Source organism: Centropristis striata, chromosome 8, assembly GCF_030273125.1.
Source record: "Centropristis striata isolate RG_2023a ecotype Rhode Island chromosome 8, C.striata_1.0, whole genome shotgun sequence".
Lineage (NCBI taxonomy): Eukaryota > Metazoa > Chordata > Actinopteri > Perciformes > Serranidae > Centropristis > Centropristis striata.
Genome location: NC_081524.1, coordinates 8692338 through 8980695, shown reverse-complemented (window position 1 = coordinate 8980695; position 288358 = coordinate 8692338). Strand labels below are relative to the sequence as shown.

At 39.6% G+C, this 288358-nt stretch overlaps 12 protein-coding genes across 27 annotated transcripts in view; 9 read left to right on the top strand and 3 right to left on the bottom strand.

Annotated features, from left to right (window-relative positions):
• tlr21 (toll-like receptor 21) overlaps positions 1 to 1073 on the bottom strand; it is a 5258-nt gene extending 4185 nt beyond the window's left edge. Inside the window, exon 1 of the mRNA XM_059339253.1 lies at positions 1048 to 1073. The gene's annotated coding sequence lies outside the window, so the exon portion shown is untranslated. The remainder of the gene's footprint in view (positions 1 to 1047) is intronic.
• A 692-nt stretch (positions 1074 to 1765) lies between these two features.
• On the bottom strand, positions 1766 to 2951 carry cnfn (cornifelin). Its single transcript, XM_059340236.1, has 3 exons — positions 2742 to 2951; positions 2514 to 2650; positions 1766 to 1855 (listed from the first exon to the last, which is right to left on the bottom strand). The coding sequence occupies exons 1-3, from the start codon at positions 2863 to 2865 to the stop codon at positions 1766 to 1768; spliced, it is 351 nt and encodes a 116-aa protein (XP_059196219.1). The 5' UTR covers positions 2866 to 2951.
• A 6101-nt stretch (positions 2952 to 9052) lies between these two features.
• Positions 9053 to 12331, top strand: cxcr3.2 (chemokine (C-X-C motif) receptor 3, tandem duplicate 2). The gene is made up of 3 exons (XM_059339595.1): positions 9053 to 9308; positions 10016 to 10082; positions 10485 to 12331. The coding sequence occupies exons 2-3, from the start codon at positions 10047 to 10049 to the stop codon at positions 11586 to 11588; spliced, it is 1140 nt and encodes a 379-aa protein (XP_059195578.1). The 5' UTR covers positions 9053 to 9308; positions 10016 to 10046; the 3' UTR covers positions 11589 to 12331.
• A 1582-nt stretch (positions 12332 to 13913) lies between these two features.
• On the top strand, positions 13914 to 17444 carry LOC131977008 (C-X-C chemokine receptor type 3-like). 2 transcript variants are annotated; one of them, XM_059340255.1, is made up of 4 exons: positions 13914 to 13995; positions 14115 to 14470; positions 15181 to 15534; positions 16081 to 17444. In XM_059340255.1, exons 3-4 carry the CDS (start codon positions 15190 to 15192, stop codon positions 16834 to 16836), a joined length of 1101 nt encoding a protein of 366 aa, XP_059196238.1. In that variant the 5' UTR covers positions 13914 to 13995; positions 14115 to 14470; positions 15181 to 15189; the 3' UTR covers positions 16837 to 17444. The 2 variants fall into 2 exon arrangements, with proteins under 2 accessions (XP_059196238.1, XP_059196237.1); XM_059340254.1 differs by having other exon boundaries at positions 13919 to 14470.
• Positions 17445 to 22439: 4995 nt separating this feature from the next.
• On the bottom strand, positions 22440 to 27025 carry LOC131976403 (C-X-C chemokine receptor type 3-like). The gene is made up of 3 exons (XM_059339428.1): positions 26433 to 27025; positions 24227 to 24622; positions 22440 to 24137 (listed from the first exon to the last, which is right to left on the bottom strand). The coding sequence occupies exons 2-3, from the start codon at positions 24611 to 24613 to the stop codon at positions 23400 to 23402; spliced, it is 1125 nt and encodes a 374-aa protein (XP_059195411.1). The 5' UTR covers positions 24614 to 24622; positions 26433 to 27025; the 3' UTR covers positions 22440 to 23399.
• Positions 27026 to 38446: 11421 nt separating this feature from the next.
• On the top strand, positions 38447 to 48170 carry trim35-28 (tripartite motif containing 35-28). The gene is made up of 6 exons (XM_059340176.1): positions 38447 to 39242; positions 43562 to 43657; positions 45114 to 45344; positions 45946 to 45968; positions 46170 to 46288; positions 46530 to 48170. Exons 1-6 carry the CDS (start codon positions 38820 to 38822, stop codon positions 47063 to 47065), a joined length of 1428 nt encoding a protein of 475 aa, XP_059196159.1. The 5' UTR covers positions 38447 to 38819; the 3' UTR covers positions 47066 to 48170.
• A 2773-nt stretch (positions 48171 to 50943) lies between these two features.
• megf8 (multiple EGF-like-domains 8) lies at positions 50944 to 78578 on the top strand. The gene is made up of 44 exons (XM_059339242.1): positions 50944 to 51361; positions 52769 to 52958; positions 53055 to 53218; positions 53309 to 53518; positions 53688 to 53868; positions 54027 to 54115; positions 55032 to 55245; positions 55357 to 55540; positions 56556 to 56701; positions 56790 to 56900; positions 56989 to 57140; positions 57268 to 57369; positions 58063 to 58210; positions 58569 to 58732; positions 59074 to 59277; positions 59954 to 60151; positions 60335 to 60607; positions 60725 to 60843; positions 60950 to 61081; positions 61347 to 61460; positions 61630 to 61713; positions 62187 to 62426; positions 63074 to 63258; positions 63767 to 63980; positions 64695 to 64935; positions 66007 to 66139; positions 66943 to 67193; positions 67453 to 67563; positions 67664 to 67782; positions 68502 to 68739; positions 68833 to 69004; positions 69496 to 69659; positions 69792 to 69927; positions 70022 to 70253; positions 70341 to 70467; positions 70564 to 70774; positions 71198 to 71412; positions 71504 to 71699; positions 71803 to 71971; positions 72641 to 72833; positions 72925 to 73095; positions 73223 to 73353; positions 75109 to 75241; positions 75397 to 78578. Exons 1-44 carry the CDS (start codon positions 51338 to 51340, stop codon positions 76894 to 76896), a joined length of 8685 nt encoding a protein of 2894 aa, XP_059195225.1. The 5' UTR covers positions 50944 to 51337; the 3' UTR covers positions 76897 to 78578.
• Positions 78579 to 79313: 735 nt separating this feature from the next.
• Positions 79314 to 83289, top strand: LOC131975631 (oocyte zinc finger protein XlCOF6). 2 transcript variants are annotated; one of them, XM_059338319.1, is made up of 3 exons: positions 79314 to 79437; positions 79715 to 80232; positions 81533 to 83289. In XM_059338319.1, the coding sequence occupies exons 2-3, from the start codon at positions 79764 to 79766 to the stop codon at positions 82903 to 82905; spliced, it is 1842 nt and encodes a 613-aa protein (XP_059194302.1). In that variant the 5' UTR covers positions 79314 to 79437; positions 79715 to 79763; the 3' UTR covers positions 82906 to 83289. The 2 variants fall into 2 exon arrangements, with proteins under 2 accessions (XP_059194302.1, XP_059194303.1); XM_059338320.1 differs by lacking the exon at positions 79314 to 79437 and adding an exon at positions 79478 to 79594.
• A 669-nt stretch (positions 83290 to 83958) lies between these two features.
• erfl1 (Ets2 repressor factor like 1) lies at positions 83959 to 183394 on the top strand. Of its 11 annotated transcripts, none has more exons than XM_059339614.1 (10): positions 83959 to 84248; positions 85530 to 85648; positions 86999 to 87067; positions 87547 to 87637; positions 106603 to 106664; positions 173774 to 173847; positions 174540 to 174774; positions 177116 to 177302; positions 178979 to 179108; positions 180747 to 183394. In XM_059339614.1, exons 5-10 carry the CDS (start codon positions 106624 to 106626, stop codon positions 181562 to 181564), a joined length of 1485 nt encoding a protein of 494 aa, XP_059195597.1. In that variant the 5' UTR covers positions 83959 to 84248; positions 85530 to 85648; positions 86999 to 87067; positions 87547 to 87637; positions 106603 to 106623; the 3' UTR covers positions 181565 to 183394. The 11 variants fall into 11 exon arrangements, 7 of the variants coding, with proteins under 7 accessions (XP_059195597.1, XP_059195601.1, XP_059195595.1 ...); XM_059339618.1 differs by having other exon boundaries at positions 106574 to 106664; positions 177116 to 177293; XM_059339612.1 differs by having other exon boundaries at positions 106574 to 106664.
• A 4053-nt stretch (positions 183395 to 187447) lies between these two features.
• Positions 187448 to 249651, top strand: arhgef1b (Rho guanine nucleotide exchange factor (GEF) 1b). 3 transcript variants are annotated; one of them, XM_059338634.1, is made up of 30 exons: positions 187448 to 187564; positions 212545 to 212628; positions 212838 to 212945; positions 215409 to 215507; positions 219111 to 219153; positions 219244 to 219349; positions 220899 to 221039; positions 224625 to 224654; positions 225816 to 225927; positions 226117 to 226189; positions 227761 to 227790; positions 228206 to 228406; positions 229232 to 229373; positions 234795 to 234985; positions 235103 to 235249; positions 235602 to 235684; positions 236002 to 236127; positions 236646 to 236760; positions 238738 to 238838; positions 239010 to 239084; positions 239189 to 239264; positions 241092 to 241259; positions 242311 to 242398; positions 242498 to 242608; positions 242708 to 242757; positions 242869 to 243012; positions 243127 to 243252; positions 244517 to 244701; positions 245184 to 245288; positions 246518 to 249651. In XM_059338634.1, exons 2-29 carry the CDS (start codon positions 212578 to 212580, stop codon positions 245256 to 245258), a joined length of 2997 nt encoding a protein of 998 aa, XP_059194617.1. In that variant the 5' UTR covers positions 187448 to 187564; positions 212545 to 212577; the 3' UTR covers positions 245259 to 245288; positions 246518 to 249651. The 3 variants fall into 3 exon arrangements, with proteins under 3 accessions (XP_059194617.1, XP_059194616.1, XP_059194618.1); XM_059338633.1 differs by lacking the exon at positions 187448 to 187564 and having other exon boundaries at positions 212264 to 212628; XM_059338635.1 differs by lacking the exons at positions 187448 to 187564; positions 212545 to 212628; positions 212838 to 212945; ... (2 more) ...; positions 219244 to 219349; positions 220899 to 221039 and adding an exon at positions 224129 to 224530.
• A 1832-nt stretch (positions 249652 to 251483) lies between these two features.
• cd79a (CD79a molecule, immunoglobulin-associated alpha) lies at positions 251484 to 255873 on the top strand. Its single transcript, XM_059339683.1, has 5 exons — positions 251484 to 251967; positions 252422 to 252754; positions 254217 to 254332; positions 254632 to 254694; positions 254874 to 255873. The coding sequence occupies exons 1-5, from the start codon at positions 251928 to 251930 to the stop codon at positions 254997 to 254999; spliced, it is 678 nt and encodes a 225-aa protein (XP_059195666.1). The 5' UTR covers positions 251484 to 251927; the 3' UTR covers positions 255000 to 255873.
• A 290-nt stretch (positions 255874 to 256163) lies between these two features.
• Positions 256164 to 287907, top strand: lipeb (lipase, hormone-sensitive b). 2 transcript variants are annotated; one of them, XM_059338809.1, is made up of 13 exons: positions 256164 to 256254; positions 264786 to 265027; positions 266041 to 266325; positions 267805 to 267895; positions 269576 to 269721; positions 270146 to 270331; positions 271272 to 271424; positions 275759 to 275903; positions 277320 to 277547; positions 278673 to 278858; positions 281369 to 281550; positions 282370 to 282636; positions 283845 to 287907. In XM_059338809.1, the coding sequence occupies exons 1-13, from the start codon at positions 256164 to 256166 to the stop codon at positions 284247 to 284249; spliced, it is 2607 nt and encodes an 868-aa protein (XP_059194792.1). In that variant the 3' UTR covers positions 284250 to 287907. The 2 variants fall into 2 exon arrangements, with proteins under 2 accessions (XP_059194792.1, XP_059194793.1); XM_059338810.1 differs by lacking the exon at positions 256164 to 256254 and adding an exon at positions 260950 to 261048.
• The last annotated feature ends 451 nt before the right edge of the window (positions 287908 to 288358 follow it).

The window sequence follows — 288358 nt, the reverse complement described above, 5'->3', positions numbered from 1 at the left end:
TCTGATCAAACCGTCAAGCTAGTCAGTGTTGATCAAAAATTAGTAAAGATTCTTTGCCTAGTTTTCACCTCAGATGTTTTCAGAAACACATTTTTTTATTGCTAAGCCTGTAACCAGGTTGCCTTTTTTATTGCATGACCCAGCTCTACCTCAAGTTTCAATGCTGTGATTGGTTGTGGGTTTGTTCAATTGTGTTTCCCTTCTGATCTGACTGTGTCATACCAGAAACAAAGCTCTGAGTTTACCACATTGTACTTTCATGATCCCCACCTGAAGTATTGTTGCATTTCCCAAGAAATGTGAAACTTTCATAAGGAAAACTGTGTTCCTCTTTCCTCTCGTGATGTTTTAATATCCCTTTTTCAGTCTGCTCCTATGCTCTTCCTCCTCCTCCTCCTCCTCCTCATCTGCCTCCTATCAGTTGATTCACTTTGCTATATTCCACACCTGATACTATTTAAAAACATGCCATGCCAAACTGAGCACACCCTCGTCTCTTTTACAAGTTTCTCTGGCATGCTCTTTGGGTTGAACACGTTTAACAACATTTCTCAAGCCTCCACAACTGACTCAGCCTTCAACTAGCATGCGTCTGTGTCACTAGCTAGACGTCTTTTGAATTTCTTATCCTGTTTTTGAGTCTTTGGAATTGTATTCTCTAACTTTATAAAAGCAGGAATCACTGAGCACTGTGCTCGACAGTGAGTTATTGCAACAGGAACGGACCTTAGATGACTAAATCTTTACAACATTCTCTGACAATCCTCGTGTGAGTAACAGCAGCATTGGCAAATAATCCTTGGAGATTTTCTGTCATAAACATCCTCCCATTATTTGACCTACATTTCAGATTCAGACTATTTTATCTTTAGAGAGGATATTTTTAGTCTAAAAGCTGGCTGTTGTCCCAGAAACATCTTCCATAGAATATATAACAATAAAGTCACCTTCTTATAATCTTTCACACTACACCTGCCAGTCGCTGCCAATTATGTTAATTTATTTAAAGTTCAAATTGATACATTATTCAGCCGTGACAAGACTCACCAGTTCAAGCAAATGCTGTTCGCCTCATCTCGTCTCGCCTCGCCTCGTCTGAGAACTTCTTGTACTGTGAATATCTTAGATTCTCTCTAAATCAGGAAGAGGAACAAGGATGCAGCCAATTCCTCTTATGTCTATTCAGTCACGACATAATTCAAAGAGGTTTTTATTGAAATTCATATACATTAACTAATTGAACATCCATAAATTACTCCCTTTATAGAATATTAGTTGAACACATGATATACATTATTGAACAACATTGTATGCACAAAAATCAGTATAATTTCATTCCAAAATAAATAATGTGTGTAAATTCACCACTAGGAGCTTGCTTATTATCTGTAAGGGAAAGGTCAATGTTCTTCATATCCTTTTTTTTTTTTTTAATCATTACTAGCTCGTTGCATATAGACAATTTCATCACAGTGACAGTGAAAGTTTCACCCTGATGAAATTGTAAAACTTATTTTGTTCCATCTGAATTGTTTAGCCTGGTCTTAAAGTGGTAATTTAGTCTATTAATCAGGCAGCTATTATTACATTGTAAACCTTTTACATACTTTGGCAATATCATACATCATTTATGTTAATGCCAATAGATTTATTTAGATTTAAATTGTAATTTAAAATACAGAGATGGTGTCCAAACCAAGGAATGCAAATTTCCATATATTCTCTTTCTTTGTAGGTTGAAATGTAGATTCAGTGTCCAGTCTTTTTATCCTCTCCTCTTCTGCTCCCGTGCCATTTGACAAAGTCCACATAGAGGCAGGCAGGCCATGATGACCCAGTCATCACACACTGAGCCCTAGGAAGAAGCACAGGGACAGCAAACTGGTGACAAACATCAATTATCATGCAAAAAAGAGATTAGTTAGTAGAGGTGGGAATCACCAGAGGCCCCTGGTGACGATGCAATTTTATCCCAATACTTGAGTAACGATTCGATAATTTTGCATTTTTTTGGTGAGTATTGCAATACAATATATTGCGATATAACTGTTTATCTGCATTTTGTGTCCACAAAATTTAATTCAATCAAGAATTGTTTTGTCAAATAAGAGAAAATTCGCAGTCTGTTAATCTAACGTCAGTCTTTTTATTCCTCCACAATGAGAGTCAAACCCACAGACTGACCAACAAAGTGTTCAGTCAAACTGAACTGATATCAAACATGTATGGACGACAACAACTGCAGCATTTTATCAAACTTTCCTCAGCTTTAAGCTTTACTGAAAAAACTGCCAAAATAGTGTCAGCCTGCCGGCGGTTGGAATGGTAAAAATTGATACTGGGCGGCCATGAATCGATAGAATATTGCCACGCAAAATATTGTGATACTGTGCTGAATCGATTTTTTTCCCCCACCTCTATTAATTAGGGTAACGAATATGTTTTACACTAACCCACGGTCAGAAACTGGGTCTCTGCATTTCACAGGTCCTACAAAATAGCATCCTACTTACTTCAATGTGGTATCTGCTGCGTATGCTTGTCCTTAGAGCAATCATGGCCCCTGGAAGGAAGGGCAGGCAGCAGCTGTCCCCGTTGTCCTGAGCCACTTTACAGCCCAGGATACATGGGACAAAGGTTGCACAAAGACCTGGAGGTGAAAAACATTTTGTCACATTGGATTTCATTTTAAAGTTTTAGTTCATTTCTGCTCCCTTCCACAAACACGCATAAAAACTTACAGATCCCACAGTCTTCACAGCAGTCGCACACATTTGAACTCCAGTCTGTTAATCCAGGTGACATAGAGTACTGCGTAACAGTGACCTGAGGCTGAGAGCTGACCACATTTGACTGAAACGTCATCGCTGCAAGTAGAAGAAAAGCAATATAAAGGTGTTAAAACAGATCATATTGTACTATTGCACATTAATATTAAAACTAAGAGATCCCAGTTCACTTCATATTTTCTCTAAAGCCGTATTTGCAGCAAAGTTACCCCAAAACAAATATCTGGCTCCATGTTAAGTCCTGTACCATCGAAGCTTGTGCAGGTTTTCATTGCAACCAAAGATTATTTAAGCTGATTTCATTAATGGTGCCAAAAAGGGAAGCATTAAATCACCAGATTCAGCTACTCAAATGAATTGGAATTACACCTGAAGACTCTTCATTTAGTCTGATCTCACCTTCTGATCTTTGTGTACGGCTCCTAAAGGTGGTCTGACGGTCTGGACGGCCACGGGCTAAATCCACAAACAGGTGGGCTGTGGAATGGCCACAACTCTTATACCCAGTCTGACATCACTCTAACCGAGCCCAGTTTCTGTGGCGATATGGCATGGCAAACAATGACCATTTGAGCAGGTGCAAACACCTTGTAAAGACAAAACAAGTGTTTAGTTTTGGGGCGTATCACCTTTTAACTGGGTTCATCTAACATGACGTGGTCTTTATCAGCATAGAGTACTTGAAGAACAAACTAGGTGTATAGTGCATATTTGTATTTCAGCAACTTAGAAAGCAGGTTTTACATTTAGGGCAGGCGTGGTGTGTGTACACACTGTGGGCCCAACTCTATGAATAGGAAAATAATAATAAATAATGACCCTCAAGTTGATCTGAGTTTGTTTGTGCTCTTGTGTTTCAATGCATCTTTTTATTTTCATACATATGTGAGTTTGTGTAGTATGTCTAGATATACACATGGGTCTGTACAAAACACAAAAGGCTCCGGTATTATTTAAAATACAAGACCAATTTTTTATATGTTCATCTAAGTATCCACTTCCCTTTAGCCGTAGGCACAGTGAGACTTTATAGAGTTTGTATACAGCACATAAGACAAAAACAACATTAAGGAAGTATAAAAGTGTTTAAACAATAACAGAATAATAGAACATAACTTACACTCAAAACAGAAAACAAAAAATACAAATGACAATAATACAATTATAATTAGTTGTTTTATTCTGTCAAAACAATATAGTTTGTTTATAAGGCCATCTTTTCTACCGCCTATGCTAATGGTATATCCCATTTCTCATTTGGTATAGTACATTTCTATGACAGAATAGTGTCCGGTGTGACTTTTACCTTTGTGTTTGCATGCATACAAAAGAAGCCACACTAATAGTCAAGCCAGGAAATAGATTACAGAATCTCAACTACTTGAGCACTGTGTGGTGGTGGCCGTTTTTGTTACAAGCACTGACTCATTTACAAATACACATTAGTCTGGAATCTGTCAGTTCATTTTGATTTCCAAGGGGCGTTGGCAACAAGCGCAGACCAGAATGCTTCTGAATAGACCTACAACCAATCAGAGTAGCAGTGTTGTTTTTTTTCCATTTTCAAGCAGGAATAACATGGTACAGCTGAACAGTACACTAAATGCGGTAGTGGACTGCAAACTGAATTGCCCTATTTGGGATAAATTAAGTTGTTTGAATTGAACTGAATTGAATTGAATTGAATTGAATTGACTGTGTACTATGTATTCTACTTAAGTAATGTTGTGGTCCTCTGCTCTATCGTTCTTTTCTTTACTCAGATAATCATGGTTGAGTGGTTCAAAAGATGTGTTTTGTATTATGTTTTAAATCCTAAAATAAATATTAAAAACAAAACGTTACACTACAATGTGTTTTCTGAAAATAGTTGAGGTGAGAAATGGGCAACGCAGTAACAGGAGCTTGATTCATATTTGATCAGCGCAGTGATACGTGAGGTGTGACTTTTCAGGTCAAGACTGGTCATATCAAACCCGCCCATACAGACATTCACACTGTTATTAGTTGGTTGAGAATATGCTCCCCTCTGTCTCCCCCTTTCACTCTGTCCTTCTCACTGTCAGTGAAGCCAAAAACAAAAACTTAATATCATTACAGACTGAAGAACCATATCCATCTATACATTTTGACTGAATATTGACTGCTAATGAAGCTATCACGAGGCTGGTCACGAGGACACTCAAACTGTAAATGTTACAGCACCTTGTCTTTAAAACATTTATAAACATATTCAGCTGCTAGACACTAGAGACACTAGGCTCTCTTTTATTATATAAAATGTTGGGTTTTTTTTTTTTTTTTTAAGAAAATTTGTTTTTAAACTAGTAATCCTGCTGTAAAAGCTGGTTAAATACAATTAATTTTCATATGCTCAACATCTGTGACTGGTGTTGAAGGTACTTTTTACACAGCACTACCCTCCCAAATAAATCTGTTTTATGAGTGTTTCTTCATAAGAGGTCTGACATGTACCTCTGTGGGGTCAAATACCCCAAACATAAGTTAAGTCACCATGTAGGATAGTGTGCATTTCTTTGTCTGTCACTAACTTTTATATATTTGTACATGGAAAGCCCATAATGAACTATTCCCTTATTTGGCATACTAATCGTGTGTTTTGTCATGTTTCAATTTGCAAGCCCAGTTTGTGGCAAAGGGAAAAGTTTTCACTTCATTAATTTTTCTGCATACCTTTTTTAATGCACATGCAGCGGTTTAGTCTGTGAGACTCCAAACAATGAGGAAGTAAAGCCAAAACAAAAGGGTTAATACTATAAGGAATATTTTTTACTTATTTAAAATGGGTTATTATGGGTCTGATGATGCCTCAAGAGGCTGTGGTATTAAAAATACATGAATAATCTTTAGTTGATTGTATGATGGCCATGCATTACTCTTTTTTTCTTTTCTTTTTTTGAACCACTGAATTCCCAGAAACATTCAGCTCAAGTAGCACTTCCACGTTGGGTATTTGCTGTAGGTGCGGCCTAAATCATGATCCCACTGCGGTTGGTATTTACAGATCTGAGCCGCCGATATGATTATCACCAGAAGTTGGATTACAAAAACACCTGCCAAGACAAGATGAGACAGCACACAAATGCATTGTTATCCTCTGCCATGACTCATTTCCTACAGGCATCATTTCACACTAGTGCATTTAAAAAAAATATTTTTTACATTTGTCTCACAGTCGTCAAGTTTGAATCTAGGCTTGGTTAAAAACAAACAAAAAAGCAAGCTATTCAGAATCATTTCCACTGCCTGAGAAGCTGAATATGAAGGCTGAGAAGTAAGAAACGGCAGTACAAAGAGGCCAAACTAGGTTTAAGATCAGTTGGAAACAGTGTTTCCATTACATAGTTTGTCCACCAGAGAGCACTGACTAGTTGATTTTTACACTGTGAAAAGTCCTAGTATGTTTAGTAATCTTGGTACTTACTGTAATACTAAAATAATCTAAAGTGATCGGTATCAATTAGAAATTATATTTGATTAATAATGAGTTTTTGTGTTTTTTTCTGTTTTGTGATCTCAAATATCAATATCAGTGTGAGTCCAGTATTTGTCTGTTTGGATTTCACTTAAGTGACGTGTACATATTTTCTTTAAAAGTGGAACACTATCGAGGGCTGTAGCGTTCATTTTTGCCTTCAAGTCACTTAAACAAGCCACAGGGATACTGAAGTGTCCTATGTTTTTTTTTTTTTTTAAAAAGCACTCAAGTGTAGTAGTAAAGCACCAGACGCCTGTTCATCTTAAATAGACACTTTGGAGAGGTCAGAAGAATAAGTGTGCCCTCCCTTTTACTCCCCCGAGTAAATTCCAGATTACATACAGACATGCAGTCTATATAACTAACTTTAACAAGATGCTTCTGTGGTGTATTTGCACTGTTCGTCACTTCCACAAAAGGAAGCAAAACATAAGTGATGTTGAGCAATCATAACATTTACCAGAAGACCCTCCATCGACACTGAAGTAACCACGAAAGTGTTCGCTTCCTCACACATTTGAGCTGTTTTTGAAAATAAATCATACTGAAAGGGGATTTTGCTCATTCCGTCTATCCTGTCTGTCTGTCTGTCTCTGTCTCTAGTTTGTGGAAGTAAAGTAAAAAAGGGGCTTTGTGACACATCGCTGAGCTTTGTCTCTCAACCAGCATTTGACTGCCCCAGAGCTGAGTCTGCATGTGTTAATCAAATCAAATCAAATCATCTAATCAAACTTTATTTATATAGCACTTTTCATACATATAAATGCAACACAAAGTGCTTTACAAAGAATAAGAATAAAAACAGTAAACAATAAAAATGACAAAACCCACCCCTCCCATCCCCACATACACATCTGTATGTACACATACACATACATGCACACACAAGCACATAGACACGCACGCACACAAACACACACGCACAGACTCACACACAGCACATATTGATTGACAGTGTAGAGGCATGGTAAGGCACCGAGGATCCAGATGAGGAAAAAGCAACCTGTGGGAGCATCCACACTGAGAGGTGGCAGAGCCCACAGCTATAGAGGACGCCGTCACAGAGACCACCAGGACCCGGGTAGACCGGGGCGGACTCCACACATGGTGCAGAGCCGCCCAGTCCCCCGGGCCCAGGGAATCTCCAAGACCACATCCCCACGGGCAGACCGAACACACAGCCCAGTGCAGAGACCCCCATGAGGAAACACTGGAGCTAAAGACTAAAAGACAACAGGACAGGATAAAAACTAAAAGACTAAAAGGCAACAGGGCAGGATAAAGACTAAAAGGCAACAGGGCAGGATAAAAACTAAAAGACAACAGGACAGGATAAAAACTAAAACACTTAAAGACAACAGGGCAGGATAAAAACTAAAAGACAACAGGACAGGATAAAAACTAAAACACTTAAAGACAACAGGACAGGATAAAAACTAAAACACTTAAAGACAACAGGCCAGGATAAAAACTAAAACACTAAAAGACAACAGGACAGGATAAAAACTAAAAGACAACAGGTTTTGATAAAAACTAAAGTACAACTGGGAAGAAAATACAAACGATGTGATGAACAACAAAATAAGTAAATAGATAACTAAATAGGTGGTCAACACCTAACTGACTAATGGTCAACAACCAGAGGTTTCACAAAAGAAATATGATTTTTCATACTAACTTCTTCATAAAGCTTCTTCTCCTTTTTCAAACTCTTGAAGTCAGTTATAATGTGAACACAATATAGAGTGTAGGCGGAGGTCTTCGACTCTACGGCGCGGAAGTGTTTGCTCATGTCAGATATTTGCAGAAAGGTGTGAAATCATCACCACAAGATTATATTTACTTTAGATTTGTTTTACAGAGCCACTCAGAGATTTTAATGCATTTCATGTCACTGCACAGTTTGCTCTTGCACATGCCATTTTGGTATCAGTTTCTCCATAGCCTCTCTGATGAGCATGTTTTTTTGTCTTCAGTGGTGGAATGTAATTAAGTAAATTTACTACTTCAGCACAGCTTTGAGGTACTTGTAATTTACTTGAGTATTTCCACATACAGTGCTTAACAAATGTATAAGACCACCGGTTTATGCCACGTCCGTCCTAAATTAACAGCACTAGTAATTACCAAAATATTTTTTTGTGTTTCTTATTGCTAAAATATAAGTATTATTGTGTTGTGAATTTTTTAAAATCTACTCTTTACAAAAAAAAGTAAAAATAAATAAACAAATAGTAAAGCACATTGTTATTTCTTGATTGACTTCCCAGTGAGCCGGCTCAACTCTGGGTATAAAAAGGTGAATTCAGTTTATTTGCCAAATAAATAACAATGACATTTTAAGTTTTAAACAAGCTTTTGAAAGATTTCTAAAATATTATGTTTTGTCATTTTTATGAGAGGTGGTCTAATACATTTGTTAAGCACTGTATGTAACTTTAAACTTCTACTTTTTAAACTGTACTTTTTCCTCCACTACATTTAACTGCCAGCTTTAGTTACTTTTCAGGTCGAGATTTAACATGAAAAAATATGATAAATTTAAAATGATTACATGTTTATAAATTAAACCACATAAAAGTATATTAAAATTAGCCCTACATGGACAACAGTGAAACACTGCTTACATAAATGCATCAAAAATAATGATCCAATAAAATAGAATATGTGTAACAATCTGAGTGGGTTCATTCTGCATACAGAGTTCTCTTGATGCTTTAAGTACATTTTGATGCTGATACTTTTTTATTTTTACTGAAGTAAATTTATAATACAGACTTTTTCTTGCAATGGAGTAATTCTTCAGTATGGTATTACTACTTTTACTTAAGTAAGGGATTTGAAAACATTTTCCACCACTGACCTGTCGTCTCTGCAGAGTAAATTTTAACCACATAGATGAACAAATGACCTCATTTCCTGTTGTGTTCTTCTTAAGGTTATCAAATCATATATAGTTTACAGGATGTCCTCCATCAGCCCCTTTGTTGCATCCTGTCTTCTTCAGAAGATCTCAGAGGGTATGTAATAACTAATCTGTTTCTTTTAACACCTACTACATAGAACTGTACTTTTTTACTTGGCCAAAGATGAGCTTTAAGTGTTCTTTAGGACATTTGTTTCTTCAATGATTTCATATTTTGACAATCAAAGAGTCTTCACCAAGTTATTAAAATGCTTAATATCTCAAATTAAGCAGAACAAAGAACAAGATAGTGGAGACTGAAAATCCTGCTAAATATGCACTTTCACTTCTCCCCCATTTGTGGGGGATTGTTTTGTAAAATCAGTTTCTACTTCTTGAGGGTTTATACCCTTTGGACATTGTTCCCTTTTGATATTATATGTAAGAATCGTACACATTAAAATAACTTGGATCTTGAGTAGATGAAGTAGAAGATAAAAAATAGAAGATTTTTCCATTTTGAGTGCACCAGTCATGCTCTGTCTGTCTGTCTGTCTGTCTGTCTGTCTGTGTGTCTGTGTGTCTGAGCTTTATGGCTGCCTGCCACCTTGTCTTGAAGATATATGTCACAATTTCCCTGACACAGTCATCTATTCCTACTATAGCTATGTTTGCATGCGTCTAAAATGTGCGAGGAATCGGTTCCTGAAATTGCAACTTCTTCTTTCTGATCCTCCCTCATCTGGACGAGTGTGGAAGAAAAAAAGGATGTTTACCCATTGTGTTTATGAGTGTGATCTTGTAACTGTTTGAGTGTTTCAGGTGTTCTGCTGCCTCCGTGTTTGCAACAAATATGGATCAAATCCCAACAACCCCAGAAAACTACTGGGTGAGTATTTTATATGTATCTTTCATGTGCATCATACCTAATCAGGACACAAAGTGCAACCTTAGACTTCTGTCTCAGTCTGCACTTTATTTTCTATAACATGAGTGAGTATGACTCCATAGACCCAATAGATATGTAGTATGAAATTAGTCAAATATTGCACAGTATCTAGCACGTACCTCGACTATCTTTAGAGTTCCTTTTTGATAGGATAAAATACTAATTTTGTTTGATGTTTTTTAAATGTCATCACCTTTATGTTAACATAACTGAAGGTCATGTAGATTAAATCAATGGTATCTGCATTTTAAAGTTTGTGCGACTCTGAGAATTACACTTTTCTTGAATGATTCATCTGTTTAAAGAATATGACAGACCGCCTTTTCTTTTTCCTGTCAACAGGGCGACTACGATGACTATGACAACATCACCTGGTCCCCTGAAACAAGCAGGATTGATGCGACCCCATGCTTTCAGGACAACACCTACAGTTTTGCAGAGCGGTATTACCCTGTAGTCTTCAGTCTGGTGTTCATTCTGGCTTTAGTGGGCAACGTGCTGGTGCTGTGTGTGATCCGACGCTACCGAAACTCTCAGAGTGGTGGAGCCTGCGCCTTCTCCCTGACGGACACCTTCCTCCTTCACCTGGCCATCTCAGACCTCCTGCTGGCCTTCACCCTGCCCCTGTTTGCAGTGCAGTGGGCTCACGAGTGGGTGTTCGGCTTGGCTGTTTGTAAGATCTCTGGTGCCCTCTTCTCGCTGAACCGCTACAGCGGCATCCTTTTCCTGGCCTGCATCAGCTTTGACCGGTACCTGGCCATCGTTCACGCGGTCAGCTCTGGCTGGAAGCGAAACACCTGCCATGCCCAGATTGTGTGTGCCCTCATCTGGGTGGTCTGCCTTGGCCTGAGTGGAGTGGACATTTACTTCCAACAAGTAGCACAGATGACCACTGTGGGCAATCACAAGGCGCACCTGTGCCAGCCGTGGTTTACTGACAACTCCACCGAGTGGCAGGTGGGGCTGCAGTTGGTCAGTCTCGTTCTGGGTTTTGGCTTCCCCTTGTTGATCATGCTCTATTGCTACATCCGCATCTTCAGGTCTCTCTGCAACGCCACTCGCCGACAAAAGCGCAAGTCTCTCCGCCTCATCATCTCCTTAGTGTCTGTGTTTGTCATCTGCTGGGCGCCATTCAACGGCTTCCAGCTGGCAGATAGTCTGCACAGGTTAGGCGTGGTGACGGGAAGTTGCCAGTTTGGCCGTGTGGTGGACATTGGGACTATGATTACTGAAGGCTTGGGGCTGTCGCACTGTGCCCTGAATCCTCTGCTGTATGGCTTTGTAGGGGTCAAATTCAGGAAGGAGCTGGCCAGAATGTGTAAGGGGCTACTGGGACAAAGAGGCTTGCTGGGGATGGAGGGGTGGAGGCAGAGGAGGCTCAGGAAATCCACAGGCTCGTTCAGCTCTGCAGAAAGCGAAAACACCTCTTACTCTGTCATGGTGTGATACTGATTTGAGAGCCAGGAAGGGGGAGATGTGGGGAGAAGATACGTGTGTGGTTGTGCGTGTGCGTGAGAGAGGCAGGGGGGTTGAGAAAAGAGTAGAAAGTGAAATCAGAGAAAAAAAGGACTAAAAACATATATTTTCAGCTTAATTAAGACTTAATAAAGTTCTCAGGGGGAAAAGGGGCATACTTCTTCCACTGGTGCTTTGATATGTGGTTGTTGGTTTGGTGCAGCTTACAACACATTTTCTAATTGTTTTTCTGTTTCTTAAGAATTCTGTGGTAAAATGATTAAGTGAGGGTGGAGCATAGAGTACGACAAACAGACACACCGGTGATGTCATATCGTTATTTTATTTTTTGTGAGAACTTGCTGAATTTTGTGCCCATAGTTCAAATCTTGTGAAACATCAAAATTTCTCCATACTTCTAGAAAAGCTTGTTCAGCAGTTCTTATCGTGGCCGCTTACGTGGTCATCTTTGCAATCAGTAGATATTTCTTATCAGATTCCACACTCACAGTTTACTGAAAAAAATGTGCAGATTATGAAATGCAGTGAAAATGGTGGCCGTGGTTTCGTTGAAATTCTCATTTCTCGTTTATTTTTTCATGATCCATATCAAGCTGTTCTCTCGACTGTGCTTTGGACCTCTGAAAAAGAGGAAATGTATACAGTACAACTAATTTCGAATTTTGTATATTTCCTCAACACCCATCCTCTTTGTGATGTACAAACTTTTTTATAATAAATATTTTTTAATAAAAATATAGTGTTATGTTTATATCTCAACATCTCAGATTCTCTCTCTGCAGGTTTATACTTTTTTATCCACCACCTCAACATGAAGTCACTCTATGCATTGACAGGTGTCAACTAATGTTCAAATCTAAAGTACTTGTCTTGTTATATTGATTATATGAAACTTAACACCTGCCCAAAACATCTCATAGGCAAATTTTATACGTTTTACACCACAACATTTATCTGACAGCTATAGTTACTACAATTTTTCCTTTCATACACAAGTCAAAAAGATTTGGAGCCACTAGTATTTAAAGTTTGTTATTTGTAAAGTCATAAAATAAAATTTTAATCTTATAAGTAACTTATTATATATTATATAACTGTAGCTGTGACATAAATGGAGTGCAATAAAAAGGGCATTATTTATTTCTAATCTGTAACGATGTAATTGAAAGTTTGTTATAGTTTGCAATTACAATTATTTTATGATTAGGCTTCTATAAATTATATATTATTGAAGATAACTATTTTTGAGTTCTAACATATTCAACTCCCAGGCTAGGCCTATTATTGTTCTTTTTGTATGCTTTTTAAAAAGTTTAGCCCATGTATCTGTGTGTGTGTGTGTGTGTGTGTGTGTGTGTGTGTGTGTGTGTGTGTGTGAGAGAGAGAGAGAGAGAGAGAGAGAGAGAGAGAGAGAGAAACATTTTCAGTGTTACATCAGCAAAGCATCAATAAAATAACAATAAACAGTAACCCAGCAATAGCCACAAGATATATAAAAAGTATTAACACATTTAAGAATTCACCTAAAAAAGAAGTGTATGAAATTCTTGTACCAGAAGACTGATATGGTTTTGTCAGGGGTCCTTGACTAAAAAATGATCGATCTCTAGTTAAGCATACCCCCAGCCCACCCCAAAAAAATTATATTTATATATTTAGTTTCAGTCCTTCGCCCTCTGATTTATATATTTTTTTAAAACATGCATACTGGGGCCTGTTTTTTAAAAAATATATCTCAGTAATTGAGTAAGACACCGTTTATGGTAAAACCGTGATCCCCTTAAAAGGCATTTATGTTAAAAAAAAATAAAAATAAAAAACGTCTAATGCGGATTTTATACCACCTTAATGCTGCGGTTAATAGAGCAGCAGGTTGGAGCAGGCCGCAGTTTGTATCTATTGTTCTGTCGCAAACACAACAGCGCTATCTAGTGGAATGCGGCTGTTTGTGCGGCGCTTTGTTCGGCTGCTTTGTGTTCAACTCTCCGTGAATTCACAGCAAAGACTGCATGGGTTATAGTTGCGTCAAGTTAGGCATAGAAAACGGAAACGCGGAAGTTTGGCAAACCTCCCTTCAAAATAAGGTACCCGTTTACCACAAAAATGTAAAAATCCATAAGCATTGCGCCTTTTGTGTCATATCTTGGGCGTTTTCCAACAAACAGAAGCGTTTCATCTCATTTTCAACCCTTTTCTCTTGGTGTTTTATGTGAAGACGCTGCGAGGAATTTCATTACAGGTTTTATTTTGAAAAACAGTTAATCAGGCGTCTCTGTTTTTCGTGAGCTGGCAGATTTGGCGGAGTTGGCAATGTGCGAGAAGACGTGACATTTGATGACCCCCAAAACAATCCAGTGGGGAAGTAATTAAAGTGCACGTGAGTAAACTGTGTGCGTGTAATATTCACCGTGTGATCACAGTCTGAACGCGGACTGCGTCCGTGTTGTCCAACTTCCATTTGGTGAAGCGCAGCTTTTCTCATCGTCTGTCTTTTAGTTTCCCCTGCTGGGCTGCCCGGCGGTGTTGTTTTTCTGTGGATTCACCCTCAGCCTGACTAATCTCAACATCCTCCTTTATTTAATCATTTTAATGATAGCCAAAGTTTGCGTTAAAACGAAGAAGAAGAAAAAAGACTTGTGCGTATTTCTGCTGGACTTGACTGCGCTCGACAGCTGCAGGATCTCGTCCCGTCCTCCCTCCAAAACTGCTGCGGTACTTATTTGTCCAGATCTGTTGACCCTGGTGTGAAGACATACGTGCAGGTTGCTAAGTTTTAAATTACAAGTATCATCAGCCCTCTGTGCACACAGTCCTCCATTGTCCTCCAAAACTGCAACAAGAAGCCATTTATGGTAAGTACGATCATATATATGCAAAGCTCTGTCTTCTAATTTATGATTTAGGGTATATTTTATATATCTATTTTATATATGTTGTATAACTTAAAAACTTGACACATAGTTTAATTTCTGCTGTAGTCAAAATTGCAGTAGGCTTAGGGCTATTTATTTAAAAGGTTGTCACTCTGTTTCATTTTCATTTCATTTCAAACCGGATCCCTTCTGTAGCCATAATTCATATTTATCTACGCACTCATGTTTGTGCATGCCTTATCATAGCACACACCAGCATTTCTGGTTTCGTGGTTTGTTTGCATATCTACCTTCATCAAAAGTAAAAAGTGACTATCTCATGGCTACTGTGCAAAAAATAGCTTTATAGATATAGTGTGTGTGTGTGTGTGTGTGTGTGTGTGTGTGTGTGTCATTTTTGTGTGTGTGTGTGTGCATGACCAAGGGGAACTGTCTTTTCCGTTCAAACCCACTCCACTATTGCCTCATCCAGTTACATCGCACCATGTGAGTTCTGTGTGAGCTTGAGCATGTTTATTAAGCCTGGGCTGGACTTCCCGAGGGGAGATTTTCAAGACAAGAAACTCAGAGAGAGAGTGGGGGAGAGAGAGGAGTGAACGCCTATAAACTGGTATTTAGACATCTGGACCCTGAGACACAGCAGCATTTTGGATTTCTCTCTTTAACGTTGAACATATCTGCCTCCACAGTAGATAAACATGGAAGTGCATCTGGATGGTTTTCTTAACCAGAACGACAGCTATGACTACGATCAGAACTACGAGTATAAAGACGAGTTTGAGCCACGATCCAGTGCATCGGTGTTGATCCCGGTTCTGTACTCCTTGGAGTTGGTGGTAGGCCTGCTGGGGAACGGACTGCTCCTGGCTGTTCTGGCTCAGAAGAGGCAGAGCTGGAGAGTATCAGACACCTTCATCCTCCACCTGAGTGTCGCAGACATCCTGCTGCTGGTGACGTTGCCCTTCTGGGCTGCACAGTCCGCCCAACAAGGTGGATGGTGCTTTGGGAGTTTTCTCTGCAAAATCAGTGGAGCAGTTTTTAATGTAAGTACCAAGTAGAGTGTTCAGTCATTGAAAAAAATATTAGACCATCCTTGTTCCCTTTATTGCATTTGCATTTAAGAGCTGATATCTAGCCATTTTCCACAGTTTTCTTGATTGTGATTGATAATGATTTTGGTTATTATCAAAAAAAAACAAGGAAAATGTCTAGATATCAGCTCTTGAATTAAAGTCCTATGTGCTATTTCTGTTGTTATCATTATATTTGTCCAATCAAATGTACCTTTAGTTGTACCAGGCATTAAAATGAACAAGAAATTGAAGAAAACAAGGGTGGTCTAATCATTTTTCCATGAATGTAGATCAGACAGAGATTGGAAAGTGAAAGTAAGATCTTTTCAGGAATCTTTGAGGAAGATTTGTTTGGCTGTAAGCCATTATTTCCTGTTTATTCATGCCTCTTGGTAGCCCAAGGGTCATTGTCCACATTTCTCCACACATTTTTAGCATTTCTTGGAAGAGGAAAGAGGAGGGAATCAGAGTAGAGGAGAAGTGAGCGTGACTCAATTTTCCTTTTCTTTCTTCTAGATCAACTTCTTCTGTGGGATCTTTCTGCTGCTTTGCATCAGCATGGATCACTACCTGTCCATCGTCCACGGCACGCAGCTGTTCTCCCAGCAGAGGCCCTGGTTAGCTCATATCAGCTGCCTGTCCGCCTGGCTCGTCTCCATCTTCATCACCATCCCTGACTGCATTTTCCTGGCGCCAAGCAACGATTCAGAACAGAAGAAGACACTCTGTGCTCATAACTTCTCTCAGTCCGTAACTGACTGGAAGCTGGTTTCACGCTTGCTCCACCACACGCTGGGCTTCCTGCTACCTGCAGCCGCCATTATCACCTGCATCTCCCTTATCCTGCTGCGGCTGCAGCGCAGCACTAAAGGCTTTAAGAAGCAGAGGGCCCTCATGGTCATCCTGCCACTGGTACTGGTCTTCTTCTTCTGCTGGATGCCATACAACATCGCTCTCATGGTGGATACCTCCAGCAGCCACAGCTCCAAGGAACCTGATGCCGGTTCCCTGGAAAAAGCTCTGATGTTCACGTCTGCTCTGGGCTGCTTGCACGCCTGCTTCAGGCCTCTGCTCTACTTTGCCCTGTGTGGAAACTTCAGGGAACGGATGCTGGCCATGTTGAGACGGGCTACGACTGAATCGGAGGGCTCGCTGTGGGAGTTGGGAGTGAGCGGGAAGGCCATGCCTGACCAGAAGCACGAGGTCGAGGAGGGGGAGCTGAAACAGATGACCAGCGTAGATCATCAGGTGCAGTCATCAGCTCAGTGCTGATTGATGGACAAAAATATCATCCTGTGACTCAGAAGTGACATAACGAGAGCTCCACCCAAGAGGGGAATTCAGTGTGAGTTTTTGTCCTGGGTTCAAGTGATGAAGAACTTGGGTGAGATGTGATAACTCACCCGGAACACCTCTCACTGTCCCTCCCTCTCACTATCAAAAAGCGGAAATGCTATAAAAAAAACACCCAAAAATGACAGAGGACTTCACGATTAGACAAGAGTGAAAAAATAGATATTTATTTATGGAGAATGACTCATTCTCATTGCACTTTAATGTGAGGGTGTTTGAGCCACATCATGGTGACATATACTGTTGACCTTTTATTTTGTAATCACTGTTGCACAACTTTGCATGTCATCCTAAATCATGAGTTTTTTTATTCAATTGTAGATAACTTTATTTTTTATTCTGTATTATTGTTATTATTGCCACTATTATTATTAATAATAATATTTTAAAGAGCAAACTGTTTTTCCATTATTTTTATATTTTAGTGAATTTACTACTTGTAGCTGATACACAATCATCATATATAAGCTCTAAACAATAACCCTTGTCAGTGTCATTATGATCCTCCATTAAACAGTCAGACAGAGTTTGTGACTTTATTGCTGATAAAAATGGTTTCGCTTTTCATTTTACATGTTATTTTCAGGCAGTAAAGACTGAGTGGATTCCAAGATTGCACTTTGTGTGTGTGACCACGGTGTCATGAGGGAATTTCCCTTTGGATAATCCCACGGTCTTATTCTTTTTTGACTTCATTGTTGCAACATGGGTGTGTGGACTGTAGGACAGGATGACAAAAACAGGTGATGATGTCATGAGTCAGGTGACAGAGAGTGAGACGGAGGAGGAAGAGAGAGAGAGAAAAAAGCTCTCTGTTGGTGCGCCAGCCTGTTTGAGCTCTCTGTTGGGTCTTTTCTAAAGACTTGTCTGTTTGGAGGAGAGAGAGAGAGAGAGAGAACAGTGGTGTGCTTTATGTGTGAGGGCAGAAGGCTGGGGGGAAAAAGAGTAGGTAGCAAACAGGAAAGAAGAGGTGTTGCCGCAGATAAAATCTTAAGAGATCACACTGTTTGTTGTGCTGATGGATTTGTGGTTTTACTTCCACGCTGCTGTGCAGGTTACGTCCTGTCAAATACAGACCTGAGATAAAGTCTGCTTTCACAACTGGGTGTTCTTTTAGAAACGTGTAATTTCACTTAATAAAATGAACTTGCTGCCTACTTCACTTCCTCTTTCTTCTTTGGCTAAAATAGTGTTGACCTTATGTGAAACTGATGAAGAATGTGGTCTAATGTGAAAATGCTGATTGACTGTGACAGCAGCAGCAACACGTCAAGTTTATAGAACCTCCGGATATAATTAGTCTTAAGTATTGCATCAGATTGAACTGTTATTTCCTGCTTCAGCTATACTGCCCTACAAACCCTAATTGCAGTAACTTCACAAAGGGTAAAACAGAAAAACTGCTTTAAAGTTTTTTAACTGGCCAGCCAAATTAGGTCTAGGTAGGTAATTGATATGACACTTATTTCTACATGTATTGATGATGCCATTTTTATGCTAAGAAATTATGATTTATTTTACCTTTGACCCCAAAAATGTAGTTAGTACACTCTGGTTTTGCTGTAAAAGGTTCTAATAGTAATGCATAAACAGAGTGTAGTAACTACAATGTTGCTGTCTTCTTTCAGCTTTTATATTTTGTTTTCAGAGAATAAACATTTTCAAATTGGTTTTGTTAGAAGTGTATTTAAAAGTATTTAACAACTCTATTCAAAGATTTGTGTACATTTTAGACTTAATATTATAAAGTAATGTTATATTTTAGTCTTAATATAATTTTATCTTACTTTTTAACTCCATCACTATCTAGATAATAATTTCCCTATCAAATGAACTTCATGAACTCAATTTCTATTATGCTTGTCTTCACTATTCAACACAATGAAATAAATACAAGACTACATTGTCTCAGTCAAAGCAAACTGCAGTTGCTGCAATTTTTATGATTATTTATCTGAAAAAAAGCAAAATTGAAATCTTTGAAGTCTTTGTCACAAGTTAAAACAGACATCAAGGAGTTCATTTTTAGTTATAAATCAATTTCGATCAAAAATGTAGTTACTGCAGTTAGGTTTTGTAGGGCAGCATAGAGCTTATCTGCTAAGTAAGATAGAGACAGGAAGCCAGTCAGGACTGTTCTTGAATGAGTAACAAACCTGTTATCAGTACAAACACAAACTTTGTTGTAATGCCGACAGAAAAGGGAGCCGATTCCTCATAAATCAAGCCACACTACTTCAATAAAGCAGAAAAGTTAAATACCATTGAGTATCGTGACGAGATGATTAAAAACGAGCAATGCATGTTGACCACACACCGCACTGAGCTTGATGTGTTTAAATGAGTGTGCAGCTGAGCTCTGAACTCTGAATCACTGTGGGGGAGTTTAACTCGTCTCTCACTTCGCTCTCAGTGACCAAACCAGTAGAGTTGCTTCTGGAGTCAACACTTTATATAATAGATGCCAGTTTAAGGAATGATCTCTTCTAACACCACCATCCTGCTGCACTGTAAAAAAAGTAATCTGTTTAATTTATGGTAAAATACCGGCAGCTTTGGTTGCCAGAACTAAAAAATACAGTGAGGGGGTTTTCTCCTCTAAATTTAAATGTAAATATCAGCAAAAACTGTAATTTAGACTGAATATTCCTGTTATTTTTAGGGTAATTGTGTCATTCAGTCACACATCATGGTATTTGTCCATTAATTTTACCTGAAAATGTTATATTTTTACAGCAAAAATGTGTTTCCTACAGTTTATGAAAGTAAAAGTAAAAGTGTTGTGCTATTCTTTGAATTACAGTAATTAAAAGTGTCTACTAAGGTGATATAAAAATTTTAATTTTACGGCCTATTTGTGATGTAATTTGACAGTGTTTTACTGTAATTTCTACACACATTTTTTACAGTGTGTAGTGAGATGTGCGTGTCTCATAAATCATGAATAAGACTTGTTGTAAGGGAGTATAGGAGTGGTGCCACATTGTGGTTTTCTTTCTCATATGCTGATTGGTCTATATGGAGAAGGCTGACACATGTCAGGCCTTTTCTTGGTGCTCTTTTGCTTAACTATTCGATCTAAACCACATGTTTGAGGATGTGTGTCTGCTTTTTGTCACATTGTTTCAATTTCCTGTCAAAAAGATATTTCAACTGAAACCGCTACCTCTGGGTTTGCGCATTCGTTGTTGTTCTTGCCTTGATGTTCTCTCACCTGATCTTATCTATATACCTATATCGTCACATTTTCTTGAGAAGTGAATCAATTGAAATGTCTCAGATGCTCAATATATACAGATAGAAGAGAGAATAGAAAGCTATGTTGCACAATCTAACTTCTCCTAAAATTTAAATTGAAAAAAGTTTCATGCTGTAAACTTCTCTATCTGCTATCTCGTGTGAAAAGTCACAAGCTTCACACAGTATATATTTGACTGATTTTACAACCTCTCTACTAGCTGTAAAGGGAAAAAAAGTTCCCTCAATCATTACTTATTTTTATCTATACATTGTTTTGTAGAAGGATCCTTCTAATTGTGGAGCTGGTTTGAATGTGATAGGCAGAGTGAATGCATATGTAAAGAGGAATGTCCCAATCACTTTACACAGTACGAGAGGTTGATTGATTTGGGTTGTTCAATGGTTGGAGCTGATAATTAGAGAACAAGGCAGCTGATGTATGATGCATGCCACTGTTCTCTCTCTCTCCACCAAACAAAATATAATAATGTTTCTAACACCGCCTGTGTCTGCATTGTGTTTGCTGAAGTAGATCTGGACAGTCTGCAGTGCACTTATTTTATTTTATTTTTTAAAAATGTATCTACTACACAATTTGTCCATAGGTAATCAGAAACAGTAAACCTTTAAGAAAAAAAAGTTTTAGTGCACTTCACACCTCCTTTATCGGCAGATAGTAACACCTCCTTGTTTATGAGAGAGAATGTACAATTTTAAACTTTAAACAAAAAAATGAATAAATAAATAATTAAACGGCGCCTCAAAATCTGGGTGTGCATCAAGGACTTTGCACTTGGTTGGTTTTACTCTTATCTTTTAGAAAGAACCCTCTCGGTCACCACAGGTAATTATTACGCTTTGTAAGCTCAAATTTCCTGTGGTATACCGCAAGCTTCTATTTTAGGGCCAATTTTATTCTCTATTTATATGCTCCCTCTTGGCCGGATCATTGAACGGCACAATGTTTTTTTCCATTCTCCATCCATGCAGATGACACACTGATATACCTCCACCTGAGAGCTGCTGTCCCATGAAGCCTAGCTGCTGATTTAGACTGTCTTAGTGATGTGAACTGCTGGATGGCACAAAATCTCCTGAAACTAAATAACTCAAAATTTTAAATCATATTGCTTAATCCTCCCATCCACACCAGCTCCATCCTAACCTCACTTGGTCCATATGCCAACTCCCGCCGCCTGTAATCTAGGAGTAATTTTTGACATATCAATAAAGTAGTTCAGTCCTGTTTCCTTCAATTCAAAACCATATCCAGAATCAAAAACATTATCTCCTGCTCCGATATGGAAAAATTAATACCTACACTCATATTCTCCAGATTAGATTACTGCAACTCATTTTCTTTCCAGCATAAACCACAAATCACTGTCTCGCCTCCAACTGGTTCAAAATGCAGCAGCTCGGCTTTTTACTGGTTTTAACAGACGACAGCACATTACTGTTTGTTTTAGAATTGATTTTAAGGTTTTACTGATATTTTTTTAAGCATGTCAGGGGCTGGCTCCATGTTACATTTCAGAGATAGTGACACCTTATGACACCTTCTGGCTGTTTCAAAGTCGAGGCTCATAACTAAAGGTGATAGGGCGTTTGCCATCAGGGCCCCTCGACTTTGGAACGCCCTGCCTGTGGACCAAAGGCTCGCTGAATCAGTGAATTTTTCAAGTCACTTCTCAAAATACATTTTTTTCAGACTTGCGTTCATGTGATGTTGGTCTTTTTAACTTGTGTGGTATTTTTTCGTCTTCATTGTTGGTTTCTTATTTTTGCATTTGTTTTATTCATGCTTGTTCTGTCAAAGCACTTTGTGAACGCTGTTTTTAAAGGTGCTATATAAATAAATGTATTATTATTATTATTGTGGCCTTCCCTGGTGTGGGCTCATTGAAATACTAGAATTAATTTAAAAAAACTGGCCCCAGTGGCACAAATATTGGGTTCACATAAAAAAAAAAAAATTTAAATCCTCTTCTGTTCACTTAGATGGCTAAGGAACAGCTTTTTGGACTAGGTGTTAAATATTTAAATGTATTTATTAATTTTCTGTTAATGTACATGGTGGTCTAAAAGTAAAAGTCTTCAATGTGGCTCTGTGTTTATTTATTTCATTTTTATATAATATTTATCTAGTCTCTTATTGCCTTAAAACAGTAACATTTTCAGACATTTAGTCTAAAAAAATATCAGAATTGGCCTTTAGAGGACCATGTTGGCTCTATTGCTGTACTGTAATGTTGAAAGCACACTAGTTTATTTTTAAAAATAACATTTTATTCTGGATTGAAACATTCCACTTACATTAAAAAAACAATAATATACATTCATTGAAACTGTGGTATAAAAGATGATGGTTTGTATATAAAAGAGCAGACAGATGCAGTAATAATACTCACTACAGTTTTACATGTTACATTACAATGTTGCCTTGAAGTGAAGACAGGGACATTTTTCTATTTCTACTTCAAGAAAAATAGATCTGCTGCCTCCAAGTACAGGTGTATGACCTCAAGTCCCAGACAGACAAAATTATACTTGTCCATTTATCATGTTCAGGTCCATAAGCACTGTGAACTACATGAAATTAAAGCTTGTTATAGCTTATATAAACAGGACATTTACAGAAACAGTTTGTTCAGCTGTCCATGTCTCTGCCTTCATATCAGTCTCCTTCAGTTGTTAAGCTTCTTGATGTTTATGCATCTTTTTTTTTTTAAACTTTCTTTTTATTGATTTTTCAGTGAAAAAACAAAACACAAACATATAATTATACCCACAGAGCAGGTACATCAGACAGGGTCATCGACAGTAAACCTCATAATGGCAAGTTTTGTTCTAAACAAAGGGCTGGCAGAAATCAGGCTGATGAATCGGGTCTAGGGGCTTTAAGGCACCCACAGTTCTCTAGTCTCTCTTGGTCCACAGTGACACAAAATACCTTCATCTGTGCTATCCACAAGGTCACCGGAACAAAAAACAAAAACCCCATAACAAGCAGAAATGGAATATATATATATGTACATATTTAAACTAGGGGAGAAACGTTCCTGACCCAGGGGAAAAATACAATCATATAAAATAAAAAATACAGATTTTCCCACACAGAATATGCAATCACCTCTCGTATATGTAGTCCCTCCATTTCTTCCAGTATTGGTCCCCTTTTTCAGTATTGTATGCATCTTGATATGTTTGTGTGTGTGTGTCTCTCTCTCTCTCTCTCTTTCTCAGATAGCAATGGAGTTGGAGGTGTCTCCAGACTCGGACCAAATGGAGGTTCTCCTGCTGGTACCGACAGAGTGCAGTATGGCAGTGGTCTTCAGCTTGCAGCCCAGAGACCTCAGGATGTCCAGGAGCTGGCGCCGGAACTTCACACCCACAAAGGCGTACAGGATGGGATTGAGGCTGCAGTGGAGGTAGCCAATGGAGGAGGTGATGATCTTGGCTTTCTCCAGAGACGTCCTGACCCCGCAGGTGTCGCTGCTGTTGTTGGTGTGAAACGTGTCCACCATCAGCGTGATGTTGTACGGCGTCCAGCAGATGAAGAAAACCACCACCACGGCTATGATGACCCTGAACGCTTTCTGCTTCTGGAGGCCCTGGGAGCCGAAGCGCAGCCGGCGCAGGATGCAGGAGTAGCAGAAGATCAAGACGGCAGAAGGCAGCAGGAAGCCCACGCTGTGGTAGAGCAGGCGGGATGCCAGACGCCAGACGCCGACCGTCTCGGGGTTAAACTTGAAGTAGTTGCGAATACACTCTGATTTCTGTCGTCTCTCATCCTTCACAGCTTCCAAGTAGATCCACTCAGGGATGGAGAGGAGCAGGGAGAAGAGCCACACTGCCAAGCAGCTGACCTGCACGACCCAGGGCTTCTTGCGGGAGTACATCTGGGTGGCGTGGACGATGGACATGTAGCGGTCCAGACTGATGCAGGCCAGCAGAAAGATCCCACAGTAGAAGTTGATCTGAGGGTACAAAGAAATCAGAGGCAATGAAAAATCTTTACTTCATATTTCCAGTGTTAGTGCATCTCCTCCTGCTGCACACCTCTTACCGTAAAAACAGCTCCTGTGATCTTGCAGAGAGGAGTGCCAAAGGTCCATCCTTGAGTTTGAGCAGCCTGTGCAGCCCAGAGGGGCAGCGTCACCAGCAGCAGGACGTCTGCCACACCCAGGTGGAGGATGAAGGTGTCTGTCACACTCCAGGCCTTCCTGCTCTGAATCAGGACTCCCAGCAACACTGCGTTCCCCAGGACGCCCACAACAAACGCCACAGTGTAGAGAACCGGGATGAACACCGCCTCAAATTGCACGCCCTCTTTCAGGTCGCACAAATCCCCTTCATCACAACAATAGTAATCGTCAGAGGAATTGCCATATTCTTCAAGGTCAGAAAGATCAAAGCTGTCTCCAGCAAACGTCAACACTCCAAAGTCGGCCATCAGTGAACTCTGCACAAAAAAAGAAGAAGAAGAGGTAATCTAGACATTCATTTGGTTTGAGCATTGGACATGTGTAGCCACATGGTGGTGCTGTGTAGCTTTAAATAAAATCTGTCTGTGGGTATCTATCTATCTATCTATCTATCTATCTATCTATCTATCTATCTATCTATCTATCTATCTATCTATCTATCTATCTATCTATCTATCTATCTATCTATCTATCTATCTATCTATCTATCTATCTATCTATCTATCTATCTATCTATCTATCTATCTATCTGCCTACCTACCTACCTACCTACCTATCTCTTGTCTGTCTGTCTGTCTGTCTGTCTCTCTGCCTGCCTGTCTGCCTGCCTGTCTGTCTGTCTGTCTGTCAAGACCGAATCAGACAACGTAGAATAAGTCACACTTTTAAACTGTTTAGATGTTTGCAGTTGTTTGTTTTATTTAGGGCATGTAAAAACCAGTTTACTCAAGAATTGTTCTTCAATACAATTTTTAAGTATGTGTATTTTACTTGAGTTTTTCCATTTAATGCAACTTTATACGTCTACTTCACTACATTTTGAGGCAAATATTACACCTAATACTCCACTACATTAAGCTGACGGTTTTAGTTGCTTCAGGTGAAGATTTAACATAAAAAAACATGATAAATTTAAAGTGAACATATTTTTTATTAAACCTCATAACAGTACATTAAGTAGTTAAAATGAGCCCTAACTTTGAAATTATTCCTCATATTGAGTACTTTTTGATACTTTAAGTACATTTTGAAGCTGATACTTTTGTACTTTTACTTAAGTAAGTATTTAATGCAACACTTTTACTTGTAGAGGAGTAATTTCACAGTGTTATATTAATACTTTTACTTAAGTAAGGGATCTGAATACTTCTTCCACCACTGGTGAAAACGTTCACAGCAGACATCTGTAACTATGCGAGTGACTTTTTGGGGACTTTGTGACAAAGGAGTGCATTACTTATTCTGTCCCCTCGGGACAAATATGTGGGAATAATATTTTAGTTGAAAGAAGAGACCTTTTTGCTTTTCTTTTTGTATGTCCTCTACTAAGTGAAAAAAAGTGAAATACCATCTAGTTTGCTAGGTGAATATCAAGCTAGATCTGCCGTGCCATATCTTGCTTGTTGTGGAAATCGAACAAACCACAGTTAAATACAGCGATGCATCTTCTTGGCTGTGGTGTCACAGTACATAGTTTTGCAGGATTTTAAGGTTTGATGCCTGATGAACTGCTTCGCATCAGTCAACATGATCTTAGTTCCCTGCTTAGCTGTAGAAAGTCATGCTGCTGTTGGGGTATGTACAGAATTGCTGTGTGCTAGTAGATGAGGAAGAGAAAGTGGTGTTCCTGTTTAAGAGGAAGCAAGTTTCAGAAAAGATAAGTGCACTAAAATATTAATTAGCATGTGTAACATAAATGATCAAGTGGTGATAACGTTTCAAATGATTCAAAATCCTAATTTGATTGTTGCTCCATCACAAAATGCTGCAGCTTTTTACTGAATGGCACCGTGGCAATAATGGCATACTGTCAAAATTTAAAACCACATCACAACTCACTGTGGTCTCTCACCGTGAACTAAAGCTGTCTGATCAGACAGAAAAACGGGTCAACAGAGATGAAAAGAGTCAGTTGTTTACTTTATCTGTAATTAGTTTATGAGTACAAAATCAGTTGAAATGCATTGATTTACAACATTGAATTCCTCAAATAATGAAAATATAATTTAATTTAATAAATTCATTACAGTAAAGAAAATATATATAAATTGTCTAAAAATAACTCACCAAATTGTATTCCTTTGGTTTTGTATTCTCCTGAGTGAGCAGGTTCACACAGCTGCACAGCAGAAAAGGTCTCTAGTGATCCAGTGGTGTCGTTAACAGCATCTATAGGTCTACCACAGAGGAAGCCAACAGACAAGAAGAGTAAACCCGCCTCTCACTGTGAATGAAGTGTGAAAACATCCAGCATTTTCTAATAAGGAGGAACACAACCATATAGGGGGTTTAATTCTTATTATTTTTTAGTTGGTATTTTCTCTTAAAAAGACATTTGGATAAACAAAACAATTTGATAATGAATTTTATGTCGACAAAGACTTTGTGAAAAGTAACAACAGTGAACAAACGGTGACTCATAGGTCTGGAAACAAGCCAATACTCTGCAGGAGCCTTTTAAAGAGCTCATTGTGTGTTCTCCAGCAGAGACCAGGGTCTAAACTAAGTTCTGGGGCCATTTTCCTGCTCAAATTGTCCCCGGTCAGAGGGGTTGTACTGCCTGAGAGAACAGGAACTTTTGGGGTTTGCAGGGATGACCGTCACTGATTGGTCAAACACACACAGAACTGCAGCTTTAACTTGCGCACTGCTTTTCAGAAAACAAGGAATAACTCTCATATTGACCTTTTTTGGACAGAGAAGAAAATTTTTTCCTTGTTTTATAACATAAAAGTAAAGTTAGGCTTTGCTGTTGTCCTTTTATATAGAGAAAGAGAAAAAAAAGAGATGGCGTTAGCGTGCTAACCACTCAGTCACGCAATCTCTCTTTTTTTCTCTTTGTCCGAAAATAGAGACGATATGTTGATGCTGTGATGAGAAAACCAGTGAAGAAAAGACGTTAAAAATGCTATTCTCTGATTGTTTCTCAATGGTTACATTCTACAAACACAAATAAATATAGTCTAGTGTACAATGAGCCAGAGAACGGGTGTATTCATGACACGTGAAAAGCTTAAAATGCTTATAACGCAAAATGTCCTTGGTAAAAACATAATTTATGTCAGCCTTCCCATGAGATTTAGTTTCATTTTTCTCCTCTGCATTTTAAACATTACACGTGGCCGTAAATATCGTCGCAGTGAGACTTAACCAAGGTTGTTTTTTTCCCCCACGTGTTGTTTAAATGACAGGGGCGGGCACATCGAGCTGCAGGCTGCAGAGTGTTTACTCCTGTGACCAGCAGCAGGCTGTGTCCACTGTCAGGCTGCTTCTTCATACGACTGCAGATTATTTTGCCTTATCTACGCAGGTCTTTTCGACTGCTATGGAAACTCAGACAAGGGAGCTGAAGGGCCTTTTAGTTCCTCATGAAGTGGTCCTGGGACTAAAATACCAGCAATCTCTTGGTGGAAATACAGCTTCTGCTGCCCTCTTGTCTGTAACATGTTAATGAAGGGACTTTACGCCAATATAAGGATATGAATATACGAAAAAAACGTATACGATGTTAAGGCGTGAGTAGGCTGAAACACTTTCCACAGAAACTGTTGAAATAACATTTCTTTGAATCTCCACCTACTGCATCTGTTTCATTTCAGAATTTGCTGGTGTTGGATAGAAATACATCATGCTGAGTGCTGAGTTTGTGACTTGAGTTGTGTGCATATATGTATGTTATGATGAAAACGGCCTATTGAGTAACACTGGCACTGTCAGGAGAACATTGCATTCATTTCAGTAAGCAGGAAGTTCTACTTTCAGGTGTAGTTACCTACTAATCTCAGATCATCTTTGTTCTACATAAATGAAACAGAACTTCCTTTATAAACCACAATGGACCCTCATGCCATTTGCCCAGACTCAATGCATGAATGATCTCCCCTTTTTCGTTTCAACTTCTCTAATGTGCCTTTAAAACAAGTTAATCATTCGTGTGTGCTTCTGCCATGCTGACATTATCATGTGCACTGTTTAATGGGGTCCTTAATGTCACATTTTATAGAGAAAATGACGCCATAAATCACATCTGAATTGCACATTTGGTTTGGATATGATACTTTATATACCCCCAGATTTGTTAACGTCAAAAAAAAGAGGTGACAACTCACAGACAACTTGTGAAACTACCACTTCAGTAGTAACACTAACAGAGGAACTAGCACATGTTCAAAGACGACTTTACAGCTTAGGAGCATGTGTAGCCACTAAATTAAAAGCAAATTTAATTGCAGTTTAGTAATAAAAGGATGATCATAAGTGATGCACCTAAAAGCAACACCAATAAAATCTGCAGTACACACAATATTAAACATTAAAATGCCATTATGTTTCTAGAAAAAAAAAAACTTGAAAGCAGCTTTAATAACTCACCTAGTTTTGAATGTCACCAATAAGAAGATCGTGAGAGGAGTATCCTGTGGTCATGCTGTTCATCTTTATTATCATACCTACAAACTTACAGGAACGACTGTGGTTAGATCTCGTGGTATTAGCGCACAGATTCTTGGAACAGTATGTTCTGTCACTCAAATGCAGTTGCAACGCACAGCCTTGATACAAAGGTTGTAATAGACGGTCAAATGACAATGAATGGAAAATAAGAATGGAAAAAATGAATTAACTTTGTTAAAAGGGCATTTCGCGCTGAGTTTTACCTCCATTGAGCTGATCTGTTTATCTCGTGCACCACATGTACATAGTGATATCTAACACAATCTTCACAATGTTGTCACAGTTCACCAGAAAACATACTGAGGAAGAAGATGCGATTATAAAAAAGTAAAGAGGAAGTAAATTAACCCAACATAAGTATTTGAGACCACGGGCATATGTACTAAATGCTCTGAATGTAAAAATAACTATTGAAAATGACATTTTAAAAAACCCCAGATACTATTTATATGTCATATATCAGTGTTAAATCTCCACATAAATCATGATCACTTAACCTTTCATAGACACAGTTATCATTTTCGACACCACAAGATTTTTATCGCACCTTTTTTTGTCTATGTATGCAAACTAGCTCTCTATCATGAAAGCATGACACCTGCAGCAGTGCTGGGTTTGTTCAGTGTCTTGTCTGTTTCCCCCCTCGCCCATCTCCAGTGCAAAAGGTTCTGAGCTTTTTCCTGTTTGTTTCACACCTTTTCTTTCCTCTTCTGTTTTGCAGCTTTCACAATTATTGCGGTGGGGGAGGCTGATGGAAGTGCAAGCATCTGGCCATAAAAAGGCAAACCGGTTATTTTTTTTCTTCAGCCCACAACTAGAGAGAAACTAGACAGACTAGACACAAACTTTACTGGAAAATAGCTGAATTTGCATTAACATATAATGGAAACTTGATGCACGCCTGAAATCTTACTGTATGGTCGAGCTGTGAAATAGAATGATGGCACATTACAGTTTTCAGATGTTTGGAGAGGGATGATTTATTATTTAAGAGCGTGAAGGAGATATGGAAATGGTGAGCCCTAATGTGGTTTAGACAGTGTTTTATTTTGATATCCATAAAAATGCTTTCTATGTATGGTTGCTTAAAAACTAAACAAAACCCCACTGCCATAGTGTCTAGTGTTAGACAGGAAATTGTTATAATTTTTTACCACTACCTGTCAAACTGCATGTCACATTCTCCTTAGACAGTTAAAATTCCATCATTACACCACTTTTTGCACCAATCATTTTTCGGCCTATTAAAGCTTTAGTTAAGATTGTGAAGTGAGATAAAGCAGCATTATGCACATTTTCCACAAGGTGTGGTAGATCAGGAGTGTGCTCCTAAAATTAGGTTTATTTTGTAAGTCCAAAGTGTGAAAACCATGGAGATATTTTCACTTGAGGAAGTGAAAGAAATACAAATATCTAAAGACAAAAAAAAACACAACACATTTCCACATGCTAGTTTTGATTCCTATATTTTTTGCTCTACAGTGTGGGCTGTCACGTTGCTATGTTTGAATAGCAACCACATAATTTTACACAGCAGATGTAATCAGAGTAATAATTCAGCACCCGTGTTTCAAAAAAGTTTGGACATTGTCTGAAGTGTAAATAAAATGCAATTATTAACTAATACTTGACATATATGCAGTTGAAAACTTACAAAGACAACCCATTTTCACACATATTCAAACTTTTTTCAAATTTCTTTTCGTGGAAATATACTCTACTACTTATTTTATTTTGTTTTCACACATCGTCCTACCTTTCTTAGAATCGGGGGTTGTAAAATTAACATTATCTTCAACTTCCTGTGATGATGGTGGTGAGATGTAGGGGTAAACCAGTATTAAAAATAAAGAAGAAAAAAAAGAAATTGATAACATATCGGCCTCTTAAATCATTTTAATTGTGTATTTTTGCACAAATATGGTTATAAACTCCATCCCCAATATCCAAAAGTTATATTTTGAGTGTAAAAGAAACAAAAGTCACAATAAGCAAAATTTAAAGATACATTTCACTAATATCTTTATATATATTTTCTATATGGAGTCATGGAAATAAAAAATATTAGACCACCCTTTTTCTTCAATTTCTTGTTCATTTTAATGCCTGGTGCAACTAAAGGTACATTTATTTGGGCAAATATAATGATAACAACAAAAATAACTCCTAAGAGTTTGATATAAGAGCCAATATCTAGCCATTTTCCATGGTTTTCTTGATAATAACCAAAATCATTATCAAGAAAACCATGGAAAATGGCTAGTTATCAGCTACTTTTGTTGTTATCATTAGATTTTGGTTATTATCAGGAAAACCATGGAAAAAAACTAAACTCTTTTGAGCTATTTTTGTTGTTATCATTATATTTGTCCAAACAAATGTACCTTTAGTTGTACCAGGCATTAAAATGAACAAGAAATTGAAGAAAACCAGGGTGGTCTAATCATTTTTTCCATGACAGTATATATAATTTCTATAGATATTGTTCTGATATTATTATAATGAATTCTTCTGGCTACCATAATCATGTAGTAAAAATCTGATATAGTGGCAGTCTAGGTGAGATGCATAAACCACGGTGATATGCGATAAAGAAGTTATTTTTGTATCAGACGTATCAGAACACATTGGTAATATTTTCCTCTCGCTGCTGTTTCCGCACCTGCAGAAATGGTGATGTTAACCCCCCCTCGTTTTGAACCTTTGCTTCCTGTTGCAGTTTCTGGTTTTGACTCAAAGTAGTGTCACCACATTGTAGGTTAGTATGTCGCTAACATCAGAAACCAAATACTCTGGAGGCTCTTCATCCATGGCATCAGTGATGGTTACATCACCTGACGAGGCACTGAAATGTATGGGTCCGTTTCGTTTCTTACCAGAAGGAACGAGGACAGAGTTCACATCTCAAATCTCGGATGGATTTTGGTTTCAGGCCATGTGTGGTTACTGGGGTTTTTCTACCATTAGGTTAAATCGTTCTCATGTTATCATTGCAGAACATGTTTTTAACCTTTCTGTTGTTATAAATGCACATCTTTATATGGTTTTTGTGGTGCATACAGCTGTTATTGTGCAGGTGGAATAATCTGCACACTCATGTGAAACTGAGTCACAGAGCAGGTTGAACATGTCTTTTTTTTTTTTTTTTAAAGCATATTTAATTCAATTAATGTTTAACCTTTTTATGTTTAATCCTCTTGAGTCAGTGAAATCATGGGCGCATTACTTCTTCATGACGTCACAACATAAAACGTGGTGGAGATAAGGTCAAGTATATTTAGTATATAAATAAAGAACTCTTGGTTTCTCTAAGGTTCAAAATGTTGATCCAGTAAGTCAAAGTGAAAAAAATAATTATCAGATTACATAAATGACCAAAAAAAGACATAAAATGACCAAAAATACATAAAATGACTAAAAAAAGACACAAAAGGACTAAAAAAGACACAAAATGACCAAAAAAAAAGACACAAAATGACCAAAAATACATAAAATGACTAAAAAAAGACACAAAAGGACTAAAAAAGACACATAATGACCAAAAAAAGACACAAAATGACAAAAAAGACACAAAATGATCAAAAAATACATAAAATGACAAAAAAGACACAAAATGACTAAAAAAAGACACAAAATGACCAAAAAAAGACACAAAATGACAAAAAAAATACATCAAATGACAAAATGACAAAAAAAGACACAAAATAATAATAATAATAATAATAATAATAATAATAATAATAATAATAATAATACATTTAATTTATAGGCGCCTTTCATGTCACCCAAGGTCACCTTACAAAGTCTAAAATCATAAACATCTTAAAAAACAAGACAACATGAATTAGTGTCCAGTTACAGAGTGTATGCCAGACCAAAAAAGGACACAAAATGACAAAAAAAAGACACAAAATGACTAAAAAAAGACCAAAATTGACTAAAAATTATTAATGTCATCCAGTAAGTCAAAGTGAAAAAAATAATTATCAGCGATGTTAAATATGTTAAATATGCATGTTACACTTTTTTTTCCCCAAGTGGCAGAATGAAAAGTATTTAAAAAAAATGGACAAAATAGCCCAAGACTCCAAAGGGTTAATGAGCATAGCTTCCCCACCGCCTGCTGATAATGTGTTGATTGCATTGTCTTCATTGTGTATTTCGTTGTTTTATCTTGTAGTAGGCCACAAAGAAAATAAGCCTTCAGCTCCAGTTAGTATTTTAACATATGCAATGACTGCAGTACAGGGTTATAGGCTTAATTATCAAATAATTCAATCAATCAGTCTAAAAAATCTCATATCTGTAAAACACAAAGACAAAGTTAAGAAGAATTTAAATGACCTCCATCTGCACAAACCGTCATATTGAAACCATTGAAAAATGTTTTAGTGTGTGAGAAGAGGGAACTGGTCTTGGCACAATTGTGGTTTTTGCTCTGAATTTTTAACCTCTGCACAATCATCTTGTGTCTCTCATAGTCTTTCAGAGGCCTCCTCCTCTTTCTTAAGAACTGTACTGAAGCATTTGTACTTTACTTGAGTATTTCCATTTTATGTAACTTAATACTTCTACTCCACTACATTTTAGAGGCAAATATTGTACTTTTTACTCCACTACATTTAGCTGACAGCTTTAGTTACTTTTCAGGTCGAGATTTAACATGAAAACAGGTCATCAATGTGCATTCTTATAATTAAGACACATAACAGTATATTAAGTAGTTAAAATGAGCCCTAACCTGTCAACAACACATCCTGCTTACATAAATGTATCAATAATAATAATCAAATAATATATTTAGAATATATAAAACAATCTGAGTGGGGCCATTCTGCATAATGCACATTTTTACTTTTGATACTTAAAGTGCATTTTGATGCTGAAACGTTTGTAGTTTTACTTATGTAACTTTATACTTCACTAAATTTTGAGGCAAATATTGCACTTTTTACTCCACTACATTAAGCTGACAATTACTTTTCAGGTCGAGATTTAACATAAAAACATGATCAATTTAAAGTGATTAGACTTTTTTTTTAAATTCAAACTCATAACAGTATATTAAGTAGTCAAAATAAGCCCTATCTTTACTAAATTAAACATTGTTTAGATAAATGCATCACTACAAATAAACTGAAAATATATTTAAAATATATATAACAATCTGAGTGGGTTCATTCTGCATAACAAGAACATTTTGGTGCTGATACTTTTACTGAAGTAAAATTTGAATACAGGGTTTTTTCTTGTAGTGGAGTAATTTCACAGTGTGGTATTAGTACTTTTATTTAAGTAATAGATGTAAATACTTCTTCCGCTCAATTTTAGATTTACAAAGAATACATTTCTTAATTTGAGATGCATCACCAGTGTCAATGTCAGTTTGTTGTCACCTGTGAAGCCTTAACCCTCAAGTTTTTCTAACACCCACATTAAAACACAAAAGATTACAAAACAACTCTGTGCTGTGAACCTTCTAGAAAAGGCGAAACTCTCACGAAAACAGATTATTCGTGCGACTTCACTGGTACAAATGTCAAACCTACAGTTCCCCTGTGGATTTCCTGTGTTAAATTTGTTGCTGTGACTTTCACAAACCTTACGGTCACATTTAATATTGAAGCAGTGCAGCAAAAATACTGACTGATTCTACCTACAACATATTGAAATGTAGCTTCTTTCATACATTACGTGTTGGGAGGGTGTCAAATCTACCAATTTGTGACAGAAATGCATATATTTTATGGTATTATTTTTGGTGCATTAAATGGAATATCAATTAGTTTATAGAGTCCGTTATAATAGAGAACCACATCTAACTCTTAAGTAGCTGGCATGCTGACTCATGATGTTTAAATGAATAAAATAAAATTAATCACAAACCTTACGGTCACATTTAATATTTAAGCAGTGCATCAAAAATACTGACTCATTCTTACTTTATAGAAAGAAACCTACAACCTATGATTGAAATGTAGCTTCTTTCATACATTATGTGTTGGCAGGGTGTCAAATCTACCAATTTGTGACAGAAATGCATATATTTTATGGTATTATTTTTGGTGCATTACATGGAATATCCATTAATTTATATATTCCTTTGTAATAGAGACCCACATCTAACTCTTAAGTAGCTGGCATGCCGACTCATGATGTTTAAATGAATAAAATAAAATTCATCACTCATAAAATACATAGGAAATGAAGGTGAGATGAGAAGATTGAGAGTGGAACAATATTTTAAGGCATTTTAGATATTTTAAAAGTTTTAGTAAATAACCTTAACATGAAATGTGTGTAACCGCAGCGTACGTGGATTTAACTATGACTACACTGAGATAAACTGTTTTGGTTTCTGTTGTAAATAGTTAGTCATAGAGCAAATATCTTTAAAAGGACATGAGCTTGTTGCAGATGGTGAGTTTGCATCTGTTTTTTGCAACTTCACTTTAGCAGGATGACCAAACATTAGCCCGTTACATTATGTGGTGGGACAGAATGTCACTTTGTCTCCATCTGCTGGATATTAAGATCATAGGTCACGTTTATTTGTAGAGCACCTTATACACAACCGAGGTTGACCAAAGTGCTTTACATAAATGAATAACAACAACAAAAAACCCAAAAGATACATAAATGAATAACAAAAAATAAAATTAAAAAAATTACAATTTACAATTACATCAAGTAATATATGATATGAGATGTACAATACAGCACACAGAAACAACTTTCTTCTCACACAGGTTCGAAAGCCTGGGAGAAAAGTGAATTTTATGAGAAGATTTAAAAATGTCCAAAGTCAATTCAATTCAATTCAATTGGCTTTATTGGCATGACATAACACTGTACATATTGCCAAAGCAAGCGTCAGGAAAAAAAAGATAACAGTAAGAAAAGCAATATTTATAATAAATTATTATAATTCTATTATCCATTTTAAAGGAATTAAGAAAAGAAAAACTAATAACAATAAAAGAAAGCAATATTTACAATAATTGAATTACAATCAATTGATCATTCATACAATCTAATCGTCCCAGCAAAGAAGAAGAAAGAAAAAATAAAAACAAAACAAACAACAGCTGTGTGTCACCCGCTGTCCCTCAGTGTGTGAAAGTCTCTGACGAGCGGATATGCAGTGGTAAACTGTTACACAACTTAGGGGCAGCCACTACTAAAGATCGACCACCTTTAGTTTTTAGCTGCATTTAGGCACATCCAGGTATGACTCATTTAGACCTCAGAGCTCTGGTCGGTCTGTGAACATTTAGTTCAGCTAAATACGCTGGGGCCAAACGGTTTAAAATTTTAAAAACAAAGATCAGGATCTTAAAATCAATTCTGAAACGGACAGGAAGTCAGTGCAGAGAGGCCAGAACTGGGGATGTGTGTTCCTGTTCCGTTGTGCCTGTTAGAAGATGAGGAGCAGCATTTTGCACACGTTGTAGGTGTTGCAATGAGCTCTGGTCTAAACCTTTGTACAATGAGTTGCAAAAATCTAGTTTTGAGGAAATTAACTAGGTCACTAGGAGAGAGGTATGGTTTTACCCTGGCCAGAAGTTGCAGCTGGAAAAATGCACTTTTTACCACATAGCCAATTTGCCTGTCAAATTTGAACTCACTGTCAAAAAAAACACACCAAGGCTCTTAATGACAGAGCAGTTTTTTTAACCCAGGGAGGGGGCAGAGCATCAGCACAATCACTGCAATGTTCATGACGCTCAATATAGTTGTATCATGAACTCCAAGAATAAAGGACCAATCAATTAAATATTCTTTCTTTTTTAATAGATATACGGCTACAAAAGCTTGAATATGAAAACCTGACAAACAGGAGTGATACAGTGATATCAGGAAACTAAGACAATCTGTCCTTAAAGAAAACTAAAGAAATACTGTATTACATGAACAACTAGACATATACAGTCATGAACAAATATAATGATAACAACTAAAATAGCTCATAAGACTTTAATTGAAGAGCTGATATCTAGATATTTTCCATGGTTTTCTTGATAATAACCAAAATCATTTTCCAGAAAACCATGTAAAATGTCTAGATATCAGCTCTTAAATTAAACTCTTATTAGCTATTTAGTTGTTATCATTATAATTGTCCAAACAAATGTACTTTTAGTTGTACCAGGCATTAAAATAAACATCATATAATTTTTTCCATGACTGTAAATGGCTAATACTAGTCAGTCTGCTAAAAGGGGAAGACAGAGAGTTTTCTTAACTCAGGCATGATAGAGCATCATGATACAGTGTCTGTTAGGTTATCAGAGACCAGCAGGAATACAAGTTTTGGTGTGGTCTTTCCCATGCAGACACAAGCTAATCTGTTAGGCTCATGGTCCTGTGAGTTTTAATTTAAAAGATAGAGAAAACATCAAGTTTATGGGTTCATTATGTTTAATTAAGCAGCTCACTTTGTTCATATGAAGTGCTCAAAGCTTCTACTTGAATAAAAGTAGTACTATCACTGTGTAAAAATACTCTGTTACAAGTAAAAATGTGGTATTCAAAATCAGCATCCAAATATACTTAAAGTGTGAAAAGTAATGCTTAAAGTGTCACCTATGATGCAGAATGACCCATTTAAGAATAATATATATTATCATAATTCCCCTCTCTCTCTTTTCCCTTCAGAAAAACTTTTATAAAATGTATAAATTAAACAGAATGTGATCATTTGTTTATTCTTTGTGATGATCATCATACTATTCCAAAGCATTTTAAGGCATTTGGACAAACTACACTATGAGCGTTTTTGACATTTTTCAACATACTATAGTATTAGTATGCCGTTTTTTCTGGGACATACTATATTATGGTGTTTGTTTGTTTTTTGGGGCGTGCTATAATGTGGTGGTTTTTAGACAATATTTGTTTGGGGAATTTGGGCAATATCCATGATTAACATACTATTGTAAAGCATTTCTTGTCATTTTTGGACATACTATTATATACAGTCATGGAAAAAAATTATTAGACCATTGCTTTCTTCAATTTATTGTTAATTTTAATGCCTGGTATAACTAAAGGTACATTTGTTTGGACAAATATAATGATAACAACAAAATGGCTCATGAGAGTTTAATTTAAGAGCTGATATCTAGACATTTTCCATGGTTTTCTGGATAATAACCAAAATCATCATCATTTGGAACCAAAAAGAAACAAAGAAAAACCTACATAAATGTGATCTTGTGATTGTGTGCAATCCTGTCATCCAACTCTGGTTTTTTAGTCGGTTTGTGTCTTTTTGGCCATTTTGTGTCTTTTTTTGGTTAATGTGTGTCTTTTTGTGTCTTTTTTGGTCATTTTGTGTCTTTTGTTGTGTCTTTTTTTGTAATTTTGTGTCTTTTTTTTTGTAATTTTGTGTCTTTTCTTGGTCATTTTGTGTCTTTTTAGTCCTTTAGTCCAACATAAATGTGATTTTGAATCTTTTTTTTTTACTTTCAAAACACTATCATGCTCAATAAAGAATTTGAAATGTTGCAAATGTGAACAAAGGTTGCAAATATAACATATAAGAGGGTTACATCCAGTTCTATCATTTCATACTAAATATATTTGATGTTGTCTCCTTTGATTTTATGTCTCGGTGTGATGAAGAAGTCATGCTTTGGCGCTTTTGGTGACTCCAGAGGATTAACTATAATAACCCTGGTACAGGGAACATATCATAACAACTTCTGTTACAACCTCCAGATCCACTAGGGGGCGTTGTTGTAAAAACCCCTTATCCGGTTTGCAGACTGTCAAAACACGGAAAAGGAGGAACGAGGTGGAACAGATAGGAACTTGCCACACCAGTTCGAGTTTTCTACTTTTCAAACCTGTTCCTGATTCTGTTTTTCTTGTTTTTTGTGAACCGGTGAAGCCTTGGCCTACCACACAGAGCCTGGTTAGAGCGAGTTCTCTGTGTTCGTCCGTCATTTGTTGGGTTTTCTTAATAACGAAAGCAGAACGAAGCGGGCCCGTGAAGCCATGGCTGACAGTATGGACGAGGACATGTCGGAGGAGGCTCAGCCCTTACAGCAGGACCTGACCTGCCCCGTGTGTCAGGGCATCTTCCGGGACCCCGTGCTGCTGCCCTGCACCCACAGCTTCTGCAAGGAGTGTCTGCAGAAGAGTTTCGAGTTCAACAAGAAGTGTCCGGTGTGCAGGAAAGTGTTTGACGAGTCGCAGTACATCCCCGTCCGGGCTCTCAACAGCGCCTGTGAGACCTTCCTGAAGGAGTCCAGCTCCAGGTCTGGCCGGAAACGACCCAGCGAGGGCGCCTGTCCGCTTCACCTGAAGCCGCTGGAGCTCTACTGCGAGAAGGACGAGGAGCCGGTCTGCGTGGACTGTGTCACCCTGCACAACACACACAGGCTGTGGCCGCTCAAGGAGGGCGCGCCCATGTGTAAGGTAAACCACGAGGGTCCCCAAAATGTTTATTCCCTTTATAATAAAGTACGCCTTTCATTTTTTTTTAACATATCGTCACCCTGTTAAAATAATCGCCTAAAGTCATTTTTTCAAGTTTTGCAGGAAACACAAAAAACTTCACCAAAAGTGTAACATATGACATTTATTGATCATTTCACTCTAAATAGTGGGGCGGATTAGCTCAATATTTTACAACAATCGTTCACTTTGTGATAAAAGCATGAAATTTGGTAGATGTGTTGGTGAATATGTTTCAAACAAATCTGGATATTGGGCCACCTCAAAAGCGCCCCCTAGTGGCCGTGGCAGGCATTTGTTATACGAATAAATCAATGATGAATAAAAACTGCCCTTTTAATAATACCAACTGGTGATGAATTGTATATTGTTGGAAAGCCTGATTAGTCACCTTTACAACGAGGTACAGCTTGTAAGGATCGTGCATTCATGGAATGAGCAACGGGGCTAAACGTGTGGGTAGCACCCCCCAAAAATGTGCATCCCCTGTGTAGTGGGGTGGATTAGCTGAACAATCGTTCATTTTGTGATAAAAGCATCAAATTTGGTACACTCATTGCTGAATACATGTTTAATGAATCTGGATATTGGGCCATCGCAAAAAAAATTCTGATGGCTGTGGCGGCCATTTTTAAAAATGGTCATTTAAAAGCGGCCATTTTTAAAAATGGCCGCCAGTGGTTACTGGCGAGGAATGCTTTGCCTACCCTACAGCTGCTGTTTCATGTTTTCAGCACCACAAATATAATTTAGAGACATGTTAAAGTGACAAAAGCTTTATTACAGTCTAATAGAAAAGAACATTAACTTTGTATAACATTTTATTAGGTCTTGATATTCCCATTCACAGGCTACGGCCTCCTCTTTGGCTTGTATTCTTCTGTTGCTCCTTAAAAAGAAAAAATAATTTTCAATATTGTATGATCTGCAACAATAAAAACAAAACACATTTAGACAGAGAAAAAAATCATACATTTTAAAAATTCTACTAGGGTTACTTGTAGCAGGTTACTCTTTCTGGCAAAATCCTTGTACTGAGGTGTGTGACTTAGTCAGGCGGCTTAGCCAAATAAAGGGACACGCCGGACAAAAGCACCACATTTTTTCCACATACTCTCTATCATTATAGGTTTCAATTTTTAGTAGGAGCCACTTCATCAAGATTGCGGTGATGGCAGCCATATAAAGTCTATGAGAAATGCTATATCTTCCAAGCCACTTAGAAGGTCAATCTTGGTGTCAAAATATACATTTTCTGGGTCCAGGAATCATGTAAAGCTATTGAGAATATCACTAGATGATTATTTTATCAAATAGATATGTTCATTTTCACTCAGACTGGGCAACTCGCTTCAAGTGCTGCAGCAGGGAATCCTGAGTTGAAACTGTTTGGAATCAATGTTCACGGGAGTGTGGATTAGCTGCCATGTACACTGCTCAAAAAAATCAAGGGTACACTTTCATCTCATGTCAGATCTTGATCAACAAATTATTTACAGTGAGTCATCCAGTGATATTCTCAATAGCTTTAAATGATTCTTTGACCCAGAAAATGTATATTTTGACACCAAGATTGACCTTCTAAGTGGCTTGGAAGATATATTGGTTCTCATAGACTTATGGCTTATATGGCTGCCGTCTCCTATCTGCAATCTTGATGAAGTGGCTCCTACCAAAAGTTGAAACCTTTGGTGATAGAGAGCATGTGGAAAAATGTTGGTGCTTTTGTCCGGCGTGTCCCCTTTCTTCTCAAATCTGGTCCTAAGCCGCCTGACTAACTGTGATGGAGTTATAAAATACATTTAAAAAAAGAAAAAAAGAACCACATGGGCAAAGGAGACATTACATATAGTGTGCCTGTGTGTGTGTGTGTGTGTGTGTGTGTGTGTGTGTGTGTGTGTGTGTGCAGAGAGAGATGTCCACATTCCACAGGACATAATTTAACAGATTCTTAGTAAGCTTTCACACCCAACAGCCACTGATACATGTTCCAAGCTAACTAGCTAGCTTAAGTACCTATTTTTGCTATCTTGCTAATTTACTTTTCCGCCAAGGCCCATGATGATTGTTTTTCTCTTTAGCCTTTATGATGTTCATAGCATATTTTATTCATAATTATAACAGGTGAAATGAAATATTTAGACATACCTTGATGGACAGTCCACTGCACTGCTTGTCCCAGGAAGCAAATGCTAGCTAGCTCATTTGCTAGCTAGCTCGATGGCTAGCCCGATTGTGGGGGGGCAGGAAAAATAACTGAAAGAGTGTCTAACTGGATTTTTGTTAATTTAATATGTGTATTTACATTTTTTAATTTACGTTTGTATATTTAGTTTACATTTTTTAAATATTTTAAGAAATAATTTAAATATTTTTTGTAATTTTAACGAAGAAAATGACTGCTATGGCCACTAGGGGGGCGAATTTGCGATGGCCTAATATACAGATTTGTTTGAAACATATCCACCAACACATCCACCAAATTGTGTGCTTCTATCACAAAATAAACAATTCTTGTGATTTATTGAGCTAATCCGCCCCACAGGGGATGCACATTTTTGGGGGGTGCTACCCACGCGTTTAGCCCCGTTGCTCATTCCATGAATGCACGATCCTTACAAGCTGTACCTCGTTGTAAAGGTGACTAATCAGGCTTTCCAACAATATACAATTCATCACCAGTTGGTATTATTAAAAGGGCAGTTTTTATTCATCATTGATTTATTTGTATAACAAATGCCTGCCACGGCCACTAGGGGGCGCTTTTGAGGTGGCCCAATATCCAGATTTGTTCGAAACATATTCACCAACACATCTACCAAATTTCATGCTTTTATCACAAAGTGAACGATTGTTCAGCTAATCCGCCCCACTAAAAAGGATGTAACAAAGGATGGCTATTGGCATAGTAATAACACTGTGTGTAAATTATGTAACTTAAGAGAAATAAATGACTTAGGCAATTTTTTGAACATGCCTTTGTGACTTAAGCAAGATATGGTAAGACTTTATTTTGAAGGTGTCTACATAAGAGTCACATAAGCCTGTCAGAAACATGACATGGCAAATATCATAAGCATTAATGTTACTTCAAAGTGTCATTAACGTTCATGACACATCCCATGTCATGTTTATGACACGCTCATGTCACTCTTATGTAGACACCTTCAAAATATAGTGTTACCACAAATGCATGTTAAAAAAATTGCCTAAGTCACATTTTATTTTGACTTAGGCATATAATAAATCTGCTTAAGTCACACACTTGACATAGGCCATTATCTTAAAGGGGTAGAAACACATGATCTGATCAACTATCAACAAGTACAGTAATAATACAGTTACAGATAGGTTTATTATAGGATTGTTACTACTATAAAGTCTATTTTCTCAATCACTTCAATAAGCCTTTTTATCAGCAGATATTTGTGACTTGTAAATGGTAAATAGATTGAACTTTTATAGAAACCAACTGTTGAGTGCATATAGATGAACATACTTTTTAGAGGCCAAAATTTCCATATTAAACAAATCGGTCTTTTGTAATATTCAAAAAAATTTGAGACACTGAATTTTAGGTCTTCATTACCTGTAAGCCACAATCATTATAATAATTAGAAGAAATTAAATAAATTAAGACATGAAATGTCCATTCACATTCACAATCTGGGGTTCAGTATCTCAGCCCAAGGATAGAAGTTTGTAACAAAAGAAGTCTGTTTTTTTGTTTTTCCCCCTGTCATCCATGCCTATCATGTGTAAAGGTGTTCATGAAAGAGCTGGGTCTTTTGTCTCTTCTCACTTTTTAAAGATTAATGACTCAATTTCGTTATGCGTCCAAGCTGTGTAAATGAGCCAAAGTGCAAAAAACCAAGTCAAACAGAGCCGTTGTTAATGTTTCTAATCACACTTGTGCTTTCTCTAGTTTCCTGTGTCCCTGTAATTTGAGAAAACCAGGGATCGCCTGAGTCAGCAGCATTTTGATGAAACGTACATTATCTAACATCAAACTTAAATAAGACTGCACATGGAAGTTATATTACAACCACTTTCTGTAAACCTGTATTTCCCTCCTAGTACATATTTGTTCAGACTGTTCCATATATGGCCCCAGGAATAAACATAATCCAAATCCACCTCTTCTGGTTACTTAATAATTTGAAAATGAAAGACCGTGAGGATACAGAACACCAGTCACAGGCCCGAAACAAGTTCTGATGATGATGCTGTTTTCTTTTGGTTGCTTCATGTTTTTCCTCCTCTGCTTTTTCACCCCACAGAAAGAGCTGGGCTTCAAAGTCCAGATTTTTGAAAAAAAAATTGAGTCCTACAAGAAAACGACCCGTAAAATGAGCAACGCAAAGGAATACATCAAGGTAAAGTTGCTGTCACATCTCACGGTGTTCGTATTACATTAATCTGTGTTTAATCATTAAACTAGTTTATTATTATTGTTATTATTATACAACCTGCAAACTCATCCAGTACCTTTAGACATCTCTGGTCCTTGGAAGAGATAACGTGAACAGGTTTACACCCCTCTTGTTCTGTTTAATGTTTTAACTTAACATTAATTGACTCCGCTCGTCCATAATCTGCTGCCGAGTTTTAAAAAAAATCTCTCTCCACTACTCTTATACAGGATCTCAAAGCAGCCCTTTTGATTTTCTTGATTTGATCGATAAATACAGTTGTAAAAAACAATAATAATAGATATTTGTATATTGTTTGTGGTTCATGTTGCTTCAGAATCTGCATCCAGCTGCCTGCTCTCCATCAGGAGATATATACACATAAAAAATTTAAATATAAAATGAAAACGTGATTTAGAGACGTTAAATATATATATACTTTTTTTTAAATAGTCAGCAATCGACTGAAACTAAACAGTAATGCTGTTTATTTAGTAATTTTTTTAAATTCCTATTTATTCTGTAGTTTCTCAATGATCATATGCGTTGTCATGGCACCAGAGAGACAGCAGCCTGTTACATGCAGCCGTGTATAGACTAGCATGTTTTACTTTTTTTTTTGTGTGTTTTCTAGTAGCCTTTTTTATTACTTTCTATTACACTAATAGCTGAAACCATAGCATGTTTTTTGAGTTTTAACCTCTACCCCCACTTTTAGTAAGAAGTATGCGGAAAACAATTGAATTCTATAATTTACTATAAAGTATCTATCTATCTATCTATCTATCTATCTATCTATCTATCTATCTATCTATCTATCAGACAGAATCAGACAATATAGAATAGGTCATACTTATAAGCGTTTTTGATGTTTGCAGTAGTTTTTTTTATTTTAAAAAGTTTACTCAAGTACTGTACTTGAGTGCAATTTTGAGGCTACTTACATAATTGTATGACAGTGTGAAACATTGTTTGTATAATGTATAACGATGTTTAATATTAGTTCATAAAGTTTTATGTTTGAGAAAGTAGCTCTTTGGTTACATTTGCAGAGTGGGGAAAAATCGGTGCACAATCCACATAAAAAAGGTCTATTTTCATTCCAACTCAAAAAAATTACTATGTCGGCCGCCAAATAGGTTATCAATGAATTTCCCCCTCTAAAATCAGTATCGCTATTACTCTCAAAAACCCTATATCGGTCACGCTCTAACTGAAAGCTGATAAATTACCATAACAAACAGTTATCAGCTGTTTGAAAGAAATTCTTCCCTTCCACATTTAGATGTGAGATGAAGTGTTCTGCAGTACATGCATGGTACTCAAGCAGATAGACCGCCCATACTGTGACATAGAACAAGACATATAACACACCACAGGCTGCACAGATCTTCATTTAAACTGTATTTTCTTAACGCAGTATCAAGCAGAGCTGGCAGAGAAGCAGATCAAGGCGGAGTTCGAGAGGCTCCGCATTGCACTGGTCACGGAGGAAGCTCTGCGCCTAAAAGCCCTGGCTTGTGACGAGGAGGAGAAGATGGCTAAAATGGAGGAGCTGATCCAGTCCGCAAACAAAGACATTGAGGAAATGAAAAAGCTCAGTGACGAGCTGAAGAAAGAGATGGGAAATGAAGACCTGCCTCTCCTGCAGGTAAGAGACCGAGCTCGTTTAGTTATTAGACTTATTAACCTGTATCTTGTTTTGTGTGGAGTGCCACTTAAGTCAGTATTAAGTAAATACATTGATAAATATGAAACAAGTTCCATGCAATAAAAACATGTACAATTATCAAATAAAGTAGTAATCCTTTGAAAAACGTCCATAGTTGATTATTAATTATACTATATTTCCTCATTTATTTATTTCAGGATTTATTTAAACCCTTTCTTAATTCTTCTGTAGTTATAACCATATATATATATGTCCTATGTGACCTCTTGTGTGCTTTTCATTTTACTTTGGTTTTTATTTGTTCGTCAGTGTTAAGTGCGTCCACTTTATTTTAATTTTTTTCAATGTATTAGTATTATTTATTCAATTATTTATTGTCATTTGTTATTCGTCTAATGTGCCAAATGTCTAACCAAATGAAAAAATGTCCATGGATGTTGTAAGTTGTCTTTGAAGTTGAAAATTGATTAAAAAAATAGAAGCCATTTCAAAGCCATAATCACACATGGCATTACTGTTTTGTTTCTGAGGCTTAAAAAAACCCTAAACTAATCTCAATTACTCTGTTTTCATGTTTCAGAATTTCCAGAAGTTAAAAAGACAGTAAGTAACAGCAAAACTCACTCTAGTTGCCACAAATATTGCATGCCATAAAATCTTTAAATCTGTATATGTACATATCCACTGCAAAGTAAACTTTTGTGTCATTCAGCTCTTTATCAATGCTTTGTCCAGGTTTCTGCTGTATGTTGTGGATATAAAAATGTCTCGTGTTAACTTCACATATTGCCATCTTTTCTTCAGAGCCCAGTGGGTTCGTATGGAGCCCCGTCTCCCTCACGATGGTCTTTTGAACATGGGCAAACATGTCGGGGCTTTGAGCTTCAAAATCTGGAAGAACATGCAGACCCATGTCAAATATAGTGAGTAAACCACACTTTAAGAGTTGGGAAGGCCCTGTGGTTTTAAGGGGGGTTAAGTTTGATTATATTTAAAGTTTAAGAAAACCTACTGATCACAAAAGATGTGTCCAAAGTCAACGAGTAATCTTGTAAAAAAATAAGGATCTTAATATTGACCAAAAAAACTGTGTGTAATTCTGACTTTTGCCATAACTGCTCAGCTCTTCTATAACACAGTTGCATCTTGTCTCTTCCTCTGCAGATCAGGTGGTGTTGGACCCGAACACGGCCTCCCCGTGGCTGTCTCTGAGCCCCGACCTGTCCAGTGTGAAGGAGAGCACGGAGCGGCTGACCGCCCCCGACAACCCGGAGCGCTTTGATCCCTGCGTCTTCGTTCTCGGTGCTCAAGGGTTCACCTCCGGGAAACACAAGTGGGATGTCGTCGTTGGCGACAACCCAAAGTGGATTGTGGGAGTGTGCAAAGAGACCGTGCCTCGTAAAAAGAAGTTCACCGTCTCTACAAACCGTGGCGTGTGGTCCATCGGACTGAGCAAAGGGGTGTACACCGTCTCTACACCGGAGCGTACGGAGCTGCAGGTGCAGCAGCGCCCCGAAAGGATCCGCATTAAGCTCAACATGGATAAGGGAGAGGTGTCATTTTGGGATGGGGGCAGAGCGAAGCACCTTGTCACTTTAACACACAATTTTGATGAGATTATATTCCCTATTTTTGGCCCTGGGCTCCATACCTCGCCCATGACTATGGCATCGGCAAAAATAGCTGTACACACCTCATGATGTGCCAATACCCTGCAGTAAGATCATAAAAGGCTTTTTAAAAAGCAAGATAAACACTTCAGGCAATTGGGGATTCATCGCTAATGAATAAAGAAAATAAAAAGTTAAAACCTGTCAATGGTGAAGAGGTGAAATGACAAAATTGGGGAAGATGATCAGAAATTAGTTTAACATGTTAAATGTGACGTGAATTATACTGAAATATGATGTATACTAAAAGTAGAAGACAGAATTAGTAACTTAAAGCGTCACAAACATTCAGTTTTAAGAAAAGATTGAAATGATGAGGCTAATGTAGAGGTTTGGCATATAGGACATAAATAAATGTCTTAAAGAAATTAAGTTTATTATCAAGCTTCTGCTGCATGCTGCATAAATTAGTCTGAACACTGACTGCTTACAGGAAATTGTAAAAACCAAATGTGATGACTTTCTCTCAGTCAGCTGAGAATAATGAAGACCAAATTTTTTAGATGTGCCTTTGCTGAAGAAACTGGATTGACCAGTTTTTTGTCACTTTATTATGGAGAGACGGACAAGAATAAAAAAATGATGGCAGCATGGCTGGTGCTGGTGGCCAATACTGATGAATTTGAAGAGGTGAATTAAAGCGTCTCTCATGATTTATCATTGTGCTTGAGGATATGTGTGACATCCAGCTCTAGATACCTGAGAAGTCAATAAAAAAAGGTGAATGTGAACATAATTAAAGTTGCTTGCTTTTGCGGAAGTTATGTTTTTTATTTTTTTTTTATTTTATTAATTTCAGTTCTTTCAGGTATCAGTTGAATGGACTGTCTCTTGTGCCTTTGGAAATGTGCTTTGCTAATCATTTTTTCTTTTATATGATTTTGTTTATTGTGCTAAATCTTCGTGGTCTAAAATGTTCTTTGCTCTCTAAATCTGTAATTTTGTTTTCTTTTAAAATAATTGTATTTTATCATTTACTACACAAAGTGTGGCCTGGAAGAGTCCTCAACAAGACAATTATTATTATATTATTAGGCAATCCTTAGAAATAGAATATAGACTGCTATACTATTGCTCTATATCTATATACATTTGCATATAAACACTTCTCCAATAAAATATTTTAAAAATCAAATATGTCTTGTTTTATTAAGTGATCCACATAAACTATTCTTAGATATTAATAATTAGTATTATTATTTGTTAATCCTCTGAATGTCAAGCTATTTCAGGGCTTTATTTTGTGCTCTTTTTACACTTTCCTCATTGTGGCCTTGTATTTCACTGCACTATAAGTCCTGCACCTCTATGGAATCGACTAAAGCAAGATTAGAAGTGGAAACATTTAAAAAAATGTCTTTTGTGCAGTATAACACAGTTGTAAAAGAAAAAAATGCAAGTTGACTTACTCTGATATATATATTTTTTAATTGGGATAAGATTTAATTTATATACACAACACCTTTCCAAGTGCCAACAAGTGTCATGAATAGTGTAAAAATAGGTGCTATATGTATTTCATTATTTACAGTTTTACAGCCTCTCCTGTCCTCTCCTCTCTGCTCTGTGTAACCGCATGCTGTTATAATCCGATTTTCAGTGAATATTTGGCTGTATGTCAAGCAGCAAAAAATTTGAAATCATGGTTTCCCAGCTTATTATTTTTAACACTATATAGTTATTCCAAATTATTTATTATTATTTTGGCAATGTTCTAAAAGTTTAAAGCTTCTTATTAGACAGAAAGTCTAACGTCCAAAGGGCTGTCGAAAGTTCAAATTGCGACAATAAAGCCTGTTTCTTACTATGATAAACAGTACAAGCCTCCTTACTTCACATATTTATTTATTTTAAATTTTCATAACAAAATATAAAAAATATTGAATGTTTGTTTTAAACATTTTACAGTCTTTGTACAAGTTTTACCAAATAATGAAGGAGATAAAATAGATAAACACCAAGGATGGGCAATCGCCTTCTCTTTTTTTTCATTTTTTTTTTCTTCTTTTAAGTTATGGCTGTTTTAAGAGAAAAATAATTTTCAAAAAATAAAAATAGACAAAAAAAAAATATTGAAAGGATGCTTTGGAGACATGCATTCTCACACCCGCCTGTATAAACGGTGTATTTTTTTGCGATTTAATAAAAGAAAAGAAAACAGGCCTATTTTTCCAAAATATGGTGGAGTTTAGAGAAACTGCTTAACCCTCTGTGCCCACTGTGGACATTTTCAGCCATATTTTTCACTTTTGTTTTGGCAATAATTTTGGCTGTGATACTGCAAATGACATGATTTTTGGAAGAAGGATATCTTTCTTGATATATTTTGAAATTCAAATTTAAATTTGTCTAATGGGTCTATAATACAAATTTACTACGCTTTCAGACCCTTCGGGCTGAAAATCTGTAAAGTGAAGTTTTTATCGCGTTTTTTTGTAAGTGGACATTTTCAGCCGGAAGGGTCTGAAAGGGTAGTAAATTTTAGTGGGCCCAGAGGGTTAAGTTGAAGACAGATGGATCATGCAAGATTGTGTTGGTTTTTTTTTTGTATTTCTTAACCCTCTGGAGTCTCCAAAAGCTCCAAAGCATGACTTCTTCATCACATCCAGACTAGAAAACAAGGCAGCGTGGAGTCCTACTGTAAATTTACCTCTAAAGTTCTGGCTGTAAACTCCATGAGGCCAGTTTCAGTTTGATGATGATATACCAAGTAAAACTGGAGACAACTCAAATATATTTTGTATAAAATTAAAAATAATAATAATAAAGAACTGGATGTAGTCCTTTTATATGTTATATTTGCAACCTTTGTTCACATTTGCAACATTTAATTTCTTTATTGAGCATGATAGTGTAACCATAACAAAAACTAGGTTACAATAGTGTTTTGAAAGTAAAAAAAAAAAAAGATTCAAAATCACATTTTATGTTGGACTAAAGGACTGAAAAAGACACAAAATGACTTAAAAAAGACACAAAATGACAAAAAAATACACAAAATGACCTAAATGTTTACGCTAAACAAGACACAAATAAAATACAGTCACACTAGAAGAAAAAACAGAGTTGGATGACAGGATCAGACACAATCACAAGATCACATTTATGTTGGTTTTTCTTTGTTTCTTTTTGGTCCAAAAAATCAATTATTTTTAGGTCATATAGATGAGGGTGTGCTGAAAAAAAATATACCAACATGGTATTTAAACATTTTTAAGTGGTGTATACAGGCAGGATGAAAAGGATAAAAAAAAATGGACAAAATAGCCCAAGACTCCATAGAGTTAACCCTTTTCTGTTTGATTTATATCCAGATGTTTAAACGGTGTTCCTGATCCATGTTAACCCGGAGTCAAAAACCATTCCCAAAAATCGAAAACTTCTCACTCTCTCTAATTCCTTCTCATACAATCTTAACTTTTTATTTTCACTGATTTTCTTTCTTGAAAAGAACATTACTTTACTTTTTTCCACTGAAAACTTAAATCCCCACTCTAACCCCCATTTTTGTACTTTGTCTATCCCTTCCTGTATCTTCTTAACTATATGATCAACATTCCTTCCCCTCTTCCATAGTGCCCCATCATCCGCAAACAAAGATCTTCCCATTCCCTCTGGTATGTTATCATATATATCATTTATCATTATTGTAAATAGTGTTGGACTTATCACACTCCCTTGCGGCGTACCATTCTCTCCAATATAACTTTCTGATACTTCTGATCCAATTTTGACCTGAATGACCCTTTCGCTCAAAAAAATCCATAACCCAATTAAATCCTTTTCTGTGTGATTTATATCCAGATGTTTAAACGGTGTTCCTGGTCTCCGCTGGATGGCGGTGGTGGGACGGGTCTTTGTGTTGCCAACCACCGGTTACTGCTCAGCCATCAACACCAAAACAACGGGCATCTGTCCGCAGGATGGACTGCGGGGCTCGGGTCGGTACCGTTAGATGCTTTCGTCGTTAGCTGGCAGCATTTCCTACTAATGCAACGGCCGTGTTTTTGACACATCATTTCGTAACTACACAATAATGAATTACTCTTAAGTATTACTTTTTTCCTGCTTGATTCTGCAGCTACTAACGATTGCGCATCTGGATTTAGCCGAGCCGCTGCCGCTAATAGCGAACAAGCTAGTTTTGCAAACCGCTGTGCTGCAGCCGGGCTGTCTTCTGCACTGATACCGAAGCTGTAGCCCCTAGCTAATCCAGCTAGCTGTCAATCCGGAGCACTCACAAGCCAGGATTTAGCTGGTGTGGTAGCTAGCGTTAAAGGGTAACCGAAGATGTAAATTACAATGCGGCCAAAGAGACGGGAACTGGTGAGTATGATGATGAAAATGGCTCAACTAGCCATCTTACGGCCTCTGGCTGTTAACGGTACTCGACTTAGCTTAGCAACATTAGCTTTGTTGTGATAGTCAGAAAGATACTCTTGTTGCTGATACTAGCTGGTTTATCATTTTTGCTTGTCTGGATGTGAGACAAGCAGTTATTTAAGGTTAATGATAAGCATGATCTATATGTAACGCTAACGTTATAATCGTCTAAACCTTCGTGCAGTTAGGTTACTGTTATGTTTGGTGCACTGGTATGGAGCTAACGCTACTGTACACAGGGCTAACAGTTGTTAGCTTCATCAGAAGCAGTGTTTCGTCACTGTTAAAATAATCGCCTAAGTCATTTTTTCAAGTTTTGCAGGAAACACACAAAACTTCACCAAAAGTGTAACATATGACATTTATTGATATTTTTCACTCAAAAAGGATGTAACTAAGGATGGCTATCGGCATAGTAATAACACTGTGTGTAAATTATGTAACTGAAGAGAAATAAATGACTTAGGCAATTTTTTGAACATGCCTTTGTGATTTTATTTTGAAGGTGTCTACATAAGAGTCACACAAGCCTGTCAGAAATATGACATGACAAGTATCATGAGCATTAATGTTACTTCAGAATGTCATTAATGTATGTTCATGACACATCCCATGTCATGTCACTCTTATGTAGACATCTTCAAAATAAAGTGTTACCAAAATTAGTGTCAACAATAAAACACTCATAAGCTAAACTGATAACTAAACAATCTCCCTCTAGCTCTTCTTTGCTGGGTTCTTATCTGATGCCTATGAATGTGGCAAATTGTCAAAGAAGTGATGATCTTAAAGGGGTAAAATCACATGATCTGATCAACTGAGGATGTAGGGGATTTAACCTTAGGTGGCCGGCATCATGAGATGATTTAGGCAAAAAAAACAAACAATTTTGACAAAAAATGACTTAGCCGATTATTTTAACAGTCTGACGGGATGTTAGCTTCATCAGAAGCAGTATTTTTTTTCAGAGGCTGTGTCTGAGTCCCTTAAAGCATACCAAGCATTGTGATATTGGCACTTTCCTAGCCTGTTCAATTCAGCAGTGTGTATGGAATTGCAGTTTTGTCTTCTTTTTTTGCATCAAAAAAGCATTTTGTAGACAGGCAGGAGACTGCAAGGGCTGCATGAAGTTGTTTGTGAGACCACTTTGATTTCCATAGAAATAATGCTCTATCCAGCTGGCATGGTTCCTTGTCCTGTCTTGTGTTGTAGATCAAGTGATCAAGCCAACTGAATTAAGGAGGTTCACATTTGCTGCAGGATGTTGCTGCATATTTGTGGTGCATACTGTGCTCAGGGCTTGCACCAAATGATGATTTTTTTTGGCACCTTTTGCCTCCCATTAATTAGGCGGTGCCAGTGATGGCCTCCCCCCTTCCTGTCTCCTTCATCCTGGTGGTTCTGCTGTTGGCTGAGTCGCCTGTGTGCCAGGCAGGGGACTGCAAGGGCCACAGGCAGGTGTTGAGGGGACCACCAGGCTATGTCACAGATGGACCAGGAAACTACTCTGTCAATGGGAACTGCGAGTGGCTCATCAAAGGTATAATGAGCCAAGATAAAAAAAACAGTAGATTTAAACAAGTAACTTCAGTCAGTTAATCACACTGATATTCCCCTTCGTCTTTATGTCCTCCAGCTCCCAGCAACAGCCACCGCATCGTCTTAAATTTCACCTTCATGGACACAGAGTGTACCTACGATTACCTGTTTGTGTATGATGGAGACTCCTACCAGAGTCCTCTCCTAGCTAGTCTGAGTGGCAACACTCTGCCTCAACCCATTGAAGCCAAGTCTGGAAAGGTAACCAATTAAGAAATGAAGAAAGACACTGTGAAGAACTACAGCAATGGCAAATATTTACTTTGTGTCTGTATAATTTCCTTGCTCCAGATGCTGCTTCATCTCTTCAGTGATGCTAATTACAACCTCCTGGGCTTCAATGCAACTTACACCTTCTCTGTGTGTCCTGGAGCCTGTGGCGGTCATGGCCGCTGTGATTCCTCTACGTCAAAGTGCCACTGCCATCAGGCCTGGGGGGGAGCAGCTTGTACAACCCCGCTGTGCTCCCAGGCTTGTTCTGTGAATGGCCAGTGTGACAAGGTAAGAGTAGGGACGGGGAAAGTTTAAAGAGCACACAAGGCTATCAGTCTTTCACTGAAGGGTCACTCATCCTTTACAAGCGTTAACTATATTCATCACTTGTGCACTTTATTAAAACAGTGATTATTGGTCCTAAACTATTCTTTTTTTTCTCTGTGTTTTGTCTCAGAAAGGAGAGCGATGTCTTTGTAACCCAGGCTTTCTGGGTCACAGCTGCCAGCTTAGCTTCCATGATGACAGTGGGGCAGGGCAGTGGTGGCGTGTGAGTGATGGAAACCCTTACACGCCACCCAGGACGGGTTCTGCTGGAGTGTACCTGTCCTCCACTGGAGCCATGTACTTGTTTGGCGGTGAGTGGCATACTCTTTATTTCTGCTGATGTTGTTTAATTATTGAGTAAAAAAACCCTCCTTCCACTCCTAATTTGACTTGACTCATCTCTAATATCTGATGGTATTTGTGATGATTAATGACATCAGTGTATTTTTGATTACTTCTTTTCCTACAGGTTTTGACTTGAACAGAGCTCTTGGTGACTTGATCAAATATAACTTCTCATCCAACCAATGGGAAAGCCGATCTTATGGTCACTCTCCTGTAAGTGGTTTATGGATAAACACACGAACAGTTTTTGCTTCCTCCTGTCCTTGCACCTTATATACTATTTTTTCATTGCAAAAAAGTGACCTGATTACAAGTCAGCCTACTATTATGTATGTCATGTAAACAAGCAGCCTGGTTTGCTTAACCGGGATACGGTATTTAGTGAAACCCTGCCAACACGGCTAGATTTCTGCTGGTGAAACATTTTTTCCTGGCAAAGGGATGTAAGGAAACATAGTAAACAAGTGAGCCTTCCAAAATATGTCTTAAAGGCCTTCTATGCAGCTTACATGTTGTAAATACAACATTCAAACTTGGCCCCTCCTCAACCAAAAGTGAAATCAAACCCCAGATTCAATCTTGTTTTGGAACAAGATATAATTTGTAGCTTTGTGCCCAAAGATTGACACCAAGAAACATCCCAAGCACTCTCTGGAGTCTCTGGGGTCTCTGAAGATGCAGACACCACCAAACACTTCTAGTGGGTCATAAGAGAGAGGGATTACTTTTGTATGAGTCTGTACATTTAAAAAAAATCTTGCATAGTACACCTTTAAAGTCAAGCTGAAATGCACAAAACAAAGTTGGCTTCAACAGCTGAACAGTAGATCATTTGTAAAATTCACATAGAAATGCACATAATGCCTTTGCGTTGACTCTCTTGTCAGTCCAGATATCCTGGAAAAAACTCCCCAGTGGACATCGTCCTATAAAAATATTCACTTGAAATATTTCAAGTACTTAAAAAATATGGTTGGTCAGCAATCTGATCAATTTTAAACTGTATAAATGAAGTTATCAATCTATTTAACTGCTCTGCTTTTTTCTGATTTCTCCTGATTGTCTGTTTTTTGTTTTGTGTACATGTAAACATAGTCATCTTGATTATAACTTCTCCCAATGTTTTCAGGTGGCTCGTCATTCCCACACAGCAGTAGAGTGGATGGGTAATATGGTCATCTTTGGAGGAGAGCTGGCCAACGGCTCCCTGGCCGGCGATGTCTGGATGTACCGGCCGCTCCACGATGACTGGCAACAGCACGGCTTTTCAAATTCACGTGGGTCTCCTAAGCTGGCCAACCACGCAGCAGCTGTAGTCGACAATTATCTCTATGTATTTGGAGGTAGGTTTCACACTATATTATCACTCTGTGTTTGGATTAGCACAGGTTTATCCCTTGAGATATAAATCATACTTTAGCTGCATTTTTCTTTTTACTCTCCTTATTTCCCAGGTCGCACTGAGGAGGATATGTTTTCTTCTTCTCTGTATCGGTTCGGCCTGCACGGCTCTGGACGGTGGGAGACTGTTCAGCCCACTGGTGGGAAGCCCCCGGCCACTGCTGGCCATTCAATGGTGTTCCACAGCCCATCCAGGACACTGCTGGTCTACGGGGGCCACAGGCCTACCACTGCCAGGTATACACCCTTTTGTGTATTAGCATACTGGATACAGTAACACATAAGGTTTTTATACACACATTTCTGTTTGTGGTTGTTTGTGAGGAGGTGGAACAGATTGCTCCATAGTTTTGGAGTGTATCTCTGTTTGTTGTGGGAATGCACATCTGATATTTCTGTCTATTCCTGCACACATGAAGAAGGAAAACTTGATGCATTTAGATCTCCAGAAAAGGATAAAAATGAGGATAGCAGAGATAGAAAGTATTTGAAAAAACTTTGGTTACCCAATGAACATTTTGAGAATAATCCACAAAACTAATGTCATTATTGTTTTTTTCTTGAATATATGTGTATGTAAATATGTATGTGTGTATATGTATATATGTGTGTATGTGCATGTACAGTCATGTAATCTAAACACTGTAAATAATATATGCATATAAACACATAACATACAAACATACATATACAGTCATGGAAAAAAATATTAGACCATTGTTTTCTCCTTGCTTTCTTGTTCATTTTAATGCCTGGTACAACTAAAGGTACATTTGTTTGGACAAATATAATGATAACAACAAAAATAGCTCATAAGAGTTTAATTTTAAAGATGATATCTAGCCATTTTCCATAGTTTTCTTGATCGTAACCAAAATCATTATCAAGAAAACCATGGAAAATGTCTAGATACCAGCTCTTAAATTAAACTCTAATGAGTTATTTTTGTCCAAACAAACATAAATTTAGTTGTACCAGGCATTAAAATGAACAAGAAATTGAAGAAAACAATGCTCTAATATTCTTTTCCATGATTATATATATGTATGTATGTATGTATGTATGTATGGTTATGTGTTATATGCATATACTATTTACAGTGTTTTGACTTGTATATATATTTATTTGATTGCATACGGGAAAACAAACAATAAACTTCAAGGAATAGAAAGAAAAGAGATGAATAAAAAAAACACCATATACATCATCTTTATGGATAATAAAAGTACGCTTGTTGTATGTTTTTTCTCAGGTTCAGTGTGCGGGTGAACAACACGGACGTTTTCCACGTGGACAGGCGGTTTTGGACATCTTTCCGTTCCCGTTTCCCAGCAACTGGCCCCAGAGAGAGAGCTTTCCACTCAGCCACTGTCATTGGAAACTACATGGTTGTTTATGGTAGGCACTAAGGAAATGAGCTGATGTAATTCACTTCAAGTGCCATACTGTCTATATTTATCTATTTTCTTTCTTTCTTCTCTTGCAGGTGGGAATGTACATATTCATTACCAAGAGGAGAAGTGCTATGATGAGGAGATCTTCTTTTACCACCTGGGCTGTCACCAGTGGGTGTCTGCTGGGGAGAGATGGTCCCTCAGTGAGTTCCTGTCGCCTCTCACACACAGTTCAGTCTTACTTTAACATCTGCACATACAGCGCCTACAAAACTTTAACTTTTTTCTCAGGAGGGGATGCTGTGAGGGGGCGATACTCGCATGTTGCTGCTGTGATGGAGGGACGAGTGCTGCTGGTAGCTGGAGGTTACAGTGGTGTTGCACGGGGAGACCTGGTGGCTTATAAAGTTCCACTGTTTGTCAGTAGCGATCAAGGTGACAGGGTAAGTCAAAGTGTAACAAAAACAGAAACAGAAGTCATATCATCAAGAAGAATGTTGCGTAATATTGTGTTGAGCAAGAGCAGCTAAACTAAATAGTTGTGAAACTCTGTGTGTCTTGTCTTATCAGGATGCTGTTTGTGCTGAGGCGCTGGACGAGAGTATGTGCCTTAAGAATCCCGAGTGCAGCTGGTGCGAAGGCCGCTGTCGAGAGTACCAGCCCACTAATCCGGTAACACTTCCCTCAGCACAGATGTAGATGTACAGGTGCATCTCAATAAATGAGATTATCATAGAGAAGATAATTTAATGTAAGTAATTCAATTCAAAAAGTGGAAATAACACAAACATGTCATGTCTTAATGTATTAAATTTCTTCTAATTATAATGATTATGGCTTACATTTAATGAAGACCTAAAATTCAGTGTCTACATTTTTTTTATATTACAAAAGACCAATTTTAAAAAGTATGTTTAATGTGGAAATGTTGGCCTCTGAAAAGTATGTCCACATGCACTAAATACTTGGTTGGGGCTGTTTGACTTGAACTACTGGAAATGGACTTTTCCATGATATTCTTATTTATTGAGATGCACCTGTAGATCATGCAGATGTAGCCACAAAATATATTACTGTTATATCATTTCCAACTTTGTGCAGGGGTGCAAACTTGCAAAAATTGCTGTTTTGAATCCAGAATAGATCATTTGTGCAATTCATGTAGATCCATTACAATTTTGCAAATTATTACAAGTTGGATTGCTTAATGCATAAAGCACATTCATTTTACCAAGCATTCTTTGTCACTATTTTCACCCCTGATTAGTTTGCACCCCTCATAGTAACACCCCAAACCATTTCCTCACTCTGTATGATCTGTCAGCATTACTGGTGCAGTGTATAACCCCTGTTTTGTCCTCACAGTGTGGCAGTACTGGTTGCCTGGGCCTGGCACGCTTCCTGTCTGATTGCCAGTCCTGTCTGGTGTTCAGTGGCACTCCGGCTTCTCTGGCTCGTGCCCCTGGTGAATTTGGCTGGTGTGTTCAGAATGAGTCCTGCCTACCAGTGTCAGGTGAGACGCAGGGAGGGAGGAAGGAGGGCAATAGAGAAGGGCTAAGCCTTAGAGTGAAAAAAACATGGGAGGGACTTATGTTGGGCGTGTTTCAGAGATGGAGTATAGTGACGTGACGACACTCGGCTGGCATTGGACAGGCGACTCAGACCATGATTTGACTTGCCTGTCCAATCACATACTTCCTTTGGTGCAGTGAGGTCACGTTGCTTTACTCCTTTTGAACACACGTCACACAAAAGTCACAGATCAGACTCGTTTCAGTACAGTAGAACACTTTAGGAAACTGCTGAATTATGAGATTTTAAGAGGTCAGATGTGTTCTTTGTGTGCTGACCTCTCCCTCTCGGTCTCACAGAGCGAAGTGCGTGCCGTGTGGACCAGATCTCAGGGGCGTACGGCTGGTGGGGGGAGCGTACCCTTTTCCTAACCTCCCTCCACTCCTGTCGCACCGAGAACTATGTCCCGGGACTGCACCTGCTCACCTTCCAGCACCCCCGCAACGACTCCCAGCCTGACAAGGTACGGAGTCCAAATCTCAAGTGCTTACTGTACTAGTTGTGGTTGTAACTACTTCCCTCTCTGCTTACACTGATCCCTCCTTCCTTCCTCCAAACATTGTTTTGATACTTTGACTCATTTGAAGTTCTTCAATTTTTATTCTTTGTTTCAAGTTCCTTAATTCAATGCTCACTTCTCCTTTTTTGTGTTCCTCTTTGCTGTCTGTTTTGCAATGCACTCTTAGACAATATTCCCTTTTCAAGTAGTTTGTCAAACAATTTGTAGAGAATAGTGCTTCTGTTGATGTGTTTCCACTTCCATCCATCCTCCACTATCCTCCATCCTCCTCACCCCTCCGCCAGGTGTCCATCCTCCGCAGCACCACCATCATCCTTAGCCCCACCACAGAAATGGACGTAGCCCTACAGTTCAGGGGCTTCATCCACCCGTTGTGGGGTGCCCCTCCGCCTGCACCTCCTCCCACCGAGACGGTCTCCATGTGGGCTCGCATCCAGAGGCTCCACTTTGAGGCTCGAATGGCTACAGGGCCCAACTCCAGCCAACTGGTGAGGGAAAGTGCATGTCAACACTTCTTGTCTGTGTTTTATTCAATAAATTAGATTAAAATAAAGTGTTCACCTGAAATTGCAAAGTAATAACACAGTTAGTTGTTCTGTCTTGTAATATTGTTTAATATATCCCCACTGGAGTAATCAGTGCAGGGTTGAATAAACTCTGTTGTGTGTTTGCTTGCTGTAAGTTACATCTACCTTACTTAACAACAAGATTGCGTATATAATGTGATTCAGGACTTAGAGGGAGTCATCCTTAATCACAAGGCTGGCAGTTGATCCCTAGCTCCTCCTGTCCACACATCAGAAGCCTCCTTTAGCAAAACACTGAATGCAAAGTTACTTCCGCGTTTTGTCCATTAAGGTCAAAAGGTGCTGTATAAATGCAGTCCATTTGCCATATATGTGTTTTGACAGTTTTGTTGCTGCAATGTTTGATTTGACTTTTTATTTTAATTCACTGCTTTATATCGAAATGGTTCATCAAGCACTTTTATGGAATGTTATTTAATTAAAAGACAGTTGTTCAACATGTAAACCCTATATTTTCTATTAACAGCTGTGAGATTTATTAACTTAGGAGCTCTTATTTATTGCCAGTCTTACTTAACTCTTGTCTACTATTTTTTTTCTCTCTCATTCTTTATGCATCTTTAAACTGTCGGAGCAGGAGGTGGTGGGTCGTTGGGCAGCCCAGCAGGAGAAGGAGTTGAAGCTGCTGGCTCGCACAGATGGGAGTAGACTGTTTTCTAACCTGACCAGGGGCAACCATTACTTTGTTCAGGCTGAGGGCTACCTCAACAACTCGGGCTCAGGGCAGACCAGTGAGATGGCACTGATATGGAACAGAACGTTGCCTGGAGGAAGTGTGAGTACTTAACATGCATAAGCAATGAAAGTAAAAAAAAAATGAATAGGAAAACTGTAGTTGCTGTTTTTTTTCTTTGCACATTTAAATTTCTGGCATTTTTTCTTGCACAATGAGTTTCATTTACTTGCAAAACGTTGGCTGAACTCTTACCTCTTTCCCCATAACTCGCTCTCCCTTTAGGAGATCTCCTTCCTGTTCCTGGAGCCTTACCGCTCAGGTACTTGCTCAGGCTACATGTCCTGTCTGGCCTGTCTGTCCGACCAGTCCTGTGGCTGGTGCCCCTCTTTGGGCCGCTGCCTGCTGCGGGACAACCCAGACCTCGAGCCCTGCCCAGAGGGAGAGAAAGGGGAAAGCAAGGGAGAAGGCAAGGGAGAAAGTCAGCGCCATCTGCTGTTGGCCCCCCAGCACTGCACCTTGTGTGAGGAGTACAGAGACTGCTCTGCTTGTACTCAGGTAATTCACAGATAACTCCTTGATTTAACAAAGAGCCTCACTATGGAGCTGATATTACACAACTTAATTCGGAGCAATTGTGTTGCTGACTCGTGCAAATCTAAATTTGGCCTGCAGGATCCTTTTTGCGAGTGGCAAATAAACTCAAGCAAGAAAGGTGACTACCAGTGCAGTCGAAGGGGAAGACTAGATGGATCCATACGTGACTCAAGGGGGTGTCCTAAAGTCTGCAACCAGTGAGTAGAAAAGCTACATCTTTGTTTTACAAATCATACATATTTCAACAAGAACCTATAATTCACCCTTATTGTCCTCTCTGGACATTTTTTTTGTCTTGCAAAGGAGAAAGACGTGTGGTGAGTGCCTCTCTAACTCCAGCCAGTGTGCATGGTGTGAGTCCGCCCAGGCCTGCTTCTACTTTGCTGCCTACCTCACAAAGTACCCCTATGGAGAGTGCAGGGACTGGTACGACAGGTAAAATGAGGACTTTTTTTCAACATTTTTTTTCATGCTTACACATAACTATGCTTTACTGCTAGTTTTTGTGATTTCAATTTGGATTCATAAAGTAGTACACTCACATTTCTTAAAAAATAAAAATAAATAATACAAACAACTGACATTATTTTAAATTGTCATGTTTCCAAGTGCAATAAGATATATGTTGTCAGTCTGTGAGTTGAAATAAACCTTAAATCAATAATGTAATATTCTCTTTTCTTATTCTCGTACTCGGCAGCGTTCATTCGGTTCCCCAGTGTAAACAATGTTCAGCTATAAACACGTGCACAGACTGCCTGAAAACGTTCCAGTGTGGCTGGTGTGGTGACTACAATAATCCCACAATTGGAAAGTAAGTATGGCAAATTTGTGATATTAGCAAATATCATATATCATATATTGTTGTCCAAAAAATTTAAATACATTTATATATTTCTTTTTTATGAGCAATTTGCTGATATTCTTCAGTTAAGTTTTACATTTTTTTGTGTTTATTTCATGTTTTCCACTCATCTTTTCAGATGTTTGAGGGGAGACTGGGCAGGAATGGATGACCCCTTGGTGTATAACTGCAGTGTGGCTGTGGCTGAAGCACGGGCTGCAAAGTAAGATATCTCTGGTTACACTTTCCTGTTATTTTATTGCACTTTGAGGCACTTAACTCATGACTTTTCCCCGTAAGATAAGATCTGTTTTGTGGGTAATTTTTTCCTTTGAGTAGTGTGGATGGAGTGTTTCTAGCTGGTTGTAAATGTATTTTTGGTGGTCCACTTAATGGAAGGGGACAATTTCAAACTTTTAACTTGTTTTTCACTAAAAAAATTGCAAGCCTAATCTATAAATAAAACCCACTTGTCCCATTCCGTTTTTTAAAACATTTCAGTGTTAGCAGTTTTATATAAAATTTTAAGATAGTTGAAGTTCTTTTTATTTCTTAATAATGGCTAGATTTTGCTCTCTGAAATCTTCACGTCCATCAAACTAAAAGAGAACTACATCAAGCCATTTAATGCACAGTTGATAGGCGTATAGATATTATACCTGTCTAACTTTACGTCTCCTTGTCTTGCTCTTTCAGCCCTGAGCCCCAGACCTCGGCCCCACCACGACCCCTGGAAATGGAGTTGGAGCTGGAGCACCTGGAAGATGAGGAGCAGGATGCGATCTGGTCCTACCCCACCTGTCCTGACGTAGAGGAATGCAGGCTGGGTCTCCACAACTGTCACCTCTTCGCCACCTGCATCAACACTCCCACCTCCTATGAGTGCCACTGTGAGAGAGGATACACAGGGGATGGCACGCTGCACTGCAACCAGACGTAAGATGTGTTCCACTGTTGATAGGCCTGTCACGATAATAACTATATCGACTTATCGTTCGATATATAAAAATGGACACGATAGATTTTTTCTGGGCTCAATATATTGTCCTTTACATGTGTGTCTTTTTGTGCTTTTTGTGTTGTGTTCAAAGTAATGCTGCAGATGTTTGACAGGCAGTACAAATTGCAGAAAAACAAACTATATTTCCCAAGCAGCCATTCCAGCTGTTTATATGTTATTTTAATAATAAAATAATATAATACATGATGATTATCTCATTGCAGTGTTTTGTTAACAGAGCCTGAAAGTCTATTTTAATTGTTTTGGTTGTAGTTTATATAGGATATTACAATATTTCTTTTCCACATTTCAATTCCAATTTTTGATATTCTCGAGATTTAAAAAGGCATTGCTGTGGAAAAGGTATTATGCTGTAATATCGTTATAAAACTAAACATCGATACAACGATACTATTGTTTATCGTGATAGTTTCTGTGAAAATATATTGTCCTAAAAAATGTGATATTGTGACAGGCCTAACTATTGATTCATCTTTCAACCCTCCTACCCTAAAAATCTTCTCTGCATTTCCCATTTAGTCATCACTAAATGGCCACACCACTATTTTTGCCCTTCTCACAGGTGCTACAATGAATGCCGTGAGGGCCAGTGTAGTGGCAGCCCGCGCTTTGAGTGTGAATGTTCCCTTGGCTGGACGTCTGACCCGGCCACTCTGGTTCTCAGTGGTGTTGAATGTGACGTGGACTGTGGCTGCAACTTCCATTCCACCTGTATCACTGCACCAGGGATCTGTGACGAATGCCAGGGTGAGACCTCCATATGTTATCAGTCATCCTTTGTACAGGTGCATCTCAATAAATTAGAATATTATTGAATAGTCAATTTCCAGTAGTTCAAGTCAAACTGCCCCAACCAAGTATTGAGTGCATATAGATGGACATACTTTTCAGAAGCCAACATTTCCATATTAAACATACTTTTTTAAATTGACCTTTTGTAATATTCAAATTTTTTTGAGACACTGAATTTTAGGTCTTCATTAAATGTAAGCCATAATCATTATAATTAGAAGAAATTAAATAAATTAAGACATGAAATGTTTCATTCTGTGTGTAATGGATCTTTATAATGTGTTATTTCCACTTTTTGAATTGAATTACTGACATAAATAAACTTTTCTATGATATTCTAATTTACTGAGATGCACCTGAAACTCATCCAGGTCAATTTATGAGAAACTCATACTCATAATTTGTTTAATCAAAATGCATTCATTTAAATTTCTCCTGCTGAAATCCCTCCTCTGTCGTTCAGATTGGACTACAGGACCTCACTGTGAGCACTGCCGTCCAGGTAGCTTTGGTTCGGCCCTGGCTGGCGGCGGCGGTTGTGTGCAGTGTGAGTGTAACGGCCACGGTGACCCTCTCAGAGGATACTGTCACAACCAGACAGGCCAGTGCTACTGCACCCATAACACTCAGGGACCACACTGCGAGTCATGCCTGCCCGGCTACTACGGAGACCCCAGGTAAGGAGATCTTCATCATATACCTTGAATGTAATGCAAACTCTTTCAGTCTGAACTGATTGAAAACAATTTGTAATAAAGGAGAGTATACTTTTATATAGTATACATTTTTAATAATAAGATATTGATAGAAGTGGAATGAACAGGGGAAGAATTTTCTTTAATCATGACCCTTCCGTCTTGACATCAGGCCTGTCACGATAATTATTATATCGACTTCCTGTTCCATATATAAAAAAGGACAAAATAGTTTTTTTTTCTGGACTCAATATGAATTTACATTCGTGACTTTTTGTGCTTTTTTGTGTTGTTTAAAGTAATGCTGCAAATGTTTGACGGACAGTACGAATTGCTGGGAAAAACATATATTTCTCAAGCGGCAATTCCAGCTGTTTATATGTTGTTTTAATCATAAATTATTATAATACATAAGGTTTATCTCTGCCTGAAAGTGTTTTATTCGTTTTGGTTGTAGTTTATTTATTTATTTATCTAGGATATTTTAATATTTCTTTTACACATTACAATTCCTAGTTTTAATATTCTCAAGATTTAAAACAAGAGGATGTACTTATCATGCTGTAAAATCGTCATGAAATTAAAGCGACATCGTTATGATACTAACGTTTATCATGATAGTTTCTGGGAAAATATGTCGTCCTAAAAATTGTGTTATAGTGACAGGCCTACTTGACATCTTTCACTTTCCAACAGGAACAATGGCACATGCTACCGGCAGTGCCAGGGCCGTTCTGTGCTGCTCTCCTCCACCACCTCCTCTGCCATGCCTCTCTCCTCTTCTCTGGGATGGCGAAGTGGCACAGAGGGGAAAGGAGGACTTTCTCACTGCCTGTGGGTCCTGTCTGTGACCGAGAACCTGGCACCTTGTCTGCCCCGACAGCTGTGTCCCCCTGTGGCCCTCACTCTACACCCAGACTCCCATACATATTGTAAAGTGAGTACAAACATGACCTGAGTATACATGCAAGCAAATGAACATGTTAGCTGCGCAGTAGCATCAAACACTGTCAGTATGCCTCTCTGTTAATTAAACGATTATATCAAATCAATCAGTCTGATAAGTTGTTAGCTGCTGTATAATAACCAAGTACAACAACAATGAGTTTACACGACATATCAATCCATGTCTGAGAAAAAAGAGCAATTAGACTGATCAACTGATACAAAGGAGCTATCTATCTACTACTAAACATCATGCATTTGGGTTCAGAGTCACTATGTGCAGGCAGCCAGTAGGGTCTATTTATTTGTTTTTATTAACATGTTCATAATTCAAATTCAAAATTACTTTATTTATCCCTGAGGGGAAATTCAGTTAGTCTGTTAGCTCTGACTGCAGCATAAAACAACACACTTGCCACCACAGACTGATAAAACATGTCAAATATACAGATATACATACAGATGTCAAAAGATCTGAGATTCCTTCATAAAAAAATGGCAGCTCTGCCCCTTTTTTTTGTAGAGAGTGTCTGTGTTTAGGGACCAGTCCAACTTATTTTCCAAGTATACACCTAGATAGTTATAACTTGGCACCACCTCAATGTCCACCCCACAGGTATTCACTGGCTGAAGGGGGAGCTTGAACCTGTGGAAATCTATGATCATTTCCTTAGTCTTTGAGGTGTTCAGGAGGAGATAGTTCTTGTGACTCCAATCACTATATTCAGATTCCTGTCCATTCCTGATACACACCACAATAGCAGTGTCGTTGGAGTACTTCTGGATGTAGCAGGACTCAGAGTTGTATTTGAAGTCCGCTGTGTACAGTGTGAACAGGAATGGAGCCAGAACAGTCCCTTGTGGAGCCCCTGTGCTGCTCATTAAGGTCCCAGAAACACAGTTCCAAAAAAAGCATTGTTCTCACAGTTAAAATTAAAATGTGTCAAAGCGTTCCTATATCCATACTTGTTATGATTATATCGCAGCCAAGGGGCATTGTTAATAGCTATTAGGCTACTGCTGAAATAACTGTCCCCCCTACATTCGCTGATGTGTTTTGCAGAGCTCCTATGTCTACGTGTTTGATGGCCTCCCTCGATTCCTGGCCAATGGAGTCGTACATTCAGATCACAACCTGATTGGGGCATTTTGTGGCACTACAAGAACTCAGCCAATCACTGTGGAGGCCACCTCAGGTATCTAACCAAGTATTCATTAAGTAACAGGCTTTTTGCCCTGAGAAATCTGCTATTGAAATGGTATTTGTGGGCTGTCACACATCCTTCTAAACAGATTAACTCAATGTTGTACAAACTAATTATTTGAAGTTGAGTGGATATTTTAATTAGGGATGCACGATATTATCGGCACGGTATCGGCTGACATTGGCTTAAAAATGAACTATTGGACATCGGCCATCACGTCGATATCCTCCGATATAATAAACCGATTAAATAATGTGGTGCTGCTTACTTGATTAAATGCACAACCTCGACGCCTATGTCTGTCATATGTTCGGAATTTTTTATTGTTTGCACATCACTTCTCTGTTGCACCTTAAACACATGTTTACTTATTATGTCAATTGTGAAATTGGCCAAATTTGCCCTGATTGTGGGTTTTGTCATTGATAATTTTAGGGAGAGCATCATCCAAGTTTTAAGTAGGATGTATCTTTTTTTTTTGAAAGCAATTGTCAAAAATAAGTATGCAGTTTTAAGAATCAAGTATTTTACTTATTTTGCACAAGGAATGAATATTACATAACAAATGTGATAAGAGTATGCTCCACAATACTGTATGCTAATTCCACTACCGAAGAGAGATGAAGATCTCTGCAATGTTGTGTGGGAAAAAATATCCGCATCGGCTAAATGAGTTGCAAAAAAATCGGCATATCGGATATCTGCAAAAAATCCAATATCATGCATCCCTAATTTAAATACACACAGAGTCTAAAATCACTTTCACTACATTGTATTATCTATTTTACTACCAGGTGTGATCTCCGTCTACTTTGAGGCCAATGTCACGTCAAACAAACCTCAAGGCTTCAATGCGTCTTTCTGGGTGCGACGGTGTCACCAGACCTCTGATGAGGGTGACGAGGGGTCACCTGTGTGTCCAGGTGGAGCCCAGTGCCAAGGAGGGCTCTGTCAGTGCCCTCAGGGGTACGGGGGACCCCAGTGCGACCGGCCCATGTGCCCTCAAGATTGTGGAATAGCAGAAGGAAGAGGAGCTTGTAATACAGTAAGAATTGTGATCATTTATGTTCGGAAATTGTTGCTTTTATTCTCCAAGTTGATCTATGGGCACAGGTATCACTTATTTAAGGAAATAGACATTTAGGGATTCATAAAGAATGACATTTTTTTTCTAAAATGTACTGTTTAGTGTTAGAGAGACAGTAATTTTATACTCTATGATGTAAATTAATGTATCTTGGTGAAAATAGTTGTGTTACAAATCTTTCGACATTGCTAACCAAGATATTTTCTCTTGTATTTAGTCTCTTGGAGTGTGTGTGTGTTCAGACAGCTGGGCCGGCTCCGACTGCTCTGTTCCTCGGGACTCCAACAGCCTGGTCTGGGAGACACTGCTGGACACACAACTGACAGTGGTAGGTGCAGAATTTAGACAATAAAAATGTTTAAATCTGTGTCTAATTTTCTTACACCCCAGAACACACAAAACACTCATTGTGCACTGTTGCTCCACAGAACCAGGCCCACAGGTTCCTCCACAGGATGGGACACTCTCTGGTGTCTGGACCACAGGGAAACCTCTGGATGTATGGCGGGCTCTCTCTGTCAGAGGGCATTCTGGGAAATGTCTACAGGTAGGGCCAAGTAACAGGAGTCTATTCTGAATAATACTAATGTCACAAAACTTTCAAAATAACATTTGCAATGCAGTCAAGAAACAATTTGGTGTCCTGCCTGCCACACACAAAAGGAGGCACACACCTGTATTAGCATGGCGGTCTTGCAGCGATCTAACAGCACCATAAATTACATTTTTATAATTATACAATCATGGAAAAAATTATTAGAACACCCTTGTTTTCTTCAGTTTCTTGTTCATTTTAATGCCTGGTACAACTAAAGGTACATTTGTTTGGACAAATATAATGATAACAACAAAAATAGCTCATAAGAGTTTAATTGATTTTCTTGAGAATGATTTTGGTTATTATCAAGAAAACCATGGACATGGCTAGATATCAGCTCTTAAATTAAACTCTTATCAGCTATTTTTGTTGTTATATTTGTCCAAACAAATGTACCTTTAGTTGTACCAGGCATTAAAATGAACAAGAAATTGAAGAAAACAATGGTCTAATATTTTTTCCATGACTGTATATCACTGTATTTAAATCTAGGATTAACATCTCTTTTTTTATTTTATTTATTTATTTATTTTAGGGTGATTAGGACATCTATAAAGGCTTTCAATGTACCAAAAAAAAAATCAAACATTCTGTACTGACCTAGTAAATAGCACATTAACTGTCTATATGTGCATGCAAACACGTTTTGTTTTCCCTGGTTTGTTTAGGTATTCTGTGTCAGAGCGCCGTTGGACCCAAATGTTGACGAGCTCTGTGGAAGAAGGCTCGACTCCGAGCCCTCGCTATCACCACGCCGCTGCACTGCTGACCAGTCATGAGTCTGGCTCTGGAAGCCACGGGGCCAGTCACGACTTCATGTTGGTGGTGGGAGGTGTCACTCAAAACGGTGTGGCCATGGATACCTGGAGTCTCAATCTCAGCAGTTTGGTCTGGAGAGAACACAAGGTTAGGAGGACTTGTCTTGGAAATACAAAATATTTAGTGTTTTGTTTTGTTTTTTTACCTCTAGCGAATTACATTTTCTTCCACCTTTGACAGAGCATAGTGCTTCCTCCGGTGGCAGGCCACACTTTGACTGTACGCAGAGATTCTTCTGTGCTGTTGATTGGAGGTTATTCTCCAGACAACGGCTTCAACCACCACCTGCTGGAGTTCAGCCCTCACACTGGAAACTGGACCATCGCTCCCCACACCGGCACACCGCCTACAGGTTTTGCTTTTATGGATTGTAACATAGTTTTTCCTCAGTCATTTACTTGACTGATGCACTTATGCTGCATTCATGTGCTTGGGAAGTCCTTCTTCCGAATTCAGTGTATTCATGAACTTGACTCATAACGCGGAAACTACAGATATTACAAATTAGTTTCTTAACCAATATTATCTATTGCCTACATGTATAATATGACTCAGACTCTGCAAAATTTTGGCCAACTTTCTGGATAATTGTTTGGATTTAGGGCTGCTAGTGAATTTTCACAGTTAGAAACTAATTGTCACATTATTCTGACTGACACCACATGAATACAGTTCAGTTATATAACTACAAGCATTGTATAGTTAATTTATTAGTCCACTGCCCAGAGAAAATTAGTATTACGTTTTGAAAATATGCATATATAAATACACAAAAACGTAAGATGCACACTTACTTTTTAAATTTTCAATTAAACCTGCTTGCTCTATGTGTTATCCAATTAGGTTTATATGGCCACTCAGCAGTGTACCATGAGCCGACTGATGCCATCTATGTCTTTGGAGGCTACCGCTTCCACGTGGAGACCGTGGAGCCCTCAGGCGAGCTCTACAGTCTGTACTACCCCAACCTCACCTGGTCTCTGCTGGTCCCCTCACAGGGCAATAAGGTAAGATGTTGAACTCATCTGGTCTCTGTCCTCCTATTACAGGACGATACATTTGACAGGCCAAGCATTTATCTTCTCATTAGTCCACAGCAAACCTAACTTATCGACTGTTGTTGTATTATTTCTTTGCAGCCCCTGTCCCGTTTCTTCCACGCTGCAGCCATGATCAAAGACACCATGGTCATCGTCGGGGGAAGGACAGAAGAAGAAGACTACAGTAACTCAGTGTCTCTGTACCAGATCAACTGTAACACCTGGATACAACCAGGTGACTGTCTTAGCATCTTTCTGCAGATTCAGTCATGGTCGAATCATAATCTGCCGTACTATAACCAGACTACTTTTTGTCTTCTTCCCTTCAGTCTCAGCTGTAGGAGATCCGGTAAATCGTTCAGTGTCTCTCGCCATGACGAGCTGGGGCGGCCGCCTGTTCCTGTCAGGAGGCTTCAATGGTGTAATGCTGGGTAGACTACTAACCCTGAGTGTGCCCTCTGACCCCTGTGCGCTGCTGCCCACACCAGAGACCTGCAACACTACCACAGGCAGCTGTGTCTGGTGCAGGGGGACCTGTGCTTCTTCTGACACTGCTGAGAGGTAACACAGGTTCTTGAGCTTGAAGTTATGTGCAGCTAGTAAATACAATAGGTCCAACTGACATTTCTCTCCCTCCTCCTCCATCAGAATGGGCTGCTTCGCTGGCCAGTCTCCTTGTTCTCCGACCCCTCGTCTGCCAGACCAGTGTCGCAGACTGAAGACCTGCAGCGAATGCCTCGCCCGACACCCTAAAACATTCTCCACTCCATCACAGGTAACATACAACACCCCTACTCTAACTCATTAAATTGCTTAACGTGAGGCAGCTACTTTTGATCAACTAAAATCTCCTCCTCATTGAATTTCCCAGCCTGCACTACAGTGTAAGTGGTGCACAAACTGTCCAGAGGGGGCCTGTATCAGCAGCTCTGTTAGCTGTACTTCTGAACATGACTGTCGGATCAACCAGAGAGAGATCTTCCTGTCCAGCAACTGCACTGAGACCAGCTGTGAGGCTTCTGACTGCCCAAAGTGTACTGCCTCAGGAAAATGCATGTGGACTCGCCAATTCAAACGCACAGGTACTGGCAATAGATTTGAAGATTCTCAAGAAAAATAGTTATTTCCTGTTTATTTAAAAACAATTGAGTCTTTTAAAAGACTTTCAAAACTCTAGAAACTGTGACACCTCGTTTGTTGTCCTAAAATAAAAATCTGAGGTAATAAATCAAGTGAGAAGTTTTCTCATTTTGTATTTAAATGGATGGACAAAATTCTTTTACAGCTGACGTCAGTGCCCCCTGCTGGAATTTTCGGTAGAATGCAGCTTAAGGCACTTCCTGGTTTACCTCCATGCTCAGACCTGGAGGTTGCCGCCTGATGCATACATATTATTTTGGAGATAATTAATTTGGTTTCAGTTGAAATTTGGCAATCCACATGTGTGGATTTTTTATTCTCAGGATGTTTACCACAAAAATATGACTGTGTTGTGATTTCTCCAGGTGAGACAAGGCGTATCCTGAGTGTGAACCCCACCTACGACTGGACGTGTTTTAGCTACGCCCTGCTCAACGTCTCACCCATGCAGGTGGAGTCTTCTCCCCCTATGCCGTGCCCTCCACCCTGCCACACTCTCAGTAACTGCAGCCTCTGTCTGGGCTCCAGAGGCTCTGATGGGGGCTGGCAGCACTGTGTGTGGAGCATGGCTCTGCAGCAGGTAAGCAGCATGAGCTTTACAGACTATTTTGCTCACAATATTTGATAAAATCATGTTCAGAAACGTTTAATTTCTCTCCCCTTTCCTTTAGTGCATGAGCCCGTCTTTCGTGCCCCTGCGGTGTGAGGCGGGTCAGTGTGGCCGTCTGCTCTCTGGGGGGGACTCTTGCTCTCCCCAGTGCTCCCAGCTCACCCAGTGCTCCCAGTGCATTGCCAGGCCTCAGTGTGGTTGGTGTGCTACTCGTGGGGGCAATGGGGCTGGACGCTGCTTACAAGGAGGACTCGATGGTGAGATATATCTTGAGATGATGGGTTCAACATGAAGAGCATTGTGGAGAGAAACACATCTAAATATCTGGTGCACTCACCATCCTCCATTCTTGTCTCCCAGGTGTGAGTGAGGGTGTTTGCCCCCTGAGGAACAGCAGCTGGTCCTTCCTCCACTGCCCAGAGGAGGATGAGTGTGCCAACGGCCACCACCACTGCAACAGCACCCAGGACTGCCACGACCAGCCCCAGGGATACCACTGCACCTGCAAGCAGGGTTACATACTGAGCAGGTAGGATCCAGGTTTCATATTTATATCTCAGCATTTAAAAGTATAGTTTAAAAAAATATTGTATTGTTTTTTCTGTTACTGTACATAGGCCTGTCACGATAATTACTATTTCGACTTATTGTTCGATATATAAAAATGGACACGATAGTGTTTATCTGGACTTAATATATTTTGACATTTACATAAGAGGCTTTTTATGCTTTTTTATGTTGTGTTTAAAGTAATGCTGCAAACGTTTGACAGGCAGTACGAATTGCAGATTTTTTTTTTTCCCAAGCAGCCATCCCAGCTGTTTATATGTTTTTTTAATAATAAAACAATATAATACATAATGAATATCTCATTGCAATGTTTCGTTAACTGAGCTTGAAAGTCTATTTTATTTGTTTTGGTTGTAGTTTATTTATTTAAGTTTTATTTATCTAGGATATTTTAATATTCCTTTTCCACATTTCAATTCCAATGTTTAATTTTCTTGAGATTTGAAAATGAATTGCTGTGGAAAAGGTATTATGCTCTAATATCGTTATAAAACTAAAACGACAATGATACTATCGTTTATCGTGATAGTTTCTGGGAAAATATATCATCCTAAAAAATGTGTTATGGTGACAGGCCTAACTGTACAGGTTTACTGAAAACCTCTCTTTTTGCTTTTCTCCTGTATAGTGTTTCTGGTCAGTGTGAGCCAGTGTGTGCACAAGGCTGTGTGAACGGGACGTGTGTGTCCCCAGGAGTTTGCCAGTGTCACTTTGGATTTGTGGGCGATAACTGCTCCTCTCAGTGCAGCTGCAATAAACACAGCAACTGCGCTGGTGTCAGCAAACCAGATGTTTGCCTTGAGTGTCACAATAACACTATAGTAAGTGCTTGTATATGAAACACACAGTTACTGTAAACACCGTTTTTCCATGCCCACTGGTGACGTTTTATTTATTTTTTCTCATTTCCAGGGTAAGCACTGTGAGAAGTGTAAGCCTCTCTTCGTGGGCTCTGCCAAGGGGGGAGGCACTTGTCGTCCATGCCGGGAGTTTTGCAGAGGAAACAGCGCTGTGTGTTTATCTGTAGATGAACATAAGAAGGCCCTTGACAACCCACGGCATTTCCCTCTGGACCCCAACAACGTAAGTGTCTGCCTCCTCGAAGTCTTTTCCTGATTATAATAACAAATACACCAGTCGTGCTTACTCTTGTATCTTGGGCACTGTCTTTAATTTTCGGGGGGTTTTCCAAATCTCTTTGTCTCTTCAGATTCAGAATTGGGTGTCTGAGGGTCCCACAGAAGAGAATGCAGTGTGTGTGAATTGCCAGAACAACAGCGTGGGGGAGAAGTGTGAGAGCTGCCTCAGTGGCTACTTCCTGCTGCAGGGGAAGTGTGATAAGTGAGTAGCGTTTGCTGTTCACAGTGGATTCAAATGCTGAAACCAACATTAGGAAGCATTTATAATTTACATGTTTGGATTTTAACCTTTATGCCGTCCTTGGGTATTTTTTATTCTTATATGTCTTTTATACTCTATTGATGCATTTTGCACCCTTGTGGCAAAAATGTACATGTACAATACTGCTGTAAAATCATCATAAATCAATTTTAATTCTTTTACTGTGATCAAATTTTTATTTACTTTCACAATTCAAGAAAGCTATACAAAACATCAAAAATGCACTATGATATAACGTATAAAAAGGCAGATTTTCACAATCAAATATACAGGACACCTAGAACATAAGAATGTGTCCTAGGCTGTAATAAATGCACACATTATGTTACGACAACAGTTAAGATAGATTAGGGGGCAAATACACACAGACACAAGTACAAGTGAGAAAATTAAAAATAATAATAATAAAATACAATTAAAAAAACACCAATAATACCGGTCTACATAGAACTTAAATAATGAATGAAAAAATATAAATGCACCTGGTCAATAATGGGCTTAATGCAACACTCAGCTGTAAGCATGCCTTTCAAGGATCCAGCAATACTGCGCTAATAATTCCGTGTGCTCCCAGTAGCCCCATTAACTCGAGCCGTTGAGAGCTCCATATATACAGTATCCAAAAAGGATAGGGTCCGAGATCTAATAGTTTAACAGATTATGAGGTGGCTGCCAGTGGGCTGCAACTGTTTTCTTGGCTTCTGTCTCTTTGGCAAAAATTTTGCTTTTTTTAAGTTTCAGATAGATTCAGAGATGACAAATCATTTAAAATGAGAAAAGATATAGAAACAGGTACTGTGACATCCATCAAAATAGATAGTTGGGATGCGACATTCCTCCAGAACTGTCTCACAGGAGGACAATCCCTAAACATGCGACAGTATGTACCTTGAGCCTTCATGCAACAAAGCATACAAAGAGCGTCTTTTACATTTTCATGTGATGAAGTTTGTATGTCATGGAAAAAATAATTAGACCACCCTTGTTTTCTCCTTCCTTTCTTGTTCATTTAATGCCTGGTACAACTAAAGGTACATTTGTTTGGACAAATATAATGATAAAAACAAAAATAGCTAAAAAAAGTTTAATTTAAGAGCTTATATCTAGACATTTTCTATGATTTTCTTGATAATGGTTTTTGTTATTATCAAGAAAACCATGGAAAATGGCTAGATAGCAAACATAAAAATATTGGTTTAACTCTGGACAGTCACGCACCCAAACCCCCTCTACAGGAAGTCTACCATGACCCCATACTAACATAAACTGGTACAGCCTGGACACCAAACCCTTAGATTTAGTTTGTTTAGTAAATACTTCATAAAGTGGATGAATGTTTAACGGGTGCTGTCAAGGAACACCATACGCCTTCATAGCATATCTCAACTGTAAATATAAGGAAAAGAAGGAACCCAGCAGATTGATTGCAACTTTGATGCCACTGAGACGTGGTTCAAGGTAGGCCTGCTGCTTTTCCAACTTCAGATTCAGCAATGGCAGCAACATCCTGCCTGGAGCTTTTGTTTTTCGTGGACATTGTCACTGACAATGTTTGGCAAACGTAAATATGATGAAACAATATGGACACCGATATTTCGGAAAATCAATCAATTCTGCAAGGCTGGGCTGGGTACTGAAGACTCGAGCTGCTATCTTGTCCAGCTGATCACCATCAATTTTCATTCTTCATTGCAGATGTCAGTGTAATGGCCATGCAGACACGTGTAATGAACATGATGGAACAGGTTGTCCATGCCAAAACAACACAGAGACCTCATCCTGTCTCAGCAGCCCTCAGAGTGACCGCAAAGACTGCTACAGGCAACAGGTATGCACACGCTCTTTAAATATACAAAAGAAGGCTTCTTTGATTTTTCTGTCTCTGCCCTGATGAACAAAATATTTAGAATAGAAATAAGGTTTGCGACTGTGTCCAATTATTTGCTGTTTGCTCAATTGCATTTGTTTTGCTCTTCCAATCAGTGTGCCAAGTGCAAAGACTCCTTTAACGGCACGCCGGTGAATGGGCGCCAGTGCTACCGTCAGTTCAACGTGGACACTGAGTGCTGCTTCGACCCCACGTCCCAGACTAACTGCTTCCACGATCCCACCATTCGCAACCTGCCCAAGGGGCGCACTGTGTTTTTCTCTGCGCAGCCAAAGTTCACCAATGTTGACATACGGGTCACCATTGATGTCACCTTTGGGGAGGTGGAGGTGTATGTGTCTAACTCCCATGACATCTTCATCGTGGATGTTGACCGACACACAGGGATTCACACCATCAAAATCGAGGACGAATCAGTGACTAGGGGGACAACGGCTGGTGGAGATAAGGATTCGCCTCCGTCCCCTATAAAGGTGTTTGCCAACGCCTCGTCCAGCCTCGGGGGTCCTGTCCTCCCCCAGAATCCCCTGCAGCTGCAGGCAAAATCCGCAGGGGGAGAGAGAGAAATCACGGAGGAGCGGGCAGAAGGACTCATCACTTACATCACTGTGTGGAAACCGCAGACGGTGCTGATTGTCCGTGGCGTTCGAGATCGTGTGGTTATCACCTTCCCCCATGAGGTGCACTCCCTGAAATCCAGTCGCTTCTACATCGCTCTGAGAGGCGTGGGAACCTTCGAGAGACAGGGAGAGTCCCAGGGCCTGTTGTTTCTGCGACAGGACCAAGCGCACATCGACCTTTTCGTCTTTTTCTCTGTTTTCTTCTCCTGCTTTTTCCTCTTCCTGTCGGTCTGCGTCCTCCTGTGGAAGGTCAAGCAGTTCCTGGACTTCCGTCGGGAGCAGCGTCGCCACATCCAGGAGATGACCAAGATGGCGTCGAGGCCCTTTGCCAAACTCACCATATACCTTGAGCCGGAGGAGCCTCAGCTCATCTACCTGCCTTCTACAGGCGGAGGCGTCGGGGGCAGCACTGTTTCACTTGCTCATGCTCGCACAAACAAGATAGGAGGAGTGGTGGTGGGCCAGAGGGGTCGGGCAGGAGCCGTCTCCTACAAACATGACCCAGGCTCCGGACCCACGGCCCACCACCACCACCACCTCACCCTGGGTGGAGGGGGCAACGGTAGCCAGCACCTGCCGCTGCACTACTTGAACACCCACCACTATGCCAGCACCACATCCGGCACCCCGGCCTCACACCATCACCACCCATCCACATACAGCGGCTACCAGCACTTTTGCCGCTCCGACCCCTTCCTCTCTCAGCTCATGGGCTTTTCTTATTCCACCTTTAAGGTAGGGCCAATCACCTTAGAGCCCACAGATGATGGCATGGCTGGGGTGGCCACTGTCCTCTTCCAGCTGCCTGGGGGGGTCTTGGCTCCCAATCGTGCCTGTCTCGGCTCCGCACTGGTTACGTTGCGCCAGAACCTGCAAGAATACTGTGGCCATGGCAACGGAGGGGGGCACCCAGGGGCGGGAGCAGGGCGCAAGGGGCTTCTAGGGCATCAACACCTGACCACTATGGCTATGTAGGAAAGCAACAATATAATTAAAGACCCGAGAGATAAAAGAGATGGGATAAATCTGTAAAGTGTTTGATATATGATAAATTAATTTTTTTGAAAGCTGCAAGTCAAAAACAAAGTCCAAAAGAAAGCGTTATGACAGAGTAGGTTAACGTGAGCATTTTGAACAGAGTTGTACATACACTGTATAATGAATTATTAAGTGTCTTTTATTGTATTATGTCTTGCTGTACTGTAATTCAGTGCTTCACATGACCAAGCCAGCTGTCTCTAGAATGCACTACAACTGCTATACGTATCAACAAAACAATGTTGCATCCTGTCTGTGATCACTAAAGAGGTATGGGCACACTCGACACTCAGTCTCATACATGGACTGAAGCTGGACTGTTGTCGAAATTCTTCTCACTGACCAACAGAGGTGTTGAAAATACAGCCGCTCTCTTTGGAACCAACATGTGCTTTATACCCCAAAAAGTGACAATCAAAATTGCCATTGAGAACAAAAGACTTAAATCTGTTCAGCATAATGTGCAAGATTTTGATTGTCAGCTCAGCGCAGGTAAAAAACAGTCAAAGTTGCTTGTGAGATGGTTTTTATATCATAGTCGATATGAGTGATTTATAATTGTAACTCAGTATATGGCAGGCTTCTAAGCTACATGTTTATGTTAAACAGACTCCTGAGTATGTTTCTGCATATTCATCCACCTGCTCTCTGTTACACTTTTATTTGTTTTTCTGCTCATCTGCCTTCACTTCTTGCCTTGTCTGTGAGTCGACTGGCTTACACTTGATAACAAAAACATATTTTACAATTTGTTTCGTGAATTGTTTTTGTAAAGAAAAAAATGAAGTATGATGTTTTCAATATTGGTCTTCAGTTCACATTATAATAATTTAATTACACAACGAAACTCGTCCATAAAAAATGAAGAAATTACGTGTCCTTTTTGAAACATTTCGTTACATTTTGTTGCCATTTAATGTATGTTGGTGTTTGGCTAGTTTTGCTGGACTGCTTTTTTCAGGCAACTTGTCTGCTTAGATGATTGTATTAGCCAATCATAGCTGCAATTTGATTTAAAAAAAAAAATTGGATGTGGGAAAAAAGTATGGAAATTGTTACTTTATTGAAATTACAGTGATAATGGAAAGAGTTCTCCTGGTGAGAGATTTTGAGAAGACTTGACCGCATTTTTATTTGCAATGAGACTGAATAACTTGTTCACTGGTTGATGTTAACGTTAGTATTTTTTTGTTTTCTCTTTGTTTTCTTTTTTGCACTGCATGGAGGCAATGAACCCCATTATTCACGTGAAACACTAAGAGGGGATGTCGTCCAGCCTCAGGTGGCACACAGTGTCATGGATGAACTCAGATTGATGCTACTGGCTTCTTGTCCAATGAACAAAATCATGATAAAACATGAAATGAATACTCACAGCATAGTTAAGCAAACTAGAGCTCAAGTAAATACTGTCACTATTTATAACAGCCCTCCACAAATAAGCATTAATACTGTTTTTCTTTTGTCCTGTATCTTTGTGTATGTTCTTTTTTTAAACATATTTTTGTACATAACTTTTGTTGTTTGTTTTTTGTTTTCAAAGAAGGGAACAGTGTTGTACAGAAAGTTGCGTCAAGATTCTCTGTCCTGAGTCGGCTGAAATAAAGTCTGGAACATGATTGTGAGTCTGTTTTTTACAGAAGAGAAAATTGTGCAATTGGTCCTATTAATAATATTAGATGATTGAAAAGGACAGTAAGCACATGACACCCACAGAATAAATGTACTGAACGCACTGAACTTTTCCATGGTTTTCTTGATTACCAAAATCATTATCAATAAAACTATGAAAAATGGCTAGATATCAGCTCTTAAATTAAACTTATGAGTTATTTTTGCTGTTGTCATTATATTTGTCCAAACAAATTAACCTTTATTTTTTACCAGGTTTTAAAATTAACAAGAAATTAAGAGAAAACAAGGGTGGTCTAATAATTTTTTCCATGACTGTATAATGTGATCCCGAATAAAGAAAAATAAAGGGTGGAAAAGGAAAAACCTGACTATAATAGAATAAATATAAATAATGTAATATTTGCAAGTAGCTTATGTTTTAGATTCTCTTTGTAACTAATAATCATATAGTTAATTGCAAAGTCGTAGTTGTTTATGTGGAATTTGCCCTCACAACGTAAATAAATTATACATTTTTGAGGCATTTAGTTTGTGGCAGGATCTACCTCAAAAAAATCTAAATCAAATAAGCAAGAAAGTGAAGTTCTAAATTTAGCTACACTCAATAAAATAAAAGTAAAATTTTAGTAAATTGTATTTGTTATTTTGTTACTGTCACTTTAATGAATGGGATGTAACCCGACAGCTAATAATCAGCGCTGATTGGCTAAAGCCGCCGGAAGTGTGGCGCCCTTCCTATGTTATTATCACTACACATCAGTGCTACACACTAATGTGACCAGTAGGTAAACGTTAGATTAAATATTAACAAGCAGCTTTTGCCGGGTCGAGTCATTGTCAACGGTGAGTCTTTTCTTTATTGCAAACAGAAGCTGAATGACACTGACAGCTTCGTAGCTGCAAGAAAACGGCAGTAAACTATCCACCGTGTTAGCACCGTTGCTAGGCTAACGTTACCGTTAGTGTAGCCTAGCTACGATGCTAACGACACATTACAGAGGTGATTATACGGAAAAGAGATTTCCTCTTTTTTTTTACATTGCTTTTATCGCCATGTGTGTTTTTTTCTTTGCCTTCCAAGAGAAATTACACCTAAACAATTTGTTCCTCTGATCCACAGCACACTCAAGAGACGGATTCCTCATCAGCCTTATCTATTAATCCCTAATATGAAGATGAAATCTGCCAAAAATAAGTCTTTGCTCAACAAAGCAAAGAGAGGAGAGAAACAGTATGATGTGGTCAGAGTTAAAGCTGAATATGAAGTGGAGCAGGAGGCTGAGGAAGGCTCTGGTGAGGTGTACATTAATGGAGGTGGTCTGAACATCCAAATCAAGGAGGAACCACTTTCACAGGACATCAGTGAGGAGCACAATGAGGACTCAACAAGCTGTTTGGACACTAAACCTGACACTGTGGCATCCAGGTCAGAGGTTCACCATCAACAGGGACACATTAAAGAAGAGTGTGAGTCTGACCAGCAATCAGAATATGATTTCACTGAAGCTGCTGTCAAGGACGAGTCTGAGTCGTGGATTAAAGAGGAAAGATGCTATGATGATGACGATGATGATGATGAGGAGGAGGCAACAGGCAACATTAAGGAAGATTATAGTGAGGGAGAGGGGGTCTGCACAGGTATGAAACAGTAGTGTATGATAAACATGCAATCCCTGGGTATAATTTGCCTATTGTTGTTGGCAATAGCAAGATGTCAGCTATGGACAATTTACAGCTTTTAAAAGCATTATAGCTGTAATAAAACTCCACAGATAGACAGATATTTACATTCACATTTGTGGAACTCTATATTTAGTTACTGTGTTGTTACTGGAAGTGTTACATTTAACTGCAGTTCATTCAACAGTTTATCATTTTTTAAAACATGTTTTTAATCTGTGAAATAAAGTAACCAAAAAGAGTAACAGAAGTAAAAGATCCATACTATAGATGTAATGGACAGACAAGCAGGCAATTGTGTTAAACCATTTTTATGATGTATGAAATTATATGATTAAAGTCTGCGAGCCGAAATTAGGGTATGTGTTGGCCTGTTACAACCACCACATATTTTGGACGATATATTGTCTTGGTAATAACTGCAAAAAAACACAAATACACAATTTTTAAAAAAATGGAACGGACAGAAGTAGACAGCAAAACATTGGTATAGGGCTTTCTGTTCATTTAACTCAAGCGGTGTGAAGAAAATGCAGAGGCACTGTGCCCAGGTTTTACACCGGCCAGGAATCAACAAAAAAAATTGAACAAACAAGCATGTAAACAAAATATTGTGTGACATATGTGCATGACCTCGATAACTTTTGCTAAGCTTGATAAGTCTTGTAATTGTAATTTTGTGACAGGCCTTGTGTGTGTGTGTGTGTGTGTTTTTGTGTGTGTGTGTGTGTGTGTGTGTGTGTGTGTGTGTGTCCGTCCATGGATGAGAGGCAGTGATGTATCAAAGTTAGATCCTAGGCAGGTTGGTGTGTGCAGTAATGAGTAGGCTATGTGATGTGTGGTGGAAAGACATAGTGTCAATGTTATAGTGACACTAAATATGTGATGCAACAGTAATGTCATAAGAAGATTATAATAATATGTTTTATTTAGAGAAAGGCGAGTTTGAAACATATTTGCTATTTTGCACCTGGATTTGCTTTTATCTTCTCAGTGTCAGACAATAAGATGGATAATAATAATAACTCTACTTTATATAGCGCCTTCCAAGAAACCCAAGGAAGCTTGTTAACTGTATGAAATATAAATAAAATATGTTAACAGCATTTAAAAAAGTGAAATAAACTGGTTTAAGTTATGATCAACAAAGTAAGACTACTGCAGATACTAGAAACTCAGATTGTTTAAAAAAAAAAGGAAGTGTAAATCCTATTTTTAATGTGCTCTGCTTTGTGTGTGCTCTTCCTCTTTCACTTAGAGTCATCGTCTGACTTCTATCCATGTCCTCACTGTGATGTCTCCTTTACTGACTTGGACTTCTTGGAGAAGCATGTCAAGTGGGTCCATCAGAAAGAGTATCTTGCCAAGCTAAAAAATTGCCTCTCAAGCCTCATCCCTAAACACACCTGCACTGTCTGCAGCAGCACCTTTAACTCTAAAGTATACCTTCGGATGCATGTGCGTGAATCCCACCCCTCTGCCCCTCCCCGAAGGCTTCACCCCTGTCCAACCTGTGCACGCAGCTTCCAGTACCTGAAGAATCTGAAGAATCACTGTCAGCGCTGGCACAACATGTCTGTGGTTACCAGAGGAGGGCATCTCAGCTGTGCCGACTGTGGGAAGAGTTTCAAAGCTACCTGGGGTCAAGGGCCTCATTTGTGTCATGCACCGCAAAACACAGAATCTGAGGACAAGCCGATCTCTCTGGACACTGGTGTGCAGTGCCAAGAATGTGGCAAGAAGATGAGCACACCTCAAAGCCTGGAGGATCACATGCGCACACACACAGGCGACCGGCCATTTGTCTGCAAGGATTGTGGCAGGAGGTTCGTGGAGCGCAGCGGTTGGCGGCAACACATGAAAATACACACAGGGGAAAAGCCGTACAAATGTCCGGTGTGCGGGAAGGCCTTTATAAGATCGCACCACCTTAAGTGCCACTTAACCACACACTCCGGTAAGAAGGAGTATTCTTGCTCTGAATGTGGTAAGGAGTTTGGCTTTAAGTCAAGTCTGGATCTCCACGTGAGGACGCACTCCAGTGAGAAACCCTTTCACTGCAACGTGTGCGGGAAGAACTTTAACACCCAGAGAGGCCTGAGGGTTCACAGCAAACTCCACACCATGGAGAAAGCTCACCAGTGCGGGGACTGCGGGCTGAAGGTGGGAGACCTTGGGGCTTTGAAAATACACCTGCGGACACACACCGGAGAAAGGCCTTACCACTGCACAGTCTGCGGCAATAGGTTCATTCGCCTCTCGCATCTTCGAAACCACCAACGCACCCACACTGGTGAGAGACCCTACAAATGCAATGAATGTGACAAGCGTTTTACTCAGTCCGGCGACCTGGTGAAGCATAAGAGGATACACTCTGGGGAAAAGCCCTTTGAATGCCCAGACTGCCACAATCGGTACACCTCCTCTGGTGATCTGGGCAAGCACAGGAGAAGTCACACTAACCTGCGTCCCTACACATGTCAAGAGTGTGAAAAAAGCTTTCGCTTGTCAGGCCATTTGAAAACTCACATGTTAACTCACACAGGGGAGAAGCCATATTCCTGCCCCAACTGCCTCCGCAGGTTTGCTCGCTCCCACCATCTTTCTGGGCACGTGGCTAAATGTCGCTGAGCTTTCATGAGAGGACTGTAAATAAGCTAGGCTGATGTGCAGTGGTAACTATGAGAGCTGTATCCAGTCTTCTTCTACTGTAAGTTTTTTTTTTGATGAATGTGTGAAAGACAAAACTCATATCAGTATATGATTAATATTTATATTAACTTTCTGTAAACCTCTTGACTCAGATGACTGTTTTAACTTATAATGAAATTGCATGGAACTTTATAAGCACTATCCAAGGTTTTTTCCGTGCAGGTTTGGTCCAATCTGTTTTTTCAAGACACTATTGAAATGGAGGCCTGATGACTTATCAGTGGGACATGGATTGTTTTTTCTCCACAGACCAATGACATATTAGTTGTAAAAATCTAATAAATTATTTGATAAACGCATGAACACTGTGTATGATGCTACTGTGTGTTTAGTTGCAGAGAGATTAGGGGCCAAATTTAACAAAGGGTTAAATGTCCACAATAAGATGGTCATATTTCACCAGAAACAGAAATGACAAATTGGCTTGTACTAATGATAAATAAAATAGATTCCTATTTAACAACATTACAGACTCTATCGACTTGTTTAACAGATAGACCTGTGGGAAATCTTAGAAGAAGGATTGAGAAATTTAGCTTGGTCACAAAAAGAGTAAAACTTTGGCATGAGGACTCGGGTAAAAAAGAGGTTTTTGAGGATATTATTTTTGTGTTGCCCTCTTTCACGTTGTACTCGTACAGCATATGCTAATTGGCAGCACAATGTTTCTCAACTTCAGGGTCAGGAGTTGATCATTATTTGTTTGATACCTTTTAATAGATCATAAATTCTTGTATTACTCTTTACTGTAGGGCGCTACCTCCGTTTTTCTTGACAACATACTACTACGACATATTCTGATGTAGTATATCATTTCTGGGGTTGTGGAAATTTTCCAATTGGTCTATTGCCATATACATAAAAATGTGCAAATGTACTATATATATATATATATATATATATATATATATATAATTACAAGACAACAGTAATTAAAAAAATCTGATATTAATAAATAAAATCCTGTTTGCAAAAGTTTTCATGTTGCTCTATTTGGGAACGCTTCAACCTACCAAACAACCAACCGTTGATGCAAGACACGGCGTATCCCGACGGGGCGGATAATCCTTTTGTCACAGACTTTATGTTAGCATTGTGTTGTGACGTATAAGATCCGCCCGCGAGGGGCAGGCGGATATAAAACATGCGCATTCTTAGTTTTAGCGGGCACGCATGTAAAACGTTACAGAACGCGCGTTCATTTCGTTGGCAGAGTTTGTGTCACAACAGTGTCAGTTACCAGCACAGTCGTTCTTCAGTTGGTGAGTTTAATTTAATTCTAAACAGTTTGAGTTTTGTTTTTGGGGACTTTTAACTATTATATTTATAACATCTTAGACACAATGGCTGGGCTGTCAAATTCCAAGTTAACAGATGAACTTCATACTAGGACTGATGCAGTGCGAACACAAGCTAGTTTACGTTAGCTAATGACAAAACTAACGTTAGCTTAAGTAGCGCTGTCATTTGTTTGTCAGTTGCTGTCAATTTGTTGACAAATTCAACTGACTGTTGCTGTGTGGGCCAAAGTTTAAAGCTTAAACTCTACACGTGGTTCATGAGTCCAGTTTTCTCTATGTTTTTCTCATATCATTTGGCAAATAGTTAACGTACGTTACAGTACATCATTTTCAGGTTTCAATAAATTCTGCAAATTACTGTGTCAAGACAAAAGAGAAGCGAGCATTTCATGTACAGTGTTTTCACTCTGAAACATACATTTACTTTAAATTACTACAAACTGCCATTTTATTTTACAAACAAATAACCCCTTCTAAGGTAGCATACATATATTAGATAGAACCTATAAGTCGCAACCAGTCCACCTGAAACTTCTCTTACTAATTAACAGGGAACATATCTATACATACCGGCGTATGTTTTATTGACAAACAATTCTTAGGTTACTATTGTATGTCCTAGTATGTGGTCATGCACCACACATGTTGACTGTGAATTGGCTTCTGCAGTTTGTCATATAATCAATAGCCTTCTCTCTGTATTTAAAATGAATTGAGGGGATGTGACACATTTTGATTGCATAGCAGTACATTTAAGTCACACGTATGGGAGAGTGGCATTCATAACTGCATGACTGATGCAACATATTTTTTTCTAGAAACATTTAAATGATCTCAGATTTAGAAACTCTTCATGCCTATAGTATTCCATAAACAAAGGCATCTTGTGGTATGTGCATATAAGATACACCCAGGAAATGATGGACCTAAAATCCCAGCAGTCCTGTTTTGGAGACTATTTTTTTTTAAATTCTATTTTTTGATTTAAATTAGTTGCTGATAAGTACTGAGAACAGCCTCAGTGTGTTTGGTCAAAAGTTCAAGTCAAACATATTCAATAAGGTAAATACTTACTTATGACATCACAATGACAGATAATATGTAGTTGCCAAATTGATGTTTTGGTATTCAGCTAGAAAATGCATACAATCAAAACACAAGTTCCCTCTATGTCTTATCTTAATTGCAGAGTAGGAAGTGCTTTGAAAGGCTTTTATTGGCTTCTGCTCTCTCTATCTATAGGTCTATAGATTTTTCTCCACTGAAGAGGAAGGCTGCAGGTAAAATGACTCACTCTGCTAAAACGGGACTTCATCATCCTCGAAAGACTGCACACACTGAGGACAGAACTCCTGAGTTAGGTAGGTTGAAGATCCAGTCATGAAAGGCTACCATGTCACCCTAAAAAGACTGAAGCCAGACCAGGGGATGGGGAACAACTATCTTTGGCCAAACTGTAAAAAAAAAAAAAAAAGAATTACAAGATAAACTACCAAATAGACAAGAGGAAACCTTAAAACTAAAGCATCACTGTGGAGCAATGTCCCTAAAAAACAAAATGAATTATCTCTAATTAACAACATGATCGGGTCTACAAAAAGAGGACTAAGACACCCTAAAAAACTGCACTGCATTAAAGTAGAGAAAATATGAAGAGGAGAGCAAGGACTGGAATGTTGTTAACTGTAAACAAGTCGAAGAGGAGCCAGCAGACCCTGAGACACATGAAATCTGCCATGTAACAAAGTTTGGGAATTGGGAATTTAAAGGCCTGGAGGCGTTTGTTAAGGGAGGGACTGAGCCACACTTAACTGGACACTATGAGGACACACCACGAACCAAGGCAGTGGAAAGCAACACAAGTAAGCCACTTCACATCTAATCTTTGACTAATCCTCCTCAGTGCAGCTAGAGGCTTCATCTAGTTTTTTTAAAGCTTATTTTCTTACTCATTATAGTATGAAGTTATTCCTCTGACCTGTACAGATTTGTTTTGAGGATGTGATTGTTGTTAACAATTTTAATTGATGATTGGGCCTTTTAAAAATGTCTTCTTTGTTCCTTAAAAGCCTAAACATTTGACTAAATGTAAAACATGTTTTAATAACTTCACTGTCTTGTGCCCTCATCAAATCAGATCTGAATTAATAAAAGGCCGAATTCTGACGGGTACATCAGCATTTTCTGCTTATTATGTTTTGCTTTATTTGTTAGTGAATTAAACACTAGATCTCTGCATGTCTAAAACTACAAAGTTTTGTCATGGCTGTAGGGCACATTAGCCTGCAGCTAACCTTAAATAAAACCACAGGTATTTCATACAGACTGCTGGTCACCATCATTACCAAGTCAATACATTTCACAGAAGTCCTCTGTTTCAACACCACTAGACCATACATAATTACAAAACCTGATGTAACATGTTTGCTGGACAGTGATCAATGCAAAGTTGTTTATAGTCAGCCAAACTGTGTGGATAGTTATTTTATTTATTTTTTCTGGTAATATGTAGCCTAATAAGAAGACAACATTTTACAAGAGATAGGATTTACAGCATGGTCGTGGACCTCAGTCGATTAACAAGAATTAACAAAAAAACAATAATTCTTCCTAGGTTGTTGTTGCAGTTAAAATAAATGAGGAGAAAACTCCTGCTTAATGTTTTTGTGTCATATTAAAAATCAGAACTGACTTACTGAAAAATTCTTCAGGGCTTGAACTCCTTATCATGATCACTTCACCATCCCATGGTTTTCACGTTTCATCTGAATAATGGACAGGTAAGCAACTTTGCCCGGTTTTCTCACATTGAAAACGAACAATGTCTTATTAAGAAGCTGCTATTCAACAGAACAAATTCACAAGTTTAGCTGTTTTTGTAGATTACACACAAAGATGATTTTATTGGCACATACAAGTCACTGACATTAGTTGCGGCAGGCATATCAGTATGCATAATAATTTAAATAGGTTATATAGGATACTAAGAATATATTAGTATTTTTTCTGTCCAGTTAGATTTGTCAACTAGGTAAACTGCTATAGTGAAAACAAAAGAAACATGGATAAAAGGTGTTAGTTTTGTCAAGACTTATGTCTTGTGTCACACATAAGTCTGTAAGACACATAAGTCTGTAAGACTTATGTGTGTATGGATAGGGTAAGTGTTCTATATTGATTATTTATTATCTGTCTTTTAAATCCTTTCAAGGCCACTAAAATGCCATGTTATTCATTGCTGCACTCTTTTTGTTTTCAGCTTTGTCACTGCAGGACACTCCTGAGCTTCACCCTTGTCCAAACTGCAGAATCTCTATCAATGACTCAGGCTTCCTGCAGCAGCATTTCAGGTATCATCACCAGATTACTACTATGGTATATTCAAGTCTACTACCACCGGCACACCCACAGTGATAGGAGACCTTAAAAATGTGACCAGTCTAGACGAGCCCAAACTAGGGAAAAAAGAAAAAACACTTAGGGAAGACGCAGTGAGTGCACAGATCTCATACTTATCGTTATCAACGTATTTGTCCAATATGCACCGATATAAAAATATTTATTTTCCAGAACATATGCAAAACATTTAGCTTGGGGTGATTTAGGAATAGTGATTTTTAAAAAATGTATTTATTCTTTTTTAATGCATAGCAATTGACTGGTACTGAGCATACAGTAATGCTGTTGCATTTTTATATATAGTTTAGAATAGTATAGTGTGTGTGTGTGTGTGTGTATGTATGTATATATATATATATATATATATATATATATATATATACATATATATATATATGATACACACACACACATATATATATATATATATATATATATATATATATATATATATATATATATATGATACATCATATATATATATATATATTACAGTACTATATTATACAGTACTGTGCAAAGTCTTAGGCAACTGTGAAAAAATGCCTAGAAGAATTGATGGGTGATGACCACCAAATATTGATTTGATCTAGATTTTTCTTCTGTTCACTCTCTTTGTATTTTGTTAATTAATAAAAATAACCTTAACATTTTTTTGAAAGCATTCTTATTTTACAGAATTTTCACACCTGCCTAAAACTTTTGCACAGTACTGTATATATTATGTATGTATTATTTTCTTAAATAAAGGTATTTGTTTAAGAAAACAGTCTTTTATGTATATTTGAGTTGTATCAGTGTACAATCTACATATGTAAAGGTCTATTAAGTCCAGCTCATAACTCATAACTTGGTAACTATGTAAAAATGTTCTTCTCTTACAGTCACTATCACTATTGGCCTCAAAAACCACATATTGGTTGGGCTCTATTTTTCTGAAAATTCACTCTGTTTTCTTTTTAAGGAAACTATCCTTACTAAGAATTGTGTTTTGTTAGGATACAGCATGTGGAAAAACTGTACCGTTAAATTTGTTGGAAAAATGTTGTTCTAAAACTTAACAATAAATGAGACCCTGATGTACTTATTGTACCTGACTGAGTGTGTCTGCAAAAATGAACAACAGACTATGACAAGAATCTCAAAAGAGTGTTTTGTCAGGAAGAAGTTTGGCATGGCACAAAAAATCATCTAAAAACCCCCAATACAAACTTGGAATTTTCTCACGAGAGAAGAAACCCCAGGGGGCTTCTCAAAGGAAATAAAAAAAATCCCAAACTATACATGACAAAACTCTGAGGAGGAAAACACAATTTTTATAATAAAATGCATGCAACACAATAATGGAAAGAAGATAATTGCTTTTTTAGTGTTTGAGATTACATTTGAAATGCTCTGTATTTTTTTTTCTCTCACCGCGGCATTTTATTTCCTGTTTGTATTGGAATATACAGTATATGTGCCTCTAGTAGAGCAGCCATCAGAGGAAAACCTTGCTCACACATTCATTTACACCCAGGATATGCATCACTAGGACAAGGGCCACAACCAAACCTGTCTCGGTCAATTCCGTGGGAATTGGTCTATTATTTTTATGTCCGCAATTACGAGGACAGAGCAGTAACTACGACTCCAGCACAGATAACAAAGATATATTTAGGAGTAAATAATATTGACTGTACCTTTGTTTAAAGCTGGAATCAATACTTCTTAAAGCGTGTCCATTTTTCATTTAGCCGCGTCATGTCTGTGCGGAGGAGGGGCAGAGAGATGAATGGGTGGATTCTCTAATTCCCCCTGTTGCAGTTATCATAATTGTTGAACAACCACGGTTTTTAAAGATCGGGCTCGAGGAGAGGCAGGCCACACAAAGAAAGTTAATAGATTTGGAAAATTGAGATAGATTGCACAGCAGCCGTTTTTGGAATGTTCCATTGGCGTGGCAGGCAGATGGACAAATATGATCCGGGGATGAGGAGGTGGGGGGGGATGCTGCAGCACACAAACACATGGCGACAGAGAAAGCATCCTGACAAATAAAGGTGTTACAGTTTACCCTTTCCGTGCAGTGTGCGTGTATCTCATCGTCTGGCGGGTGATAGCCGGATACATCACAGTTTGTGGCCTACATCAGCTTTAGAGCAGATGAGTCAGCCGATGAATCTCCCTGAAAGGCCGCAGTGAAAAAGAAGTAGTTCCTCTTTTGAGGCACCAGGGGGAAATGGGTAGCTGTGGAAAGGATGCTTTGGGGAATAGGTGAACTAGAGAAATGTCTCTCTCTCAGAAGTTTGGGCAATTTGTTAGAACTATGATATGGAATGAGGCTGTGGTCAGCATTGCATGCAGAAAATGCTCCTTTTGGTCCCTTTGTAAAGCCTCCTATAATACCTCCTCCTCCATCATAAACAGTGTTGTTCCAGCTGATAGTGCTCCCTGTGTAAGACCTCTGACCCTGTCATTTGTCTGTGGACGATGGCTTTTAGAACCTCCTAAAGGATATTTTACAGCAGTGATTTATCCAGAGGGGGCCTACATTCGTTTCCATCCGTTTTGATACCGGTCATTGTTTTCACATTTGATGCATTCAGGCTTTACTCTGCTCCTCAGAAATCTTTCCCATATCCAATTTTCGCCTTTCCTGTGTCCAATTTTCCCTAATATTCAGATGATTATGGCATGATGCTTTCCTTCCCTTCCCTTTCAGCTTTCTACTTTTTTCCTCTTCTGCTCCTATTTTCCCCTGATTCTATTTCACTCTCCTCCTCCTTAGACTCTGATATATACAGCTACATGATATGAATGTTTACAGTGACATAATGTTTAATCAGTGCAGATATAGATGCACTACGATGGCTGTGAGTCTACTGCAAATCATCTACAAATCGAAACATAAAACCTTACATTTATTTAGCCTTCCCTGTCCCAGAACCAAATGGCAAAAACATTTTCAATCTGCCCCCTTTGACAGACAGTCGGTAGTGTTTTAGGTTGTAGTCTGAGAATTGAATTACCCCATATTGAATCTTACAAAAGTCCAGTTGAGGGGATTTTCTTTTTGTGATGTAATTTGAGCTATCCAATTTTCCTTGTATTTACTGTCTATATTTTTGTCAATTTGGCAGAGGAACACATTTTGTGCGTTGGCGCTGGGTGTCACTGGTGTCGTCACGCTACAGTGGTTATGGTGTTGGCTGGCCTCGGAGGTCAGTGTGTGGGAAGAGATGGTGGCTCTGCAGGGCTTTGCAGCGGCTCTTGGCCTGTCCCTTTGGGCTCCGGCAGGCCCACATCCACTCCTCTTATTCATGAAGGGGTCAACACACGGGTCAAAACACACCGTTTGACTCCCCGCAACACACTGGTGTGTGTGGGCGTAGATGAAACCGGGTATTTTGTGGGCCTTTGGTAAGCTGCAGCTGGTAGCGGCTCTTACTTCTCTCCCTCTCAAGTCCAAATGTGCCTAAAAGCATGGCTCACACAAAGGAAGGAGAGAGAAAACGCCATTAAATTGTGTTGCATTGAGTGCTGAGAGTGGGCTGCCGAGTTACACATAAAGGGATAGAAAAACGCTGTTTATTCCCTATTAGTATCACCACATTGACAGGTTGGTCAAGAGGTGAGGAAGATTTCTCTCTCCCTCAACCACCTCTAATGCTTGCACTGAGAAACTATGCTGGTCAAGACTAACGTGTTCCCCACCAAGCCAGCTGCTATCGTGGTGGCTCCTGGAGTGGATCTCTTGACCACGGCCTCCCTCCTCCTCTCATCCCACTGTAACCTCTTGCTCTCTCTGTCTCTTTAGTGGAGGGATAGAGATGTGGAGGGCGAGAGAGACTGACAGTGTGCGCTCCCCTGCTCAGTAAATATGAACTGCACCCAGCAGACAGACTCATTCATCACAGGGGAAAGAGGGGGAAAAGGGGGTGGAGAGGGAGGGTGGAGGGATACAGAAAGGACTAAGAGAAATGTCCAAAAGACAGAGAGCGGGAGGGAGGAAGAGGAGGAAGAAGAAAGGGTGGGAGGAATAGGAAGCAGATGGAAAGAGGATGAAAGAAAGGAAAGTGTTCTGGGTGAAATGAGTGGGAGAAAGAGATAACAGGCTGAAAAGGGGAAGAGAGTCCTGGATGATTGAAGGATAAATAAAGGATAGCGGATGTGCATGGGGAGAAGAAACCTCAAGCATGGGAAAACTGATGAAATATTGGAGGACATTTTATAACTCATCACCCAGAGATCTTGTGGTGTGATCGCTGCCCTTAAGCATCTTGTTATGAGAGCAACATTAGTTTTGCTGCCCTACGGTCAGGAAGCCCATGTCCCACTCAGACTTGTTGCTTTTCACATTATGACCTTGAATTTGCACTATAGAATATGTGTTGGCATCTGAAGGTCATGCTGCATTGTAAACTCAATTCTTTTAATGCGAATTAAGTTCCAGTTGTGAATGGGGTAATGTCTAGAGACAGATAACTGAATAAAAATGTAGAATTTGAAGGCAGCAGAACAAGATGTTGGTCTAAGAAGCATTCTGGTTTCCGTTTATAGTCAGAATATTATTAACCAATCACATTTGAGCGGGCTTTAGTTGCATGCAGATAAACAGTCCATGTGAAGAGCAAAGCTGGGTATTGCCTGTAGGCGTTGTAGTTAGTTGTTTTTTTAGTTTATCGGCATTCATGTCAGAGAAACAATAACTTTCATAGATGTTATTTTAATCACTTTGTTTCAGTAAACAATTACCAGTCATTGAGGATTGACTTCCTCTTGGAGCCTCAAGTGGCCAGTCGAGATATTGCAATTTTTGACACATCTGCATTGGTTTACTTTTCAGTCCCGGAGGATGTCGCTTGGGTGAGAAAAAGTGTTTGTTGTCTCTACTTCAATAAGCATTTAATTTAATGTTCAATTAGAAAGTCCCGTGAAAAAATGAAAACCAACAATTTGTTAGTCATTCAAAGCCTTTGGACTGAGAGCCACACATGCTGGCGAAATGGCAAAATTAATTCCTACTGAAAATTACATTTGTATTTATTAGCAAATGAAACTCAAACACGATTAATAAGGTCAGGAAAGGTCGGTAACCATAACTGTACAAAAGCATGCAAAAAGAACAATTACACTTTATGGATTGGGTGTTTGGGGTGTTAGACAAAGCAAGAATGGAAAGAAACGGATTAATTTAGAAGCGCTGAATTACTAACATTATTTGTATTATTAGCATGATATAAGTATTTCACTTTTTAAATATCACAGTTATCGCCAATACCGGTATATTGCAACACTGCTTTGTACAACCATAGAGTTCTATGGCACAGGAACAAACTATACTAGGCTTTAGCTACAGATAATAGAAAAGAATAATAGATAATTTCAGTGTTTGTTTTGGTCTTTTTGTGGGATTTGTTTTTATCAAGAATATAGAATATCAACAAACCTATCTTTTTATGATGTGCATTTAAAAATGTCAGTACCATCAAATGAATGTACAATTTATTCCGGACATATTTCAAAACAAAAATAACTGCTAATAGTCAAATTTACTCACAGTAAAGAAAAGGCATACATATCATTTGAAATTGTATAAATTAATTATGCTGTATCTGCTGTTTTCCTGTTCAATAGATATCCACCCCTCCAAAAAAAATCCTGATTTTATTTATTTATTTATTCATTTTGTGTGGTTCCGGATAAACTCTGTATTTTTAGGATTTGAACATTTCTGACTGTGGTGTCTCCAAGTGGTAGGAGCAAAACTGAAGCTGCGATTGACAGGAATGCACAACAAGATGTATTTGATTATTGAGATACAGTAGTTACTGTGTATTGATTATTGACTCACCCCCAGTGGCAAGCAAATCAATTTAGCTTATGAGTCTAAGTCGAAGAGATCGGTCACAAATATGAACATTAAGACCGACATATGTTCTTTTAGCAGTCTAATACTTATATTGTTAGCTCAGTTCTCTGATATCTGGTCACACACACCAATGAAAATGATCTGTACTTGTTTCCAGTGTCGCTCTGTCAAATACTTTGTAACTAATATGTTTTGTTCGACGTGCTCTTGACATGCCATCACTTACAACTGCCCTTGAAATTTGCTTTTATTTTCCAAACGGATTGTATGTTGCAAATACATACCATACCAAATGCAAAGAGACAAAAACACAACAAACTATTTCTTGAAAATCCCAGAGTCCTTTGCCCTTTCCGGTCCATGTCCTCAATTTCCAACAACTTCCCCCTCTTCGCTCCCACCAAAACCACCTCCTCTCTATCTTTTTCCACTCCGCAGAAAGACAGGAGAGAGGGAAGATGATGTGTGACAGATGCCATATTTCGACTTTCTGTCAGGGAGATTAATATTGACACAGTGTGTTTCTTACCAGAGGCTTGTTGACTGTGTGTGTTGGGCTTTGATTTCATTATCCTCTGCTCAGCCACTTTTTTCTTAAGAATCAGACAATAACAGATGTGGCGACTGAAATAGAGACACTGATATTGGAGGGGCTGAGTGAACAAGTCATTTTGCCGGGTGGGTCGGTCATCAGTCCTGTTTGCTGTGGAAGTGTAAACCCCCCAGGGATACCCAGAGACCCTTCAGTTTTATCAACCCCTTCAGTTTTATCAACCACTTCAGCAGCATGACCCGTAAGTTTCTGTACATACTGTTGTAGTTGTTGCCACAAATATTAAATGTTGAACTGCAACTGATTATTTAACAATAAACACATGGAGACTGACTGACACTGGATTTTTGAGGTTAACATTGATATTTAAGAGTCAAACAAATCAACAATATATCTGCCTTTGGCAAAATTGTGTTGCAATTTATTGTTGGATGACATACATCGATATGGATCTACAATTCGATAATATCAGTAGAAATATCGCTCTGATAAGATATGGCTCAAATAGTTTCTTCAGCCAGGTGCGTCATTAAAAAGCTGCTTACTCATCCATGCTTTAAGATGCAGGATGCATTGGTGGCTATTATATTATTTGTCAATAAATGAGAAAATGTATTTGTTATTGTTCCAATAATGGAATTCGAACTGATAATTGCGCCTGATAATGTGTAGACTTTTTGCAGTAGCTGTGAATTTGTGACGTCATTGATACAATTCTAAAAGAAAAAAATGTATAACTTGTTAATGTTGGGCTAATCTAATGTTGAGCTTACGCATGTTTCGAGTGAGGAGTGATGGTAATAAGCCCACATATTTGGAAAATAAGATGTGCTTCTATTGTTGCACAAAATTATTAAATCTATTAAATATTTTTTTAGTAGTGCAATTTCTCTAAACATTGATGTTTCTTGTGGGATAATAAACTGGTCAGTCTAAAAACTTAGCCTTTGTTGTCATTTTTGCAATTTCAAGAGTACTATCAGCTGTATTGGTATCGTCATAAACAAATCAGTGCTTCTCTATCAATAATAGTAATCCAGTCATACATAAGATAATTGCACTGATAGGAGCCATTCTACCTACATAATGAGCACTTTTTGACATTTGCTTCTCTAAGTACATAATGCATTTTGAATGCAGGGCTTTCACTTGTGATGGTCTATTAGTTATATATCTTTTCCTTAAATAACCTGAATGTCTCCCACAACCTTATGAAAGTATTTCAACTGGCACGTTGAGACTGGTCAATTATAGGTGTTTGTACAGGCAGCATAATATGAATCATATTTACATTTTAGACGGTCCTCCGCCGCCATCTGGTGGACATAGTAATTGACGGCAATGTGCATTTTTAATAGTGGATGTCACACTCGGGGGTGAAGGGAGGGGATGTGGATGGGTCGAACAAACTGCGGATTTTCACCCAGTAGTAGTTTGTGTCCCATGTGAAAACAAATGTAAATCACTATTTATGTAACTTGCGTTTTTTACATAACTTTTCGGTTTTTACGTAACCTTCGTTTTTTGCGTAACTTTCCTGGTTCATGGTTTGTGAACACCTATTTATTTATTTATTTTTACGTTACTTGCGTTTTTTATTTTAAATAATTTGCATTTTTTACGTAACTTGTATTTTTTATGTAACTTTTCGGTTTTTACGCAACTTTTGTTTTTTAAGTAACTTTCGTGGTTCATGGTTTGCGACCCCTTTTTTAAAACTTACCTAAGTTCATTACATAACTTCTGTGGCTCACGGCACCCTCGTAACTACTTAAATTCCGACATTTATGTACATTCATTTACTTTTTAAGCTGTCTTTTATAACGCCTAACCAGGAAGTTTTTTTGCCCTAAACCTAGGTCAGTGGTATTGTAGTATAAATTCACGGAAACTTGTACGTGTGTGTATAATCACGTGTGCGCTATGTTTTAGAACATACCACAGTACTGTGAACCGCAAAACGCTCATTTTGACAAACGCTCATATGTGTCGTTATGGGCGGTATTGACAAACGGTATATTCTGTCGTTTAGGTTGGAGATCTTGTTGCATGTTGGTTATTGTAATGTTATGATATACTGGAGGTCATAAATGTTTACTTTTGTAGTCTGGTTGCATTACACTAATATAATTTTCTGAGCCAGAATAGTATTGTAAAATATAAAAATATAGCAAATAATCACCATGTGTTTGATAGTATTAGTAGTATTCAGGTCAGCCTCTGCCCAGCCCTATATTGTGAAGGATAGGTTATATTATGTGTGGTTTTGAATTGGAGAGGAAACTGGTTGTGCTGAGTGGAGCCGAGGCTTCAGGATTTGTCAGGTCTTCCTAAGTGCTCATATGTTGTATAATCTACGTGCCTGTTGGGGCTAGATGGACTTATAGATTTGGCAGGCTGTAATAAAATCTAATTGATTCAAATTTAATTCCTTTGTTGATTTGAGCAATCTACAAGTGGCTTCATGTCTCCGGGCCAAAGCTCGCCGGCCTTCATCTCCAACTTGTAAGCCTCTGAGAACTTTCTGACGCTTATCGAAGCATTTCTGAGGTGGATACAAGAGATGGATCCTACAGCTTCCTGATTTAGTAATTTCAAAGCGCGGTGCTTGCTGTTAGTGGGAAAATAAAATCAATAGGCCTCTCTTGAGAGCAGTAGGTATAGCTTGTAGTCCTATGATATGAGAGAGGATCCGAAACAGGAAACGTAACCGATGGAGGAGGAAATAAGGAGGAGCAAAGCAGCTTCAGCGAATAAACAAATAGAAAGCAAAGCAGGAGAGATAATGCAAGAAGGAGACAAGAGACCGACGGGGGAAACAGTTGTCGCCAGAGACTTTTATTGACTTTTTCCCCCCTCCTCTGTCCACGTGACTACCAGATAAATTCACAGAGAGAGAGAGAGAGAGAGAAGGGTAGGGGAGAGAGAGAGAGAAATGAGAAAATAAATTACTCTGGAAAGATATGACGATAGGCTACACGCGGCTTTAAATCTAAAAGGGAATTCGCGACACACTCGACCAATTTGTCACTGTGCTTTTTGCCTCTTTTCATTTCTTTTTTGCTACTTTTCCCCCCTATTATTTTTCACCCCCTCAATACCCCGATGCCCCTAATTTACCCCACTTTTCCCGTGTAGGCCTGTCCAATTCTTCTTCACTCATGTTTTCCAAATCTATCTACACATTGTGGAGCTTGTCGTGGTGATGTCATGTGAGGTTATAGTATCTTTTACTTTTTTATTTCTTTTTCTAACCTACCTGTAATAAAAGGTGTTTCCCTCATGTCAAAGTCTTTATGTATCTGTTTGTAATTTATGACAAATCCATAAATCCATCCACCTCAGCTCCTCTTTCAATAGGTTTCCCTTCATCTGTAACTACAATCAGATTTTTGCCTCCTCCTCCTTCTCCTTCTCCTCCTCCTCCTCCTCCTCCTGTGCAAACATGGGTCTATCAAAATCTGAGAGAAAGGAGGAAATGAGATGCATCGTAAAAAAAGAATGAGCGCACCCACAGTAAAGGATGTCTGGAAAATAGGTGGAAGAATGGAATGGAAAAGAGAAAAGAAAGAAAACGCAGACTTAAAGTATACCCCCCTCTCTTTTATTTAATTTAGACGCCAGGCGAAAATCGATCCTGCCATTCGATACGCAATCCGAATCAAGGCGAATTAAGCGGGCGGAAATTAACTCTGAAAATATTTTTGATGGAGTGGCTTGTAGTCTCTCGGCCAAATGGACTGCAAAGTGGAACAAATGACAGGGGCCTAGTGGTGGAGACAGCGCCGCTCCATCTTCCATTAGGCCGTAATGGGATAGGTCCAGCCCCCTAGCTCGACTCGGCTGCATTAATCAAAACAGCCGCTATATGAAGATTTATGGTTCTCCACTCCAGCGAAGCCGGAGCCGGAGCCAGTTCTCGGTGCGTATGTTTGAAGGAGGGGGTCGGGAGTCCCCCCCACCCCCTTGCCTCTCTCTCTCTCTCTCTCTCTCTCTCTCTCTCTCTCTCTCTCTCTCTCTCTCTCTCTCTCTCTCTCTCTCTCTCTCTCCCCTCTCTCCATCCATCCTATAGACTTTGCCCCTACCTGTGGGCCCATACACAACATGCGTGTCGCGCTTTCTCACACACACAGGCACCTTTAATCCAGAGACTGTGTAATCGCATCTTGTCATTTTTTGTCAACAGCCGTGTCAAGTCCTGATTCTTTTGTTGAGTCAGTAATGTATCTGTAATAGCTGGTCTATATGCATATGAGCATGTTACTTAATCAAACATTATGTTAAGTGATGTGGTGGGGAAAAACACTCTGGATGACCTTCAGACCACATAAGACAAACCATGAACAAAAATTAATTTATAATCTTTTATCTATTTGGAAAAAAATCTGTATAGTGCGTAATAAAATTTTTATTAGTTTGATGCCGAATAGATTTAAAATGCCAATCAACTTATCTCCAGATAAAAATGACGTGACAACTCCGTGGGTTTGCCCTCTACACAACCCTGTTTTGTAGTTTTGGGGGGCCATCATGGGCAACTTTTCCTCTCTGAATCTCCGAGCGGTATGGTTTTGCCTGTTGTCACCTCTTACCCGTCCAACATAACAAACAGCAGACAAACAAAATGGGCATCCTCTGGCGTTCACTAGTGAGACTTTAGATTACAGCCTGTATTGCTGCAGCTCCTCTCTCCAAGGCAGCCCATTAGGATTGTATAGACTGGTGAGCAGGCCGCTGCTGTGACGAGCCAAAGGGACAGACAGGGGGAGACAGTGTGACGGAGAAGAGTGTGGCGGCTCAAGTAGATTGCAGCTGGGATCCATCCAAAAAACTTCAGCCAAGTTTTGATGAGATGAGACTGATCGGACCCACTGCTGAGAGACCCTTTTCCTCCTCTCTTTGTGTGTGTGTGTGAGAGAGAGAGAGCATGGGTGAACTTTCTCCAATAGATGGATCACACCTCTATCTATTCACACACACAATTCTCTATAACTTTCACAGCTCTTTCCTATTCTCCCCTCCCTTAACCCCTGTATCTTGTCAGTGTTTTCCCCCATTATTTGTGTCCCCTCTCTTTCTCCTCCATCTAGCTCCCTATCTTATTCCACTTCACTCTCTATATTCACCCGTTCCCCATCCTCTGGCCTCTAACTCTCCCATGCGGATAAGCAAACCAGCATGGAGACATCTCTATATCCATCTATCTAGCTCTCTTTTCCTTTTGCTCTGCCTCTTTTCCCCTTTTCCTTTCTTCTCCCTCTTTTTCTTGCGAGCAAAGGGGAAGCTTGCTGCCAGTTTCAGTCTGCCAAAGGGTTTATTTAAATTAGAAACGCTTCAATCTCCTCACTCCCCCCTTTCCATTCTCTCTCTCTCTCTCTCCCTCATTCGCTTTCTTACCTCTTTCTCTTGGATGAGGGTGACTCCCACCTTTCCTCGCTGTCGGCCTCCAGGGCCCCGTCAATGCCAGGCAACTTTGTTTTGTAGATGGAAGTGGTGGAAAGTGGGGTTGGAAGGAGAGAGGAAACGAGGGAGAGGAAAGTAGAGGTGGGAGTAGGAGAGGGGTCAGGGGAGACCTGTTAGTCAGTGTACTTTAGTTCCTTCTTCCTCTCACGGCTCATTCCACCCAGATTAGGACCTGTAAATGGCTTTAGGCTACCTCACCTGACTTTGGATCTCACCATCTCACAGGAATACAACAAAACTATTACTTTTTACTCTCTCATTATCACACACTCAAATCTGTCCTGCCCTAAAAGGTCTCTCCTGATTCGCTTTTTGGGTTTCTTTCCACACCTGCTTAGTGTTTGTGCGTCTAATTATGGCCACATATCTCTTCCGCTGTTTCTATGACCAAGAAGGGTCAGTCATCACACCTAATCATCTCCTCTGTTAACAGTGACCCATCTCCCCGATGATTCTCCTAACCTCACTCTCCAGCCTCTAATCCCCCTCAATCCCACCCCTCCTACCCCTCCTCCTCACCCATTAACACACAATTATTTTGGGGGGCCGACACGGGCGAGGGGGAGGAAACGAGGTGTGGAGAACACAGAGAGACTGTGTCTCTAATGGCTGAGTGACACCAGACGAGCTCATAGATCATGGAGATTATTAATACCACTGTTAAACACCCCATTCAAGGGCCGCCACCATCCGCACATACAGACACACACAACCAAAAGTGCACACACACACATCCTCAGACCCCTATCATATCTCATTCCCAGCACACATCTTCATATGAGCTGTCATTCATGCTTGGTAAATCGGCACCAATTTCATTTGAGTCATTTAAACAATGCCGGGTGCTCATTACAGCATGTGGTTGAGGGGTAGAATCAGATTTACAATTACAACTCTCATTGCCAGCGTCGGCTATTATTCACGAGGTCGTTTCCTTATGACTCGCCTCCTGCGATATTTCTAATGACGGTAATTCCAGGTTTGATCTGATTATCGTGTACACAGTGAGGTGAGAGATTCTCTGTGACTTGCCGGTAATGACCAGGGAAATGCGGCCTTTATATGGCAGTGGGGGCCCATCTAGGGAGGACAGATTGAAAGGCAGGCAGGGAGGCTGTGTGCGTGCGTGTATGTGTGCATGTGTGTGTGTCTGTGTGTGCGTGCGTGCATCAATGACCTGTCCGTTTAACCGTTGGGGTTCTGGGGAGATGGCAGGGGGAGCCAGGCGTCCCCGGAGAGCAGGGTCTGGGGAAATCACACTCTCACTTTCACCAAACAACCTGGAGGCTGCATGGCAGCTGGCAGCCAATACACACACTCCCAATATCCTTGTTTATATGCAAAGAGACTCCTAAACACACTGGATATGTGATGTATGGCCTGCGTAAAAATTCTGTGAGAATCACACATCTAGCTCTAAACAGCCACATGATCTGGTAGTCAAATATGTTGAGAAAGGAATCTGAAAAATAATAGGGAATTTCATCCATTATTTATAATATTTATTGCCTGTTTTGTAGACCGCTTAAATTACTTTTTAAAACGTCACTAACTTCCAACATTTGACGGTTACACTTGCAGGAACCAGCCAATAAAAAAAGGAGTTTCTAGTCAAAGCAGGGGTGTAAAAGCTTACTTTAGTGTTCTACTGCTCCATTAGCTGATCTCAGGTCTCCCTGTGAGCTCTGCTAGTGCCAGCTCATTGATTCCTTAACTAATCACTCTAATTAAAATGCCTTTTATTCATTCAATGGTGTACATGGCAGCCTACACTTGCATTTGAGGATCAATTGCCAGACAAATATACAGAAATTTCTGTCAACAATTTCAGTGGATTGCCTAATGTTTTTGGCACGAATGTACATTTAACAGGTTATACTTTTTTTCTTTAAAAAGTTAGAACAGCTCACGCTTTAATTAAGCAGGATGATACTGGTTTGAGACAGTTAAAGACTACAATACTTGCAGTGTATGTATTCAGCAGGCTGACTGCTCCTTAAAATACTTTGTCACCTGAGGAAATTGGTTTCCTGTTTATGCTGCATGTTATAAATCGGTCTCTTTGTCTATGAATGATTCAAGCAGAAAGAATTTACACCCTCATTATTTGGAGAAATTAGAATACTATAGTCATTAAATAATTAAAAAATACTGCCAAAGAATTATACGTTGTCTCAAGCTGTCTTACTTTGATGGATGTCTGTTTATGACTCGTTCCGCCTAGAAATTCCTACAACATTTCTTTCCTGATAATATATCAATTTATCAGCAGAGATTTTTATGTTAATTTCCTCCCCCCCATCCCTTAAAATAAAGTATCTCACTCCTAAATGATCTCGAACTAATTAAGCAAGCGTTAATTAAAAATTCGAGAGAGGATAAACGTGGTAGAATTGTTATGGAAACGTTGAAGTTAATCAAGCTTTCAAATTATTGATAACATCCTTAGAACAGTGATCGATCGGGAAGACATTAAGTGGCAAAATAAAACCGCCGCATTCAGATTTGATGTGTGCCCGCATGTGTGTGTGCGTAAAGCAATGTGCAAAAACAATTAGGTCTATAATACATAATATTAGTCCGCATGACAAATAGGATATCTTTTGTGTCATTTTAAACTTGCCTGTGTGCACATGCGAGTCCGTGGCTCGTGCGTGTGCACGTGAGTAAGTGTGGGAGTGAAGGGGGTGGGGGGATCTCTTTATCACACGAACGCCATTAATCAAATGTGTGCGTTGAAATTGCATTGTGAACTCCAAGAGACCGAGATATTGACGTCTGTTGATATGAATATTTCCCCTCTTTGCACGGCTTTGCGCCTGTTTTAAAAGCAGCGTGCTTCCCCGTGTGTTTACATGTTTCTCCCCTGCCTGCATGTCTGTTTACGCCGGTGTCAGAGCCTGTGTGGCATGTACTTACAAGGCGCTTCATCATCCCACCAGCGATAGGAGCAATTCACCCATAAAGTGGGTCTTTCGCCCATAAATAATATTCAAGTCGCTCTATTGTTAAGTGAAAAGTTGACTGGTGTTTGATTTTTTTCTTATTTTTTTTTCTTCTTCTTCTTTTCCGTGGCGACCTCGGGTTAGGACTCATACATCACGGGATGACAGCTATAGAAAGGCCCTAAATTAGCAACTAAATCGAATATTGATCAGCTATGTGCGGCCCTGCGAGTCGCGCCTCCTTGCCGTTTTTTTCCAGAGAGAAAGAGAGAGAAGGGGGGGCGTTTGGGGGAGTGGGGGGTGAAAACGAGAGATAGAGGGGGAAGGAGGGGGGCGGTGAAAGGTGCTTCTCTCTCTCTCTCCTCTCCTTCTCTCTCTGTTTGAGTTTAAGTGTTTGTGTGTGTGTGAGAGAGTGTGTGTATTTTATTGCCCATTGCTTGGAAGCAAGTAAAAGCATCTGTCTTGAAATTAGACCTTTTTTTGTTATAGATGCAGGGTTTTTCTTACATTTTAAGCAAATGAAGCAACATCACAATACTACTCTGTGTGTCTCTCACGGATAGCAGACTCCAGATCTATTCATTTCACGCTTTAGCTGTCCATCCATCTAGGTTACAACCTTCATATCTGCCCCGTCCCTCAGCAAGCCAAGTATTGCTCCTTATTGTTTACATAAAGTTCAAATGAAGTCCCTCATTACCCACTCGCCTATTGGCTCCTGTTTATGGATCATTGACTGTGTTGGCGCTGTTGCATCGACTTCCCCCTTATCCCCGCTGCTGGGACGAGTGGGAGGTCGGCGGCGCGCACATGCTCTCGCAGCAGGGACGCGTTTGATGAAACGATCAAGCGGACTCTCTCTCTCTCTCTCTCTCTCTCTCTCTCTCTCTCTCTCTCTCTCTCTCTCTCTCTCTCTCTCTCTCTCTCTCTCTCTCTCTCTCTCTCACACACACTCACACACACACACACACACACACTCTCTCTCCCGGGAAGCGTTGTGTGTCCGGGCCGACGATGAACCAAGCCCAAGGCCGGGGGAGTGGGTGGTCAAGGTTGCGCCGGGTCAGTGAGATTAGCCCCGGCGTGCTCTATAACAAAGGGCCGGATCGTCAGTTACCGCCAAGTCTGGATCAAAGTATCGGGTGTAGGACAAGTGGGGCGTAAAACAGGGATGAGCTGCGGATTACAGCGGGCTAATCGGAAAGGATGCTTTCAGTCCATTAATGGGTAGTCAAGTAATGACCAGGGCTTCTTAGATGTTGTTTCTCGCTTTTTGACCAAGATTTTGGATGCAGTTATAGGATACATTTGGGTGTAGGTCTTTACAGAGAGCCTTAATTTAAAGTTAAAGTGATAATACCACAGTGTAAAACTTCAACTTGAATAGATGTAGAATAATCAAATACATTAAAATAAAGAATCATCGCCTATTGTACTTCAAGTTTTAAGGAGAAGTACTTCTCATGTAGAATGTTTTTTTTAATTAAATACAAAGCTTTGTTAGTGTATTATAATAATGCTATAAAAACGTTTAAACTTTCTAGCTGGTTTCAACTTTATATACTGTTTGCAAATAAATCTGTAAGAATGCTTTATATTTAGTGTTGGGCTATATTCCAAGATGATTTCAGACACAGATCCCAATATATTATATTGGTATTATTGTGTCCTCTCCTATCATCTGCAAAATCATCCTTAGCCAGGATATTTCTACAGCAGCGCTTCCCAAACCCCCTCCTTTAGCATAACGTGTCATGCATGTTTAGGTCCCCTGCTGCAGCACAGCTGATTCAAATGATCAGGTTGTTATCAAGCAGCTTCAGGATCATTTGAATCAACTGCGTTGGAGCAGGAAGACAGCTAACACATGCAGGACAAGAGGTGCTGCAGGAGAGGTTTGGGAAACGCTGATCTACAATATGTCCCTGAACAATGTCCCATGATGTTTTCCCTGCGCTGTCCAGGGTGCTGAATCCGCTGGACCCACAGCACTGCGGCCTCAGTGCCGGCGCAGCTGTTCCTTGTCCGGGGTGCTGAAACCATCCCGGCGCCGTTTGTTTTCAGTCAATAAAAAGCAAACCAAACTTACCTTTTATTACTTCGTAGGCCGTATGAAGCTTAGTTTATTAATCAGGTCTCCAGTTTTGTATAGTATAGTAGTAAATACTATAATCGCCGTAACCGAGTGAACCGGAAACCACAATTCATCCAGACGGGCTTTGTCATGTCAACGACCCCCAAAATAAGCGCATATTCCCAATTGACAAGTTCCTCCTCCAGTCTCATGGGATTTAGTGACAAGACGTACTACAGGTTATGTAATATTTATAATCAAGACAGTAAAATCTCATTAAAATTCGCAGTGTGATTTGTTGTAGTGCTTTTTCACTGTGATAATGTGGAGTGAGTGAAATAACAGTGAAGTTAAGCTACTTTAGCCGCTGCTGAAGAGCGCCACTGCTTGACAGCGTAATTATATTGAACTATGATTAAGTATCCAAATCGAGCAGGAGTACAGAGAGCTGCAGAGATAGTCAGATGAAGTGAAGTTTGTAGGAGAGACAACGCGCCCCTCCCTCCCTCCCTCCTTAACGCGCCTCTCGGGCTACTCGCAGCTCTTCAGAACTCAGCTCGAGGACATTCCGGGAACCATCTGTTTCCGACAGAGCACCGGGCGCGGGGCATGCAGGAAGCGACGCTCACAAATTTGCGAGGAAAGGTGGTTGTCTGCCAATGCGCTTGTTGTGAAATATCGCTCCCCTCCCCTCCGCCTGAATTCCTATCTGTCGTGTTGTACTTAACCCTTTGATGCACAACATGGATCTTAAGTGACCCGACTAAGTTTTTATATTCTATATCTTGCAATAAATTAATTTCATCATTCAGTATTACAGGTTTTCCTCAAATAGCTTGTTTTTGATCATCATACATCCTCATTTTTTGTTTTCATTTCTTACTTTTTGAATAAAACCCCTTTTTTTTTTGTCACTACGCTTCTAATGCACAAGGTCATTTTTGACCCATGTTGTGCATTAGATGGTGTTTATATGTTGTGCATCAAAAGTTCACCAAGACACAAATATCCTATTTTGTTAAACTGGTGTTTTCCCTATGGAAAATATTATTTGGTGGCTCTAATAAGTCTCAAATGTTAAAATATGTGATTTCCACTCTTCCAACTCTTTTAAAGTTAAACCTTAAGAATAAGACAAACATAGTTACACATATACTCAAATTGTTAATTTAGTGTATCACTTTTTGTATACACTTCTAATGCACAAGGTCATTTTTGACCCGTGTGTGTTAACTTGATAACTATTTTTCTTCTTAAAGTATGAAAGGAAAACTTCATATAATGATCTGTTGTTATAATTTAAAAAAATATATTCAAACAAAGCCAGCATGAAATAACATGGGAAATGAATGCGGATCATTTTTGACCCATGTTGTGCATTAGAAGGTGTTTATATGTTGTGCATCAAAAGATTAACAGGAGAAATGAAGTTTTGCAGAACATAACAGAACACCAAACAAATAACTGCACAAGGAGAGAGTGTCAAATGAGTGGACTTTGTAGAGATGTATCACTGATGAAGGGACTGGGAAACTGATTGTGGTACAGTTTAATAGTATTATATAGTCAAAAGACTGTTAGGGTTGGTCCTTGCAAACACATAACAGGTGTTCATTCAAGTGTGTGTGTGTGTGAGAGAGAGAGAGAGGGAGAGGGAGAAGGGGGCAGGGAATGAAGAGAGTTGGTGTCAAGGTAAACTGGCAAAGAGACAAACCAATCTCCACCTCTCTGATGAGAAGTGCCCTGAGCATTTGCAGCAAAGAGTGTAGTAGTACACTGTGGAGAGGATATGATCTTTCCATCTTCTCCTTTTACCAGTTCTAGTTGTTATCAAATTTAAATCAGATAAATTCTTCCTCATTGCCGGGTCGTAGATTTATTTTTAAGTACATTCAGTAGACGGAAAATAGTGAGTATTGTCATTAGCAAGGTGACACTTTTGGTGGATTTGGGTTATATCCAGAAATATAATGAGATCTCCACTTGCTCCCACTTTAGGGGGCGTGCTTTCTCCCACCCCTGCATAGGTGAGATGATAAGGCCTGTAGATGCATCACCTGAGACCAAAGGAATCTGCTGGCACTTCACAGTGAGTGGAAAGTGTTAATAGAATCATAGCCTTAGGCTGAGCAAAGAGGTCTCTATTCATGTGTGAACAGGACACGCTTTTTCTCCATTGTAAATGTGGCTTCCCTATTGTGTTGACTATGTTTTCATGATATAAATTCCCATGTGTTACGGATGGCTCTGGAGACGAGCAAAATGTATACACACAGGCAGTATTCTTGTTTGACTTTATAGACATTTTAAAAACTGGCACCAACTGACTGAACATTATTTTTAAAATCACAAAAAGTTTAGATAAATGTAGATATTTTTAATTTTTATCTGAGCTTATAAACGACTAGGTTTAGACAAGATAGAGTAAAGTAATTACTGAAGATGACTTAATAATTAAACAACTCGATCACAAATACAAACACTGCTCAAAGGTGTACCATGTTACACACAATGCCAATTAACAACAATCGTGAGCTGTAAAACAGGTCTGCAATTAGCGCTTTGATCTGTGAGTTTTCAAAGTAACATGAGGCAACTTGCAGAGTTTATTACTGTAAGTTATTTGTGGAAAAAAAAGCCAAGTGTATCAATCAACAAATCTGCAAAGGTATTTAATCACTCTAGTGGAAAAGTCTTGAAAATCTACAAGGTTAAAATAAATTGAATCTGATGGACACATGCAATTTATACAGCTTCTACAAATACTGCTAATGGCTAGGCAACTTAATGTAACCTTTTTCTTTTTAGTGCAAAGTCTTTGATGATGGAGTGGCGGTTGTTATTTTCTCACCCCTGTATTTGTTCACAAGTATTATGTATGTTTCTCCTCGCCATATTGCAGAGGCTCGGAGAAGAATGTTATCACATTTGGAGAGTGATATTGATTAATGAGAACCTTTTTGTCACACACTGAGGCTACGGGAGACTGATCACTGAAGATCAAAACAAAGGAGAGAGCCAGGTAGGAGCAAACAAGGAGGAACAATAAGTACAACTGACAATGGTAGACACAGTGTTGTTAGCCAGAACATGACTGGAGAGATAACGAAAAAAAAAAAAAAAGGAGAGGGGGGGAATCTTACAAAGTAAAACAGAAAAAGTACCACAAAGAAGGGTGGAAGTAGTGGAAAAAGAGGGATAGAGAGGAAAAGAGGACGGTAAGGAGGAATGAGGGATAATTGCATTAGAAAGAAGAGAGGGCCAAAAGGAAGGAAATGATTAGAGGAGAAGGGACTGATATCCGATAGAGAGAAGGAGAGATGGAGGAGGGGATGGGCGGGAGAGGAGGGCTCACTTACCGCCCGCCGTTCAATATATACTGACACTCTCTCTCTGTGTCAATACACAAACACGCTGTGTGTGTGTGTGTGTGTGTGTTGGTATAGCTCTGTTAATCCTAGTCTAGCATCCTATCTCACTTGTACCAGCCGCGGCCTCAGAGGAACGTTCATGTCAATCTCACTTGTTCCCCGTGTCGCATTTTGTCTTGAACTTCCATGTTGCCATCTCCAGTTTCCAGTCAGCTTTATTAAAATTAATCCGATTATCTACAAATGCCATTTTATAACATTTTTCAACCTCTATTTATGTTTGATTCATACAATTACATTATAATTAGCAGCATGGCTTTCAACTCGCAACCAAACCATCATTAAATTGTTTCGTGTGGCCAGTCAGAAGCCATCTTTGAAATATGAACAACTTTACTCTCATCTTCATCTCTCTTTGTTCTTCTCTCTGGCATGTGCCTATGTGCTTCTTCTTCTTTCACCTTGTATTTATCTTGCCTCAAAGTTATACTATCTCGCCGCATATCTCCTGTGCCTTACCATCTATCAACTGCCTTCCCCTTCTCTCTCTCTCTTCTTCTCTCTCCCTCCCTCCCTCCCTCCTGCGCTCTCTCTTTCCAGGCGGCCTACCTTTTGTCATTGACCCCTGCCCCGGGTGTCTGGGCATTGACTGGCTCTCTCCGTGTCACTGGAGCTCCCTGTCAATACTTACCAGGTTTGGCCACCCTCTGCGCTGTGGTCAGAGAGTGGGGGAGAGAGGGAGATACACGAGATGCTCCACAGCACCGGGAGATAAAATAAAAATGAATGAGAGTAAAACAAAGAGGGATGGAGAAGAAAATGATGGAGGGGAGGCCGTGTGTGAAGCAGCTGGTCAGCAACCTTATAAGGTTGTTACACTTTTTAAGAGCCTTCTTGGTTTTTGGCATGTGAAGCTTTACAGTGTATGAGCTCATAAACAGTGTAGCTGCCCCAGATATCTGCAGCCATCACATACAATTCTTTAGTTTTATCAATCCGTCTGTCTACATCGTCTTTTACTTAAGTTAACTTTTGAGAAAGGCCAAGAACTAGACTTTAGCACATAAGCTAATGGTAACTGTGTTAACAACTTCTCATTAAGTGTAGGACATTTACAGAAACTACCCTGTTACCTCATCTATATTACAATTAGAAACAAAAGGGTTTATATTACATTTCATTATTCAAAGCTGTACTGTAGCTTAAGATAATTAAAGGGGTATTTAAAGGAGCTGTTGTGCGTTACTCAAATTAAACTAATAAAACTTCATAAAACTTTACTATGAGATCTTCACACTTAACTCTCAGTTCACATCGCTGGTGCATGTACATCATTGACTTGGTGGATGGTCATGTTTGTCTTTATGGTATATCTGTCATTTCAATTGCATTGTTTTTATTCACAAGGACAATGCACATTAATCAGTATTTCTGTAAATATGCCAGTGTTAGCCAGGCTGCTAAATTTCAACTTCAGTCTTTTGGCAATCCAATAAAACGACAAACCACAGTAACAGTAGAATCAGCATGTGTGTATGACATATATCTGTAAGATAATAATAATAACAATTTCAAATATACAAATCAAAAGTTGATAGCAGCTTTTGTACAGAAGGTAAACAACTGTCTTCAAGTAAGAACATAGCAAATGTTAATATGTCAAATGATGTCAAACATAATACATTTGACATCAGTGAAACAAAAAAAAATGCAATTGTTGTATTTGGTACAAGAACCAACATCATGTGTTTAAAAAATCAAATCATAACCCTAAAATATTAAATAGAGCAAGTTTCACCAGCTAAATGAATACAAATGATCATAGTCCTTAATCAGAGCATTATATCTCAAACTTAGAACAAATGGGTTAAGCTCATGTGCTAGCAATGCATGTAACTTCATCACCATTGATAAGTTAACTATGTGTATCATAATGCCAGTTCGTCTGCAAATAAACTTTAGAAACAAAAATATGACCTTCTGTAGCTAGTGATGCTTTATGTACGATGGTTATTAAGGTTTCCATAAAGAATGATCAGAAAAGGTGAGAAATTTGCAGAATATTTTGTCTTATAGATTTGTGTGGCAGCTGATACTGCTGGTTGACTATTTTTGAGGTGTGAGTGTGCACGCTAGAAGCCAAAGAGCACGAGGACAGATTTTGGATTAGTGAGCTGATGGCTTTATACATGCTACTTGTGGTTATTAATGAAGATGGATGTATTGAATGTATTACACAGTGTACAATAAGTAGATGTGAGAACCCCATTCATGTTTCAGGCTGTCATTACAGATGTCATTCTGTACATCCTCATCCAGAATTCATACAGTATCATTTACAAACTCACAGTGAGCATCACTCCCTATTTTACAGTCTACTCCATCTGCAGCACGCTCGGCCTCCCGTTCCCTCTTTCCCTCTTTCCTCTTTACTCTTTTCATTTCCTCTAATCTCTCACTCTCCCTTGCTCTACCTCCGTGTCACTTTGATTTCCCTATCCACTGGCCTGTGGGATGTGTGTGTCAGTGTGTGTGTAAGGGAGAAAGAGGCTGTGTGTGAACATGTGTGTTGTCTGTTAAAAGAGCATGACTTAATTGTGTAAAGCAGTTTCACAACTGTTAGTGAATCAGTGGTTGCGTCCTTTAGCACATCAGTATATGTGGCATTGGAATTACATGGAATGTCTCATGTAATCCTCATGCCTTTAAAATATGTGCACACACACATTTTCTATTTCGTTTGCTGGTGTCTCAATGCATTCTCTGCTTTGTTTAAATTATATTTATATAGATGTCAGCATGAGGCTTCTCATGCATGCGGTTGTCTAAGTATATGATTGTGCATATGACTGTGTGTCCATGCATACACTTGCCAGTGTACATTTCTTGAATATGTCTGTGTTTGTGGATGTGTGTGTGTTTGCATGAGAAAATATATGTGTTTTTGTACTTGTGTGCATGTGTGTGTGTGTGTGCACAGACGCCTCTGCGTCTGGGCTCGAGCCTGGATGGGCCCGTCTATATGAGAGTAGACAGTGTGCGTGTGGAGAGCAGGGGAGTGAGAAGGACGTAGCGGCAGTTGGGGGGGGAGAGGCAGCGCCAGGCCGAGGGGCCCCCCTCTCGTAGACAGTTTGACTGATGACATGCATTAAACAGTTAATCTGTCTGATTGAATGTTTGCTTCCTCCAAATTGAAACATTAAACAACAAGGCGAGAGAGAGAGGGAGGGGAGAGCCCGAAGAGGAGAGAGGGATATGGCTTCATCTATTGCCCAAATCATGCAAAGCATGAGACTGGAATATATAATACTGTCCTGTGAGCTAGAGAGAGGGGGAGCGAGAGGAGGAGAGAGATTGGAAGGGACAGAGAGAGGAGTGTGAATGAGGGAAAAAGAAAACGAGTGAGGAGAGAGATGAGAATGGAAAGGCTGTGGGTAGGTGGAGGGGAGAAAAGGGTTAGTGGGGGGAGAGAGGAAAAGAGAGAAAGGGATCAGTGAGATGGAGAGGATACAGGAGAATAGGCCCATAGAGAGAAGCTCTGCAGAGCAAAAGTTCTCTTTAGCTGACAGTCCAATGGAGACAAAAAGCAAAGATTAAACAGCATGAGTTTAAAAGGATTATGTCGGTATTATATAGAGAAGAACACTTTAACAATTAGTGCAATTTTGTCTCTGGTAAACCTCACACAGATTCAGCCTAAAACAAACTTCTTTGTGCAGGTCCAAATCATTTATCTGTCTTTGTTGTCCGGCTTTATGTTCCAGACAGGAAGAGAGGAGGCAGTTGTCACTATTTCCTAACCTGGTTTTACTTCCTAGGGTCTTGACCCCTCTCACGGAGCCTGGAACCTCCTTATGTTGTCAGCGCTCTCCTGGTGGTAGTGACACAGAAAGCACAATGCACCCTTTTTAGATTACATCATGAGGTACTCATGGATGACGTGCATCTACTGATAAATCTATCAGTATTTCTTAGTGGTAGGATATACGTATGTAGAATTGTCAACATTGTCATGAGATACACCATAATACTGATTGATATGTTCATGCCTGTTTAGTGCTGAAGTATTCAAAGCTGTGGATCAAATGGTCTTCTGATTTTAATGTTGAAATGAAATTTGTTTTCACCGCTTGAAGAAATATATCTATTATTATGATACTGCAGCTTATTTTTTTTCCAAAGGGGGTAAAACAGTTTTTAGACATATTTGTGTTATTACTGTTTACACATCAAACATCTGGCCTCTGGTCCCATGGCAGTGTTTGACTGTCATCCAATAGGCCCACTTCTATGGTGGGCTACTGGAGAATATCATACTGACTGTGAGTGTTGATGGAAGATGTTTCTTCTTTTTCAACAAGCCTACATGTCAACAATTAGCAATTTAAGCTGCTTGTTCCTTTACAACATAGTTTGTTTGTTTTTTTAACATTTGTGAGGACTTTGTGTTGTAAGTCAGGTTGGGATGATGGCTAACAGTCACCAACCACTGAACCCAACATCCAGACTGAAAAGCCTTACTTTTTGTTCAAGTTATTTCATGCCTGCTGAGTTATAATACAAAAGAGAGGGACCCTACCAAGCCGTCTTTTAGTTCATTGGTCCGGTTGTGGTGATGGAAAGTGACCAAACTCACAGGAACGTAAAGTCCTGTGATCCCAGCACTCTGTATGTAAACCCTCAATCTGAATATCAATATGGTGTAATGCTAAAAAGTACAAATTGGCCTAAACAATACCATATACTATGTGAACTCACCTTTCACTGTCTGTCTGTCTGTCTGTCTGTCTGTCTGTCTTCAAACTGTTTATATTACCCTTCCACATGGATATTGGACTAATCAATTACCAGCACTGACATGGTCCATCACTCCCAAACATGTACACTTCCTGGAGAATAGGGATATAGATATAGTTTTATCGGAGCAGAAAAATAAAAGACATTTAAAATGAGATCTTTTTGATAATTATGGTCTTGGCCAAATAAGTACACAAGTCAAAAAATACCATATATATTTATATATAAAGAGAGAGAGAGTATTTATTATTTCTTTTACAGAGCATCAGATGAACGCATGAGCAGAAGGAGACGGACAGATAAACGATAGGTTAGTTTTTAACAGAGCGGTTGCTACAGAAATGCTGGTAGTAGATTGGGAGAAATTGGGTGATCCCTAGCTGGTAATGTGATATGTCATTTAGCCTTAGCCTGACCCTGTCCCCTTCCAGGGTTCACAGCCGTCACCATGCTCAAAATGGGCTTCCCTTCCCTTTGTCTCAAGTGCATATTCTCCTCCTCAAAATGACCATCATTTTCTCCCCCGGCTGATTTTGGTCCAGCTCTAAGACTGAGGTATAATTGCACAAACAGGTCTTGAAGAGCACATAAGCTTAAAGCCACTTTACCACCCAACAGTCAGAGCAGCGAGAGAGAGGAGAAAAAAACAACAGGGGAAGATAGAAACATTAATGGATAGGTTGCAGGATGGACGGATAAATTGATAGATCTTTTAGAGAAGGTCAAACTTCTGTGCCCACACGCGGGACCATCATGAAGAGAAGAGAAATTGATTGCCGCTCACAAAGGCGCTGAAATGACTAGAGAAATTATTTTCTGGGCAATGAACATTCTAGGAGGTATGGGGGAGAGGGGGAGAGCTGAGAGAAAGTGCAAACCTTTCTCACTGGGTACAAAATGGCTCAAGCAGACTGCTGTCAAGTGGAGTTGTTGGTGAGAAAGCTCATTGAGTTGATCTTCAGGTACATTGTAGATCCCCACCGAGCTGGCTGAGGGTTTTTTTTAGTGCATGCTTGTGTGTATGTGTTTGCATTCATGTATGTGTACACAAAGGGGTGTGAGACCTGAAAATTACTTTGTGGATTGCTAATTATAGGATAAGTTATCCAAATGGCACCAAATTAAACCGAAAAATACCAAGAAATAACATGAAAATAACAAGATTTTTTTTAATCCCACGGTGCCAGTGTACAAAATGTTACAAATTACCACTGCAAAAATATAGGTGCTTTGTAATTTCACACCACTATGGTGATTTACCTCACACAATCAAACAGTCATAATTTCTACAGCAGCTAGCAGTTTTTGCTATTTGAACATAAACAAATGTCATTGTTGTTGTCAAATTGAGAAATGTGATGCTGTCGTTTTTGTTGCAAGGATAGTCTGCCTATTTTAGAGTCTAAGGGTGTTTGTTTGATAGATTGCAGATCCTTTTTAGGTGAATTTGGTATTTTGGGCTGTATAAATAATACTGACTTGCCTTAAGTAATTTCACATTTCTTTAAGTCTGTCTTAGTAAAGACTTCATATGTAATGTAAAATTGTTTGCGCTTATCTGTTCCACTTATTGAGCAATACCCTCTAAGCATGACCATAGACAGTATAACGAAGTGGACGTAGCCTCTGGGTCTGAAGAATGAAGCCAATGCAGAAGTGCCTTAAACTTGCATTCTTTCTAATGACCAGCTGGGGGCGACTCCACAAATAGAAGTCCAAGTATAGTAATCTATGAGAGAAAAGTTCAACTTCTCACTTGATTTTTTTCCTCTTTACATCTAGACTGCTATTGGATGTCTATGTAAAGACTGCTATTGGACGTCTATGCAAAGACTGCTAATGGACGTCCATGTAAAGAATGCTATTGGACGTCTATGTAAAGACTGCTATTGGACGTCTGTGTAAAGACTGCTATTGGACGTCCATGTAAAGACTGCTAATGGACGTCTATGTAAAGACTGCTATTGGACGTCTATGTAAAAACTGCTATTGGACATCTATTTAAAGACTGCTATTGGACGTCTATGTAAAGACTGCTATTGGACATCTATTTAAAGACTGCTAATGGACATCCATGTAAAGACTGCTATTGGACGTCTATGTGAAGACTGCCATTGGACGTCCATGTAAAGAATGCTATTGGACGTCTATGTAAAGACTGCTATTGGACATCTATTTAAAGACTGCTATTGGATGTCTATGTGAAGACTGCTAATGGACGTCTATGTAAAGACTGCTAATGGACGTCTATGTAAAGGCTGCTTTTGAACGTCTATGTAAAGACTGCTATTGGACATCTATGTACAGACTGCTATTGGACGTCTATGTGAAGACCGCCATTGGACGTCCATGTAGAGAATGCTATTGTACGTCTATGTAAAGACTGCTATTGGACGTCTATGTGAAGACCACTATTGTACGTCTATGTAAAGACTGCTGTTTGACGTCTATGTAAAGACTGCTATTGGATGCCTATGTATAAACAGCTATCGGACGTCTATGTCTCAAATTCTATGGGATGTCTGCGTGTAAATGTCTATTTGACATGGTTGAAACGGCTATTGGACGTCTAGGTCTAAAAAGTTCAAAAGTAGGTACTGTACTGGTAAATAATGGTTTAAATGTGAAGAGTACCCAACCCTCATACATATGGCTTTCGAGTGTTTTATTAACATAGTTTAGAATTTTTTCAAGTCCATCTTTAAAGTTGCTTAATTCCAAAACTGTTTGTTACAGAATGATTTTTACTTGTACTGTTTGCTCTCTGAAAAACTCTCGCTCAGTCTTTCTGTCGTAAGGCCTCTTGTCATCACAAGCCCTGCTCTTCGGATTACTCCAACACTGATGCATTTAACACCACCCTCATGGGGGTGTATGTTGATGCAAAACAATAAACAAACTGCCCCCGAGAGACTTTAACTAAATGAGTTTCTATCACATTACAAGAGTCACAGTACTTTCACATTCCCCCACCCCAAAAAGATATAACAATAATGAATTAATCTACTTCACTCTTGGGGTTTGTGCTAAGTACCCATCAACATACTTCATCTGATGAGTGATAACAAGTGATCCATTGACACATGAAGCCCTGTTTGCACCAACTTATCCTTGCACTTGACAAACCTATTAATTTCTTGTCACACAAACAAATCTTTCACTTCTACGTCTATACCCCCATCACCAAAATGAGCGATCCACCCCTCTCATGACAACCCCCCCCCCCCCCCCCTTTTTTTTTTTTTTGATGAAAATGAGGCCCCTTCCTCCTAATGACACTCAGATTGATAGAGACCTCCACCAGCAACCCAACAAATGGCCCAGCATCAGGACCAGAGGAATGGAGTACAGTGGCGGATATGTAGATAGGGGAGCGCGGACAGAGATGGATCAGGGGGCTTATGTGTGGATAAACAGAGTGAGGTTGATTGCTAGCACAGAGAGGGGCCATTACAGCGAATCCGCACGCTAATCATAATGAATCACTTACTTATTAACCGTTAATTATGGCACGCAAATACATCCCATGCAGGCGAGCGAGCAGGGAGGCAGGCGGTGGTGCCTGCCACCATTCTGGGGGGTACAGGAGGAGGCGAGGAGGCCACATTAATTTATTCTTATTTATTAATTTCCCTAATTAAAACAACAAGGCTGTGGAATAGAAGTGTTTTCTTTGGGTGAAACAAATGAAGGCCCTGGAAAAGCGATATGAAACCAGGCGTGGCGTGGTGTAAACATTAAATCATGTGAAGTGATGGTGCTTGTTCAGCTGTTCATTATTAGAATAGCTTTATCCAATTGGGCTGCCCCCTCTTACCCCTTTTCTTTGTTATTATATCACACAGCAGCCCCTCCTCTGTCATAAGGAGCACACACACACACACAAACACTTGTACTCTGGCAGATTTCAGCATCATTATTCAGTAAATGGTTTACTTGCAACATGCAGTATCACAATAAGCCACAGTTCCTTGAACGCATCCTCTTGAAATGCCATAAAATCAGACAGAATCGCCCCATCTTTCCCATTTGATTGTCAAATGTTTATAGCTCCTCTCCACTACTGTACTGGAGCTAAACTGTTTCTCCCATTTTCTCAGATTTATTCATCTCATCGTCCTCCTCCCTCCTTTTCCACAATGCCTTTTCTCAATTTCCTGATCTCTCTCACTCTGTGTTAGTCCCGGAGTGGCCCACCTGAGCGGGCGGGGCGCGGTAATGGCGTTAATGCCCGGTAATACGGGCCAGATATTATAATCTCAACACTGTCACATTGCGTTAGCTGCGGGAGACTGACGTGTCAATGCCACGGCGAGCAGGTGACGCGCGGGGCTCAGGAAGCGTGGCCCGGTAATCGCCCAATACAGACACATTTATTTTGGAGTTGAATATTTTTACCACGCTGTTTTTGCCGCAGCACAGCGGGTATTTAGGGGGGAAAGTTGTGTCAGTCCGCCGGTCAGGGAAGAGGCACCACACACCATCTTACCTAGCTTCTGTATACTTTAAAATAAAACGGGTGAGATAAATCAGCATGGGTATAATGCATCAAAAATGGCCAAGTATCAGTTGAGGATAAGTACGAAATCAGAATAAGGGGCTTCTTCTAGATGTTGGAATATATTGTGGTGATAAGATAATATATCTTAAACTTAGATCTGGATATGGCTTCAATACTGAAACTGAGTTATGTCACCTTTTTATTTTAATAAAAAAAAATACAGTGTACCATCAAATTCTGCTTCAGATAGTTTAATGCCCATTTAGGACTTCTAACTTTATGTTAGTGCCTAAAAGTTGACAGTTGACTATATAAATTGCAGGCCTAAACGCGTATGCGTGAAAAGTTTAACTTAATAACTACAAATCCTGCCTTTTGCCTATTTTTCAACTAGCCTGTTTTTCAACAATATGGGCAGTATTTCCATCAGTACACACATCTTTCATGTGAAGAAACCACCATCAACATCAGAAAACATTATAAACTTAGATTTCAATGTTATCTTAAGTTACTCCATGTATTTATAACCTTATCTTTGTCTCAGTGCATTCAACTCAATAATATTTTGGAGCATATACATTGCATGTATATATCATAAACATATATGATGGAAAGTTTTGACTTTCAAGCTAAAAATCCTGCTTTTTGTTTCATTTCACTTGCTCATAATTAAAAATGTAGGCATTGCTTCCTGCAGTACACGCAAAACATTGATGTAAACAAACAGATGTCATTGTTATCTTGAGTTAATCCACAAGTTTAATGACCTCTTAAACAATTTGAAATTAAAAGAAGGGTTCAGAATCAACTTCATGGGTCAAGTATGTTATGCACATATGAGGAATATGACTTTAGTTCTCAATAGTTTCTAATATATTTAAACACTAAGCGGAGGAGAAATGGCCTGGATTATACAGATGAAGACATGCAGCTATACAAACATATGAAGCGCAATTAATATATGAGCTATTATATACATGTATACAATGGGGCTTTTTTCGCATTATGGTGGTGGTGCCACGCTTCATTGGTACATGTCTCAGAAGGTGTTTCACATTCAATATCATGTACTGCAACCAGTCATTATACCCTGTGTATCACTGCATGCTGTGCTGGATATACAGTCTAGACTGCGTAGTGAGTCTGTACGGGCAATTTTTAGAGTCTATTTTCTCCTGACCATAATGCCTTTGAATTGTTGGAGGAAAATGGGGACTCTAGAGGAATCCCATGCAACATGGGGAGAACAAACAAAGTCGTCCAGAGATCGAAACTCAACACTTTCTTGTTGTGAGGTAACAGTGTTAACCACTGCAGTTTGGGAATCATCCAGGAAGGTAAACTTCCAGCACACTGAACTTTGCTGTTGGGACATCATAGAAATAAATACAAATACTGCCTTTGTATTTGAGACACACACTTTCTGGTTACAGTAGTAGTCGGCAGTGCTGCAGATGCTTCTGAAAATCAAGACCAAATTATGTCAAAAATGACATTAAAGATGTAGACTCATGTCATACTGTGTCAATCCTCTCTGAAAGACCTGCTGCATGTTCTGTGTCCAGGACTATCTCTAAATAAATTTTGGCCCTTCCGTGAAGGCAATGGCAAGAAAACGATCCATCCCTCAGACGGCCGTCCCCAGTTACGCTCTCATGGGTGCACCGGCTCGTCAGTGATTTATGCGTGTGTGTAATTGAGTGTTAATAAAAAGTGTGTCCGGAGCGCATGTAATTGTGTGTTTTCAGGACCCACCATGTGTGAGCTTGTGTGTAATTGGGTGTTATCGATGTTGTGAGTGTATGTCGGGGTTGAAAGAGCGAATGGACAGGTTACAGTGTGATTGCAGTTTAGAGAATGCCTTTTAAAGTACACACTTTTTTCTTATTGTCTGTTTTTCAAAAGCAGGACTTCTTTGTGATAATGAATAATATCTTTTTTTAAATATGACATACGCAGAATATTACCAGATTCGTGAGGGCCCTCAATAACACCGGGAACCTTAATTTTGTGTTTGCCTTTTTTGTATGAAATCATAGCGTTAGGATTTGTTGACAAAGAAATGTTTAGCTAATGCACATGTTAATAGAGTAGAGTTTAGTGTCTGAAGAGCACAGGTGTTTATTATTATTATGTGGCTATTTAAGATATAACATTGAGTGATGTGGGTATGAAATATACAGCGTTAAGTCTTGTCTTTTACTTATTTTCCACTATTTTCTCTATATGTGCATGCTATATTTGTGTATGTCTTTAGTGTTGCTGTAGGATAATAGGTGAGTGTATGTGAACGGTGTGTGTACGTGGTGGTGATGGCAGTGTATAGAATAGGTGTGTGTGTATATATAGTGGGGTGCGGGTGCTGTTTAATTGATGCGGGCTGGCCATCGATCCCTCCCGCCCAGCCTAATGAAGGCCTGATTGGTTTGTGAGGGCTGGCTGGTTCTGCTTAGCTGCCTCTGCCTGCTGCCCTGGCTGCACACACTATAACACACACACACACACACACACACACTCAATTCAACATCATTCTTCTCTTTCTCTTTCTCTCTTGGTCTCATGCTTTGTCTCTGTCTCACACTTTACATTTCTGCTCTGACTTTCTTTCTGTCTTACTGTCTATAACTCTCTCCAGCTGCTTCTCTTCTTTATTCTTTACAGTGGTTTGTCCATTCTCTGGCTTGAATCCTAAAATGACATCCCAATTCCCCATAATTTACAGAGTGCTACACTTACTGATAATGAAAATTCTTTTTTGTGTGTGTGAAATTTCAACACTTGGTGTTCCATTAGCTGTACAACTCACATGCTCAAACTTGACCCTAGCTGTGTAAAATATTGGCCCGTTTTTGATCATTTTGGTAAACTTTAGTGCTGAAGTGTCAATGCGGTGAGTGAAATTAAGCTGACATACTCCTGTGCGTAGCTATCAGACAGTCTTGTTGAACATGTGAATCTTCCATCACTCTCTCCGGCGTGATCCGTGTGCCGTCTCTTGTCTCCATCACTGTCTCAGTGGTGTTGGCGTCTCTGCTTGCCTTTATCTGTCATCCAGCTTGCAATCCAGTCAGTCAGATGTCACAGTGCTTCTCCTGTCATGGCAGTGCCCATAAATGTCTTTTTGTGTCACTCAGCTCACTACAGACACAGGTATTACACCGCCCTGTTAATGGCTTTGTCAGATGGCCTTTTCACAGAGCCAGTCACGAAGACAGACAGCGGACTACTATCAGTCCGTGTGTGTCTCCGTGTGTGTACATGTGTATGTTTCAGTCACAGGCATCAAGACTCAGTTCAGGAAATAGAAGGCCACCCAAGTATCCGCCACAGTCGTGTATCAGCAAAATTCCTCTGAGTGGCTTTCCAGTCAGGCAGCGGAGCAGTCGTTCCAATCTGTCACTGTCTGTCATACAGCCTGCTGTCAATAATATGTATGATATGTTATTTTATAGGAAGATTATTACTGAAAAATTCACGATGTCATAAATCCAAATGTAGCTCTCTGTAAACACATCTACGTACTATAAGCAATAAGTATATAATAAATAGGTCTTGATTGTTTCTAATGAGACTGGTTTCAACATTACAGAGGCCCCAACTCTTAAAAGATAACATATGTTTTACATTGTTTCTTCAGGATTATGACTTTGGACGCCCCTTATAACAAAAACTTTAAACATCTTTTCTTCATTTTAGGGAAAACAACTTCAGCGCCGCCACCAAAGTCAGCTCCATCCTCTAAGTATTCAGCACTGGACTTATTGGACAGCGATCATGTTCTTTTACTGACTCAAAAACATCCAAGTTTAAGATATTTTGTTTTTGAGCCTTAACGTCTTAATCATAATAAACAAACAATTTTGATAATTTCTCTCACAAACCAATATAATAAAAACATAGACATTTGTGTTGAAGTAACTAATACAGACCATTCTGATCATTCCCCAAGTTTCTCTTTTTATATGTTTAGAGGACAAGGCTTGTTCTTATTTTTTCTAATTGCCAACAAACCCAAAATAATTAATATTTTCCAACTTTCCCGCCCTGTCTGTGCAATCGACCTGATGTCCGAGATGTAAATCTTCAGTACGAACACACATATTGTTCTGAATTTATTGAAAGGATTGCCTCTTGAGATGTAGCATCTACTTTTCAACTGGGTCAGATAGACAAATATAGTTTAATTAAAACTAACAGCTGGGAGCTGTAGCTATTAGCAAACTTTACTCAAACATTACTGAACTATGCTTTCGTTGGAGACTATTTTCAGCTGTGGATAATACACGTTTATGGCACCAGGGTGGGATAGGATTGACTTAAAGTAAGCTACAACACCTGTATTTATCATAAGGATCATGTCACCAGTAGGATGGTGTGTCTTGCTAAATGGAGGTCTGTGGCACAGAGAATATATCCGACTTTGGCGGCACAGAAAAATCTTGTTAGGATCAATTTATTGATAGTTTTTATTTTGGATAACAAAACGATATTGACAGGTTTATCCGTTTAGGGGCATCAGGGCCTCGGAGCAGCCCGTACAAGATTATTCTACGTACACATACTCTTTAAGTGTGCACATTTCAGCAGTTGCAGCTTTAGAGTAGAAGAGTGTAGTGAGCGACCAGCAGTGCATTGATCAAACTGCCTTTCAACCTGTGGTGCATCTTTATTTCACGTCTCTCCGTCTGGTACAGTAGCCCACACCTCTGGCCTCATATACCACAGCCTTCACCTCGCCAGGCTTCGCCAACAAATACACAACAGCATACACTGTGATAAGTGGTGTGTGTTTACAGCTTGTTCATTTCCACTCTCCAACTCTCAGCAGAGGAAAAGAACGGGTGAGAGTGGGAAAAAAGAGAGAGAAGGGTAGAAACGATGGGGAGAGAGAAGGGGCTATCGGAAAGGAGAGGGAGGGCTTGTGGGGAGTGTTTTTGTCCTGGAGAGAAATAGCCCTCTAGGTTGTAATTGGAGGTAGAGAGAGAGAGGGAGAGAAAGAGAGCGAGGGAGAGGAGGGAGGAAGAGACAGGAGAAATTGCTTGGCTGGGGCTGTGTGGGATGATAGTGTTTTTGACAGGTAAATAAGGCTGTGATTGTCGACAGTTACACTGCACCTCGCTGACCCTCACACACACCGGCCTCCTCCATCTATATTTCACTCTGACACACATGCTGACTCTCTGCCTCTCTCCTGACGCACACACTTTCACGTGCGTGCACGTGCATGCACGGAAACACTCAGACGGTGATGTTATCATAACTTATGGCTTGTTAATGCCATATAAAATGCTATTGAAGTCATCGCAAGCCAGTTTACCAACTTCCTTCCTGGTGTAATGACTGAACACTGAAAAGTAACTTGTGTATATATATCATATACACAGGCCAATCGTCCTGAAGGCCATTAAACGCACCATTTGAATGACACAAAACCTCACTGGAGTCCACAACATAACAGTGTTTTAAAATGCACAGCAAAAGCAGCATTTATCAATGGATAAAATAACAGGAAACAGCCTCAAAAAGGTCCACAGAGTTCATTCACAGCAGTATAGAGGAGTATAAGCTTCACTAATGTGGAAGGCCACATTAGGTTGTATTGTGCAGATGTTTACCTTATTTTGTCCCCCCTCATCATAGTAAACATTAGTATTTTCTAACTATCTTTCTCTTTTTGTTTATTCTGAGATAGATAGATGTACTGCTTGTGTCTCTGCAGCACCACCAGTAGTATCTCTTCTTCCTATCCCCTTTCCCCTTCCTTCCATCTTCCCATTCTCTTTTATCAAGTCAACAGCCGTCTCCCCCTCCCCTCCTGCCTGCCCTTGCCTCCCTCCTCTCCTCTGCTCTCCCCTCCCTCCCTCCCCCTCCCTCTCTCTCTCTCTCTCTCTCCCTCTCTCACTTCAATCTCAAGTGTTTTCAATTTTATTCTAGAGTGGAATTAACTACCCCCGATGTCAAATTGCCGACGAAATCGATAATAATATCTTTACAAAAGAGGATATTCCAGTCTCTCGCGTCGGCTTTTGAAAAATGGAAAATTTAGCCGAGATTGATTCATTAGTTGACACGTTATAGGACGGTATAAGTATTGATCGCGGCCTGTCATGTCCCATCTCGGCTAATCGAAGCTGAGGCGCTCTGTCGATGGGCGCATTTTTCATAATTCCGTCGCCGGGGAGAGAGACCAGCCGGCAGAGGCGACTGCAAGGCACAGGGAGAAAAAGAGGAGAGTATAGGGGGGCAGAAGAAAGATAGACGGGGGGAGAGAGATGACTTGGGGGGAAATAGGTAGGGGGCAAAGAGTGGAAGAGCGAGAAATAGAGTGAAAAAGAGGCATGGGGTAAAAAGGGAGGGAAAAAAGGAGAGAACAGTTTTGTGTGTCTGTGCGTGTGCGCGTCTAGCCGTGTGTCCATACAGCATCTCCAGCCCAGAGGCCTCGGGGTGAGGCAGAGAGGAGCCACGGGGAGGAGAGGCTATGTTAATGGTGCAGGTATTGGGGCGTAGATAATTAATGCATTAACTAATTAAAGTCAAACGGGGGAGATAACGAGGTGGAGGGAAGTATAAGGAAAAGGGAAAAGACGGCGGGATGGAGAGAGGAGAATTAGGGCGACAACAGGGGAAGAATGGGTTTTAATAGCGAGCGAGGAGATGCGGAGAGGTGTGAAAAAGGAGAGATGAGAAGGAGGATGAGGGAGACTGAGAGGAGGTGTTGGGGGGCGGGGAGGGGGGGCTCGAGGAGTGGAGGGTGTGGGGCGGGGGTGGGGGGTGAAATAAATAGAAATTGAATGGCTTGGGTGCGAGCAGAGAGAAGTTCTGAGGCGGAAAAAAATATAAAGAGGAGTGAGAGAAGACACAACGACAATGATGGAGAAACTTTTGATAGTTGTGCAATTCGTTTGGAAAGTTGGCATTGGCGTGCTCAGGACTTATAAGTCCAACATAATGCCACTCCTCTGGCAGTCTTGTCACGAGTTGCACAAATCCAGGGGGCCCGTCAATCAACAAAAGGAGGTTGTTGCAAAGGAATGGAGTCTACCTGTTTGTCTTTTGGTCTAAAGTCTGAAACCCCCAGACTCTATTGTTGGATATAGAGCACTAGATTATAGGTCATCATATTGCACAAGGAGCCACACAGGTTTGGAAATAAATGCCAAAAAGTAGCATTTGTGTATGGCAAAGAAAAACCCTACCAGAGGTCACAAAAACAATATATTCTGCTAATGCATGTGCACTTTTATCTTTTAGACTATCTGCTGTCTATAGGACATCGTATTTTACAACGATCCTTTAGGTTTCACATAAAAAACACCAGGAATTCATTCATCCTCTATAAACTAATGCCATAAAAGGAAACTATACTGTCCGGTAAGAGGCAGGAGGGTTAAAAAGAGCCAGTGGATACCACAGGAGCTCATCTTTTGGCTATTATATAACAACTCAAAGCCAAAAACATGTCATTTGTAATGTTAATTTCTAGTTTATTGGCCATTATATAACAACTCATAGCCAAAAACATGCCATTTGTCATGTTATTTTCTAGTTTATTTGGTTGGTTTTAAACGACCTCTGCAACATTTACTTAGGCCGATATGCACTTTACCTTTTGTCCTCTGTATATTTAACAGACCACCAAGTTATAGCTCACCATATTCTAGCCTTGTAGGTTTCACAAATAAAATGCCAAACATGGATTCAGATAAAAGAAAACTGTGCCATAAAGGAAAACACAATAAAATCCAGTCAGAGGTTCCCAAAGAATCAGTGGATCTTACAGCAGCTCGCCCATATGTCTGCCACTTCTGTTGGTTCCCTGTGCAACATTTTTGCTAATTTACAACACAATTGTGTCTGTATTTGTGCTCAGCATATTTTTAATAACAATGTTGGTTCAATAAGTGTATTTGTTTGCATGTTGTGTGGAAAACCAGACACACAGATGTGCTGTAAATGACACGTCAATTGTCAGAGTGAAGCTGAAGCAAAGTGTGCCAGTAGCTCCAATGAGCCTGAGCTCTCACATCCAACGGAAAGCAATGTGAATCTCAATCCCATAATTGATTTTGATAAACTAACATGCATGGTGTGAGGAAGTCCTCTTGCATTGAGAGAAAATGGGAGTGTGTCCAAGAGGCCGCCCCCAAATCAGCAATGATAAAAGTGGAGCTGAAATGGGTTGTGGGATGGAATCAAGAGAAATGAGATACACCAAATTAGAAGAGATTGGCTTGATGGACTTGGATTAGAAGGAAAAGAGGTATATAGGGAGGGGATGACGAGAAAAGGAGGAGAGTGAGGGAGTGAGTGAGTGCATATGTGGAAGATGGGGAGAAATGGAGGGGAGGGGGGTCTCGGTACTTGGCAGTCTCTGGGTATCTCAGGTTCTCTCCGGCCGGGAAAGCGGTCGATATTTAATTGTTATTGCTAGCATGGAACGCACGGAAGCGGGGCCTGTACGAAAATTTCTCATTTATTTGGTATTCTTGTTTTCTCTCCTTTTCCTCCTTCCACCCGCCGCCCCTCTTTGCGGGGTGAGGTGGAGGAAAGTGAGGGGAGGTGTGCGCGCGGGCGTGCGTGTGTATGTGTGTGTGGGAGGGGGGTTCTTGTGTGCGCACTGGGGGCAAATGGAGAAAGGGGATGAGATCCTTGGATCAAATCTGAAGGGGGGAAAAACACTGCGTCCTCCTCTCCCAAGTTTAGTTTCTGTCCCCAGACACATCATATCCACCCTCTTTCACCTCCACCCACCCCTCCTCCCCTCACTCTATCTACCCCCACCTGTCCAAAATGAAAAATCCGTCATTTTCATCAAACGTCCAACCAAATATTATCTACACTCCATTCCCAGAGATCGAATCTTATTTAGGGGCGACGGGATTCGCCATCTGTTTTCAAATTTCATTCCTCCATGAACTTTATTTTCCCTCGACTTTGGACAAAATTATAACCCGATCGATCCGCTTTCTGGCCACCACCCGTCTACATATATTTTCCTTGTGCGGTCTCTTCACTGTGCAGGTCAATTTTCTGTCTCACGTCCACGGGAACACGTGCACAACACAGTCTGCAGCTGATAGAAACTTAAATGCAGCCGGGCTGATGTGAGGTGGAGGTTCAGGCTCAGCACCTTGTCTTCTTCTTCTTCTTCCTCCCCCCTCTCTCTCTCTCTCTCTCCCTCTCTCTCTCTGCGCTCTCATCCTCTCATCCCTCCCTGCGCCCGGATCTCTCCCCTTCGCGCCTTTCTCCCCTTCTCCCAGCTTTCCTTTTTTGGTTAGATTGCTTATGTAAACTACCAATTTCGGACACTATCTGGTGGCAGTGGAGTCCCTTTTTTCCTGTTAACTTTTTGTTGCTCCGAGGACAACTTTTCTCTCGCTACAGTCCTGCGCGCTGCTTCCCAATCTCACTCATCTTGATTTTTTTTTCTCTTCCCCTGCGGGCGGTACTCACTCACGTTGCCACTCATATATCATGCCAGTGAAACTCCTCACCAATGTAGTTTAATGCAGGAGGAAGGATGCGCGGTCCGATCTGTTAAATTGCCCAGATTATCATCAGTCCTCTGCGCACGTCGACAGGATTCCCAACAACCCAAGTGGGAGCTGCTGGTCAAGTCAATGAAGGTGCATCGGTGAAGGTAAGCATCCTACTTCCCTATTCTGTTACCGACAAGTGGCATTAATAATTGAGAAACGCGTCAGAAATAAGATTCTCATGAGAAATATAATGCACTTTGGTGAGAGGGAAACATGCGCACCTCCTGCAGAAATTGATTGATGGAGGCTGTGTACGTTTGTGCGCCGGAGAGTTGTCGAACAGCGCGCAGTACGCAATACGTCTCTCTCCAAATAGATCGCCAACAATTCCTAAAAGGTTTGTGCTTTAATACGAAAACGTGTTTGTGCGTTGCATTTGTGATTTATATCCAACTGCGGCTTCTGGGACCGAGACGTTCGGGAGAGAGGTTGATACCAGACAAATGTGAGATGAAAAGTAGAAGAGCGGTCGGCCAAGTGGACACGAACTTGGGGAATGAGGTTATTCACTTCAAAAAAAGTTGTCCAAGTCAAAACAGTGTAGGTGCGCCATATGCGCGTGCACAGGGTCCTATTTTGATATTTGATCACTTTTGTGTAATTATTCTCTGGAGTTGTGGATTCATACTATATCAACTTTATACATTATTCGACCACAATCAGCTGCAGTCTCCTAAAAGCAAATGCAATCCCACAGACCTTTTATTATAAACAGCATATACTATCATTAAAGCTGACATCTATATTTGCTTAAACCCACAATAATATGAATGCAAATGTTACACCTTTCTATCACATATTTCATATCACATATGGTCATATACAACTTTTGGATGCTGGGATAAAAAGGAATTTCACTCAGTTTAATATCTTAACATCATATTCTTGTGGCCCGGGGGGGTCTGCGCAGTTTTTGTGATTATGAGAAACTCCTTCCCAAACACAGAGAGCAGAGCAGTGAGACTCTAATCTTTGATGTCCAGCTTACACATATATATTTATTTATATACTGGAGCTGTTGCTTTGATACAGAATAGGAGGCTGACTCTGTGAACTCATACTATGTTTGTTTGAGTTTATACATCTTTGCCATCTTTGTGTTATCTTCATGATTTCAGTTGCAAAAGGAGCCAATGCAGCTCAAGAGGTCAAGGTCACATATATAGGCTCCTTCACCACACTGTACATATGGAGAAGATTCTTATTTTGTACCATCAAACACCATATAATGTTATTATGGAAACTTTCCAACATCATTATTATTAGCTGATGTTTTGGAATTTAAGTAGATTGGGTTTTTTCTACATTTTATCGAGGCCGAAACTCTCATATTTCCTTGACGGCACTAATTAAGTACTGCACTTATGCTTACCGTGAATAATGTTAGTAGTGTGAAACTGCTTCTCCCTTGCTTGTGGTTTCTCTGCTGACTTATAAGGTGTCCAAAAAAGCCCCCCTGGATATTGTCAGCGTGACCTTTTCATTGATTTCAAGTTGGTGTCACACAAGGTCAAAAACATCACTTGTAAAACTGGGATGGCTCCAGCCGATTCTCTCATTTATAGATCAAAATCCAATGTGCCGCGTGAAATTATAGTAGTCTAAATGTGCTGGGAAGTGAGGAATGTCATCTGTGTCTGTGTTAGCCATGCAGGCACAGATGAAAAATGTCAGCTGGTGACAGTGCAACACTACTGCTGTGGCTTCCAACTACATAGGTGCAGAACTGTTTTTGTGAACAGGCTGACTAATCACATGAGCTAGAATACATGAGAATTTTTAGTTCTCCCAGTAAAACTTTAAATGGATTGTAGTTTTGAGTCCTACTCATTTGGCCCGTTTGACTTTTTACCACCCGTGTTTTGCGGTTTCTGCTGAAACATTTATTTTTCAAAAGATTTGTCGAATGCCGTCTGTACTATGTGACGGGAGTTTTTCTTTTTTCTTTTTGGATGTAATTCATGAATGATAACATTTCTTTAATAATACTCCCTAATCTACAGCACAACCGTTGAGTCATTATTTCTGATCTTTTAGATGACTAAATGTAGACAAACATCCTTTTATCAGTTTATGTTTTAAATGTTTGCTTTTGCACAGCATTTTAAAAAAAGATATCACATATACACAGATAGCCCAAAGTAAAGAATCCATTCTGCCGTGCCTCCAAGTTGACTGGAGTTTCTCACGGTAACATTGACCATTTAGTTTAGTCTTCTGCATTTTCAAATTACATAATTCAGCGTTTCATTTTAGTGTTATTCTCCTTTAAGTAATTGAAATGTAGCAAAGTAGGCCTGCGGAAGACCTTATAGATCTAAAAATCTTCCGTAATCATGGAGAGAATCTTTCTTTTGTCGACGGGGGAATGTTTGGATTTCCTGGGGCTGAAGAACCTGAACTCCCATCTAATCTGTAACATCGGCACCCAACATGGGGGTAGTGACCCTGCCTGAGACTATCTTGAGTCAGAATTCCTCAGACGTAAGACTGGCAGGAAGATGATTAGTTCCCACTGCATTCTTGATATGCTTTTTTTTTTTTATCTGCATGGCTGTGCCAATACCCCAGCAGCTTCCACTTCTTCCTGAAAGAACTTTTCCTATTGACGCTGATAATGTGTTAATCAATATGGCGCTTTTGTGCTTATTCTAAACCACATTATATCTGCACCCTCTGTATGAATCAAGCCTCTGTGAGGGCCCAGTGAAAGGGAGAGTCCCTCCATTGATTAGGTATTAGCTTCACCACCTCCAACGCCCAGCCACTTGTTTGCAAACAGTGCTCCATTTCTGAGGTATTCAAACGATCACTAAGCATGGGAGCCAATATTTATAGAGGCTTTAACAGGTTCATTATAGTCGGTGGGGACGGTTCCTCCGAGGGATGAAGCACTCATAAAGGGCCCAGCGGAGTATGTCCCCATCCACTGAGCATTTGACAGTACAGTCAATGACTCCAATCATTCCTCATCTGCTTTATGGCCACAGCGACGTTTATAGCTGTTATGGGGTTAAAATAAAAGCATTAATGGATGGGAAGGGCAGGGGCTCTATTCAGCAGGATGCTGCGTTTAATCAAGGGTCACACAGTGTAAAGTCCATAATCCACTTGGTGACAGTTAGTGCCACCCCAGGGTTTTGCTTGTATACATCCACTGTTGCTTCAAGGGTGGCAGTGGTATGAAATGCACTCTTTTTATTTAGCGAAACATGAAAAAAAGTCCTGCACACTCAAGCGTTTTCTCTATGTTTATGGAAGACTTAGGTCAATGCATTTAGGGGGGGTTTGGGAGTCCTTCACCAAGATATGTTTAAGTTTTTCCATTAAAAATAGGCCGTCACATTTCATTTTGGACCATTATTATTACTACATGTGTGCACAAAAATTTAGAAAATATAGAGAAGATAATAAATAAAAAACACACCCAAAAAGGTTGTAGAAAATACTTAAGAAGTCCAATGGGAGCTGACTACAATCATTGGTCATTTAGTTAGTTTTCATGCGCTCCACATTGACTTTGCATTCATTCGGCTTGTGGTGCCCAAAACGGCTTGGGTGCTGCCTGTTAGCATTATGATGGTAGGGAAACGGTACATTTTCTACCACTTGCTCTCAGTTTAACAGTGTTTTGGTCCAAAGATCTTTCATGCAGAAAAACATATAGACAGAAAGCATAACTCTGGTGCATCAAGTCAAAAATTCTGACAGTCATTAACACATTTTGATGTGTGGAGTAATATTTGCTCACAAGATAAGAATACATCTTATGCAGACCACAGATCTTTTCTTTTTAAGTGTTTTTCAGATTATCTGTAGTTTACCACGTTTACCCTCAAACTTCCTGCATTAGGATGCAACATCATACCGTTTACATGTACTCTTTTAATTGCTCTAAATCATGCATAAAATGCACAGATTACAGCACGATGGAATGCCGCGTGTGTGCTAAAATGCAGCTTATTCTTTTTGTATTTGTCTTTCTACACACGTGTATTTCTTCTTTCAGAATGCAGCTACAAATTTAGGCTCTCAAGCTTGTGTCCACTCATTTCTCTCTCCTTCCTCTACCAAATCATCATTATTCTCTTGCACTCCCCACAGTGCCTCCTTCAGCCCTGTTGAGCTTCTGTTTGAATTGTGTCTCTTGCAAAACTACCTATTTGTGTTCCCCACTATCTTTCTCCTACCTTCCTATCTTCCGCTACATCGTAAGCAGCTTTCGCTTTAGACGGCGTGCCCCCTGTTTTGGAGTCACTGACCCCCCTCGGCTCTCTCCTCTCCCTGCCCCGTCTCCCACTTAACCCCATATTTCACAGCTGAACTACGGCTAATTTCCCCCCAGTCCTCCGAACAGCGCTCTCTCTACTGCTGGAGCACGCTTAATTACCCACAATTAAAGCCAAACGCTAACGAGAAAATTGCTCTGTTATGAAAAGACTTCAAAAGAACTAGAGTAAGTAGAATGGATTGGAGGAAAAGTTGGGTATAGCCTCGGGTGGCAGGGAAGAGCTTCTGTGCTGTGTTTTCCCCTCAAGCTGTCTCAGTGGAAGGCAGTAAGCAAAGACTCCGCTGGCAACACCCAAAGCTGGACTACAATATTCAACAGCTAAACTCAAGTGTTGGTACTGAGAAAGCACAAGTATTCACTTTAGTAATGGAATTAGTAATTGGAAGCTTTGTTGTGTAGAGGAGAAAAGACTTTGATTGCCTGTTTGGTTTCTTTAGTCACAGCAGCTCAGAATATGTTCAACATATATATATCTTAACTCGCATTTCATGTATGTCACTTATAGAAATGTTCCATTATTTCTCAAGTCTACACAGAAATAATGGCAGTGGCTTTAGCTGGTGTGACCAATGGATTTTGAATAGATTGCCTGCACTCTGTATCATATGAAATGATGGTTAGTCTCTAAGCTGATGCTTATTACATTTCATGTATTGAAAGTGGCAACCTGTAATCACTGTACATGTCATGGTCTTTTGAAGACATATCGCACCTGCTGTTGATTTATTTATGGCGTACAATATTGCTCGGACGGACTTTGGTTGTAAGTGACCATAAACAATGTGTTTGGGAAACCATATTTTTGGAACAAAATACATTTAATACAGACTAACTGCTTTACATCATCATCTGCATAATCCAAATGTAAAGGCTAAATTAAGCCAAATATAAAACAACAAAATCTTTATTTTCTCACTTACCTCTTGTATCCAGTACTGCAAATGGTTTCGTTTCATTTCACTCAGGCTTTTAGATGTGTTTCCTACATTTCTTACTCCATTCCAATGCAGCATACTTATAAAAATTTGGTGCTTACAACATTGGAAAATCATATTTAGATTATGCGTCTTCAGCCATGCTAGTGTCTCTGTGAAGGTGTATGTATGTAAGCACAGTGAGCTAAATACTAACTTTACCATTCAAACATGCTCACAATGACAATGCTAACATGTTACTTAGCACTCAACACACACAGTACAGCTGAATCTGATGAAAATGTTATTAGTTTTAGACATTAACAACAAATTATTTTTTGATGACTTGATGCACTAAATGGTATGTCAAGGTATTACCTATAAATTGGTAATACAATTCATTAATTCTGTTCCACAAATTTAATGAAAATCCATCTAATTGTTCGGACACAACGTTATCACGTTATAGTGATGCAAGAGGAAAAAATCTGAGAATTGGCAAAGTCATTAGGCGTCATTCTCTGGGAACTATGAATGTCTGTTAAAGATTTTATTGCGATCCATCCAAAAGTTGTTGTGATATTTCAGTCTGGACCATAGTGATGAACAGCACTGCAGAGCCCATCTGCTATCGGTCTGATGAGCCATTATCCTCTGGGGCCAGGGGCCAATATTTCTGGGTTATCAGATATCTGGATACAGACATCTGGGTAAACACTTTTTCTTCTTAAAAAAAAAACCAAGCTAATAAATAGCTACATTCCTATTAGAAGATAGCAGACGGTTTCGGAGAATGCACTCCACCTTTTCTGCTTTCAAAAAGGACTGTTTACCTGAAGTCAACCAGAGCCTGCTAATACATGATTGGTCAATAAGACTCGGACCACAAACATGCTACCGATACCAAAATTTTGTCCTGTTGCTTACAGATTCTGCATTCATATCCTGGTATCTGTTTATAGCGATAACTCATAGAGCAAAACTGCTAGCATGGCTAAAGGTATCAACCGGAACTCATCATTTCATTTAGTTATTTTTGGAGAATCACATAAATGTTGAATTTTTTTTTACTTGCATTTTTCCATGCTGTTATCACCACCAAGTAAAATTCCATTCACCTCAATAGTTTTGTTACAAAAGCAGAAATCTCTGAAGACATATCTGCATGGCCAGGTGTCACCTTTCAGGTCATATCTTTCGGTTGCTACACATGGTTTGAGATGGCTGGCAGAAGTAAAATGGCTGATTGGTGCCACCAGAACAAACCGTCCTGCATTTAATAAGGTTACACTGCGATCGTGAACACATTCTCGTAACATAACAGCATTATCTCGTGAAACCTGGCTGAATTGAGACACCCAGATGTTAGAGTGTATCCGGCTCAATATACCTGACCACAGACCCCATTCCCTGTCACCCAGGAATGAGTCGAGAGACCCCCCCCCACCCCCTCAACCTCCCAACCCAATCCAATCTACAGCTGGCAAAATGAAACAAATAAACACTAATTTGGATTATTTACGTCCAGTTTACACCACATGACGCAAGGTATGAGAGGGAGAAAAAGGAGCTATATGGTGGGTGGATAATTGTAACAGTGGTAGTAATAAGTGCAGCGGCTACAGTGATAACAATTAGATTTGATTTCATTTGAGAATGCCTCCACAGCTGCTCCCCACTCACCCCCTTAACCCCCTTCTTCCCCTTTTCCCCTCCCCCCTCCTCTCCCTCCCCTCGCTCCTCTCCCCCTAGATTAAAGTGGGTGTGTTAATTCCGTGGTGTAGCGATCGAACAGCTCTGGCAACAATGGGAAATGGGCTATTGATCAGAACAGCTCAGATTAAGACTAGGCAGTGGAGCTCTTTCTTGCTCTCTTTCCCCTCCTTTTCTCTCCATTTCCCATCTTCTTCTGCCTGTCTTCCTGTCTGTCCTGCTTGTGTCATCTCCCCCCAGTGCTCCTCTCTCTTGTCTTTCACACCCACAAAGAAGAAGAAAGCGTGTTTGCATGTATAAGAGAGTCTAAGAGTCTATGAGGATTTCCTTGTCCTTCCTCCCTGTCCCTCCTCCCTCGCTCTCGCTGCTTCCATTTCCTAATTTCTGCACCGACAAGAACCTCCTCTATTCTCTTAAAACGTTACACTTTAGCTCCTCCAAATCTAAACGATGCATAGAGGCTGACAACAAGTATACAGTAGCCTCGAGCGGAAATATAATGCACGGAATCCGAGCCTTTTACCAGTTCACTCTGCTGCAGTTTGACATCCATTCACATGAGATTTTATATCAATCAGTCACAGCGGGGCCCTGTGTTGTGCCACAATTAAAATCCGCCCTATCAGAGCCGCTCACATACCAAAATTAGCTGTCATGATCGGGCTGCGGGACAGAACACATTGGATTTGCATTGAATAGACATAAAACATACCAAATGTGAGGAGACAGCAAATCCATACAGTGAAAAGTGAGCTAAGAATCCCCTGCTCTACTTATATTAATTAACTCAGTCAATGGGGATGTGATAGGTCAGTTATTCATCCTCTTCCAGCGCCTCCCCACTCTGTCACATATACCTCCCAGGTGTCAGAGGCACAGAGGCTCCAGCTGCTGAGCAGGGATCGGCAGGGAAGAAAAAACACCCCGCTGTGGACATTACAATGTGCTGGTCTGAGATCAGTGGTTAGAGGTTACTGGCACGTTTCAGCGTGTCTGCTTTTGCCCTTTTGGATTTTAGAGGTGACATGCACAAATGCAACAGACACTGCATACATGTACAAATACTGTCATGCGCCGGCAGCCTGCATACACACACACACACACACATGCGCACACACCAGTGGTCACATCAATATTGCCATGACCCTCAGGGGACTCGCAGTATTGGCAAAGCTTTCATCTGCTGAGTGTGTGAGCGTCTGATACTCCCTGCTCCCGACACACACACATACACACTCAAGCTTAACATACAGTAAGGGAAAGAAAAACAGCCATATGCACAAACAAATACACAAAGCTACACCGGGTGCAGGTGTGAACCCAAAAATCCTGGAAAGGAGTGGACAAAGTGTCACCTGGAGAGCTTAACAAGCAGTGATAGAAGGCTGAGATCAGCAGTCGACACTAGAGGGCGATAAAGAGGTGCATGGGCTGTGTGTGAGTGTGTGGTGATGTTTGTGTTATGGCTGTTGTGGCAGTGCCATGATGTACCAATATTACTACATTCAACCCTTTATTTTCCTTCCGCTTTTTATTTTGAAAAAGGACTGATTTAAACACGAGCATATAAAGGACTGAATTTTGAAAATTCAATAAGGCTGCAATTAATGTTACTACAATGTGGTCATTGCTTTTTTTTTTTGTTTAAATTGAATATTTGGTTTATAAGGTGTCAGAAAGTAATTTCCAAGGCAGTGGCTTCAATTTGGCTGTTTTGTCCAAAAAAAAACCCCGTCCAAATCCCAAATATATTCAATTTGCAATGATATCAAACAGAAAAACCCAGCGAATTGCTTTAATTTGAGATGCTGGAATCAGTAAAGGTTTGCCATTAAAATGGTAAACAAAAAATCCATAATCAATATAGTTACTAATTGATTTCCTGACTAATTGATTAGGTGACTAATTATTTCATCTCTAATTCCAGCCAGCTGATTATGACCAGTGGAAATACTTCTTACTGACATGTTCCTCCTGCTCAGCTCTAAAACAAGAGATACCAAAAAACGATCACCTCCCAAAGATGATTTTTTATTTTTTTTTACCTCCAACAGCTGGTCAATGCCAGTGTGACCCTTACCCTCTTTAGCAGTGGGTGTATGTTATGTGTATCAGCTCAAGAAGTTGACCCTTCTCCACTGTCAGACTCCTTATAAATCAGAGTAACTTCAGCTAGACACCCAGCAGACAACACAGCATCCCGTTCTTCCTTCCAGCTTCAGTCGCCCTTTTTCCCCATCTGTAGCTCCCTTCTCCTCTCCTCTCTCCTCTTTTGATTCCCTTGTCATAGACTCCGGCTCACTGCACTCAACTGAGCTCCATAGGTTTACCTAATTGATTATTAAGTTGCTGATTGGGGATCAATTAAATAATTAAAGTTTGTTAAGGGCAGAGTCGATTTACTGGCACGAGAGTCAGGGCATGCTCTTCTCCTCTCTACTCTGCAGATGTGTGTGTGCACAGGTGTGTGTGTGTGTGTGTGTGTGTGTGTGTGTGTGTGTGTGTGTGTGATTTCATTTATGCAGAGGGCTGATAGTTGCTATTGAGTTGAAGACAGATAATGTGTTTCATCGTAATGTGGATTTTGCTGCAGGGACAGCAGGGAAAATGTTGACAACAGCAGTGAATTTCTTACTAAAGGCAGACTGACAGGTGGGGCTCGACCTTTGGTGAGTGACGTTTTCAGTTTCCTTTACATTCATGGAAGAAAAATATACTATTGTTGTGGCCAGATTGCATTTCACATCACATAAAAACAGGACGACACAGTAGGGCTGGGCGAAATATATAAATTTATACCAATACTGTGATATGATACTAGTGTTATATGGCATATGTTTGGGCTTTTCCTGGTTTTAAAGGCTGCTCTGCAGTAAAAAAATGTCATTCTCTGAGCTTAATAGACTGCAGCTGTTATATGTTTTGCCTTTAGCCGCTTTGTCATCCACATTACTCATAATCACAAACCTCATAGTGTAAATATTGTTTGAAAGCACCAATAACCAACCCTTATGATATTTGATTTTCTGCATATCACCCAGCCCTAAATAGAAGTGATTCCTCTCCTGCGGTAGGTTTAGCTGGAGGTTTTCTGTCATAGAAAACACTATCAGGCACATTGAATCCCAGTAGCACCAGCAGAACCTTTATGTGACCACTTTTCTTCACTTCTTTGGGGATTCAAGTTGAGCAACTTTTGGGGTCAGCGTGTTGGTGACCACTTGGTGGCCTGGAGGTGAGACAGAGGGGGGAATGGAGAGGCTGTTCTGTTCAGGTGGTGGCACAGAGAGCCAGAAAAGCGAAAACACACACAACACTACACTACACTCTCTCTCTCACACACACACAAACCTCATATATGAGACACAGGAGCGGAAACGGGTCGAATCCTACTTCAAATTCTCTTTCCTCTCGGCTTGTCGACCGGGGAAAACAAACCGACCCGAGGCACAGCGAATGGGGATTTACTAATTAACTACTTACACACGCACACACACACACGGGGAGAGCGAGAGAGAAAGAGAAAGAGAGAGAGATGCACACCTCCCTCCTCCTCCTCCTCCTCCTCCTCCTCCTGTCTCCCTCCCTCCCTCTGCTCTCCTCCCCGGGTTCAGGTTGGTAGTAGTGCTGCCTCTCCGGTCGCTGGCTCGCTGCGCCGTCAGAGTGAATGTGTGTGGATAGACCGATCGCGCTTCAGCCGGTGAGAGCTTTAACACCACTTCCTGAAAATAAAAACCGGAGGTATGTTGTCCGCTTTGTACATTTTATTACAAATAATATTTATATGCATTATTATTACCATTTGTGATTTTTTTTTCTCTCGCTGAAAAAAAGTTGTTGTGCACTTGCGAGTAAAATATGTCTTCATAGATGTGTGCTGGCGATATTATTGTTGCTTATTCTACTGATTTTCCTGTTACCGGTGCAATTGTTTTGGCTGTATTAGTCAGTTTAGGGATTGCCACAAAAAGTTGCGTAGCCTTATTTACGCAGCCGCTTTTATTTGGAAGGTTGGATTTTGTTTTGTTTTATTTTAAGCTCTTGGTATTTTTGGAAACTTATGCAAGTTGCGCAAGTTTAAGTCTTTCGCGTACACGCGGCAGGAGAAGGGGATAAATAGGCTATTCTATAGTTTTTGGCTTGCATGTGCAGGTGTGATGGGAGCACTTTGATGCGATCAGCTGTCGGCGTTGGCCCGGATTAGCCTTTAAGTGTCTCTATTTGCTAAAGCGTCCAGCCCTCACCTCCACACCGCCGTATATCAATCAGTCAATTAAACAGCCACTCACACACGGCGAGCTGCACGAGACCTCAGCCGGTGCATCTCTCTCCCTCCCTCCCTCTGTGTGTGTGCGTGCGTGTTAGTGTGTGCGCGCGCATGTGTGTGTGTTTGTCTCAGTGTGTGTGTGTGTGTGTGTGTGTGTGTGTGTGTGCGTGAGTGACCCCGTTTAATTTACCTTTTGTAAATATGATAGAAAGTTTATGTGTGTGTGTGTGTGTGTGTGTGTGTGTGTGTGTGTGTGTGTCACATTTGGGCTTTTTTGTGTCATGCTGCTTGTGCTCTGACCTCTGATTTTAGATGCAATGCACGTGCTAATATTTTAGTTTGTCTTTATTTTTTATTCATTCATATTTAAATAAATTATTTGTTCTGGTTCTCGGCTGAAATTTGCAATAAATAAAACAAAATAAAGTTCACTCCCTGCCTTAAAGATCCTGAGTTTTTAAAGACTTTTATAGACATAGCCTATATGTTGCTTTTTTATTTTTAAGTAAGGCTATAAGTTTTTATTCCCAGTTCTACAGAAACCACATCCCCCAGAAAGACAGAGGAAAAATATCCAACTCTTGGACTATCTACGACCACACGTCAATGTGTTCACCAAAGGAAAATGCCGAAGTTGACTAACGGTGGTGAAGCCGATGTTTTCTATGTGTGTTCTCAGACTTGCATGGGAGTTTGTTTCAGAAGTGGGCGCGTCGATACAACGCGGAGCCAAACTTGAAATAAATATTTGGAATAATCTTTATGCGGATTCGCTGGTCTCTCCTCAGATTTTTTTTTTTCTAATTTTATTTTTAGGTGTTTACCCCCTAACAACTTTGATGCATATTTATGTGCGCCGTGGGTGTACTCCATCAATTATTTGTGCCAGTATATTTCCAGATAAACAGTGTTTGTAAATCAATACATGCATGTAACTATTGCAGATTAAGAGATCGATCAATGGATCCACCCTAACCCCAACCAATGTTGTTTTTTTTCCTGGCGTCAATTATTCACAGCTAACTTTACACAACACCAGCCCGCCTCAACAAAGTTTGGCCGCGTGTGTGTGCGTGAGCGTGTGCGTGAGCGCGCGTGTCTGACAGAAAAACAAGATTTATAAGTGAAGAGAGCTTTATTTTAATTTGTTTAATTTATATTTTACAGCAAACACATTGACCAAAACATACAATAACAACAACAACAATAATAATTATTATTATTATGTCTCCTAACGATTATGGGTGTATTTGTTTTAAATAGGAACAAGGAATAAATAAAATAATAATTAAATACGGTTTTATTTTTTTAGGTTTATAGCAGATTTCCGGCCTCATTAAAAGTGTTTTTGGTTTTTTGTAACTTTACAAGCAGCCCTCCTCTCTCTGTGTGTGTGTTCACTGTGTTTCATGTGTGAAGTTCCAGGCCAACGTGTTGAACCTCTCCCCCTCTAAGCCGCTTTAATTGGATTACTTCCCTGGTTTTGTGGCGCTTCTCGCCGGCCGTCTCATCCGTCTCCGTGCTGTCAATACTTGGTGGAAATATTTCCGACATTAAATGGCATTTGGGGAAATTTCTCCCCACGTCACTCACCCTCCCCTCCTTCATCCTTCACCTCTGCACGGCTGGCTTTGAACTCGTTAACCCGTCCAATTACATTTGTTCTAATATCAGCGCTTTAACACTGCTGCTATTTACCACACACTGTGCACACACATGTAAATATCTGTCCGGACACTCGCAGCATTTCTCTGCTCAATGTATTTACAGGAATCATCATCATAATAATTATTATAATAATTGTATTAATTATAACAACATCGACAATAATAATAGCAATAATAATAATATCAATAATATCAATAAGCTATTGCATTATGTAGACCTGCTCTCATAAAACAAGCAGGATAAAACATTTACATTTCGTTTCAAAATAATGGGCCTTTTCGTTTATTTTAATAATAACTATTTAATAATATTAATAGGCTATTATTGTTATTATTATTTTTTTTTTATCGAACGAATGATCTGCACCCATGACTTTATTTCTCAAAACATCCTGGTTTGAACTTGAAACTCCCAACTCCACCTTTTCCACTTGATTTTTGAATGTTATATTATATTCTTACTTTAACCGTTTTTTAATTTAATTTTCTTATATTAATATCTTTGATTGAATCTTGTAAATTAAAGAGAAACTTTATTAATTTACTGCTTTTTCCTCCGTAATGTACTTGTTATTCACTCGCCGTCACTTGCACATAAAGGGAATATAAATATTGCTGTTTGTTTTCTATCTCTGTATATATCGTTTTTGCTTTATTTTTTAAATAATTGTTAGGACAATTATCTTATGTTAAATGGCTATTTTTTAGATGTTATCAGAAATTTTTTAGGTCCAATGCAAACCTTTAATTAAACTTAGGTTTCGGGTTATGATCGTGGTTCTTTGGTGACGAATTAAGATTTTGGATTAACCCTGCCTTCCAAATATATTTCCCTTTTCTTTCCTCTTTTTGGAAACAGACTATTGGCTTTCTTTTATTCATCAAGGCAGTGGACTTATGGGGGCTTTCACCTCTCCTCATCTCCATCTCATTCGGAAGAGAAACTTCTGACTGGTGCGAGAGGCGGGTTTTGATTTTTTAAAAATGCTCTCATCCTTAATGTGTTGTCATCTGGAAAGCAATTTCGTATGATCAAAGTGCGGCTAGTTAGTGCGGTCAATATCCTTTCCAGCAAGCTTCTCATATATCGATAACAAGACAGCAGAGGCTCTCGCTGAGCTGCGTTCAGGGCCTCTGTATCCGCTCTGTGTGCCGATAAACCCAGATACACCCCGTGCGTAAAAAGAGCTACAACCTCATATATACATTTCACAAGGCTTCCATATAAATTCAGCAGAATTATGAATCACTCTGGAGATTTCCGTTGGAATAATGTAGACACATCAACTTGAGGAATGAATATCAATAAGTGCGATAAAGTCATTTACAAATAAGTGCGTAAAAGACGCACAATTTTGGTCATTAGGGTTATTATAGTGATTTTTTCCTCATACATCGCATCCTCCCTCTCGCTGTGTCCGTTACTGTATGACAGTAAAGAGTAAATAAGGTGATTGATCTGTGGTCTGTGTGGCAGCAGTGGTCCTGCGGGAAAACAACACAACACAAGCCCCAGGACCGGCTCCACTCAGCTGGACCAAAGCGTCACCGGTCCCGGAGTCTGTTTTTTCTTATTTAATTATTTTTTATTTCTTGCCCACACCGACTTTTTGTGTCCATTATGAGAATTCAATTGACTTTATTTTTTTTCTTCTTTTTTTTAGTGACGCCAGTGCGACAGCGGCACTTTCCCCCTCTCGCCTCCTCCTTCCCTCCCGGGTCGGAACAACAAGCGCGCCGGCGAACAAACTCCAGTCCAGTCCGAGAGACGGTGATCGGGCTTCGGCCTCAGGTGCATCTCTGAGGCGGGGCGACGCGGAGGTCCAGGTGGGTGAACTTCCTCCTCCACCTGCCATAATCTCAGCCTCCCTTTGCTTTCCTCGCTGCTTTTCTTTCACACCTACCTTCATTTGTTTGTTTAAATCCATGACTATTAATTGCTCAAAACAGCATATTTTCACATTAAAGCCCAATAAGTCAATTAAGGTCAGGATGTTTTCCCACTGGAGGAGTTATGTGTTGATTTAAAATTAAAAAGATCTCAACCACTCAGTGTGTCCATGCGAAGATAAAATTGTGCCATTTGGAGATGAAATTTTAAAGATTTTTTTAAATCTTAAAGATAGGCTATGTTACTGCACAATACAAAATCTTTGAGACTTTCTCTCTCTGACTGTTACTCACAGGCAGATTTTGATTGTGATATCATGTGTAGCTTCGGTTTTGAATGGTGGAAGATTTTTTCCGTGATACTTTGATCAGCTTTGGATTCAGGGTTTGTTTGTTTTTTCATTTTTTAAATATTTTTGGGAACACCTCAGTCTAGCCTTTGAAAATGTGTCAGTGGTGAAGCAGCACAGACCTGTCTGTTAATAATCAAAGGTGTCCAATGCGCCATGCAGTAGCCCTTGGCCATTAAGGATGCTCCTCCAAACCAGCCAATGTCTGAATGCTTCCTCCAGCTCCTCTGCTCCACCTTAATTCTTCCTGTCTGATATTAGCCCCTTGGAGCACCTTAAAATTTGTGTTTGATTATTTATAATTCAACACGCATTACAGTTTGGTTGCAGACACACTTCTCTACCTGTTACACTCGGAGCCTATAGGGCAATTGAAGGACTCCTCTGTATCTTTCCCATCTCCAAGCCTCTGTCCAGCTTCCCCCTCCCTCTCCCTTGTGCCCCCCCCTCCCCCACCCCCCTCTCCCGTAGCCCTCATACCCCTGTCGTCCCTCGCTGCCACACCTGGTAACTACAAACTTGTACACAATAATAACAGCCAGATGTATCCATCTATCTCTCTATCTAGCCTGTCGGCAGTTAGTGGAGTGGCTGAGAGACTTGCAGGCGTGAAAGGTCAGTTAATCAATGGCGCACAATTTGACAAATCCCAGCGACTCTTATCATCCTCACGGGCGTTTAGGGCCGAAAGGAGGACCACCGAGATAAATGCTTAATCCTGGCCGCACTGTGAGGGAGAGAGAGGGAGAGAGAGGACAGATACAGGAGCGCTGTGAGGCAGATGGGCATGCAAAGAGGTTGGGAGGTGGAAGGAAGGGGGGCTTGGAAGGAGTCCGGGAGTGGAGAGAAATGGGAGAAAGAAGGAGACGTGGAAGTGGCTCAAAGCAAAACTGGAAGGTGAACAAACGTGCCCGCATTTGAAAATGACAGATTCTCTTTCCCTCTGTCACAATAAGAAAAAAAAGGGACGACTTTGTGGCTCTCAGATCATCGAATTCGCCTCGGGCTCGACAAGCCATGCACATGCCTTCTGGGTTGACATAGAAATCCTGGTTCACTCTCAGTTATGGCTTTGCTGCTGTGTGTAAAGTTGAGAAAAACCCGAGGAAAACAAAGGTGTATGAGTGGTTGAATTCTCCTGTGGCATGTTAGCCTGCCTGCAGCAGTGTGCAACCAAGAGGAAAATGAGCTTTTGTCCACAAGGCTGGCCTTCTTTTTTCCCTCAGTTTTTGAACTGCAGGGGTTTGGAAGGTGGCACAATTTTTTTGCCCTTATACCTTTAACAAGGATCACCCCAGTGTGACATGGCGGCACTTGTTTTGTATTGAACTGCATTTTCTTTTTCTTGTTATGGCTTTTTTTGGCACTGGGTTAATGATCAAAATGGTGTCATTGTCATCAAATCAAATATTTTTGAATATATGTGCACACACCTTCCGTCTGCACGCTTTCTTCACACGGGTGTGAGAGAGCTGCTTGAGCAATCACACAGACAGACGCTCATGTCCTTTATCTCCATCTCAATACAAGTTCAGTGTAATTCAATTGAGATTAGTTGCACTGGCATGACAGCAGATCCCTAGTATTGCCAAAGCACTTAGGAGGCAATGACAGGACCACATCGACGTGCGCTAACACATACACAACACCCTGAGACTGGCCAACCTTGCAGAGAGAGAAAAACAGAGAGAGAGAGAGAGAAATTGAGGAATGGAGAGACAGAGTGACAGCCAAGTCAAAGAGGTTCTGGCAAAATCTCAGGATGATGAAGTTAAGGGATGATAGAAAGTTGTTGAAAGAGTGCAAAAAGAAGAGGGGGGAAAATGATGAAGGGACCCGGATGATGAGCAGAGCTGAAGCATGACAAGCGTCCAAAAAGATGAAAGAATGATCGACTCGCAGGGAGAGTGATGGAGAGAGAGGAGAAAGAAGGAAGGAGATGAGATGGAGGAGGAAGGAGGTAGAGGAGGTGAAGGAGAGCGAGCGGGGAGAAAGGGCTGAGGGCAGAAAAAGAGAGGACAAGAGATAAAGGGAGCAAGAGAGGATAAAATGTTTAAGAGTGATGTACGAGAAGAGGGGAGAGGAAGAGATTTACTAGAAGAGAGATTAAGTCAAGTTGTCCCCGGTCAGTCATTAATCCGATTTAAGAGCAATTAAGGTGAGACTGATTCCTTCCTAGAGAGAAAGAAATAGATGGAGAGGCTGAAGAGAGGGGGGAGAAAGAGAGGAGACAGCGAGGGAGAGAAGAAAAGAGTGATTGAAAGAGAAAAGTGGGAAAATAAAACAGGTGTCTGAACTCTGGATGCCGGTCAGTGGACAAATTAGGAGCAATGCGATATAAACAGGAAACATGGCGACATATTTCAAACCATTAGATGTCATTGTATTATACAGTCATATTTGGCTACACGACTTTAAATAGATCAACCTACATGTAACACTGTTGAAGGTCAAACACAGGTGAGATATATATGCTGGAGCAGAAGGTTTTAGTTGTGGTTTTTTCTTACACATTGGCATCCTTTGAATAACAGACATTTCCCGTGAGATCGGGATCATATTGAAGCTTCTCCTGACACTGTTGACAGAAGCTTAATGTGAACCAGGACCTCCAGTTTGCATGTTAGAGCTCAGCTACCTGTGAGATGATTCCTCAGAGAGCGGGCAGAAGTTGTAAAGTTGAGTTTGAGGTGAAAGCACAGAGGCCGTTTCCCTCTCGTCAACACGAGACAGAGAAGGGCAGAGAGGAGAATCAGACTGGGAGTGAGGGACAAAGTAAAGATGAATCTCCTTTGAATGAAAATGGAAAAAAAAACACAGAAGCAATGACGGTAGCTCCCCTCCTCCTCCTCCTCTTCTTCCTCCTCCTACTCCTACTGCAACAAACCCCTCCAATCCCCGCTCGGTGTGCTCTGTTGTTCCAGATGTGTATCAGAGGTCTCCGGGTCGACAGAGGGGTCCCTCCACTGCTGTAGCATTTCTATGTCTATTGGGAGATGGTGGTCCTGATAGCTCGGCCGTCTGACACGTACACAACAGTACATAAATCAAACGCACACATACACGCACTCGCTCCATTTATCTCCCACTCAAGCAGTGCGGTGATAGCAGCCAACTCTGCATAGAGTCAGAGAGAGGGAGAGGTTGTGGTCTGTCTTGTTAAGTGGGAAAGTAATGGGTAGCTGTAAAAGGTTTACTTCTGTTGCTGCCATCTCTATTGTTCAGGCCTTCCCTGTGTTTGTGCCTCTTTTGTTTGATGTACTTCAACAGTATATAGCACACTCGACTGCGTCCATAATTGCTGTTCCACATAACTGCAGGACAAGAGTGTGTTATTATGAATCCTGTTAAGGCAAAGAATGGAGCAAATTGAACGCTGAGGTCATAGATTTTGTTGTGCAACATTTTAGGCATGTGATTGGAAATGATTTTACATGATTTCATTCACTTACATCAATGCTGAATACATCTGCTTTTTAAAAGCAGCTCGCCATTATGGGGAAAATAACCTTATACCCATCTCCTTATTTCGTTTCATTTTTTATCCTGGCTTTTCCCATCAAGATTCTGTCTTATTTTTCTGTGCCGCATCCATTCCCGTTTCTGTCTACCAATCTGTAGCCCATCACAAGTCCCAGATTGAGAGGCCATTTGGCTGCTGTTGACAGGAGGGAGCAGCTATTGACAGGGCCCTGCCGGGGAGGCGTGTCTCGGGCCCCACGTCCAAAGCGTTTGTGGCGTTTAATACACTGTAGCAGTGGTCTTCACAGCCCTCACCCTGCATGCTACTGCCATAGGGATCAATATGCACTGGGTTAGAGAGAAATGGACCATCTGATGCACACTCAGAGAGGGGGATGAGGGAAAACGAGTGAGAGAGACAGAAACAGCAGGGAGGGGTGGGGTAGCAAGGGATTTGGAAGAAAAAGAGAGAAACAGGCTTGAAAAAGGGGAGATGGCGAGACCAAAAGGAGGAGAAGAGAAGAGAGGAAATGATTAGAGGCACGGTTTAAAAGACATGGAGGCAGACTGCTTCCCAGCACAGAGATAGATGGCCAGGGAGAGAAAGTGGTCAGTGGTTGAAAGAGACATTCAGCTGGGAGAGAAAACAGATTGGAGTGAACGGCGATAGACACTGAAAAAGAGGAAGACTCCAGACACCGGGGAGGATACACACAGGAAAGGAAAAAAGACATAAGGGAAGAGAAGAGTGGGAGATAGGAAGGGAGAGGGGGCGGTAGGCGAAAGGAGGGGGGAGAAAAACAGAGAGAGAGAGAGAGAGGGGTGCGGGGGAAGGATGAGGAGGAAGGGAGGGGAGGGGGGTAAAATTTCCATCAGGTTTTCAATTGGGGCGGATCAATAGTGTATTAGAGCTCACCTTGACCCCGTCTCTCCCCCTTCTCCCCGGCCCAGCACACAGGCCAAGCTTCTCTCCCTCACAGCAGGGGACAGAGAGGGGGAGAGATTGCATTACGGCCTCCCTTTCTTGGACCAAAGTGGCAGAAAATGGCACAATAAAAGCAAGAGCGGACAGAAAGAAAGAGGAAAACTAAGTCGCGGCAGGCAGAAACAGAGAAAGTGGGAGACGAGGAGTAAGAGAGAGTGGGGAGAGCTGGAGGAGACACCAGCGGGTGATGTCGTGCTTGTTTGAACAGAGCTTTCAGAGAGAGGAAACCGGTTGGGTGCCAGGGTGGGTGTGCATATAGACTTGTTTGTATCGCCGCAACACTCAAAAAGACAGGTTGGAATCAAAAAATGTTATCCACAGAAACACATGCATGCATACAGAGTTCAGACACTCTTGCATATAGAAATTGTTTGTAAAATTGTGCATCTTCTCGACTGTATAACCTCGATTGTTAGTGCTCTGTACTGCAACACAGAGTGTCCTATGGGTTGTATTTCTGCTGTCAGCCGGGGTCATCTTATCTGCATGTAGACGTGTATGCATACACTCATGCATAAGCCTGACCTCATGGGACATTTGCAGGAGCTCATATGTATTTTTGTTTTATTTGTGTGATGTATTTGAAAGTCATAATCACCTTAACCTCCGAAAGCAAAACTTAAAGCACCATTAGGGAATTTATGATCATGAGAAGAGGAAAACAAACCATAACAGCACCTGATACAGTATACCAGACAATTATACTAGTAATTGTGGCAGCAGCGGATTGGTGTGCAGCATGTTTGTGTCACATCACATACCTTAATGATTGCTTTATTATTCAGCCTAACCACCATCTTTCATCAAACTGCATCACACTGGAGTTTCCATGCACAGGTGTTGTAGAAAGGAATTATTTAAAAAGTGACATTTCACGTAAATTAAAAAAAACAAAACACAAAAAATGGATCCAGGAGTTTGTGTCCTATGTAAAACCAAAAGTCAGTGTTGAGTTATTTACATACTTACATACGTGCAATAAAACTAACATAACAAATATTTTTATTTTAGCCCAAACCATGATCTTTTACTAAACCTAACCAAGTCGTTCCCAACTTCAACAACATGTTTAAAACTGCGACTATAATCTGGAAGAGAATACATTTCCCTCAAATGTAATTGACTATGCAGTCAAGTTGTATGGGAATGGAACATGTGATTGGGTTGGATATACTTACATGTCTATCTAATAGTTAGACTATTAGAAAACATTGCCTGCTTCCACATCCAGGAGACACAGAAAATGATTATCCGAGTGAAATTATGTTTATGATTTTGCTATATTTTGGCCTCCACCAGCACCGAGCAATCCTTCTCTAGCTACAGGTTTACTAGCCCGGGAGCAAACATTCACCCTATGCAAACATATCAAATGCTTATTATTTTGTGCAGGGGTTCATTTGAGCTGTGAGACTCTTTTTGTGGGTCGAAGAAACAAAACGCTTAGCTAAAACCAGCTAAAAGCTGTGCAGAGCTTCAGAGTTTGCTGTTGATCCTCAGTGGGTTTACAAATTCACTGATTCAATTGTTTATTTTAAACATATCACACAAGCTATTGCAGTAGGTTTGTAGTTTTCTAATGAAAAACTAGATCTATCATTTTCCTAGCCTTGTCTCCTAAAAATTGATGTCCCATACAATAGAATTACATATTATCCCAGATTTAGCTTTTTTTTTTAGGGGTGCACCGATTTCGTTAATTTTGCGGGATCTGCAATCGGCCGATTCTTTAACATCAAACCGATCTTATCTAGCGATCTTATCTACCTCCGCAAAGGTCTGAAACGTATGCAAACTTCTGCATGACTGAGCGCGCACACAGTCGGATTAGCGTCTATCACGTGACAACAGTCACCCAGAGCACGCTCAACCAATCATGTCGTCAGTGTGGAACATTAAGAACATTTGTTCTTGTTGCACTATAACAAAACCAAAAACTCAGAACACTTTATTTTTGGTTGCAGTTCTTTTGTTAGTTTGTCTCAGAAATTGTGATTTCCTTTAATTGTGAAAGAATAATACTCCTGTGTTACTGTTTTACAATAAAATAAGATTCAAACATTGAGGTGTGTGCTGTGAAATCGGTATCGGTCAAAATTGGAATCGGCAGGTCAGGCTTTTTAAAATCGTGATCAGTGATCTGCCAGAAAATTGCAATCGGTGCACCCCTACTTTTTTTTATACATCAAAAATATGTTTTGAATCAAAGTTTATGTAAGGAGGAAGTTCATGTCAATGGATGGGTCAAACAAACACAGAACTTTCACCCAGGAGACGGCTGTTCGTGTCCCATTTGACACCAAAAGTCAACAATGACATACTTAACTTTTGTACCTTCCGGACATAAAACACTTAACTTAAAAAAAACTTAAAAAAAAAAAATGTAAAAAAAACCACACTTATTTGAACCCATACCACAGTCTTTTCCTAAACCTAACCAAGTAGTTTTGTTTCAATTCGCAAGTTTAACCATGTGTTTAAAACTGCAACTGTAATCCAGGAGGAAACACGTTTCCCGCCAAACATGGAGAGTCATTTTTAGGAGACAGGGTTGCATTTTCCATAGGATATCATTTGAAAACTTCACCTTTTTGTGTTATTTCTATTACCCGAGGAAAAAGAGAATTAGTTGCACACAAAGACATGCCGACAACCACCCATACACACACAGACGGATACATATAAGGACACTCTCCATCACTGGAGGACAGCAAGATGTGAAGCTGTTTGAGGAGGACAGAGGCAGGGGGCAGAGGGTTGATGGGGGGAGAGGTTGAATAAAAAAAATTGATCTGTGAATTTAGCATTTAGACACAGTTTACAAAGCGATATAGAGGGGAGGCACAGGAGCAGAGGGGACTGTGCGGGGGAGGACACTTAACTTTACAATAGGTCAGCTCTGCCTATTTGACTAACTGTAGCCCTGACACCCTGCCTTGTGTGCTGCACAGTGCATATACCACAGAAAATAAACACAAAATAGCATTCTCAGATTCTCCTCTCAACGATCCATCTTTGGGCGAGCGTGTGATTTAGCTGTTTAGACAGGAGCTTGTTTGTAAAAGCGCAGACCTACTAGCAGCACCATCCTCATCTCTTCCCCACATTTCCTAATGCTGTTCCTATTGTCACCCATCCACACTCCGGTGCACATGCACACGCCAAGATGCCCGACAACAACACACAAATGCACACACACACACACACACACACACACACACACACACACACACACTTACCCTATCTCTGACACACACAGTAACACACAAACTCTGTCCCACTCGCTGAGGGGGAGAAAAGGGAAGAAAAAAGGAGAGAAAAAAGAAATCGATCGCCGGGGATAGCGGTGCGCGTCGGAGAATCGTATCTTGTCAAAATAATATATTACCCTCATCCCCGCCTGATCGATGCGGTGGATTAGGGATGGAGGGCTCCCTCTCTCCCCTCCTCTCTCTCCCTCTCTTCCTCCTCGGTGCTTGGTGCAGTTTAATATTTACCTCCGTGAAAGAGCGGCCGCGACGGCTCTCAGCCCTAATTGATTCCGACACATGGGGCTCTGTGCTCAGGCTGCGGATGAGAGAGGGAGGGCCGGCTGGAATGCAGAGGGAGAGAAGTGAAAGGAAGAAGAAAAGAGAGGAAAGAAAGGAATGAACAAGAAAAGAAAGACAGAGAGAAAGGAAGGAAGGAGGGAGGGAGGGAGGGAGGGAGGGAGAAGAGGCTGGAGGGTAAGACAACAGTGTAAACAGCAGAATAGTGAAAATGTGGTGAATGCATATGCTTATTTCAAGGAGGGAAGAAACAAAAGACATCTATAAGGAAACAGAAAGAAGCCGCAGGAAGAAAGGAAAGCAAATGTGAAAAGGCCAAGCTACAGTGTTCAGCTTAAAGGAGTGGATGGATAAAGTTTACTGGGGTGAAAGAGTGACAGATGAACTAAGGAACGCCATGGAGGTCAGAGGAAATACAGTTGGAAAGGTGCAAGATGGAGAAAGGAGAGCTTGGGTTTGAGAGGGATGGCAATGCACGTTGCACAAATAGCGGGGGGAGAGGGATGAATTGAAAGGATAGCAGAGAGGAAATGAATCAGGAAGAATGGGGGAAACGGAGAGGAGTAGGTGGAAATGGGACAGCACGCGGAAACGGCTCCAGGAGAGCAGGAAGAGAAACGGGAGGGATGAGGGCCGAGGAGAGCAAATGAGAGGGGATTAAGAGAGCGACATGAAGATGGATAGAAACGGAGGAGTGAAACATGACGGGCGGGATGTAGAGCACCAATAAAAACGCGAGAACGGGGAGGAAAGAAATAGGGGGGATGATGGAAAAAAGAGCCCGGCGCAGAGGTGACAGAATGATATCAGGTGGGATAGACAGAAAACAGGAGTGATAGCGGAGCAAGAGGCGGGAGGGTAGAGAGGGACCATATTTTCCGCTGAAGGAACTGGCCTGTCATGCTGTTCCGCCAGCGCAGAGCAGCTCTATAAAATACAGGGAGCAGGCGGGTCGTGTCGGGTGACTTATGTGTATATCTAGGCTTTGTCAATATTTCTTTCTGTCTTCCTTCCTCTGTGTTCCCCCTATTGCCTTCTCGCTTCTGTGCTCTCTTTTTTCCAACTCCAATTGTGCCTCAACTCCATCTCTATGTGCGTGTGTGTTTGTCCCAGTTAAGTGCTCACTTCTTCTTCACAGCAGCCTTGTTCATCTTTGTTCCCCTTTCCTCTATCAAGTGGGTGCAGATGTGCAGAAGGTATAAGTTTTGGAAGTCGTCCGTGCCTTTGAGCGTTGGCTTGCAAGCCAAACACAACTGTGGCACAATGACTGGGGGACTTGGCAGGCTGTTATTCCCCACTGATTCTCCATTATGAGACAATGCAGACAGGATGATGAGCTTTGCAGTTAAAATTGACATCACTGACAGAGCGCCAACACAAATATTCTCATTGATGTTTGTATCGTAAAGTCTGTCTCTAACCCCAAAAACAAGCAGACACCCACTGGTGTTTCACACCTATCTAACCTTCAAAGTCCCTGTTTTTCAGTTTCTCTTCTGCATGAGTGCATGTATGAATGAATGCATGTGTTTGTGTACATCTCTCTGTATGCACACTCCTCTAGTCAGACTTTGCCCCGATACAGAAGCACCGGGTGGTAGGCTGATTTATTCATGTGGTCCCAGGGAGGATTGCACCTCCTCTTCCTCATTTGGCATGGTTTAGTATCCTGAGCACAGGCCTGCGGAGACCCGGGTCCATGGGGGGGCCAGACATCCTGCAGATACACTGCCCCGGTCTACAACTGGTGGACACTCACAAATTACCCTGCTTAACATGTCATGTATATTCATTATGAAAACATGTCAAAACTTCTCAGAACAGTTCTGTCTCGTCAAACGTGAGCTTGCTGCAACGTTGCCTCAATTTTACTTCAGCAAGATGCCATGCAAACCTGTCTACCCAAAAATACATTTCCGTACAACGAAACAAAATGTTCAATTACGTTCTGTCAGAAACGTATATATCCGATATTATGATTGCAGTTTTAAACGTGATTAATGTTGAGAATTTAAACAAAACTGCTTGGTTAGGTTTAGGAAGAGGTCATGGTTTTTCAATATCATCATCATATATCTGCCAATTTCTTTATCAATTCATCGTTCAGTCTATAAAATGTAAGAAAATAGTTAAAAGTGTCCATCCCAGTTTGTCAAAGTCCAAGTTGACGTCTTTAAGCTCAAAGATATTTATATAAAACAAAAACTAGCAGAAAATCTTCATATTAGATAGGCTGAAAACAGCATTTTCTGCCATTTTTACGGCAAAAATTTGAAATAGTTGGTGATTACCTTTCTGTGGATTGATTAATCAATTAGTCAGCTGCTCGTTTGTTATGTAACTGAAGTTTCATACATACGTTATGTAACTTAACATACGTACATAACTGAAAATAAGTCTAATCATCGGCTTCCAGGGTAAAAATCTGTTTATTTTTGCCCTAACCATCATTCTTGCCTCCTCCATGCATTAACTTTGATACAAAACACATTTTTGATGCATCAAAAACCCAATTCGGGAGAAAATGCATTCCCCTCTAAACATAACTGAGAATGCTGTTTTGTTGTTTAGGAGCGTAATTCTTTGGAGACAGGGCGCTGCCTTGACCACAGGAGACTCTCAGGGTCCAGGTGGGCTCTCATCTTCACATTTTTATTAAGCGAGAGAGACAACAATATGTTTTTGGTTTGAACTGGCACAAGGTATAAAAAGAAAACTGTCTCTGGTGATTGTGCTATGGATCTATTTTGAGCTTTCATCATGACAACTGAGCGAGGAAAAAAAAGATACAAGACATAGAAGTTGCACTCGATGAAACAGAACTTATTTATTTTTACAGAACAAGCTGAAAATTCCCAATCCATCTCCATGACTTCCTTTGTCTCTGATCTATTGTTTTTTTCTTCTCTCTCTCTCTCTCCCTCTCTCTGTCGCTGTGTCTGTTCTTTATTTACACCTCTCCCCGTCTCTCTGCAGTGGCTCAGGGAGCGGTAACAGAAGTGTCACTTGTCATTATTGGTCTAATTCAGTAATCCGTCATCGTGCACTCACTGTATGCAGCGCATTATATGCCGGCACAGCAGGTGTACTACGCACTGAGGTGGAGATTCGATTTGACACGCACACAGGCGAGAGGGCCGACGGGGGCCGGGGCAGACGGGCGCTGAGTGTGTGTGTGTCCAAATGTATGTGTATGTTCATTTATATGTGTGTGTGTGTGTAAGAGAGTGTGGGAGATGGAAACACAGAAAGATGGAGAGATTGAATTTGTGTGTGTTTGTGTGTGTGCACTTATGACTTCCAAGAGGTCCATATAATGGGAAGAGACAGAGTTGGTATTAAAAGACATTAGAGATTGTAGTAAATATGGAAACAGCCATAACAGAAAAGTCATTAGAAAAAGCAAGTGGTGAAGAGCAATGACATCAGTGTTTGCTGGAAGCTTCATATCCATTCATTTACAATCTGTGCTCGTTGAACTCGGAGTTAGCGGTGTCTTGTTCGTGTCTGAAATATTTTTCTCGACTTCAAAGTTTGTGTTCATCTATGTGCTGAATATGTTTCATGACCCTAAGATCCAAGTAACCCAGTCAATAACCAGCAGGGAATATAAATCTGCCTGGCTATAGTATGATCTACAGTACAAAAACAAGGCTGTCTTAAATGTGTTGTTGTTGTTTTGATTCTCAACATCTGTGGTGGATTTTAAGTTTTTCTGCACCAATATTATGTTCCTTTTCATACATTTGTTTATTTTAGAAAGTTTTAAAAGAATTTATTAAATTACTTATTTGCTGAATACAGTCAGTTCAGTGTGATTTATAAAATTAGCTTTGAAAAGCAGTTGCGATTTAACTTTTTTGCAATGTAGCAGTAGTTTACTTTCTTTCTACCTCTCACTAAACAGCCTGTCTCTTTGGGACACGTTTAATTCATTTTATACTGCCATTTCTGCCTTTATTTGACAGCTATAATAGAGAGATGTCAGAACCCGAGGGGAGAGAGGAGCGATGACATGCAACTAAAGGGACAGTGCATTTATGTGGTCAGCATCTTAAACCCTTAAGCCACCCGGACGCCCCCACATTTTATTATTAGATCATATGGAGACACTAACAATAATGGACAAGAGGGAAAGACATTGGAAAAGTAATAATGGACACCCTTAAGGGATGTAACTGGAGGTTTTACTGGCCAGGTGTTGGCCAAGGTTTCTCTCTGTGCCCTCTCATCAGGCTACAGCAGCAACGTAAAGGTGTCAGTCTTCATCTAACTCAACCCACCATAGTGGAATAAATCCACAAACGGAGACTAACATTAAACATCAGTGGGGCACTTACACCATGAAAGGCCCATTAAACCCAGAGCCTGGGACTACAGCATGAGATGATGTTTCAGTACATGATTATAATGGCCAAAAGATTATCATGGTAACAATATTATCTCGATATCAATAGAAAATTTGAAAGGAAAATGCTATCAGTCAAATTATTTTTTAGCTTTGTGTATTGTGCATTCTTGAATGAACACATGAAAATAGAAGTGTAGGGACATGGAAATAGAGTCTATAACCATAATTGCACAAAAGCGTACAAAAAGAGCAGTCACACTAAATGAATAGTGAAAAGGAGGTTTATCTTATGTGTGTCATTAACATATCAATATCTATTTTTATCATGGTTGTCAATACTAGTACATCACATATATAATACCCCTAATATAAGATTAAAAATGATTAGCACCCAACCTTCATAATATTATTGAGAGAGATACCAATTTTAGAGGACTATTCATTGACTACCAATATGAAAAAATAGACATTTTCTATATTGACTTTGCACAGATATGACAATGCAAACTCAGAAGACTAACTTTCTCATATTATATTTAACATTATTATGAATCCAGTGTATTACATTTTCAACTACAGGTGCATCTTCATGATAGAAAGTCAGTGTCAATAATTCAATTCAAAAAGTGGAAATAATACATTATATAGATCCATTACATACAGGATGAAACATTTCATGTCTTAATTTATGGGTTTTTTTTTAATTATAATGATTATGGCTCACATTTAATGAAGACCTAAAATTCAATGTCTCAAAAACAGTTCATATTACAAAAGACCAATTTCAAAAAGTATGTTTAATATGGAAATGTTGGCCTCTGAAAAGTATGTCCATCTATATGACTCAATACTTGGTTGGGACTATTTGACTTGAACTACTGGAAATTGAATTTTCCATTATATTCTACTGTATGTAGATGCACCTGTATATGAAGGAGAAGTGGTGTTCCACCTTGTTACTTTTCAACCATCTTTGGCTGATGGAAACAAACATTTTATTTGTCCAGTGCTCTGCTGGAAAAACCTATATGATGATGACACTACTTTTCACGCCAAGCTTTTTTAAAACCTACGTTACATGTTCTCTAAAAGTTTTCATATGGTAGCAGATTGGACAACCAACCCAGTCGCCAGAATACATTTTGGCATTCTATATTCCTGCAAACCTCAGATAAAGTTAAATACCTATATTTTTTAACCCAACGTACGTTGACTATGAACAACAACAGGTCAAAACAAAACCACTTCAGGATGCATAACACCCATCTCCTGCTTCATAATCCTCCCCAATGGCGACCATATGGAGCTATAAACCTCATTGCATATCAAAGTCTCAAAGTGGTTTGCAGAAGCATACAATCAAGCATTTTTGGCTGGCGATTGGTCTGTGGACAACATATACGATGATACGGATAGATACCAAAAATGTCTGTGATAGGCCAATATCGGCCGACTGATATATCGATCTTCCTGATTCCATGATTAAACCGAAAGGAACTATGAGGAATTGAATAGTGTAGGATTTGTTTGGAGGTGGTGATATTAGATAAAATGTTGCTGTGATTCAGTTTTTGGTAAGAGTGCAGACGAGTTGAATCAATGATTAACAAGGATCCCTGAAGGCAGCAGTTATTTTATCTGGTTCTGTCTATCTTAACAAATATCTTAATACAAATATCTCCCAATTCCTCTGTCCAGCTAACATTCACATTACCGCTGAAAAGCAATCCAATGTTCAACCAACTCATTTCACTCGGTGGTGCGATTTTAAATCCAATCTCCCAACACTTTTGGCGCCTACATCCAGGACACCATAACAACTTTATCCTCTTATTTCAGGTTTTTTTTAGGTAATCATTCATACTTACTGTGTGGTTCATATTGAGTCCGTTTAAAAGCATTTTGTCGTACAAATGCTTTCTGTGTGGCTGCCGTGTGAAACCAATTGATCATAGTGCTTCTCCGGAAATTCAGAGGCTTGTAGTTTGTCCCTGGTTATTGATGACACCTTTGAGCAGCAGCAGTCACCGGCTGCACTGAACTCTCAAAGGTCAACACTTGGTTCGTTTGCAGTTCAACAAAGCTGAATTTCTCCCACGTGTCGCACAATATTGATTGCATACATTGTGGTGAGGGCGATCCCCAGTCAAAAAGAAACGGTTCGGCTGAAAACGATTACAAAGCAGAAACCTTTTTATGCAATAATGTCAGACTGGCCTCCCCAGGGATCCCAGGTGGTGCCGGCTGCACTGCACTCTGGGTAGAAGAGTTTTTTTGACTGAACTGTGAGAGGGATTGGGTTTAAGGTTTGTGATGTTGGGGCTTCCCCTTCTCTCTTTATCAATGGCAATTTGTATGTGAGCCCTCACCTCTGTCGTCCCAGTGGGCACGGTGGATTTCATCAAGGTCTTAACCCCACAAGGCTACAAATCCGGTTACCACTGTAAGTGTTTTAAACTGTTTAAACTATCAAAATGCTCCACGTTGAGTCCCGGGCCGCGTACGATCCACGCCCAGACCACACTGAACCGTATGAGTCTAACTGCATTTACTTTACTTTTTTCTCTCCTTTTATTTTTCGCTTCATATATAACACCTGCCATTTCCACCGGTTCATCAAACTAAAGCTCTAAGACGACTCCGAGGGGATTCACTGCTATTGGTTTGTGGTAGTCTCAAGATTTTACTGCTGGTTTTATTGATTCATTTTCATCAGTCCTTTTTTTCATTAACAACAAGTTAGCAAAATAAAAGACATTTTTATGTGATCTGACTACCGTCCAACTTTATATCTTTTAATAGAATCACTTTGTGTCAGTAGAATCTCCTGAATGACTGCTATTCTCTTATAACTTAAAATATTATTACAAGATTATTGTAATATTCATAATAATCAATACGAACATACCTAAAGATACCTCTTTTAAAGCTGTCATATTTGTGATTACATCATTGGAATCAACATAATGAACCTTTTATAGGCCTAAATTATGATGATTCAGTTGTCTCAAACTTAAAATTGACTCACAAAATTAAATAGAAATTTAATGCTGCATAAAATAACTGAATCACTCTCAAAGTTTCAATTGAGAGTGAAGGCTGGGCCTAATTACTGCAAGAAGAAAATCAGAAATTATTTAATGAGCAAAGCCTTCAGCCAAAAACCATAACAGACAACTTTACTCTATTGCTCATTTAAAAAGTATAAAGATACTAATTCTTCGCGTCATCTTTTCACTTTTTCATAATCCCTTAACTTCCTTAAAAATATATATATTTTTTTTATCAAACATCGCGATAACTCTGCTTGCCCTCATTAAACCTTTGTCAGTTCTCATTACGGGACTGATGGATTGGGAGAGGTTTTGTTTTAATCAACTGCAGTCCGTTTGAGCCTTTAAAAGTGGAATAAACTGTAATTGGGCGCCCATTAATTAATTATGACTCGTTTTTATTAATAATAATACTGAAGCTCAGGTGACATTTTATCTGTAACACGTTACAGAAGTTGAAGTTACCCCATCTGTTTGAAGCAAAACATGCCTTAAAGTTAGCTGAACTCTGAAGAAAACGCACTTTAAATCTCATTTTAGTGTATTTTGTACAAAAACATGTTCAAAACATGTACGGACGTTTCAGCCTCTATCCCTTCATCTATCCAGGCTCGTTACTTGCTTATAGCCCTCTTTATCCCTCGCTGAATCTCTCTTCCTACACACAAGGACAAACAAAAAATGAGTCATAGTTTAAAAAAAAAAAGAAAAAGAAAATCGGTGACCTAATTTTGTAAAACATAAATAATAATATCAAGATGTTCTGCAGCTCGCTAATTGATTTTCAAAAGAGACCTAAAATAGATTTTTATCTGTCGCGGCTGGCTGCCTGATGATGATCACCGACTGGAGGTTTATTTACCATTATATGATCAGAGGAGGTCGATACCGATCAATAACCCTCCTCCTCTCTCATCTAACCCCGCCTTTAATGCCTTAACGTGTCCATCTAAGGACCGGTGGTGATTATGGCACTCCATATTAATAGGTGGGCTCCTGGTCACGGTGGTGTAGTGGTTCGACTCCGGGTTGTTCAAGTGTTTATTTGTACCACATCATCCTTGAAATGATGGTTAAAACAGCATGTCATTATGCGGTTAATAGCAGATGTTATTGCAAAAGAAAAAGGGTGGAGGAAGAGATGAGCTGAGGGGAGGGAAAAGAAGTAACAAAGTTGAAAAAGAGGGAGGGGAAGAGGAGGGAAGTGAGGAAGGAAAGTGTTTGAATTATTATCCTGTATATGCCTGAGTGGACATGAGACAGAGAGCAGGGGGCGATATGGCGAGTTGTTGAAGAAAAGATGAGAGTTGAGCCCGAAGGTGGGGAGAGAAAGAGAGAGGGAGACAGAGAGGGGAGGGCTGATGATGAATGGATGGAGAACAGGGATGAGAGACGGAGCAGCATGAAAGAGTATATATACGGTGCGCGGTCCCGCTCCGAGGATGATGAAACGTTAATTAAAGTAAACGAGCTACCTGAGCTCCCCGGCTAACCCCCTGTCACACTCTGTCAGGAGACAGAGAGGGGAGAGAGGGAGGAGGAGGAGGAGGAGGAGGAGAAGGGGGGAGGAGGGTGGAAATTTGACTGAACAGAAAAGAAGTTGGGTAATCCAGCTGTGGCTTTAGTTCAAGGTTGATTGCTGTCACAGTTTCAGGCACAGGCAGAGGAACACAGTCTTGTATTCTGTCGTTATTACGCATGCACAGACTTTTCTGATCATATCCCTCCACTTGTGATTTAAATTTAATTGCTTTTAGAGCCAGTTTCTTGTGCAACACCCTTGTTTTCTTGCAGGGACAGTCCACTGAGTTTCCTGTTGCATGAAGGGAACATAAAATATTTTAAAATGAATGTATCAATTCATCAGTAAATGAAAACGGTGACAAAAACTAGCCCCTTATTTCGCCAATCACAAACACATTTTTTTTCCTGCATGTATGTTGCAGCCTTATTTCCCGTTCAGTCCACGCAAGGTTTATCCGCCAAGATCACCTTTGTTTCTTTTTTAATGCTCATATTCATTCAATTAATCTGGGCTCTAATTTGTTTATATATTTATTTACTCGGTCTCGCTATCACTCTCTCCCTTTTTTTCATCTCTCTCCAACGATTATCCTGGCGTCTAATTAGAAATCGATGCAGCTGGGCCGGCGGGTATTTGCAATGTGTTTGTGGACGTTGAGAACAATTCCCCGGACAGAAAAAAAAGACTGAGAGAAGAAAGAGAGAGAGGAAGAGGAAACGCTACACTGCACTGCACTGCACTATATGCACACACACCACACACACAAACACACCACACACATATTCTGACAACCGACTTTATTGCTCGCAGCTATTCTTCTTTTTAAAAAGCAGTAGGCTAAGTAAAAAAAAAAAAAAAAAGAAAGAGTGGAAGGAAAGGAAAAATGAAAAGAAAATCATTTTTTAACGACTGACGCGAGGGATTTCTGCAGAATTGTTGAGGAGTGTTTCCCCGTCTTTTAGGAAAACAAACAAATCTCGAAGTGGAAAAGCACTTTAAATGTGATGGCCTGCATCTAACCCCAGCCTGTGCTTTGCCAAAAGTCGAAGGAGACAATTCATCAGAAAGTTATAGCATGCGCTTGGCTGTGGCTCGACAGAAATGCAAATTATAATTATTATTAGGCTATTATATTATCATTATTATTATTAGTGTTATAATTTTTGTAATTATTGCTATAATCATGCATGCATAATATTAGCTCTTTGGGGCCTCCGTTTGCAACATTACAGAGTTGTAATCCATTAATTAGTCCGAATTCTGTCTTTTATTTTGAAGGGATTTGCAGGAAGATCAAGCAAAACCTGTCAATAATAATAATTATTAATTATTTTACCCCCAAGACAATAGGTTAAATTTCCTTGGCTTTTATGTGTGATTTCTGTCCATTATTGTGCATTTATCACTTAGAAACATATGGAAAGGAAGTTTTAAAGTTTGAGTGGACATATTTTGCTACACTTTGAGTGGACCGTGCAACTTCTTCTTCTGTGTCTGTGTGATGCTCATAGCGAGCCGGAGTCGCCTCCTCTCCGCCGCGTCCCGTGGAGACGAGTCGGTAGTCTATAGAAGCGACGGGTTAGCGCCATTACCGGAGCCAATCGAAGCTAACCGGATTAGCAGCTGCCAGATGAAAAAAGAAAGTGTTCCAACCAAGTGAAAAAAAACAGAAGAAGAAATGTAAGGAATGAGAGCCTCGCACTTTTATTAGTTCAGCTTTACACCACGGTGTGTTTACCGTCTGTGCTCTGCGTTTTATTGGCTCGCCCCATAATCTGTTTTTCAGACGCTGTTTCTCTCTGTTTTTCTGTGTTCATCATCCCAAACGAGATGCATCGCTTTCTCTCTCTCTGAGTGTGTGTGTGTGTGTGTGTGTGTGTGTGTGTGTGTGTGTGTGTGTATGTGTGTGTGTGTGATGTCGGGAAATATCGCGTTGCAGTGTCACCCCCCTCTGCACGATGAGGAAAACTGAATAACTTGCTTTTTCTCCTTGTTGCTTCACATTTCGTCAACCGCTGTGATGCTTTACTTGTGCCAAAACCATCAGTCTGTGGGCACCCTGCTTACACTCTGTGTGTGTGTGTGTGTGTGTGTGTGTGTGTGTGTGTGTCTTTGTTGCTCTGTGCAGTATAGCAGTAAGTCATATTTGAGGCTCCATCCTTGCATTTTCTGTCAGTCTGTCTTTCCATCTTGCACGCTCATTAAACGTCCCTCACACACACACACACACACACTCACCCACCCTCTCTCTCTCTACTCTCTCTCTTTCTCTCTCTCTCTATCTCTCTCACACACACAGTCTCTCTCCCTCTCCTTCTTCTTCTTCCTCCGCGCCTCACGCTCCCCTTGCCCGTGGCTATATGATCGTGAAAAATGTGTTTACAAAACTCGCTCTCTCGCAGATCAAACCGTGCGGACGAATCAAAGACTTTTGGAGAGAGGAGAGAGAGGCAGAGAAGAGAGAGAGAGAGAGAGAGAGAGAGAGAGGGAGAGAGAGAGAGAAGGGGAATGAGCAGAGGGTGTGTAGAGGCCTTATAATTTTAAAATTCTGTGTGTTATTCCCTTTTTTTTCTCTCCTCTTGTGTTTGTGTGTTGATGTCTGCCTGTATCTCCTTTGGTAATACAATATCTTTAAGGCCCCCAAAACAACTATCTGTGTCTCACAGTTAAACATGAGATAATGCAATATTGATGTCTCCTTGTCTTTGCTATAACGCAATACTGGGCCCATTCTGGCTGGACACACTAACATGGGCCGATAGTGCCCTCGCACTTAAAGGAATTACAGCGATCTTGTAATAAATTTTAGAGGGATGCTACACAAATAAGACGTCCCTAAAGGAATAAGTAGGGTTAGTGAAACCAGAGGAGTTAAAAATGCTCCCAAAGTAGCATCAGGTCACATTTCAGAATAAGGATTCAGCAGAAGACACACACGTCCAGAAAGGATGTGATTATTATTCTTTTTTTGCCTCTTTTAGTTTTCAAAAAGATTCTTGCAGGTGACACAAGTCTTTGTGTACTCACAGTAATGAGGAATACATGCGCTTCATTTTGTTAAAGAGGTTTATCAGATGTTTGTTTGTATGGTTCATTTTCTCACTTTTTACTTCCTTCTTTTTATATATTTACTAATGCCACACATTTAGACCCGATCTTAGTCTTGATGAAGGCTGATGGACTGTTTAAACACCAGCAATAACAACAGAAACAAGTCCATAACTTTATTGTTCTAAGGTCTTTTATGCTGTATTTTATAAAAATGTTATAGATTGTTTTGTAAGCCTTCCACAAGTCTTTGTAAGATAAGTGCAAAATAAATGCGACCACATCTGCAGAAAAGCAGAGCCATTTTACAAGTTTTTGTGTATGCTATTTGGGTTAAGTTTAGGGTACAGTCTTGGTCTGCAACTTTTGTCATTCAATAAAAAAATACACATAATTAGACAAAAAATGCATGAGATCAAGCTCTTAGAGAATTTGCACAGGATGCATGAGTGGAGGTGTGAGGACTTTTATTTTGAAAGAGAAGGGTTTCCCATTACCCCCTGTTGTGTTTATGATAGAGCCTCTTGTATGACATGAGAGAGTGTCTAAAATAATCCGAGTAGGACAGAATGAAGACATAAAAAAAGAGACAAACAGTGGGACACAAGAGGATATAGGAAGAGGAGTGTCAGTTAGAAGAAAGGGGGTAAAGGGTGAGGAGAGGGGAGGAGAGGAGAGGGAGGGGGGCAGACAGACAGGCTGGGGGAGCGATTATAGCAGGGTTTATGTATGAGCTATTGATTGAGTCGGTGGTGACTTCTTGAGTGGTTAATTCGGGAAGTGAGAGCGATAGAGAGAGTAACTCACTGACCAGATAGGGGAGGGTGGGGTGAACGGGGGATAAAGAGAGAGATAGAGAGAGCGTGATGAGGGTGAGTAGAGAGAGAGAGAGAGAAGTGCATTTCCTCAGGTAAAAGTGTGGAAAACAAGACACTGTTTGCAAAGGATTAGGTTGTGGTTCTTAGTGACTAATAAGGGCACTATCAGTCCTTGTGTTTTGCTGTATTTCCTTGTTGTTTGTCTGCTGAAAGTGTAAGAATACTAATAATAGTGGTTTTATCTTGTCTTCTTATTGTATTCCAGTAGAGAAGTAATGAACCCAATCAACACAAACTAGGCTTGTACATAAAGGTGACAAAATACAGTGAAGTATCTTTATTTCTTAAAATAGGCAATGTATCAATATATATTTTTATATATATATATTCCTTTTGTTTGGCAAAAAGTAACTCACAGACAGAAAAATAGTAAAATATGTCTTCCTTCTTAGTTACTTCTGAGAGGTCGAACTATAGACTGAATATAGATCAAAGTTATTGTCAGACGTCTTATGAACAAACTGGAATTAAACTGCACAAACACAAGTAGAACAACAATGAAAACCCATAGTATTTAACTATGTTTAACAGTTTGGCTCACTGAGATGAAAGTGTCATTTTCTGTTGCAGATTTACAAAAAATATTATCATTTTCAAATCACATTGATACGCACTTCTCATGACATTAAGTCAATGAAGTGTCAAGATAATATGGCAGTATCTTTTTTGAGCTGTTAAAGGGGACCTGGAGTTGAACTCGGGGACCCTAAACACAGCATTACACAGGAAACAGGACAACTCCACATTGTTGTATTATTCATATTGTGTCTGATAGTAAATTCAATTGACCTTAAACATTTTTATCACTTAAATGCTCCTAAAGTGTATAGTGTTAAAACAATTAATCTTTTGGTGTGACCATATGTACAGTGTTCAAATGTTTTTCTCTTCTTTTGCCATTTCTGTCTGATTTGTCGTTTAGGAGCTGGTGTGACGAACACAGTTTCCCTGCGGGGATTAATAAAGTATTTCTATTCTATTCTAAAGGAGTTGCATGCACTTAAAGTTTCCTGTTGAAGTTCATTACAGAAGTATAGCCTAGTTATTATTATCAACCTGCTTTCACATACCAAACAAACTTTGCTCTATTTTAGGACTATTTTGCCGCTTTTTTCAAACAACTCTTTCCAGACATTGCAACCACATCCTCTCCCTCCCTACACACATGTTCACACAAACACACACACACACACACATGTTCACACACACACACACACACACACACACACACCTCTGGTCCCTATAGGCGTGAAGTTGAGCCCATAGGACACTCATCTGCTCGCTGGGAACAACAGATGGTTTCCTTGTTCTCAATGTATCACCTTGTCTGAGGAAGTCAAAATCAAGAGCAACAACTTGGACTAGGAAGCAAGGTGGTGTGTGTGCGCGCTCACGTGCACGGATACGCGCACGTGTTGTGCTGTGAGGAGAAAGTGTGAATGATCTGTGTTATGGCCTGTTGGTTATTATTCTAAGTGTGTTCAATGCACACTGACCTGCAGTTTCGTTAGTAGGCCTAATGCATACCTCATAGTTTGTTTGCTGGTAGGATATCCTGCAGTCAAATTATTAAAAGCTGCGCGCGTGCGTTAGGCTACGTTTGCGTAAACGTGTGTGTGTGTGTGTGTGTGTGTGTGTGTGTGTGTGTGAAGGTCAGCTCGCCGGCGCAGTTTCTTTTCCTATTTCTCTTCCCTCTCGCGCAGGTTTTGATCTCTCAGCCGCGAGATCAAAGGCGCTCTCTGGCTATTAGTCAGCGCGAGCCATTGATCCCTCATCGATCCACGCGAGACACAGCCGCCCCGTGAACACCGCGCGAGGCTCCCCAAAGCTCCTCCCGCGCGTCCGGAGAGAGAGAGAGAGGGAGAGAGAGAGAGCAGGAGCGATGGGGAACGTAAAAGAGGGAGGTGGAGCAATGTGTGTGTGCGTGCGTGTGTGTTTTTCTACTCGCCAAACTCGAGCTTTTTCTTTGCCGCGGGACATGAAACAATGAGGCTCGAGCCGGTTTTAATAAAGCGCGCTTTCCCTCCTTTCAACTCTGGCGCGAGGCGGACGAGCCGGCAGCGGAGAGCGATCGATAATTAATGACGATGAATAATTTAACCCTATCGATTGATACTTTTTTCTTCATCCTTTTCCCCCTTCTTTTCCTTATTTTCTTAAGGCCGGCGTTCCATACCACACTAATACCGTTTCACGCACTCACATCCTCATCTGCACTCACCTCCTCTTAAACTTGTTGGAGTTCTCCACCTTCCTTGAAAGCCCTAAAAAAACAGGTTTCCTTATTTATCAGACGCTACAGAAGTCTATTTATGACCTGAGCAGTCTCAACTTCACCTGACTTTATCATTAGAGCTCCAAAACTTCTCCACATGAAACTGCCCTTCACAGGATAAGGCTGGTATTATTGTCAGCAGATCCAACAGTTAATGGATTTTATTGTAAGAGGTTTTATAATGTTGTCCAATACCCTACTCAGGTTTATTTAAATAATTTACATAATGCAGGTTAATTCAGGGTAACTAAATATAGGTAAATTGTGTTGTGTTAGAAGTTAGATAGGTATATTACACATGTATATTACATAGTGCACCTTGCAGTATGTTACCTTGTAAGTTTATTAATGGTAATGGTTGGCAGGGTGATGTCGTGATGAAGTGATGTATCACATTTGGGGCCAGTTGTCCTACGCTTGAACTGAACATTAAAAGTCAAAGTTATCCTAGTCGTTTTCCCCGTAGTGTAAATCAAGTCACTTCAAGTTTATGCATTCATTAATTCATTCATTCATTTTCCTTAACTGATTATCCAAACTCTGGTCGAGGGGCTGCTGGTGCCAATCCCAGCTGATACAGGGCAGGGTACACCTTAGACAGGTAATTTCAAGTTAGAGTAATCAGCGTTATACTGCTAGTACATCTTTGTGCCTATCCTCTGTATTACAGCTTTCATTGTTGTCCAAAAATTATGAAAAAACGTATAAATGTGCCACACTGGTCCAGTAAGTGACATTCCCTATAATGGACCTGGCCACTGTTGTTTATTAAAGCAATAAGCCACTAGATGCCGTGGTTTACAGTGGTTTTACAACAGCTAAGGGACATTCTTTTCCTAATTATAATTTGCAACAAAATCTGAGATTTTGAAACAATTTATTTGAGCGCAGTCATATTGATATAAAGAAATAATAGATTTGTGTTTTTATAGAGTATTTTACAATGGCTTCAATCATGCCTCAGCCAATCATAAGCAAGGACCAGCACTTTATGTTTTATGTTTTGAATAAATACCTCACACACTGTCCTGGTGTTATAAAAACTAATTGGGGCATTGAATGTCTGTCTACAGGTAAAAAATATCCCCCAACTATTGCACAAGTTGGGTACCATCAGCTGGCTTAGGACGTTTATTTGCCTATTTGATAAATTAAACTTTATACCTGTGACCAATTTTTAAAAGTTGTCAACTTTAGTCTTACCTTGATGCTGAAGGCACAGACAGGGTCAGGAACTCGGAAAGTATTGAAAGACGGACTAATGTATATGTCTATAAATGTCTATTTATGGGATTTGTTGTCAATAAGAAGAATATATTATAAAGCCAGCCTTATTCTTTAGGCTATGCATCTGAAGTCTTTCATTAGTTTATCATGGGGAAAAAAACAATTCTTACATTTCATTTATGTATAATTCTTTGTTGTCATATCGCTATTAAAAAAAAAAAAAAACAGCACATCATCTCCTGTCCCTGATGTTTAAACATAACATTGGCCACACAGCCTCTATATCCAGGGATATAGTGTGTGTCTCAAACTGATTTTCTCAGAAAGATATTGTGGTTTGGCCGTTCTGTCAGGTGATATTCCGTCTCTCGGTGGGAAGGACTGAGTAGCTTTGCCCCTGCAGTGTGGAGTAATGGCTGCTCTGTGGGAGAACAAGCAGAGTCACAGAGCCTCTGTACTCCTGTAACTATACATCTTGGTTAAATGCACTGACAGTCCTGCACTGCTGTCTATTCCTGTTACTGTGTTGCACCGAATTCTCACTCTTTCATATGACAGTATGACAAACTGTGTGTGGGGTATACAGAGCTCAAGGTACAAAGGAGCAAACGTGGAAATTTAGCTGCAACATTTTGAATCTAAAACACTAAACAAAATGCTTTTCCTAATGTTTTTAGCAATCCGTGTTTGATTTGATTTTTAGATTGACAAAACACACTAATTTAAGTGATAGCAAAAGTGCGAATAACATGAAATTAAACAACAGAATCTTTAAACCAAAACAACATCAGCTCACATTTGATGCCTTATATTGCCACTCTGTTGTAGTAATAACTCCAATTTTTATGTTTTATTTCATGAATAGTGAAAGCCCTATTGTTTATAGACATATTCACAAATCGGTGAACTAAAAGGACAACAATTTAAGTGAGGCAAACTTAAGACAATTTAGTTTGGTTAGGCTTAGAGTCTTACATTTTTCATGAAAACATATCACTTAAATCCCATACTTTAAAATGGGATTTATATGTTTGATTATGCAGGAAATATATATAATCAGCAGTGTATTACTATCTATATAATAAATGTTTGGATGCAGAATGACAAAACAGAAATAAATTATGTATTATTTATGTATGTATGACCGATTGGAAATGCGGTTTTGTAATTTAGACAAGTGATTGAGCTAAATCGGATGAATTATAAGCCACTTTAGAGATGAAATTTGATTCAGCGTTGACTTTTCTCTTTGTCATTTGGATGGACAGGTTCTTTTTCCCTCTTCCTGACCAACCCCCCCTCCTCCTCCTCCTCCTTCGTCTCTCCTCTCTCTCTCCCCTCCTCGTTTCTCCTCTCTCCTTCTTTCCATCTCCTCTAACAAACCCATAGCAGAGTCCCTCTGTTCTTCCACCCTGAGGCTGACCAGTGTGTCAGAGCTAACCAGGGAGAGGAACAGAGAGAGAGGGGGAGACAGAGATAGCGGGAGAGAGGCAAGTATAGAGAAAGGGAGAGAGAGAGGGTTCAGTTGGGCCTTTTTCAGGGGCAACCAAAAAAAGGAAGATGAGACAGATGTACAGAGCCCGTTTCATCTAGTGGAAAAAGAAAGCGGGAGAGGCCAGACTCTTCATGCCTCTCATATTTTTCTATCTTTTTATATCGTGACCCATCACTCTTTCCTTCTTTAGACAGCACTGGAGATATAATGTTGCCTGAATGTCAGGCTGCCCCCCTTCCTCTCGCTACCCAAGTCACTCTGCAGAATATCAAAATATAGTTGGTACTACAGTCTGTTTCACACACTGTTTCCTTTTCTCTCCCATCAGTGGCCCACTAACCTCGGCTCCACATGTAGAGCAGACCGGCTGACGGGCCTGGTCCCATAGATTACCAGCCTGGCTGCAGACTTGCATCAGTGTGTATCTGTCCTCCCTGATTAGGAAGAAGATGTTGTGTCCCAAATACACATCCATATACGGATCTCTTGTAAACACCAGATTCTGCCTCCTGGACACCTTTTGAAATACACTTTCTTTAATCCGGATAGTATTAAGTTGCCCGCAGATAGGACTGAGCTGAAAGTAATGACCTTAATTACCTCCACCAAGGAGACACTTGGAAAAACTTTTTTCTAAACCAAAACGATTTTCATGAAACTTGGTGGAAGGATGTAACGTGGGCCAAAGAAGTTAAATTAAATTTGGGAGAAGATCAGAATCATTGGGCAGATTTGAATGTCCTTTTAGTTTTGTATGACTTTATACAATATAACACAAGCTAGGGCTGCGCGATATGGACCAAAAGTCATATCCCGATTTATTTTGGCTGATATCGATGTACAATATACATCCTGATATTTTTCTTGCAAAGTGAGAGTAAATGTTCAGTCAAAGTCAAAGCCAAACAAGACATGTCACAAGTAGTTTTATTGAAAGCGTTAAATAAAAAAATATCTTAAATAAAAAGAAATTTGACTCTGGTTTCACTTAAACACACTCATACAACCAAGTGCTTTCCAAAATCAAGCTTTAGAAATATTCAACATTAATATTATTTTCTTGTTTCATAGTTTTTGTTTTTTAATCAACACCAGTCCTAATCATAAATATCAAATCTTATAGTTATTTATTTTCTGAATCCTTTAAGTGATTTTTATTTAAATTTGCGCAAATTTGAACTATATCAGTATATGCGTTATGGTCTAATTCCATATAGCATTTAAAAATATATCGATATATCACAATTTTCACTAAATTCTGCAGTTCCCTTCCGCCATACAAGCTGTATAAAACAGCACTAACTACGCTATCTGCCCAGCAAAAATCAGATAGGAAAAGTTAGCAGATAAGTTCTAAAGAAAGTTGAATATTCACCGTCAATTAGCTGTTGTTTGGTGGAGAGAAAACAGAGCGAAATAGAGAGAATTATGGACTAACATTGAACAAAGTGGCCAGAAATACAACTTCAAATTAATTGTTTGAACAGTGGAGCAAAAGCACGATAACCTTGGAGCTTGGGATGTCACTTTATCCCAATGATAACCAGAATATTAAAAAATGAAATATTGAAATCATATTAGTAGACATAGACATATGATAATATTGTGCAAATAATTCAGCACTGTTTAAGTCCTTTCTTTATCTTCACTTTTCACTCCGAAGTGTGTTTTTGTATAGTAATATTACAGACTTACCTACACTTATAGTCTGAGTGTAATTCATTTACCAAACAAGACCACAATTAACAAAGAAAAAGGTTAATTTGACTGATCACTCTCTTCTTTATCTTCTTTAAATAACTTGATAATCACAAAATTATTTAGGCCACAATAATCACGTCTTGAAAATCTGAGCATATTTTATATGTTTGCTTCAAGGATTGACCAGCCCTTGACCTGCCGCAGTGTAAGTGTGTGTGAGTCCTTGCATCTTCGTAGTATCCTAAAGACACAGGAAAAACTGTCCCTAAAACCAGCCGACTCTTTTAACTGAATTATCAAAAGCCTCTGACTCATCAGCACACCGGAGGCTCTGCAGCACGAGTGTGTGTTTGCTAAAACAAGTGCACAACATGTGGAGGAGCACAACTGAGGTTCTCTTTGAGCGCTGTAGGTGCTGCTGTCAACATGTGGCTGTATAGTAACTCAGTGCCCCTTTTGTATATATTTAGCATTGTCACCAGTAACTATGTGATCCATCATCCAGACTGGGTTTTTATCAGTGGCCTTTTGTGGGAGAGAGGTCCTTTTGTTTGGACTGTTGTGTCCACAGTCGCTCTGTGCTGCATTTGTGTGTTTTTTTATCTTTGCACATCTCTGTGCTCAATCAGTACCATCTTTAGTAAACAAAGTGCATTCTCTCCTTCAGCTCGGTAAGATGTGTGTTAGTGTGTCTATATTGATTCAGTCAATATCTATGGGCTCCATGTCTTATTTTGTGTGCTGCTTCTCACTGTGTGTGTGTGTCGGCTACCTGAATACCTGTGTATTTGTGGCATATCTGCTTGAGACTGTGTGTTTACTGTGCATGTACAATCCATTACAATCTGTGAGCGTCTGTATCTGACAGTCTGTGCGTGCATGTGTGTGTAAGAGTGTGTGCGTACGAGGAACAGTATTCCCTGGGCTGCTAGTTATAATGTTTCTGGGGGTGATGGGGGGAACATGAAAGCCCTGCGCTGCCCAAATCAAAACTAACAAGGAAATGATGGGGGCTCCTTTATCTCCTCTCTGGCCTGGGGGGCCGAGGGGGGCGAACGGGAGACTGGGGAGGGAGGAGGGAGGGAGGGAGGGAGGGAGGCGAGGTGGGAGGAGGAGGAGAGGAGGGAGGGGGGGGGGCTGCCTGGCTTCCTCTTTGATTTGTAAAAAATGCATTACCTCCGAAATCAAACGGAAAATTACTGCGCCGAAGCAAAACACACAGAGCAGGAGAGAGGGAGAGAAAAGGAGATGGGTGGGGCGGGGGAGCAGACAGTGGATAGGTGTGTGTGAATAGAAAGGAGGTGGGAAAGAGGAAAGGAGGATTCACCTGTGCGGTTACGCTGTTGGAGAGGAAAAAAGCGGATGGATATAGATGTAGGCGGTGTGTAGGTGGTAGGAGAGGTAGCTGGAGAGACCCTGACAGTTAGGAGCACACATATATATTATCCTCGGAGGAGACAAGAGTATACATGATGTGGACCACGAGAATATGGCAAATGAAACAGATGATGCAGTATTGATGACCTGTAGCCCACAGGGAAGAGGAAACTTATAGATTACTACCTTGAACACAAAGAATATCTTATTTTTTAAAGACTCAAACCAATCTCTGCTGAGGCCTTCAGTCAGACGTACGGGTTATATGAAGTTTTAATGAAAGGACATACATTCTTTTTTAGTTGTTTCTAATTGTGTGAAGGCCGATGTGTGTTTTGATATCCTAGTAGAGCCCTGAATACAAAATGATCTAACAGGCTACGTGTTGGATAGTTTTGTGGGGAAAAAAACCCAGCGTGAAAATGAGCCGCTCATAGCTGGTATTTGAACCCTGGTGATAAGTTTCACTCATTATGGGAAAAGCGAGCGCAGGCAGAAACACAAGGCCGATAGAAAAGAATGGACAAATAGGGAATGATAACATGAATGGCATGAAAAAAAAATATGAGTGAGATAGGATGAATGCCAACTCTACATTTGAAGACAGAAGGAGCGGCTTGAAAACCAGAAAGATGAAGAGAGGGAGGAGAGAGAGTGAGAGGGGCCACAATCCAAAGGCTAGAAGCAGGGTGAGAGAGAGCGAGCGAGAGAAAGATGGATCGAGAGAGTCGGTCAGAGAGAGAGAAATGCCTGGAGTTAGCAATAATAATTTATACAAACACACCTTAATAATTCACGTTCCATTTCAATGCTGGAGGGAAAATCCAAAATTCACAGAGCATAATTAAATAGAGGCAGAGAGTGAAGGGAGAGATAGAGAGGCCAGCATTAAAGATACCAGTGTAGCAGCAGGGCATCTCTTCCATCTGAGCTTTGTAAAACAACCCTGATGAAACTGTGATATCCAAACTAGATCCCGTCTCCGAGTCCCCTCGCTCGTCGTGGAATCACTGAAATCTCCTCCTGTCAGCAGACGTCTATATGCGTTTATTTAGGAGGCATTAAGAGCTCATTTAATGCACACATTATGGTTCAGTGTGTGCTCGTACATGAAAAATGAGCATGGTGCAGTGTGAAAAATCAACAGTTTGTTTAAGGTTTTTATGCACACCTGTGGTCCCTTCACAGGTGTGCTACTCAGTGACAAATTATGCATGATGTAGTTATTTAAGAGTAACTAAAATAACTGTTATGATAGATGTTTAAGATATATGTTTGAATTACTCTTGCCTCACTTTATATAGTTTTTCATGTAAAACATGGACCTTTTCAACACCTATGTATTTGTTTACTTTAACTTCTCAATGGTCATGTAATATAAACTGAAACTTATTTCTGTTTCCTAAAATATTATTCAAAAACTACTGTATGATTACCAGTAGTGGAATCTACTAAAATTACTGGACTTCGGTACAATTTTGAGGTACTCGAGTATCTCTCTAAAAAGTTCAGATACAAAAATAAAAAACAAACACAAGTTTTCCATTTTAAATCTCCCATCACCACTGTCATGATTCTTGACATAGAAAATAAATAAATAAATAAATATTAGAGAGAAAAGGAAAAAAAGGTCACATCTGAGATGATGTAAAATCTCAAATTTGTTATTACAAAATTATTTTGTAATGCATAGATAATTATGTGGCATGTTCTGGAGAGGAACTTGTAAGCCTGTTAAGAGTATTTCCATTTTTCCCCCTATTCTATACACTCCTTGGGCAGCTGGGTAAGAATAATGCAGCCATGAAACAAGTCCTACCTTCATGAAGGTTATAAAGTTTGTTCTTTGGTTAAACGGTTTCTGAGAGGTGCTAATTATACTTTCTGGTCATTTTGGAGGGGTGTAGTTGTGGTGCTGTTGAATTGGCAGTGGTGGCCTAAAGGTAAGAGAGAGAGAAAGGTAAAGTGAAAGAGCAGCACTTGCTCTTCCCTCATTACCCCACTGAGGTTCCCTTGAGCAAGGTCCTTAACTCCAGCTGCTCAGTGGCCACCAGATCAGACTGTGGTTGTACTGGGCAGCTTTTTTTTAAGAACTCCTAAGACATTAACATCTAAATCACATAACAAACTTCTGGACCATTTAACCTACCAGTGTGTTAATGTCGGTGCACCTGAACACCACATTGCACACAGAGAGTTTTGAAAATCACACAGTCTAACTTGCAAAAATGCATCTATTTGCAACATTTCTGTGCATAAATACCATTTTCATGCCTTCCTATTGTACATGGAGAATGCGATTGCTTGGAGACTTACGGCCGCTCCCTATTGAAGATGGCTGATGAAGGTTTTGCACCAAAACGGCATAAAATAAATGTAGTTTAGACAGTGTGTGTGAGCTTGTTTGCAACTTCTGATCGACTCCTACGCATCTGTTTCATGAAACAGATGTGCAAAGTATACTTCTAGTTTTTTAATTTTTTAAACTTTACCAGGAAAAAGTTGCACCTTATTATATATTAAAAGGGGTCTATTTTTTTAATGTAGAATACGGCTCAACTTTAACTTGGTTTTTCAAAAGTCTGTTTAATTCCTCCTGTTCATAAATGCACTATAGGGATGTCCACCGTGTTGCATCAGACATAGCCTCAGGTGGCCACACAAGATCACATCCATCAAACACCTGATCTCTACCAAAGACATATGAAACATAACCTTGCCATATTTCGCATCGATTTAAGGTATGTTTTTGAAATCCTATTGCGCCCTTAGACCCTTATGCAATACTTCTGTTTTCAACAAAGTTTACACTCTTCAACTTCAACTTCAACTCACTGAAATAAACCTGCTGGGTAGTGGTCTCTGGCTTTGGTAAATAGGTTTTCATTTTTCAGATTGTACGAATTCACATGCAAAGTATTTGTTGTTTACTGACGTTGTCTTTTTCTGTGCCATGTGTTTGTGTTGTTCCAGGTGTTGTGGAGGTATGGACTGTAACTGCGTCAGTGATCTGCTGCTCCCTCCGGTGCCAGCACTCTGGACGCCAGGTCAGTCCCACCATCAAGCTCATGCAAGGGGTATAGTTTCTTTTCTTTTTCCATTAAGTTTGCCTAAAGTCTTGTGTTTTGTCATAAAAAAAACTATTTACGAATGTGCAATCATCCTCCATCTCATCTCAACATCTTCACCCAGGTCACATGTGTGAATTGGCTTTAACCAACCAGCCAAACCGAGCAAATTGAGTTTTGAAAAAACATAACCGTAATCATGAAAATCAGTGATTCATGATCAGTATTCATCTCAAACTTTAACTTATTAAAAAAAAAAAAATAACCAAATGCACTTGGATTGGTAAACAAATTCAGTCTGTGGTAGTAATTTGTTGTATATCTAATGTTTTTACAAGGCTGGCAAGTGCCAATTTCACTTTGGGATGAGTCAAAAAAGCTACTTAACTCCATCTACGATGTGCATACAGTCGACTTTTAGAATTCAGGCCCGGGCCGCATCAATCAGATCTTTCCCAGCGAGCTGTCATCATCCCACTGACCAATCTGTTGAGGCTAGAGGGCATTAGCGCAGACTAACATTGCTCAAGGCACGTGCTGTGATATTAAACACATCATCCCTCACCTCCATCACTCATCAGTCATTCAGACAGCGATCCCCCATGGCAAGCGGCGGGACAAATGACAGGCCCTAACCTCATCCTCCCCTCTTTCCTGCTCCCTCTGCCCAGGGTTCGCCTTCCCAGACTGGGCCTACAAGCCCGAGTCGAGCCCCGGGTCCAGACAGATCCAGCTGTGGCACTTCATCCTGGAGCTGCTGCAGAAGGAGGAGTACCAGGGCGTGATCGCGTGGCAGGGGGACTACGGAGAGTTTGTCATCAAGGACCCAGACGAAGTGGCTCGGCTGTGGGGGATAAGGAAATGCAAACCTCACATGAATTATGACAAGCTGAGCAGGGCACTGAGGTGTGTGTTTGTACATGGTGTGTTGAATGTCAAGCAATAACACTGTTGGTATCAGATAAATCAAGATGTTTATCACAGCGCGGTTTACATAAATTGTTTACTCCTGTTTGGCTGAATCCTCACTTACGTCTCTCTTTTTCATGTTGGTTTAATGGAAAGATAAAGGTGGGAGTTTTCCTGGGGAACGTCAATACCCTCAATTTCTCCTTATCTGTGGACATCCTAATGGAAAGTTCACCATTGAGCTGCCAAATAAAAAATTCAATAAGGATTTTAAAATTAAGCTCCAGTCTGAAATTGCTTGGACTTCTTCTTTCGGAGTGGGGAACGGGGGAAACTGCTCGGCACCGAAGTTGCCGAAGGTGATTAAAACAATCACACTCCATACCTTCAGCAGTTTACACCCCCAACCGCACACACAGTTTTCTTATGCAAATACAAACTACCCCGACTAGTTCTCCTACCCCACCCCCCTCCCTCTGCTTTCCTTTGGCCTCTTGTTAATGGGGGCTGTCGTCAGAGTCTAATTGTTATGAATTGGCTGGGGCCACAATTAGCCTTCTTAATTAGCCTCACTTAATTGCTCAATTAAGGGCCACGGCACAATTGCCACGCAAAGCAAAACACGTACACATCATTGCACTGGGCGCAGCCACTGTGGATACATGCTGATCCCTACATGCTGTGTTTGTTGATATGGTGCGTCTGCATAATGAGGCGTTGCTCACCAGTATTTAATGCTGAGTTTGTCTAATGAATTCTGTATTTGGTGCACTCACCGTGGTCACTTTTAAACAAACAAATCCAAGTGCTCAAAGAAATGGCACCCGGGGTTTAAACTTCTATCTCGCGATAACACAGCGGCAGGTTTTTCAATTTGCGGCGCCCCCCCCCCTCCCATCCTTTTTGCTCCCCCACCTGAGCGCTCAGCTCCTTTACCTGAGCCAGATGGCTCCATGTTTTGCCTTTACTGCTGATCAACCTCGCATCCTGGCAGACTGTACATTGTGACACCTCAGTGGGTGGCACAGGAAACAGGCATGACGACGGCTCTACATGCCCAGCGGGAGACACCTGAGGTCGTTACCATGGAGACTCCTCTTGTTGTCTAATGTGTAAATGTGCTGCGCTGTTGAAGCAGCGGCAGCTGGGCTGGAAGTCACGTTTCAGCATTCAGATTGGTTCTGATGATTCAAATAAATACCAAATATATTCTGAAATTTAGCAAATTATTCCCACTTCACAAATTAGTGTTTCTGAGTATATATTTTTTACTTGTTGTGAAAATTGCAGATGCTTGATTCAGAGACGATGAAAACTAGGAGACTCCGTTGGCTTACGTTGAAATATTGGCTTACAATGCTTATGTTGAAAAATTTTATGACCTGAAAATTTTCCTTCCCTCCTCTTCTCCATTGACATTAATGTTGAAATAACATAATAAACTTCTAGACCATTTAACCTACTAGTGTAGTGAAAGTTAGTGCACCTGAACACCACGTTGCACACAGAGATTTTTGACTTAGTTTTCATATTTCGCGAAATAAACACACAGTCTAATTGCAACATTTCGCTGCATAGATACCATTTTCATGCATTCCTGCTTGTGGGAAATGTGATTTAGTTGCAGACTTACAAATTCAAAAACTTCACCAAGAAAAAGCCAAACCGTATTATGTATTAAAAAGGGCCTATTTCTAATGTATAATATGGCTCAATTTTAACTTGTTGTGAAAATTGCAGATAATATAGATAATATAATATAATGTCCAAAATTAATATCCCCAAATTTTACCATGTGTAAAAACACGCTTGGTTTCTCATTTTAAGACACCAATATTTTTCAGCTTCATGATAGAATCTTTTCATTTATTTTAATGCTAAAATCTATAACATGTTTTATCCCCACATGGCCTTATTATGTTTTTAATTTATATAATCTTGTGCATGATAAGAGGAGTATATTTTACCTTGTTGTCTATATGTTAAAGTGCCCTTAAGGCTCAAAGGGATTCTGCCCTTTTGGCTTTTTTTTGTCTGTTACCATCTGAATAAAATTTCCCCTTTTAAAGAACCATATTGTATTGAATCAAGGCAGTCAGACATGAATTGATCTGAGTGAGGAGGAGATGAATAAAAACAGTGGGAAATCAGCATAGCTCTTGTCCTACAGCGCTGAAGTTGTTTACTTATTCATTTCTGTTAGCGATGAGACACAAAACCTTGATGCGAGCATTATATTAATCCTTCCCTCCTCTTTTCCTTTTCCTCTTCCTTTTTGCTTTATCCTCTATCCCCCCACTCCTTCCCTCCTTCGATATCCTTTCCTCCTCCTTCGCAGGTATTACTACAACAAGCGCATTTTGCACAAAACCAAAGGGAAGCGTTTCACCTACAAGTTTAACTTCAGTAAGGTGGTGCTGGTGAACTACCCCATCCTGGACATGGCCAACTCTCCCTTCTTTCTGGCCCAGAATCACTTCAACGGGGGCTCCACCGCGCCAGACTGCAGCCCAGAGGTACGACGGGTAGGATGACGGGGAGACGAGAGGGTGGGATGGGGAGAGGGATTTATTTTTTATATCTAACATGCAGATAATGAAGTTTAAATCATACAGAAGTGTACATTCTGACACATTACAGAAATAAAACTCATACTAAAAGGAATCTAAATTAACCAAATTCAGGTTGAACTCCTTTATTCATTGCGTATCTATAGTGAGTGATAAAAGTGGCATTTAAACACACAGGGAATTTATAAAACTGATACAAAGAAACAGAAACGGCAAGACACGCTGCTCTGCTCCTTAATTTTTTATTAATAGTGATTTAATTCAGGTAACTGAAATCCATTCCTCTGTAGTGATTTTGCTGTTGTATTTCTCAGGCCCCTGCTGTGCGTTTCGCTTTTTACAAGAGAATGGGTGGTAATCATCACGTCTATCTTTTATTCACTGTCTCTAATGGCGATCATAATAGAATACTTATTATTTGCCCCGAGAGATTGTAAAAATTTTACAGAGATAAATGGTATCAGAACACAGAAAGAAGGACAAATGTCTTTATTTAGTTTTAAATGACTTTACCTGTGTCATAAGATATTTAGAGAAAATAAAACAATGAAAAGAAAATCAATTTTAATCTGTCACGTTTGTTAGGTTTTGCGTTACATGATGGATATAGATGCACAAATTGTATTTTTTAACTCAGATATGTGTGCAGATAATTTTATTTTAAACAACTAATGTCCTAGAAAGTGCAGGCAACTTGAAAGTACAGTAAGAGAGAATCATCCATCATTTGTCTGCACCATCCTTAAGATGGGATAAGGAGACACAGACTCTGAAGGAGACAGTGGAGGGGGACGGTTTTAACTTGTCCTTAAAACAAAAGAAGACGTTATCCCCTCCTTCTCTCATCCCCGTCTCCGATGGCGTATCCATCTGTCATCGATTGAAAATGAAAGAAATAGAAAGCAAAGGGGTTCGCGTCAGATCAGATCAATGGCGGGTCATTAATGCGGTTTGTTAAGCAACGCAGATCTCGCAGCTTGGGAGTACAGTCTCGCCTTTCAAACTTGGGGCTGCGGGGGTGACAGATACTATTGATCCAAAGTCCTGCTCGGGGAAAAAAAAATCCCCCCTTTGTCCCTGTGATTCCTGAGATTCAACTGTTCCATTTATTTTACCTAGCCTCCTTCTCCTTCACGTATTTTACACAGAAAAAATGCACCCACCAACACACACACACACACACACAGCTGCCCTACATCCTGAATGGATGCCGTTGTTTCAGATCTCAGTCCTATTCGTCCTGTGTCCCTTCACGCAGGACACAATCCCTCCCTCTCCTCGTCATTTATCCTTTGTGCCCACAATCTTAATCGCTGGTCTCCATTTGACTCTGTACTCTTCCTCCCTTTGAGTCTCTGAGCCTCTGCGTCCTCCTACCTCCCTTTTTACCCCGAGTCCCATGACACCCCTTTTTATCCTGTCCTTGCTGCGACTCTGTCACTGTTTGCATCACACTCTGCAGGGTGCTGCTGTCAACATGTGACTTTACCCGGCACACACACACACGCAGCAGCAGCGCCATCACAGCACATTTGCAGCACATTTGCGGCACAATCTGTGCTGGGGTTTTTTTTTGGGAAGTGCACAAACTCATTTAATTATTTATCTCTCTTTCCTTCTTTGTCGCTCAGGCCATACAGTCCCTGTTTCCTCGTTTGCCAGACTCTGGCAGGGGCACGTCCCTGTTTGAGCGAAGCACCGCGGCACCGGGGCCCGAAGGAGACAAGCTGAGACTGGATGCATTCCCCTTCCTTAATTCAGGTGAGCTAACAGAGGGAGAAAAGTTTGTCAAAAACTCTGAGTGCCTGTGCAAGAATAGGAATCTTTTAGTATCCCAGAGACAAAGCCTTTTTCATGAGGAGAAAAACAGCTCGTGCAAAGGGCTGTACGAGGCAGCAAACAGACAATCCTAAACAAAGGGAGGAGGAGAAGGTAGAGGGAAAGAGGAGAGCAGGAAGAGGAATGAGGATATGGGGAGGCATGAACATTTATTGTTAAAGGAAATAAGAGAGATGGCTGTCCCATCGCAGCCTGCAGTGGGGCTGTGCTTCAGGTGAGAGAGGCCAGGTTAGCTGTTGAATTATGAATTTCAGCGGTGGTAAGAAACAAGTTAAAGGCTGCAGAAATCATCCACCTTTTCAGTATAATTCTCCACATTTGTCTTCCTCTGCATGCAAGACGCAAATGTGTGTATGTTTTTAATTGTCAGGGTACGTGCATCTGCCTTTGTTTGTACTTCTGCACGCTCTATATGTGCATCAGAATGTGTTCCAATGTGCAGAGCTGGAGAGGCAGTGGGTAAACAGATGCACTCACACTCACACACACTCCTCATCACACAACCTGCCCCCCTTCCTTCCCCACTCTGTTTGTCCTCAGGTCCTATTCCCCCCTTCTTCCCTTCTCACCCTCCTCTCCCTCCCATGTGTCCCTGCTGTCCTAATCCCTTCCCAGGCAGGAAGGCCCTAATTGAGGGTGCAGGCTTCAGTTTGTGGCCTGTGGGCGCCCATTACTGTGTTTTCATAAGCAAGTGAGGCCTGCCTGACTGATTCAATATTCATGTGTCTGCCAGCTACTCCTGGCCCAGCACGCAGAGACTTCACCACTGTCAAATTAGCCCTGCATAGTAAATAACAGAGTGAAAGAGAGAGCGAGGAAGACTGAGAGAGGTGGAGGGTGCAGCAGAGAGAGAGAATCTTTGAGTTGGTTGTCAGTTGGAAGGAAGTACAGTAGGTGGAGAGGCAACGCTTTTGTTTGTTCATTAAAATTGAATTCCAGCATCACCTCAAATTTACCCCCTTTTTTTCTGTTATCAAGTGATGCTCACAAGGAACTCATTTCAAATAGGGTGCTGTATTTAATTTGCTACATCTTTAGGATTTTACTTTATCAAAACTGTTACGGTGACGTGTGATTTGGTGGAACAGGAGATCGACAGTTTGCAACTTAACCTCTGGAAGCACACAGACCAGGGTGCTGATGCATACTTTATTATTTTCCAGCTACATCTTTCAACAAGGTGACTGTCACCACTGTGATGATGTGTGCCAGTGGCAACCCATCTCCTTTTCTCACACACAAAAGTACATAACACAACCCTCGCAGGATGTAAACTTTGTTTGATTAGATGTTTGATTATTTTTCCACTGCAGAGTAGAATCTTTGTTCACATCTGGGTTTCAGCAGTGTGAAGTGGGTGTGCTGCTCAGTACTGGCATGCATAAATGAACCATCAGGTTTTTTGTTGAAAGCAGACGTGCCAGAATTGGCCCCTGTGGCTTCTGATTAGAATTGCTAATACCGATGAGCATAATTAGTGAACATTCTTGGATGTTGTATGTCAAAAACCTTTGGCCCTTCTGAGATCTAACCTCCGTCTCTGGATTTTCTCTGTCCTAGGTGCGCCGTGCTACACCAAACCCCCGTCCCTGCTGGGCCCGTACCCTCGCAACCCACCCTTTGACTACCCCTGGGGCTTCAACCCCTACCTCCCAGGGGCCTTCTCTCTCAATAACTGCCCCAAACTTCCCCCTGGCTCCCTCTACCCCTCCCAGTTTTACCCCAACCCTTTGCAGAGCAGCCTCTCCCAGCTGCCTCACCCCTTTTCCTCCCTGCTCCCCCCAGGGGATGCAGGTGGGGCTGAGAGGGGAGCAGCGGGGCAAACCGGAGGGACAAACGGCACGGCGGGTGGTCAGCCAGTCAGACTCTGCCTGCCACCCTACCCCGGGAGCCTGTCAATGAGTCGGACGGACATTGGCAACGGGGCGGCGTTGGGGGAGAGGGAACGGGCGGAGGCCAACCCTCCAGGCACGGGGCTGGGTCTGGGGCTGGGAGCAGTCAGCCTGGGAGCCGGGACTGGGACGGGCCGGCAGAGCCCCACAGAGAGGAGAGGAGGGGTGAAGCAGGACCCGGAGTCAGACTCGGACCTGGAGATCACAGATCTGAGCGACTGCAGCTCAGACAACGAAAACGAGCACGAATTCAGCATCAGGAAGGAATCCAGCCTGGCGAACCGATCACAGATAGTGTTGGATGGAAAGAAAGGCAGCGCACTGCCAGCCATCTCCTCTCTCCCCCCGACAGTGTCCCCGCACCCTCTGAAGAGCCTGATGCCCGTCAGTCCCCCACCCCCGTCCCTGCCTCCGTCGCTTTCCCCCTCCTTGGCTTTGCATGAAAGACACAGGGAGACAGAGACTCTCAAAATGATACACAGCTAATACTTTTTCTCCCGCGTCCACCATCTTGCCAGTCTGTGCTCTGATAACTCTCTTTTTCTCTCCTTTCTTTTCTCGGAGACACTTTTCTGCTTTAAATTGTCAACCCCCCAATCACTCCAGATACATACTTTTTCCCAGAAGAGGCAGTTATGTTCTTTACTTCTGAAATTACTGTTTCCCCGTTCGCTGTGTAAGTTTTTAACTTGCCCACAGTCCATTACACTGCACCGACTCGTCCGTCTTGGACCATATGGGGCGTACAGTTTTCAGGGTATGGGCTGTCAGTATCACCATCTTGTCCTTTCTGTTTTGATCTCTCACACCAAATGATCGCTCCATGGTTTGTGGACTTGTTTTACGCGTTGCCAGCAGTACTCCACAATTTGCTGTCTGCGGCCGAGCTATGATAGAAGGCAGTGAGGTGGTAAATTACAGCACAGCAATGCCTGCCTTGACAAACATTAACAAACAACATCCCTATACTAACAGAACAGAACAACAAATAATGCTCAGATCGATCCAATTTTACAGATTTGTCCTGTAATTCTTGAGATTTGGACTCCTACATATATATAATCACTCTGACTTCTGAGACATAGTCAAATACTGCCACCTAGTGGTCCTTTCACTCAACGTCTCCTCCAGTGAAATCATCTCACCTCCGTAATCCTGTGAGTAAAAATGGTCACCCCTGACTTTATTTTGCACTTATATGATATTGTTTCTTGCGGGTTAATTTGAATGTTAAAATCCATATTTTTAAATAGTGTTAACTGTGATAGTCTGTGAGTATTTATTTTGTCCTGTGGTTCGAGTATTTCCTGCACATTTTCTAAAAAGGAAAGAAAGAGAGAGCAGAGGGAGCTGGGCCAACCTAGAAATTTGTATGAATATTTCAGTGTATATATTTTATTATGGTGTACATTACATTTAATTATTATTCACTATGATAAGATTTAGCTGTATTGTTGTGATTTAATTCAGTATTTAAACATGTTGGAAAATTATAAGCCTAGGTGTATCAAAGTTTAAATTATTAATGGCAGAAGATCTGCGCTCTGAAGATGTTTTTCTATGATGAGGACAGAGTTCACACTGGGAATTGTCTCCGATTTTCTCGACCCTAATTAATTGTGCCCTTTGGTCATTTTTGCCAGATGCCCAACGTACGAACCCTTTGGGTTCAAAAATATGCCGGTAGACTTATTTTTATAGTTAGCATTCACCCAGTGTAACTGTAATGTAATTAGTCAAATGTGAATAATATTGGTCTTTGCATTTTCTTTTTTAAATCCTCCCCCGAAAATCTGTTTTGATTATTTTTCAATCAGTGCTTTTTGTCCATGCCAGCAGCAGGGCAATTGGTTTTGCTTGAGGACGTTTAAAAAAAATAAAAAAATAAATCAAGAACTGTTTATGTTTGCAGATCTTATGACCAACATGCTTCCTCCGGCCCCCGTTTCTCAGCACAGAGTGAACACTACACCATATTGTACAGCTTCATAGCCTTTATAGCCTATGGTTTGTCAAACAGTGGCGGTATACGATTAGTTGTGAAAGCTCTATTGTAAAGTTAATGTAAAGCTCTATGTTTGTTGAGTTGCTACAGGAAAGGCCTCCGGTCACCTCCTCGTGCAGGAGAACACTAACTAACAGCTGTAAATACTGTTTCCTTTGTGTGTGTATGTGTGTGTACACATCCAAAAACTGACAATGCAGTGGTTTTACCTGTCATCTCTTTGTTTTACTGTAAAGAGGAAAAATGGAAAGTGCAAAAAAGAAGAAAAAGATTAATATCTTCAAAAGCAATAAACATTATTCTGGATAGTGGATTGTTGTTGACTGTGAGTTTGTTGGATGGGTTCATTGTGTGAAAAGAGCAGCAGCTCCAACAGCAAGTTTCTGTCATTATGTTTGAAATTTATTGCAGATTTTCCAACACGTTTTATTCATGCAGGTGAACGACTCTCATGAAACAGATGTTCCTTCAGACACCACAGTTTGTTCAAATATTTGGAGTGAAAACACATTTTTCTGTCTGATCACTAGTTAGTAAATTATAATATTAATAATTCACATGTGATCGCTGACATCTATGTCTAATATGAATTTTGGTGACTGTTTCTGAATCCTGCACAGTTTTGATGACAAAGTTATTATTATTATCTTTTTAATTACACTGATATAAATTGTTTAATTTAATGATTTAATTCGTAAGGAGGAGCTACATTGGGAAGAAATTAAGAAATTAAAATTAGGAAGTTTTATTTGTTCAATGCAAATTTATTTTAATTTCTGGTTAAGCAGCCTATATTTTTTTCTAAGTTAATTAAATTAGCAACAGTATTAATTGAAGAATCAGAGAATGACTGAAAAAGTAATATATAGATTTTATTTCTAAGAATTTCATGTATTTTCTACTCCTAGTTTGGTCTATTTAAGAGATTTTCCTGCTTTACTTTCACTCCTGGTACAACAATTTGGTGAAAATACACACACACACTCACTATTTTCATAATAATAATTAAAAAGTGATAACTCTTATCTATGTAGCACTTTTTAAAACAAAGTTACAAAGTAATGATGAAAAAATAAATAAAATGGTCACAAACGATAATTTGAAAAAAACCAACACATTTTTAAACTGAGCAAATGGAGCTACATGTGTAAAATAATAAAATAAGATAATTTAATGAATCAATAAATGAAAATTAACATAATGCCTTTCTATATAAATGGGCTTTTTAAAAAAGATTTCACATATAAAGTTAATTCAAAACCTTTGAAATCACACATTTAAAAAATATTATTAAGAGGAATTTAAAAGAGGATGAGGAGATCACCAGTCTGAGCTGGTTCCAGAGTATAATAATAATAATAATAATAATAATAAAAATGGTGCAAAAATAACGCCATTTAATACATTTTCTTACAATACAACTTCCTACTATTATAATTTAGTACAGGCCTCTTTCTTAATTCTAACAAATGGTTAAATTAATTTAAAAAACAAACAAAAATGCTGATAAATGCAGACACAAAACAGCATCGTTTTCATTTGTCTTGACCTCTCACCATGAATCTGGGAAATACTAGTTGGAATGCATATCAAATGTGTGAGACAGCATCTAAAAATGCTTGGTAAGTCATAAACTATGTGGAAAACAAACACTTTCTTTTTACCAAATGATTTGCAGTTGTGATGATCACTGACGTGATGAACGAGGTCTGAAAAACAGATTTTTAAGTACATTTGAACAGTTTGAACTTAAAGGGCACGGCCGAGGAATCTGTGTACAGTCCACACACTCTTAAATCGCCACTCAAAACGTGTGCTTTAATCAGGGTTGTGACCACCATACCAACAATGACGTGTAACCCTGATGGGAAAGCAGACGGTACTTTGAGTCTAGCAGGATGTGACAAGATCCTCATTATACTGCAGTTCATTCTCAGTCCAGCAGCCAGTCCTGTCATCTGTAAACACTTCACCACCGAACTATCGAGGGTTTGAATCCCCGCTGCGTGCCTGCCTGGTGTAAATGTGGAGATAATAAAAGAAATAGTACAGTACTGTCCACCTGTAGTGCAAAATGTTTCTTTAAAAAAAGGGTGAATGGACTTTATTTCAAGCCATCGATGACAGTAAATCCTCAAGGTGCTCAAACTTACACTTCTACCTCTGATCTTGCACTGTACAAGCATATTTGTATGCAAACATAACTGGCTTTTGGTATTCTACAGGTGCATCTCAATAAATTAGAATATGAAGTCAAATAGTCCCAACCAAGTATTGAGTCATATAGATGAACATGCTTTTCAGAGGCCAACATTTCCTTATTAAACATACTTTTTAAAATTGGTCTTTTGTAATATTACTCTTTTTTTTGAGACACTGAATTTTAAGTCTTCATTAAATCTAAGCCATAATCATTATAATTACAAGAAATTCAATAAATTAAGACATGAAATGTGTGTAATGGATCTATATAATGTGTTATTTCTACTATTTGAATTAAATTACTGGCATAAATAAACTTTTCTATGATATTCTAATTTATTGAGATGCACCTGTATATGTTCAGATCATACCTTTTTTGCACCTTACTATTTCATTTTGCCACTCCTGTTATATGATCTTAGTGTTTTGTATATTTAAAGTCTTATATTTGCACTCTTACAACTCTGTTTTGAACTGCTGCACATTATCCTCTGGATAAATGATATTTATCTTATCTTATCTTATCTTATCTTATCTTATCTTATCTTATCTTATCTTATCTTATCTTATCTTATCTTATCTTATCTTATCCTACCTTATGAAAATAATGTGTTATTTTTTTAAACGTGTTTATTGTTTTTTCACAAAACATTCATATATTAACAGCAGGGTAAACATTCGTACAGTCAGCCCTGTAATTTGTACTTTAAATAAAGTTATTTAACCAACCTTATTCATACTTAACTGACAAGAATACAGATTTTGGCTTAATTAAACAGAATACCCCCCACCCATCCTAATACAATCACTGTCTAACCAAAAATCTCAGTATGTCCACTGAGTACAAGTGGATTATCAAGGGAAAAGGGTTCTTGTAACCCTCTGCAATATGATACAATTACTTCTAAGATAATGTGATATTAAATGGAGCTTGAGTTGAGATTATTTAGTCAGAAAGGTTAAGAACGGACTCTGCAACTCAACTTTTATTCTGCTGTAAACTTAAAATTGACTAAATATGCTTGGAGTTTTATGTCACATTAGTTTGACAGTGGAGGTCAAATTTTTTTCGGTCCATTGAGTAAAACTTCAGCAGTGAGGGGAGCCAGGTCATGTCTGTGTTTGTCCACGAGGTGGCGCCTGGAGGCCAGAAGAGAGGAGAGGCAACCAGCGACCAGACAGGTAGTAAAGTTTGATTTGAGCAATCAACCTCTGTAAACAGCTGCTCTGATTTCACGACAGACGTGTCCTTTACGGTCCTTCGTGGTCTGTAATGTGGCCATGGCTTCACAGCAGTGTGCGCGTTTTATTTATGGCCAGATATAAAATAGATATTATAGAGCACTCAATGCATTTGCCATAATAACTTATTATGTTTGATTGTTTCACTGGTTACTGTTTAATGTCTCTGAAACATAACATAACAATGTTTTATTGCTTCTTGTTGTGTAAAGCAAACTTTTTTACTCCAAATACTTTAATTGACAGTATTTTTTATTTATTTATTATTCAATTTTCTCTATTTGATAGCCTTTTCTAGAGCTGGCAAAAAAAAAGTGACAAAGTTAGACCTGATTTGAAGTTCACTGTAAAAAGAACATAAAAGTGGGATTATTCATGTTTAATACAGGTAGTTAAGAAGCAAATAAAAGAGTAATATAGCAACAACAAAAAAAGCACATTTTCTATTGGCTGCAGGAATCTTAGACACAAATACTAGAGATAAGAGAGAAATGAGCTTTATGCAGCAGGCTTCTTCTCACTTAATGTAGGAAATTGGCTAATAATTAGTAAATAATTAGTAAAATGACGTTGAGAGTTGTTGAAAAGTGCCTAAACACTTTGACACACCTTTAGTAAAGACTAACAATGTGGCTCATGTAAAATACAAACCATATATTTTACTTTTATTAAATATTCATGCTCAGTATGACAGAGGCTGAGGACTCAATGGGGACGAGTTACTGTGTAACACAGTGCGGAAACAACCCATTTTTGACGGTTTACTTTAAAAAAACAATAAAAAAAACTTTTACAAATAATACAAATTAGCGATATTATAAGCAGTATTTATTATGGATACATTGTGTTTGATATATTCGAAACGCTAAATCTTTACATTGTTTCCGCCGTCTGTTGATCACCCTGTGCTTTTTTTTTTTTTTTTTTTTTTGATGTGTACTTCCGCGTACAATGTTTTTTTTCCCCACTGACACACGGCAACTTTCGAACAGGAAACCTATTAGACGCTTCGCCTGTCGCTTTCTCTGTATTCACGGGTGAGTATCTTCATTCAACACTAAAGCCGACGAACGTTAAATATAAAGAGTTTGAACTTTTTCGACGCTTTTGTTCGCTCCATTTAAAGTGGTTGTGGCTGTTTGTTTTACCGAGAGATCTTCCCGTCCACAGCCCGAGCTGAGCTGCTGCAGACGGCAGGAATGCTGCGTCCGGCTGCTGCTGTGTGCACGACATATCTCCACCTCTGTGGATGATTATTTAACATTGTGGTTAATGAATGTAGACTTTGACTCCTAATATCGTCACCCTGTTAAAATAATCGCCTGACTCATTTTTTTCAAGTTTTGCAGGAAACACTAAAAACTTCACCAAAAGTGTAACATATGGCATTTATTGATCATTTCACTCAAAAAGGATGTAACAAAGGATGGCTATTGGCATAGTAATAACACTGTGTGTAAATCATGTAACTTAAGAGAAATAAATGACTTAGGCAATTTTTTGAACATGCTTTTGTGACTTAAGCAAGATATGGTAACACTTTATTTTGAAGGTGTCTACATAAGAGTCACACAAGCCTGTCAGAAACATGACATGACAAGTATCATGAGCATTAATGTTACTTCAAAGTGTCATTAATGTTCATGACACATCCCTGGTCATGTTTATGACACGCTCATGTCACTCTTATGTAGACACCTTCAAAATAAAGTGTCACCATATCTTGCTTAAGTCACAAAGGCATGTTCAAAAAATTGCCTAAGTCACATTTTATTTTGACATAGGCATAATAAATCCGCTTAAGTCACACACTTGACATAGGCCATTATCTCAAAGGGGTAAAATCACATGATCTGATCAACTGAGGATGTAGGTGATTTTACCATAGGTGGCCGTCGATTATTTTAACAGTGTGACGATATGAAACTTGAAGTGTGTGTGAGAAGCAATTATGTGTGTGTGTGTGTGTGTAACAACTTCAGGTAGCAGAGTTGGCCCTTGTGTGTGTGAGTGAGTGTGTGTGTGCAGAATTTTACGGCGGGCTTATACCAAAACTACAAATCACTTTAATATTCCCAAAGCGGGGTTATGCTGTGTGATTTGAGTTTATAGCTGGTGACCTTGTGAAATTTTATTCCTCTTTGCTGACATTTATCACACAAGTAATGTGGTTGTTTCTCATGAGGAAAGTGCTGCTGTAGATTATGAACCTGCTTTCATATTTCTTATTAAATTGTCTTTTTTTCCCCTGCACTGATTACAGGTAGATCTAACAATCAGTGCAAGCTTTTTTTTTTTAAATTCCTAACTTATTTATTTGTCAACACTGTTTTGCATTACACAAGGCTGTGTATGTATGTTTGACACGAGTCCCTCCCAGTTTTCCTCTCCCTCCTCCTCTTTTCCTATAGCCCCCCCTCCTCTGATCAGCCTATATAGAGTGGGAGTCCAGACCGAGTCCAGTAATTAGTGTCTGCATATAATTGATTACCGATGATGATTTTTGCCTTGTGAAACAGAGGACATTGCCTGTGCAGAGTATAGGCGAGAGTTTCCTGTGCTCACAGGAAACTGCCATTTAGTGTACATCCAGTGCGGCTTCATTATCTCGCCGCAGTCATTAACTGAAGATATAGGAGGCTGGAGCAGCGAGGCTGTACTTTGCCAGTGAGCCGCCATGTTTTCATTAATCTCTTTTCTCAAGGAACATTTTCAATGCCAGGTTGCCGGGCCAGTTTGACACATTTGTGACTTCTGCATTGTTCCGTGATCTGCAAGCTAAACAAACTTATAACAGCATTTTAAATAACACAAGTAGCTAATTATTAGACGGTGCCATGTTTGTGTTAAGGGCGTTGCATGCAGCTGGCGGTTTCGGAGACTGTGACGCGTTCCCAGCCAGACGCTGCACCCCAGAGGCCCCATGTGAAGCAGGGCCCTGCCACTTCCTGTTACGCTCTGCTAGACTAGAGGAGCACTGCACTTGTCATCTCTCTCTCTCCACGTTTTACAAGTGCAGGCTTGTCTGGAGCCCAAAGGCTACCTTCTCTTCCTTTTAAAGGAATGTTGGCTATTTAATCTGAGTTGCTGTGCCGCTCTCTCCCTCCCTGTGTCTCTCGCTCCCTCTCTCTCTATTGTTATAGGCCAACGTAAACTCACCCACATCCCCTGCCTCTCAGAGGGTCGGGAGATAAACTGGGATAGGGCTCCAGCGAGGCATCGTTGTTAGCCTCTATGAGACATACCCAACAACTGGAATGACAGGTAATGGCACCCACAGTGGAACAGCCAGGGGGTGTCCTAAGGGCCTGGAGCTGTGTTGCAGGCAAGCTAATAATTTACTGTAGCCAGGCTCGGACTTCAAAGGGAACACAGGTATTCTTCTCTGGCTGAGGCTGGATTGACGCACAGGCAGCAGATAATGAGAGACAGAGTGGACCAGGCTGCTCTTCTTCTCTCCACAGATCAGCAGTGAAATCTACTGATTCCTCCTGAATGAGCTCAGTGGGCGAAGTTACAAAATCTGTGTGTGTGCATTCGTGTGCACAGGAAGGTGGTTATGCTGTAAAGCGCCTGTGGCACAACTATACCTGAAACCACAGCTAATGTCAGCACCGAGCAAGGTGACACACTGTGAGGAGTCACTTGTTTTGTTTTTTTCCACGTATAAAGTGAGACAATAGCGATGTGTCAGCTGGGAGACATTTCTGTTCCTTTCATATCTGTGGTTGTCGCTTTGCAGCCATTTGCAGGTTATGTTGTTGAACAGTGAGCAGGATTTGAATTTGCATCAAGTGTGATGATGCACCTTGATTATTCCGTTGTTTAATTACTAGATTATCACCTGGATATAGCCACAAAAAAGACATTTGTATCCTTTTATTTTAGGGATGCATGATATGGATTTTTTTTATCAGCTGATATTGTTAATTACCTGCTTCTCGTGGCCAATGCGATGTGCTCAATAATTTCACTTTTTCTTATTTTAAAAAGAAGTTTGTAACCTGTAGTTTCTGCACACCTGAGGGTAGTAAAGGCTGAGGTGTAGTGAGGAAAGATGGATGATTTAATATTTCATAGCACTGACGAAATCTGTCTGACGTCATTATTGTTTACATAACAACAACAAAGAAACAGTGCGAACTCTGACATCAAAAACTTTACTTAGAAAAAAAATATATACTTTGGTTTTAATAGATCAAGGATTGAAATTATGTAGTTATGTGTTGACATTATCTGTTAAATCAGATATATTATTGTATTAAATACTCAATACTGCTGACTATCCAGTGTGTGAGTAAAGTTAATGAAATCCATTTGGCTTCTTGGCTTATCGGAATAACAAATATAGCTATAAATGTCCCATTATCGGCCTGATACATACATCATGCATCCCCAGTTATTTTATCTATAAATGTTGCCTTAATTTAGTTTTCAGAGAATAACATTAAACATAATATTGTGTCACATTGAGCTCAGAGAGCAGCATATAAATAGAAAACAATAGAAAACAGATGACAATAGGCCTTTTCAACAAGAAAAACACAGGGCTAAATAATGGACTTAATGATGGCTGTGTTCCATTTGACTGCTTTTTTTTTTTTTTACATTCCTTTTCAGTGTATTTTAGTTCTTGTGATTCTCCTGATGAACTAGATTTTGAGTCAATTGACAGAAAAATAAAAAAAAAATCTTCTTTTTTAAGTAGATTCTGATTTCAGCCTCTCGAAAAACAACCCAAAAAGTTGGCACGTTTTGTAAAACGTAAACAAAAACAGAATAAATCAAATTCAACTGTGAAAAAGATTAAAAAAGACTAAGGTATCATCTTAATCTACTCCCTCATTCACACGTTCACCACACCCTTCATAATAGACACTAATGAACAATAATTATTATGATTTTGTAGCATCAGTGACAGATGTCATGGCACATCGTTGTGATTTAACGACACAACCGAAGAAGATCTCTGTACACAGACAGTTACTAACGGAGTCATTTACTGTAGAGTTGACCAGTTGTGGCTTGCCATCTCTCACGACGTGTGTGATGTCATCAGAAAGGCGGAGCTAAGGGTCAGACTTCAAGGAACAACAATGTAAACAAACAATGACGCTGGCTGAACAACATAGGGCTCGGCGATATATACCGATATAAAAAATATATCGATACGTTTTTAAATGTGATATGGAATTAGACCATATCACATATATCTATATAGTTCTTTTTTTCTTTCTTTATATACAAATGCTGCCCTTACTAGGGTTTGTCATATATAGTTCTTTTGTAATGTTTGTTATTCTTTTCTCATTTAAATATATTTATTTCATAAAAATATTGGCCTATTTTATTTCATAGACATATACCTGCCACCTGCCACAGCCATTTCATTTATTTTTATTTAAGATATTTTTTTATTTAAATGTGCACTTTATGGAGCTTTGATTAAAAAAAAAAGAAATAAAAGAAGAGGTACTGCTGTTATACAGAATTTATGTTCACTTAGATGAATGGTTTCAATAAAAATACATGTCATATTTGGCTAAACATATTGGGATATATATATATATAAATATCGATATTCAGCCTAAGTATATCAGGATATGACTTTTGGTCTAAATCGCCCAGCCCTACAACAATATCTGTTACTTCGCCATGTTGTGTGTGGAAGTGCCTAAAGTCGCAGACGTGTCAGGACATTGAGAGGCGTCCTAAATTCGGCATCAGATGTCGTTCTGTCTTACAAGTGTTTGAGGTGTTTCTCAAAAAAAGTATTTAACATGACTCTGTGTATTAATTTACTGATTACTCCCTGCAGAAAATGATCGCCATAATTACTTTTGCATTACTGAGCAACATCCTCTGAGGTGCAATGGCACATAATTGCTAATTAACGGTTCGGCCTTAAACATACCCACATATCAGATCAGATGAAGACAGACTTTAAAGGGGGGAAAAAGCAAGTTTTATGATATTTAATGGGTAAAGCACACAAAAACTCACATACTTGAGTCGCTCGCTCACTCACCAAACCATGCTTGGTGAGAGACTGGTCCAGCTTATTTGACGTGTTTGCCACTAAAAAAGGGAAACTGATGAACTGACTCAGTTCATTTTCATTTTCAGCTCAAACTCATTTTCAGCACTCTTCTTTTGCATGTACTGCCTGTGCTGCAGCGACAAAGAGCTGGTCGAAAATCGACCTTAGTTTACTTTAAAGCATGAGGAGAAATCCTTTGAGACATTTTTCAGACAACCTGTTCATCCTCAGAGTCAGAATGAGACTGCCCAGACTGAAGGCCTCTCAAAGAGCACTCTAGATAATATCGCTGTGTTGAATTTTAAAAATAATTGTGTAAATTATTACACCACCCTTGTTTTCTTCAATTTCTTGTTCATTTTAATGCCTGGTACATGTATTTGTTTGGACAAATATAATGACAACAACACAACAAAAATAGCTCATAAGAGTTTAATTCAAGAGCTGATATCTAGACATTTTTCATTGTTTTCTTGATCATGATTTTGGTTTTTATCAAGAAAACCATGGACAATGTCCAGATATCAGCTCTTAAATTAAACTTTTATGAGCTATTTTTTGTTGTTATCATTATTATTTGTCCAAGCAAATGTACCTTTAGTTGTACCAGGCATTAAAATGAACAAGACAACAAGACACAAAAAGGGTAGTCTAATATTTTTTTTCCATGACTGTATATGTGAAGAGTTAGTGGATACCTCCTTTAAGAATGTAACTTAGTATTATTTCCATACAGAATCTACTCTGTTCTGCCCTGTGTCTGAGCCGGCAGTGTTTAAATGTGTGTAAAATACTGATTATTGTTGTTTTCATGTTAATTTCAGACTATTCCCCGTGAACACATAAGTGCCACTGTTCAGCAGTCGAGCTCATTCACAGGAAAATGATTGTTAAGTTATATTATCTCACACAGGCAGCTCAGTGTATTCACCTGCCAATCTCTGTCATCTCTGTGCTGTCACTCAACAAGACAAGGCTCCCTGTCTGCACTATGTGTGGTCCTGTGTGTGTGTGTGTGTGATAGACACGTGAGTTGTGTGTGTGTGCCGCGCCAGTGAACACACACAACTGGATGATAAGAGGATTTTGTGCAAGTATACTCCCGCTGCAGCAGCTTGTTCCTCACACTCTGAGAGAGAGAGAAAAAGGTAGAAAATGGAAAGAGTTACATCTATCCGTCCAAGTGTGAGTCACAGAGATGGCTGGCTGGAAAGCTGATGTGACGGAGAGTGAGTGAGGGAGAGAGAGAGAGAGAGAGACAGGGAGAGAGGGAGGAAACAGAGAATGAGCTCTTTCATTTGAGGGTCACGGTGGAAAAAGCGAGACTCGACTCCATAGATGATGTTTACTCTTGAGCAGTGTTGGATGGGGGGCATGGTGGGGTGAAAGGTCCTCCAGTCTCAGTGTTTCTGCAGACAGTGTGCTGACTGTGTGTCAGCTCAGGCCTTTACAAACAAAAAGGGATCCTGTATTTGTCAGATTGTTATAAATGTTGTAACACGATGACTTGACATGACGTTTTTGCAATGAAATAACTCAAATGATCATTTTGAATCATGCCAAGATCAACCATTTTCTGTTCATTGAATGCAACTTTACCTATTGTTTTAACGAAAAGCAACACATTTTAACTGATGTTCGGAGCAGATTCTGCTTTTTTACTAAATATTTCTAAAGCATGCTTTTTTTTCAGTACGACGTTCACTAAACGTTAAACCTAAGAGTCTTTGGTTTGTGAGGTTTAGGTCTGTCACGATAACACATTTTTTAGGACGATATATTTTCCCGGAAACTATCACGATAAACAATAGTATCGTTGTATCGATGTCGTTTTAGTTTTATAACTATATTAGAGCATAATAACTACATCCTTTTCCACAGCAATGAATTTTTAAATCTCGAAAATATTAAATGTTGGAATTGAAATGTTAAAATATCCTAGATAAATAAAACATAAATAAATAAACTACAAATAAAATAGACTTTCAGGCTCTGTTAACAAAAAATAGCACTTGGATAAACATTATGTATTATATTATTTTATTATGAAAATAACAAACAGTTGGAATGGCTGCTTGGGAATTTTTTTTCGGCAATTCATACTACCTGTCAAACATTTGCAGCATTACTTTAATCAACAAAAAAAGCACAAAAAGTCACGCATGTAAACAACAATATATTGAGTCCAGAAAAAACTATTGTGTCCTTTTTTATATATTGTATTAAGTATTTGGACTAAGTTAAGATATTTCCCAGTATCACAAAGTTTTCCACAATACTATTTTGATTCGATTAAATTCTGGGGCCTGAAACGGATATGAGACGAGATCATTTGCATCATTTAACAACTAGACACATTTATATCAAGCCACTAAAATGTGATTTGAAGGTTTAATTACTGAGGAGGTGTGAAGTTGGAAAGAAATGAGCTCGCAAGAAAGCTCCTAATCTCAGTCGCTTTAGTTCTGCTAAAAAGATTTTTTTTCATACTTTCTTAAAAACTGTCATTTGTGAGTGTGACAGTGTTGTAGAAGTGCAATGGAATCAGTTACGCTGTATAACAGACTTTAATCCAAAACATGAAAACAGGAAATGACGTAACGGAGAAACCATAGAAGTAACCATGGAGATTAAAAACAAAGCGCACACAGCATTAAGCTTGTTATTAGTTTTGAGAAGACGTTTTGGAAAACAAAGCTTCGCTGCAAAATGGTCGCTCTGGCTGAGCCGATGGTCGCGTTGTCTGCTCTCGGACTCGTTCTTGCCCTAAGATTGCAAGTAATTAATAGTATCCGCCTCTCCCACACACCTGCCCATAGCTAGCACACAGCCAATCAGAGGACCCGACATGGAGAAGCGACTGTTCATTCAAAACAACAACAACAACTGCAGTAGCATCAGTTACTGGAGAGAATTTGAAGGCTTTCATCGATGATGAGGATGTTTTTGACTCTTCTTATTGGCATCGAAGAGAGTTTGATTTACCAACAGACTCTGCTGTTGGTTCATTGATCTAATTGGAAAAAAGAAGTTAGCCTTTCATAGGACCTAGCTGTGTTTCCATTGAAGTTGAATCGGATTTTGAAGCGAAATTTTGAAATGTCGCATTAAAGAAAATGTGAATTAGGGATGTTTCCATCAACTGGTTTAGAGCAAATAAACAAAGCTGCATAAAAGTACTTTGGTCAGAAGATGGCAGTGTAGTGTATCGCTGAAGGCTAATCCGTCAGTTTACAGGTTGCTACTAATCGGAAAACATTGGCCACCCATGAGAGAAAAAATGTTTTCAGGAATTAGATTTATGTGGGCATCTTATAATTGTTCTTATATGTCAGCTCATATTGACCGGCAGAGCGGAAAGAGCTGATCAGTCATGTGAGTTAAATGTTTGTTACATCAGAACTAATTTGAAACTTGGATTAACTATTTTTTTTTAAAAACGTTAAATTTTATGCTATTATGTTTTTCCGAATTTTGGTGTTTCCTTCAAGCTTTTCTCATGAATCTTCAAAAAGATGGATAAACAGATTGTTCTTCCAATCACATGCCAATGATTTTTTTAAAAATACCTGCCCTTTTCCAGTTTCCAGTTATTGTGTTATTTTACTTTGTTTTTGAATATTTTGGCTGAAGACACTTAAATGTGGAAGTTATCAGCTTTGCTCGCCTTATCTTGAATGTTATCTAATCAAAGTTTGTACCATTATTTCATCATTCATTTCAAATTGAGGTAATGATTGGGATAAAGATGGATTATTATTACATGGTGCCTTATTAATCTGTCTGTCCTGAGGGAGAGAGAGGAATGTTGCATATCTGGATTGCAAACTATTGGCATGAGGTTTGCATCATGAACCAAGGTGTGCTTGTGTGCAAGTACAGAGGCATTTTTGGCCTCCGAGACATTTGATTCTGGGCAGGCTAAATTCCTTCCAAAAATATTCAGTATCAGCTTGTTGTTGTTGCTGCTTTGCTTGGTTTTGTGTTTTAAAAAAACTAAAACTGGCAACTAATGAACACACGAATGCAAACAGTGAATGAATGAGTAGCAGTTTTTGTCACAAAATGTCAATCAGATGTTTTTGTGTGTGGCTGCAGCAATTACTGCTCCACACACACACACACACACACACACACACACACACACACACACACACACACACACACACACACACCCAGATGGAAGCAGTTAGGCCGAGATGGAGGTTTACTGTGAGCTGCCAATCCATGCCAGTCGATTGGCCTCGGCCTATCAACTGTTTCCATGAAGCCAATGACCTCTATATGGGGACAGGGGGGAGTGAGGGGGAGGATAGAGGGGGTGGGGGTGGCAGTTTGTTGGAGCAGGAGAGTGAAGTGTACTTTGGCTCCGAGCAGAGACGACAGAAAATGAAGAGAAGGTGTGTTAGGCTCCTGGTGAATGTGCGCAGCTGTGTGCAGGAAGAAGGACGGAGCTTGTTATTTGGGATACCTTGTTTAACATCGTCTTTAAAATGCTGGAAAGTCTTAATGCTGAGATTTGGGGGCGTAGCCTGGTGGTGGTGGTGGGGGGTTGGGGGATCGTTCGGCATCATTAAAAACCCTCTGAGAGCAATGTCTGCTCAACTGAAATCATACGAGGAGAAGGTCGATGATTCTCTGCAGCGCTTGTATCCAAATACAATCATATCAAGAAAAGGTCACTGCAGAAAAACTCTCAGACGAGACATGTCAGTGGAGGAGAAAAAAAGCCCCTTTTGAAATCAGGAAACCAAGAAGGATTCAACAATGTGATTAATTTGCAGCCGAACAGCATGTAAGGCGATGAAAAGACCTGCCTGTGTTTTCCCCTTGCACTATTGGCAATAATCTTATTTTAGCCACTACGTAATGGTCGTTAAATTACATAATTGGCCCTTGTCTGCCGGCCATGAATGCACTGGCTGTCTTGGAGCGAGCGCACAAGGGGCCGCTTTATTTTAAGCCAAAGGTGGAGTAGACGAAAGAGAGAGGTTAAGAGAGAGAGAAAGGAAAGTGAAACAACATGTAGAGGGATGGCAGAAGAGAAAAAAAGGATGTGGTCGTCAAGTAGAGGAGGAAAATATGTTTCAGTAGGCTTCTCTTTACACCTTGACCACAAACGAGCCACTCCCTCTCTCACGTGTACGCTGATGTCACTTCCCACACACACACACACACACTCACACACACAGACTACCTTCAGTATGTCACAGTGCACCCTCTCCTCAGTTTGCTTACTGTCAGCGCAGTGACGAGATTTCTGGGATAACTGTGCCCTCTGTAATGTTCAGATCACTGTTCTGTTGCCCTTTTACCTCCTTCAGCGAACACGCAGTCACATTAGGGCCTTTCTTATCTCCAAATGTTTTTATCTCTGGGACTTGATAAGAGCCTTATCTGTAATCGAGTCTGTCTTTGTGGGATGATTAAAGATGCTTGTGTTGTCTGTGAAGCTAATCTGTTCAGAAGTCATACCTTTTGTGCACTTTCAATAAGTTGCGGGGGTTCAGGAAGACTGATTCCTGCTGCACTTCCCATAAGGCAACTTCATAATGTCTTAGTATCCTTTGTGTCTGGTGAATGCCCATGTTTTTCTCCACATCTCCAGTTTGTAACGCAGGATTTTTGCCTCAAGTCTCAATCCCAATTTATCATAACCCTGATGACATAATTTTTTGGGTTATTTATTCTATAGAGCAGCCTCCCAAGCTACATAATACAACTGTGTTCAGTTTAGCATTACTTCCCAGGACTAAGCTTCATGTATAAAGTCATAGAATGTCCCTTTTAAAGGGATAGTTCAGATTTTTTTGAAGTGGGGTTGTATGAGGTGCTTAACCCACAGTCAGTGTGTTACCAACAGTAGATGATGGTCTGCATGTTCCCAGTTTGGAGAACCAGACGAGCACTCCAGGCAGGAAACGAATGAATGTATTGCTGCAGACGGGGACTGAAACAAAACATATTTGAACCACCTAAACAAAGGCCCAACCAAAAAATGTTATACTGTTTATGTGTATGCTATATTTAGAATATGTCTGTTGATTTTTTTTGCTATCCAGTCTTTTCATTTGGCACTACTTTTTCTCAAGATCACCCTATAATTTCACACACTGCCCATTTGAGGCATTGAGTTCAACGTTACACTCGTCGCCATCTTGTGTCGCCATCTTTTTTTTCGGAAATGTGGAGCAGACCATATTTGGACTGTGGAGGAGCGAGATGGATCTGATCACTGACTACAGCCTCTCTACACCTCAACCTGACTGAGAGAAGCCGCTGCTAATTCATGTTAGCATTAACTGGAGCATTAACTGGGATGTTCATTTTGGCTAGCAAAAATCAAAAACAAAATGTACGTTACTTCACGAAGAAAACTGAACAGCGACTCCTTGGAGTGTCTGTTAGTCCAACCAAACGCTGATAAAAAGAAATTTTTAATGATTAAGTCAAAATACAGTGAAAGTGATTTGGTGAAAATACAGTGTAAAAGCGTCAAAGTTATGAGACCAAACCAGTAAACGTCCTTCAAAAAAAAAAAAAAAAAAAAAAAATATATATATATATATATATAACTTTATTAACTCGTTGCCGTGGATACGCATTGTCCTGCTTAGCCACCTATCAATCAAAGGTAGCCACGCCCCAATCATACGATTCTTCATCTTCTATTTTCTTCTAAATGGGGCCATTATTTACACTATTAACATCATATTGTTTTGAAGATTTTTTACCAGTGATTGACACCATAGTGTTGTCCTAAAAAAAAATTCTGAGTTAATAAATCAAGTGAGAAGTTTTCCCATTTTGTATTGAAATGAATGGACCGAAATGCTTTTGCAGTTGCCGTTAACACTCCCTGCTGGAATTTTTGGTGGAATGCAGCTTAAGGCACTTCCTGGTTTGCTTCATTGATCAGACCTGGAGGTTGACACCTGGTAGCAAAGGATAGGTGTGCTACTGCACATGAATATTGTTGAGACCTACGGTTGAGAAAAAAAAGTGCCAAATGAAACACCTCTGGTTCGCAACAGAAATCACTGGAGGGGCGTCCCGGCCATGCTTACCACATGGCCGTGTGCTTGCTGCAGCGGATCCGGGTTCGAATCCGGCCTGAGGTCCCTTTGCTGCATGTCTTCCCCTCTGTCTCCCCCTTTCTATCTGTCTCTATCAAATAAAGCAGTAAAAATGCCAAAAAAATAATCTTTAAAAAAGAAATCACTGGACATATCATTAAGCATACACATAAACGGTATAACATTTTAGGGTGGGTCTCCCAGTCCTTGTCTGCAGCAATACATTCATTAGTTTCCTGCCTGGAGCATACATCTGGCTCTCTAAACTTGGAACGCCCAATCCATCATCTGCTGCAGGTAATACACTGACTGTGGGTAACTGCCTCATACAACCCCTCTTCAGAAAGATCTGAATTATCCCTTTAGGCCAGCGCTTGTCTGCCTTTTCTTGCCTGTGACTTTATTTTTTAGGTCACAAGATATTTTTAAATTGTCAAGATATATGTTAGCATTTAAAGCAACATCATGTGAGGTTCACTAAACTCACTATTTTTTGCAAAAAGGGAGGCGTACCTAGTTATATTTTTACTTTTAATTTGAATGCTTTTTACTTTTTTTTTTCTACCAGTATTCCAATTAATTAATTCTCTATACGTCTTTTAGCACACCCTTAAGGTTTAGTCACGCTGCACTATACATTTTGTATGTGACAAATAAAGCCATTGTCCTTCTATCTTAAATTTATTAATGTATTGGCCCGTGTTTTTATTCCTTTTTTAGTCATGTGGAATCACATGGCTGTGGCCTTTGGCTTTTTCTTTATTACACTGAGTTAACTTTAGCATTTCACACCCAGGTCTCATTTAAACCTGCGTCCTCATACACAGCCTCTGCATGCACATTTAGTCTATGGACACCCTCTGGTTATGTAACACTCTGAGTGTGAGAGCATGTTGCATGTTAAATATAAAGACATATATTCACACTAACACATGCTACATAGTCAGAGATGCCTCTGGCTCTGTTTTCACTGAGGTGCTAGCTCACTGTCAGCTCTGCCAGCTGCAGCCAAAACCATTTGGCCAAGGTTGGCAGCATTCAGTGTGCATGTGCTTGTTCATGTGTGTTGTATTTTGGGAGAGTAGGTTGTGAGCTTCCATGTGTAGGGTTAGGGTTAGCTTAGCTACTGGATACATGTTAGACTTTCCAGAGTTTCTCACACGTATGTTTCCATTGGCTGCTTTTTTCTTTCCACTCTTACTGCCTTGTTCTTCATTTCCTGCTGCACTGTGTCCCCTCTTTCAATTTCTTCTCCACACTCCCTCTCCTCCTCCTCCTGCTCCTCCTCCCTCTCCCCCCCTCCACACTAGGCCCCTTGCGCCTTCTTTTTTTCTCTGTTTAGTCTATAGGATTCATATAGGCTGGTGCTTGCAGCCACGGTCATGTGTACTCATCAAAGTAAGTCCTAAGTTTATGAAGGCCTTTAAGTCTGTAAAAGTACAAAGAAATGCAGGTGTTGAAACTTTTATAAGTTCTTCGAAAGCCTGAAATATTAATTGTTGAAATGAAAGTATGACCACACTAATATCGTTGAGGATCCCACTTCTGTTTAATTTGTCTCAATGCTATAAAGCTGCCAAAAAGAGGCCTCTGTGCCTCTAAACCCCATTCAGAAGCATAAAAGCAGTTAGAGGCCACCCTCTCTTGCTCACACTTTTTTTTTCTCGAGCACTCTGTTCCTCATTTGTTCATCACTCGGTTTCGTTCATGCTGCGCGGCAACTTCCTTTTCTGGCTCCCATGTGAACTCGGAGACGAGTGGCACTGGAGGTTTCGTTTGATGCTGTTTTCTCTGTAATATTTCTTACGGAAACAATTGCGGGCTCTTGTTTTTTTCAACTTTTTTTGCCTTTCTCTCCTTCTCCGTGCCTCGCGTTCTCTTTCTCTCCCTCTCTTTTCATCTGATAGGTCATACAAGAAATGGCTCTGATAGCTTCCTGAGGAAATTACACCCACTTCCTGTCTGTGTGCCTCCCCACTTACCACCTTCCCCCTTTGGTCAGTCGCCTCTGGGAGCAGCCAGTGGAGGAGCAGTGGTGCTGGTAGGAATCCCCCCAGTCTCTGTTAATGAGGCAGTGGCCTGATGAGAGAGCCAGATAAACAGCAGTACAAACACAGCAAGCTATAGCCATTAGCTGCTGGGCTATTTCTGGACTGTGCTCTCACAGCATATAGAGGACAGGACACAGACTATTGTGACCGCGTGTAAGAAGAGAACAGTGACCTCTGCTTGTACAATGGATTCTGTGGCCAGGTGCATGTAGTAAGTGTGAATGAGTGAAGCTCTAATTTTAGTTTTTTTCAGTACTGTATACTCTGCGTGTTCCTGTCTCTTTGGAGAGTCCATTGACAGAAATCTGTTGAATTTTACAAGTTGTTGCTGCATTAAAACTTTAAATGATTACTGTTATGCTCCATGATGCTGCCTAAAGAAATTATGTTCATAGCATATTTTAGTTTATACTGATTGCATCCTCTTTTTTTTTTTCTTGTTTCTGTTTTTTTTACGTGCCTGGTCGGGCAGGTGTGTCAGAAATCTATTTTTACTTGATTCTGTACAAATTTAACTGATAAGCACCGTTACCAAATAAGACTAAAGTAAAGTTTCCAGGATAACTTAAATGCTGAGATGATTCAGCATAAGGCGCGTTTCCATTAGGCACTTTTCCCTCTAGTGAGCCACTATGGGTGTGACTTGGGAGAGAGGATCCGCCCAAGATCTGCCCAACTTCACCGGGTAGTGGCGATTTCATGCATGCGTGATTCATTTGCAGACTGGTGCAAACTGGACGCTGAGGGGTTAACAGCTCCTGCTCTGCTGACTGCAGCTGGGAGAGACTGCTGCGGGAGGACTAGGCCGCTTGTGATTGCTTTGGGACGGCGCTACTCGTTAAGAAGAGTAGGAAGGAGTCTCCAAAAGTCTTCAATAACACCAGAAAAAGTCGCTAGATTTGTCGCTAGTCGCTTTTGAAAAATAGCCGCTAAGGGGTCTGAATAGCTGCTAAATATAGCGACAAAGTCGCTAAGTTGGCAACACTGCTTCCCGTGTCAGTCTGTTGTCACATTCAAACTCGGTTAGCCGCTACAAAAGTACCTGAATGGGAACAGAGGCAGAGGTGAACTAACTAGTGGGTGGAGCCAAAAGTACTCAGAAAGTACTCAGTGGAAACACGCATATATAAACTAATGCCAGGTCACTGATATGCAGGTGCAACTCTAGATGAGAAAGAAATGAGATGACTCACTCTTTAGCTGCTTCCGTCGTAAACCCCGGAGGAAATAATGTGTTTAATTATTTTGTTATTTTATCACTTGCTCAAGTAGATTTATTAGCCCATCTTGGCATTTTACCTGTCCCAGGCAGTCGGGCAGTCCTTATTATTGAGCATTTATTCTCAGCATCCCTGGATCGGATCCCGTGAGAGTAGACAGAGGACAGTATGGATGTTTACTGCTGTTTGTCACAGTGTTTGTTTGTGTTTGAGTCCCCCTCCCAGGGCTGGAAATTTGGCTTTTAGAGAGTAACTTAAAACACCAGTGAGATAAACAGTATTTTACTGCCCTCTCTGGTGGAAAGTTTAAAGCCTGTTTGACCTCCAACTACACCAGCATCACTCGTGTGTGTGGTGTGTGGTTGGGCGTGGTCGGGAGGAGACATCTTGCATCCAGCAGTTTTAAGTTTTGAATTAAAAAAAAAAGGAATATTCATAGACTTCCTCTTGGTAGTGCTGAACTTATTTTGACACTGATGGAATTGTCTGGTGATTGGCTGTCTGACACTGGACGCTGTTATTATTACTATTGAAACAAGTGTCGTTCAGGGACCGTTATTTAACTTTAGTTAACTTTAGGTCATTTCTTTAACAATACTCAGCTCTCCTTTTCTTGAGGTAGAAGAAAAAGTACTTTTAACAATCTTTAACTCCCTAATTTGACGTTTTTTGTAGCGATCACCATATCAGACACAGAGTATTATTCTAAACAATATATCTTAACACATGTCGGCTGGAGGGGAGCTTTAAGTTACTCTTTAAAAAAGTGTGGGTCATTATTGCCTTTTTTTTAAGTTTAACTGTTTTGTATCTTTATATGAATGTGTGTTTGTGTAAATATATATATACAGTCATGGAAAAAATTATTAGACCACCCTTGTTTTCTTCAATTTATTGTTAATTTTAATGCCTGAATGTGTTTGGACAAATATAACGATAACAACAAAAATAGCTGATAAGAGTTTAATTTAAGAGCTGATAGACATTTTCCATGGTTATCTTGATAAAGATTTTGGTTATTATCAAGAAAACCATGGAAAATGTCTAGATATCAGCTCTTAAATTAAACTCTTATGAGCTATCTTTGTTGTTATCATTATAGATGTCCAAACAAATGTATCTTTAGTTGTACCAGGCATTAAAATTAACAAGAAATTGAAGAAATAGTGTGGTCTAATAATTTTTTCCATGACTGTATATGCTCAATCCCGTGGTGATTTCAGCTCAGACCATGTGATCATGTGTAAGGAGCATTACTGTGAGGAAACTTTGTCATGTCACTGTGCACTATACTGTTAATCCTTTCTTGGTGTTGATACTTCTCTTAAAAAATGTCTGTTTTGTTGATGATATTTTCAACTATGCAGTTAAATGACTGGAGATTATTTTAATGACTGAAGAAATAACAGTTTGGATCGTTATGTTCACTTAATGTTGAACTTTGTCCTCTGAGAAACATGACATACCGGTTCACTTCTCCTCATAACGCTTTGTGGTGCCACTGCATGTTTCAGCTCTGTATCATGTGACCTGGTTATGATCCTGCTCCACTAAACGTATCACACTGTCCTCTGACAGCCACCGTCATGTTATTACAGGAGCTTGATTGACAGGTGCGAGCCCCTGCGGTTGCAGTAATGGACGCTGGAGATGCCCACTTCGGGGTGAGGTCACAAACTTGGACTCCTCCTCTCTTCTCGGTCTGAGGGTTTTTTTGTTTTTTTTTGTTAAACTAAAACAGCTAATTGTTTCTGCGGTTTCACAATGGACTTTGGGGGTTTGCATAAGAGCTGATGTAACGGTTATTCTTAGTCTGTAGCGTAACCTCTTAGTGACCTGGTGGAAATATGACATGCTAAACCGTGCTGCTGCTACTTTTTTCTTAAAATGTTCAAGGGGTCTGGTGAAACAGGTGCTGGTTTTCCTTCTGTTTATGTACAGTATTAGAGCTCGGCCTGGTCAGAGAAGGAGAGGAATGCTGCTGTAAAGACCAGTTGTCATATAACACACACACACACACACACACACACACACACACACACACACACATTCACCGGCAGCTCCCCACAATCACATAGGAATGGCCCCCTCCCACATACGTGCTCAGTCTTAACCCACACACACACAAAGGCACGTACGCTTGATGGCTATCATTGGATTGATGCCACCTGACACTTAGTTAGTACTGGAATGTGATGGGAGGGAGGGGAGTGCCGGGTGGGGGGCAGCTGCCGACTCTCAGGAGCACCGGAGCTGATCCCGGCACCTCTGGGACGCTCTGTTCCAATCCTGTAAACTCCCGGTGGTCTTTTCTCTCGAACTCGGCCAGGAAGGACCCTCGCGAGTTGGCCGCTCGTGCCAGCGATCGTGCACTAACGGAGGTGAAGTGAAGAGGGTCTGGTTACTGTTGGAGCTCACAGACCGTCTCCATCTGTTGTCTGAACTGTGCCATATGCTGGAATGCACCACTTGGCTCCGTCTGGGCAGCGCAGGCTCAAACTCCTGCCCCTCTACACTCCCGTGCTCTTTAAATGCAGAGCAGAGTTGACCTTCCCCACTTCCCTCTGAGTAACCGCCATTAGCTTCTCCCCCCGGACTACTCCAATCATCTGTCGCACAACGAACATGTATCATGGCGACTCCGATATCAACCGAGACAAAACAGTAACGAGGGATACGCTTCAGCATCTCCTGTAATGAGGAGGCTGAAATGCTACAATCATACAACATAGTAGCAGCATTTATTTTCCCAAATTACAGTCATCTTCCCTCAAGGATCTGCAAGCATTTGTCTGCTTTTGCATCTTAATTGAAGTTTAAAAGTTAACTGAGATGGAAACTGAAATCATTCACGGTCAGTTTATTCACTTTTAGAGCTGCAATGATTACTAGATCAGGCTTCAAACCATAATAAAATTAAAGTAATGGGTCCTAGTTCTAGAATTAGAGAATTTTTTCTTACATTACTTTATATTTATTATTTTGAGGTTTTCCGACAAAACAAGACATCCACTTGGCAACATTTTAATCTAAATTACTTAAAAAATGTCTATCATATATTTTCTGTATAATTTTTATCCCAAACCAGCAACCAAACTGCAGTATGCCAATATTTACGTCACTCTTTATGTTACTCTTGGCCCCCACTAACCCCCTGCAGAACGGACTTGTGGTGGCATTGATTGCATGCTTAAAAAGTCACAATTTTGTTTAATTTAACAGTGCACAGATTTACTTTTTAAGTGCAGCTGAAGGTTGGATCAAATCCAAAGTAAAAGAGAGATTATTCACATTTTTTCACACAACTAAAATGAACTTTTAACACTCATTCTGGCAAACAACATGAGTCAGCACTGATAAGATGACAGGAATCCTCATATTTGTAATGTTGGATATAAACAGACTGGTCACTTAATTAGGTCCACTTGTATAATGATATTGTTCAGTTATGATTTGCACTGTCAGAAAGTTAATAATTTAACTCTATCTTCATTATAGAGGCTGTAGTTTGCATTCTATTAAGAGGTGTTTCTAATATTTTGTCCATCCAATTTACATGCATGTTAGAAACACCTCTCAATATAATGCGCTCCAGTACACCACCTCCACCCACTGTGACCTCAATAATTAACATAAAGTAGAATTATTACCTTTCCAACAGTCAGCAAAACCTGAAAAACCATCATCTTTGTAACTGTAGAATTAATGGCAGAGCTGTTGTATTACATTGCATTAGAATGTACAGGTGTACCTAATGAAGTGGTCAGTGTAGATCCTGCTGCAGGTTTTGTGCACATATGATTTAAACAGTTCGGATGACTTGCGCAGACGATATCCTCTTGATGTGTCACTGTGGCCAATTCAGTAGACAACACACAGCCTTAGAGCCAACTGACAAATTTAGTTATATGGACCAAAATGCATACACTAAATAGGATAAATAATAATAACTTTATTGATATAGCATCTTTTAAAAACAGCAGTTTACAAAGTGCTTCAACAGAGAGCAGTTAATTACACAGAGAATAATGCCATAAAGCTAAAAACATTTTTTACATTAAAAGAAAAAACATAAGAGACAGAGCAGGAACAATCACAAGACATTCTCAGATACACAGAACATTAAAGGTAAAAGGAGTGAAAAGTAAAAAGTAAAGAAGTAAAAGGAGTGGTGAGATAGACAGCATTACATAAAAGCAAGTCTATAAAAGTGGGTTTTAAGAAGTGATTTAAAAGACGTTACTGACTCAGCGCGCCTTATCTCCTCGGGCAGCATGTTCCAAAGTCGGGGCACTCTGGTGGAGAAAGCCCGGTCAGTCACCTTTTGGTTTTCAGTTTTGACTTAGGAACGATCAGAAGGGCGCCACCCGAGGATCTATACAGCTGCATCTCAATACATTAGAATATGATGGAAAAGTCCATTTCCAGTAGTTCAAGTCAAACAGCCCCAACCAAGTATTGAGTCATATAGATCAACATACTTTTCAGAGAAAACATACTTTTTAAAATTGGTCTTTTGTAGTATTACTTTCTTTTTGAGACACAGAATTTTAGGTCTTCATTAAATGTTAGCCATAATCATTATATGTAGAAGAAATTAAATAAATTAAGACATGGAATGTTTCATTCTGTGTGTAATGGATCTATATAATGTGTTATCTCCACTTTTTGATTTGAATTACTGACATAAATAAACTTTTCTATGATATTCTAATTTATTGAGATGCACCTGTACATATATGAATACATTGTAGACTGACATTGTACAGGATTTTAAACTCCTTCTCTTGTAACTTTTGTTCCTACGCACCTGTCATTCAGACTGTATGCTACAGAAAATAGTTTTCAGTCGAGCTGTAAAAGTGAAAGTATCTCATGTTTCCACCAGGAAAAGTCTACATCTGCTTTTGCCTTATTAGTCAGTAATAGCCGTTTTTGTCATGGTGACGTAGGTTTGTGTTGGTGTTGGCCGTGTCGTTTTGGTAAAGAGCTCGGTGGTTGGGTGTGGAAAGGAGGAGGTGTGTCCCTGTGTGTGTGTTCATGTCCATGCAAATGTGTGTTCATGTTCATGTCAGGCCTGTGACTCTGTGTTTGGCTAACCCCTCCTACGCATGTTGCTCCAACACTGGCCTTTCTCAACCCGCAGCCCACTGGATACTTGATACGACCATGAATGAACACATTCTCTCTCTGTTTATCTCCCTCACTAACAGCTCTGCCTCTCTCTGTCTCTTTACAAGGACTCACCTTGACCTCGGAGCATTTGTCAGCTCTCCTGCCTCACACTGTACACAAACACTGTTTTCAGGCCTGCATTCACACTCACATTTCCCCTATAAACTCTAACTACCAAGTGATTTTTCAGTTCCTACTTACTAACAATAACCGCTCATTCAAACGTCTAATCAGACATGCTCTGTTAACATGCGAACATCTGCAGGAACATTCACCTTTTACAGTTTTTATTCAAATGTAGCAGCAAATCTGAAACCACTATTCATTTTGCATATGCAGTCAGAATAATTTAGATTTTTTTTATTGAGTATTTTGTACATTATTTAGTAGAGGAAACACCCAGAAAACATTACATACACAAGTTTTTTTAAAAGATACTTTAAAGGATGAGAGTCATCAATAAAATCTAGTATTCTAGTATATGTAATTATATGCTGTTATATTGAGATATATCAAAATATAGTAAAAACAAACACTGTTTAGACATAATTTTTTCGATAAAGTGAGTGAGTTTATTAGTTGATTGTGGGTGGGTTGACTTTTACAAATGGCCAGAGGGAAATTAAATCAACCAGATACATTAAGATACAATAAAACATGTATTAATATTTCGTTGTAGAATGTATAAAAGATTATACTAAAATAACTGAGCATGAAACAGCAGAAATGGATAAGTTGAGTTATTGACTCATAGCCTGTTTTGTAAATAGGGTACCCAATGAAGGTTTAAGGTGCTGAAGATTAATAAAACAGTCAAAAAATATGATAAAATGATTCATCTTCAGCCACTTATGCTTTCAACTTGTACTTTTTTTTTTTTTTTATAACCAGACAGCTTACTGTACAGTCTATTTTTGCCTTACCAAATGGTTATTTTAATTTTGTCATGAAGCTGTTCTGCTCAGAGATTTTCCCACATTTGCCTCATAAAACCAGAAATATTCAAAAATATTCAAGGTTACACTATAACAGCAGAGAGAGTTATGGCAAATTATCTGACATCTAACAGTCCTTTATTGTTCTTTGAATTTATATATTAATACTACATTTTATTTGGAGCACATTCCAGGCTTTATAAGGTACGCTAAAACAGATCATCAGATCGTAAGAATGCAATAGAATACAAAATAAAACAAGACAGGTTTAAAACATGAAAGTATAAATGCCCGACAGATATATATTGGTTGACAGATATTATTGGCCGATATTGGTCTATAAAGGTATATCAGTATCGGTGTATATGCTGTCTGATATGTGCCTTTATGAATTTTTTTTTTTTACACAATATGTAATGCAGAATATGTTGCATGAAATGATTTAGAAATTGTCAGCAATGAAATTGAACAGTAATGATGTGTATTTAGCTATTTATTTTATTCCTGTTCAGTTATGATTCATAGAATTTGCTGACAATGTAATACATTGTTTGTATAATGTATAATAATGTGTAACAATGTTAAATATTATTTAATAAAGTTTTATGTTTGAGAATGCAGCTCTCAGGGAACATTTGCAGAGTGGTGAAAAATCGATGCACAATCAATGTAAAAAAGGTCTACTTTCATTCCAGTTAAAAAAAACAAAACTTTATCAGCTGCCATATTTGTTATTGATGAATTTCCCCCCTCTAAAATCAGCATCAGTCTCAAAAATCCCATATCGCTCGGGCTCTAGTATTAAATTACTAGAGGACACATGGGTGATTCTCATGAACATGGTGCAGCTCGTAGCAATAATCCAAGAGCACTGAATACATATTTTCTTTGACCCTTTATAACATATACAATCTAATCTTTTAAAATAATTTTAAGGTATTTTCTGACATTTTTAGAGACACTGTGAGCTCATTACGTAACACATTCTTAAATAAAAAAACAAAACAACAAAATGTTTTTTTTTTTTGCTTGGCAAGCCCTTAAATATGCTCAAGGGTAGCTGGTATCACCAAAATATATTTTATTAAAATATACACATTTTTAACGCAAACAATTCTATCATTACCGTAACATTTAACCATTTTTTTCTCATCAATTTTCATTCAGATTTTGTTTTTTACACATTGTCAAAAAACATTGTTTGATTATTTTCTGTTAAATTATACATTTCAAACAAATGTATATTTATTTTTATAAAGCTTATTAAATAGGCTATTTATTGTATATATAAGTGTGAGGAAACCATGACATTTTTATCTGGACGCATTACAGTAATGAAATTGTGAATCAAATATATGTATAAAAATGTAGAAAATATTATTTTAACACAAAGCAATGAATTGTGCCTCATTTTGGTTATATTGTCCATTCATATAAAAGTGAAATATATTTAGTTTAATTAAGTATGTCCTTATAATCTTCACAGACATAACTTAGACTGGCTTCATGAGAATCACCCACTTAGAGAGCACAGACCTCCAACATGACAAAAGCCCTATCTCGCAATGTTAATAAAAGTAGGGTTGTCACGATACTAAAATGTTAAACTCGATACCGATACTTAGGGAAATATTCAATACTCGATGCCATTTTCGATACCACAAGGATAAAAACAAAGACCCCAAAATTTAACAGAAATATTTTTATTAACAAGAAAAATGCAACATGTAAAAATTAACAGAACCACAGGTTAAGTATTTATAATAAAAAACAGTTGTGCAAAAAGAAACTGCAACTATGATAACAAGCTTTAGATACTCGATACTTTTGAAAATGAGTATTGTATCCAGATACAATGTTTTAGTATCGATACTTATTGAGTATCTATACTTTTGACAACCCTAAACAAAAGTCAAATTGATTTGCACCCCGTAATTTGTCTCTGGTCTCAAATGTAATGTGTTCTTCCTTGGCCCCTGCTGCACCCTTCCACCAAGTTTCATGAGAACCGGCCCTGTAGTTTTTCTGTAATCCTGCTGACAAACAGACAAGGAAGCAAACAAACTGAATTCACCTCTGGTGTTTGGCCATGACAGATTCTGTTAGGGCACTGCTTGAAGATCTCAGGTTACATGAAGGTTCATTTCATCACGTCGCTCCACCCTGAAACTGAATGAGGACCTTTAGGTTCTGTCTCTCACTGCCATCACACAGAACTAATCTGAAACCTGGATGTGTAAAGTTATTGAACAATATTCACGACTTTTAATCTATAAAGTAGCTCAAAAACACAAAAAGCTCCTTACTAACATTTTTTCAGGGCTTTTTTCCCTACATGGACTGTTTGAATCACATTTTCCTCTCATTACTTTCTCTCGTACTCACACCTCTTTAGCTGTGAACTTCCACTCTGTGCCCTCTGTGCTCACCTCGCAGTGAACAATGGTAAATGTTGTACAGTGTAGCTGTTGTTGGCCTTTTGATGTGTGTTTGTGTTTGGGTGTTCCCTGGTAGCGGCGCTGGGTCTGCGGCCTTCACAGGACTCAATGCAAGAGCTATGTGTTGTTTGTGTGTTTTGGGTGTGTATGCGTGCAGGGGAAGTGGTGTGGCGTTTAAAAAGGTGGGGGTAAATTGGTCACTCGTTCCGATGCATTTTTTTTTTTTTCCCCTCATTCATGGATTTCAAAGGCAAGGATCGGCATAAAGCTTTAATTTCAGATAAGTTTAGCTACATTTTTAGACCTGGAGGGTTTAAGTCGTGGCAGCTAGAGGAGCGTTTTCCTCTGAGCGTATTACTGAACCCGACACGAGTCTGAAAAGCAATTTCCAGAGGCGAAATTTGGCCCAAACTTCAGAGAAAGCTCAAATCGAAAATGCTGTTTTGCAATGCATGTTGAACACTGAATTATTCCCCCTTGATTTCAACAGCCAAACTAAATGTTTTAGTGTGGCCTGGGGGAAGAGGACTTCAGCATTTCACAAAACACCCCCAATTTTATAAAACACCCCATTTATTTAGTTAAAAACTGTTTTTAATTGCTTCATTATCAGGTCATTATCAGTGTCCCATTCCCAGTAGCCTCGTGATTTATTTCTGGAGTTTTACAGAACAAGTTAATATTGCATGTTTTGTCAGTGGTTCCTCGGATCAAAGTCCAAGTCACAAACTCCCATATTAGGCTTTACCTGCAGCTGATGCTTTATATTTCTCTGCACTGCTTGGCTCATATAAATGGCATCCTATTTACTTGAGGGAAGGTACGCATTAAGACACATCAGGCCTGTCTGTCTCGAGGAGGCGTGACTGCTGGGAAGTTTTCCTGCTTTCCGCTTGATGTGATTTTTCACTGGGAAAGTTCACTGTGTCCAAACCCTAATCTGTCTTTATGTCTGGCTCTGCTCAGCGGGGGCTCAGGACGTCAAAGAGGAAGCCTACCGGTTCAAAGTATAGCACTTAATGTTTGCTAATTGTCTTGTTTTCTTCCCCTCTCTCTCTCTCTCTCTCTCTCTCTCATTGCAGGCCGTGTTTGGGGCTCAGTGCTCTAACGCAGCCATGAGCATCATCGGGGCGGAGGATGAGGATTTCGAGAATGATCTGAATGATGTGAGTGAACAAAAGAGTGGAGTGTAATATTATCATTTTCTGTTCTCCATATTGCTCTTTTAAAATTTCAATTATCTGTGTGCTCTCTCTCTCTCTCTCTCTCTCTCTCTCTCTCTCTCTCTCTCTCTCTCTCTCTCTCTCTCTCTCTCTCTCTCTCTCTCTCTCTCTCTCTCTCTCTCTCTCTCTCTCTCTCTCTCTCTCTCTCTCAGGTGATGGATGACACACACTTCAACAATATAGACGTGTTGAAGGAGCATCCGACCCACCTGCTGGTCTTCGTGCAACATGTCATTCTACAGTTTGACCCTGCTCCGCTGGTGAGAACTACAACTCCCATAATGCAACAGATGGAATCTGATGGAACATACATACAGTCATAGGGGGGGGAAATATTAGACCACCCTTTTTCTTCAATTTCTTGTTCATTCTAATGCCTGGTACAATTAAAGATACATTTTTTTGGACAAATATAATGATAACAACAACAAACAGCTCATAAGAGTTTAATTTAAAAGCTGATATCAGACATTTTCCATGGTTTTCTTGATAATGATTTTGGTTATTATCAAGAAAACCATGGAAAATGTCGGAAAGATCTAAAAAAAATAAAAAATAAAAGTGATCTGTGTCATTATGAAGAGACAACATGCCTCAGTTCAATTTTTTTTTTTAACATGATTTTGACATCAAATATTTTGCTTCCACTACACTTAATAGTCATGTTTGTTAAAATAGAGAGACTGAAGTCTCGTCTGCCACTAGATTTTAAATGAACGCCTCTGAATGCAGTAAATAGCAAAATATAGCATTTTTCATTAAAGGAGTGTCTTCGGATTCGTCTTAAAAATCAGAGTTTTACAGAGAAGTTTGAAGCTTTGTGGAGCTCATTTAATATTTAGGGGGAATTCTTCTCCTTTCTTGCCAGCTAAACATGCTAAAAATGTCAAATAACCTCAACTAAAAGCTAAAACAGTGCTGCTTTATGATACCTACAAATGAACTACAATGAATTAAAATATAAAAATGTAAAACTTTCATTAGCGACCAAAAAAATGGCAAAAGATGTGGAGAGGAATTCATAAAGATAACCACCTTCCTGACTTCACGTCCACTAGGCTACATAATTATGCCACATTGGATATTATTGTATACTGTTGTGAAACTACAAGGTTCCAAAATGGACAACCAAAAGCACACGTTAAATACTTTCTCCTGTGCGTTCTTAACATGTTGTCTCATGCAGGTTATATAAACACAACCTGACAGGTGGTTGTTACACTGAAGCCCCTGAAAGCCGTCCTTAGTAATTTAAACTAAAGCAGGTAAAAAGTAGAACAAGTAGTTTATGTTTCACTGCAGGTTTTTCTGTGTAGAGACAAGCTTTGTCTGCAGCTGACAAGTTTGTGAAACTCCTCGAAACAAATGATCAGACAGATTGTTTACCTGTGAACACGGAGCTCAATTTCATTGTGAAAGAGAAGCAACTCACTACAGATTTAATCAAGATGACTTTGCAAGATTTTTGTAATGCACATATTTCCTGTTTTAGTTTCCAATGAAGTGCAGATTCAAAAAGTGCACATTTTGAGTCCTACCCCCTTCATGTGTGCTCATATAAAGCATGGCTGTCCTTTCCCCTGACACTCAGTACGTTTGCATGACACTTGGAATAACCGAATTATTGCCTTGACCCGACTATAACTAAACAAATGAAGTGCATGTTAACGTGTTAGTCCGTGTGAGTTCTCCAACTCCGATAAAGACACCCAGATAATGTGATTGGAATAGGATTTTTGTCCGGCAGGTATGACAAGACAACGAACTACAACCGAAGACAGGCTACTGTTGTAGCCCTCCAACAGCATCCAACAGCAGTGTTCTTGTCTGCCCCTCAAAATCACCATCCAGCTCGTTGTTCTTGCAGTTTGAAAATGCTGGTTTTCCACCTATCTCCAGTTGTTTGTTATGACGTAATAGGTTAACCCATTTAAGCCGGGAAAGCATTGTCGCATTTTTTACCATTATAACCGGGGGAGCTCTTGCGTTATTCTACCATTAAAGCCGGGAAAGCGGATTAGTCGTTTTGTAGTATTTGTAGTTTTTTCCTTCTATTTTTGGTCTCTTGGCCAATGAAATACATCAGAATACATGTGGGAGTGTCACAATGCAACACGTTGATTTTTAAAAAAAGACTTTATTGAAGTACGAATTGCCAAAAAAACCCTATATTTTCCAAACAGTTATTTTAATAATAAAATAATATCATACATAATGTTTATCTCAGTGCATTTTTTTGTTAACAGAGCCTGAAAGTCTATTTTATTTGTTTTGGTTGTAGTTTATTTATTTATGTTTTATTTATCTATGATATTTCAATATTTCTTTTCCACATTGCAATTTCAATGTTTAATATTCTCAAGATTAAAAAAAGGCATTGCTGTGGAAAAGGATGTACTTATTATGCTCAAATATCGTTATAAAACTAAAACAACATCGATACAACGATACTATCGTTTATCGTGATAGTTTCTAGGAATATATATCGTCCTAAAAAATTGTTATCGTGACAGACCTATCAGCAGCTTGACTTTGAGGTCAGGTGAAATTGAATTAAACCAGTTTTTATACATTATAATGTGCCAGTGTGATATCATATACTGATAATTGTGCACCAAAGAGCAGCACAGAAACCTCCAGGAGTATAAATACAGCATACAGTAAACATTAAAGACTACTACTCACTACTAGTACTCACTGATCTTCTGTCTCTCTCCTCGCAGCTGTCTTACCTCCATGCTGACCTCTTCAAGAACCTCAGTGCCAAAGAAACAAAGAAGCAATTTGTGGAGTTCTACAACACTTTCTTGGACAAGGGTGCAGTAAGTAGCACACTACACTGCATTTCCTGTCAAATATTTGTCTGCATGCCAGTTATAAGTGGATGCTAATGAACACCATGATTGTCACAAACACATGATTAAAGTTTAAACAAATCAAATTAATTGTAAATGTAACCTTCTGCACGCTTGCAGGTTTGAATGACATGTTTTCTATAAAAAAGTCTCTAAATTTCAGATCATCATTTCTCATAGCTAGACACTGTGAAAACAGAAAATAAAGTCAGATTTTCAAATTGCTGATGGACCTTGAATTGTGATGAACATTTCCTTTAGGAAAGATAACCAAATCAATGCTTAAAATAGTGATATTCTATCAAAATTACTTTTTTCTACATGCTTTTTTTAAAATTTTACCATAAACAAACCATTTGCATTAACCAGACTCTGTAAAAAAAAACAACAACATTAAATTCTGCACTTATGATCACAACTGGGGGGCTATAAATGACTGAGCTGAGACTGACAGTCATGTGACAAAAATTCTGCAAAAATCCAACTGAACTGCAGGCTGTTTACACAGAGCAGAGAGGAGAGGACAAGACAGGTTGTAGGTAGAGGCTGTAAATGTGTAACTAGAGAATTTGGAGCCGTATTTATTTCCTATTAATGGTAACACTTGTAATCCCCTGGAAAAATGTTTGAAAATTGAGTCCATTTTACTCCAATTTTTATTAAAATAAATGATCAAGCAAATTCAACTTGCATTTCTTCTGTGTTATACTACACAAAGAGCATTTTTAAACTCCCCCTCATGTAGCCACAATGACTATTACAGTAAAAAATTAGGTCACAGTAAATAAAATGTGACAGGAGAAGAAAGAAAAAAAACTGCTTGGGGTTTGGGTCAAATACGAATAATTATGTTATTCAGGAAACTGACCACTGAATATATTCTCTGATGTGGGCAAACAAAAACCTGCAACCACCAAGCAGCAGGCAGAGGTAGCGAGGCGTCCCACTGGCAGTGTTTTATTCTCATGCAGCTTATCTAGCCTGACATTACAATCGTTATGACTATATTCGGCTTCATGCATGCACTCTAACAGAGAAGTGCATCGACCAGTTTGTCTTTACAGATGCACAGTCAGTCTGATGACCTTTACAAGATCTGATACTGCTCTCCTAGAGTGTGTTTGGACTCTCGGCTGTTCAACTTTTGCATCTGTGAAGACTTTAATTACATGACTTCGTTGTGATTACCTTAGCAGATGCTGCAGATGCTCTATGAGTTGAATTATGAAAATGTTTGCATGGTTTTGTGGTTTGAAACGCTTCCAATACAGCCCCAAAATTATAGACTTTAGGATTAGATCTGTTATAATGCTCTCTTCCTTTTTATATTTTATATTTATGTGATTCTTTGCTTCAGAGAGTGTGTGTCAGTTACTCTCTAATTCCTGCTCTTTCAGTCTTCGGCTGTGTATATTAAATAAAAATCAATGCGTATAAACATAGCAGCCTTTGCAACGAAGATATAACACTCTTTTCTCATTGTGTTGTATCAATATGAATTTGATATACTGCACATCTGTAGTCTATAAGTTGAACTCAGGAGAGACGCCGCGTGCACATGATTAGTTTGCGTGTGCGCGGCCGTGTGCCGGCTCTGTTTGCTCTGTTTAAACTCTGTGTCTGTGGAGCAGTGTGTCACTTTCTATTTCTCCTCCCTGCACACCTGGCCTCTGTCACTTCTTTGTTATATTTCCTCCTCAGATCTCATGTGCTGCACGTCTGTCAACTCAGCTGGCTTGTGCTGCTCTCCCCCCTGTCTGTTGCTCTGTTTGTCTGTCTGACTTTGGTCCGACCCCACAGCTTCCTGTCGGGATCATGGGAAAGCCCTTTAGGAGGAATCAGCCTTTTTTTCTCTCTTTTTTCAACCTATTGACATTAAGTTGACCTAATGGGTTTTTTCATGTCATGGAAAGAGCTTTCTATCTCCATTTTTAGGAGAATGTGTTTTTTCTCTTGGCTGTTGTTTTATTTCTAATGTTTAAATGCCCTCTTGTGGTGATGTGAAGCTACTGCACACTTTATTTGGTTTCCTATCAGTTCATGCCACACTGTTTTTTCCTGGTTCAACAAAAAAATAACAAACAATTATTCATAGATACTTAATGCCAGTTTATTAGGTACACCTTGCTCCAACTAATGGTTAAAGTGTTGATTAGACTTTCTGAACATACAGTCATGGGGAAAAAATGATTAGACCACGCTTGTTTTCTTCAGTTTATTGTTCATTTTAATGCTGGATAAAAGGCACATTTGTTTGGACAAATATAATAAGAACAAAAATAGCTCATGAGAGTTTAATTTAAGAGCTGATATCTAGCCATTTCCATGGTTTTCTTCATAATGATTTTTGGTTATTATCAAGAAAACCATGGAAAATGTCTAGATATCAGCTCTTAAATGAATCTCTCATGGGCTAGTTTTGTTGTTATCATTATATTTGTCCAAATAAATGTACATTCGGTTGTACCAGGCATTAAAATGAACAACAAAATTGAAGAATAAGGGTTTTCTAATATTTTTTTCCATGGCTGTATTGGCAGCTGTTGCCTGTGGTGTTATTGAGCTGTAGGTTTTTTTAGTCCCACAATGGGGACATTTTCAATGTTACAGCAGCAAAAGTATAGAGCAAAAATATAAACAAGCAATATTGACAAGACATATAAAAGTATTAACAATTTAAACAAGAATAAAAATAAAATTAAGAACAATATATACAATACAGACAAACTCAACAGTTGAAATTGCAAAAAGATTTATATTGGGTATTTCTACAGGTGTACTGTTATTTAGCCTACACCCTTGATTTGAATGGGTTGGACCAAATAATAGAAACACCTCAGCCTGTCAGGATAATTACAATATTGACTTATTGTATCATATATGGAACTGATAATGATCATTTTGATCGAGCTCAATTTTGTCCATTGTGTTAACATGCTGGTTTTTTAACGTAATGTGACATTTTTTTCTCTGAAGAGGTATTAGCATGGACTTTATCTTCACAAACATAATGTTTTAGTAACAAAGTAACAAAGATAACATAAGATAACCAGGATAACAACCGTCAAATTATAGAAATTTCCGTTTGTTTAAAATGTCTAAAAAATGACTCTCTTATACCTCTGTCCAAATGTTTATATTTAATATTTTTTCACATTCAAATTTCAGTGTCTGAATATTCTTAATAATTAAAACTTTGTTGCTGTTTATAAGTTTGTACTTGCATTATAATCCTATTATATTAATATTATATCAGTGGCATAAATTGGTCTTAAAATAACCATAATATCGCTTATCGCAATTATTTCTTGCATAGTGTATCGTACTAGAAAAATAGTCATTGTGACAAAACTAGAAAGACCTGTCTGTGAACTAAAGCCTCCAAAACGACAAAATTTATGCAATCAAAAAAGCTTTAACAATCATTACAGTAGGCTTTATTACAGTACTGTTGTATTAGGATGCTTAAATCCTCATTTATAAATGCTTTACATTTTATTTTACTGTGCATAAATTATAATGCTCTTTTTCTGTCTCTGTACCTTTTCTCTCTTTCACTCCACTATACAGATTCTCAGAGTGGCGCTACCAGCTAATGTAGGCTATGAATTGGGTAAGTTCTTTTCCTGTGGTGTATTTATCATTCTTTACCACTCTGTCACTTCTTCTCATTCACTCACTTCTCCCGCCCCCCTTCCCTCAGACCGAACCCGTCCAGATCTGGTCCATGAGGACACACAGAAGCGTTACGTTCAGGAGGTGCAGAATCTGCAGGCAGGTGAAGTGGCCAAACAGCTGGAAGATTTCAGGTAAGAATCCCCATCCTGAGCTGAACTCAGTCGGTCACATAAACTCTGATGTTTCTTTTGTAAATCCACAATATTTATCTCAGGTCTGATCACAACTCTTCGGTTTGGGACTTATATCTGACGTGTCTTGAGGGATACTGTAATGTCACTCTCTCTACTGATTATACTCTAACCTACAGAGAATAGATGTTTAAATTATTGTTATTTCTCTAAAGCTTTGCCCTGTGAAAGTTTGAAAAGGGCTCAGTAGAATTAGTTAAAGTTACAGTTTCGTTTTGTTGTCATTGGCGACACCTGTGGCGATAATTGGTAATTACAGGTTTGTTTTTTGGCTCCAGCTTTCATGTGTTTTTGAAGTTTCATCATCTGTAGTCATTGCTCTGTTTCTGTTTGTTCGCTCATGGTAACTTGCAAGACTAGCAAAGGCCAGAAAAAACAGAAGTGGCAGACCGACCTGGGTGATGGAAAACACTCACTAACTGTGCACCACTTGTGATTTTTTCCTGGGATTAGACAGACTAATACTGTAATACTGAAAATGTAAGAGCTTTCATCAGTGTGCCAAAGGCTCAGTCACTGTTGTGTTACCTCATTTGTTAGTAGATAATTACTTAACAGACATTTATTTAAATTAAAAACATCAAGATTATCACTTCAACAAGAAAGCAAGCTAAAAGTTTACTTATAATTAGTGGCAAGAATGTACATTTTTATTGTTACTTGAGGTTGAAATGTAAAGTTTCTTGACACAGAGCTAATTTAAATGTCCAATGTCAGTTTTTACATGCATTACCTGCTAACTACAAGTCAATGTTGCAACTCAACATTTTGCAATAGTTTTTAGATACATTTCCTTCCTTCATGGCAGCATTTGGCTTCAGTTCATGCCCGTCAATATGAAAAAAAATTAACTTCTGCAGATTTGGAACTTGCTGTAGATGAGTAATTAATGCCATAACCATCATTTCACAGCCTTAAATCTTCTACCCTGCATATATGCTAAACTGCTACCAGTGACTAATATTCAGACTTATTTTGGCTCCCCCACAACTTACATTTTTACATATATACATTTGTCTTTGCTCTGTGAATAGGAGGAGCGGGAACACAAGAAAAGGTCATCCTGATCTCTCCCTTTCTCACTTTTTATTCAATAGCATTTTATTCCTGTGATGTTGATGCATTGGGTAGTTTTTAACCTGAACAAAAGAACATTTTCATGGCTGTCTTGGGTATAGTTATACAGGAAAATGACCTGATATGAGCTGTGCAAAAGCAGTGCACCCAGAGCACAAATTAAAATAAACATGGCCATCACAGAGAGGATAATGAGAATTAGTGTTTTGCATGAATGAATTAGGTATTGTATTATTTGAACTGTCATGAATAACAATAGTTTATGCTTGGTAATGCACCAAGCAGCTGCTTCATCTAGATTATGTTTCCGTTCACAGAATCTGGTAAACATTCATCAATAAACTGTATTAATCCTTTGTTTTCAATATTAATCTCACCAAATTCGCGCCTCTTGTTGCCGTCTCTTGCACAGGCAGAAGAGGATGATGGGTATGACGCCCAACGAGGCTGAGCTCGTCGACGTGGAGAGCCACTATCCCACCGACCGCATCCCGATGGAGATGAAGGAGAAGTCTGTAGCTGAGAACCTGCTGGAAAAGATGTCTGAGACACAGTGAGTGTTTCTCTCTTCCACTACTTCTCACAACACCCAAAAAAGAAGCATTCAAATATTCGTTCCTTGACATCTTGGATGGACAACCAACCCAGTTAAATTACCAGTACAGAAACTGATTCTTTTACTGTTTTTTTTTTTTGGTTTTAAAAGTTGTGTGCATGAAGAAATTAGAAGAAAGGTTGACTGCGACTTCAAAGAAGCACTTTGGGTGCACTTAACAGTGATTTGAAACCAACATTAAGCTTTCTAGGAACCTTATTAAACATTCAACAGTTAAAATCGATTCACATTTGGAATCTGGGATAACATTTTTTATCTTCACCTCCAACTGGCCTCTTGAAACGCCATGTAAGGGTCATGGTATGGTCGTATTTGCTGCACTTTGAAGCTCTGTTCTACCGAAAATGGAACAAGAGGAACTACTACAGAGGAACTACAGCTCAAGCATAATTATTACACAAGTGCAGTTCCTCAAGTGTATTTTTATTCTTAAAAAGACTAATAAATGAAACCCACATATCTGCTTATACATGCATGTTCTAAAAAGAAAACTCAATTACAACTAATTTTCTCCCAACTTACATTACAGAATCACATTTCAGCCACTCTTCTTTTTAATGCGTGCGTCTCCTATCCACTGAATGTGTCACTTTCTAGATGCTCTTCATAGTTGTGTACTGCTTTCTCTGACAGGAGATATCATGCTCGAGGTACAGGAGGAAGTCTGCAGCCTCTAAGAGGAACATGATATTTCTGCAGAACAATGCTCCTGCACTTGCATTCAAGTATTCCACTGCTTGGCTCACCAGCAAAGGCTTTAAAGACAGACAAATGATGTCTTGGCCCTGTTGCTTTCCTGACGGGTTTCCACTAAAAAAAACCCTGTGCCCTCCTCGAGCATGATACCTATTGTCAGAGAAAGCAGTAAACCACTATGAAGAGCATCTAGAAAGTGACAGTGGCATAATTATTACACAAGTGCGGTTCCTCAAGGTTATTTTTATTCTTAAAAAGGCTCTGTGTTATAAATGAATCCCACATATCTGCTTATACATGCATTTTATAAGAAGAAAACTCAATTACAGTTAATTTTCTCCCAACTTACATTACAGAATCACATTATATTCACCCCAAATTTCAATGCATGCACCTCCCATCCACTGAATCTGTCACTTTCTAGATGCTCTTCATAGTTGTGTACTGCTTTCTCTGACAGTAGATGTCATGCTCGAGGAGGGCACAAAGGTTTTCAGTAGAGTTTAATTCAGGAAAGCAACGGGGCCAAGTCACCATTTGCTCGTCTTTAAAGCCTTTGCTGGCAAACCAAGCAGTGGAGTACTTGAATGGAAGTGTGAAAGCGTTGTTCTGCAGAAATATCGTGGTCCTCTTGGAGGCTGCAGACTTCCTCCTGTACCGCTGCTTTAAGAGGGCGTCTTCCTAAAACAAGCAGTTATTTTTTGAGTCCATTTCCAGACTGACTGTCTGTAAACAATTAACTGTAGATAATGCCAGCCCACTTTTGGCTATTTCAGTTGTTTTGCATCCTTAAAGGCATTTTGGTCTCTTTTTTGGCCCGTTTTATCTGCAGCAAAAAGTTGCCTTATAGTTTTTTACAGCTTTATTCCATATCCTCTCTCAATTCAACAATAATAGCACCTAAAAAAATATTCCGCACAATCAATATTAAAGTTGATCTGATTGAGAAATGGGAGTATTTGGGAGTATTTTTTTGTCCCAGATATGGACATGGCTATTAATTATGCACACACGGTACACTTAGGAGCTAAACTATGAACTAAAAGTCCCTTTTGTGCATTCCTGTTTACATTTTCCACTGCATCTGAAGACTTGTGGAAATCAGGCAAATTAGACCAATGACTGAAAAAAACATTTGGTAATTGGACAGTAGGGAAAATACTCCGGCGTCCTCTCTGTTCCCTGCTGTTTTACCTTTCAAGCTGAAAATATGATTGGTCTGTGAGATAAAGAAGATGGAACAGCAGCATGTGTGGATCTGTTGCCTCTAAAGTTGGCATTCAACTTTCCCTAAAGCCCTCTAGTAGGTATATTCAACACAGCCAATGTGCACACAACCAATCTAGTGCAAGGCATACAGAGACAAATCCAGCAGGAGATGGAGAAAATCAAGCTCGCCGGGCCAGAGAGCCGGAGAGAGAACCGTGATTGGAAGAGAGCACAATAGAGCAAGAAGGAAATGAAGAGAGGAAAAGATGGAGTCAGCAGTGCCACGCTGGCAGGAAGGCTCTCCCTTGGCATTTTGCCAACAGGAGGGAGGGGTGTTGGTGTTGGTGGGGGGGTTACACAGCGGAAGAAGAAGGGGGAGAAAAAAGGCCAGAGGGTTATCGATGCTGGACAGCTCCTGCCCTGCACACGGTTAAAGAAAGAAAGCAAGAGATCTGGGGGAAAGTTAATCTATCCTTGACCCCGTGGCAGACTACAATGTGTTATCCTCCACAAGAAGTGAGTCAGACAGAGAGGGAGAGGAGGCCAGCGAGAGGGCAGAACACTGTCTAACTTCATCTTGTCAGAACAGAGAAAAAAAAGAACAACATAAATGAAGGGAGATGCACTGTGCACGAGCAGCACTCGTCCTGTGGATATAACCACGCTGTCAGTAGAGGAGACACAAAAAGCCTGCAAAGTCTCTGTCAAAGACATGATAATTCAGCTTTTGACTCACTCAGTTACTATCACACAGTTAGCTCTCTGTCAACAATGCACAAACGGTTCATTCAGTTTCACTCTATTCATTCCTCCTGACAATCATCTCTCTATTACCCTCACACTTCTCCCACACTCTTGCACCCACTGACCCCCTCACCATTCAATCCCCCCCCCCCTCATCCGACCACAACACAGCGACCTCGCCCCGGCTCTTTCTCATTGGCCTCTGTGGTGCTGAGACTGAGCGAATCAGACCATTTGATTGGATTATGCAGGGAAATCCCGGGGAAACCCCTCCCACCCTTTATGTTCACAGCAAAACATGAGTATCCAATTTCCCCAGTCTTGCCTGCCTGTTGCATCAGACAAAAACACGGTTAAATAGACATTTCCGCTGTGCTGGATCATTTCTGACATTGGATTGCAGACAGCGTAGCGGAGAGACAAACCACAGCAGATAAAGTTTTAGACAGTCTGGAGACAATAGTTTGATTCATTTGCAGATCTTCAAGAAAAGCGCAAATTGATTTTTTTTATAGTTAGAGCAGAGAGAGGTGCAGCTTTTGATGCATCCTTTCCTTTTTTCCTGTTCTTTTTGATCATTTTTTTTTGTTTGTTTTTTTCTTCTTTTTTTGTGCAAATTTTAGAATATGTTCAATAGCTTCTGCTCTGAACACAATAACACAACAATCAGCTTTGAGTTGGATCAAGAAAAGATCAGTAGATTTAGATTCCACCGGCCCAAAACACAGTTAATAATCAGTCGGGCAAGAGAAAGGAAAAATGCTACTTAAAAAGAAGAGGTGAGCTTGATGCTGCATGATGAGTGAGTCTGTTTTTGCTTTCATCCCTTTGCAACAATAACATCACTGACACACCTCTCATCTTTTCTTTCAGACCCACAATTGTCTCGGACGAGGAAAAATGGTGAGTTAAGTACATTTTTTTAACAAAGTTAGAGTGTAAGAGTGTTCTGTTTGAGCGGCTATTGGTGCACATGTCGCTGATTTGAACTCTGCATGCTTCTTCCAAGCCTGGGTGTGGTCAAACCACAAGATTTTTACATACTGGTTAAAGTGCACCAAACACTAAAACATGTACACTGTGCTTCTGTAAAAGCTGTGACACCGTGTAAAAGGTTATAAAAACAGAATGCAATTATTTTGAAATCCTTTGCAACCGACATCCAATTGAATATAGTCCAAAGGTAAAATATCTAACGCTCAAACTGGTAACTTTATTTTGTAAATATGCTGTATACACAGACTGAATGATGCATTCTGCATTTATTCATATTTTACACAATATATCACAACTTTTTTGGAATCCGGGTTGTATTTCAGTTGAGTTTTCTATAGAAAAAGTTCTGTCTGCATGTTCATTTCTTTGTTCTTTGTTTCAAAAAATTGTCACTGTGCATCCATAAAAGTATCTACAATGCATTCTTAAAATTGTATTTAATGTGTTGCACGTACAGTAAATTATTGAACCATATCATACACTTCTTAGGGTTTTTTAAATGCTGTTCTCTCAAAGGTTCTGGTCCGTTGTGGTCAAAGTTCTTTATGCTGCAGTCTTTCAGACAGCATTCTCTTTAAAAACTGAAACACTTGTGCTTTTGTTGCGTGCACATCCCCACAGGCTCCTCCCTGAGGGGTTTTCTTTTCTACCAACTCCTCTAATTTCGCTCAACTCCTCCTTTTGTCTTTTTGTGTCATATTTCTCTCTCCTCCTCACTCTTTTCAACTCCTCCTCCTCCTCCCTCTCTGGACATCTTCAACTCTCCGCCTCCCTCTTCCAATCTCCCTGCATCTCCCCATCCTCATTTTCATCCCCACACTCTTCCCTCATTTGCACCGTCCATTTTGTGCAAGTCTCTCTGCAGAACCATCAGTGACACCAGAGATTTAGCAAATAAGCTTTATTGCAGCCTTTAATGGGAAATACACTCAGAGAATATGCATCTAAAAAAAGTTTTATAATATTAAAATAAAAAATCTTGCAAAACAGAACATTAACAAATAAGTATTAACAAAAAACAGAATGAGATATTATTAATTAATTGATTCTTGCTGACTTTTTCCGTAGCCAATCCATCTTTTCCGCGGTGGCCTTCTACATGAAGCACCTGGGGGTAAAAACCAGAGCGGTTGACAGCAAGAAGTCCAGAGGAGGTTTCTTCAGGAGACAGCTGGTAAAGGTAAGCTACCATCAACTATGTAGAAGAATAGCATCCCCACCGTGTTCAGGAAACAAATAAATCAGTAATTAGACAGGTCACTGCGTCCTCATAAAACCTTTAAGGGAGGAGAATACAAATGCTTCTCCACAGATTGAATTCTTCTTAATTTGACCTTCTTTCTTGCCTCCCACTGTGTTGTCTTTCCAGAAGAAGGAAGAATCTACAAAGGGCAAGCCCAGGGGGGTGTTTCCTGGCATCCCCAGCTGGATTGCTGGCAACAGTATGTATCTGCTTTTTTGTATCTTAGAAAACATTACATAAGTACGGTGGCCCTGAGAGCTCACAGCGCTGCAACTTAAGAAAACACATGCAAATCCACAAAACGCAAGCAAATTGAGGAAACATCTTCATCAATTTGACCACACAAGTGCAGCATTTAGAAAACATGCTGCAAAGACCACAACACAACAGAAGTGTTTCCAGAGGACACTTAAAAGTGATGCACATGTCTGGACACGATTGTGATATTATCACGTTATTTCAAGATAATGATCATTTTTATAACGATCATAGCATGCTAACGCTAGTGGCTGATCGATAGCATGCTAACGTAAGCGACGATCGATAGCGTGCTAGCGTTTGCGGGCTAGCATGAAAATATCATTATTATGTAATAACGTGATAATAAGGCGTGTGCGTCACTTTTAAGTGTCCTCTGGAAACACTTCTGTTGTGTTGTGGTATTTGCAGCGCGTTTTCTAAATGCTGCGCTTGTGTTGTCAAATTGATGAAGATGTTTTCTCAATTTGCTTGTGTTTAGTGTATTTGCATGTGTTTTCTTAAGTGTCAGCGCTGTGAGCTCTCAGGGCCACCGTACATAAGCCCTATCATACTCTTATTTCTTTATATCTAGTATTTAATATCTCACTGTTTGTAAAATATATTTGAAAGTATTTATTAATTTACACAATATACAGTAGTGTGCAAAGGTTTTCAGTTGGTGTGGAAAAAATACTGTAAAATAAGAGTGCTTTCAAAAATAGAAATGTTAATCCTTTTTATCAATTAACAAAATGCAATGTGAGTTTTGCACAGTACTGTATACAGGTGCATCTCAATAAATTAGAATGTCATATAAAAAAAATGTCAGTAATGCAATTCAAAAAATTGGAAATAACACATTATATAGATCCATTATACACAAATGAAACATTTCATGTCTTAATTTATTTAATTTCTTCTAATTATAATGATTATGGCTTACATTAATTGAAGACCTAAAATTCAGTGTCTCAAAAAATGTTTGATATTACAAAAGACCAATTTTAAAAAGTATGTTTAATATGGAAATCTTGGCCTCTGAAAAGTATGTCCATCTACAGTCATGGAAAAAAGTATTAGACCACACTTGTTTTCTTCAGTTTCTTGTTGATTTTAATGCCTGGTACAAAGGTACATTTGTTTGGACAAATATAATGATAACAACAAATATAATGATAACAACAAAAACAGCTCATAAGAGTTTAATTTAAGAGCTGTTATCTAGACATTTTCCGTGGTTTTCTTGATAATAACCAAAATCATTATTAAAAAAACATGGGAAATGACTAGATATCATTAGATAATTAGATATTTTTTTCCATGACTGTATATGCACTCAATACTTGGGTGGAGCTATTTGACTTGAAATACTGGAAATTGACTTTTCTATGACATTCTAATGTATTTAGATGCACCTGTACATATTCATTATCTATCAGAGTGACATTTAAAAGAACTATATGTGATATATGTAAATATGGATGCTCTGGTTATGAGAACATGTTGTCCTGCCCTTCTTTCCCTTTACAGCCGATGTCAAACCTAAAACGGAGGCTGAAGGTACTAGTCGCCCAGAGTTCCCTCCTCCCTCCCTCCCTTTAAAATCTGTAGAATGGTCACATCCCTACTAATCAACCCATCAGCATGTCTGCATGTCCCAAATCAAACTGGGCGGGGATGTGGGTGGAGCATTGTGTGGTTGATTCTGTGTTCCAGGGTGGTTGTTTTGTAGTATTAGTCGTACTGTATATTTTGTAATCACCACAAACATTTATCTCGTCCGCAGGGTTGTGGGTGTTATTGTGCACCGAACTAACCCTCTCATTTATAACAGAGGCCCTGATTGCACTATACTCATCCTGTCTGTCTGTCTCACAAAGTCTCTGTGTCTTTTTCACTGGCTGAAGTGCTCCTGGGTCTTGTTTTGTCTGTAGTTCGCCACGGTTAAACTTGTCGCTCTCCTCCCTCTCTTCAGCGGAAAAGGAGAAAGTGAATCCAGAGCGTAAGGGTCCAGCTCCCGGCAGAGGCTCTCTGACGGACCCCGCAGCCCCTTCCCTCCCCAGCAGGAAGCCTTGTTCCACCGGAAGCCCCTCCTCCCTGCCTGGGTTAGACATCAGTGATTCGTTGGGCAACAACATCAGCACCACCAGCATCCCCGACTCTTCACACACTGATGGTAAGCCTTTGACTTCTTCAGTGTGTAATTATAATCTGTTGAATAAAACACGACTACAGCTGTCCACATGGCTCTGTGAGGCTGTGGTTAATCACAGGTACAGTGGCCTTGAGAGCTCCACACACTGAAAATTGAGAAAACACCTGCATATAAAGAGAACACAAGCAAGTCAAGAAACTGTTTTTTTTAATTCATCTGATAAAAGTCAAAGCAATTTAATAAAAACAAAGGTGCGCATTTCATTTCTTTTTTTCTTAAATGAACATTACAGTTAGTGTCTGCATTGTCTCTGCTTAAATAGTCACTTATTTTAATTGAAAAAACAGTTATCAACTAAATAAATGTTCAAAGCATATCAAAAAAACAATTTTTTTAATAAGAAAAATTGGTTGTAAGGGAGTAAAATAATTTTTAAACTTACATAAATAGGATAAAAATTAAATATAAAAATGTAAAAATTAAATTTAAAAATTAAAATTAACACTGTTATTGTAGTAGTCTTCCCAGTTGTTGGCTCAGTGAAACACTATCATAATTAAAAGATCAGCCTCATGAGCGCAGGCATCAGCCACTCATCTCAAAAGGACAGTAACTTGCAGGACGGAGAGATTCAAAAGATCCTTCGCTCCTACAGCAAACAGGCTGTCTAATTCTGCCTGTTGCATGAGTACCTCAAAATTGGACTTTAGTAAAGTACTTGAGTAAATTTACTTTGTTACATTCCACCACTGTATAAAAGCACCAACTAACTTTCATTCAGCAGAAAAAAAAATGCAACCAATAACCCCTTAATTTGTCTTCACACCTCCTTTTCTAATCTCCCAGGTCTCTTAAGCAACCGCTTGGAGCCTCCGACCCAGTCAGACGGGGGTGATGTGTCCCCTGTGGGGCTGGGAGGAGCACTGACCATCGGAGAGCCTCTCTCACCCCTGGACACTCCCACAGAAGAAAGTGTGGAGAAAGAAAGGTGAGGAGGAGGGAGACAGTATTTAAAAAAGCATCCAGGGAGTGAGATTCTAGCTGCAGTGTAGTGGCTCAGTAATAAAAAACTACATGATAAGAGCTTGTAATCAGATTATAGTCAGACTGTATGGGGGGGTTTAAAGGCAGTATAGATTTAATGAGCAGGGGGAAGGGGGACGTGACTCATGTGTGAAGTGCTCCGGCTGAGGGAGCGTGGTAAGACTCCCCCAGCAGTCTGTCCCTGCTGTGTGCAAGCTTTTGTCCCGCTGCCTGTTGCTCGCTAGCTAACAGAGCCTGCAGGTTTGAGAAGGAGCCTCACCAGGTGAACCCGGACCCAGTCTTCCCTTCCAGCCCTTTGCCTTCCCTCTCCTTCATTCCCTCTTTCTCTTACCGTGGCACATGTGCTCTCTTCCTAATATCACTCTGTTCCATTCGTGTTCTTCCGTGTGCATCTCCTCATCTTGACATCAGAGCTTCATTGCAGTTTATGTTGCATATAGGCATTGTTTGTGCAGTTCTGGCTCTTGTGTTGTTTTACTGGATTCAGGTACTTGTGGTCAATGCACTGGTGATTTCTTCTCGCCGGAGACATTTGTAATTGTTACGGTTATATGGGACTTATTATAGAAAAGGCTTTTTTTTCTGCTGCCACTTTCTACCCAGTTATTGTATTGTAAAGCGTCCTAGAGTTTCTTGAAAGGCGCTCTATACATTTCATTATTATTTTATTAACTGGTTTTGCATTTAAGTTAGACACATTACCATATACAGTCATGGAAAAAATTATTAGACCAGCCTTGTTTTCTTCAGTTTATTGTTCATTTTAATGCCTGGTACAACTAAAGGTACATTTATTTGGACACATATAATGATAACAACAAACATAGCTCATAAGAGTTTAATTTAAGAGCTGATATCTAGCCATTGTCCATGGTTTTCTTGAAAATGATTTTGGTTATTATCAAGAAAACCATGGAAAATAGCTAGATATCTATCTATCTTGTCTAAAGTTTGTCTAAAGGCATTGACTGTATTTAGAATGGACAACACATCTCTACTTCGTCCCACTGTATGAAAGTGAAGCCAAAATATCCCAAATAAGGGCGCTGACATCTTGCACATTTGGAGCCAGAGTCTGTGCAAATGTGATTAGCTGGTCTTGAAGGCAGTATCCAGGTCCTGCCCATTAATCCACCCGACCAATCACAAGTCAATCCCAGCTCTCAATCATGGCGTTTCACCACCATTTTATAGAATCAAACTGATTAAACCAAAAACAAAGACTTGCAGAAACGTCAAAGTGATACATCAACTGACAAAAACCATCTTTGGGAAAATTGTACTTTTTTTTTTTTTTTAAAGATCTTTTTAATTGTATTTTTATTTGGAAAAGGCAATGTAACACAAATCATTTCAATGATTATCAAATTAACCAATTTTCCAGTTTTTCCCATATATGTATACAAGTGTATGCATAAGGAAGCAAACAACTCAGATCTCAGGAATTATTTCAGTCCACAATCTTCACTTCTCAGAATAAGTGTTAATTCTACATGTATGGGTTTGATATTTTTACACATCTATATAAATACCACATACCAACATACTTATTATCCTAATCCAGCTTTTGTTCTGACCTTTTAACATATGCCGTCCCACATATGAAGTACTTTACTATCACTACTTAACAGTTGAACCAAGGGATCATCAGCGTTATAAAGTCAATCCATTCATCCCAAATTTGGTAGAATTTATCTTTTTGGAGCGCCAAAGAAAAGGTTAGTTTTTCCATTTTAAATATCTCCAAAATTATTCTGTACCAATCTTTGAAAAATGTATTTCATGTGTGATTTTTTATGAACTAACACAATGGGGGTGGGGTTTATGACCTATAATGCAGCCAGCCACCAGGGGGCGATCCAGCTGCTTGGCCATAAATTGAACTGTCAGGTTGTCCATCTTTATGTACAGTCTCTGGTCTAAAAATCAAGTCAAGATTGGACTCTTAGTCTCCAGAAAAGTTTTAGGATCACTGTGCTGCTATTTAGCCAACAGTCAAAAGTGGACAAGAAGTTTAGTTTTACATTTGAGTCTTTGTCGCTCGCCCCATGTGCTTTCCAAGGTGTCTTCGTCTGTCGTGGCCAGGGCCCGTCCTTCGTCCTGCTTATCTCCACAGTGTGTGCGGTTTCATGTTGTGCAGCCAAGGGCTTTGGCGTCTTACCTGGCATGCTACCTTGACAGCGGTTAAAGCCAGTTTAGTATATATCATGTTGGGGGTGTGCATATGCATGTTGTGGTTGCTACTGTGGCTAATAGTTGCTCAAAGGCGGGTGTGTAACGATGTGGTGTCCCGTGTTTTTGCAGAAGGAGGACAAGGTGGGTGTCAGCGCCTTGACTGAGTCACGGACATGCTTCAGGCCTTATACTGATCCACAACATGCAAACTGCACACACACACACACATGCATACACACCTCACACTGAGCCCTGCACTCCTGATACACAATACTACACAGCTAAGTATCATGAACCTGCGTGTGAAGGAGGCTTGATTGTTGAGATCGGTTGGATTATTTGTAGTGGATGTGAATGCACGTTGTGTCGATTTGGAGAACTGTTGACATTAATGACCAGTAAAATTGAATAACTGAAAACACCTGGTGCAGACATTATGTAGAAGAAATGCATGGCTACGTTCTTAACATAGCGTTGTATACTGGCTCTCAGTAACTCATTAGGAAATGCAGAAATGGTATTGAAGTGCTGCCATGTTTACTGTATATGAAGCATACTCTATATTTTATAGTCTAACCAGTATATGCATGTTATAAGTCATGCATGTTCACTTGTCACTCATTTTCTCTATCTTTTGTTGATGTGATTTTTTTTCCTTTTTCTCTTTTTGTGTAACTCTTCCACTACTGTGACTTAAATCATTTTACCTGCCTAATTAACTCAACGTCTATGCATGATGACTGCATATGACTTTCAAACTTACTGTCCTTCCCTTCAAGAACATTTCTCCTTGTTATTTTCACATTTTTCCTTGTCCTCTCTGTGTCCTCTTTTCCTTTTTTACTCATCCATCTGTCCTATCTTGCACCTTTTTTCTATTCCTGATTCCTCCTTCCCTCAATCCTTCCCTCAATCCTGTCCTCATCCCTTCCTCCATCCTCTCCCACCTTCCCTCCCTGCAATAGGAAAGTGGGGCGCAGTGAGAGTGCCCGTGTGGACCGGCACTCCTCTCGGCGCCGTGGCTCTTCCCGGGCCAAACAGTCTCGCTCCCGTAGTGACGTGGACCTCCAGCCGCCTTCTACCACAACAACAACAACACCAACAGCAACAACACCTGCCCCGCTCACCCCCCAGCACCTCCATCCGTAAGATGGACAAACCCCCCCTCTTAATGCCGCTCCGATGGGAGAGGTGCACAGCAGGGACAGACAGACAGATTGACAGATGAAACAGGATGAGTTCAGCCAATCAGAAAGCAGCTAAATAATTAGCAATAATTACAATATGAATGGGTCAAAGCCACCGGGCTCATTTAGAACTATTAGGTAGGTCACTCTGAAGGGAAATCTAAATTAATCTTTGTGTAAGCAAATTGTATTTAAAGGGCCACTGCCTCATTTAGAGACAAACAAAATGAATCAATGTGACTGACGGGTTTACTGACTCATTATTCACTGTCAGACGGATCTGTCGAACTGTGCTGTGACGGACAGGGAGTAACACTTAAACACACTCTTATTTCCAGGGAAAGGTCAAACATTTAGCTCTTTAGGTGAATGATTTATTGAGTGAGGTCAGTGTTGACTAATGGGGTAAGCATTAGGTACCAGCAGTGGTGGAAGAAGTATTTAAACCTTTTACTTAAGTAAAAGTACTAATACCATACTGTTAAATTACTCCACTACAAGTAAAATTCCTGTATTCAAAACTTACTTAAGTACAAAAGTATCAGTTTCAAAATGTACTTAAAGTATCAAAAGTTAGAGCACTCGTTATGCAGAATGGCCCCACTCAGGCTTTTGTATATTCCAAATATAATGTTGGATTATTATTATTGATGCATTTATGTAAGCAGCATTTTACTTTAATCACTTTAAGTGTATCATGTTTTTTTATGTTAAATCTGAACCTGAAAAGTAACTAAAGCTGTCAGCTAAATGTAGTGGAGTAAAAAGTACAATACTTGCCTCAAAATGTAGTGAAGTAGAAGTATAAAGTTACATAAATTGGAAATATTAAATAAAGTACAAGTACCTCTAAATGATACTTAAGCACAGTACTTGAGTAAATGTACTTAGTTACTTCCCACCACTGGGTACCAGCCCCCTTACTAAGGATGACTTTATTAGCTGTTAGTCAACTCTATTTCCACAAAACGCTCAGTTGTTCTTTGTCAGCTCTCTGTGGGGAACGTCTTGAAACCGTGAAATATCTTGATTCCAACGGAGGTCAAGTTCAATACATTTCTCTTGTTTGTAATCCTTACAATGACAGCTACTGTCATCATGGAGGCTCAGTGCAGAGCAGCTTTCTGCAGATAAAGCCCAAGAGTGTTCTAACAACAAGGCAAAAAAGAAGAAATGTAAAGAGGGAAAAGTAATCGCTAAAAACTGTAGTGATATAGAATAAAGTTGATTCATTAATACGAAAATAAGTCCATCATGTGATGGTTACTGGGCAACAGAAAGCCCTAAAGCTTTTATACTTTCCCACTTTTATAATAGCTTTCACTTTTTAAGCTCTTTAGTTGAACATAAATACTGTATAACAACAACAGTACCTTTTTAAGCTCCATAGGGTACACAATTAAATAAAAAAATATATTAAATAAAGATATGAAATGGCTGAGGCAGGTGGCAGGTATAGGCCTATGAAATAAAATAGGACAGTCCTTTTCTGAAATAAATATATTTATGAGAAAAGAATAACAAAAATGACAAAATAACTAAACATGACAATCCCTAGTAAGGGCAGCATTTATATATAAAAATAGAAGGAAAAAAAACGTATTTAACTTAACTATATCGATATAGTTTATTCATTTGTTTGTATACAACTTATTTTTCATTAATTTCTTATTTTTTGGGGTGAACTCTTAACATTCAACAACTGTTCCACTGTTAATGTGAAACTCTTATTTGTATCTCAGCTAAAAGAATAACAACAGGACAAATAAAGATAGATAATCTGCTACATGTTCTTGCTTATTTAACATCCTTACATTACATTATCTAAAGTTAAGACGTTCCTGGTGTGCATTTAGAAATGCAACCAGCTGTTCCTCAGCCATCCACCTCCACTAGTGTCACCACGTTGTGTCACTTGGTAGCCACCTGGGTCATACTTGATTTATGTTGCACAGTGGTCTAAACAAGTCTAAATGACTCATTCTCCCATATCCTTCCTTCAGTTTCGATGGAACAGTTTTAACTCCTGAAGGCCCCGGCCACTCCCCCACCAGCCCCTCTCCACAGCAGGAGGAGATGGACCCTCGCCTCCTGGAGTTTGAGCAGGACCCGCCCAACTGGAGGGAGCTGGCTCCCCCTGAAGCTCTGTCCAGTCTGAGCAAGAAGGAGACCAAGAGGCAGGAGGTCATCAACGGTGAGGAGGAGGAGGAGGAGAAGCATATGATGAGAAATAAACAGTTAAAATCATTTTGCAGTAAAGAGAATCTGTTTTTAAAGATCTTTTTTCTACTCTCTCTCTCTCTCTTCTCAGAGTTGTTTGCGACTGAGCACGCCCATGTGCGGATGCTGAGTGTCCTCCAGATGATCTTTTCCAAGCCTCTGGAGAGAGAGCTGCTCCTGACGACCACCGAGCTCGCCGCCATCTTCCCCAATCTGGACGAGATCATTGAAATGCACTGTGAGTGCTGCTGCAAAGACGCCTTTTCTGACTTGTGTTTGTAGCCTCCCAAATTTAGACACATGAGCCGGGGACCTCGTTTCCTCCTTCCACACAACAAGACAACCCTTAAGCAGTGAATTTGAATATGTACTTTGTGTCTGAAGCTGCTTGTTGTGTGTATTTGTTGGCAGTTATAAAAGGTAACTGCATGTGTAACAGGATTTAACTGGCAGCTCAGTCAACAATTCAGAAATCAAAAACAAATTGAATCACTCGCAAAAAATGGTTATTGACTGTTGCATAAAGAAGAGTTCCTCACTGTATTCCCAATGTGAATGATTTATTTGTTTGCCTCTGGCTGTGAATCCAGATAACTTCTACGACAACCTGAAGAAACTGCGTTTGGAAGACAACTTCATCGTCAAATCTATCAGCACCACAGTGCTCAACAGAGTGAGTCATCATATCTTCCTCTTTTTATTATCTTCTTTCTCTCAGTGTGTGTGTGTGTGTGTGTGTGTGTGTGTGTGGCTTCAGGGAAGCTCCTCTTTTTGCTGATAATTTAATTTCTTTTTAACTTGGCAGTAGCTATGCCAAAATCAGATTTAGTTGGTTTAACAAATGCTGGAAGTAAAATATTGGCTATAATGACTACACAGTTATATTAGTCCTTACTGTGTTCCTTTTCCAGCTATTTCTCCATCTAGCCAGTTCTCTATTCCTCTTATTTTTACTTTTGGCTCTTGTGTCATTTTGTGTGTGTGTTCCAGTTTGGGGGTACAGAGGGAGAGTGGTTCCAGAAACTGACGGCCCGGTTCTGCAGTCACCAGTCGTGGGCCTTGGACCAGATCAAGAGCAGGCAGAAGAAAGAGCCACGCTTCAACTCCTTTATACAGGTACACACACACATACACAGACAAATGGACTCACTAAAAGTTTAATAGAGAGATACACTTGGATGCACTCGCAGACGTGCAAGAGATCACATACAGTCATGGAAAAAATGATTAGACCACCTTTTTCTTCAATTTCTTGTTCATTTTAATGCCTGATGCAATTAAAGGTACATTTGTTTGGACAAATATAATGATAACAACAAAAAATAGCTCATAAGAGTTTAATTTAAGAGCTGATATGCAGCCACTCTCCATGGCTTTCTTAATTATAACCAAAATAATTATCAAGAAAACCATGGAAAATGGCTAGATACCAGCTCTTAAATTAAACTCTTATGAGCTATTTTTGTTGTTATCATTATATTTGTCCAAACAAATGTACCTTTAGTTGCACCAGGCATTAAAATGAACAAGAAATTGAAGAAAACAAGGGTGGTCCAATCATTTTTTCAATGATTGTAAGTGTTCGATCATAGAAGTGCTCTCATTCTGACTCTGAGTGTGTTTTTTAATCCCAGGAGGCAGAGAGTCGGCCCCAGTGCCGCAGGCTGCAGCTCAAGGACATCATTCCTATAGAGATGCAGAGACTGACCAAATACCCCTTACTGCTGGAGAATATTGCCAAGAGCACAGGTGTGTGTGTGTGTGTGTGTGTGTGTGTGTGTGTGTGTGTGTGTGTGTGTGTGTGTGTGTGTGTGTGTGTGTGTGTGTGTGTGTGTGTGTGTGTGTGTGTGTGTGTGTGTGTGTGTGTGTGTGTGTGTGTGTGTGTGTGTGTGTGTGTGTGTGTGTGTGTGTGTGTGTGTGTGTGTGTGTGTGTGTGTGTGTGTGTGTGTGTGTGTGTGATTGTGCCTGGTTGTGGCTCACTGTATGCTTAGTGTGAACTGATTAATGAGACCTTAATGTTTTTACTGATGACATGTAAGTTAATTATGCAAATTATTCAAATTTGAATAGGGGTGGACAAAATTTTCAATCACATTATATTTAATTTTATACCCATATGCTGTATAATGTGACAGAACACTAAATTATTACATTGAAGTGCTGCACGAGCTGAGTGAAATATATGATAACATTGATTATATCGGAGTAATGATTACTTATTACTTCTATGAATAAATACAGATGTTAAAGTTGATTCATTTCTGCCATTTTTGCTGCCAAAATATTTTTAAAAATCACTTGAGTAAATTAAACAAAAGGAAATTATTTCTAGCATTCTTTTATTTAATGAATCAAGCATTAAACGGAACAGAAGGTCACAAATTATATAAAAATGATAGTTTAAAGAGGGAATCGGCACTTTAAAACGTAACTAATTCAAAAATCTTTGAGTGCAATACAGCGGCCATTCCTGATGTGTTTATGACGCATGTTCACATCATGATGACGATAAAAAAAGATGTATTACGCAGCAGTTTTAAATTGTTATTTGTTTTTTCTGCAAACTTAATACTTGTAGACCAATCATGGCACTTTACTACATTGCTGAAAAATTCATATAAAAATCCAGTTTTACCTTTTGTCTGCTATATCCATAGATATTAACATGATTTGAACTACAGTATAAACCATTTTATTATATTGTTTATTGGTGTATATCATCATTTTGGTCTATATTTTCTATATATCTGGGTTTATTAACCCTCTGGGGTCTATGATCGTGCCGTCCTGATCAGATCATGTGAAGTTTAACAAAAAAACATTCAACATTGACATTCCCAGGTCATGTAAAACCAAAGATATAATGATAAGATAAGATTAGATAATAATGATAATATGTAATTTATTTATTTTTTGGAGGAGTTGCAGCTAACAAGAAAAAAAGCCTATAAATAATAAATGATTTTATGGGACTTTTTTGTCTATAGTTTTATTATATTTAAATTTTACCTTTTATATGTTGATATTTGTATCCTATGTTTACATTTTAAAGTTCCAAAACCGTTCATTGCGCATATTTGTGGTTGTTATTGTAGTTAATAGTATAATTTTTCAACTAGGATTTCATGATTTTTGTGTATTTTTGGGCTCAATATGTTGATAAAGTAGGTTAAATCGAAAAAATAATTGTAAGATCATACAGGTGAAGAAAAAATGGATACCAATTATGGGTATAGTAAACATTTTTTATGTGTTACATGAAGGGCAAAATCAAAAGTATTCAAAAACGGCCAAAATAGGCTCAGATCCCAGAGGGTTAAAAAGACAGAGGGGAAAGTGTGGAATCAAACTAGTTTAAATTAGTGATTAAAAAAATCACTAGCTAATGATGCTTATGTAGATTTTGCAAGCTGATTTATGGGTTTGAACATTTTATGACTCTAATATGATCATCTATGTGTTTGTGGAAATGTGAAAATTATCACTAAATTACACATTTTTCAGCCAGCATTAAAAATATTATTATTATTATAATGTTTTTAATCACACGTGTCAGTCTGAATCAGAACACAAGATAAATGTGGACCAATTTAAGCACAGCAGCAAAACATCTTAAACAATCGATTACTCTCTGTCCCAGATCTTTTTTTTTTATCGTGCATGCTCGTGATTTATGGTTTTAGTTTGGGCTCTGCTGTGAAAGCTGTATTTTCTGCCTCTCCACAGAGGACCCGACAGAGAAGGAGAGGATCCAGCAGAGCGCAGAGTGCTGCAGAAAGATCCTCAACCATGTCAATGAGGAGGTCAAAGTGATGGAGAACCTATTGGTGAGAAACACACAATCCATCACTCAACACACTGTTATGTCGTGATTGAGCACCAATTGGAGTCTAGCAAATTCATTTTGAGACCTCTGAAGGTCTCTGCTTGTTAGACTTCTTCTGCGTCTGTGCTGTCTGTCCTCTGTCCGACCCGCTAACCTTTCCCTCCGTTCTCAGTGTCTGAAGGACTACCAGCGAAGACTGGACACATCAGGGCTCAAACCCAGTAATGAGCTTTATACGGAATATAAGGTAAGGCTGTTACAACAAAGTTTGTTTGCACACACTGTTGAACTCTACAGATTTCAGTTCTTTGGCAAGAAATATTCTCATTAATCTCCCTCGGTCTTTTCTAGAACATGGACCTGACGCAGAAGAAGATGCTTTATGAAGGTCCTGTGACCTGGAGAGTCACAAAGGAGAAGGCAATTGGTAAGTGTGTGCTTGAGTATACATTTAATCCAAACCTGGGGTATTTAGAGAAAAATCATTTCAATGAATAACTTTTTCAAAATGATTCAGCAAGTATTTTAAATAAAACAGTTGCACCAATATTTACTAAATGTACTTAATCTCTTCGATTGACATTTATCTGTTCACAAAAGGCAAATAAACCTTCTACAATGGTTTATTTCAGTACGTTAGTATCAGATAATTCTGTTTTCATTTCCCCTTTTCAAATGTGTCGATTAAAGCTCGCTATAAAAGGAAACCCAGCTGCAGTGCAGGTGGTTTTTGTGATAGATCTCATTGGCCCATTGACTTCCTTTTATTTTAATATCCATTTAAAGTCAATAATCTAACCTTAAGTTCGACAACTCACACACAATAGATAGAAGAAAATAATACTGTTAATAAGAAAAAACTAAATACAGTCTATATAATAAACTATATGTGGAATTGGTAATAGATACATTAACCCTCTGTTTTTTGCTCCTTTATTTTAATTTTTTTTACTTAACACTGCAATATAAGTCTCCACCTGTATGAGAAAAGATGATCATGGGTAAAGAATCATTCATGGCTCCCCAAATTTTAGATGAGACAAGTAGAATAAAGTGATTTTAATGAAATGTCAGTATTTTTAGCATAGATTTGGTTACACTTACTGAGGGAATTGTTCGTCACAGATAATACGTTTAAGGACCGTTGGAAATATGAAAATTCAGCGTTAATTTCAGTTTTTATAGTTTCTGGTTATGATAAATGGTGTATGATTTTCTTTATCAAGAAATCATGACACTAAACCTGCTGGTGGGTTGTGGTGTTCAGAGTCTTAATAAATAAATATTTAAAAGTATCTAAAAAGAATAATCTGAACATACCGATAAAAAAAATTAGGTAACACTTTACAATAACCATCATTTATAGATGGTAAACAGATTTATTAAAGTTTAATCATCATTTATAAACCGTATATAGGCTATTTAGAATGGTAAATAGAAAATGTATTAATGTTGAACTATAATTTATAAATGGCAAATAGATCGTATATTAATGTAAGTTGATAGTTACTTTACCATTAACAAACAATAAAATTATAATTGTTCATTTATTAATAGTTTTGCACTCATTATAACAGTTTTAACACCAATGTTAAGTATATAATTATGTTTAATTTCAAAATGATTCATATACCTTTAAGAAATTGGTTTAAAACATTTAACGATTAAATATGTTTAGCACTTTGTAAATGGGTAATAATTGGTTTATAAACCATCTATAAACATCCCTTAGATGGTTATTGTAAAGTGCTACTAAAAATGGTAACACTTTACAATAACCAACTAAGTAATGTTTATAGATGGTTTATAAACGTTAAATGTTTTAAACCAATTTCTTAAAGGTATATGAATCATTTCAAAATCATTAAGATACTTACTATGGTGTTAAAAATGTTAAAATGAGTGCAACTAACACTATTAATAAACTATTAATTATAATTTAATTGTTTGTTAATGGTAGAGTAACTATAAACTTACATTAATATACCATCGATTTGTCATTAATAATTTATTTAATTAGTTAAACATTAATAAAATATGTATTTGCCATTCTAAATGGCCTATATACGGTTTATAAATTATGATTTAACATTAATAAACTAAAAATCTGTTTACCATTTATAAATGATGGTTATTGTAAGGTGTTACCCTAAAAAAATCTTATAAGGAATTGAGAAAAAAACACATGGCTTCTGTCTCTTCTTCCCTGTTATTTGCCATTTTTTCCACTTCAACGTGCCGCTCCTTCTCTCAGAGGTGCAGTGCGTGCTGCTCGGGGACCTGCTGGTGCTCCTACAGAGGCAGGACGACAAGATGGTCCTGAAGTGCCAGAGCAAGAGCAACATCGCCGTGCAGGAAGGCAAGCAGATGCTGAGCCCCATCATCAAGCTGGACTCAGTCTTCCTGCGTGAGGTGGCCACAGGTTAGCTGCACATGACAGTTCAACACACAAAAACAGTCACTTCCATTGTGAAATTGTAGGAGGAAAGTATATAACATACATTTAATCCATGTGTGTGTATTTAAAAAGTTTAAAGCAGTCATGATCATTCTTGGCCTATGTTGAGCAAAATGTGTGTATGTTACAAGTAAGAGCTGTAACCTGATATAAAGTCATGGAAAAAAAGTTAAACCACCTTTGTTTTCTATAATTTCTTGTTCATTTTAATGCCTGGTACAACTAAAGGTACATTTGTTTGGACACATATAATAATAACAACAGAAATAGTTTAGGAGTTTAATTCAAGAGCTGATATCTAGCCATTTTCCATGGTTTTCTTGATGATAACAAAATCATTATCAAGAAAACCATGGAAAATGGCTAGACATCAGCTATTAAATCAAACTCGTATGAGATATTTGTGTTGTTATCATTATATTTGTCCAAACAAATGTAGCTTTAGTTGTAGCAGGCATTAAAATGAACAAGAAATTGAAGAAAAAGGGTGGTCTATTAATTTCCATGACTGTATAATGAGTAAAAACCCTACCAAAGCAGAAGTGAAGTTAGAGAAAAGTATGGTAAAACTTCAATGTCTGTTAAAAAAACATGTTAAAGGATGTTTATGGAAGCTGTAATAACAAAAGTAAAGCTGTAATAATAAAAGTAAAAGTAAAAGTATAACTAGACAACGGAAACCGCCAATATTCCTGGAGGTTGGAGGCAGTCCTTTGGAAAAGGTGTGGCCAGAATGCCCACCAATGAGAGAATGAGAAAAGGAAGAATAGTATAAAAGCCAAGTGTTTTAGACAGGATTTTTAGTCTGTTTTGGTCCGGACCAAAGAGGCTCACAGGGTTTTGATCTTTGCAAGAATAAACTCCACTTCACTCTTTTTGAGTCAAAGTTTTTGGGAAGATTTGGTGCATATGTTTTAGGCAGTCCTCTGGCCCAGGCTCTGGCTGCTTGATTTGCCACGACAAAATTAATACAATTCAAAATTCCAATTGCTGTTTTTTCCCCCTGTTCTGTCAGATCGGAAGGCCTTCTATGTGATATTTACCTGGGAAAGCGGTGCTCAGATCTATGAACTGGTGGCTCAGTCTCTTGCAGAGAGAAAAATGTAAGTGCTGGAGAAATGTACCCAGATTTCTCTTTTTTTTTTTTTTTTTTTTTTTTAAATCATAACATGACACGTCAAATCTGATTTATTTGTTTACAGCTGGACAGAAGTGATCAAGACAGCAGTGGATGATCTGAAGAAGAGCGGAGCGCCCATGAGGTTGTCGGTGCCTCCTGGTGGAGGTGGAGGAGCTCCCTTAAGCCCCACCGCGTACGTGTCAATGTGTTGAAAGATCAAGACGTATTCATCACCTGCCCGTTCACCCATCTCAAAAATATCTCATTTCTTTTGTCATTTTCTCTCCGTCAGACTGGCCCCTTTGAGCCCGACTGAGAACGGCGGTTTGAAAGGCAGCAGTGGTGAGGCCGCAGCGCTTTTATCAGCTGGACACTTAATAAATAGTACAAATTATTTATTGTTACACATTTCTGAAAGCTGGAGCCGGAGTTAACGCTCGTGTCTGTCTGCAGATCGAGATAAGGACAGCTTGACGGATGACAAGTCTTCAGACCCGAGGCACAGACTGATTGATTTCCTGTCAGAACAAGGCTTCGACTTGATAGGCCACTCCAACAGCGATCAGGAGAAGGTGGCCAGCAGTGCTCTGGATGAAGGTGAATGAGAGTTCGTTTATAGAGGATTTTTATATAACCGTCTTTCCCTTTTCTTTCATAGTAGCATGTCAGTCCTTCTAATGACCCCCCGCTGAATGTCTGTCCTGTCTCCAGTCATGTTGCTGAAAAGGCTGCTGGTCGCCAGCATCAGTCTGTCAGACGACTCGCAGCCTGATGAAGAGAACGGAGAGGACCAATCAGAGAGGACCAGTCAGGAAATGGACAGCTGTCAGTCAACGGGTAGGCGTTTGGGTTTCTTTTTAAAGGAATAGTTCAAATATACAGTCATGGAAAAAAATGTTTAGACCATCCTTGTTTTGCCTGGTACAACTAAAGGTACATTTGTTTGGACAAGTATAATAATAACAACAAAACTAGCTTATAAGAGTTTAATTTAAGAGCTGATATCTAGCCATTTTTCATGGTTTTCTTGATAATGATTTTGGGTATTACCAAGAAAACCGATGAATAATTTAAAATTAAAATGATGAATAATTTTTTCCATGACTGTACTTGACCAATTTCTTGCAGTAAGTGATACTAAATAAGTAATAAAGGGTTTTTGTGTGCTAGACTTTTATTGGTTGCTAGCAGTGACTTCCTGAAATCATCTCCATGGAGATAAAATTAACAGGCACAAAGAAACATAACGTGTTAATTAGTTACCTTCAGAGGTGTTTGTGACTGAGAATAAGCTGAGGAATCGGTTAGTCAGTCCACAGAAAAATATTGACCAACTATTATGATGACCAATAACAAATTTTTCATGCAAAAATGGCAGAAAATTAAGTTTTTCACACCAAGATATTTATAAAGACTCTAAAATCACTTGGATTTTGAGAAAGTTAGATGGACATGCATCACATTTTAAATACAAAATGATTAATTGATCACAGTTAGTTGCAGCTCTCATTTCTGGTCTTTACACTAAACTAAACTAAACTAAACTAACGGCCTGCTGGCTATAACTTTATATTCAGCCTAAAATTTGAGACTGGTGTCAATCTTCTCATCAACCCTCTCCAGATAAATAAGCGTATTCATCAAAATGTCAAAATATTCCTGTAAAGATCATATTTTATTTTGGTTGTATAGCTTCTAAGCCTTGATAGATGTTCAAATATTGTTTTTATTAATATTTCCTTCAATGCTTCATGACGGGAAAAGTATATTTTCCTCTCTATTAGAAACAAAAACAGAACTAAATTCAGTCAAAACAAGACAAGCCTCTCTTTCAGCTTTCTCTCTAAATGTACCATCTTCTTAAAATAATTGCTTGGTATAATGGCAGAATCCACTTTCTTATTGTTTTCTTCTAAAAGTGGGATTTTGAGACCTATTTCTCCACGAAATGACATTCCAAGAGAAATTCAGCGATATCAGGAGGTTACATTTTGATCCAGGGTTTAACCGGTGTTAAATTACAGTTTACTGGTCGGAATTTACTGCAGTTCAAAACAAAACTGACTCATGACGCATCTAAATTGAGTCTTTCCATCCACAGAAGAAAGCCAGACCACAGACAGGGGAGCGGAGGAGGAGATCGATAACTCTTGTGAAAAAGAAGGCGCAGGGACGAAGGGAGAGGAGGAGAGGAGCATCAGCGCGCCTCTGGTGCTGTCCCAGGAGAGGATGGGGGAAGTGTGCAGGAGGCTGCACAGTCTGGAGGAACAGCTAAAGAGACTACAGGTGAGGGGAGGTGAACAGAGAGATGAGAGTTTAAAGAAAGACCCGAAGCTGGTAGTATGACGGGCAGATAAAGACGAGAGACAACAGAAGATAGGAGCCGACTGGAAAGAGACACACAGTTGGGCATCAAGAATTTCACTGAGGATAACTTAAGTAAGGAGCGAGCTGTGGTATACTTTGGACAAATGGGGCCAAAATGGCACAAAAGAGAAACTAGAGAATAGAAAACCATTTAACCACTGCTGTTATTGCTTGGCCGAAAATTGCCTTGTGAAATTGGACTTCTCTGAAAATGGCTATTATGTCCAGCGCTTGCAATGGGATGTGTCAGAGAAGCAGCGAGGGAGACTAAGAGAGGATGTTAAGAGGAGGAGGTTGAAGTGTGTGTGTGTGTGTGTGTGTGTGTGTGTGTGTGTGTGTGTGTGTGTGTGAAGGGGTGTCGCTCCTTCGTTCTAAGGTGATATTGATTTTGTGTGTTGCAGACTGTAGAAGACGAGCACCACAGGCTGCAGGAGGCCCTCTCCAAGTTCTCACTGGAGGGGGGTAACTTCCAGTGAGACGCCATCACGCCACCTGCTGGCCACTAGGTGAAAACACTCTATTAAAATATTCAAATTTACTTTTAAAGTGTCATCATGCATCATCAAGAGCAGATGTTTATTCACAGAAGTAAAGAGAAATGTGATTGTTTGCTATTTCTTTCATCAATCCAGCAAAAGAAAACAAACATGAAATTGGTTTTCAGGCTTTTCATAATAATGAAAATCATGTTGTAACAGCACTTTTCTAAACAAAAGTTAAACAAGAGTTACAAAGTGCTTTACATGGGAGAATCAGAAGTACCCGAACAACTAAAAAAAGGTGGAAATTAACAAACAGAACCGACTAGATGTGAATACTAATGTAATAATAATTGCAATGCTCTGTCGATTTTTGTATTATTAATGCACCAAATCGACTTTAAAGGCATAGTATGCAGGAATTGCTGCTTACTGTTTGTAAACACAACATTTAAAGTTGGACACTCGTCCCTAGCCATAGACTGTATATAAATAATGGACGTAGTCACCGTGACGACACTGACTACACGCCTCTCTACACCTCAACCTGACTGAGCAAAGCTGCTGCTAATTCATTTTAGCATTAACTGGGATGCTAATTTTGGCTAGCAAATGAGAAAAACTTAATGTATGTTACTTACCTAAGAAAAATGAACAGCGACATTTTCCATGGTTTTCTTGAAAATAACCAGAATCATTATCAAGAAAACCATGGAAAATGTCTAGATATCAACTCTTAAATTAAACTCTTATGAGCTATTTTGTTGTTATCATTATATTTGTCCAAACGAATATACCTTTCGTTGTACCAGGCATTAAAATTAACAAGATATTAGAGAAAGCAAAGGGGTCTAATAATACTTTTTTTTGCTGTTAGAAAGCCCACGCTGTTAATGTTTTGTTAACTTGTTTATTGAATAAAGTTCCATTCAGTTATAACTTGTTTCTCTGTAACTTTTCATATGTCCCACACTCTTGAACGCCCCATAGCCGTTCCATGACATTAATAAGAAAGGGCAGCTTGTATATCGCCTGTTTTTATTAGCTGCTTTCTCGTCTTATCTGCATTTTTGTGGTTGTGAATTCATAGATTAATTAAATGTAATCAGTAAATGTATCAATGACAAAAATAGGATTTTGAAGTGAAGAAAGCAGTCTCCTCAGTGAAAAATATGTCCTTTATCATCATCAAGCTTATTAACTTCACACGTCGTTATCTCACATTCAAACTTTCCTTTGTCTTTCCTTCTCTTTAGATTTTTACTGGTGCTGGTTTGGAGTGCAAGAGTGACTTTCAGAGGCTTCCTGGAAATTCCTAAACCCTCATAAAAGTCATGTCTGGACCCTTTGCTGCATTAGGGGGCTTTATGCACGGTGCAGTGGTTCAGTGACGGAACATGGGAGGGTTGTGTGCATGTGTCTGTGTCTGTTTGCGTGCATGCTTGGTAGAGAGGTATACAAAGAAAAAAAAACCCATCCTACTTTTGAGTGGGACGTTGTTTTTTGCAGAGAGGTGCCAAAAAAACGAAGCAATATTTTGCTGTGCGAGAGATGCTGCCTAACAAAATGTAGTGATTGCGATCTGCTGTAACACACATACGCACACCAGAGAAACATGCACGCTAGAAAATAATTTACATTATTGCCAATAGCAGATGTGCAGTAAAGAAGAAATCTTATATTAGCCCGCCAGGTTCACTTTAACCAGGTGGAAGCCTGAAGGGGCCAGTGTAGCGTTTGGAGCTGTTTTGAAATACTACTGCTGATATATAGTGTTATTTCTACTCTATGCCAAAGTACCACAGAGATGCACTTTTTTTCTGATCAAACCAAGTTGATCCCACACTGTTTTTGCAAAATTTATTTACACTCTATTCAGTAGTTTTTGAACAGTTGGGCTTCATGTAGGCAGCCCTTGTTATTGAAAAGACTGCATGCTAGAAAGTGTGTGTATGTGTGTTACAAAGTTTTTAATTAAGGATGTGCTTATTTCGAGGGTTATAACTGTTATTAGGTCACATAGAAACATTTATAAATAGTGGCACTATAGGTAATCATGCTGTTAATAATGGAGACTTTGGTTGTATTTACCGCTTTTATTTATTCCTCTGAGTTCTGTTGGGTCAGTGAGTTGCTTCACCTGAGTGAAACTGTTACAGCACTGGGCCAACGGGAAGGAAAAAAAATGGAGCAATGTGTTAGAGAAAAGACAAAATATAAGAAGGTGAACGTAGAATGTGTAGCAAAGGGTAAAGAAGAGAGATTTAGAGATGCGGAGTGAGTTTGCTTTGGTTTATTTGAAGCCAGCTTGAACCGGACGGTTGTGAGAAGATGTGTAGAAGATTAGAGTAGTAGGACTGTATGGAAGAAACACACACACACACACACACTTACCTACAAACACTGAGAGCCCAGTGCTACTGAAGTATTCATTTAGTGCCAGTATCATTTCTGCAGTGTCATCTTCCCCTTAGATTCTCAGCTCCTGATCCAAAACACGGACTCCAGACGGGGTTATAAATTGTACTATATGGCGTTAGATTCACATGTTATTAGCAAAAGATTCTATTCCTCCCTTTGTATCAGAACTGAGCTCTGTCTTTGTATTTTATTCAGCAGTTGATTGTAATTATAATTATGATGATATAATTTCTAAGTAGTGGCATAACTGTGGCCCATGCACACAGGACCAAAGACGTAACAAAGCACCGATAGATCCTCATACGAGCTGTAATTCTCTTAATGACATGCTCCATCTGTGTAGCAGCATGTCACTTATAATGCTGATGCAGGAGTGATCGCTGAGGCGTGCAACCTGCAGCTCTTTTTCTTCTCCCCAAAACTCTAACACGTGGCAACTTAAGTGAAGTACATAGAATAATGGTGCATTAGTTGTCTGATTTTTTTCGATTCTGTAATAAATGTACAAGTACATGCAGAGATGAAGAATGTTGGGCTGCCCTGGCTTTATGACCAAACCCAAGCAGAATCTAAAGATCTGGGATCTCTTGCATATATTTCAGTGACTTTGTACCAGTGTGACTTGGATACAGGACTGTTATTGAACACATGGGACCAGTTCCAGCAGCAGAGAAAAACAAAAACGACAGGGCAAACAAACAGTGAAGCCAGATGAGGATACAAAGGAAACGTTGAAGGTTTGGAGGAAGGAAAACTGAAGTCCAACATCGCTCTCTGCAGCACTGTGATCGTGACCACTTCCTGATATGCTTTCCCACTGTTGTTGCCACGAAAACAAACGCCCGCTTCGACCCAATTAAGCCTCAGTGTGAACTTATGCAAGTGTGCCATTAGTCACTCAAGTGTCACAAGATGCTCAATAATACAAGTTTTTGTCTGAACATGATTGCCATCTCTCCCGTGTCTTCCTCTTAGAAACTGTAAATAGATGTGAAGGAAAACAGTTGTAGAGAAAACATAAATTAGCCCCTTTCTTCTTGTTTGTTAAGCTTTTTTAGCTACATTCACCTCTTGATAACTCACTTGTGAAAGCATGATCACCTTTTCCTACCGCACACTTTTACCATATGTTGTTGTGTATTTCATTTGATTTACTTAAAAACGGGTCGGGGAGGTTTTGTTACTGTTTTTGTTTTTTTTGTCTTTCAAACAAACTTTTGTAATTATGTACTATGCATTTGGCCGTAACGGCGAGAGAGACGGGACTTGTCTGTAGCTCGTCTTCGCATGAATGAACTGAACAATTATGCAAAATTTTGTAAAACCACAGCACATATTTTTGGGTGTGCACATTAAAGCGTAAACGCTCTCTGAACTGTGGCGACCCGGCTTTCAGATGGGATACATTTAAACGGATCATCTCAAACGGGGTTGTTTAACTGTCAGACTGCTACAGGCACTTCTCGCTCTCCCTCCTCCAGGTGCTTTTCCTCATGCATTCTATTTACAAATACCTAGATGTATAGAAAATGTATTTATAGAGTGGTGCCTTGTTGCGACGATCAAGTGGTTTTCTTCATAAAGGGCTCTTAAGTCTGCAAACACAATCACTGTTGTTTTGTTTGTGCTCTCTGTCTTGAAGGCCAATAATTGAAGTCTGAGAGTGAGAGACCAAGACAAAATGACTAATAGCGATCAGAGAGAGATCATCCCACCTCCATTACTGCGATAGGTTTTGAGCCCTCCACCAACTCAGCCGGCCAGTGGCCTGTATAGAAAGACACTGCTCCTTGTCATACAGGCATCTGCCATCCTTTCTATCTATAAACAATGAATATGCAAGAACTATACTGTGTATTTGGGTTTTGATTTTTTTTATCGTGTAAGAGGCTCTTTAATGATGTATACTTAAGGAAAATTGTGGTACGTTCTGTTTTTTAATTCTTCATTTTTTAAATAAATTGGGGAAATAAATAACTGTTTTGTCATTTTATAAAGTTATGAATAACTTTTAAGGGCAGTTTGGATTGACTCTTTATGAGCCTATAAACATGTTGATTTCATAAACCATATCTTATATCTATATTGCTGTTTTATTTTAATTATCTAATAAAAATAATCTTTATTTATAGAGCACTTTCCAAAACACATGTTACAAAGTGCTTTACAAAGACAAGTTAAAAACTGATCCAAAACAACAGATAAAAATAATGTCAGAAAATGACATAGTTATAATAATATTACATTTTATCTATGGGTGCCTCCACTGCACTCAAGGTTACCTTACAAACAGCAAAAAACATTAGATAAAAACAAGAGCACAATCAGCTACATAAAAACAAACCACTACAAATAAACAACAAACAGACCAGAAGTGAGAAAGGCAAGGTCAAACAGACAAGACTAATCTAAACAAGTGGATTTTGAGCTGTGATTTGAAGGTGGAGAGAGAGGTAATATCACGGATGGTAAGTGAGAGAAAGTTTCAGACGGAGGAGGAGGCGGGCAGGAGGAGTAGTGAGGAGCATGGAGGAGGAGGATCAGAGGGTCCTGGAGGGTGTGTAGGCGTGAAGGAGATCAGAAAAGTACGGAGGTGCGAGGTTATGAAGAGCCTTGAAAGTGAGAAGAAGTATTTTGTCATTGATGCGGTATTTGACAGGTAGCCAGTGCAGTTAAAGGAGGACAGAAGTGATGTGGTTTATAGCTGAATCCTGGACTAGTTGGAGTTTATGGAGAACCTTGAGAGGTAGACCAGAAGGAGGGAATTACAGACGTCTATATGGAAGGTGACCAGGGTGTATTTCACAGGAATAAGACATTGTTACATTCAATAAAATGCAACTCATGTAATGTATACAGGACTTATAGTTGTACAGTCATGGAAAAAATGAAATGATTAGACCACCCTTGTTTTCTTTACTTTATTGTTCATTTTAATGCCTGGTACAACTAAAGGTACATTTGTTTGAATTTCCATGGTTTTCTTGATAATAACCAAAACCATTATACAGACATTTATGGGAAATGTCTAGATAGCAGCTCTTAAATCAAACTCTTTTGAGCTATTTTTGTTGTTCATCATTATATTTGTCCAAACAAATGTACCTTTAGTTGTAGCAGGCATTAAAATGAACAATAAACTAAAGAAAACAAGGTTGGTCTATTCATTTTTCCATGACTGTAGGTACACTATAGCGCTCAAAAGTTTGGTGTCTCCCAGAAAATGTCTGTTGTTTTCCATGAAAACAAACTGTTTTATTCATGAAATTAGTTACAAAATGAATGGAAAATATCGTAAAAACATTGACACAGGTAGAAATAATGATTTTAACCTGTACAAATCTCCAACTTTACCTCTAGATACTCAACCGGCCTGAGTAAGGATCATTTTATTGCTTCTCAAATCAGCACAGAACAGTTTTCAGCTGTGCTAACATAATGCTCAGGGGTTTTAATGATCAATGAGCCTTTCAACACTATAAACATGGATTGACACAATGCGCCACTGGAACACAGGAATGAGGGTTGCTGACAATACATAATTGATATTTCATAAGAAAATTAGCCATTTCCAGCTTTAGCAGTCATTTACCACATGAATAATGTCTAAACTGTTTGTCTGTTATTTATTTATTTTTTTAAAATTGTGCTTTTCTTTAAAAAATAAGGACATTTTATAAGTGACGCCAAACGTTTGAGCGGTAGTGTAATTTGCATATCTTGTCTCTGTTCTGGAGTTTGAGGAATAAAACAATTCAACAGTTTAACAGGCAAAAAAACCCAACAACTAACGATAAAACAGATTTAGATAAACACTCACTGAAGACAACCACTAATAACAGTAATTAAAACAACAATTACTTAAGATGACGATTAACATCAAATGTTTGAATGCTATTTCAGCCCATGTCTTTTATTGGTCACAGATGTGCCTTAAAGTTTGTTCTAAAGTCTGTTTATAATGTAGTTTAGTCACACAAAGTAAATGTTGGCACTGTACTCAGAGAACAATCATAATATTCTTTGTGAAGATATGAACATCTATTTTCTAACTGCATTTTACTTTTATGCAAATGTCGGAAAGTCCAAATTCATTCAAGCATAAATCCTGACTGTGAGAAAAACAAGACACCACTGTGCCAGAACAATAGCAGCGAAGACAGGATCAGTGTTTGTAAAGAGTTTTACTTGGGATGTTTCAGTATTCTTTTCTTCTAATCTCTGGATCAAACATTTGTGGACACAATGGGCGCGCTTACAAACTTTCTGCTCTTGAGCTTTTTTGGTGAGTCAAATAAATTAGTTTTAAGACACAGTATTATTTGAAATACTCATTGTAATGGATATATAGATGCATACAAATAACAATTTATATTTGTGTAGATGCAATTACCTTTTGGGTTTTGTGAAAAATAGGCATTTATGTGTATTAAAGCCAGTTTATGCATGTTTTATTTTTTCCGCATAGCTCTGTTGAGTTCTGCTTCAGTGAGCCACATCTCCTGTCAAAGCAGATGGCTGTGCTGTCATGTTGCATTTTTTTCTGTTAGTTTTGGTTAATTATGCTCTATATTTACTGCTAATTTATATTACATTATTGTTATTAAACTATTAAGACCTATGTCCATTGAAAAAAGGCCGTTGTGATGGATGCCATTATAATGAAATAACTTGACAAATGTTATAATCAAACAATGGATGCATAAAACAACATAATATACTTGCTGCTTCCTCCACAGTGGGTATTGTTGAAAATAGGGTGACTTTAGAGGCGGACAAGCCCTATTTGAGGGTTCGGGTGTTTCACACAGCTGAGCTGAGGTGCTGCTACGCCTCTCAGGAGTCAGTGAAAATCACTTGGATCAAACAACCTGCAAACCAAACCAAAGGTCATCATGAGGTGGAGGCTTCAGACCGTGTGACGGCTGGCAAGGAAAAATCGTGTGGCATCCTAACTTTCAAAGAAGTCCATCTGAATGACTCTGGGATGTACGTATGTCTCCTGGACGACAGCAAAGACCCCAGTGTCAGTTCCCCAGTGGCCTCGCATGGCACCTACCTGCAGGTCTACAGTGAGTGTTCATGTGTGTGATGGAGTTTTGTGGAGTCAAGCGAGCCCTAAGCGCTGCTAACACCTCATAAGCCATAAATCCTGTTAACGTTAGTCCATCCAAGAGCTGTGTGAGTGGCAGCATCCCTGCATATCGCAACTTGGTTAATCTCTACATCATCAGAATGGTCTCATTACAGTCTGCTGCCCGGTCATTTACTTTAAATAGCACCAAGATTAGATCAAGTTGCAGTCGAGCTAATGTATAGAGGCATTTGTCAAACTGAAATGCCATTTTGCATCATAATCTCATTAAACGCAGATGGCAGATGTGGAAATGTATAACAACCACTAAACTCCTCTGGGGATTATGCGAATTAAGAACACTTAACAAAGCCATCAGTTGTTCATGTATCTATTGAATAAGTTAGACTTTGTTCTGTATACTAAATGCTACAGTTTTTCTTGTAAATCTTTTAAAAGTATACATAATGCAGACAGATGTCCCTTGTGACTGCTTTACTATTATAGGCCCTGTAATATCATTAGATATTAATTATCTAAAAGTAGGATTTGGCTGTTTACTGTATCTGGTTGAGGTCAGGGGTGGAAAAATATTCAGATCCCTTACTTAAGTAAAAGTACTAATACCCCACTTCTAATTACTCCACTGCAAGTAAAAGTCCTGCATTAAAAACTTACCTAAGTAAAAGTAAGAATTTATAAACTTGTTATGCAGAATGAACCCACTCAGATTGTTATATATATTCTAAAAATACTATTAGACTATTTGTACTGATGCATTTATGTTATTGTTGTTTTAATTTGATAAAAATGGGGCTCATTTTAACTGCCTAATATACTGATATGAGGTTTGGTTTAAATAAATGTCTAATCACTTCATATTGATCATGTTTTTATGTTAAATCTGAACCTAAAAAGTAAGTGAAGCTGTCAGCTAAATGTAGTGGAGTAAAAAGAACAATATTTGCCTCAAAATGTAAATGTAAATGAGTAGACGTATACAGTTACATAGAATAGAAATATGTAAAGTAAAGGTAACTTAAAATTTTACAATACTTGAGTGAAAATCGTTTGTTTAAAAAAAATGAAAGGAAAAGTAACAGTTCCTCACATTTTTGAAACAGGAACCATGAAATGTTTTGGTTTTTTTTTGCATAAAAATGACTAAAACTACACTAACCGTTTCAGCTCTACTTGAATAAACACAAGTATTTTATAAACTTTCCCTGTTTTGTGTGCAAAAATCATATTCGTAAGGTAACTAAACCTCTCAGATAATTGTAGTGCAATAAAAAGTACATTTCCCTCTGAATAGTAGTGGAGTAGAAGTAGAAAGTGGCATAGAAAAATCTAAAAAGCTCAAGTACCTCAAATTTGTACTTAGTTACATTACACCACTGAAAACATGAAAGCTTTTATCTTAACTTTGTTTCACCTCTGAACCCTGTCTGTATTCCTAGAGCTGATGAAGAAGACCATAAACCTCCGTGAAAGCACCAAAAACAAGATCCTGGTAGCTGAGGGAGTCATTCTGCTGCTGTGTGTGCTTGTGCCTTCTTTTACCGTGCTCATCAAGGTCAGAAAGTCACCGTATGATAACTGACAATACACTTGACATTACCATACACTGATGTGTCAACTACCCCTGAATCGTAGCAATGACGCTGAAGCAATGACGCTGAAGCAATGATTAATTCCCTAGATTTCTCAATAGTTGCATTGCCTAATCATTCACGTCAACACACACAAAAATGATTGTCATCTGTAAGACTGCACCTGTACACCTACACATTTCTCAAATGGGTATATTTCATACTGTTTCTCATTTGTTGTACCATGTCACAGCTTTACCATCTTCTATTTTTCCTCTCACAGTCAAAGAGATTAAGTCAACTGGAAAAGAAGAAAGCCAAGAAGGAAGAGGAAAACATCTATCAGGTAAAAGAGTCGGATCCACTCTGAGTCAAACATACATTATCACAGACACGTGAGAAATATTTGTGCCACAAAGTCACATTGCTGAACACAGGAACAGAGACATGATTGAACATGTTCAATCTTGCAGTAATCGATTTAACATGAATATTGATTTCCATTTCCCTTATCTAACACATCAGGGGCTAAATCTGGACGAATGTTGGTCCACATACGATCAGATCGAACGCTCCCAGGCACATGGCCCGTACGAGGATGTGGGCAATGGTAAAGAGGAAGAGGAGCAGATCCAGCTGGAGAAACCCTGAAGGAAAGGGGGGAGATAGAGAAAGAAAGATTGTTGGGTTGTTTCTGAGAGTTGAAGTTGAACCTGAATATCTGGTTTATTCTTTACCACACATATTTGGAGTGTTGTGCATAGCTTGCAGTTACAGTTTTAGCATCTGATAGCATTTTGTTTAATCAGCGTGTTTAATTTGAGATTGAATATTGATTTTTGACCTTGTAAACAGCAGTTGACAAAACAGTTTCACCACACGGTCCACTGAGTCAGGGCTGTAGCAAGGATTATAGAGATGTTGAGGTCAGAAGATAATTCTGTGTTTGAAACATCCAGCTGTATCTTGTTCAAATGATGGGCATTTAAACAGGTAAGAGTGTTGTTAACTCCTCTTTCTTGACATCAAATTGTAAAATTTTACGAAGCTGAGTCTATAAAATAATGGTTTCTATCTTTTTATATACCTTATATCTGTAATCTAAAATTTAAAAAATGGAAAATATCCTTGAGGTCTCCCAAAAACCACAGAGGACACACCCTCTGTGTCTTTAGCAGCTCTGCACTCAGTAGCTCTCCTAAGCTTTTGAACATCCTCAGCAAATTCAGGCCACTGTCATCGAATCAGTTTTAGCTTCATTTTTTAAAGCCAGTATAGACCAGGCTTTATTAAAATGCTCTGACAACTGGGAAAATCCATCTGAAGATGCTATTGACAGCTCCAGACCAGCTTCTGAGTGGAGCTGATGGTGAGATTGTTTTGTTGTCAGCCACGTTAATGCTCATTAAGAAAATCTATATAATACTTTTCTTGCATCTTACTGAATGGTTTTATGATGTGTGGCAATGTATCTGCTTTGTGCCATTTCTATGATTGCTCAAAGAATAAAGATGTAAAAAAACCCCAACAACAACACATTCTTCTATAAATTGTATAAACAGGTATTAATGCCCCTCTAAACCTGTTCTGAATGGGCTGGCTGACGTCACGTTTACTTGCAAAAATTGTACAACAAAGCAACGGGGCGGAATCTGTGGGCGGGCACTTATTGATTTCAGAGCGTCATGATTGGCTGCTGAGCCGGGGCGCAGTTACTCATTGGCTGACATTTTTTGTCGTGGGCGGGACCGCGGCGTTCGCAGGCAGGTAAGTAGGGGAGATGTGAGGGGCGGTGCGTAAACAGAGTGGGCGAAGATGGCGTCGAACAAGAAGAGTGGTGGGAGTAGCAGATACGAGAAGGGTGTGAATGGAAGACGCTCGTCCAAACACAAAGAGGGTCCAGTGGGTGAGTTTGTGCACCCTCGTCACATCCCCCTGTCGCTTTTCCCTTTTATTAACGTCCCCTCTTTTGACGCTCCTCGGCCGTTACTTCCCGCTAGCCTGCGTTAGCATTGATGTTAGCTGGCCTCGGAAAGCCGGAATGAACAACTAGGATTTAAGCCGCTGGGTCTCTCTCAGCTGCTTAGGTCCTGTGAATGCTGTATGGCATCAAAACGAGTCGGCACTGAAAAAATCTGTGTGTAGACCGTTTACAAAACGCTGCCCTGTCAACTTCCTTCGCTGTCATGTCCATAGTTACAAGCATCGCTGTAACGCTGTGTGTACCGTTAGTTGTAGCAGTGAGTTTGTAATGTCTTCGCTGCTGTGGTAGTAGACTTTAACTACAAATACATGGCTCCATGCTGTATTTGTATTCACCTTTTCACGTTCTGTACCTCTAGTTTCAGCCGCTGACACTGACAGGACCCACCTGAACAGGTACTCCAAACATAAACAAGAGGGGAAGGTGAGGGATGGCGTGTAACATGAATAATCCCTCCGAGCATAAATCGATTGGCAGAATTGGTAGGGTCACAGTTCTGCCTGTGTGACATGAAAGCAGGGAAACACATGGTGACGAATGGGCAGCCTGTTTTTTTTTTTTTAGTTTTTTTTAGTTTATTATTAAGATCCCCATTAGCTGCAGCAAAGCCACAGCTATTCTTCCTGGGGTCCAACAGTATCAAATATACAGTTAAAAACACAAAACATAAAAAAAATAAAAAATAAAACAAAACAAATTATTACAATTATTCACATATTAATCCATATTACACACATTTCTACATATATGTATACATCATTACAAAATCTACTAACACATACCAATACATATGTTGTATATAAACCTTCTTTCTACAGCATATACATTATAATAACACATATCATATATCTATAGAAATATACTACATATATATAAATATACCATGTTTTCTTATTTTGATAAATACTGTTTTATTAATATTTTGAATTGCTTTGTTAGTGGTGAGTTTGATATTTTTTTTTTTTTTTTTTTTTTTTTTTGCCTGTGAAAGAAGGTAGCAGACTTTACAGGATGCTGCTTGCCTGCAGGCTGTGTGAGTGCTGTTATGACTAAACAAACTCCCTCTGTTGCCCTATTATCCTATTAAATAGGAAACACTGTCTCACTGTAACTGGAACAATCCAACCAAACCATCACTACTTTCAAAAAGCTTCCTTAGCATGTTCAGGAGCCTAACAATATGCCATACAATGTCTGTCTTTATTGAAGTAATATTTAAAAAAAAACCTAGCGTATTTATGAATGGTGCGTTTATAATAGACTTAGTCCTGTATAATGAGATTAGAGGAGTTTTTACCTAATCTTATTTGTTGCGTCACGTTCAGTTTTCATCAGATCTGAAGATCAGATTTATAATTTTCAATATAATTTAACACGCTGCATTATAAAACTGAAGGGAAGCCTTATGCGTCCCCTTTGGGGGGTGTGTGGAGGCTCATTGTTGCTAGTTTCCTGTTGTTCAGTTTGGCCTTGTGTGTTTGAAGGTGGTCTGTCTGGGAGAAGGGTCAAAGCCTCCTAAACACGACACAAAAGAGCCCCTGCTGTTGGCGCTTCCTCTTGCCCCTGGACTCCTCAGTTTGCTATTTTTAAAGCCTGTTTCCTATAGCCACAACATTTTGTAGGGTATGCCATAGCTGGCCAAGATCCTAAAAGACTCTCCAGATACCATATCTTGTGGGAGAAATACATAAAAGGCCAAATAATGGAATTTTTTACCTTTTTAACACTGTCTGGTCTCAACACTTGACAACATTGTATTGTTACAGTGAGTTCCACTTGAAGGTACAGCCACTTCTTTCATATTCTTACATTCACTTAGACTTTCCACATCTTGTATGTGTCTTTTAAGGCTTGAAAAAGAAAGACAAACACAAGAGAGCAATGAATTACAGACCACCTAGACAATATCCGCATAATTAATAATACTGACATTAAGAAGAAGCTTGACATTGAACTAGACATTTAGAGCAGCTCATAGATTTCTGTGTGGAAGGGTCCAGCCCGGCTCTAATTTCTAGTGTAAACGAGAACGGTTTTCTTTCAAACAAGAACAACTGATTGATTGTGTGTCTTTGTACAGACCTTGTACTTTATAGCAGAAGTGACAAAACAATAAACGACTCAGCCTTTTGTATTTATACTAAATAATGCAATGGAAAGTAGTAGGAACTTCAGAAAGAGAGAATGGAATTGTATCAGTGTCTGTGTTTGCACTAAACCCATCAGGAGCCCAAAGACCATCAAGGTTCTAGGCCTGTCACAATAATTACACTATTGACTTATTGAGCTCAGCAAAAGTTATTGAGGTCATGTCCGTATATCATACAATATTGTCCGCTGTGTTTGTATGCTTTTTTTTTTTACATAATAATGTCACCGACATTTTAGCCAACATGACATAAAAACTGCAGGATTTTCACTTCCATTAAAAGACTTTCCACTTTTCACAGCACCTAAGCTCTCTGTCTCTCTGTGTCGGAGTTTCACCTCAGCAGGGCTCATGCAGATCCTCCACACAGACACAATTAAAAGTTAATTGTGCATTGCTTGCACTTGCATTATAATGCTAAAATATTATTATCTCAAGGCATTTAATGGTCTTGAATTAAACCACAATAATAACATTTATCACAATTATTTCTGGTACAATATTTCATCCAAGAAAATGTGGTCATCGTGCTAGGCCTATTAAGTACTAGGATGCACAAGTTTGATCCAAAGCATTGTTAGCATTTAGAAAGCACTTTCAGAGACTATATACCTCCAACAGGACTGCATATAAGTGATTCAGTATATTTTTGTAATGGCAGAAAATGCTATAGTACAATTTTTACCCAATTTGACTTGATTTTACAAAACAAGGATTGGTCAAGATCTGCATCTAAATGTACATACTAACAAACAAGTTTGACACAGATAAGTGCATATCATGGTATGAGAAATTCAAGAAAAGCCAACAATGCTCAGTTTAACATTGATCTTTGGTGTGGATGTACGTAGATGACATTTTAAAAAAAAAATCCATAACAGACTCTTGTCCTGTGGGTCATGGCCTAAAATTTACCAGATTTCTTTATAAACACAATGTAACTTACATCTAATAGGCCTTTTTACCACCAGAAACGTTTTTTTTAATGTATGTTTTATTAAAGGAAGATGCAAGTCATACAATAAGGGCAATATTTTATTCTTTCGTCAACGAACTTTCCTGCCCACCTCCCACCTTTCCCTTCCTGCCCTTGCCTTTGAGGACCATAAGGTACAGTTTAACCAGCAGACGTGTTAATTTGTCTCAGTAGAGAAAGTACACGTGTTACTGATAACTGCAACGAAGGTTCTGTTCTGTAACGTGTCCCAGTCTGTCATGGTGGTGTGTCAGCTAATCATACCAGGACCCTGAAACTGAAGGAATAGCATTATTCATTTCATAATTTACACTTGTGCATTTCCTACCGTGACAAAATGTTGTTAATGAAATGATAAGATAAAGATAAACAAGCAACAAGACAAAACAGACTTTCTCTGTATCTCTGTGTTCCTGGGTGTGTTTGTGTATCTGTATTTCTGTGAGTGGGTGAGGGGTCATGTCTCAGTTCTCTGAGTTATGGGACTGTCATCTGTAATCTCAGTCAAGAAGTGACTGTTTCCCCCCTGGAATAGATTCTCCGAATAACATTTTATTCCTCTATTTTGGGTTTGCACACGTTGTCCATGTTTTTTCATTCATTGCCAAACAAGTATTGCTTGTTGGTACATACGGAACAACAAATATCAAAATGATCAAATGGGTTCCTAAAACATTGATTAAAAGACACAGGCACTTCCAAAAGATAGTTACTCAATATTATTACAAGTTGAATGTGCTGGACTTGAACCCAGGTGGGTTAAACGTTTGATGGAATAATGTCAACAAAGTGAAAAGTGAGAAAATTATTAGTTGATCGGACAAACAATTGATTGTCTACATTTTTTTTAATCTAATGAAATTCTATTAATGCTCAGCTTTATGGTTCCAGACGTTTGTGAAGACATTCTTCCATTTCTATGTTTGGTAAATATTTTTGCCTGTGTGTGCTTTGATAAATAGTGAACTCATTATATTCCAATCAACAGCAAAACCATAAGTTGATCAACTTTTAAATGAATAGATGCATTGATAATTCTTCTGTTTGCATTTGATTTGTGAATTTATTACATTTGGAATGAAACTCAAGATGCAACAAAAACACTTTAAGAAAAGTTATCGTCTCATAATGTCATGGTTGTGTTTCTGCCAATGTCTCTCTGTATGTGATCTGCCAATTAGGTTGTAGGTCACAGGGAGTTGCAAGCTGTACAGCCAATAGCAAAAAGCCCACTGTCACAAGGAGAAAGTTAACTGGGACGGGGGTGCCTTGCAGCCTTCCTTACCCCCCTTTTAAAGGGGCATGGGAGGGACGAGCAGAGAGGAAAGAAAAGGACTACTCATTGCCTTTGAGTAGTATTGGTTATGACAGTCTAACCTACAGAGGCTGACAGGAGAAGAGCTGCATCATAAAGATGAAGGGGTGACAGACAGAGAGAGAGAGAACAAAACCAAACGGAAAACCTTATCTCTTTCCTCTCTGCCATCCCTCCCTCTCTTTCTCTCATTCTCTCTTTCTTCTTTTCCATTCTCTCATTGCTTTCGTGGAAGAGAGGAGACAGACAAGGACAAAGCCTTGAACTCAGACGCTGGTAAACACTTTTACTTATTTCTCTTCCAGCTTTACAATAATTAGTCCATAGCATCAACTATATGCTATGCCAGAAGCAGCCTGTGGGTAGTTTTATACAAACACTCAATTCACACTGCATGTGGGCCCCGCAGGAGTCATTATATGTCTGTAATGTCGCTGGTGTTGGTTGTTTTACATGACTTATTAATGCCCATGCTCATCCATCTTTAATGTGGAGAGACCAGGTGCAACTTAATGGTTGCAGTGGGATTACAGTGACCACTTGTGTCAGTAACACAGGACGGGATGATGCTGATGCATGTTGCGCGATGCTGACTAGATGTAGATAGGTGGAACATTTGCTGACGCGCAAAAGGCAGAGGTGATTCTGCAAGCAGGTGAGTAATGTTTTGTGTAGTGACAGTTTTATTGTTTCTCTCTTTGAGGCATTATCAATGTCAAACAAAGGTGAAGTCTTCACTGGGCCATGGCATGTTTGAACTCTTGATTAGATTGTACTGGTTCACATTACTGCTTTCATTTGCATAGTATTTGCATATGATATACTCCCTGCAGTGAGGCAGGGGTGTAATGTGCACAGGCGTCATTATCATTAAGCAAGTTTTAGAGCAGCTTATGCTGATCCAGGGGTTCATAAAGTTCACGCCTAGCTTACTCTGTCAACATAAGGCCTATTGGCTTGCCCAGCTGAGAGAGTTGTACCCCCAGCTCTAATTAAGCAATGTAATTTTAATTTTGGCTGCTCGCCCAAAATAGTTTGATTGCTATAGCTGGTCCTGCAGCATAGCATTTGGGTGACTGCTTGACCAAAGCAGTCATTCTGTCCCCAGAGGCCACACTTCTGCTTGTATTTATGCAGACAGATGAATGTGTATTTATAGATGGTCTTTGTGCGTGTCTCTTGGTGTTTCCATTTTTATGCTGATGCAACGAGTTGAGTTTTTGCACATTAAGTAACTGTTTCCTGTGCTGTAGGGTTCAGAACATTCACAATTGGTGTGTAATCCACTGGTTCCTTGCCATGTCTGGACATAAAGCAACCAGGATTGTATATGTCTGTTTGTCATTGGCAAGTACTGTAGGCTTCCTTCATTGATTTTCAAACTTCATTTGTATGATTGTTTGCATAATATATCTGCAAAACTCCAACCCTATTATCTTCTTCTACACCTCTGTTGCGACTAGAACGTAGCCAGATCCAGCTGAGATTTTACAGGAGTAGGGGGACATTTGTCATTTACAGCTGTAAGATTGAAATTCCACTCAGTCATCTGATAAACATTCCCCAAGCCCAGCCCATAGTGTTAATGTTAATTAACTGTCAACAAATCAAACTCAAAGTGTCACCAGAGATCACAAATTCAAACCTTCATGATCAAAATTATTGTTTTTTATATAGGCTAACTAGCACAATGTTAATTCTGTTTTAGTGTGGAGTTTTCCCTTAAGTCATGGGACGAGCTTATGTCAAATAGTGTTCCTTTCACATGGTTGAATCGATGTGAAATTAGGCCCCGGGCTGTTTTAGACTTTGTGGGAATACATATAATTTGAAGTTGTAATGAAAACAAATTCCCACTTCAATGCCACTCATTTGGCTCGGTAGATTTGTTTCAGCCTCTGTATCCCAGGGCCAGGGAATGCCCCCTAAATTTAATAGGGCATTAACTATTAGCTTGATGGCAACATCAAGCACACATACACACTTAGTATCCTTTTTGTAGATAATTATAACAATTTTGCTTGTGACAGAAATAAATACTGGGAGCATTGATAAGTTGTAAGTAACTACAAATTTCCACGTTGCCATTGATTTCTGATGTCTAACAAAGCCCAACTTTGTAACATTTTGGTTAAAAGTTGGGTGTGTTCAGATGATACATGTTTTCCATTGCCAAGTGGAAGAAACAGGACGCACGCCTTAATTGATTGGGTTATGTGTCTAAATCCATTTTTAGCATTATCTAACCCAGTAGTAGTTCTAAATGCTGTACTGAATGCTGATTAGTTTTGGCAAGTCCAAAATAATTTGCAAGAAATCTTCATGATAACCTTTTTTACTGTGGAAAATTGGAATCAAGTATGAAAAAGTGTGCTTATTATAGGGTGTCTTGTCTTGTCTGGTAGAACTGGAGTGAGAGGCAAAGACAAGACGGGCAACTGCTGAAGAGATTTTTCATGCAATATGCGTGTGTGCTCGAAGTCGTCTGGTTGATAAATGTCTCTTCCTAGATGTCGGGGTTGTGATTCCCCCCAGCAAACTGAAATTGCCTCTCCCATTACTCTTCCTGAATGGCAGCGAATAGCAGAATAATTGTGCGATAAGGGCTCCATTATTTCTTTGACCCCCAAAACAATATTTCACTATTGTAGAATCTGTTCACTTCTTTTTAGCATGCATAGGCAATCTCCACTCCACATCCCAAGATGCTGCTTTGGGGATCTTTAAAGAAACCTCTGGGCTATTTTTACTTGATGTTTGATGCCTTATTGTACTGGCCTCGGTTGAAGTTTTAATAGTAAAAGTATGGGTAAAGTTATAAAAAAGGATGGGTGTATGCTGATTTCAAGGGCAGCTGCTGTCATGCTCATTAGACATGCATGGTTTAACTAAAGGTGATTTAACACAGTGGTATTTCTATTAAAAGTAATTTTGAGCTGATCATGATCTTTTCTCCCTCCATAAATGTGTTTCACTTCTGCAGGTAATTGGCTAACACCCATCCATAACAAATAAATTATTTTTCCACTTCTCCGCTATAATTCTCACTTTCACATCTATTAGGGAAGCACTGCTTTCTCTGTTACTTTAGTTTTATTCCCTGTCTGCAGCCCTTCTCCTCTTCCCTCCGTCTCTCAGCATGCCAGTCACCCTATACAGTAAGTACTAGCTAGTTCCCAGGCTTAGGTGTTGTGGAAACGGAGGGCTCAGGTGACTTGACAGAAGAGCTCAGTCCAACAGTAAGAATCCAACAGGGACATAGATCGTTGTTATGCAGCATTAGGGCAGGGGTATTGGCACCCGTGACAGACTCAGCTGTGTGTTGTCAGCTGTAGACCTCCCTTTGGGACTCTTATGTGAGTGCGTTTATGTGTTTTTGTCAGTGTATGACTAATCTGTGTTTGTTCCCAGCAGCATGACGTTTGCAAAGGGCCTCTGCCTTCTCCTCCTGTTCCATGCATGTCTGCCTAGATCTCTGTGGATTTTGGCTGCTTAGCCCAGCTTTACATCATTTAATTTCAAGGCTTGCTTAACACGTTTCAATCAATGAGCTTCTATACGCCAGGCTATGGAGGATTAGTTAATAGAAGTAAGAGAACATTATGTAGGATATATCCAATGATATCCCACCTTCTACAGTGTCTACATGCTAATAGCAAGTGTGGGTGTGGTGCAGAATGGGGATCAGGGTACTCCTTTTTATGCTTGCAGGATCAGATAGCAGCTGAAAGTCAAGTTGGACAAGTGCTGAAAAAAAGATCTTTTAATTTTACAAATTAAGTATGCATGGGGGTCAGCGAGGTGGTATAATTGATAGCGAGATCAGTGGGTGTTATTGGCATGCAAGCCCCTCTGTCAGTAATCTGCCTTGGAGAATTTCCCCACTAGAATACATAATGAATCACATTAATAATAATGAAATATTATTATAAACATGCACCCTTTCCTAAATACAACTGAGCTCTGTGTTGGTTTTTAACCTATGCCTTGCTTTTCTTTCTGACTGCTCTTAGTGATGGACACCAAAGCAGTGTTTGCGACCCTGTACAGTGTGTGCGAAGAGAATGCCACCTTCTTCTCAGGAGGAGCCAAAGGGTCGCAGGGTGATGCGGCACGGCGGCTGGTGGACACCATGAAGCTGATCCAGGAGCACGCACGCAGCCTGGAGCCTGTTATCTCCGGCTTTGCTGCAGTTTACCATCACTTTGACTTTGACCCACACATACCTGCCAATGGCTATCGCTCTCTGGTGAAGGTAGGCTGCGGGATGTTTTGTGTGCATGAGTCAAGTCTGTGTCTGTTCTCAGTTCAACTCACTGCAGCTTTGAGAATAATAGGCTCCCATACCGCAATACATTCTTATCAATATTCTCTCCACACTGTGAGAAACTACTCACCAGCTTCTCTCTACCTTGGTATCGCTTTGTTCCAAGGTCAGTCCATTTGTTTTACAGATTGATTTTATGTTGCAAATCAGGTTAGATAAATTCCTCCAGCTGCAAAATATCTACCCATACTGTACCCACTGTACTTTATCTTCTACAGATATTGATGAAACATCATGACCTTCAGTGGCTGCAACCCGCCACAACTGAATGAGTCTAACCGAGCAGCAAATGAATGCTGCTCTGTTTTCTTGCCTCTCGATTTCCACATTTCTAATCCTTCTCATTCCCACAGTGCTAGTTGTACTAATCTGTAAGACCCTGGTGAAGCAGCAAGCTTTTCACATGCTTGCACTCCAGCATGCTATCTTACAATCGTTTTTCCCCCCCTTCAAGCTCACCACCCTAATCTTAATTACAACTTAAGCAGACCCAGAAGACATGGCTTTTTAATGATTGCACAATTAAAGAACTATGAATTGCTTTGTTATAAGGCAAAATGCTATATATCCATTTAAAAAAAAGAAAGAAAGAAAAGAAATAACCAAATGTTCATTATCAGAAGAATACTTATCGTAACAGATATCTTTCAAATTATTTTTTATGAAGCATGCGCACAGCAGTAATACAGACTTCTGTGGAGTGGTTATCATGCCTTATTTCAGGTTAACGAGTAAAAAGGAGAAACTAGACAAAAAGAAGCAAACAACAAAACTCTTAATAGAAATTCTGTCATTATCTTAACCATTTTTTATAATTTGCTTGCTATCCATCCTTACTGACCTTGTTATGCTGATTCTAATTCGGCTTATGAAAAACGTAGCATTGCACATTTTTGAAGACTTTCCCCCTTTTATTGAATCATTCTTCTTCCTTTTTTTAGGTAGTGCGCTGCTGCATTCTCCACATTATCCAGAAGGGGCGCTACATCACCGCCAACCGCCGCAGCATCTTCTTTCGAGTAGCGCACAACGCGGGGGAGATGGAGGCCTACTGCAATGCTCTGTGCCAGCTGCGTGCCCTGCTCTACTTGGCTCAGCGAATGCTACATGACAACAGCCATGGCAACCTTTTTTTCCAGGACGAAAGTGGCCTCAGTGAGAGCTTTGTCCGTGAATACGCATCCATGCACAAGGGGTGCTTCTATGGCCGTTGTCTTGGCTTCCAGGTGAGTTGAGCTGCTTGGCATAGGGATGGGTAGTGGGAAGGGTTAGGACTGGGGATGGTAACAAGTAGCAGGGCCTCATGCTGATGCTTGATGGTCCAAAACTGGATATTTTGCTGAAGAAAAAGTATGACACAGGGAAGAAAGAAAGGCAGGAAATGCATAAATGTACTCAAATTTACCACTGTAGGCAATTGTGGCTGAAGGGATGTTCTTTTAAGACAACACCAATCGACCTCTGCCAAGGCCAATGCCTATCTTGCAATATTATTGTTCTGACTTCATGAAAGTCAAATTTCCCCACTAGGAAATGCACATGAATGCAGCACAAATGCCATAGGGTGCTATATTAACACAGATAAAAAATAGTTTGTGTGTCTGCCCTGCCCCTAAATTAAATCAATATTTGTTTTGTCAAATAAGAGAAAATTCTCAGTCTAGTCATCTCATTTCAGTCTCTTTTTTCAGTCAAACTGAACTGAAGTCAAACATGTGTGGAAGACAACTACTGCAGCTTTTTCTCAAACTTTCCTCAACTTTAAACTTCACTGCTCTGAATTTTTTTGAATGAAACATAAAAAAAAGCTTAACTTTGCAGCGTTATTAGAACAACTTCCAGACACAATATCCTGACGCATGGTGCCTATAGATTCCTTAGACCTTTTAATTTCATATATTTCATATCAAGTATATTCCTTAAAATGAGCTCCCCACAGCCTCCTGGGGGAAAAAAAAGAAAGAAAATCCTGCCGTCGAACTGCTAAATATAGATAGTTGTCGGCCATTAATCGATATTGCCTCGTAAAATACCACCACACCATGCTGTATCATGCTGTATGCAGAATAAGTGAGCCAAACTTACCCAACCCATTCTCACTTGAAGCATACACACAAGTTAATATTAGGGCTTGTCATGCACAGAATAAACCTCCCCATGCGTCTGTCATTGCCCGTAAATCAAAATTGTGCTCTGTTTTCAAAAAGGACTGGCCTCTTGATGTTAATTAAAAAAACTGTGCCAGAGGCTACTTTGTCACAAGACTAAAGGAACTGACCCTGAAAAGAGCAAGAGCAGTGAGAAGTGTGATATGTAAAAGCCAGGAAAGGAATACAGAGCTACAAATGACTCCTGCTGCCCAAACCTGCAGGTTAAATGAAGTGAGTAAAATATTTGGATGGACACAGGGAAAGCTCCTCTTTACAGCCGCTGTCTCTTCTCAGTTGAGTTTAATGAGAGAGGCTGAATGCCCAGCGGACAGAGGTCAATATCAAACTAAAGAGAAAGAATGATGAAACCTCTCTAGTACTGTCTGCATCAATTTATAATGTCTAAGACTCATCTGATATTCTGATATCCTACCATCTATGCTTCACTTTGACGGCAGCTCATGATAGCAGTTTTAATTGTTCTATATTTCTTCTTTTTAAATGGACTATGGATTAGAATGTAAAGTCTGTCTCTGTTTTTGTCCATCACTCCAGTTCAGTCCAGCCATCCGACCCTGTCTCCAGACCATCGCTATTGGCCTTGTGGCCTTTGGAGAAAACTACAAACGCCATCAGTCAGGAATAGGTCAGCATCATCTCGTCTGCACCCTCTCATCATCCAGTCACTTAATTCTCATTCATAGATCGTACTCATCCACACTTCTTCTGCATTGCTCCTTGGCCCCTGACTGTGTACCTTTTTGATGTTGTGTGCTTGGATTGTAGATGCTCTTTCATCCTTTGGAATCTTGAGGGCTAGCTGGTGTGCCTCTTCTATATTTCAGAATGTTTTGAACATGCAGACAGTTATGTACAGAGGCAGAGATAGAAGAACACGCACTATTATCTACACATTTTCACCGTGTACAAACGTAAATATTTAACCTTCAAAAAGGAATCATTCAACTCTCATGGTTTCTTGTGCTCTGTGCTGCACCACAGTGGAGGCAGGAGGTATTGCACCATATGGTGAGTGTACTGGAACCCTCTCAGCCCTTCATCATAGTCCTCTGTAGTGAACACAGGCTATATGACTATATGAAGAAGTCTATTCTATCCTACAGCTCCTAAGCTACATTAGCTGTCCTGTGTCTGTACTTTAGTTTAATTCAAGTGTTTAGTCGTGGCATCTGGTAGTGCAGTCCCTTCCCTTTCCTGTAGTGCACATCCTCGATTGATTGTAAAAGCAAGGTAGAATTTGATTGCAATACCATGAAATGCTGCTGTTTCATCATCAGCAGTAGATCTGAAACATCCATGTGGCAATAAGATTATTGCACTGTGAGTACATCAAAGCCAATTCACTCTGTTGAGTATGGCGAGTGTTGTCAATTAGGGCTTTATCTCTGAGGTTTGCCGTGTTTTAGCCTTCTATTTCCTTCCTTTACCATCTGGCTTTTCTTTCATCTTTTCACCTTCCTTATTTTGCATTCAAAGCAAGTTTTTGTTTTCTAAATAGCGCTGCAAAGGGTCCGAAAACTTGCGGAAAATTTCCAAAGAAAGTTACCACTTAGTTACCACTTTCATTTAAAAAAGTCTTATGCCATGTTTTAGTAAGATTTTAATAGACTTGTAAACATGCACTACATTCAGCAGTGCACTCTTCCATCACATATACCGATCATTTGCCAGCAACCCATTTAATTATGAATTGAGTAAAGTTACAACCCATTGCTCACGCATGCCTTCAGTGCACACTACTGCCAACACTAATGCACAGGCTGAGCCACACACAATCTACTAATTAATTGAAATAAATCACATTCACATTGTATTCTGGCGAAGTAGTCAATTTATTGATGGATTATGTCTGTTTCTAATGTGGTTAGAGGTTTGTTTCTATCTTTCAATTCATATATTACATGATCACATCTTGTGCAAAAAAATCCCTATATTTTAATTTTATTCCTGTTTCCAGTTTTCTACTGAATATTTCCAGCAATTTGCATCCCTGTTTCTAATATTATTGTTTTATGTGCTAAGGCCAGTCATTTACTACATTTTTAATGTTTTTTTTCTGTTCCTGCTGTCTCTCTTCCTGTTTCTGTCTTTGAGAAATGCTGTTTTCATCTCCATTATTGTGTGCTTTTGTTTTTTTCTGTCAATCACTTTTCCCTTTTTACTTCCTCCTCAACCATACGCATTCCTCTTTTCTTTCCCTTATACTTTTAACTCCAATCCCATTTCTTTACTTCTTACCCATCTCTGGTGTCTCCTTCCCATTATTATATCCTCATCATTGTGTCCTGCATTCTCCCTTCCCCAGGTGTTGCAGCCAGCTCTTTCTTTACCTCAGGAAAGTACGCCATCGACCCAGAGTTGAGAGGGACAGAATTTGAACGCATTACCCAGAACTTGGACGTCCATTTCTGGAAGAGCTTCTGGAACATCACTGAGACCGAAGTCCTGTCGGTGAGTAGACTGTTAATTCTTCCTCTCGCACACACACAGACACACAGACACACAGACAAACACACACACAGACACACACTCCCACAGAGAAACACACTCCTAATACATTTGTAATCTACACATGTTGTCACCACTAACTCATGCACATAGAAAAGTGCACTGCCCTGTTTTTAATTTATAAAACTGTATCAGGAATATTTTACTTTCCTCTGGTAAGAGTACCTTTCTATCATTATGAATTTTGGCCTTTAGGCCGTTAGTAATAATAGAGTGGAATTCAATTTATTCAATGGGGTTCATGATTTATTCATCCGGTTCCTCTCTCTCTCTCTCCAGTGACCTGACTAGCTCGGTAACTTGCACTCTTCTATTTCTCTCCCTGCCTTTCTTTCTCAATTCTTTCTGTCCATCTCTCCTCCTCCAGAGTCTTGCCAGTATGACATCCACTCAAGTTAAGGTGAACCGTGCTCTTTCTGTGCCCCCTGTGCCCTTTGACCTTCCCCTGGCGGCCAATCACAGAGCATCTGTAACTATAGCTGCGCCATCAGCACACATCGGCACAGCTCCAGTTCAGATGAGGCTCATCTCCTATGACTTACGCGAAGGACAGGTATTTAATTCATTATTCTGTTCACACTGTAGTGGCACAGTGGAAAATGCAATAAAAAAGCTTTATAATGTCAAATTTTATGCAAAACTAGACCTGCTCTTCTATTTGCTGTGCACTTGTTTCACACTACTTCCTTGTAGCCTGTCTAAGTATTAAGCATTTGTTGTGTGACCTAGTTTATGACAGTTTTCCTCCACTGGCTCTTTTTAAACCAGCTTGCATATACCAGTCATAGAAATTCTTAAAATATTCTAACAATATGTATAAGCATATCTTGTATTTCTCAGAGCAGAAGTAAACGACAGCTCCGACTCATCCCCATGGACTTAATCCCCTTCATTAAGTCTCTCTCTCCCTCTCCCTCCCTCTCTCCCTTTCTCTGTCATAGGTATCATACTCACTATTTCGACTTTGCCTCCCTCCCTAATTCTCTCGGGAGACTTTCTCTCTCCATCGGAGCTTGCATTCCTCCTTCCTTTGTAGCCTGGCACTTAACCAGGCATGCTATCAACAAACACTTTCAGCCATTGATCAAGCTCCTACCAAACAACAGTGTCTTTTTTTTAATGTCGCAAAATACAAGCCTGCATCAGCTGAAACCCTCCCTCTCAGACACAGCTCCCTCCCTCCTTGTTTCTGTTAATGAATGGGAATTAGTGTGCGTTCATGCAGGCGCAGCAGAGGCTGGCAGCAAGCTGCTGCAGAGCAGCTAGTTAATCCTACTCTCAAAGGAGCCCTGTTGCTTGCAGTAGCAATAAAACATATTAACAATGAAAACAAGGCTTTGTTCGCAGGATACACATTCCGAGGACGGTTATCGGAGTGATGCAAACATCAGCATCTGTCATCATGTCATGTTGGTTATTGTTTATGTGCGATTTGTTTACGCTTTTTGTTCATTCATTCCTCTTTCTCCACCTCTCTGTCTTACCTTCTCCAGGACAGTGAGACTCTGCTATCTCTTTCCCGCTCTGAAGGGGGTGCCATCTCTTTGTCACTGGGGCTGAAGACCAAGCGCCTCCCCTCATCTCCCTACCTCTTGATCCACTTCCACGGGGGAGGATTTGTGGCCCAGACCTCCAAGTCCCATGAGGTGAGACGCCTCTCTCCAGCTAGGGTTTCCTTTCTCTAACCAGAAAAGCAATTGGATTGGTTTCATTCTGCAAGAAAAACTGAATACAAAATGCTTTAACATATTTATGTCATGTAGTATTTTGACTCATGTCTCTATGTGACAGTTTGATAATGGATCAATGCAGCAAAATTGTTATATGTGATGTGGCATCTCCATATTTAAATTCTGACAATATTACACCTCCACCACACTATTAATGCCCTGACCGATGGCCAGTGTCGGACTGCTGATGAGCATATGTAGGCCCCAGTTGTCCCGCGCCGTTGATACTAGTCATTCCTTGATGGCAGCTTTTTGGCTGATTGAGCATGCTGAATCAATGCTTGAGCCCATTGGGGAGAGAAATTACTCTGATTGGCTGTTCGGCATAATATAAGCAAATCAGTGCAGAGGAAGAGAAATGGAAATAAGGAAAGTAGGCAAACGACTAAAGTCAAGAGGGCAAACACAGAAGGCTCGTCTCATTCTTCATCTTCATCTGATCTGATCGTTTGAATACATAAATAGCAGAAAACCATCAAAGTGGTGAGTGAGAGTGGTGTGAAATGCTTTTTGTTTCATGTATATATGACATAGACAGTATAAATAATGGACGTAGTGACCGTGATGTCACCCATTGGTTTGTGGCCCGTTTGAGGCATCGAGGTCAGCGTTACAGTTGTTGCCATCTTGTTTCCGGTACGGGCAGCAGACCATATTTGGACTGTGGAGGAGTGAGAGGGATCTGACGACACTGACTACACGCCTCTCTACACCGACAACCTGACTGAGAGAAGTCGCTGCTAATTCATGTTAGCATTAACTGGGATGTTCATTTTAGCTAACAAAACAAAACAAAATGTACTTTACTTACCTCAGAAAAACGAAAGGAGACTCCTTGGAGTGTCTGAGTCCAACCACATGCTGAACAAGACATTTTTAATGAACAAAATGGTTAAATAAACTGTCATTAAGTGAAAATACAGTGGGAAAGGTTCAAAGTTATGAGACTCGCCTTGTTAGTGACCTGTCAATCAAAGGTAGCCACGCCCAAATCCTACCATTCTTTATCTTGTATTTTCTTCTAGAGGCCATTATTTACACTATTAACATTAAATTGTCTTGAAGAATATTTTTTACTAGCGATTGAGACCATAGTGTTGTTTAAAAAAAAAAAAAAAAATTCTGAGGTAATAAATCAAGTGAGAAGTTTTCTCCTTTTGTATTGAAATGAATGGACCTAAATGCTTCTGCAGCCGCCGTCAACACCCCCTGTTGGAATTTTTGGTAGAATGCAGCTTAAGGCACTTCCTGGTTTGCCTCCCTGCTCAGACCTGGAGGTTGCCACCTGATATATAATGACAATATCCCCAGTCTTCCGGATTTCCTTTTTCGTTTAGAAATATAGACTACTGCCACCTGCTGGTATGGAGATTTGGTTTTTCTCTAAAGTGGGCACCAAATGTACCTGCTAGTTGGCTGTCAGCTGTAGTCTTTGTGGTGTGTTCAAGTCCAACTTTTGGCCCAGGCAAAAGTGACGTAATGAGAGGCCAACAGTCAGCCTTCATCACCGCCACTTTGATGTCAGTTTGGTGCATCTAAGTCTGGGGATGTGAGCTGGTATTGCCACAGCGCTCATCCACTTCACATTCTCATCCCTTCTGTGCTTCAATGTCTGGCTGTGTTTTCTCAAACTAATTGTAATTGAACCCCAGCTAATTTAAGTGTTGAAGAGATGGGCGATATTTGACAGCAGAGGAGCAGAGGGGTTAGCACTGTGAATCTCTTCCTTTGTCAACAGTGTGACATGTAATGAGCTGTTAAGCTAATTATTTTGTAATGAATCCCTGAAAACTTCTATAATATAAATAGAGACACTATGCCCTCCCTCCATGCCATCTTTACTGATGAGGTGCACAAGAAGCTGGCTCTCCTCTTTCATGTAAATCATTGCTTCCTGTCATTCACTTCATCCTCACCCCTCTTTTATTTTTCACAGCTCATGTCCTAGATTTAATTTTTAGATTACTTTGAGAGAAAAAGGGACACAATTTCATAAGCTTTTGCCTCATGTCTTAAACAGTGTGTCGGATCTTCCTTGTCATTGCTCTGTAAAACAAGAAGAAACTCTTGTTTTGTCAGCCAGCTTCATTGTAAGTTTATATAACTGACAATATATGAAATAGTTGCAGGAAAAAACATTCAACCTACTTAGTTCATCTTGATGAGAAAGCTTCTTTTAATACAGTTTGTACCCCCTCCTCTCCTTGTTCGTCCTACGCTGATCTGGTCATCTGTGGCTGTGTGCGGTTCTTTATATGGCATCAGGCTGCTTATAGCTACCGCAAGACAGCGCTCTGTGAAATCGCCAAGGACATAGGCATCCTTGATCAGCAGCTGCGTAGCAACCAGAGGATGAGAGAGAGCAATCAGAGACGGGGGTGAACAGGGCTGTCATGTTGAATTAACAGAGAACTGTACAACCCCACAGAGAAAGATTACCCCGGGCACTAATGGAAGACTTGTCAGACTATCCTTCTCTCTTCTTCTTCAGGGCTCGCCTTTTTTATTACATCCTCCCTCTCAATCTCTCTAATATCTCACAAAACCCTTTTTGTTCACTGGGTGTCCTTTTTTAACATCTCCTTCCTGTCTTATTTGAGCAACTTTTACTCACCTCCTTCTAATATTACTAGGTGCCGTCTGCCCTCTTAATCCCTGAGACAAGGCCAAGAAGGAGAGAACAGAAGAATTAAAAATTTTCGGAAGGTGGGAGGCCTGTGTTGTCCGTTGTACTTCTCAAATGTCCTCTAACTCCTGTATCCTTACCTCGAACCTGTCTTTCCTCTCGTCTGGCCGAGATTGAGAGTTGGACTTCAGTGATAGGAGCCTTTGGTGCTCTCAGTTCCCAATTATGCCGAGATCACAGGAATGGATGTGCTGGCATCTGTGCATTTAGCAACTCGAGCACGGACCACACACACAATCCCAGTAGAGGTATAAGCTTGCAGATTAACCGCTCTGCCTGTCTGAGAATGAGTGGGACTGCAGCTCCCATTAATTCCTGCTTTGAGAACAGATCTGGGACCTTCTGAATTGGTGAGTGTGTGTGTGTTTTTCTTTGTGAATCGGATGTGTGTGTTTGAGAAGAGTTCCCTGAGTCATGTAAAATTAACCAGCCTTGGTCCCAGCCCAACAAAGACACACACACATTCCTCTCCCCTGCCCGATGGGCCACTTGTTGTGAGCTTTTAGCTCCTTTTATGCAGGCAGATGATAAACTGCCTGACTGACACACCTGTCCATGGACTCTGGCATATATCGACACATACTGGCAACAATGGCTATTGGTCACACGCAGTTGCACACGCACACACCTTAGGAGTACCTTTGCTGATTCGTACAAACCAACACTGACCTTAGCAGTGCTTGAACTCGCACACTCACTCGTCAGCGGTCTCACTCTAAGATTTATTGTGACAAGTAGATCTTTGAGACAGCACAGCTGACTGCAGGAGCTGCTGCTTTGTTTATTTTTCCATTCTGAATCACCAGCGGTTGAGGCAACATGCAAACATGCACACACCATGCTTTTACCTGGCATTGTTAATGGAGAGCTGTCACTCCCACCACCAGCCCTGTCACAGCCAGTCAAGAAGGTGTTGGCAGAAGATAAAGACGGAGGAGGAAAGAGGACGAATGCTTTGTTGAAGAAATACGTTATCATGACAAGTTTTGTTACCGTTCTCGCATTTCAAGGTCACTGCATTGCAGTTGTGAAGTAAAGCACTTGCCTTAGGTTGGCATGAGAATAGAAAACACTTAACCTGACTGCAGAAATAAGAAAAAGAGAAACACTCAGTATTCTGACAGTGAGTTTGTTTTTGTACACAATCCCTGTAAATCCACACCATTCCTGTGTCTTTGTCTTTTCCCTTTGTACCCAGCAAACTAGGACATGTGGGCACCTTTGTTATTACCGTATGAGAAGGAAGGAAATGAAGGTGACTGTGAGGGCAGCGCTCATTCTCCCTTTGTCTAGACAGTAAGCCAGAAAGCAGACAGATGACATCAGAGGGAGGCATAATTTTCACAACTTTTCATCCTTGCTTCTTAATGTTCACCCTCATGTGTCTCTCTCCCGCCGCATTTCTTCCTCTCTCCGTCTCTCTGCCTTAGTGTTTTATTGTGGCTGCTGTTTTTCCTCATGAATTTAACAACACGTAATATATTCACTGTGAAACTGAAACTGAGTGTTTTTCCAGTAGTAAATTCACCCCTCTATAACCCATCATGTCTCCTGTCTCTTGCAGCCCTATCTTAAGAGCTGGTCCCAGGACCTTGGTGTCCCCATCCTGTCAGTGGACTACTCTCTGGCCCCTGAGGCCCCCTTCCCAAGGGCCCTGGAGGAGTGTTTCTATGCCTACTGCTGGGCTCTGAGAAACCACCATCTACTAGGTACACACACATCACACAGCATTGTTTTTAGCTCCCCTGTACATTTTTTTTTCACCCTTTTTAGGGAAAAGTATATGCAGCTAATACAATAAGTATCCACAAATATGATATGATATGATACATCATTACCGTGGCTAAAACCAGAGTAAGCGTGGTTTACGATCGTCCAGAGCCATTTATTGGGCGCTACGAATATCTATCATAAGCGTCTGTACGTAGCTCTTAGCCAATCGGGACTGCCGAACAGAACCTGGTATCGGCAACTCTTGATTGCATTCTCCTCCTCGGGACCCAGCTGTGCCACAGAGATACCGAGGTGGGCTGCCTCCTTTATCTGGTCCTCCATCAAGGCGATCAATGGCGAGAGGACCACAACAACCGGGGTTTCGCTAAACCCCATTAGCTTAGCCACTAATGGGGCTAGTTGGTAGATTAGACTTTTGCCAAATCCTGTTGGAAGCAAGGCTAAAACATCCTTTTTGGTGGTGATAAAGAATGTTGTTCTTCTTTTAAAATAAACTTTTGCTCTAAACTATCTAGAACACGGTCTACAGTTAGATCAAAAGAGAGCTCCATGTCTGCTGCAGCCATGTTGGATCCTTAAGCAAACTACAAGCTTCCGTCTATCGAATAGTACGCGCCATCATCTTGCCGTCCCTCTCTGTTCTGTAATTGGATACAAAAAGCAGGACTGAGAATCGGCCATGGACACCATGCCGCCTTGCAGTTCGAAACAAAATGGAACGTGCAAGGCAGCATGGGTATACCCAGGCTAATACATCATGTTTGTGGATACAAACCCTTCATACATTAGTAAAAGTGTGTAAAACTCCTTCTTTACAAGCTGAAGGTGTCCTAAGGACTGCTTCTGTAAATCTTCAACTATGTTTACTAGTCCCCCCTTTCCTCTGAGGAGGATTCATTCATCACTTTGAAAGTAATCATGCTGCAGCATGATGTCTCCACTGTACCTGTTGTTCTGCAATATCATACAAATTGTGACGCTCAATATTCAGGCAGACAACAAAAGACATCTGGTTGGTTTAGGGTACATTCGCCCGCTGAAGTACGCTGTGTCAAATTAACAGTGATCGCGGAGCAATATGTTTGTGTTGTAGAACAAGAAGACAATATCACGGCCATGAGGCAGACAGCAAGTCAACGCCCCCTCAAAGCAGCCACATATTCAGCAGTGTCATGGAGAAAAAGGAGATGCTGTTACTTGATGTGTGTCACACTGATTTTTTTCTTGAGCCACAGTGGATTTTCTCATAGTTGCAGGAGAAAGCTACTTTTTTCTTGTCTTATTTTATTATGTGTTCCATTTCTCTCTGTTTCCCCCCACTGGTTTGTTTTTGTTTCTTTCTCTCTTTTTCCTCACCTTTTATCATCACTGTCCTATTTTTATCTCTCCAGGCTGGACCGGAGAGAAAGTGTGTCTGGCTGGTGACAGTGCAGGAGGCAACTTGTGTGTGACGACATCGATGCGAGCTGCAGCGTTTGGTGTGCGAATGCCAGATGGCATTGTGGCAATCTACCCAGCTACCCTGCTGACCGCCTACGCATCGCCCTCCCGTCTGCTAACACTTATGGATCCACTGCTGCCGCTCAGCGTGCTCTCCAGGTGTCTCAGTGCCTACGCAGGTACGACTGTGTGTGTGTGTGCGGGAGTGCGCGAGACAATTCTTTAATCTTCGGGAGTTCAGAATACATTTTTTATCTATTTTTCTCCATTTCCTGTCTTTTAAGCATCTCTCCTCGCCGTCTGCTGCTCCACATCATACATACTGTTAACATAATGGTCTTTCCTGTAGTTGTAAGTTTGTTAACAATAATGATGCTGACAATGACTTATGTAGCAAAAATTAGTCGGTCATTAAGTTGTTGTTTTTTTCTTTGCAGGGCTGGAGCAGTCATTTTAATGATCAATTAACCTATTCTATTCCATTTGATTAAGTAATATAATTTATTATAAAAAAAGCCAAAAGTGATGGCTTCAAATTACTTACCAAGTCTGAGCAGCTAAAACGCATATCAGTACCTTTTTATGATGATTTAAAAAAGCCGCTTTGACAGTAGCTAAAACGGCAGATAAGACAAATCGAAAGAGATTGTGTCGATTTAGCTAATTTAACATTGCACAAACTGCACAGCCAGTTTTTTTAGTTTTGGATTAGTAATAATTATATTAATCATAAAACTGTTTTTCTCTGATCTTGGATATCACCTTTTTCTCCATTCCTCATGTAGTACACAATGAATGAAGTAATTATAGATCTTTTGTGATTTAGTTCTGTGTTAGATGGTGTCTGAAAAACCTTTTGTTAACAGCAACTCCTCTTATAAGAAATAGATTGTTTTTCATCTTTTAAATGCATGTAAAAAGCAGATGAACTCTTATAGGTCTTTTTAATTAATTGTTGTCTCACAAAAAATAACTTTAATACGCCAACTGTGCCAAATTCTGACAGAGGAATATTGTGTATCGGGATATATTTCAATACCTGAACTAAAACACTAATCATTTTCTATTTGCTCCTTTTCCCATCACAATGTATTGCTGTCTGTGATACTGATTACTGTGTTGCAGTATTGAACCAACTCTGTCAGTGGTTTTCTTAAGTCTACAATTATACCTTTCCTATTATTGCTTTCCCATCTTCTCTGTTGTTACTCATTCATGCTTATTCAAGAAAAACAACAACACTTTAATCTCTGTTGTACATCTGTCTTTCCCTTCTGAACCCTCCTCCATGTCTCTTTCTGCAGGCAATGAGCCACAAACGGAGACGCAGGTAGAGAAAGTGAGCACGCTGAGCCTGGTGAGGAGGGACACGGCTCTGATGCTCAGAGATTTCCGACAGGGAGCTTCCAACTGGATTCAGTCTCTGCTGGATTCAAACAGAGCCTCAGCCTCGCCTAGCACAGCTGCCGAGGCGCCACCAGGAGCCACCGGTACACCACCAACTGTGACTGTCTGTATGGGTGTGTTTGTGCGTGCATGAGCAGTCAGGTGGGAATGCTAGATGAGATGTGGGTGGTTTAAATGTGTTTTTGCTTTGCAGCTACTATGTTCAAAGTTCTCTATAGATGCAATCTGCTTGTGTCTTTGATCTGCACTTTCAGGAGACTGATATGATCAGAGGTCTGAACAACAAAGCAAGTTTACCATAAACAGGATATCTTTCTGTTATCTGGCTTCACTAAACCTAACTATCACGCTTAATGGTCACACAACAGTGGCTATAAACTCTAAGATAACCCAGGGTTTCCAAATCTAGCTATGATTGTGTTCACATAAAAGGGTCGGTGTTCGCAGCGTATGACTAATCACAAGCATGGATAAGTCTACTGGCAGCAGAGCGGCATATTTCACAAAAGAAGAGAAAGCTATAATGTTAAACAAATATGAAGAAGTTTAACACATAATCCAGGCTAAAAGCAGCACCGTTGCAGCTGCCAATGACGGGAAGGACAGCTGGCAAAAAAAAATCGCCGAATGTGTGAATCACATGCTGTCTGATATAATGGCCTATACACAGCTTTAGTGCTTTAATCAGTCTCTGTTGTAGGATGATATCGGTATACAAAAGCACAATGAAATGGCTTTGACATGCATACAATCTGCAGGACTGTAAGCGCACAACTCTGACGTGTCTTACTGCAACCTGAGGCTCAAGAAGCTGACACAGATAAGTCAGTCCCTGATATGGATGATTAAAATTAGAATGGCTGGGCATTGTGAAAGACGTGCAATATGAGAAGATTAACTTTCTCTTTTTAAATCTTTTATGGATAAATTTGCTATTTGTCGGATGAAATGTTTAGTACATCTTCATTCAGCAGGTGAGTAGTTTCCTACCTGTGCGTATCCTCAACAACCTTTTTTTCCACATTTGTGTAACATCAGAAATGTAAGCATTATGGGAAATGCATGTATAGTTGGATGTGTATTGGTTTGTTGCTATGAGAGCAGTAAGCTCCTCCATATGAAATTGAACCAAGGCTAACAGGAAGTGTGTGGAAGCGGCTCGACAGCCATTGACCCCTTGTGAATTACTTTGTTACCTACCTATTGTGCTCTTCCCTTCGATAATGGTGTGGGCTGACTTTTACTTGGATCCCATTTTTTGGGGATCAACACAAATAAGAACCTGTGTCTTGAGAAGGAACGATCTGTCGTATACTGGCTCTATGAACTCGTTAGGGCTGGACTTGGACTATTCCCTTTAGACCTGGTTGAATTTGTGTCTGTGCCTTTCCCTGTTCATTCTAAAACTCAATAAAAAGAAAGTTTAATTTAAAAAAGAACCCAGAAAAGTGAGTCCCCCACTAGAATTTATATCTCTCATTTATAAATCATCACTCTTGCCCTCCTACAAGAGATCTTCTGTGTATGGTGATTTTCATAGAGAATTGATTTGTGAATTTGTGGTGCTTTTGTACAAGTTGAACTGTTATCTCGAACATAATCTGCTCCGCAGGAGATTGAGTGTACAGCACCGTATCTGTAAAAAGTGAACCACCAACGTTAATCCAGGGTTTAACCAGAAGTTACCTCACTAACCCCAAGTCCTGCTTCTTAGTACAGGCCTCAGGTGTGTGTGTGTGTGTGTGTGTGTGTGTGTGTGCCGCCCATGTTTTCAGTGTCTTCATTAAACCCAATTTAAGTGTTATGAGAGCAACAACATCAACTGCTCCAGATTACATTTACAGCCCATATGGAGGAGGTTATTGACATGGATCCCCTTTATTTAGCATTCAACTAACCAATTATCGTTTTATCCCACCTTGTTGCGTAACACTCCTGCAGCCCATTCATATCAATTCACCTCTTTGGAGCAGCGGGGCTTTGACAGTAATTGTTAATTGTAGCCACCGTAAATCTGGTGGCAAATCGTAATTTCCCTGGTGTCCCCTTAGCTAGGTGACACCCCCACAGCTGTAAGCCCAAACTAATGAGAATGTCATTGGTGGGTGTACATTATTAAAAGGCCATCATGGTACTGAGATGGTTCATTATTAAAGAGATGGTAGTGCTTTGTGGAGAGACCAGCCATGAAGGCTCCTACAGCTGTGTTTTGACGGCTTGGGGCGGGCGGATGATATCACCATGACAGCACTATTTGAATTTCCTCCACCCACCTCCCCTCTCTTCTTCCTGATATATCCCAATTTGCATTTAGGCTTTTAACTGTTGGCTGTCAACCAGAGGACATATGATAAGTGGAAGCTGTAGAATAAGTGAAAGTGACTGTGTACTACTCTGTGTATTTATTTATTTATTTTTTTACTGTGTCCTCCGAGCACAGTTGACCTCGAGTCTGTATCCTTTACATCGTAACAGCATCATAATCTGTGTGTGTGTGTTTTTTTTTAAATGAGCTCTTTTTTTGTTTGTCTCACATTTTTTGCCAAATGTCTCATTCATTTATTTATCGCCCTCTCCCCGTCTCGTCTCTTAGACACGGTGAGGAAAAGCGTTTCAGCGGCGTCCATCTCGTCCCCTCACGCAGACCCCCCTGTAGCCTCAGAGACCTCCGACTTCCCCTCCAGGAAATTATCTGTGAAGAGCCAGACGTGCCAGGACTTGGGATCCCACAACAATTCCACTTCTCACAGCGCACCGCTGCTCTCTGAGCGCATTGTACGTCACGCTTGAACATGTTTACATTGAGATTAGCATGCTCCCAGTTGACGTTCTTATCCAGAAGAAGTTAACAGCCTTAAATGACTAAGGGCTGTTGCTTAAAAGAACATTTGGCTCTTAGTGGAGATTGTAGTTGGAATTTAACCTGTGATGATGGAAAGGTCTGTATTTTGATGATAATTATTGCACCATGCAGTGAAGAGAAATCACACCAGCCTCCCACCTATAATCAGGCTATCTCTGCTTTTATCCAGCCTGCATTCAAATTATTCAACATATGGCTGTAGCCTTTTTAAGGCTGAACAATTTATTAGCATGGAAAAATTTTGGCCCTCTATCATACAATGTTGGTGTGCCCTGCAGTAATGTGCATGTTTCATCTCGATGAACTCAGCTCACATTGTGTCACCCATGCCTCCATGAACAGATTTGGCTATAAATTGCTGACTGAATATCAAAACTTTTTGGTTCTGCGGGTACCAGCAAGGTATTGCAGATTATCCTTGTGCGTATTCTCACACATGCTGACTGGATTAGTGTCTGGCTCTGGAAAAATAGCGAGCAGGGGTGACGCAAGATTTTAAATATGCTTTTCCTCCTTGAAATGGGGATTGTTCAGCCAAGACTCTCAGGCACAGAGCCAAGGTTTTGAGAAGATTTTCACAAGGACAAAGTGCTGTGTGTGTATTTGTAATCAAGTTTGCCTGTCTAATATTTTATGCCTTTTTTCCCCTCATTGCCTTGACATTACTTTCCCCCTCTACTCAGTGCAGTTTAATGTCACCTGAATTATTTCTTATGTCTCTTTTTATGTAGCCAGAAGAGGTGAATTTCTTCCTCTCCGAGAATGAAGATCCCTCCATGTCCAGCGACCTGTCTTCAGTGGCCATACCACCCCCTGCTGGAGAGGAGGGATCTGAGCTGGAGCACCAGAGGGAGTTTCCCCTGGGGTTTGAGCCGCTGCGATCAGAGCAGCTATCTGAGATGAAAGTGCAAAGCTCTCCCGTGGTCAAGGATCCGTTCTGCTCTCCTCTGCTGGCTCCTGATAGCCTGCTCAGAGGGCTGCCGCCTGTTCACATAGTGGTAAGATGAAGAAGAATGATAATGTGCAGGGTTCGTATAACATAATCTGTTGTTTGATCGACACAATCACCCATATAAACCAAAAATCTTTCAGAATACAGGTGCATCTCAATAAATTAGAATATGGAATATCATGGAAAACTCCATTTCCAGTCGTTCAAGTTAAACAGACCCAACCAAGTATTGAGTCATATAGATGGACATACTTTTCAGAGGCCAACTTTTCCATATTAAACATACTTTTTAAAATTGGTCTTTTGTAATATTAAAATTTTTTTGAGACACTGAATTTTACGTCTTCATTAAATGTATGCCATAATCATTATAATTACAAGAAATTAAATAAACTGAGACATGAAATGTTTCATTCTGTGTGTAATGGATCTATATAATGTGTTATTTCCACGGAATTACAGACATAAATAAACATGTCTATGATATTGTAATTTATTGAGATGCACCTGTATATTAAATGAAACAATCCTTTCTTGGTGTTCACTCTAATTCATAGCTAGATAAATCATCTCTTGAGTACTTACTCTGGAAATTCGCCAGCATAAAATAATCATGATCAAAACATACAATCCAAGTTTATGGACAGCTGGTAAAATAAACAAGCTGGTAAAATAAACAAGTTTTAATATAGATTGATTGCTGTAGGTATAAATTAATTCTAAATACCTTGAAGTGTTTGATTTTTACTCTTAAAAAGCTGGACGAATCCTACATATAGGAAATTAAATTAAATTAAATTCACAAAGGTCAAAGGTTGCTCATTCAAGTCAACTAGTGCATTAAAGGGCGTTTGAGTCCTTGAAGCTGTCTACATATGTTTGCATGTATAGTCCTCTATGAGAATGCAGATGGTTCATACTGCAAGTTAAACGTTAGATTGAGGACTGTGCACTGCTTGCATTGTTGTGTTAGTTGAGTGAGACAGAGTGGGGCGGCTGAGATGTGGAGGTTGAAGCTTGCTCTCTCATGTGAGAAGGGTGTTAATATGAAAATGAAGAAATTGGTGCTGATTTAAAAGTGGCTAGGGTGAGTCAGCGAGAATGTAAAGGAAGTGGGGACAAAAGAGGCTGGGATGCTTGGCTTCCTTTTCTTCATCCCTTAATTAAGATTCTTGACATGTCTGAAGGGAATCCTAATTTGCTTTTCACCACCCCCTGTTCCCTCCCTCTCACTTCTTCTCCCTCCCCTCCCAGGCTTGTGCTTTAGACCCCATGCTGGATGACTCTGTGATGTTTGCCAAGCGTTTGAGGAAAATTGACCAGCCTGTCACTCTGTGCATCGTGGACGACCTCCCCCATGGCTTCCTCAGCCTATCGCAGCTCTGCAGGGAGACGAAGGAGGCAGCCAACGTCTGCGTGGAGAGAATTCGCACCGTCTTCACCCAGAAGGACACGCCCCCGGAGCCACGCAAGCACCGCAAGCTGGAACGGACCGATAGGGGTGTGTCGGCCTCTTCTGGGGAAGCCGCTTCTCTCCTCATTGGCCCCATTGAGGGAGGGGAGCTAGCTGTCGGGAGAGGGACTAAAATTTCCGATGGGGAGGGCTTAGTTGCTGTGGCAGCCCAGAACAACACTGACGCTGTTGGTGTTGGGCCTTAAATAAGGTTAGATAATAAAACAAGACTGCAGTTCACCCAAGGAGTGAAGGGAGAAAGAGTAAATGAAAGTCAGAGGAATTTAGGCAGTGCAATGCCTAAAAGGCAGAGAGAAAGCTTCCTAAAAAAAAAACAGAAAGAGAGGGAGGGGACAGTCTCACAGTTTGAGAGACAAAAAAATAGAGGAGGAGCACTGAAACACAACTTCCTCTGCTTTACAATCCCTGTCTCTTGCACCGTCACGCAATGACGCAAAGCTGGCAGACAAAAACTAACACACCCACTAAAGACAGTCATGTTTTTGAATAAAATGGTAATTTACCAGCTACTTAGATCAAAGACCAGCACTCACCCACACATGCAGCACACATACTTAACAGAGTTGCCGTAAGGCAGCGGAGGCTCGGACATAAAGCAGCGCAGGAGACACTTAAGACGAGGCCTGAATGGGTGATTCATCTAGGCCAAGGCAGTCATTTGAGGCCCTAATCAGATAGTGGTAGGCACACTATATGCTTCTGTATAGAGTCATCTCCATCAAAATGGCCACTTGTCCTTTAGGGAGCCACTCTAAATCACACTTAATAACTCCACATTGTGTTCTCCATTACGCCAGTTTGGCAGTCAATACAGCTCACTTTGTGGATTGTAACTCTGTTGACTCTCTCAAATAGAATTACAACGCTAAAACACAACAGACTGAAAGGATCTAAACTGGATGAATTGATTTACTTGTTTCTTGAGATTCTGTTGTTTTTAATCATATTATTAACCCTATGCAGTAGTATTACATTTATTATTTATATCTTGTTTTCTATTGCTGTATTTTAATCATTACAGGTTTGTTTGTTTGTTGATTTGTACGTCATATTGTTTGTTTAATGTAATCGTATGCTGTTTATTCCGCATTTTTGAATGTGCTTAATATTTACCTCTGCTTCTTTGGCACAGCTGCTCCGACATCCCTGAAATTTCCAATCAGACTCTTCTTCTAACCTTGGCTCTCAGATATCTGAAAAAGGCAAATTTCATTATTTCAAGACTGTAAACAGCTGCTCCACATTCTCCTTCTGCAGAATGAGAGTAAGAGAGAAAGGCCAGCGGAAAGCCCACAGCTATCAATTCACATTTTAAACTCCACTGCACTGATTTCCTCTCAGGTTGTCCCCGTTCCTCGCCAGGCGTTATTGCTCACTACTCCTGTGCGCAGTAGGCAGTGTTTCAAAGTACCACTTGTCTTGATTCAGGGGATTTCCTGGCTGACAATCTGTTTCTACAAATCGGAGGCTTTTAGGCAAAACTAGAGGACTCTGACCAAGAAAGAGATTGTAAGAGTGCTGTGTAAAAGCCACTGAACTTGTATTCGGCCGACTATAAGTGGCTGGAAGACCAGATGTTTTTGCTCCCCACCATCACATTCAGGTTGACTTTGTTTTCGATAACCTAAAGGGCGCTCCTCTGAGCGCGTTGCCACCAAAGCACTTTGAAGTACACAAAAATGTCCTTCGGAGGGTCAGTCCCTCTATCAGGTCCAACTAAATATAGATGCCAACAATGCTGGCACCGTCCTGCCCTTGCCTGGTAACAGGGCTAGGGTTGCCAGGTCTGTAGAGAGGGATGCTGTGTGATGAATAGGATTTAGCTGAAGCTCCGAGTGCAAAATCCTCCCGCCGTAGAAGAGCAGGATTTTCAGCAGCAAAGTCATGCTACGGGATTAGACCATGCTCAGTTCTGTCAGCTCGGAGTACTTACTGCAATATTTTTAGTCAGATTGATGGAGAGAACCAGGGCCGTGAAGAGAAAGAAAGTAATACACTCATCCCAGATACTGGGCTGAAGTTTGTATTTGCTTTACTAGCCGCTGCTTATGCTCACTCTGCACTTTTGCAGTAGTTTGTTGATCCGTACAAGTGTATTTTAAGCTTGTATACATGTCGCTGTTTTTTTTTTTTTTCCTTTGCTCGGTGCCTGTATGTGTGGCTCAAGTGGAAGTCTGCATGTACAGATTCACGTGATCACACGAGTCCCTGCGGTGTGTGAGGAACAGGCGCTCACTTGTGTGTGTGCGCGCGTCCTCTTTGTTTGTGTCGCGTTTTCACGTTCAAAGGCACTTTACACTCAAGAGTATTAATTATCTGTTGTTGAGAGCAATATCAAGCCACTATGGGAAATGTTTTTGTCTGTGATATACATCGACTTGACTTCTTCATCAACCCTGAATCTCAAAATCTTCATCTATGAAACCCAGCAGGGTTGATTGTTCATTAGCACTTTGTTGTATGACGTATGTGAGCTACTAGGTAGAAAAAAAGTGTCAAATCCACCCACTTGCTGTTTATTGACCTCCATATGCCTGTTACCCTTGATGACCACTCGTGCATCAGGCTAACCTGACTGCAGGAGACGTACCAGAGAGCCCATCTGGTGTTTGGAACAAAGAAGTTTGCAGTGTTACCTTTTAAGTTTTCCTAAATCCTGGCTTTTTTTTTTTTTTTTTTGCAGTTCTGCTGATGCTTCTTTGCTTCCTGTAGCTGAGAGCTGAAATGTTTTATTCAGTATTGTTTCAATTAGTGCTGCTGCTCCATTGAGTGTCTAATTGTTGATGAAACACAGACAAACTTTATCATCACAAATTGTCCTTGTGAGTACAAACTAGCTGTAGTATTTTTAGTACATTTTAATGCTGCTTTTTCTTTTGTCCTTTGTTTGTTCAATTATCAGGATGTACAGCATACCTCCAGTTTTTCTTCTTCAAAAGCATCCTCACTTGAGATTTCCTTCGCCCCAGGCTGATTTTGTTGAAGTGCAATGCAATATGCAATGCTGCTACAAACATGAGCTAGCTGCTTCAACATTTACAGTAAAGCTATGCAGATGCACACCAGCGTCACACCATATTTATCCTCACCGTCTCACTTTCCTCAGAAATGCTGTGATGCTTTTTACTGTTGTGCAATGTGTTTGAATCTCCTCAAGGTTGGATTTCATAGTTAGCATACCAACCTATAATACCACATCACTTCCTGGAAATCTCACTTTAAGAAAATGCATCAATAGGTTATTGTGACTGACCTCAACCACTTTGCAAAATGTATTTGATCAATATCCTAAATGTATTGTTAAAGTTTCAAAACAGAACCAAAGACTGAGCCAGAGTCTTGGAACAGATGTTCTCGCTGTTTTAATTGTTTTTTTTTTTTTGCTGTTAACTGGTATCATTGAAAATGCAGGTGCTAGTCAATGCCATAGCCTGTCTGCACTCCGTATGCAAATTGCTCCGCACTGTAAAATGTAATTCTGGTGTAGAATATGATTAGCCTTTAAAAACAAAAAAACAAAACAAGCCATAGACTGGAAACAAAGCTGTTTTTAAGTTAACTTGTTTTTTGTTTTGTCTTTTTAATTTTTTTTAATTTACTTTCATTCAAAACACCACAAGTGCAAACCTGTGAATAAAAAAAAAAAGAATGTATATTAAACATTATATGATTCATGTAGATATTTTTACTTTCAGATTTGTTAATCAGATTGATTACAGATTGATTGATTGACTGCATTTTCTTTGCAGGTTTCATACTATAATGATATGTCTGACATGCCGCGAGTAGGCTGGTTTCTTCCTTTTGTTGATTTTTATCTAAATAAATATATTCTCCCATGAACCTGCTGTTGTGTTCATGAATCAACCTTTACTTTGCATTGATCAAACAAAAGGTTAACTAAAAGTCATGGGGGATTATAATTCAATCTAGCAGGACAGATATTTATGGAGCCCCTGATGGTTTTGGATTTTTTTTCTTATATGTATGCATGAATTCCAAAAACTCTTAATAAAAGAATATTACCCAAATCTTGATTAAGTCAGGACTTGGAGAAAGGTCAATTACAAGGTTGACCTTTTGTTAAACATATGAAGTGTCAGATCAAATCTAAAAATAAAAAAGCACAATGCAGAGCTCTGTGATATTATTCATCATTTCTCTACACAGGGAAGGAAAGTTACCAAAAACTGTGAGTATAGTTTAATATGCTTTTCATTTAATGCTACTTTATATTTGCATTTCCACTTAAATATTGTACATTTGTGCAACAGCCGTAATTACTTTGCAGATT

Coding starts and splice junctions, on each gene's coding strand:
- cnfn (XM_059340236.1), bottom strand. CDS start 2,865: ATGACGTTTCAGTCAAATGTGGTCAGCTCTCAGCCTCAGGTCACTGTT. Junction 2,651..2,741: donor CTGTGAAGACTGTGGGATCT/GTAAGTTTTTAT, acceptor TTTCACCTCCAG/GTCTTTGTGCAACCTTTGTC. Junction 1,856..2,513: donor GCAGCAGATACCACATTGAA/GTAAGTAGGATG, acceptor GCTTCTTCCTAG/GGCTCAGTGTGTGATGACTG.
- cxcr3.2 (XM_059339595.1), top strand. CDS start 10,047: ATGGATCAAATCCCAACAACCCCAGAAAACTACTGG. Junction 10,083..10,484: donor CAACCCCAGAAAACTACTGG/GTGAGTATTTTA, acceptor TCCTGTCAACAG/GGCGACTACGATGACTATGA.
- LOC131977008 (XM_059340255.1), top strand. CDS start 15,190: ATGGAAGTGCATCTGGATGGTTTTCTTAACCAGAACGACAGCTATGAC. Junction 15,535..16,080: donor TCAGTGGAGCAGTTTTTAAT/GTAAGTACCAAG, acceptor TCTTTCTTCTAG/ATCAACTTCTTCTGTGGGAT.
- LOC131976403 (XM_059339428.1), bottom strand. CDS start 24,613: ATGGCCGACTTTGGAGTGTTGACGTTTGCTGGAGACAGCTTTGATCTT. Junction 24,138..24,226: donor TCACAGGAGCTGTTTTTACG/GTAAGAGGTGTG, acceptor TTGTACCCTCAG/ATCAACTTCTACTGTGGGAT.
- trim35-28 (XM_059340176.1), top strand. CDS start 38,820: ATGGCTGACAGTATGGACGAGGACATGTCGGAGGAGGCTCAGCCCTTA. Junction 43,658..45,113: donor ACGCAAAGGAATACATCAAG/GTAAAGTTGCTG, acceptor TTCTTAACGCAG/TATCAAGCAGAGCTGGCAGA. Junction 46,289..46,529: donor GCAGACCCATGTCAAATATA/GTGAGTAAACCA, acceptor CTTCCTCTGCAG/ATCAGGTGGTGTTGGACCCG.
- megf8 (XM_059339242.1), top strand. CDS start 51,338: ATGCGGCCAAAGAGACGGGAACTG. Junction 69,928..70,021: donor TAACACCTGGATACAACCAG/GTGACTGTCTTA, acceptor TCTTCCCTTCAG/TCTCAGCTGTAGGAGATCCG. Junction 70,775..71,197: donor TCGCCAATTCAAACGCACAG/GTACTGGCAATA, acceptor TGATTTCTCCAG/GTGAGACAAGGCGTATCCTG.
- LOC131975631 (XM_059338319.1), top strand. CDS start 79,764: ATGAAGATGAAATCTGCCAAAAATAAGTCTTTGCTCAACAAAGCAAAG. Junction 80,233..81,532: donor GGGAGAGGGGGTCTGCACAG/GTATGAAACAGT, acceptor TCTTTCACTTAG/AGTCATCGTCTGACTTCTAT.
- erfl1 (XM_059339617.1), top strand. CDS start 106,624: ATGCATCACCTGAGACCAAAGGAATCTGCTGGCACTTCACA. Junction 174,775..177,115: donor AAGCTGAGCAGGGCACTGAG/GTGTGTGTTTGT, acceptor CCTCCTTCGCAG/GTATTACTACAACAAGCGCA. Junction 179,109..180,746: donor ATTCCCCTTCCTTAATTCAG/GTGAGCTAACAG, acceptor TCTCTGTCCTAG/GTGCGCCGTGCTACACCAAA.
- arhgef1b (XM_059338633.1), top strand. CDS start 212,482: ATGTTTGCTAATTGTCTTGTTTTCTTCCCCTCTCTCTCTCTCTCTCTC. Junction 219,154..219,243: donor TAATGTAGGCTATGAATTGG/GTAAGTTCTTTT, acceptor CCCTTCCCTCAG/ACCGAACCCGTCCAGATCTG. Junction 236,761..238,737: donor GAATATTGCCAAGAGCACAG/GTGTGTGTGTGT, acceptor GCCTCTCCACAG/AGGACCCGACAGAGAAGGAG.
- cd79a (XM_059339683.1), top strand. CDS start 251,928: ATGGGCGCGCTTACAAACTTTCTGCTCTTGAGCTTTTTTG. Junction 251,968..252,421: donor TCTGCTCTTGAGCTTTTTTG/GTGAGTCAAATA, acceptor CTTCCTCCACAG/TGGGTATTGTTGAAAATAGG. Junction 254,695..254,873: donor AAGAGGAAAACATCTATCAG/GTAAAAGAGTCG, acceptor CTAACACATCAG/GGGCTAAATCTGGACGAATG.
- lipeb (XM_059338809.1), top strand. CDS start 256,164: ATGGCGTCGAACAAGAAGAGTGGTGGGAGTAGCAGATACGAGAAGGGT. Junction 269,722..270,145: donor CTGAGACCGAAGTCCTGTCG/GTGAGTAGACTG, acceptor CTCCTCCTCCAG/AGTCTTGCCAGTATGACATC. Junction 270,332..271,271: donor ATGACTTACGCGAAGGACAG/GTATTTAATTCA, acceptor TACCTTCTCCAG/GACAGTGAGACTCTGCTATC.